Below are 225000 nucleotides of genomic sequence, written 5' to 3' on the forward strand. Positions count from 1 at the left end.
TGTCTCAGTTGCAGGGTAGCGAGAGCTGTGAGGCGTGGTCCAGCGTGCCGCCACCCAGGTGTCTCACGCCTCACAGAGTGCAGCACAAGGAGGAGCTCATACCCTGGGTGGGCCCCATTAAAAAGAGAGACAGCGACAGCCCCTATTATCTACCCATGGGCTGTGGGCATGCGGCCTCCGGTCCCACCACTCCTCAGAGGGTCTGCAGCAGTCCCGCCTCTGTATGTAATCAACGTGCGTATCCTTCTGCAGTAAGACGCACCGTGACCTCTGCGGAAGGGCAGATGGGCTCATGGCCTCGGCCTTCAAGAATCAATGGTGTTAGGGTTACGGAAAGTGGTCATATAACGCCACCACAGCCGTGTCCCCGAGCTGTGTGCGCGCCCAGCCTGCCAGGTGACCTTGGCGGGTCACACACACCCGGGGGGTCCTACTCTCATTTTGGTACATTCCCACGCAGACGACCGTCTCAGAAAGGTAAGTCATCACAACAAATTGATACAATTAACCTTTGTCACCTGTTTAATGGTTTTTGACATGTTACTTGCCTAAACTGTGCAGCTGAAGTGATGGTTTTGTCATGATTTGATGACAAAGCTTGTCTTGTCTAGTGGTAAATTTGTGTGTATATATATATATATATATATATATATATATATATATATATATATATATATATATATATATATATATATATATATATATATATATATATATATATATATCATAATCTGTTGCTAATAACAATTATCTTTTTTATCGTGTCTCGTTGATCTTGCAGTGTCAGTATTTATAAAGAGTGTTAGATGGCTTTTTAGATATCATTATCGTGCTGAGTCATCGCTCTGAGTGAGACTGGAGGCAGCTGCCCTTGGGGTCTGTTTCTACCTGTAAAAAACTTCTCAGGTGTCCTACACTATGCTGGATGTCTAAACCCGGAACTCTTGAGGAATTCTTAACCATTTTAATCTAAGTGATAAATGTCTTAAGTTACAAATTGTTATTTTCTATTTGACTTGAACTGAATATCTGCCTTTTTAAAAACTACTTTTTACTACAACTAAAATAGCTACTATTTAAGGCGGAATTATTGAGTAAACAAAATTCAACATTGAACATATTTTCTGTCACTTGACAGTTCTCCCGGAGCCTCCAGAGCTCCTCAGCTGCTTGAGTGCATATTAAAGTTAACTGAGGGAGAGAGTTAAAGACTGGTCATGTACCGGAGGTTTGCCAGTGCATTTGCTATTACGATTCCTGAGGTGTATTAGCGAGAAGAGTCCCCTCGGTCAGCTCCCACCCGCCTCCCCAGACTCTGCTGTCTGGCCCTGGCGTCGGCTGCTTGTTTATGGCCTTACATGGCTCACAGCTCACCACAGTATAATTTAGGGTCTTCAGGATACAACAGGGCACGCCGTCAACTTATTATGCAAACAAATGTGAAAATCCGTGTATTCTTTCGTGGATATTTGTTGTCGGAGATCCAGCGCTGAGGAGAGGGACTTTATACACACCACCAGTATTATCCCCGACAGTCAAACGGAATCTCCCGTAATTTATCTCCTCTTGACAAACCTCTGTGTGAGAATACCCGTTTCCTTACCCGAGTGAACGTGTGTCTTGATCCGTGTCTTGGTACCTCAGTCTCTTAATCAGACTGAAGAAACTCGGTGCTGCATCTTAACGACCCGAGGACCGAATAGGAGGAATTTCTTACCTGAGGGGAGGCTATTAGAGAGAATGATACCTATTTCCAGAACAGAATAGTGACTATTAAGTCTAAGGTGCTAATTAGTTCACCTGCGATACCTGTTGCTCTGGCACTGATCTGACACGAGTCGTTCCCAGTAACCCAAGTTTAATAAGTCACTGTTACTGAGTTACTTAACACGTGGTCTACTTAGCAGTGAGTTTAAATCTTAAGTTTCACGTGTGTGTGTGTGTGTGTGTGTGTGTGTGTGTGTGTGTGTGTGTGTGTGTGTGTGTGTGTGTGTGTGATCCCTGTGATCTTCTGGCCCAGATTATCATGCCTGGGGTCATAGTCTAGACTACCACTCCAACTTTAGGGACTTGTTCTACTCTACAACACTTAAGGTCTTGTTCTACACTATAGCACTTGAGGTCTTGTTCTACACTATAGCACTTGAGGTCTTGTTCTACACTACAACACTTGAGGTCTTGTTCTACACTACAACACTTAAGGTCTTGTTCTACACTACAACACTCGAGGTCTTGTTCTACACTACAACACTTGAGGTCTTGTTCTACACTATAGCACTTGAGGTCTTGTTCTACACTATAGCACTTGAGGTCTTGTTCTACACTACAACACTTGAGGTCTTGTTCTACACTATAGCACTTGAGGTCTTGTTCTACACTACAACACTTGAGGTCTTGTTCTACACTACAACACTTGAGGTCTTGTTCTACACTACAACACTTGAGGTCTTGTTCTACACTACAACACTTGAGGTCTTGTTCTACACTACAACACTTAAGGTCTTGTTCTACACTACAACACTTAAGGTCTTGTTCTACACTACAACACTTAAGGTCTTGTTCTACACTACAACACTTGAGGTCTTGTTCTACACTACAACACTTGAGGTCTTGTTCTACACTACAACACTTGAGGTCTTGTTCTACACTACAACACTTGAGGTCTTGTTCTACACTACAACACTTGAGGTCTTGTTCTACACTATAACACTTGAGGTCTTGTTCTACACTACAACACTTGAGGTCTTGTTCTACACTACAACACTTAAGGTCTTGTTCTACACTACAACACTTAAGGTCTTGTTCTACACTACAACACTTAAGGTCTTATTCTACACTACAACACTTAAGGTCTTGTTCTACACTACAACACTTAAGGTCTTGTTCTACACTACAACACTTGAGGTCTTGTTCTACACTACAACACTTGAGGTCTTGTTCTACACTACAACACTTGAGGTCTTGTTCTACACTACAACACTTAAGGTCTTGTTCTACACTACAACACTTAAGGTCTTGTTCTACACTACAACACTTGAGGTCTTGTTCTACACTACAACACTTAAGGTCTTGTTCTACACTACAACACTTGAGGTCTTGTTCTACACTACAACACTTAAGGTCTTGTTCTACACTACAACACTTAAGGTCTTGGTTAAACAGCGACAAGACAGGTGAGGTTGTGGTCCAGACAAACATACCTGAAGACCTGGTCCCGTGGTGCAGGCAGAAGGTATCATAAAACATGAACAATCACAGCATGAGCTTGACATCTACAGATCATTGTACTCCCACACTTGTCTGTTTATCGTGTCGGGGCGCTCTGGTAGCCTGGCCGGTGAAGTACTTGCTGGCAACTCTCATTATTAAGTGCTTCATGTCCAGTCCATAACACGTCCAGGCAGTAACTCCAGGTCCGAACCCTCCCGCCGCCGGCTTGACTCTCTCCTCCACAACATTCCGTCTCATAATGTTATATATATATATTTATATATATATATTCGTTGACTCGTCTCGGGCTAGTTCATTCATAAAAAAATACGTTAATCATAAGGTAACAATGACACATTAAAGGGGGTAGACTAATATATTTCGAACCACTGCACGAATTTTACAATGGTTTACCCAGATATAATGCAAGTGTTTTTATGGAAACATTGAGACCAGCTGTAGTAGTAGCAGCAGCAGGTGCAGCAGCATTCCCGAAAGTCAAATGCCGCCTTGGGTGGGTGGCGGCTGGGTATCGGAGTTGCGGACAGTCAGCAGGAGACAAACTTTAATGGACTGCCTCCGATATACGAATTGTGTCTCTTACCTCGGCTCGTTCAGTTAGACCCAGCGGGAAATATTGACAGGAATTAAGCACGATCGTAATATATTGCCAGTGTTCCATAATTACTTGCATATTCTAACTGTAATAGTAAACAGATGCACAAGCACGTTCTCCACACACAAACAAGCAATATATCAATATAGAATTGCTGACTTTGTGCTTGTGTCAGTTTTCTTTGAGCCTCCGCGACGGGTCTAAGAGCACTGTTACTTACAACAGGTTATAAACTAAACTTATTATTTTTCTTTCGTTATGTATGTTCCCTGATATGGACAGTGGCCAGACTGGGACCTGTTCGCGTTCTCAAGTTATTCCAGGCTTCGTGAATTAGCACCATCGTTAGCATTCTATGCATTCAAAGTAGTGAATTAAAATACAGTTAACGTAAAGCATGGTTCAAGATGGTGTACCCTAGTTACGTAACTCACAAGCAGAGATATTTGTGATATGAAATATTCTTGGCGAAAACCGTAGAGTTGATGGTGGTGGTGGTGGTGGCTCTACTGCAGCGTGGAGATGACTGAGGCTCCCTGTCCCTTGTACACTTCACCCACCCAACTTCAACCTCGTTATGGAGGACTCTTGTTGTCGTCTTGCTAAACCTTCGTCGTACTTTCATTTCCTTTAATATTTTCCATTCATACTAACATAGTTTATGAAATCATTCCCTGATGATTTTTCTCCTCAGTGTCGTCAGGGGAGAATTTCGTTCATCTTTCTACGCGCTTTACTGAAAGAATGAATGGAAGTATTAGGTGTGTCAATAAGCAGTGTGTGATGATGCCTTGTACACGAGAGCTGGCCAGACTGAGGCAGCCAACACGGTCTTACGTCACTACTGAAGTTAAGAATCTTCTTTGATATATTGAATTAATAAAAAAAAAAAACTTTCATTGACTTGATTAAAAAAAAAAACCCTAATATTTAAGTTGAGTTTCTTTACCTATAGTTTTTGTTAGTATCTTAGAGTAATATTTTTTATGTGTATGATCTTCCCTGAGGCAAAGGTTTCTTCTTGTGATCAAAATAATAACGTTGGTTGCTACCGCTGAACACTGTAGATATCTGTGTCCATAATATAGTGTAAATACCGATGCTCATAAATAATAAAAGACTTGGTGAAATTAATCTCCTGTACCTGAATGATGACGTGAATTATGTAATATTATCATAAAACAAAAACAACTGAAAGTAAACTAAAGCGAGAGATGAGAAAACAATGTACAGACTTAGAACAACGAAAGATGATCTAATATAATGAAAAAAAAAAAGCAATGAATAATGAGGAGGAGAGTGGTGGTGGGTCAGCTTGGCCGCCGTCGTCTCAAGCCCCAGGCCAGTCCTTGCAGCTGCCCCCACAACACACACACAACACACACACACACACACACACACTTCAAAGTTGAATCCGTTCTAGATAATTTCGATTCAGTCTTTTTTGCAGGACGATCAATCTAACGGCAACTTCAAATGGAGGTTTGTAGCTGAAGGAGTCATTGAGAAATCGACCCGCTTCAACCCACGACGGGGCTGAGTCTGTAGACGGTCACGAGTGTTCCTGGCAGGTAATCCTTCATCACACAGCTTCGAAAATTGAAAACGTATGTGATATTCTCTGTTGATTATACCAATACACGTTACAGAATATATATAAGCTAATTTGAAGAGGATCATTCATGGCGTTTGTTGTCTTGGGAGTGTAGATTGGTTGAGGTTGAGTAGAGCACCGGGAGGAGGGGTTTGGGTAGCGAGGGTGGTGAAACGATGGCTGTAGGGGGTGGGGTTGATGGTAAGGGGGAGGTGGGGTGTGGTTATTAAGGGAGAGAGAGCTTGAGGGGGAATGCGACTGGAGTTGGAGAGGGTAAGAATGCAAGGCGAGGCGGGGGGGAAGGGGGTGGTGAGGGTGGACAGGGTGAAGGATTGGTGAAATTAGGAAGGAGGAGAAAACGAAGAAACAAAGGAAGTGAAGATGAAAAAAAAAGGGGGAGTAGAGTTAGAGAAGGGGAGAAGGTAAGAGGTGCAAGGGTGATAAAAGAGGGGAAAGGAGATAGAAGTATGAAACGAATGTATGGAGGGAGGTGGAGGTGATGGAGATAGTAGTGGTGATGGTGGTGGGTGTGGTAGTGGCTTCAGGAAACTACCAGAACCTTAGAGTAGAGAAGATGAAAAGGTGAGAGGGAGGAAGGGAAAAGGGACGTAGAGAGGGATCAGAGAGGGAGGGACAGAAATGGAGAGAAGTGGGTAGAGAGGGAGAATAAAAGAGGGTTGTGAGGAAGAGGAGAAGGGGAGGGGGGAGTATGGAAGGGGAAGGGTAGAAAGGGTAGGGATTAGGCAGAATGATGAGGGTGAGGAGTAAAAGATGAGGAAGATAAGGAGTAATAGGTAGAAGGAGTGGAATGACGGTGGTAGGAGTAGACGGAGAGATCAAAGGGAGTGAAGAATGTAAAGGTATGGGGGAACTAGGAAGGGAGCTTAGGGAGAAAAGTGGGTAGAGGTGGGACTTATGGAAAAAAAGGGGGATTTTACAAGTGAAGAGGGTGTAGGAGGGAACTAAGGGAGGAAAGAGAGGCAGAAAGGGAGGAAAGAGAGGCAGAAAGGGAGGAAAGAAAGGCAGAAAGAGAGGCATAAAGGGAGGAAAGAGAGGCATAAAGGGACATCAGAGAGCAAAGAAGATTAGCAGCTGGGGTAGGAGGCGTGGAGGTGGAACGAAGACTTAAACAAAATAAGAATACTGACGCAGGATGATCGAGTGGGCGGTGAAGAGGGTGACTTATAACTGAGACAAGGCAGGAAAACAAACAGTGTTATCTGAGCTGGCGGCGGGAGGATACGAGCCTAAACCAAACGAGTGTGTCGATATGTAAATATGAATATCACAGAAACAGATGAGTTAATCTTTCGACTGTGTGTGTGTGTGTGTGTGTGTGTGTGTTTTATCAGTTTATTTTCTTTATTTATTTTCTTTTTTAAGTGTTTCTCAGATGTGTCTGGAAAAAATACGAGAGAGAGAGAGAGAGAGAGAGAGAGAGAGAGAGAGAGCCTACAAACACAAAAAAAATCACCTTTTCTCCTTAATACATATTTCCCTTCGATCAAAGTTCTTCATTTATCAATAATACCCTCCAAACACGTCATCCTCCAAACACGTCATCCTCCAACACCCCAAACACGTCATCCTCCAAACACGTCATCCTCCAACACCCCAAACACGTCATCCTTCAACTCCCCAAAGGCTAAGTGCTGGGTCTTCGCTCCCAGGTAACTTGTGTTTACTGAGCACACTTCCTCAGCTGCAGGTAATGGATGAGTGTGTGCTTGCTTGAGTGAGTGCTAGGGGCAAGCTAAGAGTACGGGTGAAGGTACAAGGGGCAAGCTAAGAGTGCGGTAGAAGGTACAAGGGGCAAGTTAAGGGTTGAGATGAAGGTACAAGGGGCAAGTTAAGGGTTGAGATGAAGGTACAAGGGGCAAGTTAAGGGTTCAGGGTGCAGGTAAGGGCTTATTTAAGGGGTATATATACAAGTTGACAAGGTGGTAAGTCTGATGGCAGGGGGAGAAGGAAGGGAGGGAGAGAGAGAAAGGGATGGAAAGGAAGGGAAAGAAGGAGAGGGATGGGAAGAAGGAAGGGAAGAAGAGAGGGAGGGGGTGGGAAGAAGGAGGGGAATGAGGAAGAGAGTAGAATGGGAAGAAGGTAAGGAAGAATGAGGATGGGAAGAAGGGAAAGAGGGAACGGGATAGGGTGAAGGAAGGGATGGAAAGAAGAAATGGGAGGGAGGGAGGGAGTAGGAGGGTAAGGGAAGAGACCAAGTTGGGTACAAACATTGACCGGCCATGGAGGAGGGCGGAGGAGGCCGGGCGAATGACACAGAAGGAGGTCAATGGAGGGAACATAACTCGAGTGGAGGGAAGTCTTAACAGTGAAAGAGGAAGGGTGAGGGAGGGTAAAGAGAGAGAAAGAGAAAGGGGAGAAGAAAATAGGGAGGAGAAAAATTAAAAGATAATGAATAATCACCCAAAAAGGGAGATTAGACGAAGAGGGAGGGAGGGAGGAAGAGAGGGAGAAAAAGGAGGAGGAATGAAGAGAGTACTAACTCAACTTGGAGGTGCAGAGGACAGGTGAGGGAAGTAATGTTGAGTGGGAGGCATTGAGTGGGAGGCACTGAGTGGGAGGCACTGAGTGAGAGGTATTGAATGGGAGGTACAGAGTGGGAGGTACTGAGTGAGAGGTATTGAATGGGAGGTACAGAGTGGGAGGTACTGAGTGAGAGGTATTTAATGGGAGGTACAGAGTGGGAGGTACTGAGTGAGAGGTATTGAATGGGAGGTACACAGTGAGAGGTACTTAGTGAGAGGTACAGAGTGGGAGGTACAGAGTGAGAGGCACTAAGATAGAGGTACTGAGGTAAGGGTATGGTACACACAAGTAACGACTCAAATATGAACTTTGTTAAAGCATATCCAGGTCTCGGGTAAACCCCCGAGGTAAGCGTACAGGTAAGGGCTCAGGTAAGGGTGAAGATGGCCCTACCTGGTCTCCCGTAGGCCCACCGTACCAGTGAAATATCAGGTTACTCTGTGCTTCCTTTCTTCTCTTAATTGCTGTCAAGACCCACAGTCCCCTTATCTCTCTGGCCTGTCTCACACCTGTGCTTCCTTACTTTACACCTGCGTCTCTACTTCACATCTGTGGCTTCTTACTTCACACCTGTGGAACTTTTCTTTACACCTGTGTCACTACTTCACACGTGGAGCTCCTTACTTCACACATGTGGCTCCTTACTTCACACCTGCATCTTCTTACTTCATATCTGTAGGTTCTTTAGTTCCTTATTTCACACCTGCAGCTCCTTACATCACATCTATGGCTCCTTTTCTGAGTATACTCGTACTTACTTTTGTAAAGGAAGGATAGAAGTCAGAGTGAAGGGAAGACTGTTAGGTGGATGGTAGAGTGACGACATCTAACCATTAGTGAAGGTTCAGGTCACAGTTTTGGTAGAATTCGGAAATTTAGTTCCTCGATTCCCTTAAAACCAGGCAGACGTTCTGTAAAAATACAACATTTAGTTAATATTTTCTTTTTCCATTTCAAGTCAAATTTCTGCGGACAATATAACACCTAGTCCTTTAATTTTCTTCAATTTAATTCATCTTTATTGGGGGAATTTAAGTTCTAGTTGACAGATTTATTACGGTGCCAAAATTTAGACAATAAACTTGATCTCTTGTTGTGTGTTGTTCGGGTCCAAAGCTTAGTACCCTGACTTTCTCCTCTCTTAATATATGATTTTAAGTCCCATGATTTCTCCTCCTGTGTGACGCCGTCTTGTGATCTCTCATCTACACAATCTGACGGCCAGAGCAACTCTACACCATCCTAAGACTGCGAGCAGGGTTATGATTGGCGCACAACTCCTTTCCACTTGACCGCCTGGAACACCGGTTGATGCTCAGAAAGAGTTAGTGGAGCAGACGCCACTACCTGGTTGGCCCTGTATCATTAGTGTATGTTGGTGTTAGTGGTGCGGACACTATTAACCGGCTGACCATCGTGTCATTAGTCTTTCAGAGTTAATGACTCAGACTCTTACTTTAGCCTCCCCGAGGAGCATTAAGGTTGTGTTTTAATGTGTAATCAGAGCACCTTGAGGCGACCTGAAGGTGTCGGGAATAAGAGGTGATGAGGTTAATAGCGCCCTGGTCTCTGAGATATCACCACCTCACAATAACTGGATTCATTTCCAATTCTCCGATATTAACAAAAAACGCGAATCCGTGCGGGTATTAGTAACTGTAGCGCTCCCCACTTGCAGGCGTTCACTTCATACCCTTTATTTTATCTTTCAAATTGTCGGTGTTCGTGACATACTGTGGTGTGTGGACAACACCTGTAGGAGAACGTGGCGTGCTTGGACGGCTCCTGCAGCAGGCGATTGTTTACTGACACAGAACAAGTAGCGTGCCATCGGTTACTGTCCATTGTGCGTGCCAACAAACCAACACTGTAATCTTGTTGTCACATTTGTTACTCAATTCCTCGAAACGATTTTTGCATTTTGCTTTAGGGCGGTGCTCGTGGGGTCCAGCCTGGCCTGGGTATTACACCCGGTTGTTCTTGGTAAGTCATATAGAGAGGCGAACGCCCCTAATTACCGCCAGAGGAATTTTTAAGCTCGTGCTGAAGTTAAATTCTTGGGTTAGCTTTCCGTGCGTGGCGTCCACAGCTAGCGGTCTTGTGTCGACATTCAACAGCTCGAGAGAAAACGTGCGGGTTGTAACTGTTTAGTAAAAAAAAAAAGGTTCCCTCGGGTGCATAATGATGGGCTAAGGTTTATGAGATCCCAAGCGATTGTAAGTGTAACCGTGTATCACAGTAGAACGTCGGGCCGCCTCCATGGCTTCTAGATACCCATCAGATCAGTTTCTCAGGGACAAGAGCGCCACTTGCGGCTTATGTCGGAAACTTATGTTGAATCTTTAATCATACACAGAATAAGGGAATGATTCTGAGCGTTATTTACATTTTTAACATTATCATCAACATCGTTAAGGTGATGGAGTAAACATCGCTAGAGTTTAAGTATGAAGATGAGATGACCAGATTCGATAAGTAGATAGTATTTATTATTATAAGTTATACATTTGCACTTAAGTTTTCATTTTGACTAAAACTGTTCGATAGTATACTTGGGGCGATAAATACACGTTAATTCACTGTAAAAATCAGTATTTACGTTTTGCTGGGGAGGAGGGGAGTGGACAGAGATCTTCGGTGTCTATCCAGTGTTCATGACGTTCTGCAAACAATTGACACAGATGAAGTAACCTTACACTTTACTTGTTATTTCGGTGTTTCATGATTCTCCTGATATTGTTATTGTAGGAGAAAACAAAACAAAATCATCAGAGGCATGCAGTCAGTACATTCCCCACACAGACATGGAGGACATACTCAATCTCAGGTTCATGGACGTTGAAAATAACTCTTTGTACCATCGCAATTTAGTGGATTTCTTAATGAAAAAGACACACACCACACATACCACACACACACTAAACACTCACGCTATGTATAACAATGTGATACAAGAGGCAGAGCGTCAAGCACAACAAGTTTGGTCGTACGTTGGGTAAAATGAGCGCTGGGATGAGTAGTTTGACATAGAGCACCACAGATTGAAGGGCTGTATCAGTAAATCCCACTTGTTTTGTGTTATGCCAGCAGGGTAATAGAGGCTCAGGGGGGAGAGGAGGTAAAGATTTAGGAGGAGGAGGAGGAGGAGGAGTTGAGGAAGACGGTGAGAAGGGAGGAAGAGTGTGAGGAGATGAGTGTGGTGGAGAAGAGGTTAGGAGAAGGTGAGGAGGAAGAGGGTAAAGGGGAAGGAGAGATAGATAAGAGAGTATAAGGAAGGAGGATTAGCAAGTAGGAAGAGAAAGAGAAAAAAAGAGGAAGATCTGAAAGAGTAAGAAGGGAACAGAAGAAGGAGGTCTAAGGGTTCCTTATACACACACCACAGACAGTCGAGAATAACAACATAAAACCACCAATCACTAATGTAAACAAACAATAAAACCACCTACCTCCTTCCACCCAAACAATAACAAACGGACAGAAACGATAAGAAGTTTAATTTTTATACGACACTGTTTATATATTAAAGGAGTTTATAAGAGGCACTATAAGCGAATGTCTTCAAAAAAAAAAAAAACTAATATCGTATCATTTTTGAATCCATGAGATGTCGCCTGAAGCTATTTCTCAGCTGTCAAATCATCCTCTTATGCTTGTCATATTTTCTCCTTTCATGTAGACTTTTAGTTATCATTTGTATCTCACTTTCTTCTCTCATTCTCAACCTTATCGTTTTCATTAACAGTCTCATTATTATTATTTTTGGGGGGGATTATCTTCTGTTTTATTAGTTTCATCTGGTTTATTATTATTATTATTATTATTATTATTATTATTATTATTATTATTATTATTATTATTATCATCAATGTCATTATCATCGTTTATCAATCTCACTCGAAGGGGGGCTTTTAGTTTTCGTTCTCGTCACAGTCATCGTCTTGTCGTCAGAGTGATAGTCATCTCTTGCGTTACTATAGTGGTCTAATGCGTTACTACAGTGGTCTAATGTACTCCCATAGTAACCCAGGTAATGAGCATATCAGGGCAAGAACAGGCCATGTTTACAAAGTGCTACATGAGAATTGATTCCAGTGCAAGTGATTAAAAAAAAAAAGAGATGATTTATTGTCAAGTTAATTTACTCCTACCCTGATGCACCTGCCGAGTACCACACCTTGAGTAAAAAAACCCCAAAGGTTGTACACCGAGAGAACAGGTTATCCGAGATCAATAATTAATGAATTAAGGTTAATGAGGCAGGTTGTACGACTTCCTTGTGGTTAGGGTCGTATTCTCTAAACTGGGAGGGGGGGGGGGTGATTAATGGTGGGTGTCGTCTGTGCAGGTTAAGAGGTTATCTATGACGACCTACTGTAGAGTGAGGATATGACGACCTACTGTAGAGTGAGGATATGACGACCTACTGTAGAGTGAGGATATGACGACCTACTGTAGAGTGAGGATATGACACCTACTGTAGAGTGAGAAGGATATCTTCGTCAGGAGGATGATGGTAGAGATGGAAGGTTACTGCTACCATGAATCTGGAAGGATGGTGGGTATCATGATTGAGAGGATCTATACCATGATGGAGAAGGTCTACCGTGATGGAGAAGATCGAAACCATGATGGAGAAGACCTAAACGATGATGGAGAAGATCTAAACCATGATGGAGAGGAACCTATCATGATGGAGAAGGTCTACCATGATGAAGAAGACCTAAACAATGGTGGAAAAACAGACAATCTACCGAGGTGGAAAGGCAAAGGACCAACCATGATGGAGAAGGAGGCGTATTTACCGTGATGGGAAAGGTGGACGTTGACTGTGGTAGAAAAAGCAGACGGTTTACCATGATGGAAACAACAGTCATGATAAACAAATGCAAGTTTCTAAAACACTGTGTAGGTGATATATTCTCCTCCAGTGAGTAAGTGAGTGAGTGAGTGAGTGAGTGAGTGAGTGAGTGAGTGACATCCTATTCTATACCGTATACCTCCATATAACGGACTCCTCTCTCCAATATAGTTCGTTAAATCGAAATTTTACTCTATACCGCGATGAAGGAATTTTCGTCATTATTGGCAATTAGTAACGTAGTATCGATGACTCTCTTTAGTGTGTTATAACGAGACAGGAGGGAGGCGAAGGAGTGCCCAGGTGAGTCGGGTCCTTTACTTGACGTGTTGTTGTTACCTGGAGAGAACGGGAATAATTAGTGATTTATCTCTCTCTCTCTCTCTCTCTCTCTCTCTCTCTCTCTCTCTCTCTCTCTCTCTCTCTAACTGTTATATTTTTTGTGTTATATTTATCTTTCTTTCTTTGCTTCTTTGTTTTCTTTCTCTCTCCTTTTATCTATAATTCTATCTTTTTATCATTATGTTGTATCTTTTTCTCTGTATTTTCTTTTCCTATTCTTTACCTTTCTTTCTTTTTTCCCATTCATTCTCTAACTCTCTCTTTCTCTCTTCTTTTTTTCTTCTTCATTTCACTTTCTCTTCTCTTCTTCTCTCTTCTCTTTTTTTTTCTTCTTCCTTTCTCTTTCCCAGCGAGAAGTAGAGCAGTGGGCCCGTTAAGAGTAGCTCAGGAACAGGTATGGCTGAGGCTGCTGATGATGGCTGCTCCCCCCCTCCCCTCCCCAATGATCTGCGTCAAGGGTTACACCTGTAGAAGTTTACCTAAGGGATCTGGTGAGATACGCCACTGAATTGCGTATCTGACCACTGGATATGCGTGACCTTTCTCACTATAAATCTGTCTATTTCTCTATCTGTTTGTCTGCTTTATTTGTGTCTGTCTGTCTGTCTGTCTGTCTGTCTCTTCTTCACCTGTCTCGAGAGTTGTGGTGTACCCCTTGAGAGACAGAACGTCCTCAGCAGTAGGGGTCTCTCGTATGATCGCCTCGGAAGTAATTATCAATGTAGAAAGACGTCACAGCACCATAATTTAATGCCCCCTGTTGCCATTTCGTCTTCAAGAAATCAAAATGATGGATTGTAGAAACCATGTGATGCTCAGTTGTTAGTCAGATGGGGGGGTTGAGGGCGAGTGTAGAAGAACCAGTTTTGGCAGCAGAGTTCAGGATCATAATGATCATCACCCTTCGTGTTCTTCTCCTTCATGACTGACGGCCGCCGCTGCGATATGGAATCAACGCTCCCCCCAAAACGCTCGATTTTGAGCGCCCACGAGCGAGAATCACTCAGCATAGTAATGGTGTTTTTTTGTTCTTTTTTTGTTGTTTTTGTTTGAGCTGTATTAGAGTGACGTCTAACCCTTAAACGTTCTTCTCCAAGGCGAAAGTATACAATGCCTGTCAACCAAAGCGAAAGGTACCTAAAATCCTGGTAGGTACTAGATTGAGTTACAGAGAAAAAAAAAATGGTAGGATATTTTTATTTTCTGTTCGTTTAATGATAAGGCAAATAATATCTCCAATCTACTACGCTGGGGGAGAATATCTTGATAGACAGACACACAAGTAGACAAACAAACCCAAAGGGACAGACACTCGACTAAAGAAACCGGGGGTAAAAACAACACAGGTCTTGGTGGCAGTAAAAAGAGCTAGGAAGGGGTGGAGGCAGGTCAGGTTATGATAAAACGCGTCAGCAGTCTGGCCAGCAGCTCTAACTCGGCCCCATCACCCGCGGCCACAGGAGGACTTGGAGAGAGTATCTGACGGGGAACAGGGGTTAGGAAACGATCAAATGGAGGAATGGAGACGAGAAAAGACCAGTGGAAATATGAGGAGACAGAAGGTAGAGCAGTGTGTGTGTGAGAGAGAGAGAGAGAGAGAGAGAGAGGTGGTGGCGGCCCTTCAGTGGTGGTCAGGTATGGTTGGAGTAGCGACCAGAGCCCCGGGTAGCAGGTAGGCTTCCCCGGCCCACCGTCATTACCATGTCTGTCCATTTTACTGTTTTCTAGGCTAGTTTTTATGCTAGCGGCTTCTCGCACTCCCAAACACAATATAACCCAACACAGCTCTGGGTACGCCGACTCTACGCGGAGAGGGAGATGTGATGAAGCAATAGAGAAACGCATGTACTCTGTTATGCTCACTGTGAATGAGACTTGTGGCCCTTTCATGCAGTTTGAAAGAAGAGTTTTCTCGGGGTATACAAGAAATGAGCCCCATAGGACGGCATGGTGGCAGTCCCCCTCATAAATTATGGGGTAGTAATAGTGAGGGGTTCGTGAGGGATGCTCATGATGCATGCATTGTGATTAAGGGGTAAAAAACGGGTGGCTATAATAGTGGTGAGTGTGGGGGGACTACACTACTGTGTGTGTGTGTGTGTATTTATTGTATAAGCTTTGAAATGTGTAAGAGTTGCAAGATTCCTCACTGCCAACTTCCAGGTGAAGCAACACCAACAGATAATGAATTAGGAAGGAATACTTGTCTCCCCCCGCCTGCTGGAGTGGTTCTCCACATGCCTGGCTGTTACTGCTGGTCCACCACCAGACAATGACGCCGAGGCTGTGTATTATTGACACTTGTTCTGTCAGGACAGTCTCAGGAGATCTCTGGGAGAGTTAAGGATCTCATATTTTGTCTGGTAAACAAACTAAGTGACTTACTCCGTCACTGAGAAATATTGTCATTAGGTATAGCCCAGTGACTGTGTTTAGCTGATGGGAAGCGATTAACATAAACATATAGTGTAATGTGATGGCTGGTGGTCACGGCTCAAGACGTCGAACAAAAAGCTGCTGAAAAGGCTTATGCTTTCTCGTCACCTGTACTCACATTGCAAAATTATTCTATCATTAGAAGGTTCTCTGGATAGTGTCCCTCAACCTTGCTTTATTTCTCAACCAAAAGGTCTTCAAGAATCCCATTATCTTAAGTTACTTTATCACTGCCATAAAAGACGACACCAACACCTCGAGGAGCCAGGCCAAGGACGCGACCACAATATCAGTGATTGTTAAACTGAACCTGTAGTCAAGTGTACAGGTAAGGTCATACTCAGCATCTCTGACGTGAATCTACATTCCTCAATAAACAGAAACACATTCAGATAATTTTCATTCCAAGTCAGTAGAGTAAACAGAAGCCTTACTTAGTTAAACTAGACGTCATATAAACCAGGTGTGTCGCTGTACAGTTGTCGGAATCCTTTCACTTTCCAAGAACAGGTGATTAATCCTCTTTGTCAGTCACCCGAGAAGGTTCCCCGGTGAATAACAAAAGTGGCCTTCATGTATCTCTAGATCTTGGCATCACAACTACTAACTCGCAGGACAACCCACCCACGAATGCCACCTACCCAAGTTGACTACTTTTATTTCTCAACGTGATCTCAGTTTTCCTAAACACGTGGGAAGACTGGAACACCTAACTGATTGTAGAATCACCCAGTAACATCAACACGTGGGCAAAATAAAGTAAATCACAACTGAACTAGGAATGTGATATGTCTACAGATGTTCCCAATCAGACGACACTCAGACTGCACAGCCTTGCCATGTGACTATAAACTTTCGAAGGACTTGATATGTCTATAGGCAAACAAACTCTCTCGATATGACTTTGTTTGTTTACATTTGTCTTCTCGCTAACCCCCAAGTGTGGTAGTGTTGTTAAAATACATTCCTACGCGTCTATCCCTTGTTAGTTACGTTAATATTCATATAATTCTTAGTTAACTGTTTTAAATGATTACGCTTTTAAGATGAACATAGATGGGAGAATGATCTATATTTAAGGGTGTTTAATCCACTAAGTTAATCTTCAGTGTTATGCTTAAACCCATTTACCTGAGTGAGATAATTAGCTGCTATAAAGGTAAATGATTGATACCGCTGTGTTGATACCGCTGTGTTGATACCGCTGTGATGTTACCGCTGTGATGATGCCGCTGTGATGATACCGCTGTGATGATGCCGCTGTGTTGATACCGCTGTGTTGATACCGCTGTGTTGATACCGCTGTGATGATACCGCTGTGATGATGCCGCTGTGTTGATGCCGCTGTGATGATACCGCTGTGATGATGCCGCTGTGATGATACCGCTGTGATGATACCGCTGTGATGATGCCGCTGTGATGATACCGCTTCACCTCAGTACCAACATCCATATCAGCTCAGGTGGACTCAATAATCCAGTATTCTCACCTCACAAAATTAGTCCATTAGTCAATGAAGTAATTATACGCTTTGGGCGAGTACCCTAACATTAGCCTTCTACTCTCTGACCATCAGGCGAATTCAGCGGCTTAACTATCTTAACACCAGCTACTGCCTTTCCATCTTAACTACTCCCTCATCTGCCCCGGGTACTGCCTTAACTACTGCCGGGTACTGTCCTAATTGCTACATTGCCTTCCACTCTAACTATTGCTCCATATCTGTTCATCATCCAACGATCTACTTCATCCTCTTCGTTATATTGAACACATATGATACTACCTTGAACACGGAAGCTCTTGACTCGTGTCTCTTTCATTATCTTACCGACAGCATAAAGACATTAATCTTTACATTAGAGACACACATGAGTTAAGGCAGACGCTGTAACTCTGGCCAGCTTCGTTGACACCAAAGACAAGGTAACAACACATAAGTTGCCTCACTGTACCTCTCCTGTCTTCACGCCCTCCACCCCTCTTCTCCTCACGCCCTCTACTTCTTCTCTCTTCTCTTCACGCCCTCCACCTAGTGTGTGTGTGTGTGTGTGTGTTGATGCACGCGGTTACAAGAGGTAAACACGCACTATAAAATGGCTTAACATCTTATTTCTTAAAGTTTTCATAGTTTCCTGTCATCATCAACACCGTCAGCTAACAAACAAGTAATAAAAATACCCATGATTATAGCACTCTGTTTATTCACACACCATTAAAACATTCTGGTAGTTAAATTAAAACAAAAGGTAAACCATAGAACTTTAATTAATACACACATATATATATATATATATATACACACACACACACACACACACACGTATATACACACAAAGGTATATATAATTAAACATAAACATTCAGGAGGGATATTGTTCAAACATGTCACTGATATAAATGTCTCGGTAACAAGACCAAACAATGTAGCACAACCATAGTGTCTACGTGACAAGAGGCACCAAACACTCCTGCATAATCACATCACGTAGTTGGTCTCGTGTGTTATCAGGTGTGGTAAGTAAGATGATACTCCCACACACAAGCACACGCGTGACCTGCCAGCGGCGCCATACTGTTGCTCGACACTCTCGTGGCCTACTGGCAGTACCGACTCAGTCCTCCTCGACCATAACACACGCGGTATTGATTGTTATTACTTGTGGCAGCAGATCAACGTACTCGAGGTGAAGATTGTTCGTTGTTCGTATTTTTCTTTGTAAGTCCGGGGAAAATAACTTATTACTAGCTGAACGACCCTTGTTTTCTGAACTCCATGTACAGGATTTGTTTTAATATTTATTTTTAGAATGAGAAAAGACTGTAGAGCTACGAAAATCCAATTATGCTATAAGCTGATCACTTACCTGACTCACACGTTCCTACATAATTATCACCATTATAAGTGCAGTAGATATCTCTGAATAAACTATTGACTATAAATTCTGTGTTCAACACAGTTTGTGATTATTTCAGATGGATGTTAGTTGTTGGTGAGTTGAGAATGTTTAGACATGGCAAGTGTCCCTAACCTTGACCTTGGTTTATATCTTGTGGTTTACGTTGTGTGGTGGTCGGTGGAGCCTGCTAGTTCGTCTCGTAGGGTCGCTGTAGTATTTATCCTTAGATGGCTACACGAAACAACGTAGATCTTTAGTGTGTTGTGAACGATGACTATTGTTTTGTGGTTAATTCCTGGTAATGGTAACTGTGCGTGTGTGTGTGTGTGTGTGTGTGTGTGTGTGTGTAGAATTTTTTTTATTGTGTCTATAGGTGAATAAGAGTGTGTTAATAAAATACATATCATTTCATCACAACTTCCTTACACACACACACACACGTCTTAAAAAACCCCATTAAGGTGGGAAACTCTGATTCCCTGACATAACCCCTTAAAGCACACCGTGGGCCATCGTTTACAGCCTGACAACGTAAAGGTGTGTGGGATTTGGAGGCTGCGGAGGTTATCTGGTTACTGTAGTAGTTAACGAGTCAGTCGGTGGTTAGGGAGTGGCTAGTTTGAGCATAGGGTGACTTGCAGTTTGGGATGTGGGGTTAGGGAGCTGAGGGATGGTGTGTGAGGTTAGTGTTAGAGATTAGGGATGTGAGTTTAGGGCGCCGGGTTGCTGTCGTGTGGTTAAGAGTGTGGATTTAAGGGACACGTTATGGCGTTGGGTTGGTTTATATGGTTAAAGTGTGGAGGTTAGAAGACGCTGAGGAGGGTGAGATTAAGGAGAGGGAGAGGGTTTGGGTTAGTGAGCAGGTTAAGGGTGAGTGACCGGATTAAGCTGTTGGTAAGGGAGTGCGTGAGAGGGGAAGGAGGAGGAGGGAGAAGGAGAGGGGGCAGGGAGGGAAGGAACATGGCAGAGACAAGGTCAGTATGTTAGTAATAACGGGTGAGAGAAGACTTGAGATGAGGAGTGCGTGGAGGTGTGAGTCAGGAGTGAGGCTCAGAGACGGTCAGTGGTACTGGGTGTGGGACTGGCGGGGGCCGTGATGGCCTACCCCTGGTTGACGTAGGCAGGACACCGTCGTCAGGCAGGAAGGACTAGCCACTCGCTCTCCTCCGCCACATTCTCGCCCCAGTCGTTTCCAGTATAACAAACAATTAAATAACACCTCCGCCATTGCTCCATTGAAGAGGTGTTCTGATCATACCGCAAAAATTCGTAGAGCGTTCCAGTCTGAGTTGGTGAGGTGAGTGATTTATCAAGCCGTCCCCTCCTCTCCCCTCCCCTCCAACAGCTGCCCTCTACCCTGGCCGCCACCCCGTCTTGATATTTAGGCTGAGTTAGACTAAGTCATGGGTCTGTAAATGACTAGGTGAAGCATCAAAGGTGGCGGTGTTTACTTCAGCTCTCGCACCAGAACTGTGTGTAAGAGAATGATTTGCAGGAATAAAGTTTGTGTGGTGGTCGGTGGGCCCGCAGAAGCAGTTACTAGCAGAGGTGCCCCGGGCGAACTTGAGGCATGCATACCAAACAGTCCCGTCCCCCGCTCCACCTGCAAGGGGGCAACACCGGCTCGTTTTGAGGCTCAAATCATGCCCTAGAAGCCTTCATTGGCCCGCTCCATGTATGTTGGATGTATACCGGGATAGCTATGGTGTGTGACGTAAGGCGGCCATTGTCTGGTGGCTGTTTATTTCATCTCTGTATAAGACTGCCACGACTCCGTCATCACTACCAGCACCACCACCATCATATTCTCAATGTGTCACTGTGTGTGTGTGTGTGTGTGTGTGTGTGTGTGTGTGTGTGTGTGTGTGTGTGTGTGTGTAACGTCATTCTAAAGTATTTTTCTCCTCAAGATCTAGGATGATTATGATGTAACCACTTGCCGTAACAGTATGTGACAACCTGCCGTGACTGTGTGACAACCTGCTGTGACAGTGTGTGTGACAACCTGCTGTGACAGTGTGTGTGACAACCTGCTGTGACAGTGTGTGTGACAACCTGCCGTGAGAGTGTGTGTGTGTGTGTGACAACTTATGAACCCGCTGGTGATAATGAGTAATCTCGCCTGCTTCACCTTGTATTACCAATGGTGACTGTTCGAAGATTCCACTGGAGCTGTCACCTTAATGTTAACTTGTGACTGTAGCTTGTGTGTTATCTTCACCACTGGCACACTTGTAACTCTTGTAACTGGCCTTGTAGTTGTTTCAGCCGGAGTTACTTGTAAGTAGTATGTTTGGATATGTTTGAGAACAGTTGATGTTTACAGACACACTATAAGGCTTTCTTAATTTATTATCCAGTAATAGATTCACACTATGTTGGTGTAATGGCAAATTAACCGACGATGGGCAACTGTCCTCTGATGAGAGACTATAGGAGGTTATTTACATAGTTCCTTAAACACATTTGTGGTGTCTGAGATACAGAGGTATGTATCCTCAACAGAGGTCCGGGCACCTCGTACTGGGCCAAACAAATCAGAAGTGCTTGGATGACATGAGAATGGCATCTAGCACGTGAGGTGATATGCTAGGCATCGTTGCTCTTTATCTAGTTAAATCAGGATAATGCTAGTTATATAATTAATACATAATTAATACATGTAAATAGCCCACATTTATATAAGTGTTAACTGTCTATATGTTGACAGTGGCTATTACATAGCTCGGCCACTACCCACCGAGTTCCCCGTGGCATAGTTTCCATGTAGATAAGCCCTTTGTATGCCTAACCTTGTTATAATGAATGTGTGCTTTAGCTAAGTTGAGAAATGTACAACCTTAATGTAACTGGGGATTGAGATTCAGTGAGACTTGCTTCCACTGCCTGTCTAAATTGTGCAGTGTGCACGACAAAACCCTAATACACTAGTAACATGATTAGTTTCGTTAGTTTCACAAAACTAGAATTACTTGAAAACATAAAGTTGACGGATTGGCAAAGTTTGTTTTTCCAATCTCAAAAGAGTGTCATTTGCTTCCAATGGGAATGGTTCCTTATGCCATGTATTAGACTTGTTAGGAGTAAGGATTGGAATATTTACTATTACTGTATAGTGTCAAGCGTAAATGTAGCAGAGTATCAGAATTATTGATGATCTCTCTTAGCTACCTGGAAAGCTTCAAAGGGATTACTAACAGCTGGTGTTAAAACATTCATGAATTCTCTTAACTTGGCCACACGCTCAGCAGTGATATATACAGCCTGTGTATGGTTAGTGTTGATATTTTTGGGTGCAGTTTATGCAAAAGAATTACCGTATTATTCCGCAAAGCATTTGTCATGCTCGGGATGAATCCTGCTGGAGGCATATTGTGATAATGAGTGAGTACCTCATCTCGTAGATCACCAGGTACGACAATTTGTGTGGCAGTAACCTACACTTTCCGTTAAGCGGTGCAGTATGTCTTATCGCAGTTCAAAACTGTTTGAACGGAAGAGGTAACCTTTGTAGATCGTTCTCATCACCTAATTTGAGAGCATAAATTACCGTATGTTCAGTTCTTACTTGTTGTCGAGTGAATAATGTAATGTAATCCAATTTTTGCTGCTTCCGTCTGGTATATGATATGTGTTCTTTAGGGCTAACGACATAGTGTTTCGTCTAAGTTTAACATTCACACAAGATTTGAGCAAAGGATAAACGTTAAACAATGTATGGTAGGTATTATTTTTAATTCTGTGGCTGTCGTCGACACTAAATAAATTATTACCTACCCGCTTGTAAATACGCGGTGATAAAGAGTACAGCCATGGCTGCATCACGCTAGTGTGTAATTTAATTAACCTCTGAAAGTGGTGTATCACGCTGCCTTCACGTAAATTTAAGTTAATATATTTGTTTAGTGTAAGGCTACAACACTGTCTACGTGTAGGTGCTATATCGTAACTTTTTAGTCACCATGTGTGCCAACCTGCCGTGACCGTGTGTGACCACCACCCATCACTGTCAGGTTTCACTGCACCACCTGAGCAGTGGTCTAAGTCAGGACACAACCCATGTACAATACAGAGCGTCATCATAATCATTAAACCCATCTTGAGATATATCTGCCACAGACAAGTGTAAACAGAGTAAGACATCCAGACACTGTGATTAACATAATGTACACAGAGAGAGAGAGAGAGTCAAATTAAAAGGCATATCCTGTGAAAATAAAGTTAAGTCATAAGAGGTGAGGGTCATCACTACACCTCGCTGCTGTTCTAAACCACGTCAATAATCCTTACTGATTATCTTCACCTTCAACAATATCACAAACAAAGCATAAGAAAAATACCAAACGTTTATACACCAGGAGCTAAAAAAAAATATATGTTAGTGATTTTAGTTTAAGAAGTAGGTCAGACGGGGAGTGTTATTCTGTTACTCATCACATTTGCTCCTCTCGGTGTAGGATTAACGCCCCACTGCCGCCTTGCCCGATGATGCGTAGCGGAGCCTGGCTAAGTGTGGGTGTTACATTATCAGGATGGTAACGGTGGCTCTCTTGGGCTGTTGTTAGTACGTCACCAGCTGTAATGGAGAGAGACTTGTATTTTTTTTTTTACAAGAAGAGTTTATTCTAATGATTTGAGAATATGTTTTTATGAATTTAATAAAAAAATTTAATTAAACGGACAGACACAGACGAATAGACAGATAGATAGAGACAAGCGAGCAGGCGGATAGACATGTGAGCAGGCGGATAGACATGTTCCTTAGGACAGAGAGGAATGAATGAAGACCTGAGCGTGGGTAATGCCTGGTGTGGGTGTGTGAGTGTTGGGTTACCGGGAGCCCCCCCCCACCCTTCACCTATCACACAGCTGGGGATAAATTGCACGTCCTCAGATCACAGTCCACCAGCTCACTGCACTTATTTTTTTCTCTGGTCATATTAGTAGGGACTGCGTGCAGCTCGTCAATATGGCCTCGCCTGGCTGGTGTTGTTATGCTGGGTCACTTTCCAACAAGAATTTTAAGTACTGTACATATTGGCTTTCTGTAGTAGCAGTTCTCTCTCTCCCCCAGCAGCCTCCTACTGTAGTTCGCTGTCTGTAGGTCACGTTTGTGTATGTGTGTGGATTATGTAGTACCTGTAGCCTTACCTCTTTCGAAAAACTTGCATTCCCTCTCACGACCTGGAATGTGTTCAACCTGTACCTATTGTAGGTTTATCAGTTTTCCCCCCAGTACCTCTTATGTATCATATATAACCTGCACGTATGAGAGAGCCTGACTATCCCTAGAATATTACTGCTGTGCGTTCCTGAGGCTGCGACCTGGACTTCTGGTTTGAGATACACTTGAAGGTGACACTAAAGATGTGACTTGTTCTTCAATCCGTTATGACCTCCACCTGGGGTTATGGGCTACACCTGGGGTTATGGGCTACACCTGGGGTTATGGGCTACACCTGGGGTTATGGGCTACACCTGGGGTTATGGGCCACACCTGGGGTTATGGGCCACACCTGGGGTTATGGGCCACACCTGGGGTTATGGGCTACACCTGGGGTTATGACCTACACCTGGGGTTATAACTTCCACCTGGGGGTTATGACCTCCACTTGGGGTTATAACCTACAACTCTTAGCGTTACTTCCATCCTGCGTTCTTTGTGAAATATTTGGCTCACTGTAATCACCCAGAACAACCCAATCCTGTAGTTACTCGGTCAGTTAACGAGCACAATAGCGTGGGATGTGGACGTTGACTGTTCTTCCGTTCACTGATTCTGCCGACGTAAACACAGCCATACAAGTTGAGGAAATTATCAAACGTTCTCTGCGTACTGCCTCAGAAATTTCGAGCAATAATGACGTGTTTTTTTGTGTTTTTTTAAATAGATTCAAAAGTTGCTACAGTATAATAATAAAAACAAAATCGTATCGAGTAATATATTATTTAGTTTATTTGTCGTATTGATATTACTATGAAGCGTAGAATTTCATGTCTTACTTTGGTAAATTGTGATTGGAATTTAACTACAAATAGTGTACTGGAGCTTGGCCTCGTATACATGGGTTAGGTCTTACTTCACGGATTAACTGTTATCAACCATATATGAGAATTATGTGTGCTGTCATGTGTGTGTGTGTGTGTGTTGTGGCAAAATTAAGCTCATCATTTTCCTCTTTATATAGATAGATACTTCTCCTGTCAGTGCACCACCACCCATCCTCAATCGGCCTGGGAGTGCCTATGACTTTTATGTTGATGCTATATTCTCCTCAACCTAACCTAACCTAACCTAACCTAACCCACTTCATCAGTTCATATCACCGTGGCAAGGGGGCGTCTCGATGGATAACCTTGACAATGACGCTTCTTTGATCTCTTCCTGCGGATTATATTTAATAAAAAAAACAAAAGAAAACAAAAAACAACCCATAATATTCCAACCCCTTACGCAGCGCACGGTCAGTTCTGCGTAGTTTTCCATCCAATTACGCAATTATCCTTCTCCCAGGTATATACCCCGCCTGTTGGGTTACGGTTATGACAGCCAGCCGCCCTATCCTCCTCACCCGTGCAGCACTAAATTTTTGCATACAAGTTACGCCGGAGAACCTGGGCCCCCGCTGCCTCTCTCTCACCATCCTGGGTCGTCATCAGTCGCCCGGGAGTAGTCGAGTGTAAAAACTGACTTAGCAATTGACACGTTCGGTCTCCTGGCTGCTCACGTGCCCAGACATTATTAGAACATCATTAGTCATCGGTGATCTTCCTTTGTCCGGTGCTATTCATTAATGGTTATTCATTGGTCGGTGACGTTTTATTTATTCATTAGTCGGTGATGTCTTATTATTCAATGGTCCGGTGACGTGGCGGTATTCAATACGGTCGGTGACGCATTATCTTATTTATTAAATTGGTCGGTGACGTGCTAATTTATTCGTGGGTCGGTGACGTGTTCTTGTTATTCATTGGTCAGTGACGTGTCTTGTTATTCATTGGTCGGTGACGTGTCTTGTTATTATTGGTAAGTGACATGTCCTGTTATTCATTGGCTACTGGTATTCCTCTTGTTATTCAGCCGCCACCTAAACGCATTTCTCATACATTTTTTGCACCTGCAGATATGTGTTATTCATTCCATGTACCAGTATGCACGTGTTATTCATTACAAGAATCTGAATGCATCTTCTATTCTCTCTTAATCATTCCTTGCATGCTACTGTTATCCATATTTATATCTACGTGTGTGTGTGTGTGTGTGTGTGTGTGTTTTTATACATGTTATTCACCTTCAATATTTGTTCGCGTCTCGTGATCATTCCATTTTCTCATTCACGGTACCGTTATTCACTTCCTGGTCCCTCTAGTGATTTGCTGTGTCTTTCATTTTTCATTCAATTTTTATATTCTTCATTTGATTTTTATTCACTCTTCACACACATTAGTCACTTCCTGTTCAATCTTTATTCCTGTTTTTCCTTTCAGACATCTGTTATTCATTCTCCACACCTGTTACTCACTGCCCACACCTGTTAATCACTCTCCACACCTGTTATTCACTCTCCACACCTGTTAATCACTCTCCACACCTGTAATTCACTCCCCACACCTGTTAATCACTCACACCTGATAATGCTCCACCTCTCCTCCTCCCCACACTGTTAATCCTCCCACCTGTGTAATCCTCCCCACACACCTGGTCCTCCCCACCTGTTAATCACTCCCCCACCATTAATCACTCCCCACACCTGCTACTCACTCCCCACACCTGTTAATCACTCCCCACACCTGCTACTCACTCCCCACACCTGTTGATCACTCCCCACACCTGTAGTTCACTCCCCACACCTGTTAATCACTCCCCACACCTGTAATTCACTCCCCACACCTGTTGTTATGGTAAAGACTTAGTACAGAGGTTTAAGATATAATGTTACTGGTAAGTGAGCAGAGACTTGCGGTTGCCAGTACGATTCTTCACTTATAGTCATCTACCTGTTGTATAATTTGTCTGATTTGCATATATGTATATTTGTGTTGCCGTTAGTACTGTGAGTGGTTAGGCATGTAAGAGCAGGTGCACACGTAAGCATACACACACACACGAACGCACGCAATCACCACACACGTATGCGGACTCACACGCACGTACGCAGAACCACACACACACACACATACATGGATACACACACATACACACACACGCATAAACAGACAAAGGTATGCGTGCACAAACGTCCACAGTCACAGACACACACATGCACACATACTGCCACACCTTCACACATAAGTGCACGCATGCAAACTCCTCCTCCTCCCCACCACACACAAACACACACACACACACACACACACACACACCAATACCTGACACACATACCTGCACGCACTTAAAAGTCTCTACACACACACACACACACACACACACACACACACACACACACACACCCCTACCCCATTCAACCACTACTGTACGTCGGTTCATGCCTTGGTCATCCCCATCACCTACCTCCCCCACCTGTCTCCCTAACTCAACCTAATCCCAACTTAACCCAGATCCTAACCTAACCTAACCTAATACCAATTACATAAATTCTTCACCAATTCTATACCCCCACCACCACATACCCCCACCACCATAACCCCACCTCCACCACGTATTCCAACCACCACATACCCCACCACCACATAACCCCCACTCCAATTACTGCACCACCACCACATAACACCCCCACCACCACATACCCCAATTAACACATAATCCCACCACCATACCCCACCCACCACACCAACATACCCCCATCACCATACCCCCATTCACCACACCACCACCACATACCCCCACTCCCACCACATACCCCCACACCACCACATACCTCATCACCACATAATCCCACCACCACATACCCCCACCACCACGTACAAGCACTACCATCTACTTTCCACCACACATACATACACACACACACACACACACAGACAGATGGGGGGGTCGACCTCACACCGCTACTTCTAACGCACGAATACAAACCTCGCATAAGAAACGCTGCTCTATATTCCCATCAACCAGTTGGCGAGGAAGTCACGTCGGGCGGAGGCGGCCGCTGACGTGCTTTAATTAGAGAAACTGTTATTGGCTTACAGGGACACAATAGCTCTTAGTAGTTCCTGAATATGTGTACACAAATGCAATTGATTTTAAGGGCAAATAGGTCTAGTTATTCGTGGATTTTGGGGTCTACAGTGACAAGCAGTTCGTAGATAATGTTTTTAATGTATATAGAGGCCTGTGGACTTTGTTTACAAGGTTGCAAGAGCTGGTAGGACATTTGGTGTGTCTGAGGATTGTGAGTTTTTGGCTACAGGATGGCAATGGGTTCTCACACGCTCTTCAAACTTACCAATAAACTTTAATTTCTTAATTAGTTGTAAATTATTCTAGAATCTTGTGAATTTTGATGAGGTTTATTGCGATGAGGTTTATTGAGATGAGGTTTATTGAGAAAAAAAATTAGATCTCGACCATCTCGTATGCGGTATATTCTTAGTGATGTGAGTGGCGTCATAGGCATCAGTGTTTACGTCTATTGGTGGCGGCGAGGTGAGAACTTTAACCTTGACCTGTGACCTTGATCCTGTGACCTTGATCTTGACCCTTGACCTTGATATTGACCCTGTGACCTTTATCTTGACCATGTGACCTTGATTTTGACCATGTGACCTTGATTTTGACCCTGTGACCTTGATATTGATCTGTGACCTTGACCTGTGATATTGATCTTGACCTGTGATCTTCAACTTGTCCCTGTGATCTTGATATTGACCTGTAACCGTGAACTTACCTGTTACCTTGAATTTGACCTGTGACCTTGAGCTTAACCTGCAAATTAACTCGTTTAAGTGATGTTTTGTCAGTAGATATATGTTTAACTCCCGAACACACACACACACACACACACAACATACTTTAACATCTGTGACTTACGAAGAGAGGATAAAAGTGGCTGAAAAATATGCCAACAGAGAAAAAGAGAGAGATAGACTGATAGAAGGAGAGAGAGAGAGAGAGAGAGAGAGAGAGAGAGAGAGAGAGAGAGAGAGAGAGAGAGAGCTGGAGAAAAAGAGAAAGAGAGGTGTGTGTTGGGAAGGGAAGGGGGGGGGCAGCTTGGCGAGTCAGTGTAGGGAGGGAGGGATGGATGGAGAGAGAGAGAGGGGGGGAGAGGGAGGGAGGGATTCAGTCAGGTGTGTGGTAGAGTCTGGCCACACAGTAACCTGGCTGGCTGGCTGCTTCCACACAGCGGCTCTTCTTAACTAGTTTTGCCTTATCAAACCTGAAATGTTCAAGACCTGATCCTTGGTATATAATTATCCAATAACTCATCATGACTCATTCCAGAGGGGTTTTGTTTCACTCAACCGCATCATATGTTTACCACTTCAATTACAACTTAAATCATTGCAGTTTTCTCTCTAGATTTACATAGATTTCACGTTATAAAGAATGAAATATATTCTTAAGTCTTTTATCTATCCATGATATAGAGTCGTGGTGTGTTGTGGTGGTGTTTTTGGGGGTATAAATGTATTTTTTTTTTCATTTCGTAGTCTTCTCGGTGATCGTCTTCAGATTATATCGTTTCTCCTGTGGTTGATGTCATCTTCTCTTGGGTCGTCCTTGTGATTTTCTTCTCGACGAGGGAGTTAATCTTTTGAGGTTCTTGGTCACTTAGCCTTCAGTATATAAGAGGGGTTTTTTTTATATTTTTTTGTTGGGTCTTGCCTGATATTACTAGGTCTTACAAGGTTTTACAAGGTTTTAACAGGTCTTACACTGTTTTACAAGGATTTACCAGGTCTTACCAGGTCTTATCTATCCCTCAACTGGCCTCATTTCTCCAGGTCATGACACATCCTTGTTATTTTCTTCAGGTCCCCTACCTTCCTTTATCCTCCCTACCTCCCATTGCACCTTCCCGACCTCCCCTCCCGACCTCCCCATCCCCTCCCGACCTCCCTTTCCCCTCCCGACCTCCCCTTCCCCTCCCGACCTCCCCTTCCCCTCCCGACCTCCCTTTGCCCTCCTTACCTCCCCTTGCCCACTATACTTCACCTAATGCAGTGTACAACTTGTTATCGGTTACAGCAACAGCACCAAAATCTAATCAACACACACACACACACACACACACTAACTAGGGCTTATAATACAATCAGTTTCCTCCTAACATGGTAAATATATAATGATTTGCCTATGTTAGTAAGCAAGTTAATTATTATCTTAAGTATGAATATATCACCCGTTGCCGCTATGGTAAAGATCAACTCCACCTTCAGATAAATCCAACTTAGCTGATAAGGTTCTATGAGTCTATGTTCTCTTTCTTGAATTTATGCGTCGAAGATGTGTGTTGGTCTTTAATCCAGTGACAAAATACATTCAGAGGGATGGAAGTGAAGAAATAGTTACCAAATAGATATATATATATATAAGAATTTAAGAGACGTTACTTTATGGATAAGAAACTTTTGTCAATAGGGATACACAAATGTGATGTTGTTTAATATTATCGTTGATCTTAAATTCCCTCAACTTGTGGTCAATCAAGAGAGTCTTTTGTTGTGATTCTTGTTTTGTACATGAGTTAGGAGATAGATAGCTATGTAAAGTTAATAGGATTGGTAGCTAGTGACAGCCACACCTCCTTTCTCATTCAACTATCTTGTCTTTCGATAACATTTGATGGAAACTTCATTGGTTAAGTTTTTCAATGTATAAAATCTAAATTTGAAGGAGTAAAAAAAAAAAAAACAGAAAATGTAAATGAAAGCCAATTTTAAAGACACAATACGAGTCAACTAAACCAAACTTAACCTAACCTAACCTAACCTAACCTAACCTAACCTAACCTAACCTAACCTAAACTAAACTAACCCCACAACTCTAAGGTAATGTTGGTTAAGTTTGATCGGCTCGTATGTTATATTCCATAAATAATTATATTCGTCTTTTCTCCTTGATTTTGCACTGATTTTGAAGTTTATAAAGTAAAAAAAAATATAGCACACACTAATGGAAATCCCTCTTAATAAATACTAAGTTATAAGGTCGTGTTTTATTCCCGTAAGACTCAGGCCAAATGAGACGAGGAAGAATTTAACTCACTTGTATCAGTCGACTTCTGTACTGACTGTGTGGCCTCAGCAGCTATAACTACCTCTTGTTATTCATTGAGGCCACACACACACACACCTGGGGTACAATTCTCATCTACAGGTACGACACTTTTATTTGGTTAACGCCAGAGGATTTTATTAAGCACTGAAGGAATCTCGTACACAAGTGACTAAACTTTTGTTTCTTTAAATATGTGTATAACTTTTAAGTCTTTTCGGTGTTTGAGGATTTCTAAAGATAAATTTCGACTCATTTGCCATATTATATTTTATGTAGTCAGTTGGTGGTGATTCCTGAGTTATATTTCAAGTCAGAACACCAGACAACTTGGGTCGATCATATATACAGTGACATTCATTAGGAAAACCTCTGTAGATTCAGCATTAAGAGCGGCGACAATACCTGAATAACTGAGGTGTCGAGGGCTGCGTTTGTTGTTTATCTCTGGTCTGGACTCTGCCTGTGGTCCATATAAGGTTTTATTCAATACAGTTATGTGAAAAAGACGATGACTATCAGGTTGATGTGAAGCTTTCTTGCAACTGTGCTTTAAACAGGTATAATCCGTATATAATCTAAATTTAAAGGTATTATATGTCGGATAACTATCATCTGGTGGGTATTATCTGTGGAAACTGAAATAAACCGAAATGAACAAAGTCTCCTGGAATGTTGCTGCGGACAAGAAGAGTTTTATACGCATTCCCAGGTTTTCTCCAGGTGTATAAGCGGTGACCTGAGTGAGAGCTTGTTTGTATGCTGGAGACGAGCAAGTTGTCGTACGGAGAAGATTGGAATGAATATCTAAATAAATGAATCAATACAGGTGTTGTTAGTGGCAGAACACAGCGCCATCTGTCCGTGTGTCACTTAAATTTAGAACAAAACTTTTTTTTGTTTATAATTTATAACCGCATTGGCAATCAGACGCCGCCTTCAAATGTCACCCCCTGGACGGTGCAAGGATGAAGGGAGGGAGGGAAGGAGAGATGGAGGGAGCAGTAAACCTTCTTCGTAAACACATTTTAGTGAAGTCGTTCTCAGGTTACAAACGATGGCGGGCGTGTCTCTTCCAGCTGTACATCCAATAAGATGTATTCTTCCTCGTGTTTAATTGTCACCGATCTCTTGTGATGTTTAGCCATGAGGAATATGTAGATAGTTGTATAATATTCACTTATTACACGTAATTTATTCCTTACATATTAAACTTAGCTTTTTTTTTGTAAGTACTTTAGTTGGCATATTAATCAAAGTCAACAAATATATGCAGCCGACTTCATTAGCTCAAATATTTGTTATCTGTGGCACAGGATCAACAGGCAGTAACCAAACACACTTGACATGGAGGTGGACATCCAAACCGACATTAAAGAGCTCTTCTAACCTATTTATGTGATTGGTATAAATATTATCGTACGGTCATGAATTTCAGCGTAGAAAATTTAGCACATGTCACCTCATAGCCAAGGCTCAAATGATCTTCCTGCTCGAAATAAACCCAAGAAGGCAGGAGGCGGTGAGCTGTGAAGGAGACCATTAGCCATCTTTGTTAGGGGGAGACCTCTTGTATCTCCATTTGTTTATGAGTGGGCCGACAGCACGACGGGCAAAACACGATAATATCAAACAGTTATACGACAGCTCCTAGTACGCCCTCTCCCACTCCTACCAATTGAACCCCCCCTCCCCTCTCCATTCCCTCTCTTCCTCCTCTTCTCCCATCTCGTCCCTTCCTCTCCATCTCCTTTCCTACCTCTTCCCTCCCTCTCCATCCCCTCTTTTCCTTCTACCTCGTCCCTCTCCCCCATCTCCCCTTCTCCTCTCGTCCCCCTCCATCCCCTCTCGTCCCTCTCCTCTCCCTGTATAATGAATGAGACTCAACGAGTACCACCGACGACCGACCGGCTCGCCCGTTGATGGAACACCCAGCTCAGGTGCGTCGAGACCGGACACGGATACACCTGGAGACACAAGGTAGTTTATTACACCTCACACGGCACGTACCAAAGTAAGGGCTAATACACCTCTCAAGCCTAAAGCATCCAAATAAGACTCTAAGTTAAGGTAAACCACAACTATACTAACTTAATGATCATAGTATAAGCCTCCGTGTGTTGTTCGCTGTGCTAAGACACTGGAGACTTCGACCTACCTGGAGATTTTAGGTTACGTTAGCGACACAACCAATCAAAACACTCACTGGACAGACATCTAGGTTTTAGTGGATATTTCGTCACCGTGGAGTGTAGGTTAGGACTTAGTAGAGAGATGCTCTACTTTGGCGTTTAATTCCTGTAATGACTGCCACTTGTTTAGCTCTAGATAAACAAACACTCTATCACTATATTAAATTTACCTCACCAATAACGTCATGACCATTAAATAACATAACAGCTATTAAATTCAAAAACAAAATAATAAAATAATATTCCCCGTCACAAATGTTTAGTATCACGGGTTTTATAAAATAATTTCTTTATCGTTTATCTTACAAGCTGGCAGAGAACACCTAGTACCAGGATACAAGGTAGAAATCCATTTAATATTTATTTTACAACATTAAAATCTCATGGTATAACCTGCTCACTCCTCCTCATCCCCCTCCCCTACTACCCCTCCCCTCCTGTCCCCCACCCCTCCTCTCCCCCACCCCCTCCCCCTCTCCCACACCCCTCCCCCTTTCCCTATTGATTCCCCCCTCTCCTAATGGTGTACTAACCATGTCTGACCCCAGGATTAGACTCACTAACAAGAATCTTTAATAACAAATCTATTCTTGTTGATTATAGAAAGAAAGACGAACTGAGAGAGAGAGAGAGAGAGAGGAGAGAGAGAGAGAGATTTGTAAATGAAAGGTGGTGTATTGTATAGATTGTGAGATGCATTGTGCAAGGAGAGCTTGTGTGGAGAATATGTCTCTCTCTCTCTCTCGTGGTGGGTATCAAGCTGAGGATAAATTATAAAGTTAATGTTATCTCAATGCCAATTCAACTCAGGTTATATGATTAATCTAATTAGTAACCGAATTTGAATGCATAACAAATAAAGGGACTCTAATGCTGTCAGGTAAAAGCGATAAAAATGTAAAATAAATGAATCAATCAATGGATTGTAGTGTCGTTGACGTCATGATGTAAACAAAACACATTAGTGATAGGTTGAGTACACGTGAGGGAGGTTGAGTACACGTGAGGGAGGTTGAGTACACGTGAGGGAGGCATATACACGAGGGAGGCTTGAGCACACGAGGAGGTTGGAGGCCATCGTGAGGAGGCTGAGCACGTGTGGAGGCTGGAGTGCCACGTTGAGGCTGAGCACACGGAGAGAGGTTGAGCACACGTGAGGAGGTTGAGCACGTGAGGAGGTTGAGCACACGTGAGGGAGGAGGGAGGTCTAGCACACGTGAGGGAGGTTGTTCACGAGAGAGGTTGAGCACACGTGAGAGGTTGAGCACGAGGAGGTTGAGTCTCACGAGGGAGGTTGAGCACACGTGAGGGAGGTTGAGTTCACGTGAGGGAGGTTGAGTACACGGGAGGGAGGTTACACGGGGGAGGTTGAGTTCACGTGAGGGAGGCTGGAGTACACGTAGAGGGAGGTTGAGGCAGTGAGGAGGTTGAGCACACGTGAGGAGGTTGAGACGTGAGGGAGGGGCTGGAGTACACGCAGGAGGCTGAGTTCACGTGAGGGAGGCTTGAGTCCACGAGGGAGGCTGATACACGTGAGAGAGGCTTGAGCACACGTGAGGGAGGTTGAGGCACGAGAGGAGGCTGGAGTTCACGGGAGAGAGGTTGGAGGCACGAGAGGTTTGAGCAATAGTGAGGGAGGTTGAGTACACGTGAGGGAGGTTGAGGAGTATGTGAGGGAGGAATGCCTAGAGTCACCCCCTACCTGAGACCAAACGCAGACGAAGGCAACAACGACCACCACCACCACCACCAGGAGGAGGCTGGACACTGAGGCCGAGGGTGTGTGTGTGTGTAAAGTAAGATCAGATTTTATACAACTTCTCCCTGCCATCTAAACCAAGATTACGTGTCGGCATCGCTCAGGGCTAACTAATTTATATAGCGAGTCCACACCTCCGCACCACACACACACACACACAAACAGTCACTAATAGATACACACACACACATACACACACACACTATTTGAGAGTTCCACTGTCGCCTGGGCCCTCTACTCCCTCAGGCGACTCACAGACTACAGCAGGACGTACTCTGGGTGTTAAGGGAGCCAACACCTGCCCCTCGTCCACCGTGTGTGTAGAGCTGGCCAATGTATTAACGTAATGAATATGACTTGAAGATCTTGTTATATGTTAGGCAAAAAATGTGCATGTGTGGGTGTGTGTGTGGGGGTGTGGGTGTGGATAGGAGAGTGGGTGGAGGGTGGGTGGACGAGTTGATGGGTGGATTGGGTGGTGTGGTTTATATACGATGAAGAATCTAAGGTTTTGGCGGAGGGTCGTGTGGGTTAGTGTTAAGTGAAGATATTTTATGCTTTCTTTACTTACTCACTGTAGTGGTATCGTTACCCACCTCTCCTTCCCCACTCCCTTCCTGCCAAACCCCACCCACCTCTCCTTCCCCACTCCCTTCCTGCCAAACCCCACCCACCTCTCCTTCCCCACTCCCTTCCTGCCAAACCCCACCCACCTCTCCTTCCCCACTCCCTTCCTGCCAAACCCCACCCTCTAGCAACACACACACACACACACACACACACCAGATGTTCATAACTAGTGACAGTGTTAAATAGCCATCCAACAGGTATTCTCTAAGGACTTGCTCACTCACCTGTGTGGAGTCCGACTTGAGGTCATGTTTGGTCTCTCTTACAACAGTCATCATTGGTTGGTTTTCGGCCATAAAATTAGAATTAAATATAGTAGAAGGTTGGGAGGAAAATAAATAAAATTGTGTTTATTAATGGACAAAGGTCAAAGTCAATGGTTATGGAAGCCTCGTTAAGAAATGTGTGAGGTGGTTAGCATTGTGATTATCCTATATTGAGGATTTTAGGAGTATTGACAGTGTGACTAACAGCAGTACGGACACAATAGCCAGGGATGAAGATAAATGATGTCCGTCATTGATACACAAATGATTTATCTAGTAAAGTATAGAATATTATTTTCATCTCCTCAAACAAGGTACACAAATTGTTATGCTTGGTCGCACACCTCAATTCGCTAAATCTTTGGAAATGGATAAAAGAAAAGAAAAATACATTTACTTATTATTTTGCATTAAGTTCGTCTGTTTTCTGATCGCATATTTACATTCTTTCCTTCACGATGTGTTGTTGTGAGACCCACATTATTTACAGTAGGCTTGGTGAAGGCTACGGGGCATTCACCTAGAGAGAGTGTGTGGCTTCGCGGGCTTTGTTGATTTATTATTTGCATTTTCTACCACGTAAATCCGTATATGATCTTGGTAAGACAACAGTAGTCTCTAATATCTAGTTACTTCATTCATAGGTGCAAGGAGGAATGTTTATCAGTTGTTGTAGAGGCCGGGCCAGGCAGTGTCCTCGGGTCCAGCGATGTCCGTGGGAGTCATGACAAGTCACCGGGCATCACGCACGCCCAGGCCCCTAATAAGGAGGTGCGCCCCTGTTGAAATATTTGCTCTACTACCGACCCTGGTGAGGTAGTCGCTGCCTGCCTTACCTCTGACGTCTTTGTTCCTTCTCCTCTCTACACTACATTTTGTGCTCTCTGTATTCCGCCTCACACTCCAGCCTTGGGTTTACCCTCTCCACCTCACAACTAAACTTGTTCTCTGACCCTCCGCGACACCACAGCCTCGGCCACACACTCACTAGAGGCGGTTGTTGTGCCATCCACATTATATCACCGGCGTTAATACATCCCATTATTGGTTCTTGTTTTCTCCCTATGTCAGACGACAGGATCATCTATAATGTCTACTTCAGATTGTAGACTTTCTAGGTCACCTTCCATTTTTCTCTTACACTACAGGTTCTCTGCTCTCTGTATTCCGCCTCACACTCCAGCCTTGGGTTTACCCTCTCCACCTCACAACTAAACTTGTTCTCTGACCCTCCGCGACACCACAGCCTCGGCCACACACTCACTAGAGGCGGTTGTTGTGCCATCCACATTATATCACCGGCGTTAATACATCCCATTATTGGTTCTTGTTTTCTCCCTATGTCAGACGACACGATCATCTATAATGTCTACTTCAGATTGTAGACTTTCTAGGTCACCTTCCATTTTTCTCTTACACTACAGGTTCTCTCTTCCTCTCACTTAACCACCACTTGGCTTCGGTCTTCATTTTACTCTCATGTCTTGTTATATTAACAACATGACTTCCCCCTCTCTCTCTTCTCGTCTCTCTCCTATCACGTTTACAAACTTTTATTTTTTTCTCTCCATATCTATTGTCCGTCCTGTCACATCTGCTGTTTGACGTTGTCTCTCGCTCTCTTTCCTTTCTTGTCACACTCCTAAGGACTGACTCTGCCGAGGGTACGTGACCGTCCAAGATTCCTCTTGTTTATCCCACTAAACCAGCGTCGCTCCCGCCAGTCTCTCTTACCAGCCTCACGTCCTTGGTGGTCTGCAACCTAATCCTTATCCCAGAGTAGCAGGTTCTCCCCGGGGGGGCGGTTATCTTGTGGGTCACCTGGCAGGACGGCCACCTAGCACGTAGGGAGGGCACCTGACATGAAGGTTATCTCACAAAGACATCACCTTAGTTAAAAGTTATTCATCATGAACATCAACTAAAATAATAATTATCTTTCACAAAAGGCAAATGATATGGATGTCATCTAAGGGGGCCGGTACATAGCTTACATGTCGATCAATAAGACACTTAAGACAGTCACCCACGGCTCCCTAAACGGTGGCCACCTAATGCGAGTCATGTATTAGCTCACTAGTATAGGAATCACTGATTAGAAAAGTCACCAATCATGATAACAAACTAATACGAAAGGTTCACCTATCAATCACCTAACATACTTGCCTTTTGATTGGTAACTATAGTGCCACTCAGGTACGTCACAATGTTTAAATTATAAGAACTAAACGTCGACCTCCTTCCCAGTACACCTCAGCTCATGTGTGGACATTCTTGAGACTCTACAGCTCCTTAATACGAGTTTCTCCCTGGACTGTGGTATTCTCGAGACTCACACGGGACAACACTCGCTGCATACAGATAAAACCCCACTGGGAAAAGTTCTCACCACCAAAAATAATAATGTGAAAATTAAATCCCACAAGTTCTTTTTTTCTGTCTAATATCCTTTTGGGATGAATTAGGTTAACTTAGATTCGCTTAGGTTAGTTAGGTTAGGTTAGATTAGGTCAGAATTGGTTAGGTTAGGTTACGATAGGCTTTGGTTGATTACGTAGGTTCTTCTTTTATAACAACACTAATAGCAACACCTATGACTACCTGTTTGTTACAAAAAAAAAGAAGACGACGCTGTCGGTGAGATGGGCAAGTTTACCTGTTTAGAGAGAGAGCAGTGGTGAGATCTAAGAGCCGTTTGGCCAACACTCGTCAACATGCCGTTACACTGCAGCTGTGTCGCGATCCGTCTTTTGTTGTATACTTGGCGGCGTTTATCTGAGAGTCTGAAAACACTCCTTATAGGGACTAGGTGTTCCCAGGATAACCTAAAGACACCGCCGACGGTTTAATTTAAGATTTTGCGAGTTCCATGAACAATGTGGTAATATAGTTGGGTGTGTTCTGTGAGTCTTGGCGGTGTGTTCTGAGGACTTGTCCCTCAGATTCTTCTGTAGGTTCAGGAGCGGTGGGCTACAAGGGTATAGCACCTTTCCCTACAGGTAGACTTAACCTGGGGGTGAGTTGTGGGCCATGGGTGATGGGTGGTGGACCATGGGTCGTGGGTGATGGGTCGTGGGTGGTGGGTCGTACAATTATAATACTGTTCAACCTCACTCTGTATGGTGGCTGGTGGGCTACCTGCCTCGTCACCACCGTGCAGGTTACCATCGTCTCTTGCTGATAAATTAAACATTCTTATTAACTCCGGCGCTCCACCATGCCTGCTCAGTTAATGCTAATCGGTGAAGACCATCCGGTGGTGTCCGTCTACAGGTACAGGTAGTTCTGTCCGTCTACAGGTACAGGTAGTTCTGTCCGTCTACAGGTACAGGTAGTTCTGTCCGTCTACAGGTACAGGTAGTTCTGTCCGTCTACAGGTACAGGTAGTTCTGTCCGTCTACAGGTACAGGTAGTTCTGTCCGTCTACAGGTACAGGTAGTTCTGTCCGTCTACAGGTACAGTTAGTGTTGTCCGTCTACGGGTACAGGTAGCGCTATAGACCGTAAATAATGGAAGATGAACAATGCCTAGAGGAAGGTCTTGATAAATCCTGTATTTTATGAAGTTTATCATTTTTACCTTGACGTTAAGTTAGTGGGCGAGTGTTATTTAGTGGCACGGCCGGCGTTCGTCCCCTGGTGAAGGTGGTGCTCTCGAGGATATATGAGGAAGGGTAAAAGAGGCCTAAAAGAGGGTCTGGAAGGGATATGGCGCCCATAGTCGAGGCGGTACCCACAGGCCAGACGTATAGAAGACCCTTTTGATGCGGTGCTCCTGGGTGAGGTGAGCGGCTACCATGGTCCTGGCTCTTGTGATGGTACAGTCTCTTGCCTGCGCCTCACTGCTGAGCTATTGAGGGAATTTTAGTTTTAACTCCTGTTGAAACTACAAGATATTTTGAGAACTGGATGAAATAAACTTACAAAATGTTAATGGTATTCTATTATAAAGAAAGATAACACTAGTATTTGGAAGGAATTTTAACCGTTTCCTTGTGATATTTTGTAGTGATATACAACATAATATAATGAGTTACCATAAGAGGACATGACAACTCTATTTTATCTGAGAGTAAATAAATTTGTATATAAACATCGACTATATAAACATCATATAAAGAACATGATAAACCTACTACTCCAGGGGTAAGAATTTGCAAATGTCTAAACAATAATTTATCTTATCTCAAATCGCTGTTGATGTGAGTCGTTTGGGGCTCTACACACCGTATAATTGGCACGCCGTGACAAGCTGAACTACTAACGTGGCGTAAACCATAACGAAAGCGTGGCTGAGGGTCCGTGTTAAGCCATCTAAGTACACACGAAGATCATGCCTCTGATAACTGGTTTGCTGTGTGATTGCTTGTGACCTTCAGTGACAAGAAAATAACTTCCTTTGCGTTTCTCTTGCTCTAACTGTGATCTGATGGTGATGTTGTGATGTTGTGATGTCAGGTAGAACAGTGGGTGGTGTGTAGAGACTAAGAGGTGGCAGTGTGTGTTTACAGGGTGAGTGTTGTAGGGTGAGGGAAGGAGGAGACGGTGTGTCGCCACAACAGAGACGTAAGTTATGTTACCCTGGACCGACTCCCCATCAGATACGCCGCCAGACAACACGTAAACGCTCCCTCCCAGCCGCACCTGCCGCGTCTACTTGCACCACACCTTCTGCTGTCCTGGAACCCTCTTACTACGCCTTCTGCTGTCCTAAAACCCTCGTACTACGCCTTCTGCTGTCCTAGAACTCTCGTACTACGCCTTCTACTGTCCTAAAACCCTCGTACTACGCCTTCTGCTGTCCTAGAACCCTGGCACTACGCCTCCGGTTGTTACATACTATCTATACACGTCATCCACCAACTACGTAAGTCATCCATCAGCTGCACAAGTCATCCACCAACCACACAAGTGACCCACCATCCACACAAGTCATCCACCAATCACATAATAAGTCATTCACCAACCACACAAGTCACTCACCATCCACACAAGTCATCCACCAATCACATAATAAGTCATTCACCAACCACACAAGTCATCCAATAATTAACCACACATTAAGCCACCCAACAACCAGCAGTTATCCAATTAACCACACATGTCTTCCTTCCTTCACCCACCATGTATTGAGATCGGGTCTCATCCAATGCATAGAGGTCGTTTTCCTTCATCAGTCGCCTCGTATTCCTCGATCTTAGTCTATGATTCCCTTCAGTGGCTCCTTCAGCCTGATGGCAGTGCTCAAAGGGCTCTCTAGTTCGATGGCAGTAGCCAGTGGCTCTTCAGTCTGATGCAGCAGGGCTCAGTGGCTCTAGTCTGATGTTGGGTGGCCTGCGGCTCTCTCAGTCTGATGGCAGTGGCTCAGTGGCTCTCTCAGTCTGATGGCAGTGGCTCAGTGGCTCTCTCAGTCTGATGGCAGTGGCTCAGTGGCTCTCTCAGTCTGATGCAGCAGTGGCTATGCTCAAATTGAGGCAGCTCAGTGGCTCTTATTCGATGGCAGTGGCTAAGGCTTCTCTCAGTCTGACGGTGGCTGGAAGCCCTCAATGTCTGGAGGCAGTCATATTTCTACTTAAAGTGTAGTGACTGTCTGCTTGCTTCATATAAGTCATTGTGTGAAGAGTACGTGTTTTGTACGTGTTTTGTACGTGTTTTTGTACGTGTTGCTGTACGTGTTTTTGTACGTGTTTTGTGCGTGTTTTTGTACGTGTTTTGTGCGTGTTTTTGTACGTGTTTTGTTTGTCTGTTTCCCTTTATGTTTTGGCAAGGTAAGGGTGAATAGACACACACACACACACACACACACACACACACACCAAAAAAGTAATATTCCAAACGGGGGTTAAACCATCCTCCTCAAAAGGTTATAGGTGAAGTAAGTAAGACGACTTCTTAACACAAGGACTAGGCTTTTTTGTGGAAGTCAATTGAGGTTAGAAGGTGAAGAAGAATGTTGGAGATGGATGTTGGAGATGGATGTTGGAGATGGATGTTGGAGATGGATGTTGGAGATGGATGTTGGAGATGGATGTTGGAGATGGATGTTGGAGATGGATGGTAGAGATGAATGTTGGAGATGGATGTTGGAGATGGATGTTGGAGATGGATGTTGGAGATGGATGTTGGAGATGGATGTTAGAGATGAATGTTGGAGATGAATGTTGGAGATGAATGCTGGTCACATCTCTCATCTCTCCCGGTCACTCCTAACACCTGGTGCTACTCCCGACACACTATGCGGTGACCCGTGGCTCTGAGCTGCATCCTGTATGAGAGAGAACACTGCTGGTGAGTTCCTTCACTGTTATACTGCTGTGTTATGTGAGGCTGTGTTATGTGAGGCTGTGTTAAGTGAGGCTGTGTTATGTGAGGCTGTGTTATGCGAGGCTGTTTTATGTGAGGCAGCATTATGTGAGGCTGTGTTATGTGAGGCTGTGTTATGCGAGGCTGTTTTATGTGAGGCAGCATTATGTGAGGCTGTGTTATGTGAGGCTGTGTTATGCGAGGCTGTTTTATGCAAGGCAGCGTTATGTGAAGCAGTGTTACGTGAGGCAGCATTATGTGAGGCAGCATTATGTGAGGCAGCATTATGTGAGGCAGCATTATGTGAGGCAGCATTATGTGCTAGTTTTATCCCCTGAAATGAACTCTATAAATAAAACTAAAACTGGCGTAAATGGATGATTGAATTGAATTGGAGAAGCGAAGAAAATAATATTAAAAAGAAAAAAGATTTATGAATATGTGTAAACAGTAGACGCATGACATAGTGTTTGTATAGACTATCTGCCAGACGTGTGTTAACTTTTCTTGTTTGCTCTCCAATGATAACTATTCTCTCTCTTTCAACACACACACACACACGCACACACACACACACACACACACACACACACACACACGCATGATGAAGTCGCCTGTTGCATGAAAGATGTTATTTGATATTCCTTGAGAATTAAATACATACCGAGGTTAATGACATTACCCATGGCTAGTAATGTTTTGTTTAAAGATTCATACGTGTGTGAAATTTATAATTGAAACACATATGAAAAAGATGGTTAAATCTAATGTAATGTAGATATAACTTAAAAAAAAATATCATATATATGTTACGTGTAAAATGTTTCTTGATAATTTATATAAAAAAATTAAAAGAAGGAAATATTGATTAAATTCGGGTAATATTATATCAATTCAATACTCGTGTCGCTTTAAGTCTTTCTTGGGACAGTAAATGTGGATAAGTCAGTCAGTCAGTCTCTCTCTCTCTCTCTCTCTCTCTCTCTCTCTCTCTCTCAGTTAATATCTCCTCTCTTGTACGTTAAATAAGCTGTTCCTATCTCTCTCTCTCTCTCTCTCTCTCTCTCTCTCTCTCTCTCTCTCTCTCTCTCTCTCTCTCTCTCTCTCTCTCTCTCTCTCTCTCTCTCTCTCTCTGTCTCCTGGTCATGTATGGCACAGATTGAGGTCTTATAACTGGCAGAAGTATGATTGGTCGAGGAATGGTTAGGTTAGGTTAGGTTAGGTTAGGTTAGGTGAGGAGCAGCATCATGGATATAGTCTCGAGTCGTCATGGTGGTGATGGTGATAAGTGATGGTGTTGGTGATGGTGATGGTGATGGTAGAGAGGATTTCTTTTATTCGTTTAGCCTAGGGAAGCGAGACGAAAGCACCTAGAAGCATACACTCACGCGCGTGCAAATAATATCGAATACACAAACACACATATTACACACACAGAGACACATGCATTATACACACACACACACACACACACACTGCTAATGATACTATACCATCCAGAATACGTGGTAAATGGTCCTTAAGTCAACTACATTCACTCAACAGAGCAGTTTATTCTACCTCGTGTCTCCCTTTAGCCTTACACAGTTGCCCTCTTTAACCACACAGCTACACAACCCAGCCACACAGTTAACACCATTCCTTTACACAACTACGCAACACAATCCTACAATTAAATCCTCGTTTACAGAGTTACGCATCACAACCACGCAGTTATACAACCCCCAACCGTACAATTACACAACATAACCACGTAATCACACAACACGACCACATTGTTACACTAGCCAACCAGACAATCATATAACTCAACCACACACACACACATACACACACACACACATTAATACGATCTTACCACAGAATAACACAATTATACCCATTACACATTTACAACACCCTGGACCACACAATTACACACCCACCTACCTAACTCAGATCTCCCTGTCAATACCCTTCCTATTTTTATGACAGGATGGACAAGATGTAAGAGAAATTCCAAGACACACAAGTGATGGTGGGACGAGTTTTTTTTTTTTTCCTCAGGTCTAAATAAACCCGGCCAATGGGAAGTCTTGTAAGTGCCCCTTGTCAGACCTCAATACTGGAGACGTCGAAGGCTGGTTTATTGTGCCCCTGTGCTGTGTATATTGGGCCCTAAGACACCCTTAATTAGTGGACGAGGTGTGTCTGTGTGTGTGTGTGTGTGTGTGCGCGTGCTCTTAGAGTTGTTGTACAGAGGATTGCGTGTTTGGCTGTGGTTAGGTTCTGTGACAAAGTAATAGCGTGATTGTGGTGAGGTTTTAAGACAGAGTGGCGAGTTTGTGACGTAGTTATACTCAGGTTATTACAAAGTGGGAACGTAATTAGGCTCAGGGTATTCCAAAATGCTTACGTTAATGAACACAAGAACACAATAGTGAATACAACAGAGGGACACAGACACTACCAGAAACACTGATATTTCTGGAAACTTACCCTGTACCTCTTGATCATGACGTGGCTACATCTCACGTTACGTCGTCATGGTTTTGCCGAGCTGGAGAAAAAGTGACCCAAGGTTAAGAAACGAAGACCTTTAGATGGTTTCTTCGACAAGTTGTGCCGTATCTGAGACAAATCTTCAAAATTAATTATTACTTACGACCAAAGCTGAACTGTATAGAAGAGGCTATGGGGAATTTTTAGTCTGGTATTGAAGTTAAAATCTAAAGAATGTTGGAACGATATGGATTACGTGGATCAGCTCCCCCAGTGGTCGGAATCTGGTAGCTGGTGCAAGTATGTGGGGTCTAATATGATCCCCAGATACGGTTTACTCTGGAATGTCTTATGGCTTATTTGGTACAGTGTTTGGTTGACTCTATTACCTGGAGGTGATTGGTCTATCGTCATGAGGTCATTGATTCCATGAACTGAGATTGGCTGGATGATGAAAGTGACGTCATTAATCTTAAAAGCTTGGATTATATTCTTGTTGTGCTCGGTGGTTTACCTATGAGGTAAAGTGAGACCACAGTCCTAATAGGCCCTACTTCTAATGGGCCCCAGTCCTAATAGACCCCAGTCTTAATAAACCCCAGTTGTAATGGGCCCCAGTCCTAATAGACCCCAGTCTTAATAAACCCCAGTTGTAATGGGCCCCAGTCCTAATAGGCCCCAGTCGTAGTAGACCCCAATCCCAATAGAGCCCAGTCCTAATAGGCACCAATCCTAATAGACCTCAATCCTAATAGACCCCAGTCCCAATAGACCCCAGTCCCAATAGACCCCAGTCCCAATAGACCCCAGTCCCAATAAGCCCCAGTCCCAATAGAGCCCAGTCCCAATAGACCCCAGTCCCAATAGACCCCAGTCCCAATAGACCCCAGTCCTAATAGACCCCAGTCCTAATAGACCCCAGTCCTAATAGCACCTATCTTACAACCTAACCATTAACAGTGGATCATTTTGTGCCTGAAGCCCCCCCCCCATTGCACTAGAACCTGAACCCACAACCCTATCCAGGTGACGTGTGTTATATAGCACTGTGGTGTTGATGGTGTTGATGGTGTTGGAGGTAAAAGAGATTACAAGAGGCACAGAATCTTCAGTTGTGGTGGTGGTGGTCCTGTTGGCGTTGGTATTAGTAGTGGTGGTGGTGGTGTTGGTGGAAATGGTGTTGGTGGAAGTGGTGTCAGTGGTGGTAGTCGTAGTGTCAGTAGTAGTGGTGGTGGTGTTAGTGGTGGTGTCAATGGCGGTGTGGTGATAGTGTAGTGGAATGGTGATAGTTTTAGTTAGGTTAATTACCAGAGATTTAGTGGTGGTGGTAATGGTGGTGATGTTGGTAGTAGTGATGGTGGTGATGGTGTTATGGTACTAAAGATAGTGTACAGGTAAGAGTGAGTTTGCAGTGAGGAAACAACAGTGTAACAGTGACAGTGTAGTAGGAGAGTGAGTATGTTAGTATGTGTCGGGTGATGGTGATTGTATAGCAAGAATACAATAGTAGGATAATAGTGTAATAAATGGGGGCACAATGGTAGAGTGACAATGGAAGTATGGAGGCTAATGGGAAATATATGCCAAATCATCGTAATGTAAGAGGGAAGAGTTAGTGTAGCGTGATGGTAGCGTAATGGTAGCGTGATGGTAGTGCTATGGTGGAGTGGCAATGACAGTGTGGTAGTGAGATAATAGTAATTGTATGGTAGTCATGGTAGCGTGTGTGGGTAGTGGAGAGGAGAGGCGTTAGCGTGTGTGGCGGCAGTAGAGGGGCGGTAATGAGCAGCGAGATACATACTAACCTGCTGATAGATTAAAGTGGTGGGCGGGTGGTTGGCGGCAGGGTTTAGCGGGTGGTAGGATGGGCGGGCGGGCAGGAGGGTGGGCGGCTTACCATACCCACTCTACTCTAGAATCTGTTATCGCATCCGGGCAGACCATCATGGGAAAACCTGCCCACCGCCCCCCTGCCACAAGGCCAAGAGTCCTGTGGCAGGGTGGGGGAGGCGTTCGTGCCATCAGGGGGTGACAAGATGGCCAGATTACCACCATGATTTATTTCTCTCTCAAATGCAATGTGTTGGGAAAGGGGGTTGTGTGCGGCGTTGGCATGGGGCGTGGGCGTGTGTGTGGGCAGGGGCGTGGGCGTCGCGTGTTCAGGAAGCCAAGAATGTAAGGAGTGGGACACGAGAGTGGTCAGATGCCCGTTGGGGATGGTAGCCTGCTGGTGTTATTCTGTATGCGGCGCCCATTCCTCCCACCCTCATCTCTACGGCAGGGTACCTACTCCTAAGTTGCCAAATAATCTTTTTATGGAAATTAGGATAAAGGTTGACGAAGAAGAAGACATTGACAACTATCAGTCAACAGTGCGGCTGACATAAACAATGAAATCACACAAATAAGATATTTCCATTAGACGGAATCACACGAATTTAGGTGTTTACCGAAATTCCCGAAGAGTGGATGTTGTTGCGTTGAGCCAATGAACGGCGGGCTGGGAGACCACGTGACCGGCGCGGTGCTGCCCTCTGTGCTCAGGTACGGCGGCGGGGAGGCTGCTGCTCACCTGGTGCAGTGGTGAGGTGAACAGTGAGCAAGATGGAGAGGCGCAGAGTCGTCCACACTCGCGATGATTCAGGAAATTCCTAGTGTCCTGCCCATACTTTAGACCGACGCAGTGTGTCTCGCGGTGGATGAGTGCGGAGATGTAGTAGTGTCGGCAGGAAGTTATGATTGAGGAAAGATTTTGCATGATAATGTCCAGTTCGTGCCATATGTAACTGTTGTTGTGTACCCAGAGGTGGAGTTGTGCGTTCGTGTCAACAGTGTTAAAGTTGACAGTCGTGTGTGCCATTTGGTGTGCCGGGTGGACCAAACTTGGAGACGAGTGGCGGCCGACGTTGCGTGTGCGGCAGTGTCCTGGTGAGATGCGTGGCCCAGCGGCCAGTCGGTAGTGGTGGGCATAACCAGCTCACTGACAAATAGCTACTGGAGCCACGTCTGGCCAGCTCAGCGGCCTGAGCGCACCACGGACCCAAGCCTCACTCTCAACCCATGTGCGAGGAACCCTATCCCGAGCTGCCCTATGATCCAAGGTGGCTGCCACACGCTCCGCAGGGGCAGCCGACCCGACACCGCCCGTAAGGATGGCAACTCTAGGGCTCTCCAAAGTCTTCATTCTCGATAAGTACTTTACGGAGCTCCAAAAATTCTGGGAAACGGAAAAGAAACTTCAAGGTAAGATACATAGTGCTGGTATTAACGTATGTATGTGCTGGTATTGACGTGATAAATGTGTGTTTTCATGAGAGGGGCGGCGAGGTGGGTGCTGGCTATTGAGGCGGAGTTCTTCACGAGCCGCATGATTGACAACCACTTATTAGGAACTCCTGAAACTACCGTAAGCCCGGTAGCCCGGCTCCTGGCTTTCTGCCTCCTTACCTTCTACTGTTTTTTGCTAAGTAGTGTTTATCTACTGTGTTTCATTCTGTGAACTACTTCAGACTTCTTGTTTAAGTCCCAACACTTACCTTTCACTTATCCCATACAAACATTCCCCTCGTGTAGTGTTTTACTATACAACATAACCTGATCCTCAGACGTCTACCTCACAACACGTGGGGCAACAGATACTATACAGCCTTGCCTGTTTGTGGTTCATGTTACGTTTTTCCTCTTACATCACTACCGTGGGAAGATCTGGCGGAAAATTTCCACGTTCTTCCGGCAGCATTGTCTGTTTCCCGCTCCGCCTTCGATGTTCAAGTCAGCATGGACTGGTAGTGATCATCTCCGTAGTGTTTACAAATGCTGCGCTGTATGCTGCAGCTACCATCGACCTTGGCCAGGGTTCTCTCACTAAACACCTGACAGTTCGTCACACGTGTTGTACCACCGACCTTTTGAACTCTGCAGAGGGACCTTGAGGCAATGTTTCCCCCGGCAGCGGAAGAGTTCCATTAGGGCACGGAGGGAGGGTAGACTCCTCCTGTTAACAGAAGCGAGCTAATGCCTCACTAAACAACAGTCTCCCGCTTATCGCACTAGTAGATTATCAAGAATTACCGATGTAAATTAGGGTTGAGCTGTGTATGATTATATAAACATGATGGAAATAGAACACGAACATAAACTTGGAATGTAATACAAGGAAGTGCAAGATTCTTTTCTCAGTACTTGCAGAGAAAACACATGATATAAATATAAACTTTTTACCCCTGAAACAATTAAGAACAATCAGAAGCTAAAAAAATTGTAGTTAAGATAATACTATAAATCCCTTGAAACTAAAATGGACAGAACAGGTTAATCTCTTAGCTTCTGGCACTTAGGTTATTATAAACACTTCACTTAGATTAGTCGCTACGGTCGCATTGAAATCTCTCAGAAAACGGTGGATTACTTTCTAGTGGTGCGTTCAAGTCACTCGCGTCCTCTGAGGGAAACAGGTCCTTTACGGTATCAATGCTACTGAGATTCAAGACTTCATTCACTTTGTGGAGATTTGTGGAGAGACTATTTTTATAATGATGTTTTAACTTAGATATGAACATAAATACACTCGGGATATCTCTTCCTTTACGTATAGTTAGTAATTAATGATGTTGTACTATAATTATCTCACACACTAACTACAGGTAATACAAAGCTCTGTGGCAATAATTCCTTAACGATGTAACATTTACACCTAAGATTGTAATTGTTCTCGATTGTTCGTGTTTCTCTACATTGTTTACATTATCAAAAACACATTCGTACTGGTGTTTTATGTAAAGAGACAGTGTCCAGTAATAATAGAATACTTGAATACTGAGTTTATGCTCCTGAGTGGGTGATCACCTCCCTCGGGGCAGCTGATGTGGTCTATCGTGTGCAGTGAAGGCAGCAGGTCGTGATGACTCAGGGATACGAACCAAAAATACGCCTCAAGCATTTCCTTCCTTCACAGCTCTTTTTATTCAAGTTATTATTGAGGAAGTCTCACGATTCAAACGACACAGCCTGAAGCCTTAACTGTTAAGTGGTTTAACTGCAGAACAAGTGTACGAATTACTTAAGTAACTCGCAGTAACATTATTCCGAACTTTTGAGTATCGTACAACAACGGTAAATACATTAGTTTAGTTCAAATAGTTCCCAAAGAAAGCTCAGCAATCTTCATCTTCATAATTTTAATGTCACAGCAGAATAGTAAGAATGTAGTACATTAGAAATAATCTTCATAAGTGGGTGTTTTTTTTTTGCAGAATGGTCGATAAACCTGCAGAACAACTGGTTACATTGCAGGCTTTTCTGCACCTTTTATAAGAAGAATTATAATGAGCATTAACACCGCTCACAATATCCTACATATTTTCATTTTTTTGTGAATGAGTATGAAACCTGAGTGTGTTTGTTTACATCAGTCATCCATGTATACGTAGGGGCAGGGAAGTATGACAATATTTTAAACTCTTCTTTCCAAACATCCTTCTTCACGTAATCATTTCACCTTATGATAAACCAGACCCGAACGAGGCAACACTCCATCTAGATACACACACACACTCTCAACCAGTCCTAATTGACTCTCTAACCTTGACCTTTTGACCTTAAAGACATAATCATCGTGAATTATGTCTTGATCAATACCTGTGCCGAGACTAAACTTGCTGACATCATCCATTATTGAGTCAAGGTGCTGGCAAACAGACGGACAGACAGGCGAGACTAAAGACTCTGTCCACGGCAATAAGGGAAGCATCATAAGACCCGTCTACAGATACTGATGAGCCACGAGGAGCTGATAAATGAATAAATCTTTAAAATGAAGTGTTTATTTCTTCAGTATAATCTATTTGGCACTTGTGTCATTTCCCAGCGGTGAAAGTTTCCCCAACATAACAAGAATCTTCAGGACTTACTTTCCCCTCTCTATCTTCGATATGTGTTCAGAGGTTCTCCCTACATGCACGTTGGTAACTACAGGCTGTGGCTCTTTCCCCTCGAGATCCTTCTGCCTTCAATAGAGATATCAACATTGCTAAGTTTTTCCTCAAGAAAGTTAATTCATTTTCTAGGATTAGTTTTCGGGTTGGTATTTTCCTGCTCCAAACTCCTCGTTCCCATTGTAGAGTCGTGTATAAAGATATTAAATGATTCCCATAATTTAGGTATATATTCGAGGCACCGCCCCCCTCCTCCCTCTCTACCCGAGGTGATATATACATACTGCAGTGTTTTTCCCGGCCTGAGGGTGAGGGGCGGCGGACGAAGAGGTAAGGGAGGGACTGAGGGAGGGAAGGTGGCCAGAGCCTCATTACTACTCTTGTAATCTCACTCAAGTATCAAAGGACTAATGATGATCGTGTGTGAGGGCTACGTAGCCAGTAACCGGTAAGATCCCCCATTGAGATATCGTAATGGAAGACTCTAGCAACCAGGGCGGCCTATCTTCCCAGTCAGAATGCTTCATGAGTTTCTCAAGGCTTCGGGTTTTGAGTTATGCATATTAGAACCATCAACGTGTTGGCTACATAATGATGGAAGCGAGGAACCGGCTCAACGTACCCGGCTTGCCTACCTGTGTGTGTGTGTTCGTTCCCCGCCCCACCTGTACCACACACCCGCTCCCTCACAAAGCCACTGAGACTCTATTGTCCAATAAACTTGTCCTTAGGTGTATTAGTAGACTAAGAAGCCATGTCGTATGCACTCAGCCATCTCATTCAGCCATCTCACCCAGCCATCTCAGTCAGCCATCTCACCCAGCCATCTCAGTCAGCCATCTCACCCAGCCACCTCATTCAGCCATCTTACTCACCCACCTGACTCTGCCATCTCACTCACCCACCTGACTCTGCCATCTCACTCACCCACCCACCTCACAGACCCACCCACCCACCTCACTCACCCACCCACCTCATTCACCCACTCAGTCTCATGTGTCTGAACCAATCTCCTCACTACCCCTTCTCTCCTCCACCTCACCTACCGCTACATCGCCTACTATACCTTTTCCTCTCTCGGATGTGTAGACGGTGTAGAGGTTGTAGGTTCCCAGATATAACGGAGTGTAGTGAGAAGTGTATGTGTGTATTTAATAGTTCACTGTGCATTGAGGTGACGTCAACCCGGATCTAGTTGAAGAAAGCACAATGGTACTGGATTCTTATATAGTGACTGTTAAATACCGACTATATGACATAGGAAGACTAGCAAGAGTGGCTGTGTTAGAACACTTTAAGTTACGAGTTCCTCCTCTCAACATCTCCTCTACAGAAGCCGAGGAACTTAGACAACATAATGGAACATCTACCTTTCCTAAACTGGGTTCATTAAACTCTAGTAATTATAGCTGCGATTATTTACACTGAATTGTTCTAGTGTGAACACAATAGGTGGGGCGGTGCGTGGCGGGGCATTAGTATTCCCGGGTGTGTGTGTACAGGTACGAGAGGCCCGCCTGCCTCTCGCTGGCCACTCACTTCCTGCCTTAATGTGTCAACTAACGGAACGCTGGAATATAATATTACCTGACCAATACACCTGCAGTGTATTAATCATAAACGTGGGAAATTATATATTTATACAGACACAAACAAGGTGGTAACTCGTTGCATTCGTTTATTGGACGTACTCATAGGTGAGTCGTACACACCTGTTACGCTTACATCTTCATATTTACCTGAACTTCAGTGGAAACATTTGTATTTAAGTATATACGTTCAAATTATATATATATATATATATATATATATATATATATATATATATATATATATATATATATATATATATATATATATATATATATATATATATATACACACACACACAATAGTAGGGGCTGGGGACCACCCGTGAAGTAGTCCCTGCCCAGCTGCCTCACCAGGTCGGGGCCACCTCTAAGCTCTAGCCGAGGGCGGCCCGGACACCCTCTGTACGCCCCTGGACTCCTGCTAGGCGACTCTTGCTGCCGTCCTTCAACGTCCAGCTTGTCCTTCTTCGGCAGTCATGCCATCTCGGACCTGCTGTGCTCATTTTATACACCAGTGAGCTGCTATACAGGTGACCGTGGACACAGCGTAGCAGGTAGCCAGGGAAGGTACCAGTGATCTGTCCACTTTATGTCAGAGGGTCGTGGCCAGAGTCCTGTTGTCAGTCTTGTGGCTAGACTATCATGGCCAAGAACATTTTGGGCAGGTCTAGGTGTCATGGCCAACAGCACTAATGCTAAGCAGTCTTAGTCAGGGCACCCTGGACAAACAGCTTCGGCCAGAGACCTGTGGTCAGAGCACCGTGGCAGGGACTGAGGGATCACCGGGCGAAGTATGTTAGGGCAGCGCCGGAAGGCCAGTCAACAGCGTTGGAATGTCAATGACATAATGAGGGGGTGCCTCCTGCTCCTTCCTCACAGCACCTCCTCCACTCCTTCACAGTGCCTCCTGCTCCTTCCTCACAGTACCTCCTTCACTCCTTGACGGTGCCTCCTGCTCCTTCCTCACAGCACCTCCTCCACTCCTTCACAGTGCCTCCTGTTCCTTCCTCACAGTACCTCCTTCACTCCTTGACGGTGCCTCCTGCACCTTCCTCACAGCACCTCCTCCACTCCTTGACGGTGCCTCCTGCTCCTTCCTCACAGGTGCCTCCTGCTCCTTCCTCACAGCCTTCACCTTCCTCACAGTACCTCCTTCACTCCTTGACGGTGCCTCCTGCACCTTCCTCACAGCACCTCCTCCACTCCTTGACGGTGCCTCCTGCTCCTTCCTCACAGCACCTCCTCCACTCCTTCACAGTGCCTCCTGCTCCTTCCTCACAGCACCTCCTCCACTCCTTCACGGTGCCTCCTGCTCCTTCCTCACAGCACCTCCTCCACTCCTTCACGGTGCCTCCTGCTCCTTCCTCACAGCACCTCCTCCACTCCTTCACAGTGCCTCCTGCTCCTTCCTCACAGCACCTCCTCCACTACTTCACGGTGCCTCCTGCTCCTTCCTCACAGTACCTCCTCCACTCCTTCACGGTATCTCCTTCCCTACCTCACGATTCCTTCTGTTCCCTCCTGCTTCCCTCCCTCACGGTGTCTCCTGCTCCTCCCTCCTGGCGGGTCAGGAACTGTTCGTAAATAAATGCGTGTTAAGAGGGCACGAGAACAAGAGTGTGAGGGGGATGATCACAGCCTTCCATTAACTGAGTATAGACTGAGGTAACCTGCGTCTTGGGAAGCAATATAAAACACCTGATAAGTTACAGTAAAGTTCTTAAAGGTGAATACGTATATGACTAAAGAGAGAAGAGCTTAAATAATATATCTACCAGTTTCATATTTACATGGTAACATAAAGCTTAGAGGGAATCCAATTCCCTGGGTATTTATATGAAGAGTCTAGTAAATAAAAGAACTTAGCTCCGTAAATAAGGGTATGGAAGAGGTGAAGAGAGTGGGGTGGTAGAATAACATACCAAAGTACAGTGGGTAGAGGAAATAGAGAAAATTACAGTCCAGTTAATGAGGGTAAGAATGACAGTGATGGTTAGGTCTCCCGCCATCCATCACAGGTGTCTGGGGGTGGGGGTGACTCAGCACTGTTTTCCCTTCCTTGTGCCTCTGACTTGGATCCACCTCAACTCACAGAGAGAAAAACATCAGTCATTCAGAAACTACATCATACCAGCAGATTCCAGCTCATTGATTTTTTTCGTCTATTGATGTTTGATTATAGTGAATCACGATGGTGTAGCAACGAGCTTCTCTGGTACCAAAAAACTGATACCGGAAGCGAAATTGACCTCGTGACATCACCTAATAGCATTCTGGAGGAGGGGGGTCTATTAACCTTGTTTTCGTCGGATTAGATTCAATAAAATCATTTAATCATACCTACAGTTTCTCATGGAAAGTAAAGCGAACATCAAGAGGTCGATCAACTGTACTTTGTGACTCTCTTTAAGAACGTTCACCAAGACTAAGCAGCCAACGCGATATTGATCTCTATTTGATATATTTTGGTGAGGGAATGAAGGTGGTGTTATCCTACGTGAGTCTACAAAGAGTCCTGGGGGTGTGGTGGTGTTGGTGTGTGTTGTTGGTGATAGTGAGTGTTGCTGTTGGTGAGTATTGTTGGTGATAGTGAGTATTTTTTGGACACTTGTACTCTCTCTCTCTCTCTCTCTCTCTCTCTCTCTCTCTCTCTCTCTCTCTACTTTCCTTTCTGCTTTTTTTCTCCTTTTCTTCTCTCTCTCTCTCTCACTCATTCTCTTTAATCTTCCTTTCTTTCTCTCTTTTCCCCTATTTCGTCCACCATTCTCTCTCTTTTTCCTCCCACTCACTTCTTTCTCTCTTTATCCGTCTCTATTTCCCTCTCATCTTCCTCTTCTTTTTTTCTTTTCTTCATTCCTCTCTTTCTTCTTTTTCCTCTATCTGTCTTTCTATTTCCTTACCGATACAATAAAAACTTTCTTTAATTTATACATTATTAATTAGACTCTACTAATATATATATATATATATATACATAACTAATCAAGAATCATGATAATATACCTAATTATTTAAGACTCATGATGTAATTAGCCTTTCCTTAAAAAATATATAATTAATTACCCCCTAAAACATTATAATTAATTACCCCTAAAACATTATAATTAATTACCCCTAAAACATCATGATTAATTATACAGCGGTGGGAGTATAATGATATATAACACCTGAGTGATTATTAGACTCGGGTCGACTCAGGCAGGTGTGTTCCTAAGGGTGAGATTGATGTATCCATAAATTCCAGATTCGGCCTTAGATATCAGACTAGGTACGTACGTGTGTGTATGAGGCTTTTGTTTTGTTATTTTCCTTTTATTTTCCCTTTATGTTTTGTTTATTTTATGTATGTATGTATGTATGTATGTGTGTGTGTGTGTGTGTGTGTGTGTGTGTGTGTGTAATCAAGTTCAATCAAGGAAGGAGGTTGATTGAGGTCTGTTCTTCAGGCTGGTGTCGTCAGGTGAGGTAGAAATCAATCACGATGTTCTTATATTTGTCTTTCGTCAATCTGTTGGTGTTGTTGTGGATCGCTTCAGTATCGTCGGTTCATATTTGGGTATATTAATAAGAGAGGTTCTCATTGGTCGTAACGTACCTGCCTCTACCACCATGTCATACTACGGGAATGTTTTGGTAAGAGCGGCATTTTTTAGCCTGAAGGGAAGGTGGATCGGTAGGAGGGGAGTCTAGGCCTATAAGTGAGGGAGGTGAGGTAGGAGGTTGGTCGCGGCGTGAGGCCTTGACTGGCTGTCACTCTCAACCACCACCCATGAAAGTTCTCTCATTACTGGCCGTAGACAATGACGAATTAGCAAATATTACCGAGTGTGTGTGTGTGTGTGGCAGCCGGTGGCGTCCCTGGTAACATGTTTGGAAGTGTGTGTGTGTGTGTGTGTATGTTAGGTCCTTCCTGGAACTCTCACATTAAGAGGTGTCCGCCATACGAAAGAAAAAGAAGAATCGCTCGATGATGTCAACACACGGTGGGTTCCCATTAGTTTATGACAACCAAAAAAGTGAGAGAGAGAGAGAGAAAAAAGATCATGTTAAGACTCCGGAAGATTGTTGTTCCTAGTGAGACGATGTTTTGTGTGGGGCGATCTTGGAAGAATTTTCGGTTCTAATATAAAGTTCCTATACCGCAGCCTGCTTTACCATAAAATTAACCTAACCTCACCCCTCAGATAGAGTTTTAGTGTTCAATATAAAGGAGAAATAAGCAATGGTGTCTCATCTTCATATGATCTCAGTTTTCTTCGCTCTAAATCCCCCCCTCTCCCCCCCCCACCACCATTGAGAAAGTTAACTGTAACGAGTTTAAACAGTTATTTTACCTTTATCGTGCTAAAGGTTTTCACCGCTGGCATAATAAAGTGTCTGGAAAATCTTACAAGTGGGATTTAATTACATCGTTGGCTCACACCGCGAATTTTCCTGTTGTTATTTTTTTGAAGTTACACTGAGAGGTTTTCTTTACCCCGACACACCAGGAAGAGTCTTGCTGTGTTGTAATCTCACGTTCTTGGAAGGCGTTACTGTACTTTAACCTCACGATGCTAGATTACCTTAGTGTGTGTGTGTTAAGCTTACGACACTACACGAGCATCTGTTGTACTTTAAGGTTACACAGATGGAAGAATACAGTGAAAAGTTTAGATTTGCTTTTAGGGAGGAAAGGAGATGTGTAGGGGAGATAATGTGTGTGTCGAGGGAGGGAAGAGGAAGTGTAAGCGTTTGGGAGAAGGCTGGTGTCTTGAAGGGTGAGGAGGACTAACTGTGGAGGCAGGACGTGGCGTGGGTTGTGGTGTGGGGGTGTGAATGTTCTCTTAGGATGGACGGGGTGAGGGTCTGAAGGGCCATGAGTCACGATGGTATATAGACCTGATCTCTGGACATCAGTTTACCACGACTACTTTTTTGGGGTGTTGTATATGAGAGACTACAAGAGTGACGTCACATAGGGCCAAGGATGTTTACATTTCACTTCTTAGTCCTTGGGGGAGTGAAGAGGAGGAGGAGGAGGAGGCCAGGGTGGGGTATGGCGATCCCCAACCACAACCGACTTAGGATGAGCAGCTCACCCCGCGTCCTTTAGCAGCGGCGTTGCTATTGGCATGGAAGGACTAATCCCATAATCCCTTGCTCGCGCTGGCCACTCTCAAGGCGTCGCAGGATATTAAATGTCTCAGCTCGTCCCCAGAGTACTCTACTTGTTTGTGGTGAGTGATGTGAAGGTAGGAGTAAGATGTCGTGCTTTATTGGAGCTGAGGAGTTGCTGGTGGGTGAAGAGGAGGGGGAGGAGAGCGATGAATGTAGAGGACAAGATAACAGCGGTCCAACTGACGGCCTGAGGGCTCATCATGGTCGCCGACGAATAAAAGGCCACGAGACTCGCTGGGTCCGCTGGTGGTGGGGCCTCCGGACATGAAGAACACAAATGGAAGGTGGTCTTCAAACATCTGTGTCTCTCTGGTCACGACGCAGCACCCGCGGGCCCGCCCACACCCACCATTTGACTAGATCTTAAATTCGCGTTTGGGTGTCCGTTTGTTTCTTAGCGCGATGAGATCTGGTTCCTGCTGGTTGTGGTCTTGTATAGCTTATATTTTACGTTACTAGACGACCAGTGTTGATACTAAGATGGCCAGGTTAGGGATCACTGAGCTGGCGTGTTACTACTAGTGGGGGTAGGAACAGGACCCTTAATTGGCGTAATAGAAGCTGACGTGTAATTATCTTATGTGTTGGGCTGTGAGTCACATCTGGACACTTCTTTCCTTGTAACCCCGACTCTGATGACCACTGTTACACCTACCTCTGCCAACCACATCCTCTCCCACATAATTTATCGTCATTTTCCATTCACTTTTCATTATCCACTTCATCCATACAGCACCTCACCTCTCTCTATGTCCTTATTTTCTCTTACACTTGTCATACATAGTCTTTCGTTTCGTGACATTTCATATTAAACCTTTCATCTTCTACAGCTTCAGTTTATATACATGCTCCCTAGTCAAGTATGGCAGCTCACGTCTAGGCTGTACCGTGTGTGTCGTCGCCCTGATTCTTCCAACGGCCATGCCACACACTCTTCCCACTCCATCGGTTTATCACCTCTGTGGACCAAATTCATTCACTTCTGACTCGTGTGGCTTTCCTCAGCTCAAGGTCACTCTACCCAGGATATGTTAGGAGAGCTACAGCCCGAGGTGTCAAAGTTGTGAGCTCAGGTCTCGAAAACCTATTACCGAACCCTTGAACCCCTGAATCCCCGAACCCATTGTGAAGATAAGAGCCAATTTTCTAATTAATAAAGCAAAAAGAATCTTATACTAATTAGATTCGTATTCATTATGACTTTATTCCGCATTTAAAAAAATAAATTGTAACAAACTGTCATAAATAACATCAATAAAATAAATTATTAGCAAAATGGTTCCGTTATCTCTGTAAGGGATTCGGGTTCGGGGGTTCGGTAGCGGGTTTAAGGGTTAGTCTGTCAACACCACAGCAGCAGAAGTAGTAGTAGTAGTAGTAGTAATAGTAGTAGTAGTAGTAGTAGTAGCAGCAGCAGCAGCAGTAGCTTGCATCCTCTTGCTGCCATCACCTCCAGGCCCTGACGGCCTGCCGCCTTATTCCTCTGGAAAAGAAACCAGGATGTAGGCCTATAGGGGTGGGGGAAGTGCTGAGGCGGATCATCGGAAAATGCAAAATGGAGGTGGTAAAGGATGATGTCAGGGCAGCAGCAGGGAACCTACAAGTGTGTGCTGGCCACCAGGCTGGCGGGGAGGCGGCCATTCACGCCATGAGATTGATATTTGAGCAGCGTGATTGTGAGGCCGTTCTCCTGGTGGATGCTTCAAACGCATTCAACATACTTAACCGCAAGGCTGCACTGCACAACATCAAGATCAAGTGTCCAAGCTTTGCAATGTATGTTGAAAATTCGTATAGGAATCCATCAGACCTCTATATAGTAAACAACAAGGCTCTAAGAGGTGATACCATCTTACAGTCAACCGAGGGAACAACACAGGGGGACCCTGTTGCAATGGCAATGTATGCAATTGGCCTATCAGTGCTCCAACAAGAAATAAAATTTGAAACAACTGGGGTCAAACAAGTGGCATATGCTGATGACCTTACAGGAGCAGGAAAAGTGGAGGGCATCAAAAAGTGGTGGGACTTGGTAACATCGCGAGGTCCACAAATATACCACCCAAACGCCAGCAAGTCCTTCCTCATCGTGAAGCCAAAACATTATGAACGGGCATTGGAGGTTTTTGGCGGAAGTGAGGTCAAAATAACTAAGGACGGCCAAAGACATCTAGGCGCAGTAATTGGCACTGCGGACTTCAAGACCGAGTACGTGGCGGGAAAGGTGAATGAGTGGGTTAGTGAAATCCAAGCTCTGTCTGAGATTGCTAACACAGAGCCACATGCGGCCTTTGCTGCATTCACCCATGGAGTCAAGCATCATTGAAACTACCTGATGCGTACTATCCCTGATATCGGACCCCTCCTCCACCCTCTGGAAGAAGTTATCAGTGTCAATTTTATTCCTAAATTTGCTGCCACTGAACATCAAAATTCACTTAAGCTCACGGCAGCCCTCACGGACCACATAATAGCCCAGAATGCAACAGGGGAAATGGATACCAGTGAGGTAAATAAGATTCGTAGGTCCATTACGACAGATCGACAGCACTGCCAAAATGATAAGTTGCAGCAACTGTTGCTGCAGGTACCAGAAAATTTGAAAAGAAAAGTAGCTATAGCGCAGGAGGTGGGCGCCTCGAACTGGATAACTATGTTACCGATAAGGGCAAATGGTTTCAGACTTAATAAACAAGAATTTACAGATGCCATTGCTCTAAGGTACGGTCGGCCAGTAGAAGGTTTGCCCTCCCAATGCGTGTGTGGCTCTTCCTATGATGGCGATCGCGCCATGGTGTGCAAGAAAGGGGGCTTCATATGCATGAGGCATGACAAGGTAAGGGACGTCACAGCAAATATGTAGAAGGAAATCTGCCGGTATGTAATGGTAGAACCGACCCTCCTTCCATTGGATGGTGAGATCTTCCAACACAGGACTTCAAACACATCTAACGAAGCCTGTGTGGACGTCAGTGCTCGAGGATTCTGGAGGCGGGGACAGCGAGCTTTCTTCGACATCAGGATTTTTGATCCCATGGCCGCATGTCACCGTAACCTAGCTCTCGATGCTGCACATAGGAGGAACGAGAACGACAAGAGAAGGGCATATGGGGAGAGAATTCAAAACGTTGATCAAGGCAGCTTCACTCCTCTAGTGCGTTCACAACCTCTGTGGATGGGAATTGCGCAAGATGTTTCTACGCCAGACTCAAGTGGAGTTGATCTCCGAACAGCCAGCAGTTCTTTGGAAGTTACAGCGCCACAGCCTGGATGAGATGTCGACTGTCTTTCTCTCCTTTCGGGTCGGCTTTGCTCTGCCTCAGGGGAACGAGGATTTCTGGCCCCAACTCCTGACAACTGCTGCAGAGATAACTATGAGGCCACAGTCACCGAACGCCGCACAGACTTGTGGCTCAACTAATTTTACCACAGATAGGATAGCTACTTATGTATTATTAGGATATTTAATATTAAGGTAATTAAATGGTGGCGAAGGTGTACATGGGGAGAGGCTGAGGCCACGTAAAAAACAAAAAACAAAAACAAAACAATCGTAGTGTGTAGAGAGGAAGAAAGAAGAAGTAGGTGTCATGATCTAGCCTCTGTCTCTCCTGGGTGTCTTTCAATACTGTAATTCACTGTAAGAAAATTTTGCTGAGACCCACACTGAGCAACAAACAGCAAAAAATAAATACAAATTGCATATATTCCATCAATTTTCGAGTTCCTATGCGTCACCATACTGTTGAATCAGCTGGTAGGACACACACACTAGCAGAGGAAAGTTATTTGTATGGGGAATAACCTTTACAGCTCTTTTCAGTATATTTTTAGGTAAAGTCAGTCAGAGTAGCCTTGGGGATCGATAGCAAGGAAGACCATTTATAGCCGAATCATCCTCTATCACTTAGACCAACTCCCTTCACATACCTCCAGTGCGCACCTTTCTCGCGGTCTGAATTCTTGTTGGTCGTTACTTTTCATTTCTCTTCATCATTATTCACTGTCCCAACATCATTAACCTTTAATGGCGCCTCTATTCCTCTCCTCCTGCTTTACATTACATCTCATCATCTCATTTTTTTTCAGCCAATCTCTTGTTGTTTCATCTTTTATTCATGTTTCTTCGTCGTATTTGTTGGGCTTTCTCATTTTCTCCATCCTTATGCATTCCTCATCTCCACGCAGGTAGAGAGGGAGGAGAGATCCCCCCCCCCCTTCCCCTCATGTAGACGCCTGGGTAGGTTCGGGTCGGTGTGTTCCTCTGACTGGTGTGGCAGGCGTTGCTTGTGTCAACATTACTGTGTGCTATAAAACCCGCCGCGCCCCTTCGTCCCTCCAAGAGAACTATCCCGGCGTTGAGAGAGCGTCCAAGAATCTGGTATTTTTGGTCCTCGCCGTTATGAAGGTGTAAATATAAGTAGTATAAGGTTTAGTTCTACGATGGGTCATCCTGAATAATGCAAGGCTTACCTGTGTCTGTCATCAGCTGGCCTGAGGGCAACTGGCGTGAAGTGTTTGCGTCTCTACTGGTGGACGGCAGACAACTTGATGCGTGGCTCGCCCTCTGTTACCTTCTATCACACTACCTAATTAACCTTTCTCATTCAAATAATGAATCAATGTTTTCTTATGTATCTACAGCCCAAGCTGCAAAAAAATCTGAGACAACACATTTAGTACACTTGTTCTTTCGCTTAAGCAGTATTCATAAATTCGTACCCTTGTGGCTGGTTGGGCAGTAACTCGGGCGGTCCTCCCCGACCAGTGTGTCGTGTACGTGCTGTGAACCTGAGGCGTATGTCAACAAAACCCTCCGACTCTCCAACTCCTCTTGTAGTACACACGTCGGCCGTCGTCTCCTGCAGTAAATAATATGTTTACGACTGTCAGGACAGACGAGCAAGTCGCCTCATCAGATATTCCAAAAATGATTTATGCTTCTCTGAATTTGATGATACTCGGTGACCATAACTTCATTGCCAAGATAAGTGGTGATTAATGAAAAACTTTGTATAATTTTCATGGAGTTTTAGCAAGAATTCTCGGGTCACTTCTGTTTTACTGCGAGAAATACAGAAGGAAAATACACACCCACTTTGCATATGCATTATTCTCACAATGCCAGGATGTCTTCTCTAATTAAAACACACTGTAACAGACGCGCCTGTGTACTTTAAACCTGATCAAAGTCAGATATCCATTTGCATATTGCCCGAGCGATTACGGGTTAGATGAAATCAATTTCAGAAATGAGTAAAAAAAGTAACCATTGAACCTAGATTCCACCGGATAATGAAATCACTTCATATTCATATCTGCAACTAATGACATGTTCTTGTCTATAATTGTTGCCGCAGCTTCGGCTGGGTTTGTTGCCGCAGCTTGGGCCAGGCTTGTTGCCGCAGCTTGAGCCGAGTTCCTTGCAAGTTGCAACACAATTATCTCGGACAGACTCGTTCCCCAGCAGCGCCTGCCCTTGGGTGGTGGCTGCCTGCCCTGCTGACCGCTCCTGCCCGCCACCACACCTACTTCCTCCCAGTCTTACTTTTTACGTTTTCTTCACTTTCTACGATGATCTTGTGGACTACTTTACTACAGGAGCTGCCCTGGTGTAGGGAATCTCTCCAAAGAGCTTCAAGGTTAATCGTCTATATTTCATCTCACTCGTCTTTACTTCTCTGTTATTTTTACCCTAACAAAATACAATGAATTTCTCTATCAAAAATCATTATTTAGATATGAGAGCGATAATGTGAAAGTACTTGATGACTGTGTTGTGTTTAGAGAAGTGGTGAAGGCTGGCTGAGTGAGGCGGACGGTGGGGAAGGAACCAGCCATACTTGCCTAGTGAAGGAAATGCTCTTAAGACGGTACTTTGCTTGGATTTGCATAGTGTGTTGGATAAAAAAAAAGCTTTTGACTGTTCGAGAAGATGATTGTGTTCGTATATCATAAGGAAATGGCCGACTACGGTTGCTTTCGTGCGCTGTTAGGGAAGACTTGAGTTAACTTGGCTTTTTTGTGTTGTAAGACATTGACCGAGTTTATAGCTGTGTGTGTGTGTGTGTGTGTGTGTGTGTGTGTGTGCGCGCGGAAGCTACACGGGTCATTGACTGCATGACTATGGTGCGTTGATGTACCTCATGACAGCAGCTCTTGTGTTCATGCACCATGAGACAGTAGGTGAGTGAGTCACACGCCTGCATTATACGTGTCAACACTGCAGCAGCGGCCTTGATCCAGTGAGAGTCTTCCAGCAGGTGCTTCTCCACGCCTTACCACCAGCAGGTCGTCGGGTGGCAGAAACCTCCTGAAGAACTTGAAGAACGTGAAGAGACTGCAATAAACACAAAGATATTGCTAATTGTGGCCATCACCATCAAGGCCCTACGGAATCTCTCGAGCCATCCAACGACTTGTGCTCATTGAAAGTATAATGAAGTTTGTGCGAGTAGTAAACTTAATGTCATCCACTCATTCGGTCAGATGAAACAGAGCGTAGCTGCCCGGGAGAGACATAAAAGGCAACACAGCTCAGAGGAGGGAGACTGGAAACAAAAGTGTAGTAATGGTGAACTCAATGAATGACTCCTGCATCCACCGCTAATGAGCACTAGAGGAGAATCTTCAATGACCTAAGCAACTGTGTCTTCTGCCGCTGTACGGTGAGCATCGCAATGAAGGTACAACTGGCTGCCTTCCTCCCCCCCGCCCCACCCCCTTCCTCCCCCCCCCCCCCCCTTCCTCCCCCTCCCCGCCCCACCCCCTTCCTCCCCCCCCCCCACCTGACTTAAGTGTGGAGGGAATTAAAGAAGACCCTTGTAGATTTCTCATAATTATAGGTTGTTGTGTTATTAAGTCTTCAGGAGCGTCTTGTGAACATGTCGCTGAACAAAACTTTTGAGGAATGAACAGATAGTTCTTAAGGGGTGATGGTGGTGTTGGTGGTAACAGGAGGTGGGGGGGGGAGTGATGGAGAGGGAAGGATGGAGGGGGGGGAGGGCTGTAGAAATATAAGGGGATATTCTTTTTAAGTAGAGAAGGCGGAGCTTTAGCACGTGAGTAGCAGCTTAAATAGGTCTCACTTGTTTCAGACATGGTGCGGGGATGAGGATGATGGTTGTATTAAGAGGAACATACGAGTACATACGTGATAACGAAGCCTCAGTCAGGAAATTAGCCTGAGTTAAGTGGGTCGATGGTGAAGCCTTCTCCTGGGTGAAAGGTGTTATGTCTTGTGCAAGTATTGTGCAGGTGACCACCGGGCCATTACCTGGTGAAATTTTTCTTTCAATTCAATGATACTTAACGAAACTTTTGGTAAATTTAGGAACATTATGTAAAATAATTGTTAAAAATTAGGCAGAATATTTGTTCTGTGTGATATTTATCTTCTTTATATGTATTGTAATAAGATGTGGTTTATCGCCCGACTTTGTGAGCCTGGATAGAGGTTCATGTTTCGTGTTCATCAAAATAAGTAGGAAGGAAGGACCACATCATGGCGGGTCTCTTTGATTACGTTTAGGACAATGGCTCTATGTCGCTTACTTTATTGACAGTTGATTATGAAGTTCATAGAGGTCAATGTTCTCTGTACATTTGTGAGTCCTTTAATTATATTAAAAACAACTGAGGAGATGGACGCCATTTATAAAGGATCTTGTTATTCTCAGCTCCTGGTGTTAGTATAGATGGTGGTGTTGTTGTAGTGGGTGACACGGAAGGGGTGAGGTGGCTCTAGACTGGTGAGATGACTGCCCACGGCTACACGTCGCCACCATATACGGAGGAGGAGAGAGAAAGGCGCGTCCCAGCAGCTGTCTCTAGGCGCGCTCATCCACTGGAGGAACACCTGAGTCCTGCCTTTGATAAGGCGCAGGGCGGCAGGTCCCGGTCTGGCGTGCCATTACACCTCCTTACCTGTAATCAGTGCCGGGCTGCTACCTGGCCGCGGCACCCAGGGGAGGGAAGGCAGGAGCTAAGCTAAGGAGGGCATCGACATCGAGAGAGGAGGGGAGTATGTGTGTTTATGTTGTAGGCTACACAGCTAAGAGGTAGGGCAGGCGTTAGGGAAGTCCTGTGGCCAGGTGAGCTTAATGCTTCACGCACCGGAAGTTGATCATTTTACCTGGCGCGAGGAGCACACGCTCGCCCTCCTCGCTGACCCTTACGTGCTATTGTCCGCCCTCCCCCTTCACTTCTGCATTCCTCCCTCCCACCCCTAACTCCCTGCTACATTTATCCCCTTTTGTGCCTTTTTTTGTGTTGATCATGTACTCCCCTGCGGCCGCGAGTGTCCCGCCCCGCACACCAGGCACGCTTGTTCCTGCTCACGCGAGGTGTAGTGCGACCCCCAGTGGCAACCCTCCACCACACGCGAGGCTCCCTCCCCCTTAGCGGTACACCTGCCCTTCCTGCAGCACCCTTGCCCCTCCTACAGCACCCTTACCTCTCCTACAGCACCCTTACCCCTCCTACAGCACCCTTACCCCTCCTACAGCATTCTTACCCCTCCTACAGCACCCTTACCCCTCCTACAGCACCCTCCTACACCCCCCCCACAGCACCCCACCCCCTCCTACAGCACCCTTACCCCTCCCACAGCACCCACAGCTCCCACAGCACCCCACCCCCCTACCCCCACCACAGCTCCCACCCCTCCCTGCACCCCACCCTCCACAGCACCCTTACCCCTCCTACAGCACCCTCCCACAGCACCCTTACCCCTCACAGCACCCTTACCCCTCCTACAGCACCCTTACCTCTCCTACAGCACCCTTACCCCTCCCTACAGCACCCTTACCCTCCTACAGCACCCTTACCCCTCCTTACCCCCTTGCACCCCTCCTACCACCCTTACCTCTCCTACAGCACCCCCTCTACAGCACCCTTACCCCTCCTACAGCACCCTTACCCCTCCCTACACAGCACCCTTACCCCTCCTACAGCACCCTTACCCCCTCCTAGCAGCACCCTTACCCCTACCCTCCCACAGCACCCTTACCCCTCCCACAGCACCCTTACCCCACAGCACCCTACCCCTCCCACAGCACCCTTACCCTCCCACAGCACCCTTACACCCTCCCACAGCACTTACCCTCCCACAGCACCCCTACAGCACCACCTACAGCACCCTGCACCCTTACCCCTCCTACAGCACCCTTGCCCCTCCTACAGCACCCTTACCTCTCCTACAGCACCCTTACCCCTCCTACAGCACCCTTACCCCTCCTACAGCACCCTTACCCCTCCTACAGCACCCTTACCCCTCCTACAGCATTCCTACCCCTCCTGTTGTGTGCCTGCAGATCAGTGCATTTTGCTGTCCAAAGAATTTTCAAACGCTCGGAGACACATCAGCTTTTATTCCCACGTTAATTCATCGACGCAGAAGATCGGCTCTAACAGCATCCTCGTCCGCGGCTTTTGTGGGTCGTGGGGGTCCGTCCGAAGTAGCCACCCTCCCTCCATCTGTCTTGCTGCTGGGATAAACGAGAATGGATGGAATGTTCGCGTGTTGTGTGTTTTTATGTAGAGGAATGATTCTACTGCCAGAGTGACATTTCGATTCTGGAAGGTGTGTTCTTCTGTGGCGTTTTGTAATAGTTCACAGGACTCGGGAAGATGAGGGGTGTGGGGGTAATGGTGGTGGTAATGGTGGTAGTGGTGTTGATGGTGGAGGTAGCGATGGGAGAGTTGAGGAGGAATGAGAGTTAAAGTAGTGATGGTGATTATGGTAAAGGTGGAGATAGTCATGGTGGTACGCTCAGAGAGTTTGGGATTGTGGTGGTAATGATGGTCGACTTGCAATAGTGAGAGACATGGGGTGATGGTGAAGGACTCAGGGTGATGGTGGTGAGGGTTAGAGTAGTTGTAGGATTAGGAAGTTAAGGGTAGAGCTGTGGTGGTGAAAAGGGGAGAGTGAGGGAGGCAGTGGTGGTGGTGGTGGGTACTGAAGATGAGAGATGGGGAGGAGGTGGTGATGGTGATGGGCACGGGAGGTGGGAGATGAGAGAGTCTGGGATGACTGGTGAGTAAAGAAACTTGGCCTATATTTCCGACTAATCCCTCGACCAATAGAAGCTGTACATTACTGCGTTGTTGTTGCTTTTTCATTTTGGTGTCTTATATAATAGATCCATAAGCTATTTTCACTCGTAATGAAATCTGTGACAACAAAGATAAGATCACCAGAGACCTCCATGTCCGTAAATAGTGCGTCACATGTCTTCCTTCCCCTGCTGTAGTACCTCAGTGGCGGCTAAAGAATCAACCGTAATTGCTATTTATAAGTGTAGGTGTGTCCATCTACCTCCAAGTACGACGAGGCGAGACACCTCCTGGTAGAGCAGCACCACGTCCCAGGGAGTCAGTCGGCGCAGCGTGGGCAGGAGATCTTGTTACTCCGGGGCAGAACTTCCTTTGATGGCCTCCTTGTTCCTCGCCTTAACTTGTCTCTCGGTCATCGGGTTCTGTTTACATCTAGGTCTTCAGGTCTCTTCTCATTTGTTCCTATTTTTCCCGTTTATTGCTTTGTTGAGCCATTTCCGTTCCTAAAGTCTGGAGATTATCTTCGAGACGCTGCCTTTTATCTGAGGTTAGTTTGAATTTTGTGTTCCTTTGTACGTTCCGTTTTAGGATTAGAATATCTCAACAGACCTCGGCGGCGTATACTTGATAAAAAGATGAATGGATAGCATTATCAATTCATAAAAAAATACACGTAACTCTTTATGAAAACTAAACGTAGAGGTGAAAGATTAACTCTGGAGAAAATAAGGATTGACCTGAGTGTTGGGACTATAACTTAAGGCAGAGTTCTTCCAGCCATCACCGCCATAATCCATCCATACAGTTGACGGGGGCAAGAAGGAAACTCAGCCTCCGAAACAGACTTAGTGGTAGGGGTACTGAGGGGCGAGAGTGGCGTGTGGGCGGGGCGTGTGGGAGGAGCCCTTTGGACCATACACAGCGCCGCACACCGCACGCGGGGCTCCACACACCACAACACTCGAGTAGTTCTCACAGCCAGAGACTCAATGGAGGCTCAATATGTGAGGCGTTCCACTGCCGACTAGAACATGTGTTGCAGACTCCTCCGAGGTATTGACGCACTAGCGGTAACAGTAGGCGCGGCTCCTGTGAGAGAACGAGTATATTCCCAAGAGAAACGTACCCACCACACTTGAAGGTGGCCTCACAATGGGGTATATAATTATCTAACGGAGAGCGGCTCGCGTTTACGAAGGGGGACACGGTGCTTGAGGGCCAGTGGTTGGCCCTTAGACCAGTGGGCCCTTAGGGTGAATGTCCCAGTGAGCAGGTGGAGCCTCCCCCTTCGTGGGTAAGCCACGTGGAAAATTCAATCTTGTGGCTTGTTTTAGCAATTATCTCGGCAAAATAAGTGATAAGACGATAAATCTAAATGGCTTCTTTCATTCTTGAATACTGTACGGACTTATCTCTGTGTTAGTAACTTGATGATACATAGTAAATATATATAAGTAATGCTAAACACTGGATATATGATGAAAACCAAAAAAATATCTAATAATAAACTCAAATAGATCTTTCGGCGATTTTAGCTACAAGGAAAACGAAGACCTACTAGTGTGTATTCTCTACACTGAAGCTAATTGTTCCTGAAATATTTGTAAACTGATTAGGTAACTTAAGATGTACGAAGCCCCATAAAACACGATCGAAGGCCAAGTTTTCTGGTAACACGGTAGTTGATGCCATCAGATCCTCAGTACACAGTCAAGTTCCCAGGCACGAGGAACTGGTGTGTGGCGGGTAACCAGGATGCATTCCCGAGGAGTCTTCCAGCCCTGAAAAATAAGTACCTGTTCCCTCGACACTGTAAATCGTGACGTGGACAAGTAGGCCTATTGATTCTTCTTCTTCTCCTCCTCCTCCTTCTTCTTCTACTTCTATTTCTTCTTCTTCTCCTGCCTTTCATATCCTTCGTTTTATGTCCCAGGGGGTTTAGGGTTTTCTAGTGTTGGTCTTTTTAAGTGGTACAAGACCAAATATCTTAAGGGGGTCTTGTATTATTGATCTGTCTGAGGTGCAGTGGGTTTGGGAAGGGTCGTGTAATGAAGGTCTTTTATACGCTAACAAAGATGAGGTAGAGGAGTAATTCGTGAGAGAAGAGAGAAAGTAAAGGAGCTTGAAGGACACCGAGGACCTTGGGAGGGAGGGAAGGAACCTTGGGAGGGAGGGAAGGAAGGGTACTTTAGGAGGGAAAGGATGGTTCAGTACTATCCATAATTCTCCTGTTTGGACGTTTTTGTGGTCAAAGTGTAATTTAACGTTTAGTGAAGTTTTAACCCTCTTGTTGCATAGTTTTTTTTCGTTTTTTTTTATCAAACTTTGCTGTATTATTATTATTATTATTATTATTATTATTATTATTATTATTATTATTATTATATCTGGAAAATTTCTACTGTAATTAATAAACTGTGTGTGAATTAGTGTATAGTCTTATTGGTTGGCTCATTGATGTTACTCTGTGTGTGTGGGTGGGGGGGGGCAGTAGGCTTAATAGACGTTTTGTAAATACGTCAATCTAGGAACCCAAAACTCCAAACTTAATTAAAGGTGTGTGAGTCAGGTACAGCAACGGGACCCCAGCCACATACTAGGCAAGAGGGACGCATCAAAGTATCATTAGCTGTACATACATATTCAGTAAGTCAAAGGCCACATTTAGTTTCTCTCCTCCTTCGTCAAATTACCATAAAGAGGACATAGAGAGCTGGAAATGGCGTTCCTGGTATGGTTGACATGTATATACTAAAGACACGCAATTTGTAACCTGTAAAAAGGGACAGTGTAACCTCTCCTTGTCCTACTTGAACTTATAATTCAACCTGGATATAGTGACTTAGTTTATCTCTTCACTAAGAGTAAGGTTGGATAGAATGGGTCTTGTAGTTTGAAATCAAGTCTTGAGTATTTAATATATATCATTTTTTAAGCTTATCATCAGTCTAAAACTATAATGTGTATTTGCTAAAGCGTCTTAAGTTTGTCCCTTTACCAAGATTGACGTCGGTAGTAGTCTGGAGTGTCTGTCGCTGGTCGTTACTCATGCCAGTGGACCTCCCTCTCTATATCACAGTCTAGCTCGGTGACACAAACACGCATCTTTACCATTGTCAAGGGGACTGGCGTGGGGGAGGGGACTAAGGGGATGTGGGAGGGGGGGAAGGTGGTAGATAGTGATACGAGGGGTGCTGTCTCACTGACATGCTCTTGCTATGTTTAATGTATGGCACTACTGTAACTATGGAGATGTTTACATAGACGCCTCTGTTTAGGATCATTTTCGGTCTCGGTGTCTTGTGAAATCTGGTCGATCTGGTTTTTATTCTGGTATAGAGACGAAGGTATTAGAAAAGAGTCTCGGTGGTGATGGGCACAATATGTATTAGTGATTGGTGGTGCATATATGGATGAGGTGGATTATCATAAAGTAACCACAGAGATGATCGGTTATACAGACACAACTGACGTTCTCAATCTTTATCAGATGTTACCAGTCTCATGCCTCGGTCAGGATCACTGAAGACTGGTTTTGTGTGTGTGTGTGTGTGTGTGTGTGTAAGGAAATATGGAATACTGCCAAAGATTTTATATTATTAACACACACACACACACACACACACACACACACACACACAGCAACACACACACAGCCAGACGTTGCCGGAACTGGAGAGGAACATCGGCGGTGAAAGTTCCCACGACTGTGTGTGTGTGTGTGTTATTAGTGGAGGCTGTCCGGCCAGTCTGGTTGGGGTGGGTGGAGTGGGGTAGGGGGAGTGGGGGGAGGTTGTGCAGCTGGGTGAGGAGGAGGGGGTGGAGGGTCGTGTAACTGGATGGTAGGAGGGCGGGGAGGGGGGGGTATATGCATCTGGTTTATGGGAGGAGGGGGAGGGAACTGTACATTTGGGTTAGGGGAGGAAAGGGGGAGTTGTGTATCATTGTTAAGGGGAAGGGGGGGTGGGAGAAGGGGGTTGTACACTTGGGTATTAAGAAGGGCAGAGGGGGGAGGCGGAGGAGGTCATATACGGGAGAGGGCTTGGTAAGTTTTTGTGTAGGAGAAAGGTTGGATGCTGCAAGACTGGAGAGAGAGAGAGAGAGAGAGAGAGAGAGAGAGGATGGTTATGTAGGAAGGGTGATGAAGTTGGGAGGAGATGAAATTGAGAATAATGACGTGGGAAGACAATGGTAGAAGAAGACAAACGACAGAATAATGTGATAATGCTAATTGATGTTGTTGTAAGGTGGTGCTGATAGTTGAGACTGGTGATGTCAGGTGTTGATTTCAATAAGGTTAATGATGTCACAGGTTCAGGTAAATCAGGTTTTTGGTTTTTGATGTCAGATATTGAGTGCAAACCAAGAGAAAACACACACACACACACACACACACACACGCACACACACACACACACTGCTGCAAGTGGGTGTGCCTGCTGACAGAAGTACAGACAGGTCACGGAAAGTCCAAGGGTCATGTAGGTCATGTGCCCTCGTGACGATGTCGAGGGGGGAAGATGGAGAGGAGGGAGGAGAAAGGGAGAGGAGGGAGAAGAAAGGGAGAAGAGAGGAGAGGGTTTAGGGAGGAGGAGGAGGATAGGAGGGGGTAGGAGGGTATAGACTATTAACCAATCGCAGCTCTGTATAACTAAAGAGTCCACTACAGACCACGCCCATCTCTACCACGCCCTCCAGAACTGCCACGCCCACCTCTACTACGTCATTCGGCTCCTTCACGCCCATACCAACAACAATGTAAGGTTTTCTGACCTAATTAACTCGTCCATTCATTTCCATCCCATTATAAGGCTAATAATATCATCCACCTTCCTATCATCCACCCATAACATCATCCATCCATAACATCATCCACCTTCATATCATCCACCTTCCTATCATCCACCCATAACATCATCCATCCATAACATCATCCACCCACCTACTCCTCACCACACCCACTCACATTTCAACACATTCCATACACATGATTATCAAATAAAAATAAACTTCAGGTAAAACACACACACACACACACACACACACACACACACACATACACACACACACACAGAGGCGTTGGTAACACAAAGAAACCAACCAGTGAGCCTTACAACGTCTTTTAAATATAACAATACCATAAGAATATTTGCATGGCCGACTGAGGGTGGTGGGTTTGATACATGGTGAGGCTGGGCAGGGAAGCAGAGTCATAAACCAACGAGTTTACTGCGCACTGCTTGAGAGAATAAGCGATTAGTGAACAATATAATAGATATTCCCAATAGCCTAGTGCTTAATTAGAGGGCCAGGGGTAATCACATGCCTCGATCGTCTAATCCCGTTATCAATCTTCTTCGCTGTCAGATTAGCAGATCACGACGTACTGAAGGAATGGAAATCGCTAGGGTCGATCTCGTGGTAGGTGGACGTAAGGCGAGTCAGTGGAGATTGGATGTGTGGTGGCTCTCTGAGGTTTTCGCTTAGTTCAGTTGTTTTTTTTTTGGGGGGGGGGTTCTTCGGTGTGAGGTTGTAGTAAAGTCGTAGTCTTGTTGTCATTAGTGATTCCTCCCGTTTGGCAGATGTAAAAGGTCTTTATTTGTGTTGCTGACGAGGTTTAGTTTGAGACGTGGAATGTGTACTGTACAAGGGAGACTAGTTTGATTTTTTATAAGTTCACTAAAACTAACTAGATGGTGATTTTGTCTTTCCAATTTAGAAATATAGGCATTCGAGGAAGATCCCTATTTCGTTCACATAATATCTCCGAGATTATTCCCTATTTCGAGGATAATTTACCTATTTAAGTTCAAGTGTCTGTACTGAAGAGAGAGATCCCAATCATGTTAATCAACCAATTTATTTTCCAATTTTAGATGTAGTTTGGGACTGAAACGTATGAGACGCTCCAACAGGAAGAAGTATTTGATAAGATCCACCACAATTTACAAATCCATTTCCCTCCTGCCATTCTGAGACGAAAAACACGATTCCAATTCTATTAATGACTTCCATTCATCCAATTTGAGACGAAATAAGATAATCCCAATTCCATTTAACAGTTTTCCCTCCCGCCTCCAATGTGAGATGTAACAAGTTATCCAATTTCGTTAATCAATTACTGAAAGGAAGGACGGGATTGGAACACTGATATATTAGGTTATAGTTCAGTGTTGTGGAGCCTTGCGATGAATGTATATGGTCGAGTGTGTGTTTACCTTATACTCCAGGCTGGCAGTGCTGGCCCATCTGTGACACCTTGTTTACCTATGTGACACCTGTTGTCTACCTGTGTGACACTTGTTGTCTATATGTGTGTGACACCTGTTGTCTACCCGTGTCACACCTGTTGTTTACCCTTGTCACACCTGTTGTCTACCTGTTTTTACCACACCTTCCTCGCATATGTTACCTACCAAACTCAACACCTGCAGAGATGAAGACCTACACTAAGAAGCAGTAACACCAATAAATAAACTCCCTTAATCTGAAACTTAACTCATCCTAAGATCATCAAGTTAGGTCAGGTCAGGTCAGGTCAGGTCAGGTCGTTGCTAACACCACCATCAGATTCCATAACAATAATTTGATGTGTTGTAAAATTTAATTAATTAAATAAATAAATAATAAAATAAATAATAATAAAATAAAATAAATAAATAAAAAATTGGACTGATTTTTGGCACCGATGGAAATAATTATATTTACAGTAATTTATTCAGTTATTTCTTCAATTGGTAAAGTTGGTGAAGAGAAATGTTCCTTAGTATTATGTGGTAAAGGAGATATGCTTATGTTGATGTGGTTTTCAGCTGTGAGAGAGAGAGAGAGAGAGAGAGAGAGAGAGAGAGAGAGAGAGAGAGAGAGAGAGGCGAATAAACATACAGACATACATAAACAAGAGATACATACAGAGAGAAAGGGGGGTAGATAGACAGACAGGCCGAACGACAGACAGACAGACAGAGACTAGATAAACAGAGAGAGAGAGAGAGAGAGAGAGAGAGAGACATAAAACTCCACGCACACATACCTGCCAGATTTCACGGGAACGCCATAAGAGTTACCTTACATCCACCTAACCTAATCTCTCTCTCTCTCTCTCTCTCATCAGATAAACATTTATTAGTCTCAGTGTAATAGAGACATCTGGTGCAGGTGCAGGAGGAGGAGGTGCAGAGGAGGAGGGGCATGTGCAGGAGGAGAAGGGGCATGTGCAGGAGGAGAAGGGGAAGGTGCAGGAGGAGGAGGAGGAGGTGCAGGAGGAGGAGGAGGAGGAGGTGCAGGAGTAGGAGGAACAGGTGCAGGAGAAGTAGCGGAAAGGAGGAACAGCTGGTGGAAGACGCAGGAGGAGGTATAGGATGGAGGTGCCGGGGGGTGTGGAACGAGAGTTGTCTGGAGGCGTCACCCCTAGAGGCTTCACCCAGAGGCTTCACCCAGAGGCTTCACACACACACACAGTAAAACATTTTAAACTTGTCCAATTGGAAATAAATAAAAACTAGTCTTGTGGTGAAATGTTACCGAGTCACTATCGATCCAGTGGGTTGCTGTGGTCACTCCGTTTCCCTAATAGCCAATAGAGAGACGTGTGATTACCGTAGTTGGGATAGTTTCTTCTTCTTTTTTTTTGTCTTTATGGTCAAGACAAGAAGGTAAGATGAGGGGTTTAATGCCGCTAGTACTCTTGTTGTATTGTGTTACGGGGTAGTACAGGTGGTGGTTGTGGTTGAGGTAATGAGTGCCGCCAGTACGGACACCTGTCATTATCTGGACCCCTGTCAACCTTCCGGCCGGCTGCTGCCCCTCGCCAGGTAGTACCACATACCACGGAGTACCCACCTGTGTTCCTCCTCTACCTGACTCACTGTGGGTTGTGTATGTAGTCTATTCAATAAATTAAGATTTAATTATTATTTGTGATTTATCTCTACTTCTGTCTGTACTTTAGTCTATGTTAGTGAGGGAAAAATTCATATATTTTTTTAAGTAAATGGCAAAAAAAGACGCTTGGATGGTCAAAAATCTTTATTATTGACAAAAAAAAAATCAAAGGTTAACTCATACGCTAAGACTCACAAGAAACTCATCACCAATTGTAACAAAAGTCTGGGAATCAAAAGAAAAACTATACTGTAAATATTTATCTTGTTTATTTCGCTTTAAATGTTATAAATATATTGAAGAAGCCAATTAAACACCTTTTTATTGTTAAAGAAATATTCCTCTAAAAATCATGATGATTTTTAAAAAACAATCAACAGAAATTTACCCATATTTACCTTTTTTTCCCAGTTCATAATATTATTGTTCACGTGTTTCCTAACCATTATGTTAAATAAAGCAGTGGTGATAATAGTGGGTGATAATGGTGTCAGAGATTATTACAATGGTGGTAGGTGGTGGCAATAATATGGTGGGACTAGTTAGGTGTGCTGGTGTCGCGGAGTGTAAACTAAAACCTCTTTTTACTTACATTATATTGACCGTCCCCTACACCTACCCGCCCTCCCTTACACCTACCTGCCCTCCCTTACACCTACCCCCTACCTTACACCTACCCCCCTACCTTACACCTACCCCCCTACCTTACACCTACCCCCCTACCTTACCTTACACCTGGCCCCCTACCTGACCCACTCCCTTACACCTATCCCCCCTCCCTTACACCCACCCAACAGATACAGTCCTCTGTATGAAAATCGCCCCGCAGAGATGATCACAGGTAGGAAGGTAGAGCTCCCAGTTATAAGTACCTGGTCTCAGGTAGTCAGATGGTCGGTGTTGTAACAAGAAATAATCTCGTAGAGGGAGGTTGGGTAGGTGAGAGAGAACAGGTAAAGCTGGGCAGGTGAGGTTGGGCTAGTGAGGTTAAGCAGATACGACAGGACAGGTGAGGTTGGGCAGGTAAAGCTAGGTATGTAAGGACCCCCGCGGGAACGTCGTGACCTGGGACTCTTGCTGAGTGTGTCTAGTATTTCCTGCACGTTTTCATATGATTAATTATTGTGTCTTTTTCAGGTAAGGATCCCAACCGCGTCCAGGGTGACCGGAGTGTGGCGTCCTGAAGTGAGTGTTGAGTGTGTGTTGTGTTGTTTTCGGTGTTTAAGATGATGTTTTCGTGGTTTAGTATTCGTGTGTGTGTGTGTGTGTGTGTGTGTGTGTGTGTGTGTGTGTGTGTGTGTGTGTTTCTGCCTGTCATACTCCAAACATAAATATACATAAATCACAAAACAGACACAGATACACACACACAAACACTCACACACACACACACACACACAAACACACACACACACACTAAGACATAAAAAAGCAGCGAAATACCAACAGCAAAGACTTGGCTGGCCAGGTATGTGAGGAAGGCGAATCAAATCACCCCGTGTTTGCCCCGAGCTCCCCTGAATAACTAGGTAAGAGAATGTCCCTGTAAGAGAGAGAGATAGAAACACGAGAGGCGACATCATAACACCTGCACTACCCCTTCACTCCCTGGGTAATTGTTTATGTGGAGGAACATGAATCATTGTATTTATCAAGGCGTCACTCTGTTGTGTTGCGGGGGACGAGTAATCTTCCCTTCCTAATAAGCCCTCATAATTTTCACATGCCAAGGTAGAGACATAAATTATATCTGCGGTTCGTATCGTGAGACGTTGCAATCCCTTAGTGGTAAAGAGACGCCCCCTCGCCACCGCCGTCTTGACTACCGTGCAGGGTGTCAAGCGCGAGTTCTGACAGACCCTGGAATTTTCTCTGTTAAATTGAGAGCTAACTGTGTGGAGATCGTAGGTAGTAGATGGTATAGCAATAGAGTAATAGACGGTATAGCAATAGAGTAGTAGATGGTATAGCAACAGGCAGTAGACGGTACAGCAACAGGCAGAGTGATTATGCTGGTTGACTATTTTTGTGGGTGTTTGGTTACTCTTGACACACACACACACACACACACATCCACACAATGATCACTTGCCTCCCATGGCGTGTGAGGCGGAGTATTAAACATTACGCCGGGGCAGGGGGAAGGTGTGTGGTGGGCGTCCTGCTGGCCACCACCATCACCCGCCTCACTACCATTGGTCAAACACCAGAGGCTCTCAGCGGCGTCTTACTGTGGAACTAAATGACGATCAGACACTCTCTTTATGGTTTTCATTTTACATATAAATATAACTTTAATATATACAAAAATGCATTTAAGTTAGAGAGGAAAAAAGTGGCTAGTTGGGTTATTTATATGTGTGTTAGTCTTGTGTTAGGTGAATAATTTATAACTTGAGGTTCATTAGTGTGTAAGAACCTGTGATGTTGTGAAGGGAAAGTAATGATGGACCTCCACTGTGAACTATGATCAAAATCTCACTCTTAAGAGCACCACCTGCCGTAGTCACTCTCCTCACTCCCTCACCTCCACGGTATTTTAACACCCGGGAATATTGCACAAAGGGCTTGAATCTCATGAATATTGACGGTGCATATTGTGAGCCTTCAGAAACTCCTCCTCTTGTGGTGTGATTTTATTCTTCTAAATGATTGCTGTAGAGTCAAAATGGTGTGTTATGGTGAGTGAGGGCGCCTAATGGATAGTAACTTATATACACACGTCAGAAATAGTAGAAGAATATCTGTTTTTTTATCATTATTACAAAACACTGTGTGGTAAGAGGGTTTGGTGGTACAGGCGGTGACCACATCAAAAGAACAGCAAATGTATTTATAGAGGAATAAAATACCTAGATATATCTCTCGTCAGTAGAGAAACATTTAAAACGGGATATTCTCCATCCTTCATAAACGGTCCCGCTCGTGTCTCAGTAAACATTAAAGTTACTGAGAAGACACGCAAGTCCTCGTACAGAACACCAGACATGTTCGTCGAGGATTGAACTGTGAGATACGAAGTCGACTAAATATGAACTATCTTCAGTCAATACAAGTGAAAAAAAAGAAGGGCATTTGTCGATATCTTGACTAACACCGTCTAAGAGTTCAGACTATGTACCATACCAGTGACCAGAAGCAAACAGAAACAGCGAAAGTTAAGACATTATACAAACTGTAAAGGAGAGCTTTGTCGCCTCTCTTCCAGCTTCACCTCGTGTTGTGGCTGCTGGCTTGGGTGTGTGAGGGAGGATGTGAGCCCTGTAGCCTGTCACCCAACACCGTGCACCTCACTCGCTGGTGTGGATGCCCTCACCACACACCTGACCCATTACCATCCAGGTACACAATTCAACACCCACCCACCCACCCACCCACCCACACACACACACACACACACACACACACTGTATACACCACCTCACCGCCCACCCACACACTGGACACACCCATACACTGTGTAAAACTCACCAGCGGTACACCTCTCAAACATCACCGCCTCCTGTTCACACTTTGCCGCTTATAAACTACACACAAGTGGTGTAAAGATCATCACTCAGGCGCCATCATCACACACAATATACATGACTCCTCACCCCAACAATACACAACAAATATCCCGCCTCCCATACACACACATATACACACATCTTTCCACTGATACACCTTTCCACTTACACACTCACATCAACATACTGCGCACAACTCACCGACGATACACTGCGCAAACGTCACCAACTCTGCGCCACACACTCGCCTCCCCCAACAAACAGTTCCTCACTACCAGGGTATTGGCACATCACCACCATTAAACAACGATGATAAAAGTGACAGCAGACAAACTGTAGGCCATAAAATATAATACTTGTTTATAAAGGTTCTCGTCTTTTACTGTTGTTGAGATGTTGTATGGTGTCTTAAGTATAATATAATAGAGGGAAGAGAAGAAAAAAAAACAGTTAAAAGATCTTGTTGCGTTTTTATGACGTTATCTCTTCTATAATAACTAGCATTAGAGAGTAACTGTGCTTAGGTCAGAGGTCAACGTGTTGCTGTGACGCTCAAACGCTATAGTACAGTATAAACAATATTGCGGGAGGTCAGAGGTCACCGTGGGCTATAGACCACGAGATATATAGAGAGGATAACCCCGTAATCTAACACACACATCAGCGGCCTCAAACAGCACAGCCGTATCATCAGGCCAGAAGAGTAAGGTCTATGTTTACATTATCAAGAGGCGGGCTATTATTAAGGGAACAATTATATTTCTTTCGTGGGGGTCACAGTCATTAAGGTAAGGAACACCAGCCATTTACCTGGTCACACCTTTGTTACCTGCAGGACTACAGCTTAATTAGCAGTTTCTGTTGAGGGCGGAGGTGGGAGAGATGGGAAATACTATAGGGAGGAGTGGGAGAGGTGGGCAAGGTGAGAAAGGTGGTGGGAGAGGTGGGCTATGTGGGAGAGATGAGAAATATATAAAAGAGTGATGAGAGAGGTGGGAAAGATGGGAAAGCTGAAGAGATAGAGAGATAAAAGAGGTGGTTGTTGGTGGGGGAGGAACTTAAGTCACCCTGAGGAAGGAGTAATGCAACACCAATAAGATATTTGTCTTTTTATTGGCTTAAAGTGAAGAAGTTAACATAATGGCCCCAAGACGGAACAAGAAACATCTAAACTATCTTTGATTTGTTCCAGCCATCAAAGTGAACCTATTAACAACTGCAGTGTGTTCAACGAGGTAGTTTGTTTACTAAGCAATGTATAAATGAACTGTATAGATGATTATAGTATCCGGCTAAGGCTGAGTAGAAGAACTTAAGCAAAATCTACACCAAGCAATAAAAAAACTTGGGATCATCCTGGACTTACCCTGAGTGACTCCCTGGAACCTTATCAGAGGCTGTTATATACACAAGACGTGTCTGTATAATGTGAAACTAAGCACACGATATTTTTGTGTATATTAGTAAGAGCTTGTAGTAATGTACAGGGTTATCTTGTTGTTGATCTCATGTTTGTTACAATCCCCTGTTACGATACGCGCGACTCACTCTGGCCAGGTACCGGATAATATTAACAAGATACTATTTATTGGTGTATATGTCTTGTCTGCTGCTCAACGATAACTAATTTATCTTTGTTTAAATATATAAGACTATGTTAATGTTTTTGTTATGTTAATATTTGCATCTGTTTAACACAATAACAAAATCCGACTATTAGATAATGAATGTTTGATAGTAAATAGAAATAACAAAACAAAACGACAAAAAAGGAATAAAAATGAGGAAAACAGACCACAACCTAAGGTCACCATGATGAGTGACAACAAACCTCGTCACTGTGTTAACCAGACCCTGACGCCATCACCCAACACACCCCACTTACATCCTCACCCCGACACTATAATGACATCATTTGATAACACAACCATTATAATACACAACGCAAATGAGAATGGATAGAATAATAATAATATTTTGTAATCATGGAGACGTTTCCTTGCAGTGATAATAAGGCAGACACACACACGTTAATGGGACAGTACACATCAGGGTGCCAAGTCGAGCGTTAGGGGAGGAGAGTTGGGTATAATCATCATAATTTACACCAACAATGGAAGGTGATAATGAGAGCCAGCGTGAGGCGGCGCGTCGGCTAATGACCCTCATGATGTAGAGTGTAATTAAGATACCTAAGTCACACGGTAATTAAATTAGATTATGGGATGAGTGTAAAGTAAGTATGTAGGGGGTGAAGAGTCTTGCTATAGGTGGGGGAGTTAGGTAGTTGGTGATGGTTAGGTGTGAGGTAAGCAAATGATCGCTGGGATTAGGAACGTGTTGGTTTTATGGTCGTTGTTGGCATGTTTATCATTTCAACGACAAGTTTCTTTAAAAAAAAATACATTCAAAAAATATCATGGGCTAAAAATCTTAGGTGAAGTAGATTAGTTTGTAGAGCAAGGGGAAGAGATGTCACATAATCTGGATCTCATGAGAAGTATATTTGTTCAATGCTCCAAAAATTGCTAGACACACACACACGTAACAGGTTTAAAATCTCCATCGTCATCACTTTCGATCACCTGAAGAAGGTAGTATTTATATGATAGTTGAGAAAAAGAGAGAAAGAATCCGCTTAATGATATACAAATATCACCGCTAAATAGATAGATACTTAGATCCTGTTACTAAATATACACAACACTCCGCCCCAGCACACACAAATCGTCAAGTTCTACCGCGGAGTTAGATTCAGAACGAAACAAAACTTGATGTTTGTCATAAAGTGAGTAGAGCGCTTAAGATCGTGTGGCGACTCTTACTAGACTACCACCACAAGGCAGGGACAGAGGAGGAGCTACCTATGACTTTATCGTCTCATGTTCAAGAATACTTAGGTACAATCTGCTGACACGATTCACAATATATATTATACTTATAACCAAAGATCCTTCCCTTTTTGGTGTAAAGCAGGAGTTGATGCTGCCTCAGTGGCCGTGGTTTAACGAGTCTGACAGCTGCCGTGTGTGAGAGGACCTGGCTGGGGTCCCCGAGTTAAGTAGAGCCATCAATCTCGGTGTTACAAGCTCTCTGTTTCCTCGATGGTCATGTTGTCAGTGAACCTTCTTGTGGTAGGAGGTACAGCACAACACCCTTTTCGTTAACGTGTGCTGGACTATAAAATGAGAGTGGAGGAGGAAGAAGAGCGGGAGGAGGAGGAGCGGGAGGAGGAGGAGCGGGAGGAGGAGGAGGAGGAGGAGGGGGAAGGAGTGTGCGACAAATAGAAGAAACCTCAAGACTGGAACTTACATAAGAAACAAGTACTCTGCATTCTTCTGATACGTTCTGGAGCTCAGCCAGCTTCATCTAACAGTCCCTGGTGGAGCTGTAAATCTGCAGCTTTACTCTGAACAAGTTATCAAAATTTATACCTGGGATGCTTGATGGTGTCCCCCCTGTATCTCCTCTGTTAATGCAATGGCTTTTATTTACCAATTCATCTGGAGATAATCTTCTATTAATAACTTTAGACGAGCACTTCTGCGAGCTCTACTTTTATATTTCTTTTTAGGAAACTGATGAGGAGAACTTTTTATAAATATTAAACCATATTTCTAATTTATTACATTATATTTATTAAAAATTTATTCAAGAAAAAATTAATAATACTAATAGGGCGAAAAGGATATAATACAATACAATAATACAATACCTGAATATTTACCCAAACAAACACTCAACAAACAAAAGAGGATCTAGGAGTCGCCCTGCAAGACTCCGGTTAAGTGTGGGTCTCGCCTCCTTCCTCTCCGGTCATCGACGTGAGCGAGTTGTCAATCACAGATGAAAGAGAACGAACGTTATGTGAGGGTTAATGAGGTGGTGTTATTAGGAGGGGTGGTGTAGGAGGTAGTGAGACAGGGGCGTAGTGCTGATGAAGGGGGTGATGGGGTGCTAATAGGGTGATAGTGAGAGGCTGGAAAGGTAGTTGTGACATGCTATTAAGGACAGTGGCAGTGAGATGTTAGTGGTGAGCTAGTGGCGTGGGGGGAGGAGTGGTAGTGACGTGAGGTCAGTGATCTAGTGACGTGGGGGTAGGTTAGTGATCAGCTAGTGATGTGGGGGTAGGTTAGTGATCAGCTAGTGACGTGGGGGGTAGGTTAGTGATCAGCTAGTGATGTGGGGGTAGGTTAGTGATCAGCTAGTGATGTGGGGTAGTAGTGATGTTAGTTAGTGATCAGCTAGTGACGTGGGGGTAGGTTAGTGATCAGCTAGTGATGTGGGGGTAGGTTAGTGATCAGCTAGTGACGTGGGGGAGGCTAGTGAGGACAGTGATGTAATTATGAGGTGTGGTGCCGGAGGTGGAGGAGTGGTAGCGAGGGAGGCAATGAGGTATTCCTTGATAACTAGGGAGGGGCTAGTGAAGGGTTATTGAGGGACTAGTGAAGGGCTAATGAGGGACTGGTGAGGGGCTAGTGAGGGACTGGCGAAGGGTTAGTGAAGAATTGGTGAGAGGTTGGTGAGGGACTGGTGAGGGGCTAGTGAGGGACTAGTGAAGGGTTAGTGAAGAATTGGTGAGAGGGTGGTGAGGGTGTGAGGGCGCCGGCAGCAGCGTCACGCCCTCCTCGTCGGGGCAACAACAATGACGACGAAGAGGCAACATGACTGGACACAATCCTCACACTCTCCCGACTATTAATTATAGTCGAAGCGTCTCTCTGGCCACTGTCACACGCACAGTGATGATGATGGTGTGATGATGGTGATGCCTCAACCCTACTACCCTCAACCCTGCCCTCTTGCCCTGTTCTGCCCCAGGTGACTACTGCTCTTATCCCCTACCCTATATACTCTCCCAGCTGATGTCCCAACCGAGTTCCTAAGCTCTACCCCCCCTCCAACTCCCTACACTGCCCCTACTCACTCCTCTGCTCCATCATCCTACTCTACCGTTACGCTCTCCTCTGTCTCCATCTCCTGCTTTGCCCCCAATCCGCTGTCCAACTATCAATTTTCTACCCATCTCTAATCGCTTCCTACCCCGCCTCAGCCTTCACCGCCTCCACCATGGCACCTCTTCCCTAGGTTGGTGTTAATGTTATTTGTTTATTTTCTTTACGCCCTAGACGATGGTTGTCTCCACCACGACGTTGACACCTCCCCCTCCCCCCCATTCTCATTACGCAGGTCGACTATTGACCATCAGAGCCTTGTCACCATCTCTCATCGTACACTCCTGTTTACTGCGGTGTTACATTCTTCACCTTCTCATCGTACCCATATATTCACACCAATAAGACAACACAGTTTTATACGTCATAAAGTATCTTTCACATGTATCTCTCATCATTATTATTTTGCAGTGGATTTTCCTTCTCATTCTCGTAGCATAAACAATGCCTGGAGGTGTCTCGCCACACAGAGGTGCTCGTCAGAAGTATCTCTTAACTTGAGGGCGGCGTGACGTCGCTAGCAGCATCTCCCTCACGGAACAATGGCCGCCTCTCGCCAGATATGATTATGAATTCAGTCGCCGGAGACTTGAATAGCAGGAGCCCGCCAAGAGCCGCCCCTTCACCATCACCGACACCTGGGGAACCTCCCGCCCTGCCAGGGAACTGTGGCTGCTTCTTCCCTGCCTGCTGCCTTACCTCTCCCTGCTAGTGCCACCAAGACCTACTACTGAAGTCATCAGGACCTACTAGAGTTATCAGGACTTACTGGAGTCATCAATACCAACTGTAGTCATCAGGACCTACTGGAGTCATCAATACCATCTGTAGTCATCAGGACCTACTAGAGTCATCAGGACCTACTGGATTCATCAATACCAACTGGAGTCATCAGGACCTACTAGAGTCATCAGGACCTATTGGATTCATCAAATTCATCAATACCAACTGGAGTCATCAGGACCTACCGGAGTCATCAGGACCTACTGGAGTCATCAGGACCTACTTAGTCATCAGGACCTACTGGAGTCGAGACATACTAGAATCATCAGCACCTACTGGAGTCATCAGGACCTACTGGAGTCATCACTACCTACTGGAGTAATGAATAACTCGGCCACCAGGCACTACAAGGCCAATATAATAGGTTACGCTCGCCAGGCCTGAAGACCAAAGGGCGTATATCAGCGTCATGGTCGCCTACAGTAGCTAAAGGAACTGTCATTATACCGCGAAATTTGACTGAATGAACGTGTGAGGGTCGACTACCACCCTGTATAGGTTAGGGTCTGGTGAAGGGCCAATGAGGAGGAAACATCGGCCACAAGAGTAGGTCATGTCATTTACTGCCTTGGATGAGAAAAGTAAGAAGCTGAATATAGAGTAAAGTAGAGGAAAGTAAAATAAAGTAACTAAATGTAATGAAAAGTAATGCAAAGTAAATATATAGACACAGAGAGATTGTATTACTCAGTCTTTCTTAGTGATGACATGTGATCAGTGTGAGTGTTTGTCTTTGGCTGTAACGAAGCTTCCTCCCAGACACTTGATACCTGTGTTCTGGCCTCACTGTCCACAGAATGTCTAGAGAATTATTTCTTTTATACCAAACAGGAAAGTCATCATGTGTTTTGTGGTACTAATTATTATAGTTCAGGGGAATAATATACCGTGAAGGATATTTTGAGTCCTCAATGATAAGTTTGTGTGGCCTCATACTGTCATTCGTGTCTTTAATGGATATATGGTTTAATACTATGGTACTATTTCCTGCCATCTGAAGGTACGACTCACTGTATATATCTCAGGTTTTACATCTTGGTGTCGCTCGTCTTCGGGAGTTGTGGCTTGTTGACTTAACAGTTTAGGTGTGAATAGTTTTGTGATATTACAATAAGTCTTGTCATCCAGACCATTACCAGGCCCTGGCACCCGGACCATTACCAGGCCCTGGCACCTGGACCATTACCAGGCCCTGGCACCTGGACCATTACCAGGCCCTGGCACCTGGACCATTACCAGGCCCTGGGACCTGGACTATTACCAGGCCCTGGGACCTGGACCTATTACCAGGCCCTGGCACCTGGACCATTACCAGGCCCTGGCACCTGGACTATTACCAGGCCCTGGCACCTGGACCATTACCAGGCCCTGGCACCTGGACCATTACCAGGCCCTGGCACCTGGACCATTACCAGGCCCTGGCGGCTGGATCCTTACCAGGCCCTGGCATCTGGACCATTACCAGGCCCTGGCGGCTGGATCCTTACCAGGCCCTGGCAGCTGGAGCATCACCTGACCCAGGCAGCTGGACCATGACGGAGGGCTCCTGAGCTCTATGGCCCGAGGAAGGCCCGCGGAAGTGCTCACATTCCTGGGTGGGCTGGGGTGGGTGATGGACGGACGCCGTCATTACTGGTGTCCGCGGTACCCGGGCTCTGGCTGCCCCCACGGGCGGGTTCCAAGAACCAGACTAGTGACCGCTGCTGCCCTGCTCCTGCCCGATGGAGCGGGGAGGCGGAGGCTGCTGGGGAGATGACAGACTGGGGCTGCTGGGAAGAACCCTGCTGACGAAGATGTTGATGGCCTGAACGTCAGTGGTGGTGCTGCTCAGTAAGACGAGGAGGGAGGAAAAGGGTGTAGTAGAGAAGGGTGGGGTGGGGGTGAAGGAGGTGGTCGGGAAGCCAGGTAGTAGACACCGAAGGCGGAGACAGGTGTAGTCGGGGTGAAGCTTTAAAGAAACGGGGATACTTCGTGTTGACTGCGACTCTCGACGTGAAACATCTTACTTCGTCTTCTCGTCTGTCAAGTGTGTGTGTCTGATGGTCACTTCTGCTCTCAGGTTCCTTATCGATGCTGATGTGAGTTTACTGATTTAACAAATATTACCTTGTATATCAAGTCTTAGTGATTTGTTCAAGAAGTTTGGTCAGTAAGTTAAGCTATACTTCATAGGTATAACTTGTAAGATTTGAAACCTTTGATCTAATTACAATTTCATTAAGTACCAGTCAGTGGAATTATAATTGTCATTCAGAGAGTTGTTCATATATATCATCCAGTTGATATTGTTTAATTGTTTTACCTTAATTAATGAGAAATTACAGGTGTCCACAAGGTAGCGCGTTACTTGTGTATCTATGGAACAAAAAACCCCACGTGTCAAATCACCTGTGAACTTTTTAGGTGACCTCTGGTGCATATATTCAGCAGGAGTTAAATGCCACACTCCATCTCACCATGCTAGGTCATCATTGTACACGGTTCAAAGGTCACATTAACCTTTTGTGGTTCAATAGACGCAGTATCATCATTTCTTATATACACATAATTCTCACAATACTATCGAGTCACCTTTGAACACCAGAATGACTCAGAAAAACTCACAGGAATACTCTCACAGCAGTGGTATATCGTCGACCTGGACCGTACGGACGCTGACAGGTAAACAAAGTGATCAGCGAGAGAGAGAGAGTGTTTACCTGATCTCTTTATATATCCTGATCTCGATTCTCAAGAAGTAGGAATTCCTGGTAAGAGATAAAGAGATACACACACACACACACACACACACACACACACACACGGGTATCCCCACAAAGTCACCTCTGTGTGTGCGTGTCTGTCTATCTGTCTGTCTATCTGTCTGTCTGTCTGTCTTAGTTCTTCGTTCGTTTCAACCTCATTATCCTTTACCTCACGTGAAAAAGAAAAGTTCCACATCATAACTGATTCACCAGACTATGGAAGACAAGGCATCTTTACAATATCAACTTTGCCTAAAATCAATGTTATTCATCTTGATTCAAATTCATTCACCCCCAATACCCCCCAAAAACCACCCCCAAAAAATGTAGCCTTCCCCGAAAAAACCATTCATTTTTCATTCACCCGAACATCACATTTCTTCTCAGGGAATCGTAATCATTCACTATTTACTTTATCAAGGAGTAAATCAGGTTGTTACGTCAATGTGAATCAGAGCGACAAGTTTCCTTAAGTATCGCTACACTGGTCTCTGTTACCCGCCCACTGATGCTACCTGCTGAGACGGGAATGGAGATAGTGATGGTGATGGTGCCTTGTGTTGGAGATGGTGATGGTGCCTTGTGTTGGTGATGGTGCCGTGTGTTGGAGATGGTGATGATGCCTTGTGTTGGTGATGGTGCCTTGTGTTGGAGATGGTGATGATGCCTTGTGTTGGTGATGGTGCCTTGTGTTGGTGATGGTGATGGTGCCTTGTGTTGGAGATGGTGCCTTGTGATGGTGATGGTGCCTTGTGTTGGAGATGGTGATGGTGCCTTGTGTTGGTGATGGTGCCTTGTGTTGGAGATGGTGATGATGCCTTGCCTTGTTGGTGATAGTGATGGTGCCTTGTGTTGATGATGCCTTGTGATGGTGATGGTGCCTTGTGTTGGTGATGGTGATGGTGCCTTGTGTTGGAGATGGTGATGATGCCTTGTGTTGGTGGTGATGGTGCTTTGTGTTGGAGATGGTGGTCGTTTTTGTTGGAGGCGGTGGTGACTATTTACCTGGACTTGTGGACAGTGGCCATGATCTCTACAGGAGGTTTGCAGCAGTTGTTGTTGTTGTTGTGGCTGTTGTTGTTGTTTCTCTTCTTGCTGTTTCTCCTGTCGCTGTTTCTCTTGTTGTTGCCGGTACACTGTGCTTTACGCCACGTACACAAATTCTGACTTTTTTTTCGTGTCATAATCTTGTGTCGCTGCTGGTGTCAATGATGGAACATTTAAGAGAGTTAACTTTGACCAATTCTGAGTTCTGTATACTCATTCCATAACTACGTGTGTGAGTGGTTACGCATGTCAGAGATAACGCATGTCAGAGATAACGCATGTCAGAGATAACGCATGTCTGAAGTTATACTGTACATCTTACAAGAGACACATAGTAAGGAATACTTATAATGCAAGTAACGCACGCTAGGAGTTTCGTATCCACTATGATACACATTCCAGAGGTTACGCACGTCAGAGATAACGCATCTCATAGGTAGAGTACGCCGGAGGTTACTTGTTCCAGCAATAACGTGTGTCAGAGATTATACACGACAGAACTTACTCACCCTGGAGACTAAACACCCAACCACGTATACACCCGGGAGAGTCACGAGCTCTGGGGGTCATGTAGGGGGAAATTCCTGGTTGAGATGCCCATATAATTACTGAAAAGAAGGGCAGCGGGCGGGTTGCGGTCAATCATAGTCATGGACCGCCTCCTAGCTCTTGTTTACCTCTCCATCAGCTGATGTCTACACACACTCATTCTGTCAACCCCGGGGCGGACTCTCATTACCTCTAGAGTACACTTGTTCACTCGGTATATAGGTCACAGGCTGTAGGGTTTTGTTGACCGTGTTAGCCAGTGTTCCTCCCTAGCTGATCTAAGGCGTTCACTCCCACTTTATAAATGCAGTTTATAATGACGATAACGAATCATTTATAAGTAACAGAAACGTAACTTAATCATCACTGAGGTTAGATAAAAGGTAAATCGAGAAAACTACCTCAGAAAATAGAATACCTCAAAACAAACACAAAAGAACTCATAGTAATAACTCAAGATAACATCAAAACATAACCCGAAGAAACAGTTATCTTTAGTTTCACGTATCGTCTCCCAGTGCTGCGGCTCCTAGTTCACTAACACACCTCCCATGCACCATTCATTCTTTCACCTAACCTCCAGCGCCGCCACCTACCCTCACACCATCATGACACCATAACATGCTATAGTATATGGTTCATGTACCAATACTGGGGTAACTTTTGTGGCTCCTTGTACCATGCTGGAAGGGTACATCTTACATGGCTCTCCTACCATGTGAGGTACAGGTACAGGATACAGCGGTACCTGGGTGGGTATGCTCGACCACCTCTCCTCCTGGACCTAATCTTTTGTTCTTGTTTGCTCGGCCGGAAGACTGGCTGACCGCCCCTCCCCCTCTCCTTCGTGTTCCTTCATTCTACCTCACTCTACTTCCTTCATTCTGAGAGTATTTCCCTCATTCTAACCGAATCTATTTTTTTTTCATTCATTACAAACCAACTCTGTTATCTTCATTCTAACTGATTCTTCTTCATTCCTTCTATCTCTTACTTATTTCACTCTATGTCTCTCTATTACTTTTATTCTATCTTTCTTATTTCTCTCTCTCTCTCTCTCCTCTTACCTCATTGTGCTTCTCTCCTCTCCAGATCTTCCTACTTTCTCTGACCCGTTACGTCATCATCCTCTTCTTCTTCACTACACACACACCTTTTGTTACTTCTCTCTCTCTCTCTCTCTCTCTCTCTCTCTCTCTCTCTCTCTCTCTCTCATTTATTAGCTAATGGTGTTTTTATGATTTCATCTCAGTGTGTGTGTCAGGGGACGTCTCAGCACTCCTACACCCTGGCGTATAATGGAGCGTTTTCTTAATCCCCTCCCAGGGTGGTGTGTGGCCGTCTGACTCATTAGTATGCACCTCGTCTCCCTCCCTCCCTCACCTGTCTCTCTCACCTGAATCTCTCTCACCTGTTTCTCTCATGTCTCCCTCACCCTGTTTCTCTTTCCTGGGTTTTCTTAAGGTTTGATTTTCCTCTCTCTCTCTCTCTCTCTCTCTCTCTCTCTCTCTCTCTCTCTCTCTCTCTCTCTCTCTCTCTCTCTCTCCTCGTACACTAAAAGACGCCTGCTTTATTATGCTGGTAAATAGGCCCCAAGTCTCAATGGGGGCCCCAGTTTTAATAGTTCCATGTCCTAATAGACCCCTGAAGTCTTAATGGGTGTTCCAAACTCCCCATAGGCCCCAGGCTGAGTGGCTCCCAATCCTGTTGGGTAGGTTAGGTTAGGTTAGGTTAGGTTAGATTAGGTTAGGTTAGGTTAGGGTGTTTAAAACTGAGGTCCATTAAAACCACACTGCACAAGTATGGTTCCAAATATGTACTCAAGCATGCATTAACGCACACGGTCAAACACCTATTAAAACGTACAAGCAGACATACGCATTTGGACATCAACACACACAGACACACACACATATTCACACACACATACACACACACACATATTCACATACACACACACACACACTCGTCACATATCACGTTCTGTCCACATGATAGAGGTTGAAAACTTTTGCTTCCTTCCATCTACCTCCTTCATTCCTTCTCTCCCTCCCTCTCCCTCCCCCTTCCTTCTCTCCTTCCCCTTCCTTCTCTCCCCCTTCCTTCAACCCCTCTTCCCTTCGCTGAGATATGTGGAGACCCTCCCCCCATTAAAACAGCAGGAGACCAATTTCAAAATTTTTATTGCTTTACTGAAGACTAAACGTGACAGGACTGTAGTGGGCCCAGAGATAATCAACAGGATGCCGTACCAACCATAAACTTAAAGGACAAAATGGTCAATGTTTGAAAAAAGTACCACGAATAGGATCTCAATATTGTTTATTCCCGTAACATTTAGGAGGATGTAGTCAACCTAAGACGCGCCTTTACTCACCTGCCTGATGGATGGTTGTGTGTGTGTGTGTGTGTGTGTGTGTGTGTGTGTGTGTAAACATGGTAACGGAGGGAAAAAAAAGTAGAGGCCAGTCTGATTAACCTATGACGTATATCCAGTCAAGTGAAGCGAAGAGTAGGTGAACAGCCAAGGTGTGAGTGAGTCTCTCTCTCTCTCTCTAAATTCATCGAGCAATGTTTCATGAAATAGAAGATATGTATAATCATCAGTTTATGGTTTAATATATAGATACAATTACCTCGTGATCTGAAAACCCCTGTATACTGGCGTCTGGACCACTGAGATATAGGTTAGGTTAGGTTAGGTTAGGTTAGGTTAATGTGGCTTCGAGTGGGATAATAAGAGGCTGATATCGGCTACTGTGTGGTGTGTGTTGTGTGGGTTTTAGTGTGGTGGTTGTCGGTGAAGATGACTGTGTTTGAGTGTCCACCTTTGAGGGCTTTCTGTTCTATGCCTCTGGACAAACATTCTGTCATCCACTCCATGATGTATACAGGACGGGACTCTTTAAGCCCTCCTACAGCACACAGGAAGGAAGGTCTTAAGCGTCATAAGGAGTTTTGAGACTTATCCTTAGGTCCTGACCCTCGGCTCTTGACCGCCATTCACCATTACACACGAGGTTACTGACCATCACTCTCATGTGCACACAGCGCTCTGACTGTCACTCCCATGTGCACGTTGGGCTCTGGTGGTCACTCATGTGGACAAGGGACCCTGACCGTGATTCTTTTGTGCACATGGAGCTGCTGACCACGACTCAAACGCACACATAGGGGCCCCCCTGACCGTCACTATCATAGGGAGACGGACCCTGCAGCTTGTTAGACAGGTATAATGTAGGTAATTTTATCTTAATTGGTCAGTTGATGTTTTTTGTCTCGGGTTTGTCTCTTCGTCAGATCATTAACCAATTACCGTGAGGATATAGTGCCATTATGAGGGCCGCGCGTGTCCAGTCCATCATCGAGGGTGATTCTTTTCACCTTTCTTCCCTTAATCTAGTCACGCTTTGTTTACCAATCAAAAGAGATAATTGCATCTTCTCGTCGAACAAAAACGAAATTGAATTAATAAATTGGTAGTGCTCCGAGCCTGGGTCAATGGCTAATTACTATGATCGGGTCTTCATGCTTAGTAATTTCATGAAACCAAAACTGATATTATGTTGTGCGTAACACAGAGTACAACCAGGAGCGGCAGAGAGGCCGGCCCACACCTGCCACTTGCTCTACCACGGCTCCCGTCAGGCTGCTTCTGTCCACTCACACTCCGGCAAGAACCTGACCGGCTGCCCTTACATACGAGGCGTATTTAAGAAGCGAGTCTTTATGATAAGTTAGAGCCGGATCTGATGTCATATCCTTTGAATGAATGCATAACTGAAGAAGAAAATGATGAAGGTGAAATGTGAGAAAAGTTTAACTCATCATCCTGCGAGCGTCAGAAACCGCTCCTTCGCTCCCTGTAACAGTCATGCTCTAAGGCCCAGTGAGGTCTTTAAGGTAAAACTATTCATCTTCATGTTGTACCCAAAATATATCGATTCTCAGAGTATTTCAAGACGCTCTCTGAAGTATATCTCACCCTGACGCCTGAACGAAAACACAAACATCACTGGGCTGCTTCACAACCATCCTGGGCGGGTCCTTTGATGACGACACACTCCTGGGGGGAACTAGAAGCTGGAGTGGCAGGACTTGGTCGTACAGGGGAGAACCGCTATAGAAGAACTACAGGGAGGCCAAAGGGTTGATTTCATAAGCTTCCTCTCTACTGTTGTTGAGCTGCTCTTAATCCCACTCTCACAGGACGTGGCCTCCCTAGTGCGTCTCACACCCCTCTTCATGACTCAACATCTTTACAAACATCTACAGTCTCCCTTCACCTTTCTTCCTCTATGATTTCCTCAGGTGAATCTGGGGCTTAACGATCCCTGAGTGATGGTACAGGTTAAGAGATGTAGTACTTCAGCATCACCTTTTGATACGGAAAAGGAACCCCACCGAGGTTAGGAATCAGTAGTATGGCTGTTCTTGTCTTGTGACTGGATACTATGTTTGTGGCGGGACTACATCGTGTATGTAATGAGTCACTGTCAAGTTTGTAGTGTGTCTTATCCTTGTTAGTCTCAAGATATTTCCATACTAGTATTAAGACGTTGATACAGCTACGGTGATACGACGCCATATTTGTATTAGTGTAGCGTCTTCCCTCGCCAGGCTGGGGTCCCTAGAGGCCAGTATCTGTGGTGTAGGGTCACCTGGGTCCGAGTCTTTCTACGCCGCCATTTAACCAGAACTGTCATGGGAACCCGTCTTGTGCGCCCTGAGACTGAATACTGGCCAGCAGAGCAACACGAGGCGGTAATGAGAGGTGCGTGCGTGATTGCATGCGCGTGTGTTCATGTTGAGTGAGTGGAGGGTGGTGGAGAGAGGGTAAAGAACCTCTCGATCAGAACACAGGACAACAGTGGGCGCCAGAGTGCGGGACAAGAGTGGGTGTGGGCGTGCAAGGGTTATGTGAGAATACGGGGGATGAGTGGGCGTGCAGGGAACAACTTGGGCTTGCAGAGGACAAAGGGTAGAAGGCACGGTAAATATGTGTAGGTATGGGGCGTGCAGGACATGGGTGAGCGATAGCGTGTACCCCCTGGTGAGACCACACAGTGTAGGGGACCATCTTGCCTCACCTCTACCGCGAAACAATACCAAAAATATATATCAATGTTTTCCTCATTGTCATTAAAAGTCACGAACCACAAGTAACGAGGCAGAGAAAATTGTCATATATAATGGCTGCTGTTTTTGACTAACTGACTCGGTGATAGAATTTTTTTCCCTGCGACGTCACTCGTCTTTCTCCTGACTTGTGTCCTTGACCTACACACGTTAAATATTTCCTACTATCCTTATTGCAAATCCTGTTACATTTATATTACTTTTGTTGTCTGTTGGCGGCACGACGAGAGGACAAACCCTTCAACAAAAATAAGACTAAAAGGAAGAAATAATTTAACAACTAAATACAAAAACCACTGATGAGAATTAAGAATCATTAACACGCAGTAATAACCTCTGTTGCCCCTAACCTAAACTACATCCCGAGAGTTGCTACATTTCACAGTTAGCTACAATGTTATTTAGTGTTTCGCAAACTAAGAATGAAGTGTGGTAAAGAATCCGCTAGCTAGAGACACGACGTGGCGGTAATATTGCTTCATAACAAAGTCGGTTTAGGTAGAGTCGAAATATTAACGTTATGGAACCATTTAGCTTATTACAGGGTGTCTCTTCCATCAGTAAACCCACAGAAAAAAATCATTATACAAGCGGTAGTCTTTCGATACACATGATATTCGGTGCATTAGTCATACAGACGTTATAAAGGAAGAGTTAAAGTGACTTGCCCACAGTCTCAGAATCACAGATGGCCCCCATCCTGATGAAATTCCACCTTGCGTAACATCGGAGCAAACATCTCAAATCGTCCCTGGTGTACTGAACAGGATAAAAATACACACAGTTGTACATATATATATCTTCTTACCATTCCAAGATATAGTATCAACTCCTTCCCCCCCCCCCTCCCCCGGGAAACAAAACAACAACGACACTCTTTCGCAACCCGACAATAGACCGGCACACTTTGGATTACGATCGGAAGTAAATAAATAGCCAGGACAGAGGATCCGACACTAAGCAGATACACTCCGATTCATACTTATCTACGTGATGAAGAGAGCCTGATCCTATCTCGTCCTGTCACGGGAGCCAGACAGGGATTCAAAGCTGGTGGTGTTATTAATAGATGTGGCTCAAGGTGTGGCATACAGGCCTTGTGCACGGGGATGTGAGCTCTGGTAGTGATGGTCTGCAAGAGATCTGTATGTAGAGGTATTAGGTTACAGATAATACAGTCATACAGTAATACCATATCAATTGGGTCTTCAGACATAACAAATATACAGGAATTAGTTAGATTAATACAAGTCTGGGTGTAATGAAACCTGTCCCTAGCTGTCATATGAACCTTGTAGTAATAGTGACAATAATAATAATAATAATAATAATAATAATAATAATAATAATAATAAACCGGTAGAAAAAAATATCAGGAAGAGTAATATAATCGTTTAATATTTTCTTTCAATATACATAAGTAATTATATAACCCAAAATTTGATGTGAAATATTTTAATGGCGTAGATACATAGTTATAGAGATTACAATAAAAGTAATATACAAGAAAAAATACCCAAGCAAAAAATACAAATAGAAAATTCAACACACAAAAGAAATTTCAAACTGAATATTGTAATAATCAGTGAAAATAATCACGACATGGAAAATACTATTATACGAAAAATACATAAACTTTAAAACCAATGTTAAATTATAGTGAAATGGAACGAAAATGAATGAAAAGAAAACAAGAATAAATATCCATATAATTTGTTCTCTATAATATAAAAGAAAAATGGTTGAAAATAGTATAGAGTGATAAGAGATTGTCTATACTAAACTGAGGGGCTGTGGCATCATCCGAGAGAGACAGTCAACCACAATAAGATCAGGTTGGACAAAGGTAACGACAGTGTTATCAATAGCAATGGTGTTCTTATGAGTTATATACCATATAACATAGACTACAACAACAACAGGACTATAACTAGTGAACTATAACCCATATTGTAGCAGGAGCAACAACAGCAGGTGTTATTATCACTAGAACAACAGTAATAATAGCTAGGACGGCAAGAATAACGACAGTGACAGCCAACAGCCCCAGTAACAGGATTATTATTAACAACAGCAAAATTAATCAACAGAGGCGCTACATCACACATCAGCTACTAGTCACCACATTATGGCCAACAGCAGCAACAGCGACAACAGCAACAGCATAAATAAGGGGCTGGACCATTAGTAGGGTTGTGTTCCTGTACAGCAGAAGCAAAAGTGGCAGTAGAACTCAAGGAAACAGCACGAGAAAGTACAGCAAGAACGTGGTCAAGCAACACCAACAAAACTCTCAACAAATGAGGTAACAGAAAGGCGAGAAACAGTAAGAGCGGGTCAAGCAGCAGCAGCAGCAGCAGCAAGAGGCAGCCACAGGAGGCTGAGCGCGCGGCGGCACCGTTACCTCTACACAGGTGACCCGCCCACAAAAAAGACCGCACCTTGACAATGACTTCAAACGCCTAGTGCGCCTGCGGTCCCAGGACCTGTCGCGGACCTGCTGACGTCACGCCAGGCGGACCAGTGTCGGGAGTCTGCTCACTGTCATCTCCTGCTCCTAGTTTAGTCCACAAGGGCAGACCACCTCTCTCTAGACCTCTGGAGGCACGTTTAAGAACTGATACCAGCGACAGGACCGTAAAATCCTCATCATTTAATATCGGATAATGTAAGCCAAGGCAGGACGGTAGAGCAGGCCGGAGTAGGTCACGCTAGTCATGCAGTACGGAGGTAGGACGGGCAGTATTGGTAGAGCCGCAGGCTGGCGGAGAGACGGGTCAGCAACCCCATGACAGTGACGTCAGGCCAGCCCAGGGCCCATCAATGTACCCAGACTCTCACACCATGCTGGAGAAGCTCATAAAACCCTGTAACACGCCTCGCCTTGTCCACTTCTCCATCAAAAACGGATACAAGCAATAACTTCCAATCAGCGGTCCTCCCCGGCACCTTGAAAACGGAAACGTGGTCTAAATTCCGAGCGAGGACCCGGTGGCTGATGTGCCTGCCTCTCCTCGGCCTCCCGTTGGAAACAGGGATCATACAAACACAGAAAATGCAGACGAACATTTAGCCTTTGTCTGGTGTAGTGGACAGTATGTCGGGAAACATCTTGGTGATATCAACAAGAGCAACTCCCACCTGTCTCTCCTCACCCCACTCATCACACCACCATCCTCACCCCACTCACCACACCACCATCCTCACCCAACCCACCACACCACCATCATCACCCCACTCACCAAACCACCATCATCACCCCACTCACCACACCACCATCACCACCCCACTCACCACATCACCATCCTCACCCAACCCACCACCATCCTCACCCCCACTCACCCACCACCATCTTCACCCCACTCACCCACCACTAGAAATTCTTGGAGGTTTTGGCTCTAATTATAAGCATCATCATCCAGTTGCAGAGACTAGTTTTGCAGCAGGGCGGTGAGGCTGTAGGCTGTACCTGGATTGCTTGGTATTTTCGTCGTTCTAACTCACCTGTGGTATTTACCTTCAGGTGTTTTAGGGTCTCACTACTTTACTAATGTGTACCGAGTTGTAATAAGTAATTGTTAAAGAACTTGTGTCTATATATGTACCTCTATACGGAGATCTACTCATAAACTGACGTAAACACACACACACACACACACACTCTATTAACAGTATTAGGAGTCTACTAGTTATAAACTTGGCCATTTTCTTTATAGCGACCTGTAGGTTCAATCGACGTAAAAACAACCTTACGAACGTTTTTCCAAGTCCACACCTGCATCACTCATTCACCAACTTGTTCGTCTAGTTTTTTTTACAACAACTTTAAGCATAAATGAAAGTTGTTGAGAAGTGTTGTAAATTATTTGTCTGTAAATATTAAGATCCGCTTCATCCCAAGGGACACATACGCCTGTGCCATATTACCGTACCTAAATAATTTCGTGCGTTATTTCTGATGGTCCCTAAAATAAAACACGAGTTTATTTTAATGTTATCTATGAGCGATAGTATAATTGTAAATACGATTGTTGAGATATAACCAAGTCAAGGTGATGATTGTTTTGTAAATGAAGATAGAGTGATGTATGTGAGTTAGTGTGAGGAATTTGTATTTATATAATATTTTATTAAAAGGATTTAGTTGATTTAATTTGCATATGGAATTCGCGTTAAGGAACACACACACACACACACACACACACACACACACACACACACACATGACCTCGTGAAACACATACATTCACACTTACTAAAAGACAATATACTTGACCTGTAAATAAATGAATGAATGAATGAATGAATGATTGAATGAAAGTAAAAGAATGGTAAAAGCAACATTGGAACCGCTAAGATGCATTTCACTCCATACTGTATGTAAATTTCTTTGGTTAAAGGTCCTAAATATGAACCTTTAGCCCTTAAGAAAGTCGTATGTGCTTACTAGTAGTGTTAGTGTACTGTATCCACCTGCTAGTGTTATTGCTAGACTGTGGTATCTATTTGCTAGTGTGTGGTATCTATTTGCTAGTGTATAGCATTTACCTCCTATTGTGTAGTATCTACTTGCTAGTGCTAGTATGTGGTATTTAAATTGTATATCTCCATAAGTCACTCTCTCTTTCTCTTATTCTCTCATTCTCTCTTTCTCATTTTCTCTTTCTCTTTCTCCACTTGAGAATCACTCCAGGTGTCTTATTTAGCTCTGAGGGTTGGCGACCACAGCCCCCACCACTCCCTGTGTTTCCAAGCTGCCTTTACAACCCCTTTCTCCATTTTTTGTCTTTCTATGTATTATTTTCAATCATCTCTTCCCAGTATCTACCTTCCCCTTGGTCCTCTCACATGTAGTTTGTTTTACCTGTGATATATTTTCATGGTTACTTTGTTTCATTATTGTAAATCCACATATATTTTTTTTTCATTTCCAAGACGTAATTTAATTATATGTTTTGTCCTTCAGGTACGTTGGTAAAGACGTCAACACCTGTCCAGTGAACCAGGTGTGCTCAGGTGAACCAGGTGTGCTCAGGTAGTGTTGATTATAACCTGGTACTGTAGTGTTGTATACCAAGGTAGTGTTATGTGTGTACTTAGGTAGTGTAGGTTGATGTATACACAGATATGGTTGAGTAGTTTTAGTTTAATCTACACAGAGACTTGTGTTTACAGCGGTGAGTACACAAGATGACATGATGCGGCCCCTTTGGTGTGGTGTGTACATGGTGTGGTGTGTATAGGGTGTGGTGAGTACAGTATGTAGTGTGTACAGAGTGTGGTGAGTACAGAATGAAGTATGTACCGAGTGTGGTGTGTACAGTATGTGGTGTATACAGAGTGTGGTGTGTACAAGGTGTAGTGTAGTGTGTGGTGTAGCTCGCTGCCCTGGGGAGAGTGAGGTGCTTGGCGACCAGTGTGGAGGGGCAGGGAAGTCCGCGTCTACTGTCCCAGCTCACCCATCCTGAACACTGTCAACACCTTACTGACGACTGAAGGTACATTTTAGCTCCTTTTAAGACGCTGCCCTCTTACCGCGCGAGAATGTGTACACACACACACACACACACACACACACAAAAAGCTAAACTCAAGGCGTATACATCATCATCTGGTAGAGGTAGGAGCTACCATGTATCATCTGGTAGAGGCAGGAGCTACCATGTATCATCTGGTAGAGGCAGGAGCTACCATGTATCATCTGGTAGAGGCAGGAGCTACCATGTATCATCTGGTAGAGGCAGGAGCTACCATGTATCATCTGGTAGAGGCAGGAGCTACCATGTATCATCTGGTAGAGGCAGGAGCTACCATGTATCATCTGGTAGAGGCAGGAGCTACCATGTATCATCTGGTAGAGGCAGGAGCTACCATGTATCATCTGGTAGAGGCAGGAGCTACCATGTATCATCTGGTAGAGCAGGAGCTACCATGTATCATCTGGTAGAGGCAGGAGCTACCATGTATCATCTGGTAGAGGCAGGAGCTACCATGTATCATCTGGTAGAGGCAGGAGCTACCATGTATCATCTGGTAGAGGCAGGAGCTACCATGTATCATCTGGTAGAGGCAGGAGCTACCATGTATCATCTGGTAGAGGCAGGAGCTACCATGTATCATCTGGTAGAGGCAGGAGCTACCATGTATCATCTGGTAGAGGCAGGAGCTACCATGTATCATCTGGTAGAGGCAGGAGCTACCATGTATCATCTGGTAGAGGCAGGAGCTACCATGTATCATCTGGTAGAGGCAGGAGCTGCCATACATCATCGTCTGACACAGGATCAAGGTAATACTTACTCGTAATCTGAATCTAATTATCCGTGTAAGGTAATAATGTGTAATATGTCTCCTGGGCCCTGCGGTGCATCAAGCACCAACTAGGGCGGTGCGCCAGCCAGGCTCCTTCGGGCAGGGCACAGCGCACGCCCTGCTATGCTTTCTTGTCGGCAGCATGGGCAGGAATTTTTCTGGTATCTGAGCAGCTAAAAGCAATGATAACTGTCCGTTCAGAGTCTCTTGTATTATACAGCAAGGTTTCTGGTTGTAATTTAGGGGTTGAAGATTATAAACGTTTCTAAAATATTCTCTCATCCAAGTCTACTTGTAAAATGTGATGTATTTGTGAATATATCTGCTTTAAAGTTTGAGGAATGATGCGTGTGTCCCTAGTAATGCCTGGGACGTTGGGTGCAACTAAAGCCTCTGAAATATCTCCCGTTCTGGGCTGCTCGCTGTATTGTGGACTATTCGTGGTTTTATCAGCAATAAGCTTCAAGGAATGCCGTCGTATCCAACCCCAGAACTCGCTGCTTGAGGATCGCTGTTCCCTGAATAATCTGTTGCCATGTGACGGCGGTGTCTGTTAGTTTCTGAGACGCACATCTCCACGGTAAACTCGATTTACCGGCCGTGTAATATCTTGGCATCTGAATATTCTTGGTCTGTAGGCAGCGGCCATTTGTGTGTGCCAGGCTTGTCACTCTCTGTAAAGGAGGATGGCAACGCTCGCACCCAGCTTGGCTTGCTGTTGTCCCCCCCTCTCTCCCTCTCTCTCTTTCAGTGAATTCCTCAGCGTCTCTGTCTATCTCGGTCTATCAATGTGCCTGTCTCTGTCTAACCCTCTTTCCCTCCCTCCTTCCCTCTTTTACTTTTTCTCTTCCTCTTTCCTTCCTACCTTTCCCCTTCATTCCCCCCTCCCCCTTCCCTTTCACCCCCCTTCTCACACTATTTCCCGTCCACCCCCCCTCCACTCATCCTCCCTCCCTCTCACTCTAACCTTCTCTCTCATCCTCCCTTCCTTCCACCTTCCCTCCATCCCACCTCTCCCTCTCTCCCTTCCCTCTCGTCACACAGAACAAGGCGTGGGCACAGCAGAGAACCCTTCCAATTCGTCTCCGCCGCTGACACGGTGCTGAACAAATCTGTCAGTGGAAGTTTACCAAGGGGAAATTCTTTAAACGCAGTGAAGCTCGTGAGAAGGCGGCAGGATAAACAAGACGAGCTTTTACGGACGCTAACACCGAGTCATACGGCGGTGTAATGAGCTGTTTATGCTGTTTCCTACTGCCATTGAAACACTGTGTTGTTCAAAGGAAAACCTCACGAGTACATGAAGAATCTATAACGTATGTGTGACAGACAGACAGACAGACAGACAGACAGAGAACCTTATCATACAGTAAAATGGCTTACTATAAGAACAGGACAATTAAGTAAAGTCTCTGTTACAAACGATAAACAAATAAAAACGAAACGATAGAGTGAGAGAGCCACACTCGTAAACAACCAGTAAACAATTAAATCATTAAACAAGGCGAGATATATATTAAGAAAGAGATAAACAATAATTATTTTACTACTTCTATCTTATTTTATATTAAAGATATGTTAAGCCTACATAGGAAGCGTGTGTGAATCAGGATAACATAACACACCAGGGCTTGCCATTCAGAAAACACACCAGGGTTGCCATTCAGAAAACACACACATACCCGGGATAACACTCTGAACACACCAGGGATACCATTCAGAAAATACACCAGGGCTGCCATTCAGAACACACACACACAAACACACCAGGGCTGCCACATTCAAGGTTCTTTCGTCTCTCTCAATACAAAAAAAAAAAAGATTAAACCTGCTGACGTCATCTGAACTGGTCCCTCTCTCTCTCTCTCTCTCTCTCTCTCTGGGCTGTTGTGGATCTCCTCTTGCTTTTGTTGTGCTTCTCTTGTTCAGCCTGGGCTTTTAGATGACTCCTTAAGGCTTTTTGTTTCTGTTTTATTGGCGGTATTGTGGAATTCCTATTGCTCTTATTGGAAAGTTGTGGGATTTGTGGGATTTTCCTTTGCTTTTGTTGAATGCTTATTGCTTTTTTTTTTAGGTAGGAGAGATGTTATGGGAGTTCTCATTTATTTAGCTGCTGTTGTTTGGCTATTGTGACTCTTTTGTTTACTTTTATTCGTCTGTTGGGAGGAGTTAGTTGTTATTGTTGAGGTTCATTTGGGGGGTTATATCTTTCTAAACTAAAGAACATCATCTCAAGGAACATGATGGCATTGCTAACACCTATGGCCATTACGAAGGAAGAGTAAAGTGACTTAATCCCACACAGTTTAAGATTCACTCAAGTTGTTGTAGCTCACTGTACTTAACCCTTCAACACTAGTAGGCTTTAAACCTATGCGCTGTAGGATTGGGGTACAGTTTTAATGGATTCCAATCCTAATAGGTTTTCATCCTTGAGTTGGGGATCTAATTGAAATAGGGTCTGATAAGAGTGTGCCCCAATCCTTATGGTTATCTAAACTCTAATTGAGGCTTATTAGAACTTGGGGGGGGGGGGGCCTATTAGGTTTAAGTCCTATTTAACCTGTATCTTAATCAACATCCAGTAGAGTATTTAGGATTCCTTCAGACAACAGATAAATAAAAAAGTGTTGATTAAAAACAGTCGGGATAGTTATATATATATTTTTTTTTCTGTGTATTTTTAACGGAGAATAATACTGTGAGTTGCATCAATTTCAAGATGGCCGCCACTTCTTCTCGAGGTAAATCTTAAAAGTTCATAATAACCACAAAGAAAATTTCACGTGGGTAATATAATAAATAAAAAGCGTTTCTATTTTTATTTTCGAGTTTTATTTGGTGTGATTTATAAGGAGAAATTAGGAGATTTGTTTATGAAAATGTGAGAGTTGAAAGGATTTGATAGCTAGTGTCGTCTCCTCATCAGGCTTCTCTTACTCCTTCTCCTCCTCCTCCTCCACACCCTTCCTCTCCTCCTCCACACCCTTCCCATCCTCCTCCACACCCTTCCCATCCTCCTCCACACCCTTCCCATCCTCCTCCTCTCTCACCTTTCCCGTTTCTCACCGACCCCCTCCACCATAATTCCTATATCCACCTACAAAATGCGTAATATTATTCATTATAAATATCGACACTGTTTATAAATGTCACTTTAGAGGTAGACCGTTGTGAGTTGGTCTATAATGGCGTCGCCTTTGCTTATGTTAGTGTTTTCCTAGTGTTTTCATCTGTTTGTTTATCTATTTCTATCTCACCTTCGGTACCTTGGTTCAACACCCTCAGATATTGTGCCTGGCCAGAATTCCGTCTTCCAAATATATCAATTGTAAACATACTTTGAGTTGACTGACTTAAAAGAGTGTAAATAACATTCTTGTACGATCGTCTGCTACTCTTCTTTACATTAAACATCAAGCATATAATTTCTTATTTTTAGTGTATTTAAAATGTTGAAAGAAAACATATTCTTCAACAATTTGTTTACATCGAACACTGTAGTCTATATTTGTCGAGGCGGAGGCGAGCAAACACCACCTGAAGTCCTGTCTCTCTTTAGGGTTGAAGCCGAGACTCTTGTGGCAACGTTGGTGTTCTAATTTGATTATATTACACGTTTACATTGAATTTAAAATGACAGATGATCACTGTCTTATTGTTTCAAGAGGCGGGAAGACAACACCAGACTCGACCTAAACTTTCCTCAGTCCTTAATGACATAATTGTTTATAGTATTTTTTTCTATTGCGTATGACACTCAGGTCCTTAGTATCAACAGTTTATACGAGCCAGACTCTTTATCACCCACTTCGTCTCAGCCAATGGGAATCACTTATAATACCTGAACAGTAAGTTGCCGTCTCAGTGTCGTGGATCTTCAGGAATTCAGAGAGTTTCCTCGAGGTTTGATTTGAGATGAATGTTGGCCTGAGGTGTATAAACATTTGTGTGGCCTCGTAAAGTCTCACTAGTCACTGTCCGTCATGGTGAAGCATAACGAGAATAATAAACTCGACCAAAATCGCAACAAAACAAAATAAACTGAGATTCAGAATCATTTTTCGTTTTGATTGAGATTGAAATATTCAGAAATTTACTCAACAATGTCTGCTATTAATGAGACACGGGCCTCTGGTTAGCTCCTCTCAGCGTTAACGTCAGCCGTCGTTAAACAGGAAGAGATAATGTCATTCAGCCTCCCCCAACCTTTTTCCAGGATTACCACACACACACACACACACACACACACACACACACACACTCACTCACACTTGACAATCACCCTCGAATAATCAATGCATCATTTTCACTCACATTTTTTTTTACACTGGATGAAATATTTTTGGGGGGAAATAGTGCAAATATCTGCCTCCTTGACCATGACATTCATTAACAAGTAACATAATCGGTTGTAAATTTCTCAGTAATTATAAGGATTTCTGATGGATTATCCTCTTCTTCTGTCGTGGTGAGAGGAAGTTAACCACAGTATTTATAATAGCTCTCATACTCTCTCAGGAGGACTGTGACCGCTGCTTGGTGCATGTATCAGGTGTTTGTATATGAAGGCAGAAGACATAACCTGATAGATGCCTTCACACACACACACACACACACACACACACACACACACACACACTTAACTTAACTACAATGATATCAATTGTTTGTGTAATCGTGGTGATGATGTAAATAACTACATGCATTCGACCTAGACACGAGAAGAGGAGGAAGGGGCTGGCTGGAGGATGTGGCAGGAGGATGTGGCTGAGGGATGTGGCTGAGGGGCAGGACGTGTGGAAGAGTGTTAAGACATTCAATGGACATACCTGTGACCCCTCCCCTTCCTCTCTCAAGAGTTAGGATTGTCGTTCAGTTTAAGAGCGAGTTTGTTTCTAAATGTGTCTCTCCTTGTCGTCATTACGGTGGATTAAATTCATCTCTCATTCAAGGTTTATTGTCATATGATAAAATAGTGTTTGTTGTATTCATGAACAAATCTGAACACTAGAACTGTATTTGTTTTTGTTTCATTTCTTTTCGTTTTTTCTTTTCTTGGGTCTACGATACATGATCTTTGTATTTACACTTACTAGTTGCTTCTCTTTGTAACATTAATTAAGTGGTAGAGACGCTATTTAGGATTGCGTTTATATTGTAGTAAGATTTTTGTTTATAAAAAAAATAAACTTTGATTTCCTTTTGTGGATTCTGTCGTTTTCTAAATTGAAGTTGATAATTTGTTGTTTAATTAACTCTTATTTGTTTGCATTTGTTGTCAGTCATCGAACAGTAAACTGACTCAACAATAAGGAAATAGAGTCTTATACGTAACTTCAAAAAACATAAGACTTGAGACAAAAAATAAAACAAAACGGCAATAGCGGTTTTGGTTGGTGGCAAAGAGGTGATAAAACTTCCATTGAGACATTGTGAACGTGAATGAAACGGTGGTGAAATAAGATGAATGTGTGAGATGAGTTCGTGTAGTACAGAGAGAAACTGTAGGAGGAGGAGGAGGAGGACCCAGGGACACCACTGCCCCGCCTCCTGGTCTTGGGAGGCCACTTGAGAATATGCTTATTCACCCACCTCCAGGCCCTCATTCCTGGAACTCTCTGTTCCTTCAGAAGTAAAAAGGAAAAGGAATTATTTTGAGATAAAAAGCCTAGAATCGGGATCTACCCAGAAAATTAAATTTATTGACGTACTGCACACCCTCGTCTACCGACAGAGGTGGAGGCAAGGCAGCTCTTAGACGGCACGGGACAGAGGCTCTTACATCACGTGGTGTGTTCCTGATAGTACTAGAAGGCAAAAATCTATGGGAGTTAAGAGAAACGGAATTACCCATCTGTTCAGGGGCCCAGTTCAGGATACTTGTGCCACCTATAGTTACAGGACGAATTGATAATATGTCCTAAGCAGTTGAAGATCAATATACTTCAGTTCTGTACATCACAATTTAAGGAGCGAACATAACGTACTATTGACATAATAGGACTCAAATATCTTATCCTCCCGTGAAACAGATCACAATACCCTCTAGTAAACAATGTGTATAAAGCTTCGTGATCCAGGGAGCTGTACTTACCGGCACCTGCTACTCATCCTCATCTTATTATCAGCTGTAACACAAGAGATAGACAACCAAAGAATATGCTATAGGAACCACATAAACTGCCATAATATTACTTTCTTTACACCACCATACTTTATCCTCAATCTGATGCTTGAGTGTATAAATCTTGCCACTTTTCGTACTCAGTGAAAGAAATGTTGATGGTGAAAGTGTCCAAAGATTGACCACTGAAGCTGAACACCTTAACTATGAGGGAATTCTAAGAGAACTTTAAGATCTGTTCTCAGGAGTCGAGGAGTGAAAAATAACTCTATAATATACAAGTGGGGAAATATATCCAAGATTTAGTTCTCAATTTCCGTTCAGAAATATATACGAACTGTAGTATAAACGCGAAGACAGAGAAACAACACGCTGACTAATTCCAGTTCAAAACAAAAGCGCATCAAGTAAGTAAAAGGGATCAGGACTCTAAATCAGCCGTACAGTATCCTATCCTTTGTCAGCAGAGTAGAGAAGCGTTGTGGAGGGATTAGTAGAGTTTATAAAGGAAGGAGGAGGTAGAAAAGAGCCTCTGAAGTGCTCTATATGTTAACAAACACCATGTAAACAAACACCAGAACAAGAGCATATACAACAAGTTACTCTCTATAGAAACCAACTGATGTATTTTTACACCATAACATATATACCATTAGACTACTATACAAGGTAAACACTATATGACACTATATTTAATAACTATAGCGCGTCACTGTTTTTATTCATCACTATATATTTATCACTGTTGCTTTTCACATTATGGTCAGTGTAAATCATTGTATAGTTATATTATACTAACACTGTACATCACTATATATATAAAATAACTTCTACTAATCACTATATAACTCCTACTGATCACTATATACGTTTAATAATCACCAAACTTCATTAAAATTACTACAATAAATACTGTCATTATATAATACGAGTAATAAACTACATCATTGGTAATAATTGCCACATCTTATCTTAATTACCACAATAACAACTCTCACAACTGCTGATTATCACTATAATCTTATAATCCCTCTGTCTCTCTATAATTACACAATAATTAACCCTCACCTTATTGTTGTCTCCTGTTTTTCAATACATGATTATTGTATCTCACTATAATTACAAGAGAACTAATTACGTCACTGGACACTATAATATGGTGAAGCAACTTGGGTGGTGATGATGATGGTGATGATGGTGACTTTTCTGTTTGTTGTTGTTGTTTGTTTGTTGTGTTATTAATGTCTTGTTGTTGTTTTTTTGTTTACTGTGATTTGAATATTGTCTACGTCTCTCTCTCTTTCTCTCTCTCTCTCTCTCTCTCTCTCTCTCTCTCTCTCCATTAAACATCTAATTTCCTCTGGCGTCTGCGTTTCACTGGAGGGGGGGGGATCTCGAGATTATTTGAAGTATTGAAAAAATCACTGACCATGGTTTAGCAGTGACAATGAGAACTCAACAGTGACAATGAGAACTCAACAGTGACAATGATAACTCAGCAGTGACAATGAGGACTTAGCAGTGACAATGAGAACTCAACAGTGACAATTCGGACTCAACAGTGACATTGAGGACTCAGCAGTGACAATTCGGACTCAACAGTGACAATGATGAGGACGAGCAGTGACATGGCAAGCGTTGTTGGGGTTAATTTTATCCATTCTTTATATTCTGGTGTCGGTGTAAGGGATTAAAAGCGACTACTAAGAGCAAGATGACAATGGGGCGTTAATTATCATAGACGGGGGATGACTTTGCTCGTCTCCTGTCTGGTCCTGGAGCCGCCGTCACCACCACTATCACCACCACCATTATCACCAACCACTACTAACCACCAACCAACCACTAACCATGCACCACACTTTTTTTATCTTGTCTTCTCCAATGCTCGCCTAAGGGTTAAATTTCTTCCAGGTTCTCCTCATGAGTCAGTGTGTTTGTGTTGTTGTCCATTCAGTAAATAGTTGACGTGAAGGTTATTCTCACAGTGGGAGTATTTAAGGCCGAGTTGTCATATTTTGATGGTAGTTAGTTACTTAAGGGTAGCAGGTACTCAGACGCTCACTCTTGTTTATCATCTACTCTTGATTTCCAGTTTGTGTTATTTGTGTACTGTGAGTGTTAACACCCTTATGCAGTAGTGGGTTCAAGTTTTTGTGGGTGAGTTGCTCCGGCGGTCATTTGAACCGTGGAGGAGAGGTTCCAGCTGACCAGCCAGTCTTGCATCTTGAGGAACTTCTAAGTCTGGCCCGTCCATCTTCTTAAGGAAAAATGAAGGATAAGCATCAAGGAAAATCTTAGTGACCTCTGAGTCAAGTTTCTGTGATGAGGAAGATACTATGATGACGTAGTGATGACGAGTGTGTGATGTCACTAGTGCGTCCTCTCCCCCTCCCCCTCCCACAGAGTTGCCGTCACCACCTCCCTGGGCCGCAGCATCGTCTCACCGGCCTCTAGTCCTACCAGTTTTTTGATTGCCCTTACTGGTCAGAATTTGGCCAAAGGGTATAGCATCCTACAGGAACAGCAGTGGGATGTGTTAGTCTCTGGATAGCTCTCCCAGGAAAATGGTAGGTGTGACTTTGGCCCCATTTACCAGACGCAGTGAGTCAAGTGTGGGAGGTAGGAGCGGGGTGGGGGAGAGGACGGGGGTGGGGGGGGGTAGATAAAGTCCTTGATGGAGAGTCTCACAGGTCTTGGAGCAGAGTATTATGGCCTCCAGCTGGTGGGACCGACCAGCTGAGTTCAGGAGATTCCGACTTTTTCTAATGACGTCGAAGCTTTGGGGATTACAATAATAAGAGATAATAATTACTCGCCTCAGTTATTTACCGTAATAGAAACGAGTGCAGCGGCCGCCTCCACCTGCCAGACGACGTGTTGCAATGATGATGGTGGAGATAGTTCACCTGTGGGTGCTGAGCTGCCCCACTACCTGACGACTGCTGAGGGGGTAGTTATGGTCACTGTGGGGTAGTAGTGGTGAGTGTGGGGTAGTAGTAGTGGTGAGTGTGGGGTAGTAGTAGTGGTGAGTGTGTGGTAGTAGTAGTGGTGAGTGTGTGGTAGTAGTGGTGAGTGTGGGGTAGTAGTAGTGGTGAGTGTGGGGTAGTAGTGGTGAGTGTGGGGTAGTAGTGGTGAGTGTGGGGTAGTAGTGGTGAGTGTGGTGGTAGTAGTAGTGGTGGTGTGTGTGTGGGGGTGTGGTGTGTGGTGGGGGTAGTGGTGAGTAGTAGTGGTGAGTGTGGGGTGGTGAGTAGTGGTGAGTGTGTGGGGTAGTAGTGGTGAGTGTGGGGTAGTAGTGGTGAGTGGTGAGTGTGGGGGGGTAGTAGTGGTGAGTGTGGTGTGTGGGTGGTAGTGGTGGTGTGGAGTGTGGGGGGAGTGTGGGGTGTAGGGTGGGAGTGTGGGGTGTAGTGTGTGGGTGGTAGTGTGGGGTAGTAGTGGTGAGTGTAGTGGTGAGTGTGGGGTAGTGGTGGTGGGGTGTGGTGGGTGGGGTAGTGAGTGAGTGGTGGTGGTGGTGAGTGTGGTGGTGAGTGTGGGGTGTAGTGGTGGTGTGTGGGGGTGAGGTGGGGTAGTGGTGAGTGTGGGGTGTAGTAGTGGTGGGGTGTGTGGGTGGGGTAGTGTGTGGGGTGTAGTAGTGGTGAGTGTGGGGTGTGGTGTGTGTGAAGGGTGATAGTAGTAGTAGTGGTGAGTGTGGGGTAGTAGTGGTGAGTGTGGGGTAGTAGTGGTGAGTGTGTGTGGTAGTAGTGGTGTGGTGGTGGGGTGGTGGTGGTGACTGTGGGGTAGTAGTAGTAGTGGTGAGTGTGGGGTAGTGGGTGGTGGGGTGTGGGGTAGTAGTGGTGGGGTAGTGTGTGGTGGTGGGGTAGTAGTGGTGAGTGTGGGGTAGTAGTGGTGAGTGTGGGGTAGTAGTAGTGGTGAGTGTGGGGTAGTAGTAGTGGTGAGTGTGGGGTAGTAGTAGTGGTGGTGGTAGTAGTGGTGAGTGTGGGGTAGTAGTGGTGAGTGTGGGGGTAGTAGTGAGTGAGTGTGGGGTAGTAGTGTGTGTAGTAGTGGTGAGTGTGGGGGAGTAGTGGTGAGTGTGGGGTAGTAGTGATGAGTGTGGGGTAGTAGTGGTGAGTGTGGGGTAGTTGTAACTCAGGCTTCGTACAGGTGACTCAAGCTAACCAAAAGTGACTCAAACTAACTTACAAATGACTTAGCTACATACAAGTGACTCAGGCTATGCATATGAGACTTGGGCTAACCAAAAGTGACTCAGGTTACATACAAGTGACTCAGGCTACGTACAAGTGACTCAGGCTACGTACAAGTGACTAAGGCTACATACAAGTGACTCAGGCTACGTACAAGTGACTAAGGCTACGTACAAGTGACTCAGGCTACGTACAAGTGACTAAGGCTACGTACAAGTGACTCAGGCTACGTACAAGTGACTCAGGCTACGTACAAGTGACTCAGGCTACGTACAAGTGACTAAGGCTACGTACAAGTGACTCAGACTATGCATATGAGATTGAGGCTAACACACAAGTGACTCAGACTACAGAGTACACCAGTACATGCAAGAATTACATAAATAACAACGGAACATCGGTAACATCGACTCCATATATGTAACTACAGTAGACCACCGCCGGCAGTCACCACCACCACCACCACCACCACACCTTCCCCCCTGTGTCTCATAGTAATGCTGTGTCTTGACTTCCATCTCTCTCTTTCTTTCTTTCTTTCTTTATCTCTCTCTTACAGGTAGTGATCATCCCAATCTATACGGTGGAGAGGACTAGATGTATCTTTTGTTGACATAATGATACACTATTGTTGACTATTTACTGCATGGTGTTGTGAATTAGTTACAGTGAGATGTAAGGTTTGCCATCATGAGTTGTGGATAAGTTACCGTATGTTGAAGGCTATTAATACCATCCACCTGTGTATACCTGTCTGTCACGCTGGCCGCTGGGACTATGGGAGGCAAGTTGACTAAATCGCCCCAAGGCAACTTCCTCTGGAGCGTCTTACCCTCATTCACAATATCCTGAAACTAACTCCTGAGGTCACTAACTTACAAAAACGTACGGTAACTGGTGGTAACAGATGGTTCAAGGGGATAGGACTAAAACCAACAATTAAAGACCGAAATGGTTCGCTTCTCCATCCGTGAGATCTGAAAACCGACTGCTAATACCATGCTGAACTGTGGCCACTTTTTTACTGTTTTATCCAAAAACGTTAGGTAACAGTTGTTAACAGGTTAGAAAGTGGTAAAAATAATGGCTATGACCACATAGTATCAATCTAATTAATAGTTAGACCAACTCCCCCTCCACCCCCCCCCAAAAAAAAAGGTGTCCAAGGAAAAGTTCATCTGGTCTGATTAGCTAACACGTCACAGCCCCGTCATATCTTCTCGATACTTAAAACGTTAATTATTTCACCTTAATGACTTCTAACTTACAAATGTCTGCAGCTCAGGGGTTAAGATACTAGAAACGAATTTGTGTTAACATGAAAATGAACCCTGAGAACTAGAAGCATCGAGTGAGGCAACAAGTGTAGCTGAGGTGAGGAGTGGGCCATGTATCAGCAGGATCACCCTCTTAATTCCTTTCAGAGCCGCCTGCTGAGAGGGTGGGAGGCCAGTGGTGGCATGGGAGGGTTTATGGGTATGTGGGAGGGTTGTGGGTGCTGAGTCTACGTGGGAGGGCGGAGAAGGGGTCATGTCTACCTGAGGGCGGGAGGTATTGTGTCTATCTGCGTGGGCAATAAAAAAGTTTGCTTTTATTAGGTTAGAGGGCAATGATGTGGGTGAGAAGAGGTGCTTATGGGACAAGATAATGGTGGGTGCGGTCCTGTAGATGTGTGGGAGGAAGGCAGTAGTGGGTGTAGCGGAGGTCAGTGGTAGTGATAGTGTGGGTGCAAGGGAGCGCTGTGATAGTAAGATGTTGTGGGTCGGGGCTGGGAGAAGCTCTCAGAACAAGATATATAATGAGGCTGGAACAATTGGACCTACTGTTGTTTTCACAACGACCAGAGCTGAAGGGAGAGTGTCGTCTGCTTCCCGTCTCCCTCACACACATCCACTGTTGCCTCACGTCAGTCTATCCCCACTTCTGGATACTGTATATATATAATATTCAGGTAAAAGCTTTAGGTTTAATGCATGTTATAAAGTTCTTCCTCAAGTCCACAGGTTTCACCAGATTTAGAGCGCGATGCTTATCATCACCATCGTCGATTTCATTCCTCAGCCTGCAGCTCCTCCCAGATAATATCCAGTCTAGAATTACACGCTTCGATAACAATCCAACCATCACTTCAAACCCTCCTCTACATATTCGTCGCTTAGTATTCTTTCTCTTCCTGTTCTAACGCTAATTTCATGATTAATACTTCAGTGAAGGCCAATCCATCATGGCCAGTTTAATAACCCGTACGCTACACTCACCATCCCAACGAACCTCTTCCTTCCCTCCAGCATCATCCTCCATCCCTTCTGTTCTTCATCGCTCGTCTCAATGATTCTTGGATCGATCATCTCCATATATTTCAGTGCAGGACACAGGACGTATATCGCCTCGTGTTGGTGGAATATTAACCATGTAAAAACGGTGTCAGGTGTATCATCTCGTGTGCCGCCGCTGCTGTGCCTGTCTCATCTGCCCTGGGCTGTGCGTGTCTCGCCTGCCTCGTTACCAGAGTAAATCTCATCTTTTCTACAGAGAAGATTCTTAGGATAAATGTTCATCGTGTTAGAATGGTGGTTTAGTTACGGTAGACAGTATATATTTCGTCTCACTCGACCACCACCTGAAGTATACTGTACACATTGTTCGTGTCTTGCGCGGTGATGGTTAAAGTTTTCTCTGCAGCAAAACTGCGTAAAATTTTGCAGTCATAGAATAGCATCATAGCGCCATGACTTACCCACGTGAATGATACACTAGTAAAGGTCTGTGGTATTTATGTGTGTAAAATGAATTATATGGTCATACTACCTCCGGCATCGTCGACTAAAAATATAAACATGGTGCTCATGTGCACATCAGTGTCAGAGATGAGATTAGAGGAAAAAAAAGAGAGGTGTAATGAAACTCCCGGAGGCTCACAGTGCTGCTACCAACCATTTGCTTGAGCAATATATTTTCAAGTATTTTATCTGTATCTGCAGGTCCAACATACTGCTTGTCCAGTCATGCATGTTCGTCTGAGTCTGTGATCTATGTAGCCTCTGGTGTTCCTGGTATTTCTTTCGGGTTATGTAATATCTAGCAGAGGTCAAAACACCGAGGAGGTGGTGTGCTTTGTTATGACGTTGGTATGTGTAAGAGTAGAGATGACCCTGTTGGACGTCTCTACTAGCGGGTCAGCATCTTTCACTAGCCTTATCTTGACGTGGGGTATTAACGGTATATGGTGTCCTATAGGCTGGACTGGGCTAGGTCATGTGTGGACTGGGGTGAGTTACGGCCCTGGGAATTCTGCAGGAAGTGGTGAGTGATGGCATCCTGCAGGGACCGGTAGGCGTGCGGGGTGTGGGCGTGGTGCTGGCGCGTGGCGGGTGCTGGTAATGATAGCTGCTTCGCCACTTGGTTGCCGCTGTCGTCACGACCCAGCTTGCCGCAGAGACCCGCCAGTCACGATCAGGCCCGCCCTCGCCACCACCCGCGGCGTCCGCTGGCCCCCAGGACAACACGCCCTCTTACCTCCACCCCACCCCTCCCCACCACCCGCGCCCCCATTACTCCCCGTTTGCACCTCCCTTCGACGACACTCCTTACTATATCCATACCACGTCCCCCTCACCACGTCCCCCTCACCACACGCCCTCACCATCATCCGTTACCCAAGCCTCATCCAAAGCTGCACACCTTTTACGTCCACCTCACGCCCCCTCACCACCCAACCCACGTCTCCTACTGCACTGCGCGCGCCTCCCCGCTGGACGACATGTTCTTCTACGAGTACCTCCACCCCGCCTCCTTAGTAGTACTTCATACATTACTGACACTACATTCCAGGTGCCTCCGTTGTTGAGGTCTCATGTCACTGTTTCAAAAAGTTTCAGGCACTGATGTCACTTGTGCAAGATACTTCATGTATTGACATCACTGTATGTCAAGTGTTTACTGTACTGATATCACTGTATGTCAGGAGCATCATGCATTTATGAAAATTTATATCAAGTGCTTCATGAATCCAAACCAATAGATAAAACCTGCATTATGAATTGATGTCACTGTAACAGAGGCTTTATTAATGCATATCACTGTATAACAAGTGTTTCCTTTACTGAAGTCACTGTATACTAGACTCTTAAAGTATTTTGATGTCATTATATGCTCAAATCATCCTGTATTGATGTCATTTTTTCAATTATTTCAAGATTTGACGTCAGCGTGTGCCTGCTAACCATGAATTGACGTTACTGTATGACAAGTACTCTAGAAAATGATGCCTGTGTAGGAAATTTGCATCTTATATTGATGTCACTGTATGCCAGGTGCTTCACGTATTGATGTCACTGTATGCCAGGTGCTTCACGTATTGATGTCACTGTATGCCAGGTGCTTCACGTATTGATGTCACTGTACGCCAGGTGCTTCACGTATTGATGTCACTGTATGCCAGGTGCTTCACGTACTGATGTCATTGTACGCCAGGTGCTTCACGTATTGATGTCACTGTACGCCAGGTGCTTCACGTATTGATGTCACTGTACGCCAGGTGCTTCACGTATTGATGTCACTGTGTGCCAGGTGCTTCATAGAGATCCTACCGATAATGCTTTAAACCAGGTGCTTCATAGAGACCCTACCGGTAATGCTTTAAACCAGGTGCTTCATAGAGACCCTACCGATAATGCTTTAAACTAGGTGCTTCATAGAGACCCTACCGATAATGCTCTAAACCAGGTGCTTCATAGAGACCCTACCGATAATGCTTTAAACTAGGTGCTTCATAGAGACCCGACCGATAATGCTCTAAACCAGGTGCTTCATAGAGACCCTACCGATAATGCTTTAAACTAGGTGCTTCATAGAGACCGACCGATAATGCTCTAAACCAGGTGCTTCACTTATTGATACCCCCCTTACTCTGACCTAAACACCTCAACACTCAAATCCCCGCCTAAACGAAATACGTAATTAATTCCCACAATCCACCTTAACAGCACCGGCAGTAACCACTAATAACGAGCGCCATGAATAACCAACAAACACAACAATGATAACCAAGAGGACAGCAAGGAAACGGGAGGTGGGATAATAGCCATTGTTAGGTCATTTCCCTTTTCACTAAATTTCCTCCCTACCAATTATCGTTTTGTTCGGGACTTTTATAATTGTAGTTCGCGTAATCGAAATTTCCTGGCCGGAATTTTTTTTCATTGTAGACGGTGGTGGTGGGGTGAGTAGTGAAATTTGTTGTACGGTAAATAAGTGAGAGTAAAAGAGAGACAGACAGACAGACAGACAGATAGACAGACAGATAGACAGAAAGAGTGTTTGTGTGTACGTTGTGTGTCTTTGTTTTGGTATTATTCGATAAAATGCTCTCAGGTAATTTCACTGAAGTCACAATAATTATAATACTGTAAGGTTAATTGTCTTAGATCATAGTCCTAAAAACAAACTTACCAGACGTTCGTTAAACTTCACTTTTTTTTTCTTTACGGTCAAACTAGTTTTTTTTTTTTTTAAGAATTACAATTATAGTGTTAAATGATGAACCAGTTACTGCGTGCTTCGAGTGCAGACGACACCAAAACATTGTAGTAAATCCTTATCTTAATGACCAACAAAACTGTTTACTTGATGGGGAATAATCTCTCCAACAACGAGGTTATATATACAGTATATATTTAAGGTATCATCTGTGCTACATAACTTCAGGGTTTGGTATAATAATGTTTAGTATACAAGAAGGGAACTCTATAGACTACGGTGTTGTGATCTGTTAGGGGATACACCAGATACTGAGGTACTACTACTCCTTCTTTCTCGCTCCTCCTGAGAGAGAGAGAGAGAGAGAGAGAGAGAGAGAGAGAGAGAGAGAGAGAGAGAGAGAGAGAGAGCATACATTAATAAAAAAAATCTTCCCACGATGAAAGTAAATTTATCTTTGGTAACAGCGTTGGGAGAGCAATTGTCACCTGTCGACAATGTGGCGCCCGTAACACTCCGGGATTTGTATAATCTTGCCTTAAAAAGGACCAAAATTCCTGACCAGTGACCACCGGCCTGGCCTCCGTGGCTACTCTCACCCAAGGCGGACCAAGTTTTCTGGCTGAGGTCAAGTGAGGTGGTGTGTCCAGACTGGCCGTCACTCTGTGGGGTATACTCCTCCCTGGCCCTGTCTCCCGCTACCTGACAACCTTCTTTTTGTAGTTTAACTTCGATTTGTTAGTTTTATTTGCGATAGGCTTTAACCCATCGCTGCTGCCTTCCATGCTGGCTACAGGATGAACATTTAGTTATGCTTCCTTCCATAGTTGGTAGACTGTACTTAATAAAATACAAAAACTACAGTGGTTACGGGATAGACACAGGGAATGTTATTTTGTATAATAATTGAGGAAATAAGAATCACCAGATCTTGTGTTCAATTATGAGTTCAAATGTTTCCCGTTTTTCATCAGTAGGGGAGGACGAGGTAACTGGGAAGAGACAGTCAGGTTCGGTACATCTTAACAGTTTACAGTTATTGCCAGTTACTCAAGATGACATTATGTTATTGGTCATCATCCTGCAGCGCCCAGTAAAGTTATATTGCATATTCTTGACACAATACTGGAGCCTATGGGTGTACGTTACGAGTTTTTAATGGGACAAAAATACAAATGGGTGTTATGTTAACTGTGCACTTTTTTGGTTGTTCATATGCAATGTTCAAACTAGGATAACTTTGTACATTGTTCAGGAATTACTTAAACATTCATAGGTGATATGACACTGGTGATATCTACTATACATACATTGGTTCTAAATAATAATAATAATACCACTACTATTACTACTACTACTACTACTAATAATAATAATAATAACCACCACCACCACCACCACCACCACCACTACTACCACCACCACCACCACCACCACCATCACCACCACCACCACCACCACCACCACCACCACCACCACCATCACATCACCACCACCACCACCACCACCACCACCACCACCACCACCACCATTGTCTCCAAAAGCAATATCTTGTCAACTCACCCTCTCAATGACCTCTTTAAACTGTACAATTGTATCACTGTAACAAGCCCTCGAGCTAACCTCTAAAACGCATCGTAAAACCAGAGCACAAGAGGAAATGTACTTATGATTCTTTTACTCTTTAAATAATGATAAGAATTGGTCAGGGATTTTGTGGTTTAGACTAATAAAAGACGAAATTAAGATAATGTTGATATTCTAAATCTTATGGTCTATCAAAGAACCAGTTCGTCCATCGTGTTAGTCGTTTTCTTCCTTGTTTAGTTTTAGTACGTAATTTCTTTCGTATCAGATTCTAACCTTCTTTATAATTCACAAACGTAATATTTTTTTTTCTCTGCGTCTGGCCAGCTGGTAGACCATACAGGGGTCTACTTTCTTTCATTATTTTCATTTTGTCTTGCTGATCATTCACTCTCACTCCCTCTCACCACTCTTACTTTCTCTTACCACTCTCACTTTCTCTTACCACTCTCATTCCCTTTCACTACTCTTACTCCCTCTTACCACTCCCACTCCTCATCACACTCGCTAATTTCGCTCTCTCGCATCACTCTTACCTCACCCAGTCACTTCCGGTCACACTTTCTTCCCCTCTCATCATTCCCACTCCCTCTTAAAACGTTCACTCTCTCTTAATGGTTGCCCCTCGTGTACCGAGGATGGCCGGCCCAAGGGCCACCTTAAGGTGTAGAAGCTGTCGCCAACACAACAACCACACCCTGAGTTAACGAGCTGCATGACCCAGTGTTAAGGAATAGTCCGAGAAGACCAGACAACTCGCCAACTGCACTGGCTAACCACTACCCCGGAATACGATCCGCAAATCGATTACTGCTGGATAGATAGAGGAAAATGGCGTAAAGAAACTTTACCATAGTTTCACCCTACCCGAGGATCGAACTCAGGTCCTTTTGCCTGCGAAGTGAGAATGCTGACCATTACACCACAGGTGTCTCACACACACACACACACGTTCCAGAAACAACATGGTGTCAACTGTGAAGGTCATTGACATCTCCCTTAACCCCTTGAGTGCGATGACTTAACTCCTTGAGTGCGATGAACTTTTTTAGCCTTTTGAGTAAAACAATGATCTAAGCCTCTGGTATCTAAAATTGTATATACAAGAGGATTAAGTCAATATACTCTAGGGGTTGTCATCGTACTCATAGGGGTAAAGTCATCGTACTCAATTGGGTTAAGTCCACGCACTCAAAGGGTTAAGTCATCGTACTCAAAGGGTTAAGGGAGATGTCAATGACCTTCACAGTTGACACCATGTTGTTTCTAGAACGTGTGTGTGTGTGTGTGTGTGTGTGTGTAATGGTCAGCATTCTCAAAGGGGTTAAGTCATCGTACTCCAGGGGTTAAATCAGTGAACTCAAAGGGGTTAATTCCACGTACTCAAAGGGATTAAGTCATCGTAATAAAGGTGTTTAAATACAACATGAAAACAGTGACCTAAAAAAATAAAACACACACACAGACATAACTACTTATTACTAGATCTGTTCTCCAATTGGCAGTTATGAGAAAACTTACATAAGAATCTCTGAGAATCTGGATATTGATTCACTTTGTCTCTCGAGTTTACGATAAATTCTGTTTGAGAGATATTAACTAATTTCTTTTAATAATAATTGTTTATTTTTAATACTTTTTCAGTTCATATAGAAATTGTTGGGGTATAAAGGGTTAAATAATGTTAACTCTTTGAGGACGATGGTTTAACCCTTTGAGGACGATGTTTTAACCCTTTGAGGACGATGGTTTAACCCTTTGAGGACGATGGTTTAACCCTTTGAGGACGATGGTTTAACTCTTTGAGGACGATGATTTAACCCTTTGAGGACGATGGTTTAACCCTTTGAGGACGATGTTTTAACCCGTAGAGAGCATTCATAAAAAGGATTAATTTATACCTGCTCATAAGTGAACACATATCATTATCTTTAAATTCTCAGAATAATTAGGAAACTATTATAACACGGTTCTTTATTTTTGTCTGTGTGTTTTTATTTAGCTTAAGTCAACCAGTTTAGGTGTGGTCTTAACATCTTCAGGTAGGACGAGGTACACTTATTTGACGAACCTTTGTGAATCTATACAGTCAGAATAAGTTCGTACGAGCGTAAAAGAACTTGTTATTGATTTGTGTGTCGTATATTTTAAGGAGTGATATTTTAGACAGAGGAGACTAATAATTCTTAGTTTCCTCTGATGTTATGAGTCGTCGATCTTCGGTTATGTCCAATTTATTGTCTAGTTTGTTAGAGTCGTAATTAGAAGAGGAACGCACGAACCTGAAGCTTGGTGACGTGGGGGAATGTTCTCATGTCCAGCAGGTATTGGATAACGAAGAGGTCATGTGTGTGTGTGTGTGTGTGTGTGTGTGTGTGTGTGTGTGTGTGTGTGTGTGTGTGTGTGTTAGCCCTCGTTTTCATTTATCTCACAAGGTCGTGTACTAACCTGACCTAATTAAGACTGTAAGTGGTCTATTTATGATTTTAATTGATCTCCATGCATCATTACCCCCTGTTGAATATGTATTAACATTTTAAACCTTAAGTAATTGATTTTATTATGAGGGTTTGGGTCAAGATGTGAGCTGCCAGGTTTATAATGAGTTGTTTTTCTTCTCTTCCTGACCTGGTACAGATGCGTGTGGGACGAGCGAGGCGGCGCAGTTGGAGCAGCGGTTGAGATCTCTTGGGTGTGAGCTGGTAACACTGCGGTCAAGACTCCCGCCCGCACTCCACCACTCCCGCCCAACCACGCCCCCGACTCCCATCACCAACACCACCACCTCCGCCAACTCTTCCTACCACAACACCAACAACAACAACGCCGCCACCTCTTCCTCCAACAATACGAACTCTGCGTCCGGCACCACCACGATCAACACCACCTCCTCCACCACCGCCACTAATAACAACAAGAACGCCCAGACGCACAACGGCGCCCCTCTGCTGCCGCCCAACTTCCCTGTAGGGAACGGCACGCCCGCGTCAGCCAACTCCGAGAGTCGCATCACGCCCAACAGCTCCGCCTTGGCTGACGGTCTCAACTCCTCACAGTCCTTTCTTGCGGGTAAGTCAACTACAGCTCTTAGTATGACCTCCTGAGCCTCAGTGTCACGTCTGTTCTCACAGACTGTCACCTGTCTCTTATCTTTAAAAGAAATGTTCACTGTATGTACCAGAGTACTTTCTTACGGCTGGTGAACGATCTCTGCCTCCCGTGGGAGAGACCTATCATTTGTGTATCACTGTTCACCACATAACTCACCTGTCCACTCATGTGGGTGACGCCATCCATCACGTTCATCGACAGTCCATGAAGTGTGTCGACTATTAGGGTCGACATTCCATCATATAGACGGACGAACTATCCTTAACATGGGTCTACTATCTCATACATACACTGCCGAATATGCCTGAGGTGTGTAGACTATCCATCACGTGCGTCGAGGACTATCTCTGAAGTGTGTGGACCATCCTGGTGTTCCTGAGCTGCACGTGCCCCTGGGCCGCCCTCCATAATGGCCGGGAGAACCTCCTAATGCAGGTATTACTGCTGCCTGATTGCAGTCGCCCTCACCTAACTGATTGTGTGATTATTTTGATCGGCTGACTATTTACGTGCTCCCCTCATTAGCTTAATTCCACGTTTCCTCCGTAATAATTCATTGGCGTTGTAGACATTTACGGCCATTCATCTTCGTATTGATGCCTAACCGTAGCGAGCTCTTGGCATAATCTACTGCGGACCCAAGACCCAGACACAGGGAGATTAACATTTTTTTTCCTCTAAGGCGCCTCTTGTGCTCTTTAAAGCTACATGTTGTTTTTATTTTACCACGCCTGTTTTTATTACATATACGTTCACATCTTTTTTTTTTTAAACCCATAGGGAACTTTTTTGTAAGGAGATTTACTGTCTAATATGCAGGAGGAATATTTTCATTAAATCTGTGGTAGAAATTCTTAGGTTAGGTTAGGTTAGGTAGAGCGATTACGTAATATTATCCTCTGCGATATAATCAAGTTAATATTTCGATGTTTTGGCTCCAGTTCCAAGTTGTTGTTGTGTCTATCTATGCATTTAATTCGATACCCAACGAGTCTGGGTTTTGGATGTATGTATGTATGTATGTATGTATGTATGTATGTATGTACGTACGTATGTATGTATTTAACCTCTGACACACCACCACACCTCTCACACCCCCCCACACCTCTCCCCACACACACCCCCTCACCCTCCCCCACACACCCCCCACCCTCCCCACACACCCCCCCCCTCACCCCTCCCCACACACCCCCTCACCCCCCACACACCTCACCCCCACACTCTCCTCTACACACACCTCACTCCCCACACACCTTCCCACACCACTACCTCCCCACACACTCACCCCTCCACACACCCCTCTCACCCTCCCCTCTCACTTGTATGGTAGCTGATGGGCGTATGGCATATTTTTCAGCTTCCCGTAATGGAAACTCGTCTCTTGTCCTGGTCTTTACCTTCTGTTGAGTCCACCTGAGAAGAGCATCAATTTAAGTGCTGAGTTTGATAATGTCCAGACTAAACCTTGGCGAGGGGTAGGTAGACGGATGATGGATGGATGGATGGATGGATGGATGGACTAACTAACTAACGGACGGACTAACTGAGACGATTCGCTTTATTATGGTGGGAAAATACGACATGACAAACTTTTCCAAACATATAGGAATGATTTATCTCTCTCTCCGCCGCCTTGTGTGTGTGTGTGTGTGTGTGTGTGTGTGTGTGTGTGTGTGTGTGTGTGTGTGTCTGTCTCTGAGGAACACATCAAGACACTGTGAGTGATTTTAATGATCTCCTCCAGCTTGGCTTGAGAGTGTCTTAGGATTGACTGATTTTAGGCGTATAATTATCTATGTTCATAACTACAGTAAGGTAATCCACCATCTTCTTCTTCTTCTTCTTCATTCTTCCTTTTTTTCTTTTTACTCCTTCTTTTTAGTTCTCTTTCCTTCCGTGTGTACGTTTATTATATTTTATCTCCCTTTAACGCATAATCTTCTCTCTCTCTCTCTCTCTCTTTAACTCGTATACTATTTAGTCAAGTCATTTTTTATTAAGTCAGCGTCGCTCTTCTTGACCATTACCAGGAAGAGAAAAAAAATACAAACATGACCATTGGTTGAGACACTTTACACAGCTTTGTTTGTGTAAATTCTACGCAGTTGTGACTTAATTGTGTAAAAGGAAAAAAAAATATATGAATGAGGATCAAGAACTCACGTGAGGGTTGGAGAGATGATATCAAGTGAGTGTGTGTGGGGGGTGGGGGGTGATGGGTGCGTGTAAGGAGGAGGAGGAAGAGTGAGGTGTGGGGAGGGGAGGGTGTATGTGGGGTGTGTAAGGAGGAGGAGGAAGAGTGTGTGTGGGGGGGAGGTATGGGGGTGCGTGTAAGGAGGAGGAGGAAGAGGGGGGGGGGAGGAGGGTGTATGGGTGCGTGTATGAGGGAGGAAGAAGAGGAGTGTGTGGGGGGTGTATGGGTGCGTGTAGGAGGAGGAGGAAGAGGTGTGTGTGGGGGGAGGGTGTGGGTGCGTGTAAGGAGGAGGAGGAAGAGTGAGTGTGGGGGTGTGGGTGTAAAGAGGAGGAGGAAGAGGTGTGTGTGGGGGAGGGGTGTATGTGGGTGTGTAAGGAGGAGGAGGAAGAGTGTGTGTGTGGGGGGGAGGGTGTATGGGGTGCGTGTAAGGAGGAGGAGGAAGAGGTGTGTGTGGGGGAGGGTGTATGTGGGTGTGTGTAAGGAGGAAGAGGTGTGTGGGAGGGGAGGGAGGTGTATGTGGGTGCGTGTAAGGAGGAGGAGGAAGAGTGTGTGTGTGTGTGTGTAAGATAGAAGGGTATGTGTGTGTGTGGGGTAGAAGGATGATGTGTGTGTGTGTGTGAGAGTGTGTGTGTGTGGGGAAGGGTGGGGTGTGTGTGTGTGTGTGTGTGTGTGTGTGTGTGTGTGTGGTGTGTGTGTGTGTAAGGTAGAAGGGTATGTGTGTGGGGGGTAGAAGAATGTATGTGTGTGTGTGAGAGGGGGTGTGTGTGTGTGTGGGGTGTGTGTGTAAGGTAGAAGGGTATGTGTGTGTGTGTGGGGGTAGAAGAATGTATGTGTGTGTGGAGTGGGGTGTGTGTGTGGGGAAGGGTGTGTGTGTGTGTGGAGGGGGGAAGGGTGTGTGTGTGTGTGTGTGTTGAGAAGGATGTGTAAGCATAGAAATTAAAGTCAGGCCAACTTTAAACACCTGAACTCTCTCTTTTCGAACACACAGTCAGACTAATGCAACTTCCTATCGATCATGATAACCAAAAACTTTCAGCATTACATCGAGGACGTAAATCAGTTGATCATCCTCACTACAACCACCGATCATAGGTATATTAATTCACCTGTGTTCACCCTTTACCTTCATTCTTTATCAGCCACTGTGTCTATCAACTGGAGTCACGTCATCACATAGAGTAGCTTTATAAGTTTGTATGACGTAGTTAGAATCTTGGAGGGTGGGGTGGAAGGGTGAGGTTGGGGGAGGGGTGAGGTGGGGGTGAAGGGAGGGGTGAAGGGTGAGGTGGGGGGGTGAAGGGTGAGGTGGGGGGGTGAAGGGTGAGGTGGGGGGTGAAAGGTGAGGTGGGGGGGGTGAAGGGGTGGAGGGGGGTGAAGGGGTGAGGTGGGGGGGGGTGAGGTGGGGGGTGAAGGGTGAGGTGGGGGTGGAAGGGTGAGGTGGGGGGGTGAAGGGTGAGGTGGGGGGGTGAAGGGTGAGGTGGGGTGAAGGGGTGAGGTGGGGGTGAAGGGGTGAGGTGGGGGTGAAGGTGAGGTGGGGGTGAAAGGTGAGGTGGGGGGGGGTGAAGGGTGAGGTGGGGGGTGAAGGGTGAGGTGGGGGTGAGGTGGGGGGTGAAGGTGAGGTGGGGGTGAAGGTGAGGTGGGGGGGTGAAGGTGAGGTGGGGGTAAGGTGAGGTGGGGGTGAAAGGTGAGGTGGGGGGTGAAGGTGAGGTGGGGGTGAAGGGTGAGGTGGGGTGAGGTGGGGGGTGGAAGGTGAGGTGGGGGTATATCTGAAACCTCACATTATACAACTATGAAAATCAAGTCAGGGACACCAATTTTTTAACATCATTGATAAAAAATTTCAATGAGTATAATTTTAATGTTGATATTTACAGAGTTATTCCATTTACAATATATTAATTACCCCGCCTTCACACAGACAGAACCACGTAAACATTTTTTCTTTCTCTTAAATCAGTGTTGATCGTCTTTTATCACCACCATTTGACCCAGTAGCTTGAGTCACCATTGTTTACATGCTCAAAGAAACACCTCGGTATAAGATCAGTCCTTGGCATCATTACTTATTCACCATCACCCCTGGGTCGTCTTTACACACACACACACACCACCAAACACACTTTATTCAATTCTCACACAATGCTAGAAGCTATTACCGTTATTATTACCCCATGAATTACACCTGTGCCGCTCGTATTATTTACCCTGTTATCAATATCACCATCTCTGTAAAATAATCGGAGCGGTCATCGTGATAAGTTAACTCCTGTAGTCTCTCATTCACCATTATACCATCCCCCTCTACTCCCTTCCCCACACTGTTATCACCATCACCATCACCATCACCATCATCACCGCCGTCATCTTCCTCACTGGATCACTGAGCTCAATCTGTTATTCCCGGAGGAGGTAATCCTCTTCACTCTCATCTTTTATTGATTTATATTAATATAAAGAATTTAATAACAGCCAGACAGGTACTCAATCCCCTTTGTAAATTGATCGTTCACATATTTACTTACATAATGAACGAATTCCAAAAAAAATGCCTCTTGCCTCCTCTTGAATGTCTGACTTTAATTTTACGCCTGTATGCGTCGCTGAGGACCGAGACAACACAGCTGGGAAGATGAGAGGATCATTAAGAGGAACTTTAGTCGTCAGGGCGGAGAGAACCCGGGGATGTGGCTGGTGTGGCTGGTGTGGCCCGCCCTAATATAGCAGTAGCCCTCTAGCACGTCAGGCGGCTCTACTCCAGCACCCTTCATTTAATGCCCATCTCATTTCTCATGTCAATAAAAAAATGGTTTCCAGTGAGGCCCCGCTGGGTTAATCTGGTGATACAATTCTAGGCGGTCATCAAAACGCGTCTCCCTGTTATAGCAAGTCGTTCCGCTGCCCACTTGTTTTTGTAATGGATAACCCGAGTGTGTTTGTGTGTGGTTTTCCCTATGCTACAACACCGTGTTCCTTTACTCAGGTCAACAACGGCGTGAATAGTTCTCGTTGGCTTTATAATCCTGGTTCTTTCTCTTATACAAAGATCTGTTTAGTCCTTATTACCTCACTTACCTTCTCTTCCTCAACACATTGTTAACTGAGGTGTCGAGTCGTTCTAGTCAACTCTGAAGTGGACCCTTGTGGAGAAGCTTATTAATTCCCCATGGGCATTGTCCTCCAAGAATTGTTTATCTTGATGTAGACACTTCAGTGATCCACGGTTCCTCTTACTCTCTTTCCTCAACAATAACTTTCATGAATTAAGGCGTAAATTGTTTCTTTCACTTAAAAAAAAAACAACTAAATCAGTCTAACAGATGAGAGCTGCTGTCACCTCCTCGAGCTTATCACACTCAGTGCTCTGGTGTTTGAGGTGTTAGTCATTAATGTATGGGTAGATCATCAAGCCAGACCTAATAATAAATAATAATAATAATAATAATAATAATAATAATAAAAATCATAATACAAACGCTTGCTTTACACTGTTTGAAAATTCAGTCTCAACCACAACAGTCTTCATAAAAACACTTGAGAGCATAAAGCCAGACCACTAAGTATTTAACATAGTCTAAATTTTCTACGTAGTTTGCTGTTGTCATGGAACACTGGACACAAGTCTTAGTATCGCTTTGGTATCTTACAACACAACAGCTTTTGAAAATTACAAGAAAAACTCGCTCTGATAAATATAGTTTTCCAATGCCACACTGATTTAAAATGGAGATATGTAAACCTGTTGTAGACACACACACACACACACACACACACACACACACACACACACACTATCTCATCGAAAGTAAGAAAATATAAACAGAGCTTCATACAGACATAAATGTGTAGGGGGGTAGGCAGGTGTTGATTCGTTATTCTACAGGTGTTACAAAATAAGCAACTGTGTTAGGAAGATGTGCTGTATGGGAAGATGTGCTGTGTGGAGAGATGTGCTGTATGGGAAGATGTAATGTATGGGAAGATGTGCTGTATGGAAAGATGTGCTGTATGGGAAGATGTGCTGTATGGAAAGATATATTTACCTAACACAATTTTTTTTTCATACAGAAGTTTAAAGTTGGCATGATACTGATTTTGTATACACACACACGCACACTATATAAGCCTCTTCTTAACACACAAACTATCATATGTTCCCAAAACAGTGTCGTTGTTGTTATAATGTCAGTACTGCACTTCAACAACTAAGGTCTTTCAGCGCGTAACGAGGTCAGCAATTACGATATCACATCAACATTTGCTTAACAGTGCCTTGCCAATTATCAATCCAACCAATAACAAAAGACAAAGTGTTTTTTTTTCTTTTTTTTACCTAATGGCCATCCACTAGAATTGTCCATGCCAGGGGAAGATGGCCAGTGGCTTGCATAGGATCCCTCCAATGTTCTTGATTCCACAGTTTGGCTGCCAGACGTTCCATGGGTCTACCAGCCTCTGTGTGAAGATGTATTTCCTTATATTCGTTCTGACAATCGGAGCTTTATATTAGGATGAGTTTACTTCAGTGATATACAATAGAAGAAAAACTACCAAGACTTAGAAGTAAATATTCTTAGTTTATGTGTGTCAGTATGTGTGTCAGTATGTTGATACCTAAGAGCGGGTAAAAACATCAGCCAGAGTAATGAAGAACAAAATATCAATCAGTCAGATCATGAAGGGCAGACATTAAGCATATATATATATCATAATTATGTCGAAATTAATTATTATTAACTAATTGTAATACAGAGGATGAAAATTTAGTATTATTAGTTACATATTACAGTATTCGACATAACGGCTATTGTGGGAAAGAAGACCTGATATAAATGTTGAAAATTATTCTGGAATTCAAGAAATATATCATGGCTAATTATTATGTTCTGTTGTCGAGTTACTTTAATGTATGTTTTTATCACATTAAATTGTCGATATTTTAAAACACACACACACACACACACACACACACACACACACACACACACACACACACACACACACACACACACACACACGCACACACACGCACACACACACACACACTATAAAGTCAATAAAACAGCAGAACACATCAACTCCCTTACTCAATGGTAGTTCGAGAAAGCAGTAATCATATTCCTTTCCTTTAATCAATGCTGAATGATAATCAGAAATAAATGCAAAAATCTAATTATCAAACGTTAAGACATGAATTATCAACGTCGTGTGCTCTTAAAAACCATGAAAGAGGGTTTAGCCTAGTCTCCCTCACCACATACACAGAGAACGGGGATTCGTTTCTCAGATTCTCCCCGAGGTGGTTTGAAGGGTATACTTAACATAATCAGCAGGCTCTATTTCTTCGTTAACGTCCAGTCTAGATTGCTAGGCAAGACACCCAAAAGATTTACCATTTCAACAGCATTATGTAACTAGCCTTCATTATCAGGGAGTCTTATCTCTGAAAAGGGAAGAGGATTTTACCTTTCAAAGAACTGTTCTGAAATGACCACACATCTATACCAACGTCGATTTTTTTTTTTTGCGAGACTCGATAACTCTTTAGATAATTGGAGGTTACTTGGGATGGCCTGCAAATCATGCGAATCACACTAGATTAATGAGCTCTAATGTACTTCCTTCTGAACCATAGCAGAGTACATTTGCAAAGTGGGTCTCAATGGGTCCTTTTATCACTCAACCCGCAGCATTAAGCATATAAACATCTCACTATACACGGAGAATTTATCTGTCAAGACAGCTCATTTCTGGACCTACTTCTCCCTATAACGTCCCCGGGAGCGTGTTATGTGGGCGGGCACTGAGGTATCTGTCATCTACGGCAGCCGTCTCAATCATGACCATGAAATCCCTAAAAGCAGGGTCAATCTCAGTGGCGCAAACTCCGGCAGCAGGGCGAGGACTACTGCAGCTGCGAGCAAGTGCGGGGCGGCAGGCAGCAGCTGGTGTTTTGTGTGTGGTGTACTGTACTTACGGCCCGGCGCGCCAGATCCCACGACCGATACCCCGCCCAATAATAAGTGATGAGCGCCCCCACTGCTCATCAGCGGCCGGTACCTCCCCGCCCGCCTGCACGGACACTGCTGCTACTCTCCTCCAGCAGATTGAGTAGGGCCACGGACGCTGCTGCTCCTCTCCTCCAGCAGATTGAGTAGGGCCACGGACGCTGCTGCTCTTCTCCAGCAGACGACTGAATAGGGCCACGTATGCTGCCGCTCCTCTCGTCCAGCAGACTGAGTAGGGCCACGGACACTGCTATTCTTTCCTCCAGCAGACTGGGTAGAGCCACGGACGCTGCTATTCCTCTACTCCAGCAGACTGAGTAGGGTTACGGACGCTGCTGCTCCTCTCCTCCAGCAGATTGAGTAGGGCCACGGACGCTGCTGCTCCTCTCCTCCAGCAGATTGAGTAGGGCCACGGACGCTGCTGCTCTTCTCCAGCAGACGACTGAATAGGGCCACGTACGCTGCCGCTCCTCTCCTCCAGCAGACTGAGTAGGGCCACGGACACTGCTATTCTTTCCTCCAGCAGACTGGGTAGAGCCACGGACGCTGCTATTCCTCTACTCCAGCAGACTGAGTAGGGTTACGGACAGACACTGCCTCACTTCTACAGCAGATTGAGAAGTAGACACGGAGAGACTACAGTCCACTCCTCTCGTCACATCACAGCAAAGTGGACATTGGCGGAGAGTCAGAATATTTCTACCTGTTGAGCAGTACTTACGCTGTTCACGATCTCTGGCTATAATTGTGATGACCGAGAGCTGAAATTTACCCCCCCCCCCCCTCCTGAAGGTGATAGTGTAGTAGGCATAGGAGGGGTGGGTGGTCCGACAGAGCCACCCACACCGATATACATATTCATTAACGTTTTCACAACACTTTTTGTCACTACTTGATTTGTAAATACGTGAAGTAAAGTACAACAGTATAAAACTATTACCGTACAGAAACTTAAAACACATAAAACACATCTGTATCATAGGATATGTTTAATGTATAACAATAATGTAATTAAATGCTGGTTGAAAGCGGTAGCTTCATAAACTAAGAATGTATACAATCAACACGCACAATAAACGGACAAGTGAATACATAACCACGTGACCTAATTATTAAAACACAAATATATATAAGAATGATCAGATATTGTGGAAAACTTATTGAAAGAAATTAAAACAAGTACAGCAGTAAAGTAGTCGTGGGAGCCCAAGACTGCGGCTAGGACCTGTAAGTGAGGAGCAACTCTTCTGTAAGTGACTCTTGTCGTGTCGTCGGGGCAAGTGGTGAGGATTGAAAGTCTGACATATATATATATATATATATATATATATATATATATATATATATATATATATATATATATATATATATATATATATATATATATATATATATATATATATATATATATATATACAGACAGACAGTTTATAGTAAGAGCAGCACCTACGGACTCCTCTGCTTTACTGTGTTCAACTATTATTTGATCATCCGTGTTTACCTGAATTTAGTATTAGTTTATGAGTTTTTTCCGATTACTTGTGATTTTTTTTCTATAAGTTAATGGTGTGAATTATAGTCCTCAGAATTATCAAAATTATAGCATTGGGTATTATGGGAACTTCATGCGTACTTACAATCGGTGCATTCTGTATGGCATAATCGATTACTTGTTGTATACGCTTGTAATGATATACTATAGTATTTTATTGTGTATATTTTTAAGTATGGTTATGACAAGAGGTGCTGTGGAAATGTTACCAATACATAAACACAAGTTCAGTAAGAGAGAGAGGCAGACTGTCCCGGTGCCCCACTCGCCAGGCCAGTAGGCAGGTCCGCCCCCCGCCCCCCGCCCTCGAGCCTCGCCGACTCCACACCAACACACTTTTCTCGCCACCATCCACGGAAACTTTAAAGGGAAACAAAGGAAAATAGAGAAGCATAGTGGGGCTCTACGTATCCAAAAATAAGGTTGATTATCTTACCGCAAGAGACAAATATATTTTCACTTGCACTAAACATCATCACAGTTTAATCGTAAATTGTAATTACTTTAGTTATTGCGACAAACTGTGGGATGCAGTGATGTAACTCTGTATAAACACATTCACCTTGAGACCTCATCAGGATTATCGATGTTCATGAAATTGATAGAGAAGACCAGCTGCTGTAACTGTTATTACCGAGTCTGGCCAAACTCAGACTCAACTCTATATGACCAACTTCTCCTCAATATGTATAACTATAATGCGGATTAATACTCATTCTTCTGGGTAGTTGTGGTCTAATCATTATAATCTGGACTTGGGATAGGGAATGGCATGACCTGTGCTCCCCTTGATAATAATACACATCCGTTTAACAAAGAACATGTAGCTGGGGGCGGCCGGCCTTCACCTCCCCGGGGCGGATGAAACCCATATTCACTTGTCCTAACAAGATGCTGAGAAGTGCTCACGTCAGGCCCCTGTACCGACGATCATCTTGTATACCCTCAGATCCCGTGGCGCTATAACTTCCCCAAACTTTACACACCTTCAGTATACCTGACAAGATGCAGGACACCCAGAAAATCTTTAAGGTCACTAACATCACAAGTAGCAGATGAATGTAACAGGATCACTACCAGGTACTGAAATTTGTGAAACACATTATTTCAAAGAACAATGTTTAGCGGGGTTATGAGACAGGTAATTCGAGGCTTTATTCTTAAATATAGAAGCGTCTGGCATTCAGCACAGGTGATGTTGAAAGATGACGTGTACTGTACCGGCGTCACCACTATGTCTGGACCGTTTCCAAAATTCCTCGTCTGGAAGAGCGTGGTGAAGCCGCCTCCAGCCCCACTGGCCGCCCGCCACGCCATCCAGAGGTGCCATGTGGTTCTTTGGTAGTCGCTGGAAGTAAACAAGAGACGGGGTAGAGGGAAAGGGAGGGTCGGCGGAGGAAGGCTTGAGGCACTGGGGACGAGTTGTCGTGCCGGTGGCTTGCACAGTTGCCCCGCGCCGACCCAAGCCAGTAATTACCCATCATATATTAAATTCCTCTGCCCCCGGCCAACACCTTGCACGCCGTCTCCTACTTCTACCTCTCCTCTTGACTCTATTTTCCTCTTTTCTCTTCCTCGTGCCTTTAGTAACTTATTCTTCATCACAGTCTGCAGTCTTCCCCCTCACCTGAGGATGTCGTGGCAGGAACCCTTCACGGTTCTTACAACAGTAAACGTTTTTGTCGTGGCTTTTAATTTGCCATTGTGTTTTCATCGCATCTTGTGTGCCTTATTCCTTCTCATCTTCACATAATCTCTATCAAAATGTGAGGCTAAGGACTACCGAGGCCGTTTACAATGAAATAAATAAACAAATTGTGATGCTTTTAATGGGAGGGAGTTCACGGCCACCAAATAAATGTCAACGTACATTGCATTAAAATAATCCCTACCATGCATCTGTGTCACCAACATGAGGCCAGACATGAACTGGAGGCTGAATCACCCGATGTTATTACAGACTTATTAAACTTTCATTTAATTCACTCCACCTCGACTTTCTCAACTGGCCACAGAGAGAATCCTACACAATACTGAGGTGAATCACGAGAGTCAACAATGAATAATACAATCCTTAACACCATCAATTCATTATGACCAAAAAATAAAATAAAAAAAATAAAAACAGGAATACATGAAGCAATGGAAATTTCGACTTTTTTTATTCACATCGTAACATCTATCTACAGTTCTACACACACACACACACGGACACCTACAGAATAGCTTCTTGGTCAGTCAATCACATCTGTAGGAAAAATCACAAATGTCCAGGGTGTCTTGATATGGCTTACCTGTGATCATGCTTACCTGTGATCTTAGTTCATACATCTCTTTTATATTCGCTCATATCTCTTAATATTTCTATATATCTTTAATGAACTAACTTGGACTCGGTGAAATAAATGATAAGTAACAACTAGATAGATGTTATTATTTTTTTTATGTGTTAGTTTAGCGTTAATGTGGAGTTTTCATTTTCTTGTTTTCTCAAGTGTTCTTGTTGTCTTTGTTGTTGTTTTTGTTGTTGTTGTTGTTGTTGTTGTCTTACTCTAATGTAGAAGTTAATCGAGGGTGAAAATGAACATCGTTTTCAAGGTTGATAATGTTCATGATAGGAAACGTCCATACAGAATTCACTCTTAAGGACTTGGCTGAATTATTTTACATCGGTTCAACTTGTCACTTTTCCTCACGTAGTAGAATATACGAGAGTTTTTTTTTTACAATCTCAGCTGGAGGGTATGAAGGTAAACCCGGTAGTAGTTATCGTAATAAATGGCTCTATATCACGTGAGATTATCGTACTTTTTCTTCGTTATTGTTGTACCTGGTTTTAGTATCATACAAGCTTACAGAAACAATTATGGTATTAGTATCAGTAGGAAGGCAGCAATAGTCACTCGGCCCTATTGGTCTGTCCCTTAAATTTAGTCATTACCCCCGGCAGCCTCCATTGTTCATGACCCACAGCTTCGGCACCGGTTATTGACCAAAGTTATTTGGCATCTTAAACACACGGCTCTCACCCACAACAAATATATTGACATAATTACAGAATTACTTTTATTACGCGATCCTGTGATAAGACACCTCCATTATGACTCTAGGTGGTGGTGGTTGTCAAGTACGCTTTCAAATTTAATTTTCGATGTAATTTTGGTATGTGATGCGCTGGATGGTGGCTAGAGTGTGATGGCCTGGATGGTAGCTAGAGTGTGATGCTCCGGGATGATGGCCGGAGTGTGATGCCCCGGGATGATGGCCGGAGTGTGATGCCCCGGGATGATGGCCGGAGTGTGATGCCCCGGGATGATGGCCGGAGTGTGATGCCCCGGGATGGTGGCCGGAGTGTGATGCCCCGGGATGGTGGCTAGAGTGTGATGCCCCGGGATGATGGCCGGAGTGTGATGCCCCGGGATGATGGCCGGAGTGTGATGCCCCGGGATGGTGGTCGGAGGAAGGAGTGCGGGGCTTAAGGAGGTACACCATCACCCGGCAATCACTCCAGCGTTAACGTGGTGAAAGGAAGCTACGGGGAAAAACTCACACAAACAATTTCCGGGAGGAGATTATGATACTAAAGAGCGAGTATCGAGTTACGGTGAAGCCATTAAGACGGAGTGGCGCGTCTGAGTGCTTGAATTTCACGTCGCGTTATCTGTACACATATACGGATGCACCCAACCACGAACGCGCACACACACACACACACACACACACACACACACACACACACACACATACACACACACACATACACACACACACACACACACACATAAAAATAACTACCATAAGAGACGAAGTAATTGTTATCTCCAGAAGGATGCAACAAGAAGCTGTTTTTTTTACTTTAATTTTATTCTTCATCTTCACTCCTGCGCCACACGTGAGCAGTGACGACGGTGTAACAGTGCCCCGTGAACTTATAAACCACGTACACTGGATATTATGAACCCCCCCAAGCTACTGTATTATGGTCTTAATAACAATAAGATTCTTTATACTGTTAAGACACGGATCTTCTTCAGTCATCCCTAACGACCACGAATCTCTCTCTCGTCGTAACATCTGGCGAAACAACTCAGCCTTGCCTCTCTCATCCTGTTGCATATACAGGTCACTCTTCCTCTTGTTTCAGTATCATCGTGTTTCAACCTGTCCCAGAGAAACACCCTCTACTACCCGCCTCACCACCCTCACGTCTTTCCTCCCGCTTCACCACCCCCAACTCCTCCCTCCTCCTGCCTCACCACCTCACCTCCTTCCTCCCCCAGGCTTCACCACCCCAACCTCCTCCCGCCTCACCACCTCAACTCCCTCCTCCGCCTCACCACCCTCACGTCTTTCCCTCCGCCTCACCACCCCCAACCTCCTCCCGCCTCACCACCCTTAACTCCTCCCGCCTGTCCTTCACTCCATACATCAATTTCGGACCACTCACCCTCAAATAAATCCTCGCCATCAATTTTCCTGACATTCTGATATTATGTGCAACGACGGAGCAATGCCTTAGTAAAGTTTTATAGCTGGTTATTATTATTATCTCTCTCTCTCTCTCTCTCTCTCTCTCTCTCTCTACGAGCTTTGTGATAGACTTATAAGTGTGAACAGTGACCAGTGTGTGTGTGTGTGTGTGTCTGTGTGTGTGTGTGTGATTAAGTACTTAATAATTCAATGAACCGAGATACCATAACGAAATCCTTCCATTCATAATTGTTTTCCCTTAATCCGGATCGATGTGTCCCTAGAAACCGCTAAGGATATCAACAACAAAAACAACAACAATAACAAAAAAATAACAACAGCAATAACAAAACAAAAACATTCCCTTTTTTACAATAACATAACGCCATCGAGAGGTTCTGGTCACATATGATCTAAACTTCTGCTCTTAACGTTAGATATTCCGAGCCTCTACCCGGATGACACGTGGGGTCAACAATGCTTGAGTTAACTATGCAGGTCAGCGCCACATACTCATAAGAGGTTAACATGAGGTTTGTTCTAAATGATGTCACCTCATGAGCTTATTGTTTGGTTGTGGTTGTTGTAATTGTTGTTGTTGTAGCTGTTGTTTGTGGTGGTGGTGTGGTTGTTGTTGTAATAGTTGTTGTTGTAGTTGTTGTTAGTGGTGGTAGTGTGGTTGTGGTTGTAATAGTTGTTGTTGTTGTAGCTGTTGTTAGTGGTGGTAGTGTGGTTGTTGTTGTAATAGTTGTTGTTGTAGCTGTTGTTAGTGGTGGTGTGGTTGTTGTTGTAATAGTTGTTGTTGTAGCTGTTGTTAGTGGTGGTAGTGTGGTTGTGGTTGTAATAGTTGTTGTTGTTGTAGCTGTTGTTAGTGGTGGTAGTGTGGTTGTTGTTGTAATAGTTGTTGTTGTAGCTGTTGTTAGTGGTGGTTGTGTGGTTGTTGTTGTTGATGATGGTAATGGTGTGGTCATTGTTGATGTTGTTATTGGTGTTGTAGTTGTTGTTATTTCTATTATAAGTTATTGTTGTTGTTTTATTGTTGATTGTAATCGTAGTATTGTTTGATATTATTATTGTTTTACTGGTGTTATGATAATATCCAAATTTCAGTAATTATATGTATATGTGTCGATGGTAATTGTATACATATGTGTGTGGAAAGATTACGGTTATGTATTATAGGTAAATACATAGTGTGAACATAATCGTATATGCATAATTACACATACGTAAGAATATACACAAGTTATTTACATATATACATTATACATGCATAATATTCTGACAAAGACTAATTAAGTGTTGTCATAATGTGTGTGTGTGTGTGTGTGTGTGTGTGTGTGTGTGTGTGTGTGTGTGTATGTGTAAGGTGTATTTACATATGTACATATGTCTGTGTGTGTGGGGGGTGGGATGTGTACTCGTGTCTCTACCTGGAATATGTGAGGTGGTGTGAGGTTGTCAGGGGCAGAAGGTATGAGGGAGACTTGTAGGGCGACCAGCAAGATTCTTGGAGGTAATGTTAGGGTTAAGGGTGAGTCACAGTGTCAAGGGGTCGTCATTAAGGGTGATAATGTCAGCCAACATCTACTGTCAGCCCTGAGGGAGGAGGGGAGAGAGGGGGATGGGAGGGAGAGGGAGAGGAGAGGGGGAGGGGTAGTCTTTTGCCCCTGAGGAATATGGTGGGGGAAGCTGTTTGTTACTATCTGAGCTGGTGTAGGTATTTTGTTCTCTTAGCTGTGTAATTCTGTTAGTTTATATAGTCGTCGTGTCCTTGTCTCTTGCTTAACTTGCTCTTCATTTTACCCTACTTCACTCACTCACTCATTCACTCACTCACTCACTCACTCACTCACTACAGCTCACTAACCCACATAGTTTTTTTTTCCTTTACTTACGTATTATTATTTACAACAGCTTATGGTAGACCGTTAGTAAGTATCTGGTTATATTAATGATGTAAACCAAAAATAGTAGGAAATATTGACTTATTGGGTTAATTTCAGTGTATCATTTAAATTTAGGGATTAGGTTCGTTATTTTGGTAAGGAGTTGTTGAGGTAGTAAAGGTAAAATCCTCATGAGTAGAATCAAACACTGTCAGTGCGATTTGATACCATAGGACAAAATTAATGTAATAATCCACACCTTAATCCTTTGCCATCCATACCTTACCCTTCTGCCATCCATACCTTAACCCCTGCCATCCACACCTTACCCCCTGCCATCCATACCTCAACCCCTGCCATCCATACCTGACCCCTGCCATCCATACCTCAACCCTGCCATCCATACCTACCCCTGCCATCCATACCACCCCTGCCATCCACCTTATGCCATCCATACCTTCCATACCTTATCCCCTGCCATCCATACCTTACCCCTGCCATCCACACCTCAACCCCTGCCATCCATACCTTACCCCTGCCATCCACACCTCACCCCCTGCCATCCACACCTCACCCCCTGCCATCCTACTCATCGTTCCCTTCACCACTGTTGCCTCTCCCCCTTCCAAAAAAAAAAGACCTGTGAAAATCTGACACAAATTTAATGATCCTGATACTTGTGGAATAAAATCACCCGTAAAGAGAAGGATTACTTGTAGAAGAGAAGGATTACCTGTAGAAGAACAGCCTCAGCAGGTTTCGTGAGGTAATGAGCGTGAGGTAATCTAAGAGGTGCTCGGCGTGACTACCTCCTCAGTCTAAATTATTTATTGACTTGGTGACTCTTCATTCAGCCGAGGGCAGGGAGAGGGGGGTGGAGAAGGGGGGGGGGAGGTTATTTGGAGATGTTTTGGGGGGGGAGGGAAGGTCGTCTCCCTGGTGTCATCGTCCCACCCACCCATCTCTCGTGTCATTGTACAACTCAGCTTCTGTGTCCTTCTGCAGGTTAATCACAGGTAGGTTGGTCGTGGAGGTGTCATTTTTGTGAGTCAATCTTGATACCCTTAGTTTCATCTTACGTGTCAGTCTTGGTTGTCTTTGTGTCATCACTTTGATTCACTCATGGTAATCATTGCGTCATTCTAAGGTACAGTCTCGCTCGTGTCAACTCATTAAGTCAGTCTAGATCGTTCTAGTGTCATTCTACATATTAGTCTTGACTGCCCAAGTGTCATATTGTGGATCATTCTACTAGCTTGTCTCGGGTAGGTCTTGGTGGTGTCATTCTACGAATAAGCAGCCTAGCCAGGTAACACTGAGATAATTAATTACCTGTGGACGGGGAGGGTGGCGGTGTGTGGCAGCCCGGCAGCCAGGGGCGTCGGGGGCACTCTGCTCCTCACTCGCGCCCCGCAGCCTCTACCCGCAGCACCGCGCTCCACAACACTCTACAACACCCTCCACAACCCCGACCAGCAGTATTGGTTTCCACAACCCTCTCCATACCCACATCCCACAACACCACAATCCAAGCGCTCTTCACAACACCCTCCACAGATTTTATCACTCACATTACTACAACCCGCACTTAAAACACGTCACCCAACACATTCTATCAAGCACTACACCCTCCAAAGACTGTATCACACACACACACACACACACTTCAGTGTACGCTATACATGTGTTCTCTCCCGCGACAAAGGTGTGAATTACTTGTAGTCCAGTTGTCTTTACGAGACTGGTCCAGAGTATAACCATCGTAATCAGTGTGCTACGAGTGATCAAGGTGATTAAAATGACATGTGTAATTGTGCAACATATGTGAAGTATCATCTAAAGTGTTGTGAATGAGCAATGGCGAATTTTAAGACCAGAAAAGCCTTATAAGAAACAGTGTGTGTGTCTCCTCAGTGCCAAGGTGTTGTTTGATGAAAGAACTGAGCCGAGTTAGTTGGGAGCACAGGCTGGGTGTGTGTGTGTGCTTTTTTTTTCTTTTCAAACGTTAAATCAAGTTTAGGGACGAGATTGCTTCAAGCATTAGACCAGACATGGTTGAAAACATTGAGCCGAGTTAGTTGAGAACATAGGATCGCGTTTACGGACCGAATACGTTGCAAGGGATTGAAACAAAACTTTGGTTTGCAAGGATCAGGCCAAGTGTGTTGCAGGTGATGAGTGGTGCAAGGCGGTCCCTGAGCCAACTACCGCAGGTGCTGCCCCGGTTTCCCTTAACTGAGGAAGTGACGTTAGGAACAATGGGGGTGGCTGCTTGTGGCTCGTTGAGGTGAGAGTTAATGAAGTCCCACAGCTCACACGACACCAGCATTACACACTGAATCTACAACTCTACTCCACTACCTTGCATACACTCACCAGTAGTCGCCCCGTACCTATACTTCCCGCCATCAATAGCCTTCTCCACCTTTTAGTCCTCCGTCAGCAGCTCTCCTCATCCCGGCCACCTTCGTCAGCAGCCTTTCCTTTTCACCACCCCTCATTAACATAGCCTCCCCCCTCCCTATACTCTTCCACCAGTAGCTTCCTCATCCTACGCAAGCCTCCTTACCCAAAGCACGCTTTCTCAGTAGCCTCCCTACCTTGCACACGGCCCTCAGTCTCCCATTACCCAGGCTCCCTCGCGACCTATAGGGGGAAGAGGTCCCCGGATGGGTGCGGGAGAGTATCCGACTGAAGACCCTCGTCCTCCAAGTGAACACAGGGTCAACCAACCCCAGGTCCTGGCTGCCAGTACCTGATTGTCAGGCCGTACACTCGCCGTGAGAACCAAGGCTAACATCTTCTGGGTGTGTGTGTGTGTGTGCGTGTGTTTGTTTGTTTGTGAGTGTGTGTGCGTGTGTTTGTTTGTTTGTGAGTGTGTGTGCGTGTGCGTGTGTGTGTGTGCGTGTGTGTGTATGTGTGTGTGTGTGTGTGTGTGTGTTGTTCACTTGCCTCTGCACTTGTCGTCCACGTAAGGAACTCTTTCACCAGCGTGTGACATAATGACATAAAATACTTCCGCTCCTCCACACGACCACCTCTGATCTCTGTACTGTTACGCCTCCAACAAAAATCCTCAGATCTAAGCGTCCTGACACCTCGATTCACTGCCTAACTGCGTCTGTCTCTGAAAAGTTATACGTAAAGAGACAAGAAACTAAGACCATATTACGTAACATTTAATAATTTCTAAAAGTTATAACACTCAAAAGGATTAGTAATATACTGAGATCGTAAACTTTTTTTGTATTGTGTGATTAAGAGAATTTTTGGTATTGTCACATCTTATAATAGTTCGTGAAAGAGGACGAGAGGCAGCTTATAAAAGTGTGCGTATAGTTTGTGGTTAAAAGAACTTCACCACTTAAAATGTTCCAACGAAATTGTCCATTGGAAAAGCACACTGAGCCTGCCGTGTGTTGTTAGTGGTCTTGTATATCATTTAACAGGATGTTGTATAGTTCATCGAGTGTCTATGACTTAGGTGTCAGCTGGTGAAGTCAATGGTACCGAGACTCAGAGGTTAAGGGTTACGTCGCCAAGGATGTTCACCGACGAGGGAATGTTGGGAGGCTTGGCGACACACTCTGAACTCTCATCCATCACGCCCGGGTGTCGCCTCCTCTACTTCCCTTTACAGAGGAAGTGCAGGAGGGAGAGGAGGGGGGGGGGAGAGAGAGGAAGAGGAGGGGGCTGATGTTCGTCGTTCGCCTCCAGCTGCCACATCAGTGAAACTCTGCCACGGAAGTGAGGGAGGTCTGGGAGCCGAGGTCTGTGTGGTGATGCGGCTCTTGTGTTTGTACACTACGGTGTGTCTGTTGAGCCTCAGTGCCGGGGTTGAGAGTAGACCTCGTTGTGAATGCGAAAGCACAGGTAGTGCTGGCGGCAGGTGAGGCAGTAGTACGGGATGTTACAATGGCAACAGGAACTTGTGATGAAAAACAATGACGGATATGCAGAAAGGACGGGAGACATGACAGTAAAAGGAAATATGGAATTAACAAGGGCTAGCTGGGTGTGACAATGACGACAACATCAGGATGTTTGAGTATGACGCGAGACGTGACAGTGAAGGAAGGCGTGACGAACCACAACAATACCTTGACACATTTGTAACTTTTCCTTGATTGTCTTGAATGGATTAACACCCATTCTTGCCTGATAATGATTGTCTTTTGGGGAAAATCTATACTAATAAGGAATTATCTATCTATTGCTTTTATGGAACTGTGTTTACATTGGTTGTTGTGGTGCTGTGTATCACGTGGGATGCTGTTATGTTGTCTCTGCCAATGTAGGATGTTGTGATGCTGGGGCTTTACAGGATATAGCGGTGCTGTGTACGGAATCGACAACAATGAACATTATGCAGAGAGAGAGAGAGAGAGAGAGAGAGAGAGAGAGAGAGAGAGAGAGAGAGAGAGAGAGAGAGAGATGAAAACACACACACACACGCACGCGTTGACAAATAATGGCAGTAGGGGTAACTTTCAGAGCACCTAGTGTTAAGGCCGCTGGATGTTGAAGCATTGTATGCACAACTAGCGTGTTTGTCCCCCATAAGAGCGGAACTGTGGCAATCAGGTGATGGCGCGCTGCTGTTTAGCTACCCTCCCTGTGCCTGGCGGCGGTGAGTAATAGTCTGCCCACCACCACAGTCCCACCAGCCTGGTCCCTTAGCTGATCCTCCCGCTCTACCTGTCAGGTGACGCCGCCGCCTCTCTAACCTCTGGTGCGTCTCGGTTACCTGAGAGGTGCCCACGTCTCTGTTACCTGTGATGTGGTGATGTCTCTGTTACCTGTGATGTGGTGACGTCTCTGTTACCCATGATGTGGTAATGTCTCGGTTACCTGTCATGATGTCCACTGTTGATGTGCTGTCCTATAATATTTTACTGTGGCGTAGAACACAGGTATTAATGACCATGGGACACCTGTTTTATAAGGGACATAATTACTCTTCATAAACCACTGTATAATGTGAATGCAACGACAATGAGTGAAGTGAAACTCTTCCGTTGACCTAGAACGTGAAGGTCATACTCTAGCCTGTGGTAATAGTATACACCATCCATCATGTATACAGACTCTTTATGTATCTCACCTGAATTGTTCTGTAATGGCTATACTTATGTCTTCATTGAGTACCGTAAGTACAGTCGCTTTACCTTGAAACTCACTTGATCTAGTCTGTAATGGCTATGTAAGTCAATATCGGTCCCATTCATTGACAACTGGGACAACTTCTACGGCAGAAGGGACCTTTATGCTAGGGATGGGGTGCACCTGTCTCGGGATGGGGTAGCAACCCTGGCTGGGTCTCTAGAGGGGGCAGTTCAAAGGATATCGAAGTCTTTAACCTGCTAGGGGAACATATGGATTGGGCACGGGGGTGGGGGAAACTGCAGTGGGAGCGGGTAAACAAATTAAAAGATTACAGGGAAATAGTGTTAGGAATGATGACAAAACTAAATTAAACAGGGAGCTTAAAACTAAACGCGGTAAAGGGAGGACTCAGAACACGACTAACTTAAATGTCTACTACGCAAACAGTAGAAGTATGAGAAACAAAATGGATGATATTAGGGCCTTGGTATGTACCGAAAAAATCGATATAATAGCATTCACTGAAACATGGATCAACCTAGACTCACGCGAGTTGCAGGTCGAATACCAAATTGCGGGCTACAAATTGTTCCATACCGATAGGCAAACCAGGAAAGGAGGCGGAGTAGCAATCTATGTTAGGGATAATTTGAAGTGTGAAATAAATATGGAAATAAAAACTGAGCGGAATACAGAAACAATTTGGATAGAATTAAGCGACGGTAGGGAAAAATTAATCACAGGAGTAATATATAGACCTCCCAATCTTGATAGAGTCAATGAGCGACTTATCTGGGATGAAATGCGCAGGCCTTCCATACACAACAAAGTCTGTATAGTAGGCGACTTTAACTTTGGCCAAATAGATTGGACTGACCTTACGGGTAACTCAGAATCAGAAGATTTTCTCGAGACGATCGACTTTAACTTTGGCCAAATAGATTGGACTGTTTAACTCAGAATCAGAAGATTTTCTCGAGACGATCCAGAACTGTTTCCTAAGTCAACATATAACCGAACCCACACGGGGTAATAATATACTCGATTTAGTTCTGTCGAACAGAGAAAACCTCATTAGCAATGTCGTGGTAGAGAACGAACTTGCCAACAGTGATCACAAAGAAATTCGATTCCAGTTAGATTTTCAGGGCAGACGTAAGGAAAATTCCACTAAAGTACCAGATTTCAGAAGGGCAAACTTTGACAGTTTAAAGAGGCAGCTGAGAGAGGGGGTGTCGCGCTTGGCCGTGAACCTGACAGATGACTCCGACCTGATAACGACATCTGAGACTGCCGAGTTCCACAACAATTTAAATAATGAGTTACTTAATGCACAAAGGCAGAACATACCATACAAAAAACTCAGATCAGACAACAATGACCCTAAATGGATAAATAATTATTTAAAGAGCATCATTGGCCAAAGGAATGCTATAGGTAGAAGGATAAAGCGTGGCGAAATTTACCTCCAGGATTATTATAAGATATTGGCGAGTAGGGTTAAAACCGAGATAAGGAAAGCCAAGAGGAATAATGAGTTAAGGATATCAAAGGAGGCGAAGACAAACCCCAAAGGATTCTACCAAATGTATCAAACTAAAACAACAGAAAAGATTGGACCAATACGGTCAGATACCGGCGAGCTCACTGATAACGACAGGGAAATGAGCAATAATTTGAATAAATATTTTTCAACAGTTTTCACCATCGAAAATTTAAACATGATACCCGAGGCACCGACTCTATTCAGAGATAGTGAAGAAAACAAATTAAGCGAGATAGTAGTGACTAGTAACAATGTTAGTAAGCAAATAGACAAACTAAAGCCTAATAAGTCACCTGGTCCCGATGAGATATTTGCCAGAGTATTAACATGTCCTTAAAAACAGGTGTAGTACCAGAATCCTGGAGGATAGCAAATGTAATAACGATTTTCAAGAAGGGGGATAGATCACTATCCTCTAACTACCGCCCAATCAGTCGAACATCAATAGTAGGCAAATTACTGGAAGCAATCATTTCAAACTCTATTCGAAATCACCTGGAGAAGCACCGATTGATCAATGATTCCCAGCATGGCTTCACAAGCGGACGTTCTTGTCTAACTAATCTATTAACATTCTTTTCATCAGTTTTCTAATCGGTGGACGAGGGGCACAATTATGATGTGGTATATCTCGACTTTAGCAAAGCCTTCGACAGAGTCCCCCACGAAAGACTAATTAGAAAGGTAGAAGCTCATGGCATCAAAGGTAACATCCTTAAATGGATTAAGGCGTGGTTACAGGACAGGAAACAGCGAGTGAGCATTAACGGCACTCAGTCCCATTGGAGCAATGTCACAAGTGGAGTTCCCCAAGGCTCAGTACTTGGACCATTATTATTTATTACATACATAAACGACATAGATATCGGCATAGACAGCAACATAAGTAAATTTGCTGATGACACTAAAATAGGACGTGTTATTAAATCTGACTAGGACTCGGCAAAACTACAGGAAGATCTAAACAAATTTTTCGAATGGTCTGAAAAATGGCAGATGAAATTCAACGTGGACAAATGTAAAGTACTCAGTATAGGAGATGTAAACAGGGAAACCAGATACCAGATGAACAACGATGCCATAGAGAAATCCGACTGCGAAAGAGATTTAGGAGTAATGATAAGTAGGAACCTTAAGCCAAGTAAACAATGTGTTTTTGCTTGTAACAAGGCTAATAAAGTACTTGGGTTCATACAAAGGAGTGTTAGTTACAAGACTAGCGAGGTCATCCTAAAACTGTATCTTGCTCTTGTGAGACCACACCTGGATTACGCAGTTCAGTTCTGGTCACCGTATTACAGAATGGATATAGAATCATTGGAAAGAATTCAGAGGAGAATGACAAGACTAATCCCGGGCATTAGGAACCTTGAGTATAGAGACAGGTTAAAGCATCTTAATTTGCACTCCCTCGAGAGACGTAGAGCGAGGGCGACCTGATAGAGGTGTATAAGTGGAAGTCAGGGCTAAACAAAGGGGACATTACAAAGGTACTCAAACTATCCAACCAGGAGCGAACTCGTAACAATGGTTTTAAATTAGACAAATTTAGATTTAGGCGTGCAATAGGTAAACACTGGTTTGGAAACAGAGTAGTGGATGAATGGAACAAGTTACCAAATATCATCATTAACTCGAATACGCTGAATAGCTTCAAACATAGGTTGGATGCTTATATGAGCATTAGGGGTTGGGTGTAAACGGGACTGCCCAGTATGGGCCAATAGGCCCGCTGCAGTTTCCTCCATTCTTATGTTCTTATGTTCTTATGTGCTCATCTGTAACTTGAGAATCGATGGGAAAATTCTCGTTCTGTAATGTATCACGTGACCGTAATACTTATGGTTTCCCTTCTCAACCAGTGTCTTAGATGACTTACCGGCTTCTTCTCCTCGAGTCTGTAACCTAACCAGGGAGAGAGGAAAGCCGAGATCTTTAACAGGTTTTGTAGATAAGAAACGTAAATCACTTCTTATCATTTTTCTGGACAGCAATTTGGGCTGGATGTTGTTGTCTATATACTAACTGTGGCGGATGTTATCAGACTCGCTACTGACACGGTGGGAATCAATCTTGGTTCCTGTCAAGTATATAAGTGTGGCTAGTTGATGATGGAATATGTGACCAAGGAGGCGAGTTGCTTGCAGGCGTGGCTAGTGGTGGGATGTGTTTTTAGTAGGTGAGAGAGTAAGGTGTGGCTAGTGGGGGCTAAGTGTGGCCAGTGGGGACTAGGTGTGGATAGTAGGGGCTTAGGTGTAGCCAGTGCAAGGAAAGGAGTTAGATGTAGACAGTGGGGGAGGGGAGGGAGGGGGAGTTAGTTTTCGTCGGTGGAGGGAGTTGCGTATGGCCTGGGGACGAGATAGGTGTGGCCCAGGGCAAGTCAGGTGTGGCCAGCAAGTGAGCTTAGGTGCGGCAGTAAGGTGCGGCCATCCGTAAGATTGAAGGGCGGGTGCTGAGGCAAACCACCAGCGGCCCTTCTTAGCGTTGTTTACATAGCAGCGTTACATAACTCACCTCCGGCTCTGACACACACACACACACACACACTGAGAATAACTGACTCGTGTTTACAGGCTCTGATGTGTACAGTCTGCTAGAACAACTGATCCCTCGATAAAACGATGGTGTTGAAAATGTGATCAATAGAACCAACAACATTACACAGACCACAGCTGCCCAGAGTGGTTACAAGAGATGATACAATATAGTGTTTACCGTCGAGCTGGTCCCCTGTGGGTGGTCAGGGCGTGAGGACCTGTAGGAAACACCCCGGGGGTCCCAGTCTACCATGGGACCCTCAGGAGGACCTGCATTATCTCCTGAGCCACCTCTGGACGCCCCCGGCCCTCTGATACTCCAAGCTCACTCAAATGCGGTCAGCGAAACTAACCCGCCCTTGTTAGAGCAAGTGGAGGAGGGCGTGACTCCCCCTGGCCCCTGTGACAACGTCTCCCTCTCTACCTGGGACCACCAGCCCACCAACCAGCTCACCCCGCCTCCCATCCTCCTGTATCCGGAAGGTAAAGCAAAACACACACACACACACACACACACACACACACACACACACTCGTCATAATGCTAAACAGAGAAGAATTTATTGTATTCCGAGCGTATCAGAATTATTGTATTTACTTAGCTAGTAACTATATAGTTCCAATTAGACAGATATGACTTAAGAAAAAAATAATTCATTCAAGTATGTGTGTGTGTGTGTGTGTGTAATTGATAGATGAATAAATAATCACAGCCTAATTAAAGGTAATTCATCATTCTCCCGTCATCATCCTTCAAAACCACGTTCTCTCACCTTTCACTTCTTGCCAAACAAAAAGTTTCACCTCTCAGTATTGCGCTACACATCTCCGGCAGACTTAACTTCCCTACCTCCCCCCCCAAAAAAATATAATAAACACCTCCATTCGGTCAGAGTCTTGATGCATTTACCTCAGATTCTTTTCAGCCATAAAAATCGGTCTTTTTAGGTGACTGCAACACTCGGCCTCCACACAAATGCACCGTCAGGGAAGAACAAATTTTTCAGAGCTGTGAATTTCCCGCCTCGTCTTTGATTCTTCTTTTACAACGCGGAAGGATACAAGTAATCCATTTTCTCTCGCCAGTTCCGGAAGTATGAGTAAGAACCCGTCATCATAGTGAAGAACAAAAGCCCCAAATCTTTCGTCTTAGCTTTCGGAATATAAGGAATTTGGTTTGTCAAGTGAAAGACCTTACTGAGCCACGGATGAGGCGGAGATCTATCATCTCTCATAAGTCATTTCCTCAATCTTAACCCAATGAAATTACTCGGGAAAGGAACATGACAATGAGTGTTGCCGCTCTTGGAATTTAACAAACAGGATTTATTGGCACCTGTGTGGTTTATAAACACGAAATTGGCAGCAATATGATCTTGTCTGTCGAGGTAAATTGAATTTCTTGTTCCTCCATTACTCACCCGGCCATCAAACCACAGTGATAAATGAACAGTAACTTTATCATATAATTCTTTTTTTTTCATCCGTTTCATTTCTAATTGTTCTCGTATTTTTTGTTCATCAGTAAACTAGAAATATTTCCCTACAGTTAAACTCTGGTAAATGTTATTCACCTTTCATATCAATTTACTGTTTGTTGTTGTTTTTGTTGTTTGTATAATGGACTGGAATTTGCTCATCAAGAGTCAAGGTGTACCAGAGACCCGCCGGTACACTGCTCACATAACAAGGTGAAGGCCAGACCAGCAGACCTCTCTCCAGCCCCCTCCTTACCCAAGTCTCCTCACTACCACCACCACCACCACATTCTTAACATCTCATCCATAACCAACCCTTTAGAAACTTGCGTAATAAATTCATCCTTAACTGTAAAACAACCTTAAATTATCTCATTTCAAGTACGAGATCAATGTTATAATGAAATTTTATCGTATTATCAAATATTCCAGAGAAAAACAAAACGCTGTCTAGGAATCTTCCAGGACGTGGATCGTAACCCACATTGACATTCCCCCGTAAGGATCAGTAACCATCCGTATGCACCGTCGGATAGGGAGTCACTCGTGCCAGCCTCATAAAGCCATCGTGATCGGCAGTGCTATTGACATTTATGATATTGAGGGCAGTGATTGTGGTCTTTGTCGGCGCTGATATTACAGTGAAGGGACGGGTTTGATTTACTGTCCATAAGTTTAATTGCGCATAATAATAGACGACACTGACGGGATAATAGACGACACAGGCGGGATGGTGACCAGTAGAATCGAATTCGATCCAGATATAATAGTTACTGAGAAGGAGGATTCGATCACCTTATACCCATTCTAGGTATGTTATGTACGATGCTCTGATGATGAGTTCAAGCCAAGTACGTGTAAGTAAAGAAAGGTAAATAATAACATCTTTTTCTCCATTGATATCAGTGAATGTTCATTTCCCTTACGAATTGTGTCATTACTATTCTCTTATGGTTCATTTCCACCTGATGAATGTTTAGTATAGGTAATATTCACCTTATCACTAATACCAATTACTTATACTCATCAGTAACTCATCACAAACTCAACACTAATACTCACCACTAATACTCATAACTAACTCATCACTAATACTTAACATTAACACTCCCCACTAATATCATCACTAATATACTGTGTAATCTTGTTTCACCACATCACAAAGCGTTGTCACCACCCTGAATCATGTCTTTAAAGGGGGGGGGGGAGGGAAGTTAACTAGATAATTTAAACTATTGGGGCAGAGTCTATGAGCTGACCTTTGACCTCTTGGGAAAGCTGCAGCCTATTGGGTTAACCTGATCCACTAATGATAGAGGTGGTGCTTAGAAATTGAGGTGAGGCACTGTTATGAGGCGAGGCATTATTTTGAGGTGAGGCGTTGTTATGAGGTGAGGAGTTGTTATGAGGCGAGACACTGTTATGAGGTGAGACACTGCTATGAGGCGAGACACTGTTATGAGGCGAGGCACTGTTATGAGGCGAGGCACTGTTATGAAGCGCGAGGCACTGTTATGAGGCGAGGCACTGCAAGAGAAAACAACTGTTATGAGAAGACCTTTTTACTGTTATTAGAGAACTACTTTGAGGTTAATATTACGAATAGTAGACGAAGTGCTATAGGCATTTCAGCATTTTTATATAAAGTAACAATAATAATAATAATAATAATAATAATAGTAATAATAATAATAATAATAATAATAATAATAATAATATACAGACGTGAAGTGTATAGTAGTGTTGATGACCATATTAGTTTTGTTAAGAGTATTCAGTTTTGTTCCATAATCATACGAACAAGGCTAAAGTATCTTCTTCACGTGTTATATTGGAAATTGTATATTTGTACGGTCTATGTACACTGTAGATATGATATTGTGTCTCACTACAGCATTTGGGGCGCTTGGGATACGGTGTCAATAGGCACATCATGGTCATAAGAGCATCGGCAGTACGAGCAATCAGTAACACCGAGATTTCCCCTTCAGCCTCAATGCCTCCTGCCCGTGGTAGTGCGAACAATGGTTGTGTTAACATGGTTGTGCAGTAGTTGTGTCTCCGTGCAGGTGCTGTGGCTGGTGAGTTACCGGCCAGACCTGGTGTTGTCCAAGACTTGAACTGGTCCTAGGTCTTATCGTGGGAGAATCCTGGGGATCTTAATTTGGTCTTTTGTTTAGTCTCTCTGTTTCTCTTTCTCCCTATACCTTTGTCTTCCTGTTTGTTTCTTTCTCTCTCTATTTATCCCTCTCTCTCTTTCCCCCTACCCACCCTCTTTCCACACTACGATCTTCTGACTATACTAACCTTTTCCTCCCTCTCTACCTGCCTCTCTCCCTCCTTCCCTCCATCTCTTTACTCCTCTTGAGATCCTCCTCCCTACCTTCTCCTTCCCTCCCCCCCCTCACTCCTCCTGAGAACCTTCCCCACCCCCTCTCTCCTTCCCTCCCTCTCTCCTTCCCTCCCTCCCTCCCTCCTTCCTTCCCTCCATCCTTTCCTTCCCTCTTCCTAAGAACCTTCTCCCTCCCTGCCTCTCTACCTCCTGAGAACCTTGCCCTCCCTTCTTTTCACTCCCTCTCCCCTTCCTCCCTTCTGAGAACCTCCCCCACACACCCACATGCTCAGAGACCGTAAAAGTACCCAGGAAATGCCACGCCTCCACCAGGCTCCGCTAACCTCCTCTTCTTCCCTCGCCAGATGGTAGCTGCGTCAAGGGCGGCATGACTGGTGGAGTACAGGAGGTGGAGGACCTTATCCACCTGGCAGGACCCCTCACGGAGGATGCTGTCCTCAAAACCCTACACGCCAGGTTCTGCTCATCACATTATTTTGTAAGTACGAGATGTTGTTTTGTGTGTGTGTGTGTGTGTGTGTGTGTGTGAGGAGGCTGCCTATATCTCTATGTATATATATATATATATATATATATATATATATATATATATATATATATATATATATATATATATATATATATATATGTACCAGTAGAAAGCTGAAGACCATTGGGTATTGCAACACTACTATGCATCTGTAAACACTCACACATATACACAATTCTTTTAAATGAGAAGGCTTTACCGTTTGCAACATCACTTACTTTGCATACATATGAACTTACATGTTTTGTATCTCTCTCTCTCGTGATCCATCCACCAACCTTCCTATTTCTACTGCACATATCAACCAAGACTCACATGGTATACGTTTTTCTTTACCATTTCTCTTTATTTCTAGTGTCTACCCCCATCCCTCACCCCCCCATTCCTCACCCCATCCTCACCCCTATCTCTCACCCCTCACAGCCTCGGCGTCACTCACCCTCACCCCCTCAATAAATAAAGGTCCCCAGAGTAGCACATTTAAGTAGCGAGACACAGGGATCAAGGAACAGCAGCAAGGTGTGAGTAACATGTAACTAGGCATAAGGAACACAAGCAGCGTGGTAGTAACAGGACACAGGGAACGTGGAACAGTAATGGGAAGTAGCGGTACACAGGGAACATGGAACAGTAGAGGGGCTGATTGGCAGGAAGTCAGGTCAAAGGTGAGGGGGAAGTGGTCTTCTTCCCCAACACCACAGCCTCCTGACCCACACCACAGCCTCCTGACCCACACCACAGCCTCCTGACCCACACCACAGCCTCCTGACCCACACCACAGCTTCCTGGCCCACACCACAGCCTCCTGACCCACACCACAGCCTCCTGACCCACACCACAGCCTCCTGACCCACACCACAGCCTCCTGACCACAGCACCAGCCTCCTGACCCACACCACAGCTTCCTGGCCCACACCACAGCCTCTTGACCCACACCACAGCCTCCCTGACCCACACCACAGCCTCCTGACCCACACCACAGCCTCCTGACCCACACACCACAGCTGGTCTCCTGGCCCAAACCACAGCCTCCTAGCTCACACCACAGCCTCCTGACCCACCATATAGTCTCCTGGCCCTCACCACAGCCTCCTGGCCTACACCATAGCCTCCTGACCCACACCACAGCCCCCTGGCCCACACCACCACCTCCTGGCCGACACCAAAGCCTCCCTGGCACACACTTGCTCTCCCTGCCTCCCTTAAGCAGAGTCTAAGTCCCTTACACCGAATGACTCTCTCTCTCTCTCGCACTTAACCACTCAGAGGCAGACATTCATTCATTCGGGTAATCGCATTATCATCACATTCCCACGACTCTTTTAAGATAACGTCAACAGCGGTTCAGCTCCTCTTGTAAACTTCCCCGTGGTATTTACACACCGGGTGTCACCCTCTTGCTCCTGTTAGGGGACACAGTTCGTGATATCAAAGCTGTGTGTGTGTGTGTGTGTGTGTGTGTGTGAAATGTATCTCAGGCACATCACAGACGCACTCACCTCACTGTGGGGTTCCTCCTCTCGTCTATACCCCCGACATGCCACAGATACACTTTACAAACCACAAGCACTCCAACCATCAGTCACACTCTCCACACCGCAGGCTATACCCTCAGCATACCACAAAGTCGACATGCCCACAGCACCTTCTCCCATCTAAACATTACAGGAGGCTAAGATGCAGTGTGTCTGGGGATAAATCTTAGCGACGTGGAAACAAGTTTTATTATTATTTTTTTATTTGTTTTTTTTAATAGAAAGGTAGAGATTTGAGGTTGGTGTGTGGTGGTGGTGATGGGGGAGAGGAGTGGGCGTGGCAGAGGATGGGGCGGGGCAGAGGATGGGGCGGGGCAGGGGGCAAGGAAGGGGAGGGGGCGATGCAGGTGGAGGGGGCGGAGCAGGGGGAAGAACAGAGCTAGACCCACCTAGACATGTACTTTGTTTTCACGATGAGTATAATTGCATATCTTCCTCTCGTCGCCTTCATTTTCATTTATACACACACATCACGTCACATACATACCCGCCATTATACTTCGCTGCTTCATGTGATATCATTTATGCCTATGTCTACTCTCAGTCTGAGTTATGAAGTCTTTGTTATTTATGTGTTTCTCTCCCTCGCCATAGACCAACGTGGGTCCAATCTTGTTGTCGGTGAACCCTTATCATGAAGTGGGTAACGCCCTCACCCTCACGTCGACGAGGGCGGCGGTGCAGAGCCCTCACCTCCTACGAGTCGTCCACGAGGCCGTTCGCCAACAGAGCGAGACCGGCTACCCACAGGCCATCATCCTCTCAGGTAGACACAATCCCTCCGTCTGGTTTATTTTCTCACTGGATTCTCTCACACTCCCTCACTGAGTCCCTCCCGTTGCTTTCTTTTCCACACCTGACCTCTTGCTGCCCAGGTACAGTAGTTGTTTCTTGTCATCTTTCTTTTTTCCCCCGGACTAAATTCTCCCTCCGCCTGCACCCAAACTAATAAACTATATCCTCCCTCCTGATTGACATTCTACACGTGTCCTCAGCTGCATAACCTTAGGTAGTCTTTTGTACTATGCAAATATTTAGCCTTCATTTATTCTGGCATTTGTCCATCTCTAGGAGCCCCCGGCCATCTCTCTTGTCTTGTCATCCCACCAGTTGTTCAGGCTCCCACTTTCTTCGTCTGGCGCTGTCTGCCGTTCCTTGACATCCAGTCCATCTTTTAAATTCTCTCCTCTTTTGTTTCACTCCCTTTTCTATGTCTAGTTTCGCTATTGTTGTTGAATCACGGAAGGTAATTTTTAAATGTGCTTCAAGACTCACTCCATCCACCCTGAATCACTCGCCAGTTCCTTATCCTCCGTCACTTCCTATGCTTCTCTGCCACCACTCCATCTAACTAGTCCGTGTTATCATGGCACACGACGTATATTTATATCTATTTCATTCTATGTTATCGTACTGTTATAAAGAGTTATCCCTGATATTCTGGTATATTTCTTCAGGTCTTCTCAGTGCCACCCGGTTATTCCTTATTGTACTAGAAAGAAAGATACATATTATTTCATTTTGTTCATTTTGAAGCAACAATTCATCATTACGTTTGAAGAATCCTTAATGTGTTTTCTGTGAATCTTTCTTTCACTTTGAGATATCAACACAATAAAGCAGATATTGTCAGGTTCTGTGGACTGGACGATAAAAGTTCTACAGAATCAATACTTTTGTCACTTATTCGGTTTTTACATTTATCACCTCAAGCAGTTGTTATTTTGGCAAGAAAATATTCACCTTTATTTCTCCTCAGGTGCTTCCGGGTCGGGCAAGACCTACACGTCGATGCTGTTGTTGCGGCAGCTGTTCGACGTGGCGGGCGGCGGGCCCGAGACGGATGCCTTCAAGCACTTGGCAGCAGCTTTCACAGTGCTTCGTTCTCTCGGCTCCGCAAAGACCAGGTCCAACTCGGAATCTAGTCGTATTGTGAGTCATCCTCAGTTATCTGACTTTTCTTTATTCCATTGTGCAAGTTAATTTGATAATTTTTTTATAAAATAATATCATGTTTGTACAAATTTTACTACAAAGATTCATCTAATATCAGGAACTTCGTTCGTCCTCCAACTGTCTCCAACCATTTCGCCTCAACATCAATATATGTTTAATATTCTACATCCAATTTTAGTTATGAGTTAATTTAATATATATTGATATTGCCATTGACAAGATAAGGTGACTAAAGCAGTGTCTCACCTCCGTAGGGTCATTTCATAGAGGTGCAGGTGACAGATGGGGCGCTTTACAGGACCAAGATCCACTGTTACTTCCTGGACCAGACACGGGTGGTGCGGCCGCTGCCTGACGAGAAGAACTACCACATATTTTACCAGATGTTGGCAGGACTCACGCAGGAGGAGCGAGGTCAGTCAACCAGATGCATGAGGCACCTGGAACAAAACAAAATAGTCCAAGGTTATAGACCGAGAATGACTTAATATAATGTTAATAAAACCGTAATAATCTGATTTCATTTCATTCATACAGTATGATAAGGGAAAAAGGTGTTACTGTACCATTGTTCTTTTCTCTTAGAACACCGTCCCCATTAGCCATTAGGTGGGGCTGTAAGAGAGGTGTGACGGGGTGTGACGTGTAAGGGTGTGCGTAATAGTGTGTTATTTTTCCTCAGCCAAGTTACACCTGGAAGGACACAGTGTGAGGACACTACGGTACCTGAGTGAGGGGGACGTGCGGCAGGACGAGGCTGAGGACGCCCGCAGGTCAGTTTTCACTCCCACTTACTCTTACGGGGGAGGAGGGGGAAGAGGCAGAGGTAAATACACATGGATATCATTAAATGCATCCCCCCCTCCCCCGCACACACGCATTTGTTATTATTATTATGTTTAACTAAGTATAAGACTGTCCCCAGCAGGATCACTGTGTAACTGACGTAGGTGTGCCCTCAGGTTCGAGTCGTGGAAGGCCTGCCTGGGCGTGCTGGGGATCCCCTTCCTGGATGTGGTGCGGGTCCTGGCAGCTGTCCTCCTGCTGGGTAACGTCACCTTCATCGAGGGCCAGGGACTCGAGGTCGATATCCAGGGTGGCAGTCATGAGCTCAAGGTATTGCTCCAGACTTATACTCCGTCATCTCTTCTCAATCAAAAATCATGTCCATGTTGCAAATATTTTAGACATGTCGCATTGGTGCCATGTTGAAAGTGTTGTTTTTTTACGTGCAGTTTTTCATCAGCAAACCCACACAAATTACCATAGTACAATAAGCAACCTTTCGTAGACATTACAGAGGAAGAGTAGAGTGACTTATTCAGTCTCGGTGTATAAACAAGTGTTGGAAATGGTCTCTTGTCTTAATCGATGCATGTGTGGGTTTGCTGTTAACCAACACAACATGAGTGCCTGAATCTCTGCTATTCGGATATCAGTTCTGAAACAATTTTTTATTTCCTGTGAATTTATCGAGATATTATAGTAGTATCAGGTAATGTATGTTGACAATTGACATTAGAGCGTGTGTGTTGTGACCGTCAGAGTGTGGCGGCGCTGCTGGGGGTATCGTCGGCGGCGCTGTACCGAGGCCTAACCACCCGCACACACAATGTTCGTGGCCAGCTCGTCAAGTCCATGTGTGACGCCAACATGGTCAGTACACTCCCTCTCTCGGCTTGTCTTCCAGTGTTCCTTTTTTCATCTGTACTAATTGTGCTTTGTTATGTAACGTATACATTGATATTGAAGTTAGAAAGTAGTTTAATTTCTAGTCGCTCATATCAGAGTGTTGTCTTAAGTCAAGAGCCTAACCTGCCATTAACAAACAACGAAGATCAAATGAGAATACGATAAAATTTCCAAAAAGTCTCGCAACTCTCACATTGTTTACTTTACCCTCCCTCTAGTTCGCAGTATTCGACAGCTTACTTTGCTCTTCTTCCTCAGTCGAACATGACCCGGGACGCCCTGGCTAAGGCCCTCTACTGCCGGACCGTCGCCACCATCGTCCGCCGTGCCAACTCCCTCAAACGGCTTGGCTCTACCTCAGGCACCCTCTCCTCCGACAGGTGAGTCCTCTCCGCCCTTACTTTGATCACCTGGATACACGACTTTCGGTATGCTGAGTCTGGTGCACTGATCAGCTTATGTGGGGATACTTGACTCTGGTACACTGATCAGCTTATGTGGGGATACTTGACTCTGGTACACTGATCAGCTTAACTTGTATTAAGGCAGTTTAATCACCGTGTTGTTATGTTACAGCAACGAGAGCGTGCACCACCAGGCCGAGGTGGCGTCCCAGCACGCGTCCACGGTAGGCACGGCTGGCTCCAAGGCCTCCAAGTCCATGAGCGTCCTTAACAACGCAGTCAAGCACGCCACGGACGGCTTTATCGGCATCCTCGACATGTTTGGCTTCGAGGATCCTAAGGTGTGTGTTTCAGCAGCTATATTGGTCTTGTGTTTCACTGATGCTGAGGGGAGGATAATTTATCTCATTGGTTATGAAGAATTTGCCAGATGTCTCATATTTCCCAAGAACTCCTCGTGTGTCTCATTGAGCCAGCCATATTTATAGAAGTTGAAACCTGTTGAAAAAAATAACAATTATGACATTGAGTAAACACTGTGATATCAGTTCACTCATCTATCATCATTACTCAAACAGGTAAAGTAACATAATGCTTAGTCAGGTGTGTGTTATTAATCCACTGAACACCTGTATATCTCTCCCTTCCTCACCCCCAGCCGTCCCACCTGGAACACCTGTGCATCAACCTGTGTGCTGAGACGATGCAACACTTCTACAACACTCACATCTTCAAGTCATCTATCGAGTCATGTCGAGAGGAGGGTATTACCTGCGAGGTCGAAGTCGATTATGTCGACAACGTGCCATGTATTGATCTCATATCGTCCTTGGTAAGTTCCGAGTCAAAGAATTAATGGTTTTTGTAAGTCATAACAGTTTTTTGTACATTGAATTTCATTATGTATTACTGTATATTATGATCATAATAATAAATAGATAAACATGAAGTCTTGTTAGACGATGTCATTCACTGTATCTTTTCACGCCCCTTCACGAGTTATCAACCTTTTCTGATTGTCTTCCCTTATTACCTGTAGATGAGTGATGGGTCTTTCTCGTGAGTTAACATACTCACCTAGAGGTAATCTTTCCTCCTGGTATATAATGCTAACATGTTTATGTTCCCTTCGTACTGTTTATTAAGCTTATATTTTTATACTCCTCCTATTTTATTATGTCCACCTGGTAATGCTCCCTCCTCACAATAAACACTGACGGTAGTGTTACGTCCACAGCGCACGGGTTTACTGAGTATGCTGGACGTGGAGGGGTCGGTGAGAGGCACCCCTGAGAGCTACATCCAGAAGGTCAAAGTCCAACACAAAGGCAATATGAGATTATTCGAGCCTAAGGCCAACCACATCAGATCGTTTGGCATCCACCACTTCGCCAGTAGAGTCATCTATGATGCTTCAGACTTCCTCGGTAAGCCAAGTGAAAACTGGGTTAGGTGAGAATGTCTTAACTGTTGCCACACTACGAATATATTGTTTGTAGGAACGATAAATTTCCAGACACAAATGCTGTATAACTATATTCACACTGTGTTAATCTTAATTTCTTTCAGATACCAACCGAGACATCATCAGCGACGACCTGGTGTGCGTCTTTCACAAGCAATCGTGTAACTTCGGCTTCGCGACGCATCTTTTCGGGTCAGAGTTGAAGGCTCTCTTTTCTCAAGACCCGGTGCCCAGGGGCGTCTCCTTCCGCATCAGCCCCACCTCGCATACAGATCTGTGAGTAGTTGCTCAAGGTGGCAGGTGGCATGACTGTGTAAACTGTGCTAGAAAACAAAAGTCGGGTGGATGTTTGAGGCATCTGCTCGACGTGGATAGATATTTAGATAGATGGAAAGATAAATGGATAATTAGATAGAAAGGTAACACATTGATAGAGAAAGAGATAGTTAAATATATTTATCTCTGCCAAAAATTTTGTTTAGGTAATTTTTTACGTTTCTTTAATAATTAGGTCATGTTGATCACGAATCTGACAATGGTTTAGTCATACTGTCAATAGTTTTTGATGAAAATAGGGAACAAAAAAATATCATATATTCGGGAATTTGTTGAATTTCAATCAATATTTATAGGTATTTGTTATAACTATGTATATTAATATTTATTTGAAGATAATGATCCATAAAATAAACTATAAATAATATAACTATAACTACTACATATAAATATTTGTATAATCTGTCATTTCTCAAAAACTATCGTGAGTATGACAAAACCATTGTCAGATTCGTAATCAGCATGACCTCGTTAGTAAATAAACATCTACTCAACATTACAAAAACATAAAATATTAGTAGTCTAACAAAACACTTGAGGATACACCTGGCAATGCTGATTGTAGGTGGAGACTTTAAGATGCTAACACTCTTGCTTGGACTACAAGCTGGATATATCAAGTATTCTTGCTTCTTTTGTCAATGGAACAATAGAGCAGATGACCAGCACCATGTGAGAAGAGAATGACCTTTTAGAACCACATTAATCCCTGGATGTTCTTAACAATACTCTCGTCCAAACAGAGATTTTATTGCCGCCACTACACAGAGTTTTTAAGTTGGGACAGATGAATAAAAATATAGATTGTACAGTAATAGCAATGTTTACCAAGTATTTCTTTTCGTGTTTACCAACGTAACATTTAATCAGCCTCTCCCTTACCTTCACCTAGACAAAATGGTGACGAACCGGTGTCGACGTTGACGCAGGACTTCCATACCCGCCTGGACAACCTGCTGAGGACGCTGGTACACGCTAAGCCCCACTTTATCCGCTGTTTACGCTCCAACTGCTCAGAGAAGGCCGCTATGTTCGATCGTGCTACTGTCATCAAGCAGATCCGCGCACTCCAGGTAGGTGACGCTCTTGGGTTTTACAGAGATAGACAGGTGACGGAAGGTGTTAATAGGGGGTCGACATTCGACAACTTGTATAAAGAAAGGCCTTACTACACATGCAAAGAAACTTTATATTCATGGAAGGAAACTAATATATGATGGTTATATTTGCCCTTTACAAAGCTGATATTCAGGTTAGTGTTAATTTTTCACACAATTGCTTAATGTTTGATGATTTGTATAGGAAGAATCTCTAAACTGCATGCCCAAGGCAATAAATTGATCAGCAGTGCATAGGAAAACACACATTAGTGTCCTGTCATAACATAACTAAGAGTGTGACCTATGACTCTCACTACCAGGTGTTGGAGACAGTCAACTTGATGGCAGGAGGTTATCCTCACCGCATGCGATTTAAGACTTTCAACATACGCTATCGGTTACTGGTGCCCTTCAAGAAGCTGCGTCGCATCGAGGATAAGACAGTGGACGACTGCAAGCTCATCCTCGAGTACTTTCTGAGATCACTGGAGGACATAAACAAGTCCTCCACAGTGGCCATCCAGTGGGCGCTCGGCAAACGACATATATTTCTCAGGTAAAATTAATGTAATTGTCATTATCAGGCGAAAAGTTGAAAGTCAGAATAGCTCCTTTCAATCTGATTTAGATCATGAAACTTGTTGACAAATAAAATCTTTTGGGGGGTTGAAGTTATATTAAAATTTGAAACGTCACAGATTACATTATCTCATATACTGTAGGAATAGCCGTGTGTGTGTGTGTGTGTGTGTGTGTGTGTGTGTCTGTTCTGGGCAGCTGAAACGGCACAATCTTTTTTCATCAAACTTGGTGGAAAAATCGCAAAAAATTCGTATAGTGGAACAAACCTGGTCCCATGTCAATGGTTTCTTTAGGAAGGCATTAATTAGCCATTTTATTTACAATGGAAAACGATGCAAGTCTACGGACTTGGCACACCCTAATTAACCATGCAAGTCTACGGACTTTGCACACCCTCATTCGCTGTACGCTGTCACGAGCGTTCAAACTCTCACAAGGGCACGAACGTGCCCGCGATCACTGTATTTTATTCTATTCCTCTTGTTCAGTCAATGGAGACTTGTGAATGTTATCTGTAACTTCCTCTCTATCTCTCTATGACAGTGAGGGAGCGAGACAGCAGCTGGAGATGTTACGGATAGAGATGAGACACCGGGCAGCGACCCTCTTGCAGTCTGTGTGGCGTGGCTGGCATTTCAGACGGAGGTGGCCCACGCTCAAGAGGAACCTTGAACTCAGAGCTCGCTCACGCACTGTTCGCCCACGCCCACAACCCATAGCAGGAACCCCCCCGCCCGACGTGATGGACCGATGTGACCAGAAGACCATCCAACAGACCTGTTCGTTATTTGGTCTGGACCTGGTAAGTTTACAGCAGGTTACACACAATGACATCTCTGTCGGTTTTAGTGGCAGTGAAATTTACTCTTTATAGAGGTAGTGTATAGATCAAGGTATATGTTTATATTTCATCTTACTTATTTCTTAGTTAACCTATACACTTTAGATTTAGTTACTATCCACAGTACTGTGTGTGTGTGTGTGTGTGTGTGTGTATGACTCATGATTATACTTAGAGAGCTTTACCATAAGATAAACAATTATAAAGGTAAAAAAAAAAAAAAAAAAATTCACACCAAAATCAACCGTGATGTTTTGCGGTATAGGACAGAACAATGATCTAATAAAGTGAAATATACTGACCCTAAACGTAACTGTCCTGGTGCAGGAGAGGCCGCCGCCGGTACCCCCCAGTAGGTCGTACACCATCAGCGGGAACCACAAGATGGGTTACCCCCAGACACGGGTCATGAAGAGGAACTTCCCTGGTGAGTCCAGCCCCCTTCCTCTCTTGAATATGTCATCAAGTTAAAGAATGTCTGTTATTCTGTGCTACTAGAATCAACCTTGCAAGATATAAGTTACTGATAAAAATTGAATGTCCTTAGATACGGTGACTACCTTTCATTTAATTTTTCTTAACACTTTTGCTGTTTTGTTGTTAATGGTATTCTTGATAAATTGTTTTATTCAATACATGAGTATCTTCTCAGGCCAGTTATGGCTACTGAAGTAGACAAAATACGTCCATACATAATGATATTTGATAGCCATTATTAATATCAATTTCGTATCTGAAAACATTTTTCCCAAATTACTTCACAAAACTGTTAGTTTTATGAAGAAGAAATAAAAGAATTTCGTGGTGTTTAAGTGTTAATGGTAATTCTCTTATGTTCTATGTACAGAGGAAGGTGGGAGCGACACGGTACTACTGAAGGGGGAGTCAGTGGTGGTAGTGGGCGCCTCCCCCCGGCGAGGTCACCTCCTCGTCGATCATCAGGGCCACTCCTTCCACGTTCCATTCCAGTACATGGAGCTCAAACCTTCAGCTCAGCCGGGAGTCAACATATAAAGTCTCCGTCAACAAGTCATGTGTCGCTTAAGGTGGAAAGCCTCGGCGGAGAGGTGAAAATCGTGCGACAAAAGCGGAGACGTCTCGCTGAGCTCTAACGATGTTTTGTCATCTTTAGACAGAAGTCACAGCAGTGGCCGAACGTCTTGGGGAGGCTCGAAGCAACTCACTGTGATCAGCAGGGCTATGACACACCACTCTCAAGTCGTCACCTATAAGTTGGTGAGACGAGGACTCACAGAGCCGTGAGTGGTGTGGCACTCGGTGTACGCGGGATATCACAACAAATCAGAAGCTTATGTTGACGCTCATCAGTGCGCAAAGTGAACTAATCTCTGTTTATATGTGTTAGATAAAGACTTGTGCGAAATAGATGAATTAACGCAATGTGATGTTATTCAGAGAATGGCGGAACCAGTCCTCCCCCTCCCGCCCCCGGACCAGTGGTGCCGCCCCCCTCCCCTCTACTACCAGCGTCCACGACCACCGTATGTGTGTCCTATTAGCAGTGTATAACTGAGTAAGGATTCCTGTAAATATATATTTGTATGTGCCAATATTGTTAGGTATTTTTATAAGTTTATTGATATACCTCGTTACTTATGTATGTCGTCGAATATTGTAAAAAGTAAGAAATTTGTTACTACATCTTTTACAGATTCTAAGAGTAAGTGACATTGATGATAAACGCATTTCGACCCCTTAAAGTTGGTGCTACAAGCTTTTAGAACCCGTGTCGTGTGCTCTCTCTGGCTTGTAAGTCTTCATCCTTCCCGACCCTTCTTGTTAGTCTCTCGAAGTACTCCACAGTATTATCATCTTATGTTAACCCCGTAATGTGAGGCTTGAATGCCACCACTCCCTTGCATCTCTTTATCATCCCATCAACTATGTCTGTCTGTCTGTCTGTCATCGTTGCCGAGTGCTTTATCCTCTCTCTCTCTCTCTCTCTCTCTCTCACTAACTTCCAATACCTTTGCAACTTCGTCATTTGTTTCACTCAAATTATCATATTTATTCCATTCACTTGTTTCATCCTAATTATTATATTTTACTACATTTCCTGTTTCATACCAGTTAATACATTTTCTTCATTCACTTGTTTCATCCATCACCTCACAGTCACCCATTTCAACCCGTTACTCAGCTTCTAATCTATTCCATCTCTATTTACTCCCAACCCTTTAGTTTCACCCTAAGTAAATTGTTTCACTCACACCTTGCATTTCACTGTCACCCTTTCGCAGTTTTTTTTTTTTTGCCTTTTCATCCCTTTTTTTCTTCTCGTGTCCAATTTACTCTTGTTTACATTCCCTGTTCCCCGTTTCACATCAATCGCTCGTTTCATCTCGACCTTGTGTCTCGTTTACCCCCAACACCACTTCCCACGTTGCATCTAGTTCACCTTTCACATATATCATCTCTCTTTCTCTCTCTCTCTCTCTCTCACTCTCTCTCCTTACACTCAACCATTCCCCCAAGTCCCTCCTGCTAAGATAACCTTCCCAACCAGTGGCCATAATCAGGCGAGGATGTGCTCAAGGTGTACATACCGGTGTGTGTATATAGTGTTGTACAGTTTTGTGGTTCGTGTTTACTAATACTCAGCATACTCTTGTGTCGTGTGTACAATAATATCTTGCGTGTAAGTTAGCGTTGACAGTGTTAAAAAAATGTCACACTTAAGTAGGAACAACACTCGCGTGAAGTAAGCAAATCAAGCACACTCTCTCTCTCTCTCTCTATCTCTCTCTATCTCTCTTTTTCTTCATCTCTATCTCTCTCTCTCTCTGAAGAATGCTCCGCCATGCTTCAAGACACACACTTGCTCCCGATACCAACAGCCAGTCAGGTGCAAAAACATAAACAAAAATACGTCACTGGCTCTGTATGTGTATTCAGGATAAAAATATAAAACAAAAAAGTTATAAAAAAAATATCAGATTTAAAAAAAAAAAAGAATAATAGGAGGATACTTATGAATTTATGGAAGCATTTATGTTAAGCGTCATTGGTTGAGACATGTGCCAAATAAGCTTAGAAAACTTATTTCATCCTCCTCCTCCTCCTCCTCCCTCCTCTCCTCCTCCCTCCCCCTCCCTCCCTCCCTCCTCCCTCCCTCCTCCTCCCCTCCCTCCTTCCCTCCTTCCCTCCCTCCCTCCCCCCCTCCCCTCCCCCTTCCTCCCTCCCCCCTGTCCCTATCCACCTATCTACCTACCTTAAAGGGTAATTGTGTTCTTGACCTTCCAGCTTAGTCTGTCTATAAGCTCCTGTCCATTACTCAGCTTTGTCTTCCCTCCTCCATAACCTGTTGTTGTTATTATTGTTGTTGTTGTTGTTGTTGTTATTGTTGTTTATATCTTTGTTTTCATCTCTCTTACAGTCATTAACTTCTCCTTCAGTCTCTCCACCTGTTTTGATCTCCATGTTCATACACCTGTTCAGCTCTCCATGTTTACACACCTGTTCAGCTCTCCATGTTTACACACCTGTTCAGCTCATCTATATATATTCAAAAGCGACCAAGACTACTTTCACAGTACAAAGAAATTCATTTAGATAATCTTAAATGAATTTCAATCTTTCCTTAGAGATACAATTTGGTTTTGAGTATTTAAACCGCACATGACAAACCAGAGTTAAAGTGATCATAATAAACCTACCACATTCTCTCAATCCAAAGTAACATAAACCTCAAGTGATAAACCCTTAAATATAAACCACGAGATTATAAATAAACCCTTTAACTAATATGACTCATTAAAATGGCCAGCTTACCCGAGACAACAACGCCTTTAATTACCTTACATATCAATACAATTTACGTCTTTATAGGTAAAGTGTCCAATATAACCCTGGTATATTATAATCAAAACATGGTGGAAGACTAGGAGTTAACTATATTATATTACCTTCCCTTAAGTGCTGATGTATACCTACTTTCTTGAGAATTAATACGTAAAAAATACTATTAAGAATTTTTCCAACGCTAAAATATTTCGATTGAAGTTATTACCTAAGTTATGTTTTTTTTATTGAAAATTTAAACTTATAATACTCAATTTATAATACTTTTAAACCAGTTACTAAAGATGTTATACCAAAAAATATAACCCGGGGAAATATCTGGGAGGAAAGAAGTGAATTAAGCTCAGTAGATATAATACTTTAGTTACGTAGAGTCGTGTCATATTATTAAACGAAGAAAAATAATGTCATTTTAATCTATCGGTTACTGAAAGGAGGGTCAGTAATCATCAGGTTCAGGGGTTCTGTAACAGGTTCGAGGGTTCAGTAATGGGGTTCAATCAGATTCAAGGGTTCAGTTATAGGTTCAGGGGTTCAGTAACAGGTTCAGGGTTCAGTAACAGGTTCAGGGGTTTAGTAATGGGGTTAGTCACAGGTTCAGGGGTTCAGTCACAGGTTCAGGGTTCAGTTATAGGTTCAGTAACAAGTTCAGAGGGTTAACAGATTTCGGGGTTCAATAAGAGGTTCAAGGGGCTTAGTATTAGCCAGAGTCAAGGGTTCACTAACACAAGGATGTAGGACAACTCTGCCAGGAACAAACAAATGTATTGGTTCTCCTGATAAGGGTTGTAGTGGCTGTATCTGGCTTTTGTGATTTATTCCTGAAATCTGATTCAACTGGAGTTTGAAAGAGTATTATCCATCATGAAATACAGTATGTCACGCCTAGATGAGCTCTATATAATGATCATGTGAAACTATCTTATTTTTGACTCGCCTCGTCCCATGACTGACACAATTTTTTTAGTAAGACTGGAAGTAGTGATGATTAATTAATATTGCAGGGTAATGTTCTTTGACTGTTACCGTCTTCAGGAAGCATCAGCACAATCTACAATCTTCTCCTTCCTATACTTTTATCCTCTTTGTCACTGATCGGCTCGTTAGCCGCTTGGGTTTCTCTCTCTCCCCGTACCTTCCTCTCGGGTAAACATCAGCCTCTCTTTACTGGCTGTGTCCCCTCCCCTACACGCCTCTTGACAGTTGCACATGGAACCAAAGAAAAAATTTTCGGGGTGGCGAGCTCAGGCCGCCTTCACCCTCGTCGCAGCCGCTCACCGCCGCCTGGCCGTTGTAACTGTCGCATCACTCAGGGTAAGTACCGGACAGTGACGTGAGTACTTGACAGTGACGACCATCGATTCCGTCACTCGGGACTCACGTCGTACCCCACCAACACAGTGGGAGTCTCACAACACACGAACACTGTGGCGTCCATGTACCACACGACAGCTCTACTCGTTTCCTAGTGTGGACGCACCAGTGCATCATGTATGTGCAGCTGTATAAAGTACATTTAGAGAGTCGGGAAGCACATATGAATAGAAAGAGGTAAGGATGTCGGCAATGAGTGAAATTATGACATATATATATACATATAGTATTTGTGAAAATTTCAAGTAAGTTCTGTAATGTTTCATTGTTTTTACTTGTTATTGGTGAAAGTAAGGCCGTGAGGATAAGATCGTGTGAGATGTGTGTCAGATGTGGAAAAATGTTTTTTTTTTGTGAATTACTTCAGAATAGAATTATTACCACACTACTTAATAAAACAAGACAGTACAGTATGTGCTTCTGTAGGGATAAAAATACAACGGATGACGAACTTTATAATAATAACAAAATAAAAAAATGACCTGAAGTGTTAGTTTACTTAACCTTGTTTGTTACATAGCCATAGTGGGGTGAGGAGGCTCCACCGCTCGCTTCCCATCCTAAGGTTCTCTGGTCCACTCAATGGGCATCTCCAGTCAACCCAGCTCTGATATTATTTACGGTAGATAAGGTGGTTGAGTGTAGGCCACACTGCCTCAGTATCTGCTGAGGCAAGTACAGTACAATGGTATATGCCCAGTACTTGCCGACAATGCGTAACAGAGGCACACTGTTGGCACGTACTGGGCATATACTGGCTCCTGAGTGCACCTATACCTGCTCCAGTGTTGGTCAAGTCTAGTCTTGAATGATCTAGCACTCGGTACCGTCATAACACTGGAAAAGTTAGGGAAGGTTTTGAAAAGGTTTGTTTGTTCTTTTTAGTATTTTACCCCACATTTTAATTCTACTTCAAGGCACACACAGCCCACCTAGATCAGTGCGTGCAGGCCTCACGCAACACGAAAAAAAATCCAGTGCAACACCATGCGCATCACGGCACACATGAGTCCCAGTGTGGATGGGCCTTTAGTGGCGCCCTTGTTGTAAAGTCTTAGTGGCGTCCATGTTGTAAGGTCTTAGTGGCGCCCTGTGAGAGTCCCTGGGGGCGCCAGACCTGTAAGGCCCTCTGATTCAGTAGTTTTTGCGCTATTTCGAACTTTGGGAGATGCAACGTTAAATATATACACCGCCGCCCATCACATTTCTAGTATAATCTCATCCTGAATAACGTAACGGAGAATAATATCCAACAGGAAAACATAAGTTGTGGTGTTGTGCTGACTGACTGCTCTCTTCTCCTATTGGCTGTTGCTTGGTTGGTTAAAAGAATAGTCCACCAATCATAGCTGAGTAAGGGACTGTTGGAAGTATGTAATATAATGACACTACGATCAAGCATGCCATAAGGCCCCTCAGGCTCTTGGTAGGGTCCCTTGAGAGTGGCGCCGACCCTGGGAGGGTCCCTTGGGGCGTCGAGGTCCTTGGGAGGAACCCTCCTCAACGATCCTCCTAAGGGAGATTACGTCCCCAGGGACCCTGCCAGACACATCTGAGCCCCTCAGGGACCCTCCCAGGGACACTCCCAGGGGGGAACGCGACCCCCGGGGACCCTCCTAGGGACGGCAGCGCTCCCAGAGACCCTCCCAGGGGAGACGCCTCCCCCCAGGAACCCTACGAAGGGCCCCCAAGAGCCTTTTCGCATGTTTGGTCGTAGTGTCATATTACAAACTTCCGGCAGTCCCTTACTTAACTATGATTGGTGGAATATTCTTTTTACCCACCAATCAACAGCCAATAGGAGAAGAGAGCACTCAGTCAGCACAACACCTTACAGGTCTAGCGCGTCCACGGCCCTCCCAGGGACAGCGGCGCTCCCAAGGAGCCCTCTAAGGGAAGGCGGCGCCCCCAGGGGCCTTGCCAGCGGCAGTGGCGCCCCCAAGGGCCCTGCCATGGGCAGTGGCGCCGCCATGAGCAGTGGCGCCATCGGGGCCCCTGCCAGGGGCAGTGGTTCCCCAGGACCCCTAAGGGAAGGCGGCGCGCCAAGCGGCCCTGTTAGGGGCGTTCGCGCTCCGAGGGGCCCTGCTAGGGAAGGTGTTACCCCCAGGGGTTCTCACAGGTTCAGCGGCGCTCCCAGGGGCTTTCCCAGGGAAGTCAGCGTTCCCAGGGTCCCTCCCAGGGACAGCGGAGCCCTCAGGGGTCCTCTAACAGACAACGGTGGTTCCAGGGGCCTTCCCAGGGACGGTGGCGCCCCCAGGGGCTCACTCAGGGACACCCCGACCCCAGCAGCGCTCCCAGGGGCGTTGATGCCCCCAGGGGGCCTGCCAATAACGGTGGCGCCGCTCCGGGGCTCTTACAGGGTCAGCAGCTCCCCCAGGGGTTCACCCAGGGACAATCGCGATCCCAGGGGCCTTCCTAGGGACGGAGGCGGCGCCAGGGTCACGACACGGCACGGCAATGCACTTTCCACTTAATAGAGAATCTAAAATCATTGTGCTCATACAATACTGTAATTTATTTTCTATCATTTTTTATGCTTTAACTGTTCCTTCAGTTCTTGTAAGGACAATTAGATTATTATTTCAGTCTATTTTGTGGAATAATTTCATATGTACTGTGATACTGCTCATATATTGTATACTCCTACTCATAAAAATTACTGTCCTTTGCTTGCCTTGAAATGCACCAGAAATATTCTAAGTGACAATCATTTAGAATTATTTTATTTCTTGTCACCCAATAAATAAGGTGTGCAGTTAGCAACTACTGTAAATTTGTAACTAACTATTGTAGTTTAGTACCTAACTAAAAGAAAAAACCCAATGTAACAGGATTTTGTAAGTGTAAAATGAAAATTTTTGAGTATCCTTATCAATACTAAATTATAAAATAAACACATGATAAACTCTGTAAGGCGTATATGTGTAAATCAGGTGTCATAAAATGACAATGACAATAGCCCCAGTGCTTTAGAGACAGCTCATAGTAAACTCCTTAACACAAGAGAAACAACAGCAGACAGTTGTTGATCAAGAGAGCATTTATTCTAAGTAAATTCAATGATAATCTTTGGCCAGGAGACGACGCCTTGGTGAATGACTATGGTCATGACCTGTGCACGATCTATGAGTTTATATTTCATAAAATATATGTTTGGAATATGAAACAAATTTCTTGTATTTATAAAATGTATTAACCAGTGAGGCTGTGTACAGGTATAAATGATTCTGACATGACCTCAGCACAATAAGACGGCTGAGGTGAATACTCAACTGGACGACAGTCAGGTCCCTCAACAGGAATGCCATCCAAGACATAAGCGTTCACACTTTTATCCTTAACCAACTGTCTTGCCTTTAGTTTCTTCAACAAAAATGAAGGTAAATATGACACCAATGCAGCTGACACTGGCGTAGAATCAGTAGAGTCCTGCCTGCGTCAGCATCTCCTGCATGGGACTGTGGAACTGCAGCGTCAGGAAGGAGAAGATGGTGCAGGAAGAGTAACACAAGGACCACCCGATCACACCTGCCCAACCATACAAAGACATCACTGGATTTCGAATGCAGAAACAAAAACATAGAATTTTAAAAGGTAACATTTCAGTAATGTAGATAATAGTGAAGTGTGGAATAAAAGTAGTCATTTTGCTCCCTGGCCTCGGACGTTAGTAGGAACATATTCGGCGGCGAGGATGAAGGGGAGAGGGTGAGCGCCCATGTTGATTGCGAACATCACCGCCGCCAAACATATTAGGGGAAGCCATCTGAACCTGAAACATAAGTAACATGATACAACTTTTAAAGGTATTTATTTCATCTACATACACTGGTATTCTTCGCTATGATATGTGAAGAGGACATCCTCGTCATGTAGGGGAAGAAATCAAAGGCTGTGTAGGATGACTGTACTTGACTGAGGTCACTAACATACTGAGCTGACTTAACAACTGGATAACCTGACCTCCAAAATATGACGTTTTCGGGAGATCCCATTGTTACGAACCCCGCCACCAATTGTCATGATCTACCTACCCAGCACTACGAACCACGCCATCTATTGTCCTGATCTACCTACCCAGCACCACGAGCAACGCCATCTAGGGACGAAACACGAGTATGACTCGTCTTAGTTACCACTCCGGGGTTTCCCTTCTCCATATCCTGGTTGTTGCGTCACCTCCTCAAAGTCTTCTTCGTCAGCTCCAGTTCGATGAGAGTTCAGTTTACTCTGGGAAGTGACCACAGGATCACCTATCCTAGAAACCTACGGCACAGTGACTACTTACCGTCTTCTACAATACTCAGCCTTGCTCGTCAGCCATCTCAGCTCCTCACTTAAGTATTTGTAATCTTATATTGCCTCCCCCACGTCCAGTTGCTTCAAAATTGTTTATGTTGTATAAATATGTATATACTGTTAATGTTTAGGTTAAGTATGGTTTAGGGTAAATTATAGAAAGCTGAATATTTTGTTAAGGAATTTATGGCACTTTATTATACACAACAAAAACTCGCATCCTTTGTCTACCCTTTTATAGTCCGATTGTCTTTGTTTGTTTTTTTTGTTGCCTGTTGGATCTGGGTAGACTTTTAACTATATTCTAAATCCCCAACTCGTAACACCATGGAGAAGTAAACCCTGGTCAACCTGTTTACTCCCTACGTCTGCAATCATAAGTCCTGTCGCCTCTTCTGCTGCTTCATAAACCCCAAGATTCAGACACTGGTGTATTATTCTGTTCATAAATGCTTCGAATTCACTTGTCTGAATCTCGGGGTTCGTCGATCAGCAGGATCTTTGTTCAGGACTGTAGAGTGCATTAAGATTAAAATCCCTGTATAGTTTTTGTTGTATTTTGTCCCCAAATGTCTGAGGAAAATATACCCTTTCGCTCAAAAAAAAAATGGATGTTGATGAAATAAACCTTGCCATCATTGACACGGTATTTTCCTCCCACGAGATGGAACCACAAAAAACAACACACAACTTTTATACAATGTGACGAAATGGAACTTGTTTATATTCTCTTGTGTTATTCATATCTATATCCGTTTGTCTTAGTGAATGGTAATGCTATTGTTGTTATTGTAAAGGTGACACTAAATTGTTTTGGTTGGGTTAGGTTAGGTTTTATACTAATCAACACCAGAGCATCACCTGTTATATCCATCTGGGTGGTGTTGAGGACCATCTGAGTGCCAACGAGTGTAGCATTGTTCACTACCTGGTCTGAGAGTGCCGGGGAGGGCCAGATCACTATGGCACCAGCAGAGAAGTGGCCCATTGGGGCAATGGGCCAAACTGCAAAGGAGACACAAGTAACGTGTGGGCAGGTTAGTAGCAGGTGACACTAGTAGGTGGCGTGTGGGCATGTTAGTGGCAGGTAGCACTAGTAAGTGACGTGGGAACAGGTTATTGAAGACACACTCACCTGCTTAGTAAGTTGTGTGGCTCTCGTACTCTGTGGCTCCCTGATGCTGCTCCCCGACTCCAGATCTGTGAAGTAAATATCGTTCTTACATCTATAACATTATGAGGCAAGTGTGTGTGTGTGTATGTGTGTGTGTGTGAGTTGCTTATGTGCCCCCCCCCCCGACTCATCTCTCTCACTCACTCTCTCATCCCCACTGACATCATAATTATCTCTCAACTCCTCCTCCTCCTTCCTGCTGTTGATATTCTATCCGTCCATCTCATCTCCTTTTCGCCTTCACTCTCCCCCCTCTATCATCTTCCCTACCCTCCCTCCTCCTCCGAACCTGTTTTCTACGACTCCTATACACCTGACCTACCCCACGCTTGGCCTCACCTGCCCTGGGCGACACTCAACCCTCCTGTCCTGACAACACCGCCAGCTTATCTATAAACGGCAATTTAACACCTGATGATTAGCTCGCCCCCCTCCCCTCCCCAGAATATTTTACCTGTTCATTTAACCCCTTAATGTTACCTGGAGGATGACACACACACACACACTGCATCAACACACATACACACGCTGCACCAACTCTCACACATACACACGCTGCACTAACTCTCACACACACACACTACCACCTCTCTCACACACACACCCCCCACCACCTCCCCACACACACACACACATCCCACCACCTCTCACACACACACACACACACACCCCACCAACTCTCACACATACACACACCCCACCACCTCTCACACACCCCACCAACTCTCACACATACACACACCCCACCACCTCTCACACACCCCACCACCTCTCACACACTCGTCTGCATGGCTCTCTTCCTTATTATTACTGGCTGGATGTTGTTAGAGTGTGACGTCATCTACTGCCTGTTACTGTATGCCAATCAAAGTAAGTAGAATTTTGTTCTACTAATGAAAAATAAAATGAAAACGTATTTAACCGACTTATTGACAGAAAGATATAAACTTGCTCTCATAATATCTATTAGAAATAAAACCTAATTTATGATTCTTTAGAAATTTGGGCAGGGAACTGACCTGTAGAGTTCAGGGCGATAATTTCGTTAGTGTTGACAGTCATCTTGCGAGGTGTACGCTGCCTCCTGCTGCTGAACTTTTATACCACACAATAATCAGTTCTGTGGCGTTATTTATGTCTTAAAAAAAAAAGGATAATCAAGCGGATTTCAGCAAAGAATGATGAAAAGTTAATCTCCAGGAGCGTTGCTACCACACGTTCTCCTTGAAAGGTGTCGAGTTTGTGAGTGAGAGCTCAACTGTCCACGACACATAAAACATGGAGAGTGATCAGTGGTGCAGATTAACCCGGGTATGATTCTCAACATCAATGGCAACCTGGCGGTGCACAATGTTCAACAGTGAAGGAATGTTTATGTCACAGACCACCAGAAGATGGTTAATCTGCCTCAACTACTGGCTCCACACACACACACACACACACACACACATACACATGTGGTTAATGAATGTATTATGCATTATGTGTGAATCCTTTGATGACTATCACATAAGATAGGTGATTTTAGTGATATCTTATTGCAATATTGTTTATTTTCACATGTTCATAAATAGTTACTCAACGTATGTGTGAAAAATGTTGCTTATCGTAAGTGCATTTTCTGCTTATCACTTACCTATCGCCTCGGATTTCCTCAGGTGAGTCCTCAAGATTACTTTTCATCAGTTCCTATACCTGCGATAGTCTGGGAGGGGAGGGAACCCGCGGAGCCTGGCTAGGGTGTCGACCTGTGTAATGGCACGCTGGAAGCTGGCCCTCTCCCAGGCAGTGTAGGGGTACATCTCCCGCTGGGAACCCTTGGCCACCCCTTCCAGGTGACGCGCCAGGCAGGCCAGTCGAGACTCGGAGGGCTTCATCCCCAGGAAGGTCATAATAGCACGAACCTCCCTCAAGGGCGCCTCTCGTAGATGCTCATAGTACACTAGATGGAGGCGGGTGGTGTTCCTCAGGGCGTTAACGTAGGTCGATTTCCATTTCTCCAACCTCTCCCTCACGAACTTATGGAAACCTATTGGATATGAATATTTCATGAAGTTAAGTTAGCATAATACAAGGTTTAAGCTAGAAGGTGTTTATTAGAGCGCAATTCTCATTACTAACAAGTCATATACCAGGTGGGTATGGGACTTATGGCATTAAATTTGGGTAAATATTCTCAAAAATCAAATCAACCTTCCAACCAATTTGCTAAAGTTAATTATCCATTGAAACTAAAAAAGGTGAGTATAAGAAGTTACCTCCCGTCTTGTAGGAAGCGTCCTTGACGGAGCCTCTGAACCTCCTCCAAGCGAGCTTCATGTTGCTTAAGTTCCAGTAGGAGAGGATGGCCCTGGAGACACACCGTGACCCAACACTTAATGGACATTTATGAAGGATTTTTGACAAACATACGGACATCTGACTTTTCAAAGCCTAGAGAGGAGAATTACTGGAGAAGTAGAGACAACAACAACTTATATTATGCAACATGGGACGTGTTAATAAACACATATCACGGTAACAAGATATTAGACAAATAAGCTTAATGGGAACAAATGAGATAATACTTGACAAGAGTGACGCACCTAAAACAAAATTTACAACTAATATTGTATAGAAGAAAACTTTCATTGGAAACGTTCGCTATGTAAACAATTAAAATGGCGTCGTTGAGACGGTGTGGGTGGATGTCAACTGGTGTTCAGGACGAAAAAAAAACACAAAATGAAAATGCGAAAACTAATTCTGGCAAGAAAAATGTAGTTTTCTAAACGTCAGGGATAATTTTCTTCTATGAATACTGAAAATAGTTGGCTTAAAGGTTCAGTTGTGTAAAGTATAAACAAAAATTATATTTCAAGAGCCGAGACTCACCTGTTAGGAATAGTCTCAGGTGTAGGGGTCGGTGACTCACCTGGCCGGGCTCCTGATGATGGCGACAACAGGCAGGTGAGGGTGGCGGATGAGGGATTCAAAGGAGTGGGTCTTGACAGTGAAGGTGGTACCCCGCCATGGAGGCTCACTCTCTCCCAGGTACCCTGCGAGAAACACAACTGACACCTCCTCTCCTTCTCTACCCACTCATCTAGCTATTAATAATCCTTTAATGTCTAATACCTCCCTGTCTTTCTGGATAAACTTTTTCGAACTCAAATGTTTCAGTGGTCAGTATGAGGTTATTAATTCGTGTTATTTCATACATATATTAATCTCTCCTCCTTTTTCAGCCGTCTTATTCCATCCCTTTCTCTTCCTCCATCCCTTTCCAATGCTCCCTTCTTCTATCCCTCTTCTCCCTCTCACCTAGGCCCCTCAAGTGAGTGGAATTGTAGACGGAGGAGGTGAAGAGTCCCGTGGCGGCCTCCAGCAGGTAGCGAGTCCACGTGTTGCCTGACCGAGGGAAGGAAAGCAACCACGCCCTCTTCAGTTCCACACCGAACCTCACCTCCATCCTGCTCCGTCACGCCACATAATCATTCCCCACATCACCAGGAGAACATGAAGAGGTGGAGATCAACGGAGACCAGCATAACACAGGAGATCATCAGAAGCACACGGATGTACAGGTATCGTGGGAGAATTAGAGCAGGAGAGGCCGAATCAAGGGAGACCACGGAGACCAGGAGAATGTGGAAGCCATTCACATCACCAGTAGCAGGAGGACACGGTGAACGGGATCACCAAAGAGGTTGAAAGAATAAAAGAAGAATTAGTAATCTGCAACTTTGCTACGTGTATGTAACAGACAGACAGACAGACAGACAGATAGATAGACACAGACAGACAGATAGATAGACAGACAGATAGATATATTAGATACAGTGTGAAACAAGGTGTAAAACCAACTCAAGGAAATAATTACCACGAACACTGTGGATCTTCAGGCCATAATATCTTCGACTTCCTCGTGTAGTCTAGTTGTACTATACTGATCAGCTGACTTTTGTTTGTAAACACACCGTCGACTTTGCCCACGTGGTTCATATCTCCGGACGTGTCATTCATCGTGTTGTTTATTGTGGTAAGTCGACCCAGTTCTGAAATTATACAGAAGTTAGATGGTTAGGTTAGGTTAGGTTTGAAGAAAAGTCATAATAATCTCGGAAAAACAAAAGTTCATGGTAGTAAAAAAAACGCACAACCATCATTAAGGAGAGAGACAGTACCTGACAGGAAGGAGAGAGACAGTACCTGACAGGAAGGAGAGAGAGACAGTACCTGACAGGAAGGAGAGAGACAGTACCTGACAGGAAGGAGAGAGACAGTACCTGACAGGAAGGAGAGACAACAGTGCAGGCAGGAGAGAGAGGAGAGAGACAGGAAGGAAGGAGAAAGAGACAGTACCTGACAGGAAGGAGAGAGAGAGAGAGAGAGAGTACCTGGCAGGGAAGGAAGACAGTGATGGAGGGAAGAGTACCTGACTGGCTCACATGTACTACCATCACCGTCACCGTCACCACCGCCGTCACTCCCAGTATCGTCGTCACTCCTTCTCCGCCGCCGCCTCCTGCCGGGACAAAAAAACACCTGCAGGAAAACACATAAACTACCAAGGAAAACAACAAAAAAACACCTGTAGGAAAACACGTAAAAAAGGAAAACAAGATTGAACAAGAAACAAAACAAAATGTCCCTCACGAGTGGAAAATACACACAGACACCCTTTCCTCATCTGTCTCCCCTCACACCCACCCCCCCACCCACCCCACCCCCCCCCTTCCTCACACCCACCCCCACACCCACCCCCTTCCTCCACCCACACTCCAACCCCTTCCTCACCCCACTCCCCACCCCCGTTCCAACCAACAGACAATTGCTCTTTCAGAAATATTACAACATCTTTATCAATATCTCAACTAAACATAAACATCCCTTATAAATTCTTGTTTTTTTTTTTTACTTTAGTTTTGTTATTTTCTTCATATTAATTATTTCATATTGGGGAAGATCATTCGTTATCATCCTGTAATATAAAACAAAATTAAAACCTCGGCAACTCTCTCTCTCTCCTATGGCCAGCATGAGAGGTTACAACGGCATCCTGAACATCAGAGTTTTGTTATGTGTGGAGAGTGGTAGTGTGGTGGTGGCAACAGGAGGTGGCGGAGCAGACGAAGCGATCACCAGATAGAGAAATGTGTTCCTAGAATTTCATCTTCTTCTTCCTCTGATAAGTAAAGTTTATTTGACTTCTAACATTTGTTGTTTTGTGTATATAATAACACTGTTTTGAATATCTAATTGATTATCTAATTCTAACTGCTTGATAATTATGAATCTCAAACCCGGGACATCAGGGATTCATGTCACAGTGAACCGTATAATAAATGTGGAACTAATCACGTGGTAAACAGACCTCGTGTCGTCAGCGCTTTCGTCAGGAGAGACATACGTTACCCAGAAGTGATCTAATATTATCTAAAATAACCCTTAAACTACTACAGGCTACAGTTCTTTTCACTTTATCCACGGTTATTATTATTTGATGCTTCATGGTAAATATCCTGTTTTGATATTTCAGTGTTTAATCGTTCAGTTTTAGCCGTTTTCTTAATATTTATAGCAAAGAAATGCAGTCACTTTTATTTACTACATACAGTTATCAATGTCTATGCTGTTATATTGTATTTGGTGTATTTTTAGTTCTAGTGATGGCAATAGATCACAGTGTCACCAAATAAATAAAAGTTCTGTTTTTACATAAGTTGCTTTTGTTTAGGACGGTATTTCATGATTTTCTCCTGTTTTCATCTATCTCTTGAAAACATTATTAAACTGTTATTTAACCTTTGCATAATTTACGTGTTATGAAAGTATTATTTACGTGTTATTTAATACCATAAGGGCGGTAACAGCGAGGTTAGAGGGTAAACCTAATGTAATTTTCGATTCGCATAAATGTCACAGTCGGGGTTATAAACATTACAAGAATAACAACAATGTCATCTGGGCTACTGTTGTTGTATAAACGTTTCACTATACCATGTGGGGGTGTGTACCGTGTATGGAAGTGGGTGTGGGTGGAGTGTATGGACATTTTAGTGGGTGTGAGTACAGTGTATGACCGTCGTTCTGGGTGTGTGTTGATGCAAAGGTGTGAATGAACTGTATGGAAGTGGATCTCTGAAATAAAAATCTACAATAACCTCTACTTATGATATATCGCTACGTAAGAACCAGCTGTGGAAGTTATACCCGAGCTGTCTCAACTCTACAGTAGTGTTAGACTATCAGCCTTTACGGCCAAGGAATGTTTGGTGGTGTAGGGCGGTGAGGAGCCTCCCAGGTTAACAGAGGAAGTCATTTGTAAACTGCTGAATCACGGGACAACGGGAGGGGAGGGAGAAGGAGGAGAGGAAGGGGGTTGGAGTGGTGAGGGGGTGGGGGAGGTGCGGTAGGCAGGGAGAGGAAGAGGGTGGAGTGGTGAGGAGGTAGAGGTGGGGGAGAGAAGGATGAGGAGGAGGAAAAAATGGGTAGGGAGAAAAGGGGAGGAAAAGTAGGTAGGGAGAGAGAGGGAAGGAAGAGTGGTGAGGAGGTAGAAGGAGAGGAAAGGGAGAGAGGAGGAGGAGATGAAGGGGGAGAAGTAGTGCAGAGAAAAAGAGAGGGAGAGGGGGAAGAGGGAGAACAGAGAAGAAGAAGAAGAAGAAGAGGGAGGGGATGGAAAGGATTGAATTGAGGGAAGTGAGAGGAGGAGGAGGAAGAGGAGGACGAGTTGGGGGGAAGTTAAGAAAGTGAGGGTGGGAAGAGACGGGGACAAAGGGAGAGAGAGGGAAGGGGGGGCGGGAGATGGGAGGAAAGGAATAAGAGGATGTAACAACTCGTAAACAGACGACACAGAACACCACCACATCAATCACAGGAGTTAATTCTAATTTTACGCCATGAATGAAAAGAAAAGGTAACAAGATTATTTTTTTCCCCCACAGTGATGGTTGTGTGGGAGCGGGTCGTGAGGGGGCGGGTGGCTGTGTTTATGATGATGACGGTGGTGGTGCTGTACTGGTGTCACACGCTCACCCCGTCTACAACATACGACGTTAACACCCTCCCCCACCATTACGAGAGTCCCGTACACGCCTCCAACAGTACCTCCGACGTCCACACGGGTCCTGCACACGCATACAAGAGGCTGTTCCACTCCAACACGCGTCACACTCAAGTTGAAAACCCTGATGCTAACCCTCACCCGAGTCCCGCCCAGGTGGAAAACAACGTCACACACGGCAACAAGATACCAAGTACCTCTCATAGTATACCTAGAGGCCAGACCCTTCGTAATAGCCATACCCGATATAATTCAAATAACTCTCAAAACACAGGAGCAGCCACAAAAGTCAACAACAATGCACTGCACAAAAATAACAGCGATGACAGTGAGACAAAGGCTAGTGAAAACAGTGTTGATGCTGTCACTGTAACTGGTGATTCTGGCGACAATAAGACCAATATTACTAAAGCCAAGATCAAAACCAAAGTCACCGGGACCAGATCTTGGACGAACGATGGAAATAATATCACTAAGACCAGAAGGAAAACGGGAGAAGTGGCCAGTATACGGAAGACCATGACCAGGGCAGGAGCTCTCAAATATAAGAACAACAACTTCAGCAGCAGTGTTTCGACGAGTTCCTTAGGAGTTATGGTCAACACGTCAAGGCCTATACGACAACTGTGGCCGCTAGACAGTCGCTGCTCTGGGTTGGTACAGTAATCTAATAGTGTATAAATACTTGTATATATGCAAGGTAGCGTGATATACATGTTTAATACAAAGGAATAAGTTTGTTTATTTATTATGAGGTTTAAATCTTCCTTTGATATTTGTGCCAAGAACATTTTATTTTAGTACGTTTCTGTAGCTTTGTTAAATAAATGCATCATATTATAACAGATTTGGGGAGTAACATATAGTTACCCAAGTGACAACACGAGGGCGAAGGTCCTGTACAGTACAGTACTTGTAGGTCCTATACTTGTAAGGTAAACATGACCTAATTTAACGTCAGCATTAATGAGGTTAATTATTTATATATCTTTATGTACTGTACGTAGATCACTTTGTAGTATTTACATTTAACTCTCTGATACTGATTTACCGTCAGCAAATTCTGAGTTGTCGAAGATGATTTCAGTCATTTACTGTATATCCCGTGTTGGAGCACTTATACCCCCACCCTCACACACGTCGTAGCCTTTCTTATTGTGAATACTTGAGTGAGGACGGTGAACTGTGTCCTACCCGCAGCTGTGTCAGTGTTGTGGTGGTGGTAAAGATGGTTCATGTTCTGCCACATAACACTGGGGACCTTTACATTGTTGTCTTCTTTCAATGGCAGGATTTTGAAAAAGCGTAATTTAAAAAAAAAATATTTATATATTTCTCTGGCCTCCCGCGACTTGCTCCCCGTGGTAAGCCGACGCCCGGAAGTGACTAATTCTAGTTTTCTTTTTCCATGGTTATGTTCTTCGCGACTCCTGGTCCTGCTGATCATCTCGTATTCCTGCCTTGCTTGTTCTGCTCATGTCTCCGTGTTATGATCTGCTGGCTGTGGTAATCTCTCCGTCTCCTCCTGGATCCTGGTCCTGGCATATATCTGTAACGTGGTGGCGTGGCGGGAGGCAGGGTGAAGGTGAGATTCGGTGTGGGGCTGAGGAGGGTTTGGTTGCTATCCTTCCCTCGCTCAGGCAACACCTGGACCCGCTATCTGATGGAGGCCGCCACGGGATTCTTCACCTCTGCCGTCTACAACGATAAAACACTCATCAGCTTAGGTAATTTTTACTAGTCCTTTCTCTTTTATCCAACTGGAGATAAAAGAAAACCGAACTTTCTCGTCCCTCTTGGGGCCAGACTATAATTTCTTCAAATCTGTAAATTGTACCAAAAGTGGAACCTTCCATAGCTCCTGCTGTCGCTGTTATATTTTATCATACCAGTAAGACTAAAACGAATAAGGCGACGAATCATGATATTGAGACTAATTACGTTGACGGGTATGTGTGAGGGAAATGAATCTATCACGATAATGCGGATGTGAGTGATATTATGTCAAGGACTTGGAGTGAGTGGGGATAACGTGAGGCTGTGGTGACTGCGTGAATCAAGTGAAGTTCAGACATATGAGAATGAAATGACTTAGACCAGTCTGTGGCCAAGTGGAGCTCGCCTCCTCTTTTAAGGGTCATTGGTTCTAACCCAGGGCACTCCCAGTCCACTGAGCTGTAAATGAGTACCTAACATCACTGTATATAATGAGAGAAGGTCCATGAGGCTGAACTGATCGAGGCAGAGGAGGCAGGAGGTGGATAAGAGAAACAGGGTGAGCTTGGGTGAACGTATACAGACTCGACTGTAGATGAGGGAAAACAAAAATATTCCAGTAAACAGTTTGTGAAGTCGCCTGTACTTCTCTCTCCTTTTTGAGGATTCCTGGGAGAGGCCGAAGATCATCTGGCGGGCACAACGATCCTACAGAAGACCCACAGCGAAAACCACATCACCCAGGACACCGACCCCGTCATCCTCCTCGTCAGGAACCCCCTCAGGTGAGTCCAAAGCCGTAACTAACTCAGGTAAACTTTATCTAAGATTTGCAGGCGACATAATTAGTGGAAGATAACACAGTCAGGTGTGTCTACTGGTAGATTCTAACACTCAGCTGTAGGAATGATAACTTGATCTAAATGACAATCACATGAGTCTGTTCAGTGAAACCTAACTCATTAACTATAACACGGCGAGTATTATCAATGACGGTAATGTCAGGTCTCAGGTAACACAAAGTTATGTCACAGATCCCTGGTATCACTGTGGAGTTGGCGGGTGCTGGACGGAACACCCAGCCAGTATAACGGCTCGGCGCCCCTGGAGGCCTACAGAGGCACGGGTGAGGGAACTTTCTTCATTGATTTTATTCTTCCCTTATTAACTCTTGTCTCTCGGTGAGCTTTGTCTCTATTACTCTGAATAACTCGACTCCTTTATCTAAGAGTATATTCTCACAAACGCTCGACTGTTATTCATTGTATTAATCTGTCTTGTTTACCTAATTGTCTCTTACTCTCATTCCTCTCCTCCTCTCTCACCTGTACCCCTTCTTCTTTTACTAATTATTTACCTTTGTAATAAATTTTCTTTGAAGACATTTCACTCTTAGTTTAGAAGCAATCTATTTTCACACGAAGAAATAAAGTCAACTTGCCACCATGGGTGAGTGGGTCTCAAGCTTACTGTTTGTTTATGTCACGTGAGACTGTAATATTTGCCACAGATTCTACCACTTCTCTCCGTTGTGCAGATTTTCACACGTTCACATGGTACCACTCTTCCCTGTGGTCCGAGACGGTGACCTCCGCCTTGGCAAGATTCCCCACACTCCTCATCCTCTACTACGAGCACCTCCAACAGGACCCCATTAGGGAGGTGCGGAGGGTCCTGGACTTCCTTCACCTCCCACCTGACGAGGAGCGACTCACGTGTCTAACCCGACACCTTCAGGGGCCCTTCCTGGGGGCTAAAAAGGTCGATGACCCTTTCACCCAGTTCGAGAAGAAGATCATTCAAACAGCAATCAAGTCTGCGTCACGAGCACTACAGGAGAAGGGTCGCCCGCCTCTCCCGGATTATTTCAAGACTTAATACTATATTGATGATATATATAAACTATGTATGAACCTGTAAATACTTCAAGGGCTTGTAACTCTTGTAACAATTCAAAGTATTTTTATTATGAATGATGATAAATGTGTAATCATATTTTTGTTTTAATGGCAGCTTAATAATGATTCAGAGTGTTGTTTTTTGTTTACAGACTTGTGGAATAGAGTTAGTTTGGTGTATCTATGAGAGAGAGAGAGAGAGAGAGAGAGAGAGAGAGAGAGAGAGAGAGAGAGCGTGACAATAGTGGATTCGATACTTGATTACAGGTGAAGACGCCAGGTAACGACCGTGAGGGGGGACACGAGCACCCGGAGGTCACGACATCTTATTGACGGGTCTCCTACTGTCTCCTGGTGGGTCTCCTACTGCCTCCTGGTGGGTCTCCTACTGCCTCTTGGTGGGTCTCCTACTGCCTCCTGGTGGGTCTCCTAGTGTCTCCTAGTGGGTTTCCAGGCATGGCGAAAGACATGTGTGTACATACATAGTTAAACGCGGTACAAATTGGCCTCTACGTGCAGGTATTTTGTGTGTGTGTGTGTGTGTGTGTGTTTTGAGTGTATTCTAAGTCACAGGTTTGGATATCAAGTTACAGTTACGGCTACTATGTGAAGATGGCGTGTGTATGAAAAAGTGTGCGTGTACAGAAGCCTTAGTTATCATGTACAGGTTCCGGCGTGTACGCATATTTACGTGTTATCGACAAGTTTACTACGTACAGATGCCGTGTGCGTGTTGTAAGGTTATTTTACAAGCACGGTCAGGGGTTAAGTGCCTACGTGTGCATGTTTCAGACCTGTCTAACGCCCTGGGAGTGTCGTGAACAGGCCTGGACGCGGTACACACGCTGGAGATCCTGTTTACTAACCCTCGCTAAATTGCGCAACAGGAGATCGATAAAGACTATGGTAGGAGAGACGGGTGTGAGAGAGGATGTAATTCCCCATTCACTCTCATCTTCCCATCAACCATTACTCTGATTATTGTTACGAACCACGCCATCAATTGTCATGATCTACCTACCCAGCACTACGAATCACGCCATCTATTGTCCTGATCTACCTACCCAGCACCACGAGCAATGCCATCTAGGGACGAAACACGAGTATGACTAGTCTTAGTTACCACTCCGGGGTTTCCCTTCTCCATATCCTGGTTGTTGCGTCACCTCCTACAAGTCTTCTTCATCAACTCCAGTCCGATGAGAGTTCAGTTTACTCTGGGAAGTGACCACAGGATCACCTATCCTGGAAACCTACGGCACAGTGACTACTTACCGTCTTCTACAATACTCAGCCTTACTCGTCAGCCATCTCAGCTCCGCACTTAAGTATTTGTTACCTTATATTGCCTCCCCGCCTCCACCTTGCTTCAAAATTATTGTATGTTGTATAAATATGTTTAGGTTAAGTATGGTTAAGGGTAAATTATAGAAAGCTGAATATTTTGTTAAGGAATTTATGGTACTTTATTATACACAACAAAAACTCGCATCCTTTGTCTACCCTTTTATTGTCCGATTGTCTTTGTTTTTTATTTGTTGTTGGGATCTGGGTAGACTTTTAACTATATTCTAAATCCCCAACTCGTAACATTATCCTTACATCATTTTTTTGCTTCTATTTTTCAATATTATTTTCTCCATGGGACTCTTCGATACAACTAATGATAAAGTAATATTTCCCGACCCCGACGAGGCTTAAGTTGACGCCACTCTTTCTCTCCAAGGAAATACTATTGATCAGGGGCGAGTGTCTTGCTGGCGGCCGAGGCAGAACGAGTCATTATATTTTTATATCTCTACTGCAGCAGACAGATGGTTCAGTGTGGGGGTCGCAGCGACGTATTTTATTCAGGGTGGTCGTCTGGATGAAGCCACCACACGTAGCCTGTCCGAGGGAGTGGAATAATGTACACTAGTTTACATTAATTATCTAATAAAATACGATAGGAATAATTTGTCGAAAACCGTAACTGACATAATATATTCCTATTACTGGATGATGCCCTCTTAAATCATCCCGTGTTGGTGAACAGGGTAACAAACTTCTAGAAACTATTTGCTAGCCGCGAGTATTGGGTGTAAACTATGTAGAAGCACGCGATGACATTTTTGCCAGTAACTGCCTGTTTGTGATCAATAGTAACGTTGTTGTATTGAGAGGAAAGTTGTGACCCAGACCACCAACACGATCACGGGCTCTCTTGTGGGGAAGTATTGATTAACTAACCTTCACTGGACTGTGTTAATGGCTGGCAGACCTCCACCTGCCTCCTCGCTGATCTTTCGTGTCGGAAAAAAACAGGACGTCAAAAAGTTGTCTTATACTTTTAGCTATATATACGGTAAACCTCTTGTTCTTCGTACCATATATGGATTGTTTTTTTTTACTAGTCATCAAATACGGAATAACGAAAAGCTTTCCTCGTGTCGCTGGTATTCTGATTAGAAAAAGCTCAATAATTAGGAAAGTAGGCAAATTAGGTATGAAAATAACTCAAAAACTCCTCAACACCACAAAAATAAAACATTAAAGTAACAACGCTAAACCAGATGATAAATGTTATACTAGTAAATTTTCTAAATATAGGAACAATCAGTAAAAGAATATATTGTCAATGTTCCTCCTATCTCGAACATTCCCTCTACACTTCTGGCAGCATCCTGAAGGAGTCATGTCAGTGGTTCACGTTTTATCCTGACGTTATGACAAGCAGCTTTCACCAGAGTATAAGCTCACCACCACACCCCACGACCACAAGTTAATGCCAGATATGAACTGTGTCGAGGGAACCAGCCACAACCGAATGCATAGTCTGTAACATACGATCACTTCATTGGTGTTAGCTCCTGAAGTTGTTTATTATATGCATACGTTGATTTACCACCTCTACTTGTAAAAAAATACAATAAAAAACTTACTCTACCAGGTAAAAATTAAAAAAGTGTATTTACCTTTTCTTTTCTTCGTATGTGTCGCAATACGAGAGACCATCATTCTTGTCACTACTGGATCACTTTGTCGTGGAAAAACAATAACAAAGAGGAGGCTGTCAAGTAGCAATGTGTTCCTGGCTCCTGTGAGAATGTCTGACTGCCGCGTTTTTCACACACCGCAATATTTTTTTTCAACTCGTACAATATAACCAAACTTCACCTTTTCTTACATTATCAAAAAGAAAAGTATACTGATATCTTTGTTTTTATTACGTTCCAGTATATTTATGTAAGTATACTAACCACATTACACATGTTAGAGTGTCAATAGAATTAGATTTCCACAGAATCCTCAAATTTCGTGTACCAGATTAAACGAAGATTCCTGGGATAAGTTTCGGAGTAGGTCAGGGAGGAGGTGGCTAGACCCTGTAGACACAATGGAGTCACGTGAGAGACTGGGGTGATACTGACGCAACGCTGACACCACGCATTGCGGTCCCCGGCCACCACGTCAGCTGCATACGTTCTACTCGGTCAGCATGCTAGGCATATGCACTACAGCCACCCGCACTCTAAGCCAGCCACACACACACACACACACACACTCTCTCTACTCAGTCACTACGTCAACTTTATGTAACCTTATCAACCACGTCAGCCACACGTACTCTTAGTATTAATTTACTCACACGCACTCAGAATCAACCAAATAATCTGTCTCAGCTAGCATAGGCACTCTTTAAACCAGACACACACTCTCTCTCTCTAGCCAGCTACATCCACACTCTCTAACAAGCTACATGCACTCTCTAAGACAACCAAACACACACACACACACACACACACTCTAAGCCAGCCCACGCACCCCCCTCATCACCATCATCACTCGTGAACTGTGTGTAGAAGGAAGGCACTATGCTCCAACTATAAGACCTGAACTGAGGAAATCAATGTCTCACGTTAGTCGCTCCCCTGTTTATGTTTTCTTCAGCATTATTCTTTTATTTTTTTTCCTCAGCGTCCTTCTTTTGTTTATGTTTTTACTGAGCGTCCTTTTGTTTGTTTTTACTGAGTTTCCTTTTGTTTATGTTTTTACTGAGCGTTCCTTTGTTTGTTTTTCTTCGGGGTTTGTCCTGAACTGACTGATATTAGGACAAGAAATATTTAAATTACGTTATACCATTTAAATAAACACTCGAAATGGTTGATTACCTTAAGTGGCAATGTCGTAGTTTACATGACATCATTACACCAAACTACGTACAGAGTATAAAGTTAAGATCAACCTACAATATATAGTGATACTCAAGGTCAGGTCAGGTCAGGAATTAATGCTGGAGCTTAGGTGGTGAGAGCCCCTCTGTGATCGCGGGTTTTTACTGAAGGTGGTGGACGAGTGTTGTGTTTCACTAGTCACGAAATCACGATCGTTAAGGAACTGATTCAACTGACGAATGACGATGGTTGGTATTTTGACATTCAACAGTAGCTGGTAGGATGCGCGCGCAGACAAAGGATTGTAGACTCGCGCAAGATTATTAATTCAATCAAGAGTAATTATATACTATTTGAGTAACTATTAGATATTACTTTAACTAAATATAACCTATATTAAATGCTCTTCAACATTATTAGATTAGCAGTTACGATAGTTATTTTGTTTGCTTTCCTTAGTGTCCTGTTGTTTATGTTTTCCCTCAGCTCTTTGTTTTATGTTTATGTCTGTCCTCAGCGTTTGTTATTGTTTACTTGTGAAAATAAAACTTTATAAAAATGAACATGTTGATATCGGAACATAACCTTTGAATAGAGACTAAAATTCCGAAGTGAGTTATTGATATTTCCGACCTTATGACCACACTCGTCCCGATATAGTGTCGTTAACCACATTCCATAGCGGGACAACGTTATGGTATCGGACATTGACGGCTTGGAAGATCAATAACCTAACCTAACTATCTGATAATAATGGATGCCCCTCGAAATCGAGGATGGCCGGCCCAAGGGCCACCTAGGCGTGAATTTGTTTAAGGTGTAGAATCTGTCGCCAACACAACAACCACACCCTGAGTTAACGAGTTGTATGACCCAGTGTCAAGGAATAGTCCAAGAAGACCGGACAACTCGCCAACTGCACTGGGTAACCATTACCCCGGAACACGGTCCACAAATCGATTAAAAACTCGGTTCCCAGTTACTGCTGGGTAGACAGAGGCAAATGGCGTAAAGAAACTTGCCCATAGTTTCACCCTGCCCGGGGATCGAACCCTGGGTCCACATCCTAAACAAAATATCATCAGGAGGTAGAATACAACATTTACTCGAGAAATTTATTTGTTTCGTTTACACAATTTACAAGTATTTATTACAAAATTTAATAACTTCAGGGGAAAAATTAGGAAATTATATTCGTTTTTCATCATGAGCAACGAGTCTGGTTTAACAGGTGACTCAAGATATACATAACACCAACACCAGGTGAGCCAGAGAGTAAGACGATAAATCCGGGTAAAGCTGTCACGTTATACCATTATACTACACTACCTTTATACTTACTGCTCTGAGTTTCTTACACAGAAGAACCATTTTATGTTGGGAGTTCATAACATAATAAAATATTTATTTTTCCTTATTTATTTTAATCTTGTAACATATAAGATCGCTTTAATGTAATGAGTTAATAACGATATTCTTTGCTTCCCCTTTTCTCACTGTTTTGAAGTTGTAGCATTGAACATCTTTGTATTGTTGTTGTTATTGTTTTTAATCATAAGTAACTATACCTCCCTCGTTCCTCTTATAAGATGTTATGAGAATATAACAAAAAAAATTCATTAATTCCTCCTGACGTTCTCAATTTCATAACACAATCGATCCATCGTCTCGTCACTCTTGGTCATGCCTCCCACAAGTGAACATACTCAACATCACAAGAGCGGGAAAAATAAATAAATACAAAATAAACCCAAGCTGATAAATGCTGTACTTGAATAAAAGAAAAACATCCCTCATGAAGGAAAAATATTATCAGTCAAGTGGGGAAAGATTAAAACTAAGCAGACTAACTACAGCTAAAAATGCCATGTAAATATAGTAATAGATAGAAATTCAATGACAGAGAATGAAAATAAATACAGGAATAAGCAACAAAAGAAGAGAATGTAACTTTGTCTTTTTTCAGTTTATGCATCTTTTTCTCTTATATTAGTTTATGATTCAGGCAGCATTAGAGAAGATATGAAGAACGCTTAAGAGGTTACCATGGTAGACAAGATCATGGTGACGTCATAGGGTATACACTGAAGGCCTCATAATGTTTATCTTCGTTCTGGCAACCTAAAGCCAGGTAATTCAGTGTCATACATACATACATACATACATAACATACATACATAACATACATACATAACATACATACATACGTACATGTCTGCCTACGATACAAATTCTACATCATCACGGGTCATTATCTTGCTGTAGGACGAATATTGCCATATAAAAATAGATATAATTATCACAAGTATAAACAGGAAATAACGTCACCGCCCTTACAAGTAACCCGAGTGTTTATTGTTCCTGTTGTTTACTTTGTTTACAGAAGAAAACAATTGTAAATCCTTCAGTAGACAATAAATTACGGCAGTTTTATAGTGTAGGTGGGAGGGTGGTGGGGTACAGCCCAGGGAGGACGCGAGGTGAGGGGGGTGGTTGATCTGTAATAAGGAAAAGGAATAATCTTGTTAACGGACCAACTTGACCGATTAACAAGTTATGCGTAGTGGCAGATCAGATCGGAGTTGGAAGTGATAATCAGTCCACCAGCCTCGACCAGGGTCTGACGTAGGTACTGGGAGACCAACTCAGACCAGGAATTTATGGAAGAGCCATATGTTAGACCGGTTTAGACCATTACCTGATGATGGAAGGACCGGGAGACCAACTCAGACCAGGACTTGACAGTATAATCTTTAGTATACCACCCTGACCAGATCTGATGGAAGGTTTGGTAGGTCGGGTTAAGCCAGGGCTTTATCACACCAACCAGTAGGCCAGTTCAGACCAGGACCTGGTAGTAGACCCAGTAGGCCAGATTGAAGGCCACAAAGAGTAAAGGGAAGACTGCACGGCTGGTCTGGTCTATTTTCTTGGCCAGGTCTGCCTCTCTACGCCAAGCCACGGGCATACACGGCCGCGTCACGCCCTCCACGCTGGATCCATCTGCTTCCACCGTCACCACGCCCTTTGTACTACTACCAAAAGACGTCAGTCGCTGTGCCTGGTGAAGGGATGTTGAGCGTGACAACTGAAAGATGATCAAATATCCTATACAGTGGACGAGGAACTGATCCTTTGATACTTAGATGAAAATAATGTTCCTAAAAAATCATAGAACGAGTTTGTAAGGGTTTAGTGCCCACAGTTGTAGACTTAGACAGTCATACAGACAGGTAGACAGACACACACGTACATACATACACACACACGCTTACACACAAATATATACACACATATGCACTCCTTCTCACAGCTTAAAGAATTACAGGACGACAATTAACGTAGGGCAAGAGAGATAGGTGATAATGTAGGTAGGTGGTGGTGACAGACAACTCTACCTGTTGTGGGTGGGAGTAGGTGGACCAAAAGAGGAACCTTCGCTTGTGTCTGCCCAGGTAGTTGACCAGCGTAAACTCCACTAGTGCCAGGAACACGAAGGCGGTACACGACCCCATCCAGATGTCCAGCGCCTTCACGTAGGACACTGGCGGACATAAGAGCGACACAATATAGATAAAGACTTGAGTCATTAATATTTACACAAAACTCTGACACTGGCTATTCTATACTTCAATTGCTACTCATCATTGCAATATTCAGGCTAGCCATTAAGGAACAGTATACTGAACATTTAAACATTCATATCTAACGTCATGGACCGGTGCTTCGTGCTTGAATATTCAGGTACACTATTTAAGGTTGAGCTCTTGATACTAGTCTGACATTAACTTGTAACGTCCCAGAGGAGAGACTTGATACATTTATTCCACATTGAAACATCCACCTCTTTATACTTTCACGGTGACACCATTTTTCTTGATGCAAATGTAAAAGATATATATTATGGTCGTGTGAGTCGATATAGAGACGTGTGGGAGGTGGTCGTAGGGTTGATCGTGGGCTGTGGTCAGTGGAGGTGGTCGTACCTGCAGGAGTCTTGTCCCTGAAGGCTGAAGATTCTGAACACACGGTGAGGAGTGTGGTGACCCCCAGAGTGACCCGGGAGGGGATGGCATCCACATCGAGCCAGAAACTAACCCACGACACCACCACGATGAGGGAGGTAGGGAGGTACGACTGCACCAGGTGGTAGCCGACGTTACGCTGTAGCTCAAACACCGCCTGTAGGCAGCTGTAGTTACCTGATGGAGGAAGATGGTGGTGATTAATTTCTTCCCAGTGCTTTTATGTGCGTGTGTCCTTGATTATGTGCGTGTGGCCTTGACTATGTGCGTGTGTTCGTGCCTCGGTGTGTGGTTTCCATGTCTTTGTGTGTCCTTGACTTTGTGTGTCCGTGCATGTGGTTACCTGTACGTATGTATGTGTGTGTGCATGCATGTGATTGATTGTGTGTGTAAATATTGTGTATACTTCTATGTGCTAGGTATTTTTACGGTTATATGTATGTATATATATTTCATGTAGATCCACAATGAAAACGTGGATAAGATAAATCTTGATAAAATCACACGGGAAAAGGGAAACAACGGAGCACCTTAGCTTTCGTCTTTATTCAAGACATCTTCAGAGGCATGGAAGGGATCCATTTATTTCCCTTCCATTCCTTGATATGCTTATCATGAGAAATGGCCAAAACTACAAATTTAAGGTATACAGAAAGCCCACACAGGTAGACAGTTTCATTCACTTTTTATCGAATCACCTGGAGTCTACCAAAATGTCAGTTTTTTCTGCTATGTTCTTAAGATGTCTGCGTATTTGTGACTCTGAATTTATTGACGATGAATTGAAACACATTCGTTCCATTGCACAGAAACTCGGGTACCCTTCTGTGTTTGTTGATCGTTGTTTTAAAAGGGCTAAAAAATCCTTTCATTCCTCTCAAACCAGACAAGTTCCTACACTTAAGAATATTTTGACTTTGCCCTATCGTATCGTAATGAATTTGTCCCGTTAGTTCGGTCCCTCAAGCTTCTAAATATTAATGTTGTTTTCAAGTATGACTCGACCATTACCAATATGTTAATAAGAAATAGCCCAAGTTTGAATGTAAATGGAAGTGTTTATTATATTCCATGTAGCAAATGTAATGGTAATTATGTAGGACAGACAGGAAAAACACTGCAGCTCAGAATCAAACAACATAAGTAATAATATCAGAACAGCATCTGAAAGCAGTGGCTTGTTCGTTCATGTTAGGAATAATAATTATCCCATTGCTTGGGGAAAAAGCTTAGAAGTTATTTAAATCATCTTGTGTCACAGAAAGACTTCTGGTTGAAGCTAGTTTGATTAAGGAATTAAAATCAATAAACCTTAGTGATGGTCAGTTCAAAACTGATAATATGTTACATAAATTTATTTGTCAGTGGCCCAAGGTTAAAAATGCTTTGAAAACCTTTGATCTAGATGTATGATAGTTATTTAGTGAGTCCCTTATTTTTGACCTGACCTGACTAGTCACGTCACCCCCCTTCTCTTAAGCTCCTCTACGTGTGTGTTGGTATGGGGATTAGTGGATGACATCATTATGACCTGACCTCATGTTTTTAAGGTCACCCTGTATATTTAAGCCTCACTCTGTCCATGTAATCGAGTTGCCTCTGAAGATGTCTTGAATAAAGACGAAAGCTAAGGTGCTCCGTTGTTTCCCTTTTCCCGTGTGATTTTATCAAGATGTATATATATGTAACTAAGTATGTGTATATGTAACTATGTATGTATGTATATATTTTTATGCCTTTATTAGCAACAACAACACCTGGTTGTGAGTTGAAGGGGGAGTCAAGCCTCACCTATATGGAAGGATAACGTACAGGTGTCAACGGTGATGTCCTTCACCTGGAACTGTGGCAGCTGGAGATCTTTGTACATCTTGATGGGATCTTGGTTGTACCACACCAGTTCCAGCTCCCGTGTTGTCTTGGCGACTGTAGGAGCAAGATGTTAGAATTGTTACAGAAACTCACGTACAGTTGACTCCATTCATAACAGGTACAGTGGCTGGCGAGTTTGGTGAGATGTGGCACCACCGCCCACCAGACAACAGGTAGGAACCAATGCCGTTCTACTTGGTAATTTATATTAAAACTATAACCCTGTAGAAAATGCGTCCATTCACGGATAGAGGGAGGACTGCTTATTTAGCATCCTTAGTCTGGTTAATATAGTGAGGATAGTTCTGCCCATTCTGCTAGTTGTACTACGATGTAAATAAAAAGTGGTGCCACATCTCACAAAACACGTCAGCCACTGTACTCGTAATAAATGGAGGCAACTGTACAGTACGTCTGTCATAATACAAATTATTGCATATAAATAACCATTGTTTTTTGTTTAGCTTTTAGATTCTTACGCATCTATAGTCAGACTACAACTTACAGCTGGCGACCTGGATGAAACAGGTCTGGTGGTCAAGAGGGAAGGTGGACATATCCATCATACAAGAGAACCTGAGCTTCATTCTGGGGGAGATACACACCTAAAATTATTTTGTCTGGGAAATTCCCGTAAAAAAAAAATCCTCTTCAAAAGAAAAAAAGGAAAATAATTCTTGAACGTAAAATCTATAAGCCAAAATAAAATGTGGGATATAAATGTGAATTGAAACTTTGAGTAAAAATTATGAAATGAGAGACATTTGATAATCCTGGAAAACTACCTGAGGATGTAAAGGATAGATCCGTCGGGATATATCCTGACGAGGACATTGGGGACGGTGACGTACTGAAAGTCACCATCTTTAGCATTAGGGAAGTACACCTCTGGCTTCCACAACATCTTGACCAGCGTGGGGTCATTAGAGTCGAGGGGCCGCACGAGGGAGCCGTTCAGGCGATGCTCTACCCACCGCTGACGGAGGTACAAGTCCACGGAGTAGTCCTGCCGGAGATGAGGCGTGAGTATAGGCCAGGATAACGACTGAATTGAACTTTAACAGAGGAATGTTAAGATCAATCAGGATAATACGATTTAAGAGCGTCTTCATTTTATTTAATGGAATGGCTTCGTCAGGGTTGAATTAATGATTATTTTATTAAGATCACGAGAAGAATTGTAACCACAGAATATTTGACCTTAAGAATAACAACCCTAACCTAACCCCCCCCCCCGCAGATAGCTCTCAAGACTCTAATATGTTTAAAGACTGTCTCCATTAATCACCAGGTGAAATAAGCCTAGGTGCCTAATCTCCACTATATCCCATTAATATATATGTAAATATCTACAGAGCTGTGGATTATTTCCTTGGTATTTGTCAAAACTTCTAATACAGTGATGTGAATTATTCATACTATGCAAATTAGAGTGTATATATTCTTGTTACTCTCAATATGGACGAAAATCTAATACATACACACACACAAATCTAGGCATCCGATCATATAATTGTGTACTATAAAAAGATAGTGGACTGATGAATAGTTTGCAAATGCTAGATTAGTCTTAGAGAGATAAAAAGAAGAGGAGAAACAGAGAGTAGTAAAGACAGATGGAAAAAGAGGAGAGAGACAAAATTACTTGAGAAGAGAAACAGTGCGAGAAAGACTGTGACAGAGAAGGAGATGACAAGAGAGGGAGAGATAGAGAAGGAAATCGATGAATCACAGAGAGACAGAGGTAAACAAAGGGAGAGAGAGAGACATAGAAAGTGACAAGAGTGTTCAGGTATACAAGTAAAAAGGCAAACAAAGTATCCTCACCATCTGAATTGGATTGATCGACCCAAAGCTTCGTATGTAGAGTTCAATGGTGACTCTACTGGCGCCATCTGCAGGAAGAGGAGAGAAGCTGTAAACTGGAGGAAACTGTATCACTCGCTCCAAAATGACATAACAAACGAAGGATTTTAATAACCCTACCGAGACAACAGGAGTCGTAGTGTTCGTTTTGAAATTCAATGGACCCCCTCAGTAAAGATACTTCTTGGAGTGTGTGTACGACTGTGATGGCATTGTATATAAGGTTGGTGGTACACTGAAGACGTGATGGGAGTTAGTACAGGTAAAATGGAGTTAGTACAGGTAAAAGGGAAATAGTACAGGTAAAAGGGAGTTAGTACAGGTAAAAGGGAAATAGTACAGGTAAAAGGGAAATAGTACAGGTAAAAGGGAGTTAGTACAGGTAAGAAAGGGAGTTAGTACAGGTAAGAAAGGGAGTAGTTAGAGGAGTTACACACGAACGTCGTTGTATGTTATCTTCCCTGGTCAACCGCACACAATCTGGAACATTTGAGCAGCCAGCCCCCCTCTCCCTCTACGTAGACGGTGTGTTATCATGGGAAGACAAGTCATAAAAACAGATTGTTTCCATTTCTCAGCGTGAGCGAGCGAGACAGTCTGAGCAAATGTGGCCACTCCTGGACGGTGGAAGGTCACACAACGCCCAGATGCACTTTCATCTGAGACCGTACCTAGGAGACCGTACCTGGGAGACAGTACCTAGGAGACCGTACCTAGGAGACCGTACCTGGGAGACAGTACCTAGGAGACAGAACCTAGGAGACCGTACCTGGGAGACAGTACCTAGGAGACCGTACCTAAAAGACAATACCTAGGAGACCATACTTAGGAGACCGTGCTTAGGAGACTATACCTGTAAGACCATGTTAACAAGACTATGCCCATGAAATCATAAATACCGAGTCACATCAAATTTGCATTGAAAACAGTGGACTTTCACTGCCTTTACATGTGTGCATTTATGGAAAAACACACACACACACACACACACACACACACATAGATATAAAGACAGGTAAAAAAACAAACAGGTAAACAATATGACAGACATAACAGATAGACAGACAGGAATATAGGTAGACAGACACAGGATACAACTGTCCAAATCACCACCATTATTACTACAGTACTCCTTCACCAATAACCATCTTCATCATCATTATTCATCACAACCTACACCACCATCAACACTATCACCATCACCATTACTAACATACTCCCCGATCACCACTACCACCACGATCACTACCACCACCACGATCACTACCACCAACACCAATACCACCATAGACCCCCAATCACCAACCACTACCACCATACCCCCCAGATCACCACCACCACCACCATCATCACCACTATCCCCCAATCACCATTAGAACCATTAACATCCTCACATTCAACATCACCATTACGTCCTTTCGCTCTGGTGGGGAAAAAAAAAGAAAATCGTGCCTGCCGCCTTGACTTCCCACTCTAATTATACACATGTTGACTGGTCGTACCTACACACCTTCACTCCCACCTGATAGAATCTGGACTTGGCTTTTTCCTGTGTTAATTAACGGGGGAATTATTATTTGCGGAGCAGTATGAGGGACCTGTCGTAGTCTCCATCGGTGAGCGTGTGTTGGCGTCGTCCCCGAGCGAGAAAATTGTCTCCTTTGACTGGAAAATTAATAACTATAGGATTGGGAGAGCCGGTGTTGTTGTCCTGGTAACGAGTTAAGAGGTATCAGGACAGGTGGAGGTGAGGTTTGGGGGAGGGTGTGGGGGAGGGTGACCATGGACAAGCGTTGGAGGAGAGAGTTGGTCATGATATTAGTGATGCCCAGGACAGGTGTATGGTGAACCTCCCTTAGGTGTGTGTGTGTGTGTGTGTGTGCCTTTAACATTTGTCGTAAGTTAAATATGTAGTCGTCTTACCTGTATGGGCGGTGGTCGTACCTGTATTGGCGGTGGGTGTCTGCCGACGGTCGTAGTTGGCAGGGTTGAGGAGAGTGTCCACTTTACGTAATTCAGGGTTAACGCCAAGACCTCCCAGCCGCCTGTAACACACACCACACCTGTATTAGAGGAAGGCATACAAGCACACACTACACCTGCCAGCTCATATACATTCAAGATAATACAATTAGGCAATTATCCATATTTAGTGTAATTAAATACACCTTCCATTTCAACAGTTCAGGTGAATACATTAAAATTTTGAAACGAGACATTTGTTAATAATGATCAAAGTAACATTTAATGCCTCACAGATTCACTGGATATAAAAGCATCAGACTGGAAGGATCAGATCCCTTACACCTTACACCTTGCTGGGTTTAAATGCATGAGGCTCAAAGGGTCTTAGGGTCTGGTGCCCCGAGCTGCTGGTCTTAAATACCCCAGAGGTGAAGTGTCTCAGAAGGACGGGATTACACACACAGACACACACACACACGTTGAGGTAAACATCCATTCTACAGACGCCAAGTTCAACTGTCTTTAACAACCGTAAGAAAGTTTCCTCTACGACTATTAGCAATAAACGGCCCTGGTCTCCTATTGGCTGTCGAATTGGGAATGTGTTTTGGCGGACGTAGGAAAACATTTATTTTTATCCAGACAATTTTACTTCATTAACAATCGTAACTATGTGTTCCCCATAAACGACCTGACAGACAGACAGACAGACAGAGGCGTAGCAGCTAAACTGAGAAACTCAGAGACTGAAAAAGAATTTTAAACAGATTCTACAAAAAAATACGACTGGGAGGGGGAGTAGAGTGAAGGAGGGATGTGTAGAGATGGAGGGGCTGGGAGGAGGAGGGAGGGATGTGTAGAGATGGAGGCTGTGAGAGGGAGATGTGAGATGGAGGGGCTGGGTGGAGAGAGAGAGGAGATGTAGAGATGGAGAGGGGCTGGGTGAGGGAGGGATGTGTAGAGATGGAGGGCTGTGGAGGAGGAGGGATGTGTAGAGATGGAGGGGCTGGGAGGAGGAGGGAGGGATGTAGAGATGGAGGGGCTGGGTGGAGGAGGGAGGGATGTAGAGATGGAGGGGCTGGGTGGAGGAGGGAGGGATGTGTAGAGATAGAGGGGCTGGGTGGAGGAGGGAGGGATGTGTAGAGATGGAGGGGCTGGGTGGAGGAGGGAGGGATGTGTAGAGATGGAGGGGCTGAGTGAGGAGGAGGGATGTGTAGAGATGAGGCTGGGTGGAGGAGGGAGGGATGTGTAGAGATAGAGGGGCTGGGTGGAGGAGGGAGGGATGTGTAGAGATGGAGGGGCTGGGTGGAGGAGGGAGGGATGTGTAGAGGACAGTAGGATGATGGGAGGGAACTGTTTTAGGAATTCTCTCTCTCTCTCTCTCTCTCTCTTCCTCTCTCTCTCACCTGGATTTAATGCCACAGTCTGTAAAGTTTCCTTCCCTGATATATTGTGGAAAGTTGTTGTGTGTGTGTGTCATGATTTGTGTGTGTGGTCATGACTGAGGAACGAAAAAGACGAGTCACCGAGGGTATGGTATTGGTTAAAGTGTGGTAGAGGTAATCTGGTGGATGTGTCTGTGTTTAAACTATGGTCACTGGTAATATAAGCACCCCCAATACTTAGCGTTATCCTAACCTAACCTAACTAAAACCTAACCTATCCTAACCTAACCTAACCAAAACCTAACCTAACCTAACATAACCTAACGTAATCTAGAGATGTGAAATATTTTACATAAGTCTTCTCCAGTTCTCCGGAAGTTAATCTCCGCAGGAATAAAATTGTAAAGCTTTCTCAGTCAAAATTAAGAGAGAGTAAAGGACAGATAGACAGACAGATAGACAGACAGACAGACAGACAAAGTGAGAGAGAGAGAGAGAGAGAGAGAAAGAGAGAAAGAGGTGATACTGTTGTCCCGGTCCTCAGTAATAATAATAAAATTCTTCCTGTCGTAATATTAATGGCTGCTGCTGTAAGTACACGTCCAGGTGACAGATGGTATAAATTTTTATCACCTGTAGAGAACCGACCAGTCAATCAACCAGCTAGCCAATCACAGACCAGTCAATCAACCAGCTAGCCAATCACCCATCTAATCAATCAACCAGCTAGCCAATCACAGACCAGTCAATCAACCAGCTAGCCAATCACCCATCTAATCAATCAACCAGCTAGCCAATCACATACCAGTCAATCAACCAGCTAGCCAATCACCCATCTAATCAATCAACCAGCTAGCCAATCACAGACCAGTCAATCAACCAACTAGCCAATCACCCATCTAATCAATCAACCAGCTAGCCAATCACAGACCAGTCAATCAACCAGCTAGCCAATCACCCATCTAATCAATCAACTAGCCAATCACAGACCAGTCAATCAACCAACTAGCCAATCACCCATCTAATCAATCAACCAGCTAGCCAATCACAGACCAGTCAATCAACCAGCTAGCCAATCACCCATCTAATCAATGAACCAGCTAGTTAATCACCATCCAATCAATCAACCAGCTAGCCAATCACCCATCCAATCAATCAACCAGCTAGTTAATCACCCATCTAATCAATCAACCAGCTAGCCAATCACCCATCCAATCAATCAACCAGCTAGCCAATCACCATCTAATCAATCAACCAGCTAGCCAATCACAGCCAGCCAGTCAATAATGTACTCGAGTAGATCCGCTTATCTAAAATCCGGCTCAAGATAGTGCTATTCCTTAGACTCTTCAAGCCACGGGGTATATAAAGGTCAAAATCCTTATAAATATCTTAGAAAATAGGCTTTATTGCAAAGTGTGTGTGTGTTTGTTTGTTTGTTTTTTTTCGTTTGTTTTCATTATTGCGAAAGTTTGTTGTTGTGAGCGATATTGGCAAACGAAGTCGAAGCTTTACGATGGATTTTAGCGAACGGTAATGGTGTGTTGAGAGAGAGAGAGAGAGAGAGAGAGAGAGAGAGGCACAATACAGTTCATTCGAGAAGAAATCCTTACAGTTTCAGACAATGCAGCTGCCCTAAAAACAACAACCTACACTACAACGCTCTTGAGATAAATCTGCGAGAGTGTGTGTGTGTGTGTGTGTGTGTGTGTGTGTGTGCTGTGTGTGTGTGTGTGTGTGTTTTGTTTACATACTGCTTTCACATCTTTAATGTCGCTAAATATAACAATGGAAGATGTTTCTTTTTACGTAGCTGGTTGTAGGAGGAGGATTGGGGTTAAGAACAGAGAGAGATGGAGACATTTACTCGGATTAAAAAAAAGGAACATCATACGCCCGCCACTGCTGACGAATGGCAACAACCCTGAAATCTAACCATTCAACCCAAACTATCGTACAGCATTGAGTCCAGGTTAGGTTTTGACAATACCAATAGGTAGAAAGATATATGTTTAAAAATAATCACTGCAATAATATAGTTCTTGATGAAATTGTTTCCTCTCTTAAGTCATCTTCAAGAGAATATTATACCACCCCCACAACATCAACACAAAACACGTCACCTCCTCTTGCGGTCTTATTATTATTATTATTATTATTATTATTATTATCCTCCTCCTTCGTCAGGGTAGTCTCGTGCACCTTGGGGGAAGCCTCCTTTGCCACAACTCATTACCAAAATCACAGCCCGAGTAATGACCTTATTAACCAGGCGTTTATGTGACACGCATGGTAGAGGTGTGGGGAGCTGGGAATGGACGAGGGAAGAGGAGGGGAGAGATGGGTAAAGGAAAGGAGAGATAAACGGAGGAGAGAAGAAATGGGTAAAAAGGAGAGAGAGAAGAGATATCCATTTTTTTTCTTTCTTTATCCAATTATCTATCTCTCTCTCTTTCTCTTACTCTCTCTACATCCACATTTTCCTCTTCTTCTCAAATCATCCATAAAAATGATTTACATAACAGGTAAACCACTACTTACGGTACAGAGCATCACTATCAATCATGTTAAATCAGGATTCCCGCATCGCCGCTTCTACCATTAGCGTACCGTACAGAGCGTCCCGTGGGGCTCAGTAATGACCCTACGTGTATTATAGGATCGACCATACGAGTCTCCCCTATCCCTCACTAGTTGTTGGTCCTATGCTGCCTCTCTCATTATTCTCATCTCTCCCCTATCCTCCCCAACCACATCACTGTATCTCTCTCCTATCCTCCTCAACCACATCCCTGTATATCTCTCCTATCCTCCCAACCACATCCCTCTATCTCTCTCCTATCCTCCCAACCACATCCCTCTATCTCTCTCCTATCCTCCCAACCACATCCCTCTATCTCTCTCCTATCCTCCCAACCACATCCCTCTATCTCTCTCCTATCCTCCCAACCACATCCCTTATCTCTCCCCATCCTCCCAACGACATCCCCATTTCTCTCCCATCCTCCCCAACCACATCCCTGTATCTATCCTTCCCAACCACATCCCCTATCTCCCCCATCCTCTCAACCACATCCCTGTATCTCCAACCACATCCCTCTATCTCTCTCCTATCCTCCCCAACCACATCCCTCTATCCTAACCTCTGTCTCCATCCACTCCTCCTTCTCATATATCCACTATGATCCAAACTGCCGCTTGCCCCTTGCCCTAATCTCCCTATCAGCCTCCCCTGCCATAATTTCCCTCTCAGCCTCCCTTGCCCTAATCTCCCTGAGCCTCCCTTGCCCTAATCTCCCTGAGCCTCCCTTGCCCTAATCTCCCTGAGCCTCCTTTACCCTAATCTCCCTGAGCCTCCCTTGCCCTAATCTCCCTGAGCCTCCCTTTCTCCCTGCCTCCCTTTCCTAATCTCCCCTCCCTTTCCCTAATCTCCCTGAGCCTCCCTTGCCCTAATCTCCCTGAGCCTCCCTTTCCCTAATCTCCTGGAGCCTCCCTTTCCCTAATCCCTGAGCCTCCCTTACCCTAATCTCCCTGGCCTCCCTTTCCCCTAATCTCCCTTCCTTTCCCTAATCTCCCTGAGCCTCCCTTTCCCTAATCTCCCTGAGCCTCCCTTGCCCTAATCTCCTGAGCCTCCCTTGCCCTAATCTCCCTGAGCCTCCCTTTCCCTAATCTCCCTGAGCCTACCCTAATCTCCCTGAGCCTCCCTTGCCCTAATCTCCCTGAGCCTCCCTTGCCCTAATCTCCCTGAGCCTCCTTTACCCTAATCTCCCTGAGCCTCCCTTACCCTAATCTCCCTGAGCCTCCCTTTCCCTTATCTCCCTCTCAGCCTCACAACCCGTGCACCACCTAATGTCCACCGTTTACGATACCTTCATTAACTCTCTTGAACTTTAATTAGTATTTACATCATTATTTTGTTATTATCTAAAGGTCTTATGAACCCATTAATTATTATGATATATTTTAAATTAATGATTGTTGTTATTCTAATTGGTTTTGTTATTTGTCATTAGCGTTAAAGATGTTATAAATTGAAGGTGTTTCCGAGACATAATATTCAGTAAAAGAAAGGAACGTTGTAACTGGTGAAATATGTACATTATATACACAGGTAATTAATTATCCACCTGAGGAATAATAATAATAATAATAATAATAATAATAATAATAATAATAATAATAATAATAATAAACTAAACACACTTTCTATTAGGGACTCAGTGGGAATATTCTGCCAGCTGGTGTATGGATTTAATAAATTCTACGGATTTAAGAAGCCATATTAAGGACCTCCTAACTTTGGGCACTGGGACGTTAGGCCAATGGGAACCAACTATAGACTTTATGATTTAAGCTGAGATGATGACTCTCTCTCTCTCTCTCTCTCTCTCTCTCTCTCTCTCTCTCTACGTAGATACATAAAAGAGATTCGTGGAAAAGGGAGATATAAATTAGATTCACAGCAGAAGTCGAGAATTAATTTGAAAATCACAGAACCAATTGACATCTTGAGCGTCCCTGTAGAAGATCGATCCTAAAATTTGGAGTTAATGAAGTGTTTACGTTTTAACCCAGCGCCTTCTGATTTATATCATTCACTCCGAAAGATTAGTTTATGGCTACTGGTGTATAAAAATACTTCTTCACTTGTATTCAAATGTGATATTGTTTAAAATAATTAAGATCACGATAGATAAGAATAGTACAGTAGAGAGATTTATACTTGGTTAGGTTACTTACCTGAAGGTGGAAATCTGTTGTACCGAGATGGAAGCCAAAGTCAGTACGAAGGTCAGAACACGTGAACTCATCTTTCTGACGGGTTAATGGCGTCAGTAATTAATGGCGTCTAATAGTAGCCACTTAATGGAGGCGGCTTACACCCTTGTCTCAGTTAATGCGTATTCAGTCACTTACGAACTTAAGAGAGAAATTTCACTGTGTTTCTGTCTTTAATCGTTTTAGTTTTCTGTTGGCAGGAAGTTACGTAACGTCTGGTTGGTTGTCTCACGTTCTGAAATAAAAATAAAATAAATCAATAAAATACTCTAGATATTCTACTACATGAGAAACTATTGTGAACAAGTAGAACGATAAATAAGACAAATTTCTACGTTAACTGGAGAAATGGCGGGAAAAAATTTAGCCCATGTGTCTCCTGTCAGCTCTAACACACTTCCATCTCCCATAATCATTAGTTGGTGATGAACTAGTTTAGGTATTAACATTATTATACACTTAACGACCTTAATTGATGAAGTACAGTCATAGCATCATAACGACAATATCACCTTTACATACACAATAAGCGAATATGTTAGCAACTTATTAATAGACACTAAAGATTGTAAAAAAAAAATGAATAAAAATATCAGTGATAAAACAAGACCAAAGACACGGGCAAGAACAGGTCCTTGGCCAGGTGTGTGTGTGTGTGTGTGTGTGTGTGTGTGTGTGAGCCTCGCCAGAATTAAATCATTAAAACTTAAGTGCCTCGTCTGACTTGGATAATATTCATAGATGGAAAAGTTTCCCATTCTCTTTTTCTTTCTCGTCTTTAGTATCTTAAGTGAACCATTTGTCTGTGGCGTAATGACGGCCTTGCTGTCCGTCTTCCAATCACTTACGAATTTAAAGATTTTTGTTACCTTTTTCTATTAGCTGTTCAAGAAGGAACTTTACCCAAAAATGATTCATAAAAGCCAAGAGCCTTAGTCCCTGGCTGTTGTTTTGAGTTTATCTGTAACCTGGATAAAGAATTAACCTCTAGTGTTCATCGGCCGAAGGAGTGAGTGATCTTCCCAACACCTCAGTTAAAATATTCTTCGTGGTGAACTAATTACTTGTTAAACTCTCTCTATTATAACTTATGCTTTTATCTTTTAAACTGTAAAATCTCAAATCTTTAAAGTCAATAAAAACTCAGCATTTAAAATTAATGAATGGCATTTTTTTAGTATACAAAGTACCGTCGCCAGAAACTCGATTCGAGGAACTTGTTGATAACACTCAGTAGCAGAAATGGGATCGTAAACATTCGTGACAGAGAGAAATTATTGGAGTTGGGTTCTTTAGAAATTGTAATCTCATATTTCTTATCTATTTACATATAAAAAATCCCATTCTTACTCAGGTAATGTCGCACAGTAGCCTCGGTGTCGTGTTTGGCCGCCATCCTGGAGTCTGAGGTGAAGTGAATCTCTTAAATTCATTATCACGTTTCCGGTTCGAGGGTAAATTAACGTATGAATCTTTGAGGCTCCGGATTCAGATTCTGTCTAGTACGGATTCGTTACCGTGCAGAAAAACAAAACACTGCCTGAGTTAAAAAATAAATAAAACGAAGTGAATCTTTTCTCTCAAATTTTATTTATATATAACTACTGACAGACTAATTCCCACCACAAATTGGGTTTCAAATTGAGGTTACTAAATTGTGCAAGGTCTTGAATCTCTACACACGGCTCCTTAATTGCCTATTCGAAGTTTTAATTGAGCAGGTGAAGACTTCGGCACCCATGTGAAGACTTACCTGATTAACCTTGGCAACTTGACCCCCCTCCCGTCGGTCTGGTATAAAGGTTGTTTATCTGCTTGTCCTCACCTGCTGTCTTCACCTGCCGCCCTCACCTGCCGCCCTCACCTGTATACGCGTCTCTTCAACTAATTAATATTTCATTCTTTCCCTTAAATTTTACATCATGAGTTCAATGACAGTAATTCATGGTTGTTTTTTTCGTTGGTTATATACATACATGCACTCACACACACACACACACACACCTCCTCATTTTCTCGTTTCTCAATTAAATGTGAATTCTCCATATAATACTTATAAGCAGAAGCAAATGTCTGTCTGTTAAGTGACAATTATAAACAGACGAACAGACACAACTGACAAACCACAACAGGCTTTAGGATGACAAACAACAGAATCAACGGCACCAGGGTAAATTATGCCAACAGAAAACGGTAAACGGGTGAAAGTTCCTGTTTTACTTAATTACTACAAGAGTGGTGGTGGTGGTGGTGGTAGTGGTAGTGATGATGGTGGTGGTGGTAGTAGTGGTAGTGATGGTGGTGGTGGTGGTGGTGGTGGTAGTGGTAAAGGAGCACCTTGGGGCCTAATTTGTGTATCTCACGTCTCCGGTAGACCCTAGGGAGATGGGAAGAGAGGAAGAACGTCCGGTTGGGTAATGAAGGTGAGGGTCTTGTGACACAGTGGAAACATCTCTCTCTCTCTCTCTCTCTCTCTCTCTCTCTCTCTCTGTTATTGCCTTACCTATCAAGCTCCCGGCAGACCACAAAACAACACCTCCTAGCGCTACTTGTCAACCTCCTCCTCCTCCTCCCCACCCTCGTTCCCCTCTCACGCCAACGAGTCAGCTAAGCATTTTGTTTTTATCTCTAACAGAAGGTAGAGGCCATCCTTAATGCTCTGTAGTCCTCACGCGGGAACAGTGAAGGTGATATTGGAGGCTGTTTCTCTCTCGTCTCCCCATCCCCCATCACCACACTCCCCCGTCTGAAGTTTCTCGACTAATCTCGTGCGGTACTGTTATTGTTGTTGTGGTTGTTGTGGTTGTGGGTGTTGTTGGTGGTGGTGGTGGTGTTATTATTGTTGTTGTTGTGGTGGTTGTGGGTGTTTGTTGTGGTTGTGGTTGTGGTTGTTGTTGTTGGTGGTGGTACTGTTATTGTTGTTGTGGTTGTTGTGGTTGTGGGTGTTGTTGGTGGTGGTGGTGGTGTTATTATTGTTGTTGTTGTAGTTATTGTTATTGGTATTATTTATGAACCTGTTTGAAATGTTACAACTTAGGGAATTATAATAACCACTTAAATCATGAACACTTAAATCCTACAGTAAGAGACCAAACACAAAAAGGTCATTGTTTATTTTGACAGTAACTTACGGCTCTTTTCTACAGTGTTAAAAGGACCGTGTAGAATTGGAGGACTTAGGCGTTATTACTGTATCATAAAAGGAAATTAGTTCATATACGGTAAAAGTTGTTTATTTACATTTCATCATAACCTAACCAAACAATGGATAATAATTACACTGTATACATCAAAGTCCTTTATCTCTTTAGTAATCCTGTCACAACCTGGTTCACAATTCCTACGGTTGTTACTCTCCAAATATTGACCTGATCATTTACCGTCTATGTACCGGAAATGACGGATCATCATGACGGTGTGTTGACAATCTCTCATCCTGTCACAAGATTCCGTCGGGCTCTATCTCCTACCATTACCAGATTAAACCCCTATCCATCCACCCACTGACCCACCCCACCCCACCCCACCCCAGCCCACCCCGACCTCAGCCCACCCCCACGGTATTTGGTGTGAGTGAGAATTCTTGGTTACTTGAATAGGTGGAGGTAATGTTGTTATCCTCGTCTGTTTAATTGTTGGTCTGTGTTTGTCAGTGTGTGTATCTCTCTCTCTCTCTCTCTCGCTCTCGCTCTCTAAATGTGTCTTTCTTTCTTTCTTTCTTTCTTTCTTTCTTTCTTTCTTTCTTTCTTTAACTTTTCAGGGTCTACTGTATATGCGTTTGTCCTCTCTCTCTCTCTCTCTCTCTCTCTCTCTCTCTCTCTCTCTCTCTCTCTCTCTCATTACACTCCAAAGTTACAGAAAATTAAATACACAAAGGCATTCTTAACTCCAACAACAACTACAACTACAACAACTACAACAACAAGAACAACAACAACGCAAAACTTACATCTCTCCCGAAAAATTAAACAAATATGGAAAATCTTTAAAACAAAAACAAAATATCGGTACTGTATCGGGACGTAAACGATGTGGAGGGATAAATTCCTATGTTGGTTATCGGGACATCACCTTTATTGCTATTACATTCCGATATCGTAAAGTCAATCGCTTCATACAGTCGAGTATAACGTTACGATGCTGGGAGTTTAATGATTAGAGGATATCTAACCTAACCTAACCTAACTTAACCTAACCTATCTTACCTAACCTACCTAACCTACCTAACCTAAACTAACCTAACCTAACTTAACCTATCCTACTTAACCTACCTAACCTAACCCAGCCTAAAATAACATAACCTAGCACAGATTAACCTCACCTAACTTAACCTATCCTACTTAACCTACCTAACCTAACCCAGCCTAAAATAACATAACCTAGCACAGATTAACCTAACCTAACCAACGTTCTAATATCGTAACTTTAAACACTTCAAAAAAAAAAACTAAAAATCATATTATGGTCTTTCCTCCCTCCATCTCTCCCTTCCTCCTTACCTCCTTCATTCCCCCCTTTCCTCCCTCCCTCCTTCATACCCCCTTTCCTCCCTCCCGCCTTCCCTCTTACCCTCACGAGTTCAATGCATTAGATAGACTGGCTGTGATCAGGGACTCTTGGCTGGAGCTCTTGAGTTGTGTGGAGTGTTGACTCTTAGGGGGTGAGGGGAGGATACATTAAGGGAATAAATGAGAGAGAGAGAGAGAGAGAGAGAGAGAGAGAGAGAGAGAGAGAGAGAGCATCTGATTCACTCCACGGTACCCAATTTCGAACCTGGTGGAAATAATATCGAAAATTGGTCGGTCTCAATATCACTTTGGCATCGTGTATTAAACCAGATATTGTCCCATATTGTACCAGTCCCTTCATCCACCATCGTCCCATATTGTCCCAGCCCCTTCATCCACCATCGTGCCATCTTCAGACGTGTATAAGATTGGATACGTTCTCTGATAATGGCGCTGATATCACTGACCGTATGTTAGAAGAGATCCTCTATGAGTTGTGTGTGTAATAATAATAATAATAATTAACGGTTTATTGAAAAAGTTCTGCAGCCCGAAGGCTGAAAATATACATTGGACATAAATGACTTATTACATACATTGGTGGTTTAACAAAAGCCTTCATTAGGGAAAGGTAAAGGAACATACAGTGAACATACAGATTAATGTAGGTGTTGAACAGCAAACTCGTAGTGTAGTAATTCCCTCGCAGATGGTGTTATGAGGGGCCTCACGTGGTGTAGTAATTCCCTCAGATGGTGTTATATGAGTGAGGTGTGGTCCCAGGCCTTCCTATCGTAGACGGATTAACACATCGCTGGTTGTTGTTGGGTCTCACGGGCCGTTATCATTGGGTACCTGGGACCTCACTGTGTGAAGGTTAACTTGGGTACGACAGTTACTGTTGAGTTGTTCTCACTGACTTAAGCACTGTTCACCACTGTTCACCTCTGTTTAACACTGGTTCCGTTCCTTTCCTAAATGAAATTGTAACTTCTGGCGAGAACTTGTTGATATTCCGGTAGGGAGGGAGGTTCAGGGGAGGGGGTTGGTATGGGCCAACTTAACAGTTGACCTGGCTGCTCCGAGAGGAGCGCCAGGTACGTCTTGACCCTTCGGTGGTCAAGGATGTGTGTGTGTGTGTGTGTGATTGTTCGCTGCTATCGACGTCACGAGACACCCTCCTCCCCCCCTCTCACCACCCCCCCTTTCACCTCACGGAGCAGCCATCAGCATCCATCGCAAGAGATAAGCCCGGTATTCTTTAAGTTTTTATTTATCTCGTGTCCATTATTCAAAACAAACATCGATGGCGGCACGGAATTTTCTTGAAATACTGACAGAAAAATCGTATTATCTTTGGTTTGGTTAGGTTAGGTTAGGTTAGATTAGGTTTCGGAAAGTAAATTGATGAGTTTCCAGTTTTAAGTAACATAGAAGAATAACCACACGATAATACTTGTCTTCTCTTATCTTCACTACTTAATGTCTCTATGATAATGTTACTAAATATTAGTAATCACATTAACGTCTTTTCTCTCTCCATCCTCCCTCTTTCCTCCCTCCCTCCCTCCCTCCTTCTCCCTCTCCCTCCCTCTCCCTCCCTCTCTCTCTTCCTCCCTCTCCCTCTCTCCTTCGGATTTATTTTGATTCTTTGTTTCTTTAATGTTTCTCTCTTCCTCTTATTATTTTCTCTTTCTTATTCTTTATTGTCTTTCTTCATCATTTTTTTCTTTCTATTTTACTTATGCCTCTCTCTCTCTCTCTTCATCATTTTTTTCTCAGTAACTCACCCACGTTCTATCTGGATCTGTCTCTGATCTGAAAAATTTAACGTGTCAATCTCAAAATGGTGTTTAAAATGGACAGAAAAATTATGTGAAATCAAAGAGTGAGGATGTGACCACCTGGGGCAACGGTGAACTCAGAACCATTGATGTTGGTTACCCCCAGGAAGTTAGTTCTGTCTCTGCCTCGAATCACTCTCTGGTTTGTCTTCTGTCTTTTCTCTCTCTCTCTCTCTCTCTCTCTGTCTACCCATCTCTATCTCTCTGTCTCTCTCTGTTTTTATCTTTTTCATCTTTGTTTCTCTTTCATCTCTTTCTCTCTCTGCCTACTCCTCTCTCTCTCTCTCTCTCTCTCTCTCTCTCTCTCTCTCTCTCTCTCGCTTTCACCAACAAACAAAATAATCATTTATAACTATAGTAATTAAGGAACTACTAACAAGCGAAACAAGTAACTCGTCCCAGAATATACCAATCAAACAGAAAGTTTACTAAACAACTAATAAACAAGTTCTCCCTATCCCTGTAAACAACTAATGCACTACATAACACTCAACAGTAAACAACAACAAGTGACGTAACAGGTAAACAATAAACCGAGTATAAACAATAAATCATGATCAACCAAAACAAATCAAGGTTGTAAGCAAACACAGGTAAACAAGAGATATATATATAAGCAAAGAACACCTGTAAACAACGAAAAGGTGATTAAACTAAGATAAATTATATATCCAGAGAGAAAAATATCGAAAATCAATTAGTAGAGTAACAAACCCCAACTTGATTAGCTAAACAATTCCCTCTCAATCAACCAACGTATCACACACACAGACACACACACGCACACACACACACACAATCACAAATACCATTCCATTGTTTCACTTTAATGGAAGCCAGTTAACTCACCCCTTTCAGCCTACGTCGTTAATTAAAAAGTGACCTCAAACGATGTCATTCATATATGTATGAGCATTTTTTTACCTCAACTAATTTTCGCTTAGTTAAAATAAAAACAAAAACTTATCTCTGGTAAAAACGTTCTAAAAAGTGTGACATATATTTTTACTCTATATATACTTATCAATAGACTTATATAGAACATTAAAAAAAACCACTACAGCAACATTTAAAACACCAGACAATCTTACTCAAAACGTAACGAAACTTCTTCAAAAAACACACAATAACTCTACCGCAGTGTTGCCAGTACTGAGTGTATTCCTGTAGGATGAGAGGTACCCCACTACCACCGTCAGTTCACTGTGTCAGGAGCTACTGGCCGCCACAGACAACGACACCGACAATTATTAGAGTTATAAAAATAAACAAAAGACGATCATTGAAAATAATTGAATCGTCTTTAGGGGGGGGGGGGAATCACGCAACAAGCGACTCAATCGTTTACTGAGTTATCTCCTCCACTGCATTCGTTGACACAGTTGGAAGTTTATTTGACGTAGATAACATTTCACTTAGGGTCTTACCAATAAATTTATCAATACATATTTTTTTCTCAATGATTTTAGTCTTGAATCAAATCTAGAATAATCAGATCATAATATGGAATGAACGTTTGGTTAATGTGGATAATTTTACACCTCAAGTTTTATAAAGTTTAGATGAGAATATTGTATAGTATTTTAAATGTTGTTTCAGTGTTCTTCTACCAGTGTGTTCATATTTACCTGTGTGTTAGAGGATCTTTATCTCAACCAGGTAATGTGTTCTGTTCAGTGACTTACACATTACTACGTGTAAAGGTCTTTTTATATTTTCTAAACTTTATGTATATTTCTTATAGGCTGTGGTGATGGTGTAAGTCTTACTAAAACGTTGACCAATAAAGGTAAGGATCATAATTATTACAAGAGCATACACAGGTAAGGAAATTGAGCATTCTCTCTCTCTCTCTCTCTCTCTCTAAACTCGTAATTTTCTTTCAGTAACATGAGTCAGAGGACTATGTAAACAAACAAGAAGTGTTACCATTGTCGGCAAGGAATAACACCAACTCACCGAGCAGTGTTGCCAATGTCCACCAGCACCACTACAAAGGTTACACTACCTCTCGACACCGTGGCTGGCGGCAGACTGAACCAAACCAACCTGCTGCTGCTGTTCCTGCCCCCACCACCTCCACCTCCACGCGCTCTTCCTTCATGTTCCTCCCACTCACACCTTCCTCATTACTCACACCTTCCTCTTTACTCACACTTACCTCACCACTCATCATCCTCACCACTCATCATCCTCACCACTCATCATCCTCACCACTCATCATCCTCACCACTCATCATCCTCACCACTCATCATCCTCACCACTGACCATCCTCACCACGCATCATCCTCACCACGCATCATCCTCACCACTCAGTGACGGAGGGAGGGAAGGAGGGAGGAAGGGAGAGGGTGGGAAAGAGAGAGGATGAGAGGGAGAGAGGGTAAGAAGGAGTGAGGGAGGGAGAGAGGGTAAGGAGTGAGAGAGAGAGAGGGTGAGAGGGAGGGATGGAGGAAGAGAGAGAGAAAGAAGGAGAGGAAAGTAATGAGGGAGGGAGGGAGGGAAGGAAGAAGAAGGGAAGGGAGAGAAGGACGAGGAAGAGAAGGATTAATTTCATATTAGGTTTGCCAGGTGTGTAATCTTGGGGCTTAAGCCATGTTGTCTAGTGGCAGAGGAGGTCCAGGAGATCGTAAGCTTGGTAGAACTGAGGTCGGATTCCCAGAAGATCGTAAACGGTAACTTTCCCTCGTGACTTGAGATGTGAAAAAAATATATCAGTGATTAACTCGAGATAACGTACAATACTGCATCTGAAATTGACCTGATAATTATACTGAGATTCTTTCTTACTTTTTTTCACTTAGGAATGAATAATAAACAAAATTAATGTTAGGAGGACTATATACTGTCTGTCTGGCATCTATCAATACTCTCCTGCGTGAAAGAAATACATTATAAATACATTTTATTTTGGTGATATATTTCGGCTGCGTTAGTCATCACAATAAGGTAATGGTTTATGATGCCCTAAGTTTATATCCTGACACCTGGGGTATCATATTGTGTGTTAATGTGGAACACAGAGACATTGAGGAAGTTCACCCCAAAATTAACCAAAGACGCATTTTCTTTGACAGTTCATTTAGTGTCTTTCGAAAACGATTCCAATTTCAGGCCAAACTTAGAATATTTTTTCTAGGCGTTGATAAACATATTATAGATCAGATCAGGTCTTCAATTTAGTGGTCTTTGACTGCGAGGTTCACTAATTCCAAATCAAAACCACAACATGGAGGGTGTTGGAATCCATTGTGATGGAGGGAGGTGGGACATGGTCGGAGGAGAAGTTAATGCGTATAAACATTTGCGGTAGACCAGTCAGGGAAACTGTTCAGTATATTATGGAGGGCGCTATAGTCAGGAACCAAGTTGTTCTCAGAGGATACTAAAGGTGAAAACATTGACATATTTCAGTGAAAGAGAGTATCCTTCAGGGTATCGTTGATGAGGACTAAGGTGAGAAATCCCTTCCTAGTGCTTTTAGGGACGTTGCAGGTGAAAGGTGAAGACAGCCTCTCGAATACGTACAGCTTAACATCGGTCCCTGAGGAAGTCTTTAAACCATAGAATAAGTCTTCTTCGAATCCCAAGGTTAATGACTTTGTTGATAATTATGCTGTGATTGGCGAAGTCGAACGCTTTAGTAAAATCCGTGAAGCTGAGAGACACAGAGATCTTACGTTTCTCTAGGTAACAGAAGATGAAATAATGGGAAGCTGATAAAGCAGTGGGTGGTGGAGGTACTATGACTCCTGTAGTGTCAGCATGAACCCGGCTATAGATTAGACGAGGTACTGGGGGTAATGGCTCGAAGTTTTGCTTATATGAACGAGGCATTGATGATGTAGAAGAAAGGTTTAACTAGAGCCTGAGAGGTTTCCTTGTGGGGCTTCATTGGTAGGTCGATGGGAGTGGTGGAGAGCTTAAACGCAAATTATTTCTTCTTCTTCTTTCCATTATCGTGTTACATTTATTTCATCCGGCTGATTTCTTTTTTTTGCATTATTATTATTATTTGTTTATTTCCTCGCAATTACATTTTCCCCCTTCTTTTCCTCTTAATGCATTTACCCTTCATAGTCAATATATTTCCCCTTTTCTGGCACTTCCCTTTATAATTTTTTCCCCTCTGATTCAGATTATTTCCCCCTTGTTACCTTTCTCTTATATATTTCTCCCTCGGGTGTTTTCTTTTCCATCTTATTTTACAATATATTTTTTTCCCTTAGCTTATTTTTTTTTCATTTCTTATTAAACTTTCTCTAACTGGTGAATAACGTTAAACTTTATTATCCTTTTATAACTTATTCATTTCAATGGGGATTATTTTTATTTTATTTTATTCTTATTAATCGTATATTTACTTTTGTTTAATCCTGATGAGTTTTTTTTAATAGGAATTTTGTTGTGCATTTTTAAAGGTAGTGTTGTTTTATTTTATGCCTTGACCAAAATAATAACCATCATCGTTCCATCTCATTTACTAATCCTGATTCTCACGACTTACTGAATTTATTACTTATGATACATTAAACCTGATATCCGTGTCCCTTGACCAGTCTGTGTATTTCGATATATTTAGTTAACTAATGTAGTCTCTTATGCACTTCTGATTAGCCATGTTATATTACGGTCCATTAAACCGAATAGTCCTCGTAGATAAGCCAAGGGTGTATAAGTTGAGTCAGTCATATTCTGTGCGACTTCTGAAACTAAACACTTGTTGAACAAGAACACGGGTGCAGCGTTCCTTGTCAGAGCGTTAACGAGGCTGTCCAGTTGTGTTATGTAGGGCCATGGCGTCAACTGGCCAGGTCGTCAACAAGACTTCCCAGGTGTGTAATGTAGGGCCATGGAGTTAACTGGCCAGGTCGTCAACAAGACTTCCCAGGTGTGTTATGTAGGGCTATAGAGTTAACTGGCCAGGTCGTCAACAAGACTTCCCAGGTGTGTTATGTAGGGCCATGGAGTTAACTGGCCAGGTCGTCAACAAGACTTCCCAGGTGTGTTATGTAGGGCCATGGAGTTAACTGGCCAGGTCGTCAACAAGACTTCCCAGGTGTGTTATGTAGGGCCATGGAGTTAACTGGCCAGGTCGTCAACAAGACTTCCCAGGTGTGTTATGTAGGGCCATGGAGTTAACTGGCCAGGTCGTCAACAAGACTTCCCAGGTGTGTTATGTAGGGCCATGGAGTTAACTGGCCAGGTCGTCAACAAGACTTCTGTGTTATGTAGGGCCATGGAGTTAACTGGCCAGGTCGTCAACAAGACTTCCCAGGTGTGTTATGTAGGGCCATAGCGTCAACAATGATGTGTTGTATAAGGTTCACTACACCATGATAATGGATCCATTTCGAGGAATTTTTGCTGAAAATTTCTCACTATGCCCAGGTGACCCCCTCGCCAACTTAGCCCGAGTCATTAGCCTTTACACCTGGCTACACACACACACACACATATTACCTTAACAACACCTCAAAGTTTCTCAGCGCATTTTCCTCTTTCCCTCCACCTCACCACAACAAATCGATGACGCGTAACAGAAAATCAAATCAAACACTGTGACCACTTGTAGGTATGTTTCTCCTACACTCCAGTGTGGCGCTAATTGGGATAACCGCCTATTAAAATTTAAAAAGCAACTGATGTTATTGCCAAATAGGATTAACTATTTTCTTTTTATTGCTACACCTTAATAGAATTTAATCTCTATATGATAAAAATTTATTGTGTATCATTTCAGACGTCGTAGATTAGGTTAGACTAAATGTTCTATGAAACTAATCGTCTATTTACTTATCATATGATCTACATAATCGTCTATGGCCAATCAGAAGCGTCAAAACAACTACATAGACTTTATTGAAACTACAAACACATCTTAAGAGTAACAACAGATCCTCAGTAAGATCTAACAACACTGAACCGTGAACTAACAACTATGCAGCGGCTTCCCCACAGACCTTACATGGAAAAACATACTATCAAATGTCTAAGTTAAATCATAAAGAGAGATTTATAAACACCAGATATTAGGCTTGTCCAATACGGATATAAATAAAGTAACTAATTATTCCTTCTATATCAAAAATCCATTCTTTAATCACTAGAACATATTTACAGTTACATTCATATATAAACAATAATAAAGTGGTATGGTCTTGCACCTGATCGCTTTCTCTCCCCCTATAACCGTCACAACCACAACTCAAAGTCTTACCGCCTACAGTAGCGATGGTAAACAGAGCCCTTCCTAAGATCCCAACCTCTGTTCACCACGAATATAATAGGAGCAGTAAATAGTAAAGTAAAGAGTGAAATGTAGGTTGAGCGGCTGTTCCATGGTTGGTCCAGGCTGGGGAGAAAACAAAAAAACATCGTCATGCCCACGTCACGTCGTCTTTATGCCCGTTCCTTAAGTAACTTCACAGTGCAATAATATATAATACAATCAAAGATATATATACATATTTCATAACATAACATAACATATAATGAACTTTATAACATCTAAATTAACACATTAGATAGAGAAATACCAAGACATGAAACTTGTTGAAAGGAAATGTAATGTCGATGGTAAGCTACAGAAAAGTCACACAATATCAGCGGGTTGGAGCTGTCAGGTAACTGTGTTAGACAGAGATTGATGTGGTATCCTTGAGGTACAGAATGCCACAAACAACTGACCTATTTGATGATAATCGAATAACCTTCCTATTCAAAGTTTCGTGTGTCGCCAATTCGGGTCACTCAGAAAACTGTAATTCAATTATTATACTCGTGTTAATATACAAATTCCTTGAAGGTATATATCCAAATGGTTCTGGGCCATAATATGTTACTGGATGCTGGTTGCTGGGTGCTGGGAGTGATTTGATTATAAATAATTAATGGATCATCAAATGTCACCAAAATATTGAGTAATAGGGTAAAGGCAGAAGGGGAATCAGAGGAGAGTGAACGACCAGCCAAGAGAGGAGGACGAGCCGTAATAAGATCTGTGCCACTGATAAGGTACAAGAGCTCAACGTCCAGGTGATGTATACAATTTTTATTTATTTATTATGGCAAGACTGAAGGAAGATAATGTTATTCAGAGTGTAAATTATACTAAATGAATTAAGATCAAGTATAAAACTGGTTGAATTAAGGATAAACTAGAGGTGTACTGAGAAGAATTTATGTCCTGTGCCAGCCATGCCCTTCACACCTACTGTATACGTTGTGACCTTGGTGAGGTGACGTACAGGGGTTCAAGGTTAAATCGCCATATATCTTACATAGCTACAGTATTCCTCCTGTCAACTGTATTTGTTACCTGTAATGCAAGATCCACCAGGCAGCTTCCACAAACATAACGTGATGAAATGACGCATGGATATATAGATGCACACACACACACACACACACACACAGTGAATTCCGCACCTGTTTGACCATTTAAACTAATAGAGAGTGTAGTGGTGTAATGGTGCGTGTGTGTGTCGAATCAGGGCTACACTCCCCAGCATACACGGCACAGTCAGAGCCATTATGAGCCTCGCATTGTTTACTTGGTGATGGTATGGCTTGACCAGTGACCCACCTGCTGATTCACCTGGCCGTGAATTTGCAGGTAAAAGGTGATACAGGTGATGATGACTAAGGAGAGAAAAATACCCAAGAAAAAGTAGCCGACGACGAGGAATAGAAAAAAATAAAGAAAATGAAGGATGTGAAGAAAAGATAAAATAAAATAGAAAGAAATATAGACAAAACTGAACACTGAAAATGATGGAAAAAAAAACATATTTTATAACTCTTTTCACAACTCACTACAACTAACCAAATTTTAATTCCCCAATCTGACTTATCCAGGCGTAACTCAAAGACTTCACAACAGGTAATCATATAAGATAATTAGAATGTATTTAGATCACTAACAATACCTCAGTGACCCCAGGTAGATCTTGACGTGGGATGAGAATTGAGATGAACGTAATCAATTTGTAGTTTAAAGGAGTTTTTTTTTTACTTTGTTTAATCTTTACACCGTCATTTACCTTAAGGAACAGTCATAATACGGTGATGTTTACTCTGTTGGGAACCACAAAATGCGTATATCTCTGTTTAAACCTAGAAAACGCGCTTAATATCATCATAAATAACATCATAGCAACAATGAACGTCCAATCATACTCTATACCTCAACTCATTCAGTAATTTTAATAAGAATTACCTTACGCTAAACGCTCCCACCATCTCCCCTCCCCTCCCACTGGTGTGACGTCTCATTTTTCAGTGTTTTGGAAAGTTTCATGGAAGTATTTTTTCACTCAATAAAATCTTAGCACACACACACACACACACATACACACACACACATACACACACACACATACACACACACACATACACACACACACTTTTTAGTCTACAATATTTTTTGGAGTTGTTTCTGATTAAAAGTTTTTTGTAGTTTTCATTTAGGTTTCTTGTAGTTGTTGCTGAGTAAGTATAATAGTTTAAGAGTTATAAGTGCTTGTAGGTGAGTGTTGTAGATGATTATGTACGTAAGTGAGTGTTATGACTGTTTTTTGTTGGTGACTGTTGTAGGTGACTGTTGTAGGTGACTGTTGTAGGTGACTGTTTTAGGTGACTGTTATAGGTGACTGTTACAGGTGACTTTATAGATGCGGCACCATGACCTGCAATAACTGTATAATTAACTGGGTCATATCTCTGGGTTTTAATTCTCTATATTCTTTTCTCTCGACATTTTATAGAACACCTCGTGGCTCAGTGTGAAGACGATGAACACCTCATCCCAGCCTCACTCTGGTGTTCCCCCTGCTATCTGAAGGTGCTACTACTGAACATTATTAACCACCTGCCCAAGATAAACGTCTGTCTGATGGATTGGTGGATTTCAGCGTCTATTTATAGGTTTTTGATTTCATGTCGTTTTTTATCTCCCTCTACTCACCAACCTCGCTGTTTCTTACCCAAAATCTCAACACTTAAAAGAAAGGAGAACGTGGGTTCCTCGAGGGGGTTTGTATTCGTATAAACACTGGATGATAGTTGACAGCATAAGATTTTAACCCCAGAAAATCACAGTTCGTATCTTGTTTCGGTTAATTTAATATCACTGTACAGTAGAATTGAGCTGTTTTACTAAAGTGTTCTTTTTTTCAGTTTTTGTGTTGGTAAGTTGGCTCTGGTAGGTAGGTGGCCTGACTGATGACCATCGTGGATGGTTCGTTGAGACGCTGCTGAGACGACCATGCTGATGTGATAGTATTTACACTACGAATATTCTAAGAATCCATGCCTACTCTCTGGTGGTGTGGGTGGGATGTGGGCGAGGGGCGGCAAAGGGGGCGGTGTCGCGCGTGCGTGAAACCCCACATGGGGCGGGGCTGATTCTCCTAACAAGTTTATAAGACGCGAGCACCTCAACTGACCCGCAAACGGTCCTGCACCACGTCGCCACCACCACCGTCCCGAGCCCACCCGATCCCTGGAGGTGACTGACTGTGACAGAGACAGAAAGAGAAATCGAGAGAGACAGGGACGAAGTGTTGTGTTGAGATCAGGACGCTCTCCGATACCACTCCTGCTACTTCAGACACACACACAAACACACATACTCACACGCACGCACGCACACACACACGCACACATACACGTGACTAGGAATAGTCTTTCTGAACTAACCCCGCGAGGTGAAGTCGCCATGGCCGCCACTGCCACTTCTGCCTGTTAACTTGACCTAGTTATCTCGGCGGCGTGACTGGTGACTGTGGGGCGGTGTTGTTATCCAGCTGGTAACGAAGACATGGGCGTAAGTGTGAAGACCTTCCTGGCCGTGCTGGGGCTGGTGCCAATGGCCCTCAGCTCCCCCATGGTGGCTGGAAACGTGGCCACCAACGAGCTCGTCGACACCCCCATCCAGGTGAGACACCTACCTGACGTGGCACCTGCAACAGTCATTAGAGACTGTTATGATAGTACAGGATTTATGGGAAGTCATCTGTTCAGGTGTTGGTGAATCTTTGAGCTATCTGCTCACAGGGGTTGGTAAATGAAGTAACAGATTAATCAGGACGGAATCATTGCAGCAACACCGTCTCTGGTGATAACTGGGGTAACTATTGATTAAGAAAGGACAATTCTCATAATAAATTGTTCACAGTTTCTCATAATTTAGGTAAACATTTTGCCATGTTGGGAGGATCCTGACAGTCGCCTCCTTAAAGGGATTTTTAGGAATTCAAGATATAATAATCTGGTCAGCTGTGTGGAGGACTCAGGTAATTACCTCGCTAATATTTTAATGACTTAGGGACGAAGGCTTCCCAGATATTGATTATTTGGCCACTGACTCACGCTAGTAGCTATTTTGCATTAATTGCTAGTGGGTCAACTGTCGATGTTATTTTCTCTTTTCTAAGATATGGATGCTTTAGGAAATGTTTACGTCAGGGCTGGATAATGAATAAATATTTAGCTCAAATCTGGATGGTTTGGGGAGAGTGGACAGTGAGGGAGGAATGTGTCAGGTGAGGATGATCTAGAGACAAGGTGATCACGTAGGCGGGATTTAAAAAGCATGTTTCTTGGTTATAAATAATCTATACAACTTAAAATTTTGCTCAGGTGTTGACACTACTAAGACCAGGTGTGACGGATGATAACAAGACAGAGTGTTGTCATACAAGGATTAATTAACTAAACAGCGACAACGACTATACATAAATAGCTTCATACATAACCTAACCTAATTTAGGTCTAATTTGGCTGTTTTGTGAAGATAAAAGGCGTCTTATATAAAGCAGAATAAGTCTTACTGTATACGAGTTAATTTCTGTTTAAGTTGTAATAACAAACTTAAACTATCTCTATTTGGTAAAAACGTTAGTTACTGTTTAACGCTTTATCGGCAACTATCCTTAGTTAGTGTTAAATATATACTATATATATATATATATATATATATATATATATATATATATATATATATATATATATATATATATATATATATATATATATATATATATATATATATGAGAATGATTATAAATAAATATCCATATACATCTAGACGTTGAAGTAGCAAACAATCTCTCAGGTATACAACTAATCCAAAACTCGCCCACGTACAGTATATAATATACACAATAATCAGTAATACATAAATAAATAAGTAGAAAAGACAGGTGAGAATGGTGGCTTGTATTACCAGGTGGTAGACACGACACACTCACCTGGCCAGGTAACAGAGGAATGTGGTTAAAGGGATGTGTGTGTAGCAGTGAGTGTCTGAGCTGGTTTTTGTCCTTTAACAATTAATGAGTGGTAAGCCCTTAGGGCCCAGACTTGTGTGTATGTGGCCGAGTTTTGGTGTATAAGTATGTATGTTCGTGAGTAAGAGGGTAAGAGGTTGCAAGTTCGAGTTTATGTATGGGTCAGGAGTAAGTGTATCTGTCTGAGTGTTTCAGTATATAGTATGTAAGAGCGCTAATGGTTGTCGAGTAATGCAATTTATTTACAACATGTAACCTCACACATCATCCACCAACCTCATGCTTAACCTCACACATCATCCCTAACCTCACACATCAACCCTAACCTCACACATCAACCCTAACCTCACACATCAACCCTAACCTCACACATCATCCACCAACCTCATGCTTAACCTCACACATCATCCCTAACCTCACACATCAACCCTAACCTCACACATCATCCCTAACCTCACACATCATTCCCACACTGCACATCAACCCTAACCTCACACATCATTCTAACCACACACATCAACTCTAACCCCACATCATCCCTAACCCTCATGCTTTTAATCATCCCCATCCTCATACATCATTCCTAACCTCACACATCAACCCCAACCTCACAAATCATTCCTAATCACACATTGTCCCTTGCAACCTCACACATCATCCCTAACCTCACACATCATCCCTAACTTCACATCATTCCTAACCTCACACATCAACCCTAACCCCACACATCAACCTTCTAACCCTGCTAACATCATTCCTAACTTCTGCCACATTGTCCCTAACCTCACATCATTCCTAACTTCACACATTGTCCCCAACCCTCACACATCATTCTAACTTCACACATTGTCCCCTAACCTCACACATCATTCCTAACTCTCACACATTGTCCCTAACCTCACATCATCCCTAACGTCACATCATTCCTAACCTCACATCATTCCTAACTCACACATCAGTCCCTAACCTCACACATCATCCTTAACCTCACACATCATTCTAACCCCCACACATCGTCCCCTAACGTTCACATCATCCTCAACCTCACACATCATTCCTAACCTCGCCACATCAACCCTAATCACACATCATCTAACTCACACATCAACCCTAACCCTCACACATCAACCCTAACCTCACACATCATCCCTAACTCTCACACATCAACCTAACCTCACACATCATCCTCTTAAACCCCACACATCATCCCTAACCCCACATCATCCCTAACCTCGCACATCAACCCTAACCTCACACATCATCCCCTAACCTCACACATCAACCAACCTCACACATCATCCCTAACTCCTCGCACATCAACCCCAACCTCACATCAACCCTAACCTCACACATCATCCCTAACCTCACACATCAACCCTAACCTCACACATCATCCCTAACCTCACACATCATCCCTAACCTCACACATCATCCCTAACCTCACACATCATCCCTAACCTCACACATCATCCCTAACCTCACACATCATCCCTAACCTCACACATCTATGATAATTTTTAACTTTGTTTTTCCTTCTTTATCTTGTATCTATTTTAACGCCTGTCTCTCTAACTGCTAACATGTGTGTGTGTGTGTAATTATATGTTGAGTATTAACATTGTAACTAAACGAGGTAGGTTATTTGCGTTAACTCATAGTAAACAAAATTAGTTTATCTTGTATGCCAGGTTAATTCTACTGTGTTGGTACCGCCGTTATCATTATCGTTGTTTTTGTCGTCGTCATCATCATCATCATCATCATATTACGCCTCCAATACAAAAATCATAATAAAACCCCAAAGTTTTATTAGAAAAAACAACTTTTGTTGATGGAGGGAATCCTGTACGGGCTCCTCCGGGCTTTGTTTACACGTAACTTCAGGTGATTGAGCTTCTCTTGGCGGGAAATTTTCTGAAGCAGCTGGGATTTGGGATCAGGTGTTGGCCTTTTATAATAACAATCTGGTAGAGAGAGAGAGAGAGAGAGAGAGAGAGAGAGAGAGAGGGGAGAGAGAGAGAGAGAGAGAGAGAGAGAGAGAGAGAGAGAGAGAGAGAGAGAGAGAGAGAGAGAGAGAGAGAGAGAGAGAGAGACTTGAGGCTGGAGGCGGTTGGTTATCATATTAAATTCTTAAATAAGGTGGCATTAACCCCTTAAGTATAATGGTATACACCCCTTGAGTACGGTGGCATTAACCCCTTAAGTATAATGGTATACACCCCTTGAGTACGGTGGCATTGACCCCTTAAGTATAATGGTATACACCCCTTGAGTAGGATGGCGTAAACCCCTTGAGTACGGGGACCTTGCAGTCATCATACTCAAGGGGTTAACTTATATATTCCCTCTAATTTTTTGTTTCAGTTTTATTTATTTTATGAAAAGTAAAACGGAAAATATGTATAAAAAATGACGAAAGATTAATTTAATATAGAAATTAATTAATCAGAAAAACAGTAATTTCCATTTCCTCTGTAGGACCTAAATACAATGATGTTTTCAGAATGTATTTGAATTTACAGAGATTTTTAATCCTTCCTACTGAAAGAAACTCCTTTTAAAAAAAATCTTATTCTAAACTTAAGATTCGTTTGGGTCAAAAGTCTGAATATCATGGCGGTCACCAAGATTAATTTAAATACCAGACCGAAATAGAGGAATGGTTTATATAAGGAAATTCTAAGTGATCCTATTTTACCATCTTTAGAATCCACCTCATAGGGTAAAAAAAAGTTTCTGTCCTCTTATGAATATTAAATTTCAGGTTAAGTTGTTTCGTATAAAAGAACTGACATAGACTCGTCATAACTCAGAGGGTCTCGGTGGCTGTGAGGACCCAATCCCCCCCCCTCCCTCTTCCGCCTCTCCCAGTTCTCTTGACGCGTGGAGTTTTTTCTTTTATCTCTATTATCTCGTCATTATTCCTATTATCATTGTCAATAATCCTTGTCTCCTCCAACAACTTCAATATCTCAACCTTCAATAATTCATCATCACTTAGAATCTGTCTTCGCCATTATCTTCACCGTCTCATTATGTTTTAGAATCTCTGTATCTCTCAGCGTCTCCAACACTAAGCTTCTCCAAATACAGAACTCAGCTTAAATTAAGTATCTCCAACACAGAACCGCTCTATCATTATACATCTTCAACACAGAATATCTCCATCATTATATACCTTCAACACAGACCCTCTCCATCATTATACATCTCCAACACATAACAACTCCATTATTATCGATCTCCAACAAAATGCCTCTCCAACACAGTATAAATCTATCATATAAAGACCATCACCACCACCACCCTTCCCTCTCCATCACCAGGGCGCTTCATCACCCAACCGAGGAGACGATACACGGACAAACATCGGCTGTCTGACGCTGGTGTGAGTGATTCAGTTTTTAGGGAAGATAAACAAATTATGAACCACAACCCATTCTACCTTATTGAATATTCCTTGATAGGTAACAGGTGTGTGTGTGTGTGTGTGTGTGTGTGTGTGTGTGTGTGTGTGTGTGTGTGTGTGTGCGGCTACAGGGGCCCCGCATGATCACTATCACCAAGGTACACATCTGCCACACTATGCTGGGTTATCGAGCATCAAGTGTCATTAACCTTTACTCTCAACATCTGTGGTAACAAGTAGGTTTAATTTGTTCATAAAACAAGTAATTATCGAATAGCTTTTGTGATTCATTTATTTCCATACATACCAAAGGTGGGCGAATATTCAATATCTCGAGCTAATGAAGAATAGTTTTTACCTGCAAGAATTGACGTAAATTTTGAGGAAGGGTCTTTGATAATTTCATCATCAAAGATTATTAAATAATAGCCTACTGCTAACTCCAGCTGGTCACACGCTCCTTTATATTTTGTCAGCCAAATTTCAGTTTAATATTTACTGACCCTCGGGTTTCCCTACGCTGTAATATTGTTCAAATTATGTCTTTATAATCTTGTATAAATTTCTCGTCTAACGTGGCCACTAACCTTTTTTGTTTCCTTGGGAAGTGAAGCCAAAATAAAAATATTTTTGGAACATTTATCTCTCCGATATTAACCACAAACTGCCGCTTTAGTTTAAGGAAACCGTTTTTAATAGTATGCCGAAAAATATGTCCATTGTGTTAAGTGTTCGTTAACTATTCAATTCGCCAGAAAAAAATTTGTATTAAATCCTGGACAAAGCTGATAAGCACTGAGTTTTTGTGTAACCGTTCTCCTTTCTCTCTCCCTCTCCCACTTTCTCCCTCTCTCCCTCCCATTCGGTCTGTGCTCATTATACACATAAAATACTATTACGTACACATAACCGACTAACAATTATACACTCCAGGTCGTCCCCAGGGTGTAGTAACAGAGTGTTCCAGCTCCTGAGTGAGTGAGGTCTAAGCCAACAACAGCTAGGAGGAGTTGGCTCTTGTTAACAATTACACCCGCGAGGAAAAATGAACGAGTAATCTAGTTGAATGAACATAATAGCCTGGACTAGGGGAGGGAAAATCCTTCAAGAATATAGGATAAGAGAGACAGAAAATGAGTTGGACAGTATACTGGTGTTGAGTGTGTTGCGAGTGTGTTGCTGGTGTGTCTCTTATGTGTTCAAGGCCAATACCTCCCTAACCCCCGCTTGTCCATGCGTCTCTATAATAATAATAATAATAATAATAATAATAATAATAATAGACAGAAAATAACACGAGTAAGTGAAACGTGGTGCGTAGTATCCGTAGCGTTTATCGCATTTTTTTCCGACCCACTTATATCGCACTGTAGCCAGGAGTTCCGTACCGTGATAACCCTTAACCACCTGCGGTACCTCATGATACACATATTTACACTATGTCTGTGCATGGTATAGTAATGATAAGTTATATACGGTATAATTTTTTTTTTATATTAACTAAGGAGGTTTACGAATACATACATACATACATACATACATACATGCATACTAGCTCTGTATTCTGTATTTATATCACATTCTGCTGAACGTGTTGGCGCCTACTGGACCATACGATAATCTCAAGCCGCAACTCAGTGGGATTATCAAGCGCAATCCATGTATTCCTTTGAGGTTTAGCAGATTACAGTTATGAATATCTCGTTGAGTGTTGTACAGTGGGCGGTGTTTGGTGACTGTTGGTGGAGGTGTTGGTGAAGGGCGATTATTAAAGTCGTGCCCTATAAAGTTTTAAGCATACACAACACAAGTGGATGGTAAGTGAAAGCATAGAGGATTTTTAATTTTTTTATTATGGATATCTATCAGAAATGAGTAACATATTAGTGTTATCATACCAAAACGATATAGCTGTCGGCGCCGTCGTAAAATTGTTTGCCACCCAAGGTCATTTTGAGCAATTTTTTTTAGATTTCTTGACAGTAATAAATAGCTAAAAGAACTTCTATTTATACCTGTATCCACAAGGAATTACCTGTTTTGTTGTTTATTGTGTAATTTACCCTTGTGTATATTTACGTGGTCATACCTGTTTCTATACATATTTGATGAGGTCGTGTATACACATTTGCCTTTACTCCTCTATCAAACATGCCAGACTCTATAATTCCATATACTGTATATATTTATTTATTCTTATATATGAACTCCAGCCAATGGTGGACAAAGAAAAACAAAGAATGAAGATTTAAACCCCACCTACCGACACGAGGCGCCCCACCTACCCCAAACCCCTCCCTTCCTCGTCGCCACCACATCAAGGTCCGATTACCCCACCCCCCCCCTTTTTACCCCCACTCCCTTCTGTACCCGTGTTAGCTCAGCCATCATATTAAGAGCCATCAGGGTCAACTCTTGCCCCTCGTCGTCAGATGGTAGGCAGGGGGAGGGGGGGGGGGATGGCAGGATGAGCTGATAGGTGGGCATTAGGTCAAAAGGTAAAGGAGGGTGGGAGGCGTGGTGGGTTGACGGAGATAGAAAGGAATAG

General features: G+C 43.7%; 6 protein-coding genes across 9 annotated transcripts in view; 4 read left to right on the forward strand and 2 right to left on the reverse strand.

The window, feature by feature from the left end:
- The first annotated feature begins 46895 nt into the window (after nt 1-46895).
- LOC121857296 (unconventional myosin-IXb-like) lies at nt 46896-163109 on the forward strand. Of its 2 annotated transcripts, none has more exons than XM_042353288.1 (19): nt 46896-47545; nt 119979-120410; nt 149927-150060; nt 152241-152412; nt 153406-153578; nt 153857-154016; nt 154285-154375; nt 154553-154718; nt 155148-155258; nt 155553-155674; nt 155871-156039; nt 156357-156530; nt 156936-157125; nt 157268-157439; nt 158392-158572; nt 158920-159155; nt 159725-159983; nt 160350-160449; nt 160870-163109. In XM_042353288.1, exons 1-19 carry the CDS (start codon nt 47455-47457, stop codon nt 161034-161036), a joined length of 3300 nt encoding a protein of 1099 aa, XP_042209222.1. In that variant the 5' UTR covers nt 46896-47454; the 3' UTR covers nt 161037-163109. The 2 variants fall into 2 exon arrangements, with proteins under 2 accessions (XP_042209222.1, XP_042209228.1); XM_042353294.1 differs by having other exon boundaries at nt 154565-154718.
- A 1944-nt stretch (nt 163110-165053) lies between these two features.
- LOC121857511 (skin secretory protein xP2-like) lies at nt 165054-167692 on the forward strand. The gene is made up of 2 exons (XM_042353597.1): nt 165054-165158; nt 166796-167692. The coding sequence occupies exons 1-2, from the start codon at nt 165054-165056 to the stop codon at nt 167690-167692; spliced, it is 1002 nt and encodes a 333-aa protein (XP_042209531.1).
- A 706-nt stretch (nt 167693-168398) lies between these two features.
- Nucleotides 168399-174749, reverse strand: LOC121857309 (WSC domain-containing protein 2-like). Of its 3 annotated transcripts, XR_006087155.1 has the most exons (8): nt 174554-174749; nt 173995-174143; nt 173606-173729; nt 172950-173041; nt 172328-172720; nt 170653-170717; nt 170379-170522; nt 168399-168990 (listed from the first exon to the last, which is right to left on the reverse strand). XR_006087155.1 is itself a non-coding variant. In XM_042353312.1 (5 exons), exons 1-5 carry the CDS (start codon nt 174694-174696, stop codon nt 172374-172376), a joined length of 855 nt encoding a protein of 284 aa, XP_042209246.1. In that variant the 5' UTR covers nt 174697-174749; the 3' UTR covers nt 172241-172373. The 3 variants fall into 3 exon arrangements, 1 of the variants encoding a protein (XP_042209246.1); XR_006087156.1 differs by lacking the exon at nt 170379-170522; XM_042353312.1 differs by lacking the exons at nt 168399-168990; nt 170379-170522; nt 170653-170717 and having other exon boundaries at nt 172241-172720.
- Nucleotides 174750-175755: 1006 nt separating this feature from the next.
- On the forward strand, nt 175756-182404 carry LOC121857317. The gene is made up of 6 exons (XM_042353330.1): nt 175756-175865; nt 177618-178389; nt 179315-179463; nt 180117-180237; nt 180487-180578; nt 180990-182404. Coding segments are annotated over exons 1-6 (1476 nt in total). The 5' UTR covers nt 175756-175864; the 3' UTR covers nt 181331-182404.
- A 5581-nt stretch (nt 182405-187985) lies between these two features.
- LOC121857554 (glycine receptor subunit alpha-3-like) lies at nt 187986-209775 on the reverse strand. The gene is made up of 10 exons (XM_042353640.1): nt 209708-209775; nt 201358-201631; nt 195212-195312; nt 193229-193296; nt 192187-192407; nt 191907-191989; nt 191321-191455; nt 189491-189706; nt 188903-189048; nt 187986-188565 (listed from the first exon to the last, which is right to left on the reverse strand). The coding sequence occupies exons 2-10, from the start codon at nt 201426-201428 to the stop codon at nt 188344-188346; spliced, it is 1263 nt and encodes a 420-aa protein (XP_042209574.1). The 5' UTR covers nt 201429-201631; nt 209708-209775; the 3' UTR covers nt 187986-188343.
- A 7436-nt stretch (nt 209776-217211) lies between these two features.
- The window catches only part of LOC121857322 (U-scoloptoxin(11)-Sm6a-like), a 15026-nt gene continuing 7237 nt past the window's right edge, over nt 217212-225000 (forward strand). The window contains exon 1 of the mRNA XM_042353341.1: nt 217212-217689. Coding sequence (XP_042209275.1) covers nt 217573-217689 — 117 coding nt within the window. The 5' untranslated portion in view covers nt 217212-217572. The remainder of the gene's footprint in view (nt 217690-225000) is intronic.

The sequence above is a fragment of the Homarus americanus genome, unplaced genomic scaffold, assembly GCF_018991925.1.
Source record: "Homarus americanus isolate GMGI-L3 unplaced genomic scaffold, GMGI_Hamer_2.0 scaffold54347, whole genome shotgun sequence".
NCBI lineage: Eukaryota > Metazoa > Arthropoda > Malacostraca > Decapoda > Nephropidae > Homarus > Homarus americanus.

Bases quoted from the DNA above. Each gene is read 5' to 3' on its own strand.
- LOC121857296 (XM_042353288.1), top strand. From the start codon at position 47,455: ATGGCAACTCTAGGGCTCTCCAAAGTCTTCATTCTCGATAAGTACTTT. The intron at 153,579-153,856 runs GTGAGTCATCCT...TCACCTCCGTAG, and splicing joins ACTCGGAATCTAGTCGTATT to GGTCATTTCATAGAGGTGCA. The intron at 158,573-158,919 runs GTAGGTGACGCT...TCTCACTACCAG, and splicing joins AGCAGATCCGCGCACTCCAG to GTGTTGGAGACAGTCAACTT.
- LOC121857511 (XM_042353597.1), top strand. From the start codon at position 165,054: ATGGAACCAAAGAAAAAATTTTCGGGGTGGCGAGCTCAGGCCGCCTTC. The intron at 165,159-166,795 runs GTAAGTACCGGA...GGACCCTCCCAG, and splicing joins TAACTGTCGCATCACTCAGG to GGACACTCCCAGGGGGGAAC.
- LOC121857309 (XM_042353312.1), bottom strand. From the start codon at position 174,696: ATGAATGACACGTCCGGAGATATGAACCACGTGGGCAAAGTCGACGGT. The intron at 173,042-173,605 runs GTGAGTCACCGA...GTGTGTCTCCAG, and splicing joins ATCATCAGGAGCCCGGCCAG to GGCCATCCTCTCCTACTGGA. The intron at 172,721-172,949 runs GTAACTTCTTAT...CATATCCAATAG, and splicing joins CGCTTCCTACAAGACGGGAG to GTTTCCATAAGTTCGTGAGG.
- LOC121857317 (XM_042353330.1), top strand. The intron at 178,390-179,314 runs GTTGGTACAGTA...GGCGGGAGGCAG, and splicing joins CTAGACAGTCGCTGCTCTGG to GGTGAAGGTGAGATTCGGTG. The intron at 179,464-180,116 runs GTAATTTTTACT...CTCCTTTTTGAG, and splicing joins TAAAACACTCATCAGCTTAG to GATTCCTGGGAGAGGCCGAA.
- LOC121857554 (XM_042353640.1), bottom strand. From the start codon at position 201,428: ATGAGTTCACGTGTTCTGACCTTCGTACTGACTTTGGCTTCCATCTCG. The intron at 193,297-195,211 runs GTACGACCACCG...CTCTTCCTGCAG, and splicing joins GACACCCACCGCCAATACAG to ATGGCGCCAGTAGAGTCACC. The intron at 191,990-192,186 runs GTAGTTTTCCAG...TATCTCCCCCAG, and splicing joins TCTATCCTTTACATCCTCAG to AATGAAGCTCAGGTTCTCTT.